Source organism: Colius striatus, chromosome 8 (assembly GCF_028858725.1).
Source record: "Colius striatus isolate bColStr4 chromosome 8, bColStr4.1.hap1, whole genome shotgun sequence".
Lineage (NCBI taxonomy): Eukaryota > Metazoa > Chordata > Aves > Coliiformes > Coliidae > Colius > Colius striatus.
In genome coordinates this window covers 35,664,933-35,953,290 of record NC_084766.1, presented here as the reverse complement: position 1 = coordinate 35,953,290, position 288,358 = coordinate 35,664,933, and the positions used below count along the sequence as shown (strand labels likewise).

Here is a 288,358-nt window from a genome sequence, read left to right as displayed (position 1 = left end):
TGCCTTGATGGACCAGAGCATGGCCCTGTTTATTCCAGTATCCAGCCTCTGGCAATGGCCAGCAAAGGGAAAATGCAAGAAATATCAACACAGCCAGTTACTGGAGAAGCCAGAACAACTCGGAACACTTCTTCCCAGTACTCATAAATTGTTAGTTAAATTAAGCCCCATAACAGATATTTTAAAACCTCAGAAAAAATCTCAAACCTGACATTTATTTTCAGGTAACAAAACAGTGATCTCTTGTGGAGTTTTCCACACTTCCCCTTAGCTCCTTCCTTGTTTTCCATTTTAATATGGTAAGGAGCCGATCTAGCCCTGATGTTGCACAACTTAAGCGGTGAGCAAATTTCCCAATCAAATTACTTGAGCATCTGTATGACTGGATTTAGGAAGAGAGCACTCAGTTGTCAAATTTTGATATGAAAGAATTTTGCAGAAAGCCTCTGGTAAGCTTAAAAGTTTTATCCCACTAGCATTTCAGTTTCTGTAATGCTTAAGAGATGAAGTACAGGACAGTTCCTGCTATTGTATAAATATCATCTGTGAAAATCACTTCATGTGATGAGAGTGTTTGTGACCAAGAAGGAGTTGCACTGTGCATTGCCATGGTCAGCTTCATCCTCCTTTGTGCCATCCATCTGAATCCCATTCCCAGTCTGCCTTCAGGCATGTTACATACAATTAATAAAGCATCCTTAGCAACTCTGCTTTTTTTCTGTATATGTAATTTTGGCTGGATTATGTTCAAAAAGGGAGGCAGTACTGTTGTACTAACTGAAAATATTTTTGTATTATGCTTGATATACAAAGCTTGCATTTCTAATCTCTCCTTTATTTAGTAGCATATGTCATGCCACTCGTAAAAGCTGTAATCCTAATAAATCTGTACCCAGTAGAGAATCATGTCAGGGTCTAGCAAAGCAGTTATAGTTCAAGTAAGAAATACATTTGAGGTGACACTGGACAATTCAGGAGCAAGAGAAATGAGTGAAATGTATTGACAACTTGTTTTTGTGAACTTTTCACCCAGCTCCTATTTGCACCCCTGAGCACAAAACTTGCCCTCCTGGCTCTTGAGAACGTTCTTTCCCAGCAAAGATTTCCTGGCTTTCTCCCACCACTGCCCTCAGACTGCAGCCCAACAGCCTTGCTAAAATATCTGCTCCCTTTTTCTCCCATTTTAACAATTAGACCTAACAATTTTAACAGTTAGACCTCATCAGAGAAGGACCAGACTAGAAGCTGGTGAAGTGCCTGTGCTCCGAGGCCATCAGCAATGCTGAGGATGTTGCTTCTCTTTGGGAACATGATGAGGTTGTGGGTGGCAGGGGAACAGCCCAAGAGCTCTGCCACAGCTCAGTTGAGGACAATCTCCAGCATGGGCAGCTTGAAGGTGGTGTCACCTCATACATCTCTTTCAGTTGACCTTCTCTGGTCTATTAGCTTATACAAAAGTCAGGTGGAAATGGTGGATCAATGTCACACAGCTTCCTCTCATTGCAAGCCAAGGCTTTCCCTTGGCCCACCCTTGAGTTTGTGAAGAAGATAGCAGTTTGCTGGACCTCAGCTAGTGAACATATGCCAAAGCTGGACGTTTCCCTTTAGGAGCATCAGCACTATTGTCAACCAGAAAGTGATGAAGTGGCATTATTTGATGCGTAGCACTTCTCGATTTAGTCCTTAAATGCTAGGAAATACACCAGTATTTTTATACATACCAGCTAGAGTTCAGGCTTTTTCTAAAAGGATGAAGCTGCAGTAGTAACTTGGAAAAATTTATACCTTAACAAATCAGGGGACCCTGTTTGCTGACTCTATTTTATTTGCTTATTCCTAAATAAGCAAATACATTTTCCTGAAATGATGTAACCCAGAGGGAGGCATTTAAATGTACTGGCCTCAGAGGAGATGACCCCTACTCTTCTGACTTGTAATTAAAGTCCTCTCATTGAAATTGCCAGGAGTGTCTGTTCATTCTGTCTGTCACTTGTTTTGACTCCAGCTGGCTAACAAGAGAAAAGCAGGTTTCTCACAGGTTTTTATCTGGAAAAAAATCACAGCAACCTGTTGTGACAGGTATAGATCTATGAGAGAAACTATAGCAATGTTTTTATACATAGCACTAGTGGTAATAGTTCTGTCACAGACACTCAGTGCTGAAGGCAGGGATAGCTTCACCAGGAGAGGAATTAGATAATCAGCAATAAATAAATAAATTTGATCTGGGTTGTAAATTGCTTCGGCATTCTTCATAGAGCTTTGTCTTCCTTGCTGGCCTTCAAAGGTTTAGTGTCTTTCCTGTACTTGACAAGTGTTTATGTTGTTTTCCTAACGAACAATTTGTGCAGGGCAGAGATGGGAAGATTTTTGTATTTGCTTCCCATAAATCTACCAAAAGTTTTGGAGGTTACTTCATAAGTAGTAAGGCTGAAGGTTGTAGGGGAAGCAGAGAGTGATTCAATGGAAAGCTTTCTGAAAGGTTGGAATGTTGATTTTATTTCAATAAAACAAAGTGTAAACTTCTGAAAATACCACACATAGAATTGGGGTTTTTTTTGCTTTCAGCAGACTTGCTGCTTACAAAAGTCTGCTGCTGTCACTACTCCTGTATTGAGTGTGTGTGACTCACCACTTGTCTACAAGATTTGAAACCAAGTACCACCTTTCTTACCACTTCTTTGTAACAGAAGAGACCCTTCTGATACAGAGAATAACAGTTCACCACATTTTATATTGCCTCTTTTTCTCTTGGATCCAAGAAATTGTGCTTGGTACAGGGTGATGTTTCTGAAGAAGAGCTTTGTCGATTTGTACCACCCAACAGATCATGAGCCAGAGGTAAACGAGGCAGGACAAGAAGCACAGCTAAAGGAGTGTGGCTCAAGCAATGCTGTGTGGGGTGAAGCTGCCTCGGTCTGTGTGCAGACATGGCAGGAACGCTATCTGCCCTCTCTAATCATGTGCTGCAGGCGAGTGGGGAGGCTTCCCCTGAGCTGCCCCTCCTTACTTGAAGTCAGAATTGTCAGTGTGAGATGGAAGCCAAGCAACCCACCTTTCCTGGCCAGTTTCCTCCGTGCCCGATGCCCTCCTATGGTGAGGGAGGACAGGCAGAGCCTGCGCCTGCTTCCCAGGACACCCATGGCTCCAGCCAGGCTTCCTTCCCTTCCCTTGCTTTTTGCTGCTTCTTAGATAAGTTTTATACTTCACAGTTGGCTAAACCTCCCCTGGATACGAGCATGTCGCTGTAGGTTTTCAAACTCCTCATGTGGCATGCCTTGCAGTTAGCTCATTCTTTCTGCTGGATAGAACCTCAATACATTAAAAAAAGGATTAGTATGTGCAAGCACAAAAAAAATCAGAATACTGTAGAGCACTTAATTGGCCAACTGCCGTCAACCATTTCGGCACTTGCATCTTCCTAGCTACTTGTACCGTATTGTTAGAGGAGAATAAATCATTTGACACAACTAGGGTTTAGAAAAATATGTGAAAACCATTCAGGCAAAAAATCAGTTGAAATGTATGAAATTTTCCATCTGAGTGCTCTCTGCTAAGAGAAAATATTTCAGTGAGGTGCAATATTTAATCTTGTTTTAAAATAAATAGTTTACTATATAAAATCACTCAGGGTGTGATTTATAAAATGCAATGTAATTTTATTTTAGTTTTAAGGTTTGTACTGAGAGATGCTGGGACATGACCAATAAGGGCTCGGCAAACTTGTGTGTTAGAAATAATCCTGCAGCACTTGGGTTCTGTGCAGGGGTTTAAATCTATGAAACACTTAAATATGGCTTTTATACCGAGCATGGCTTGCTACCTCTGAAATATATAACCTGGGTGAGATGTTTTTCCTTATTTATACTGTTGGGAATGGTAGATTTGCAGTAGCTAAGAGGGGAAAGCAGAGCAAAGAACTGATGGAGTGGAGGTCTGTGCCCTGGGGGCTGTTGCCACATTGTGCCAAGGCACGGCACAGTGCACACCAATGTGTGGGGCCCCTGGCCTGCGGTCGCTCCCGTCCTTAGGGCATGTCATAAAAACACAGAGTTTGTGCCATATCTACAAAGGTTTTATTACAGACTCAGCATTTTGAACAGAGATTTAAATATAGAAAACAGTGTGTCATACCTGAAATAATGCATTGAAAATGTCCATTATAAAACACTTTGCTAATTAGGTTTTAAAAGCAATAGGGATTTCACAACACATGCTTGCGTGTACCATTAGAGTCCAAATCTTAAAAGCTGCTGAGAACAGTAGACGTTTCTCTGAACTGTGCAATCTTTTTCTCTGAAGTTTTATGATCTACAGGAAAACAGTACTGTATCCAACATCGATACATGACCAATGCAATCAAACAGTAAGTGGCTCCGCATGCATTCTCTTAATTGTTAGCTGTCTTATTGAGATTAAATTGGGCATTAAATTAAAGAGAGATTAAATTGTGACCTGAGGTGTAGTAAAGGCATATAAGCACTTAAATATAAAAGTCGTTGTTTATTGGGAATAAAAGAAGTGACGTTGCTTTGTTTGTAGAATTCAGTTTCTTCTTCTTAGTACAGATTAAGAAAATGTACAAATAGCTTCTGAGTGTGTATGGTCTGTGTTTATTCTCTCAAAGGCAGAGCAAAAATAAAAACTTTATAGAGTCCAGAAAGCTTTACCATGACCCTCCATCTGCTTCTGCAACTGTCCCCAGGTAGTGATCAGAGAACCTCTTTAAAAAGCTCTCTATGCACAGCTGAGTGTCTTGGAGTTGAATCTGACTCATTCTTTCTGAATGTTTGGGGAAATGTTTCTTTATGTTGATGTCAAGGTCGGAGCTTTTTTCTTGGTTTGTTTTTTGATCATTGCTTTGGTGACTTAAACATCAAACATGGGGTTTGGTCCTTTAACAGAAGGGTTAGTGATGCAGCTGCTTAGCAGGGCAGATTGGTGGGGGATAAGTGGTGGGCAGCAGGTCCACATAGGATGGGGTTTGGCAGCTGCAGCGTTCAAGGAAGGCTGCAGATCACAGCCTCCATTTCCTCCTGAATTTGAGACTGAAGTGGGACCAGCAGCCCTTGTCTCCCATGACAGCAAGGCATTGCCAAGCAGCTAATTGTCAGCATCTTGTTTCTTTGAGAGAGTCTATCTTCTGACTCCCACCAAACACTTGCCAATGCACTTAACCTCTAATTGAGAGAAGAGAGATGCAGTCTGGCATAGTGCTCCTAAAAGCTTACTGATCTTTACATTAATGACCTAATCTTTGGGTTTATTTTGTTCTTGCCTGTGCTACCATGTTCTCAGTTCTGCTTGTTATGTTCCTCCTCTCTGTATTTTGTTGTTTCAACATTGTTCATAGAATATATCAGTCACGGTCCATCTGGGACACTGTCACCACCCTGAGGAGTGCCTGGGAAAGTGGTAGTGTTCATTCAAAACACTTAGGCCTTTTTGGGAATCATTTTTGGGAATCTGTGAGTGAGCTTTAGTGCAGCATATAAACCTGCCATAATTTAGCTCTAAACCCAGCACATTATTGCTCTGCATGCACCTTGGATGAGGCAGGTCTTTTGTCCCTGAGGATTGGCTTTCCTTAGTTAATATACAAACAGGATGGTCCCAGATGTAGGAAGAGAAGGACTGAGTAAAGCATAGGCTGAACCAGGGTGAAAGTGGCAGCTGAAGGTCCACCTCAATATATTTTCTGTTCTTTGGAGACTGAAAATAGTGTTGGTGTGAAAAGTAGTATGAAGATAAATGCAAAACAAATAGCAATTTTTTGTCTTTTAAGTGTTGTCAGGCATAGAACTGGACAACTTTGGATGAGCTTGTGAGCTTGCTTTAGACAGCATGCTGAAAACAGTGTCTAATTGGGAATAGACCTTGAAGGTTTCTGGGTCCCTTTTGTTGCTGTTGCCCATAAATTAAGTCATGTAAGTCTGTGATATACTTTCCATTTTAGCAAATATTATGAAATGAACTCTATTAAAAAAATCCAAAGAGCAAATTCAGACATGTTCTAGACACTGAATAGTCAACCTTTCTGATGAAATGGAATTGTATTCATAGAAAAATAAGTGATGAAACTAGATAATTAAAAACCATCCTCAAACTGGGCCATTGCATAAGAGCTCATATGTAAGAGCTCCATGAGATCAGTTCTCAAATTGTAGACCTACAGAGAGGTTGATACAATGCCTCTCACAGCAAAATTCTCCCACAAATGGGCATGAGCTATAGGCATGAATTACTGTAATTACAAATGATTTAGGAAAATTAGGCTTCACATTACTCATGGATTTGAAAGTGGTATGGGCGTTTGAAGAGAAAATGTGATGATCCCCATGGTCAGGAGATGGTAGAAGGTTCTTGCAGTTGGGCAGTGGCATTCCCAGGATGGCTTCTGGCCATCATGCATGACACAGGGCTCTAACATGAGAACCTGGCTTTAGTGGCCAGGAGATTATTCAAGATTTAGATAATTTATGTCAGTTAGTGAGCCAGATCCTGGGCTAATCTGTACTTTGTGCAAATTTGTGAGCTTGCAGTGTTGGAAATCAGAGAAAAATTGGATCAACTTATGCAGAATTAACATGGTAGTGAGTGAGGCATACTTGCTCCCTTTGCTTCTGTTGATCATGTTTTCATTGGATTGGAATTTGCCTGCTCCATTCTCCACTTAATTGTGATTATGCACTAAGTATATTGTCTTGCTCTCAGTTGGTTTCTAGAGACTTTGCTAAAGGCAGTTTTTTCATTCCACCTGAAGACTGAATTGCACACTGTTTTCATAGAGGTTTTGAGGTTAAATGCTCTGATATTTCTCCTGCTATTTCTGGGCTTGTAGTAAAGTTTTTCTCTGCTATTTCCTCGCTGGCCTTTTTAAACATTGAAATTACTTTGGGCTCCCTATTATGTTTACAAAAGGCCTCTGCGTTTCACCCCACTGTAGTGGCATATTATAAATATTTCCTTTGATGTGCGCCTTTACTCTGTTCCCTCCAGCCTCTCCTTTTCCAGAATGGAGTACTGTTCCCTTTCTTTTTCTTCCACACCACAGCTGGGCTGCTTATCAGCAGCCCAAAGTGAGGAGGTGGTTCCTTTTAGCATGTAAATAAAGCAAGACTTTTTCCAGTAAGTAGCCCAGGCTGGCATTATATGCCAGAAACTCTCATCCACACAAAGATGAGTTCAAGTTCTGCATTGTGTGAAGGGTTTTTTCTTTCACAGTAGGAAAGGTGATCAGTCTGCAATTAGTCAGTCTTCTTCCCTCTCCTTCGTCAGCCTTTTGTCATTCCATTTTAGTAGGTTCTCATCTCCCAGGACCAAAGCCGAAGGTAACTTTTTGGAATGTATTTAATGTGACAGTCCTCCCATCTTCCAGCTCTGCATAAAATTAGCCCATCCTCCAGCTGACAATAAATGATGTGGCATTAGAGCAATATTTGGAAAGATGTGCCTAGAGTTCACTATTCTGGTCAGATGAGCGAGGAACATGCTTTTGCATTTTAATTTGAAATTCAGTGAATATTTTGAATGCCACAGCATGTCTATAACATTATTTAAAAGATCCTGTGCACTCAGGCATGTAATGATTGACATTGGCTGTAACTTGATGCAATGTTGCACTGTTTTAATTCTTTTTGGGGCAGTGTTATCTTTGATCACTTCGTATTCACTGGAAAAATCCCACAATTGCAATCCCACATTATGTTTCAGTGAGGATGCCAAGTTCTCTATGGTACATAGCTATTCAAGGCACTTTGTCCACCCTCAGGCTGCTCATTAAAGTGATGGCAGTTTCTATTTTAATGAATAAGGTAGAGTGCAAATTCCCAACTTCATTCATGGACCTTGAATGGTAAAAAGGAGCGGGTTCTTTTTTCTGTTCCCAACTTCTTTGTTTTCTTGGAAATTGTGTAAATGTGTTCATAGCCATGGCCACAACTCCATGTGCATGCAAAAAACATCCAAATTAGAATTTTTTAACCTGTGTCCAAGGTTCATATTATTAAAACTTCACTCTGTGACCAACATCCTCCGTCCCAGATTTCATTTCTAGACGCAGTTACGTGTCTGTATTGTGAGAGGTAAGAGTAAGAAGTTGTCTGACGAGATACTTAGTTCCTTCTTTTCTTTCTCTGTTATTCCCTCACTAGTCATCAGTACCGTGCCAGAAAGCCTTTCCAGACAAAAATAACTCTCCTCGCTTGCAGTGCCTGCCATTTGAAAGACTGCACTTGCCCACAGTTACACAGCAGGAGCATGAAGGCTCCCGCATGTTTCCTCTATGGTTAAAATATGGCACTTTAAGGTAAAGCATGAACTAAGTGAAGTGCTGAAGTGCTGCACAAGTGTGATCAGTTGGTGTCAGGGAAGGAGGCAGAGTTCATTGCTCCCGCTCCTGCCTATTATCCACGTGCCATTCAAAGCTAACGGCCTGGCCGCCTTCTTTTGACCACTGTTACTCCTCAATTTGCTGGGAGAAACTCTTGTTTTGTGCCTGTTACCCAGAGTTTGGGAGTAGCTGTGGCTGCCAAATGGAGGTTTTTGAAGGCAGTGCTGAGCTGCTCCTTGAAACTGGGTTAAAGAGCATGTGTATTTTTTGCTCTGCCCCTTCAAGCCAGAGGGAAAGGCATTTTGGGGTGCTCATAGCTGCCCTGGCTGATAACAACAGGTAGCTGTGGGGATGCATTGCCAGAGCAGCAGGCTCACCCCTTGGGGGTTTTTTAAAAAGCAGCTCTTGGAATTTATTTGTTAATTTATTTGTTAATATTGTGGATTTTACATGCTAGACGATCTTTGTGGTACATGCAGACATGATTCAGAAGGGAAAAGTCCTACCTCTTTGCAGCTACACTAAAACTTCTCTCCTTAAAAGCCTTCACCTTCTCTATCTGTGGGGCTTGGGGCTCCTTGGATGAGGAGTTGGTCTTGACATCAGGAAATTCCCACCCCATCATTGTGTTTTGGTAGAAACCATGTTTGGTAGAAACTTCAAGTAGACCCATACAATCCAGAGTCAGAAATGTTAAGTAGCTACCAAAAGTTACACATTTCTTTTTCTGGAGTGGTCTTTGTTCATGCAGTTACTTTATGTTGGCATGTGGTACCAAACACCATTGCATCTGTTTCATGTACACATCCACAGAGCATCTTCCACACAGATTTCCCTTTCCACTCATGATTTTCACCATTTGACAGGTTACTGCATAAAATGATCTTTCCTTCAGGCATAGCTTCAGCCATCTCTTTTATACTTTATACTTTGGGATGATTAGTGGTTGCTGTGAACTCAGATGTGCAGTACCACTATAATGTCATTTGCAGAGTTACATTTTTTTCATGGAGTCAAAAAGTGCTAGTTTCTAGTATTCTTTAGCCTGGATTAGCAGAATTTGTTATTCTTGGGCCGTGCAAAGCTGACACCTCCAGAGAGCGTGGAGAGTGGTCTCCCTGGACTCCTCTGTTGGGCAAGTCAGTCCCAGTAGGAAGGGTCAAATAAAGGAGTCCCTTCCCATTACCCATCTGCTGAGGCTGGGGTTTCCCTCCCAAGGACCCCAGCTGTACTGAAGAGATTGTTTTACTAAAACTTGCTGTTTGGGTGGCTGTTCCCAGGAAGGCAGGAATATTACCACCGAGCAGTGGCTGGGCAGTGGTGCAGCCTGCCTGCCAGAAGATGTGTCCCAGGTGAGCCAAGCTCACTGCAGAGCCTGCCCAGAGAGTTTTGGGTCTCCTCAGAGAGATTCCCTGGGATGAATTGTGATGATTGCCTCTGCTTCAAACCTGCTGAAATGAAAAATGACATTAAAATTTGGTTTGGTTTGGGTTTTTTTCCCCCTTAACTGGTAACTCTGTGAATTCATCAGAGAAAGCCATTTGGTGGCCTTTTTGCCTTGAGCATTCTCATCACAAAGATTTAGTCTTTGGAATTTTAAATTATGTTTCAATAGTTTTACACGTGCCAAATAAGTATTGCTCACTCTCCTAGGGCTGCACAAGCTGCACCAAAAAAACAACCCAGAGAAAAGGCAATAGAGCTCAACAAACAAACAACACCTCAGTGGACAGTGCTTGAGCTTCTCCAGGACAAAAAATGTAATCACAAGGACCGTGGTCGTTGTGGTGTGTGACCCCTAACACGCCAAAGAAGTACCTCATTGAATTAAAAAAGAGCCATTTTCCACAGTGTAATTACACCTTAAGGGCAAATAAATACCTTCTTGCTGCTTAGGTTGGTAGCATTCCTTTCCATAACTGAAGCATCAGGAATAATTATGCTAAAAGACACTTAAGCTACTAGAGAAAACACATATTGCATTTTATGATGCTCTTGCTGGGTTTCTTGTGTAACGTGAGAGAAATTACATTAACATTGGTGCTACGTCGGTGCAGAATTACACCCCCGTGTTGGGCTGAACTGCATTGTGCAGCTTTCCTCACTTTTTATAGCTCTATTAATGGTTTTCAAAAATTGTGGGCTAAAGGAGCATTAAAATGTCTTGGCAATGTACTGTTGCTCAATCTTTTTACTGGAGGATTACATATACCTTGTTTCTATTTGATTTTGATTGCTTGCTTGGCCTAGATTCTCTGCAAGCATTTGGTATGACTGAATAATTTTTAGTTGTACTTTCTTGCCATGCTTTATGCTAATGTGCTGATGTTTCGCAGCTACAGCACTGCCAGCCAACGCTGCAGTCTACAGTCTTTATCCTTTACTGGATTTTTAAAAGGGTATTTTATTGCCTGTCATTACCATTCATTGTGGCTTTATGGACTGTGCTCGCCGCTCGCCCACCGCTGCGGCTGCCGCTCGCTCCCCGCCGCATGGCCTTTGTTCTGCCGTGGGCACCGGCCCCTCCAGCACAAGTTTTATACCGACCCTTCTGCTTCCCTCCCTTCTGGAGTGCCTCAGATATCCCCTTTTACAGGGGCTGCTGGAGCTCACAGATGAGAGAGTGTAATTTCAGCTCCTGAATGTCCTCACGATTCAAACAGAATGGGGTTTTTTTCCCAGATATCTCTGTCTTTTCCACAGGGTAAATGTTAAGTATGAAGTTCCCGGCAAAACCACATCATGTGTCGGGAATTTTGATACCTCTCAAGCATTTTTTTTGTCTTGTGCTGAGGCATACCTGAAGGAAATTGCAGTGCTTCATTCACATGACACAATGAAATTAATAATTGTTTCCTGGGAACATATTCCATTTCTCATACCCTGCTTACGGATATTTCTCAGCTTTATTTAATAACATATGGCTATGGGTCACAATCAAACCCGAATCCTCATTTCCTCAGAGCTTTGGTGACTTGTATAAAGCAGAACTCAATTCTAAATAAAATTACTATGACCTTCAGGAGATTTTTACACTCACCTTTTGCTCACCTTCTTTCATCTTCTTGGATAGGTACATGGTTTTGGATACTTTCTTTTAGTTACAGATGCTTTTGGGACAGTTAAGTCATTAGGAACACACTGAAGCTGTTTCAAAACAGGGGTTTGTCAGTTTAACAAATGTAACAAACCAAACCAACTTTTTAATGCAGATAAGACTTAATCTCATACTCCCAGCCCAAAGAACCATGAATCCATGGACCCATGGACAAGCATTGCCTGTGAGCCTATCAATACTGCCTCTGGTCAAAGGAAAAAGGGAAGTGACAGCTGAGGCTGGCAGGCAGAAAACAGTCTGATGTTGCCTCTGGTGCATGACTTTTTCAGTGTTGTCTTCTACCTGGGAAGATCTGAGAAAGGAGGAAAGGCCAGAGATTTACTGATTTGGAGTTAGACTTGAACAGAGCTATTTATATATTAATACGAACATGCATAAATCTTTGCCTGGCTACTCAGCAAAAGGAAAATGGATAGTTTCCTATAGCAACACTTAAATATTTTTATTGGTGTTTTTAAAGTAAATAAATGACTCACTCTGCACTTTTACAGGAAGTGATGTATGTTTTTTTAAATGTGATGCTCTTTTGCAGCAAGTAATTGTGTTAGATGGGGAGAGCAGGAGCAGTGCTGTGAAAGCTCTTCTTCTCAGGCCTGATTATCTGCAGTGGCTGTTAACCAACAAGTTAGCTCCCCTGTGCTACAGAGACATACATTTTAAAAAGCCAAGCTTGAATGCTGACTTCAGTGGGAGCTGAGTGCTCAACACCTCCCAGGATTGGACCTCAAATACTTATCTGTATGAGCTTTCCATTATTCATTCTACAAATGAAACTGGTTGTAATGTAAATTATAGAATGAATCTTTCTATGGCTTAAGATCCTGTAACTTAAACCTCCTAGGCTGCTTATCTGCCTTCTGCCACCTACCTACAGTTTATCCAGTGCACTTGGCATTCTTGATTGTTCCTTGCATATAAATTTCAATCATACCCACAGGGTACCTCTATTCTATAATAGCTTGCATTGTGAGCAATTTAGCAAGAGAACCGTTCTGCCCAAACAGTGAGTGAGACATTTGCTATTGGGAAAAGCAAAACCCTTGGGAAGCACCATCCATATTCCTCACATAACACTGTAATAAGGCAATTGTATTGAAATTAAAATAGAGATTGAGAGATTTATCTCCCCTTTCAGTCACACGGTATCACGGAGCTGTCCGGGAGCCTCTAAGCAAAGCAATCCCACATATGCAAAATCAGCCGGCTCGGAAACACAGCCTGATTGGCTAACGATGGCTTGATACCTTCTACAAAAGTCATTAAAATTCTTCCTTATCTCAACAAAATAACTTTGCACTGTAATAATCTTATTACACCCCCGTTGTTCTATTCCTCTGCCAGCCAGGTTATGCACAATGCCTGCCTCTGTGATTCTGTGCCTGCCTTTCATCCTGCTCGGTGTACAGCCCCAAGCCAGCCCTTTGCACGAGTTTCTCTGAAACACCAGAGATGCTGCTGCAGAAACTCTTCTGCAATGTTAAGAAGTGAAAAAAGGTCTCTGGCTGTCCCTGCACATACACCAGCATGAAAAGCGCAAAGGAGGTCTTTGTGGTAGTAGTGCTTTCCAAGAGAGGCAGCGATGAACTCTGTCTTCTACCTGCACTCACTTTCTGTCCTTGGCATAAGAGAATAAGAGGGAACATGGGGATGACCATGATGTGTTAGGAAAACGAGGTCTATGTGAGGAGAGTAAAAGCAGAATGAGTCTTGAAAGCCTGATAGTGTCTGAGAAAGTATGAGATGGAACAGGTGCCATTTCCATGATATCAGCCACTGGGATTTGGAGCAGTTCTTAAAAGTTTCCCAGACATACATGGCCTTTTTTAGTGAATCCTGAGAAGCTTTAACATTTTTTATTGCATTTGGATCTGTGTAGGTTTTCATTTTAAACCCCCACTTGTAAATGATCAAACAATTGCAAGTTATCATCTCATTGTACCTGATAGCAGCAGAGTCAAAAATGGAGCAGTCTGTTTGGAGACACCATGGAGGGAACTCACAGCAGAAGCTGTTTCAGGACATTGTAGGTGAAGGAAGTCTCATGAAAGTCTTCTCAGGAACCTAAAAGATGTATTCAGAGGTTCCTATCAGTATTAGAAAACAGCAAAAAGGATTATGCTTAAAATCTATTGCAAGTGATTTCCTTTAATAAAGTTAAGGAGATTTCTCTCTCTAATACTCATCATGTTCCTCCTGAAGTTCATTCAATTATCATCCTCACTAGCATTTCCGTGAAGCCTTCCTAATATTTATGAGATAAGAGAGTTTTGACCTCAGATATAGATGAGAATATTTTAGGGAGCAAAGACTGTTTGTCTGGGGAGGCTTTTGTGGGGTTGGTGTAGCCTGCTGTCAGGACCACATGAGAAGAGTGTGTAAAATGTGTTTGCCAGTTCAGCAAACGAGCAAAAATGCAGTTAACTTCTTTTAATAATCCTTTCCGATCTGAACTGAAAATGTTTTTGCTCTGGAATGAAAAACAACGCAAAATCTGAAATACTTTTTCAGGGCAAAACTGGAAGTAGTTCACTATTCAATAAATGTCTGATGTGGGGCAACTTCCAAAACCAAAGAGAGATTTCAAGGAACAGCAGTACTGGGTTCCTCTTTCCCAGCAGTCTTTGATGTGAAGTTCCCCCATGGCAGGAATTGTATCATCTGAAGGCCTCCAAGCTAGGACTCTCTCTTAAGAAATCAAAGATACCAGCTCAAGCAGCATGGTTAATGGAATTTGAACCAACCATTCTTAGGTCGGTGAGAGTTTTGGAGCATTTCTGTGCTGGACAGTCTGTATGTGGGGTTTCAAGTTGTAGAAAATGCATGGAGAAAGTGTGGGTGTCTTTGTGGCATGATAGTACCATGTTTGCCCAGGAGAAATCTGAAGACCTGTCTCCATCCAAATACATAAAGATTAATTAAATGTTAATAGAGGTTGAGAAGATGTCTCAGAAAATCTGTGATGTGCTCTATGCTCATCCCGTCTATCATCAGCTTTTCTGAATCTTGTTTTTTCTACAGTTACTGCATTACATTCCTAGGATGTATTAAACACTGTCCTTAGGGTAGTGTGCTTGAGCTCACCTAGAAGAATTTGAATCTGCAGGATCAGAGAGACTTTTTGTTTTATTACTGTGGCCTTCAATTTATGAACTTTATGAAACCTCACCTTTGGCTTCACTTCACCTTCTGTAGAAAAGTAGGGAGCTACACTTTATCCTAATCTATCCATTTAGACACAGGGGATTTTTGCATGTTTTTAAGAGGAGCTGTTTAAATCAAACTTTAAGGGAAGATCACTTTGTACTTTTTATCTGTCATTAACAATAGTCCATAGGCACACCAAAAAGTCTTGGTGTGAGAAATCATGCAATCAAGCAGTATCTGATAGCCCTTGTCTGAAGAAGTAAATGAAAACAATTTTTTTAAAAGCTGTATATTCCACATGTTCCCACGTGGGAATTCAGACCCACGTCAAGTGACTGATCCTGGGTAGCTCCTCTCTGATAATCTCTAAAGCCATTACTTCAAGCTCCAGTTCACATTTATTTCCCCCTTTCACCACAGAGGGACTTGCAGTGCTCCACATTTGCTCATTTCTTTCTCTAACAGGTAGAATAATTGTTTTTTCTCTAATGCTGCCTTTAGCCATCTCTAACCTGCTTCTGTGGAAGTCATTGGCAGAACTCCTGACTTTATGTGAGGCACTAGCACAACCAACATCTACTGTAAACACAAGGTGGTCCTAATTACATCTGCACAATGTCTGTGTAGAACTTTCCTCTGTCTTTGTCCCAAGAGCTACAATATGTCTTAAAATCAATAAAATCAATACCTTTAAAAAAGATTTGTTGACCTTTGGACTGCACATAAAATTAGATCCTCTGATTAATACTCTGCCAATGTGGCAGCATCTTTACATTACAGTGTGAAGCCCTTCCTCATTCACCCATTTACAAAGAACTGTATCTTGTAATAATAAAGACTAAAAATTTCAGCTAGAAGAATAGTTATTGACTTCCAGAAATAAACTACAGACTACTTCCATTGTGCTCCCTTTCCATATGCATTGTATTATCATTTATTCACGTCCTTCCTCACCCTGGCTGTCAGAGCACTTAACAAAGCAGCAAACAATGTCATCGCACATTGGGGTTTATGCGGCGACTGCTCTGCTGTAAATAACAGCCCTTCACAGCCAGCCCCTTGGTTTAGCAGCTCTTCAGTAGAATGGAGCTGGAGGCACTTGAGAGTGAGTCACCATCTCCGCCTCTGGGCTGGTGGCTGCCAGAGTTGTCTCTGCGAGCTCCAAAAGTTTTGCTCTCTGCTTATAAAGATCGCACTGGAAGACTTGGTTGTCTTTTGCAAGATTAATCTAAAAAGGGGGATTATTTCCCAATGTTTGCCAGCTTCAGTTTGTTCCCCAGACTTTCTAGATTATCTTCTCAGATGTCTTCATTTCAGCTCCTGGTTCAAGGAAGAGCTTGTCTGAGATCTAAATCTTGCAGGCATGAAGGTAATGTACTGTCATCTTGACTGATAAGCTTACATCCTTGTAAAAGAGAGTGTGAATGAGGACGTGCATTAGGAACACAGTTCAGATGCCTGACCTTGCTGCTGCCACTGTGTCCTCTGAATGTAGCTTAGAGGTGCAGAGTAATTTTGGAAAATAGGTGTATGGGAACTTCTGAGTCTGCACACAGCTCAAAAAGCCAGTGGCCAAACTCCCTGCCCACCGATATTCACTTTACACACTGATTCCTTCAGAGAAGTTGTCTCTGCCTTATATTAACATCGGAAACAAATTCCGCACCATCTCCCTTCTCCAGAAGTGCCACAACACCTGAGGAGTTTCTTCTCTGGCACTCCTGGGCTCTGGGAGTGTTTCTAGGACTGAGGAACTAGCAAATGGGAATGCTTTGCATTCAAATTGAGTTGTCTCTACTCCTTGGGTTAATTAAATTTATGTCTCATCCTATAAAGTTTTGTAACATCTTATTGCACTTCCATAGATTCACCCCTCAGTAGATTGGTTTTAATTGCAGTGCAGTGTGTCTGAGTTTATTTATTAGCAAATATTCTTCTCCGTATTTTCATTTTAGTTACAAACTTGTAGCTCCTATAAATTCAATGATATTTTCTTCCTGGAATAGCTTGTGTTTCTCTTGCATCTGTGTAGTAAGAGACTTCACTCTATTTCTTTTGAAAATGATTATTTCCACCCCCTGACTTTTCAATCTTAAGTAACCATGTCAAGGTATATTATTTTTTAAAGCCTTGATAAGAAGCTACTTTATTATTCTTCAGATGAGTAATCAAAGTCATCTGAGACTGCTAGGTGAAACAGAATGAAGTAACATGCTGAAACAGAGCCTTTTTTTGAGAGAACAAAGCAGCTGGTAATTGACTGCATTATCCAAATTTGCCTGTTTGGTAAGAGGAGCTGTCAGGCACAGGGATGCTCGGGGAGGTATGTGCTACCTGGTGGTATTGGTGTAAACTGGAATAGGGACAATCTGGTTCATGGTGTGTTTGGTCAGAAACCAGGAAAAGGGAGGAAGGGGAAGAGGATTTGAAAGAGTTTGGAAATTTCGGAAACAAGGAGGGAAGCTCCAGTTCAGGGCTGTGTTCAAGACTTTCTGGGGAGTAGCAGGAACAGCTCACTGCATTGTTATCTAGAAGATAAATGGGCACAGGAGGATGTGGCTCTGCTTGTGAGGACTGACTTTGAGTGCGAGAGTGCAGCCATGCCTGGTGGCATGGCCACATGTCAGAGGGAATGACGGTAAAGGCAGAAAGCTGGAAAGTTCTTGAGAGGACAGTTTTCGTAAGGATGGGATGAAAAAAGGGTTACAGGTGGGTACTGGGTAATGTTATAATTGAGCAGAGAAAGAATGAAAAATTCTCTGTAGTGAGGCTCAAATTGACCCATGTATGGCTGTGCCCCTGGTGTTCAGTCAGCTGGGGCTCATTGTACTTAGAAATAGATATATTTGAAGTAAAATTCTTGCTGTTGTTCATGAATGGAAGATGACTGTTAGAGGACCGTTCACTCATTTAATTGCCCTACATGTGTGTCAGTGAGGGTGGGAATACTTAGAGTATTTAACAAAACTCAGAGACAGTAGGTATTTTTGTCTTGCTAAACACTTACTCCCTCCTTCCTCCCTGTGAACAGCACAGGAGGACTTGCAGTTCAATATTCTTATGGTTCATATGACAATTGAATCCCTCCTCTTGTTCCATCCAGACTTAATTAACATTTTGTGTGCATTTAGTTGTTCTTGCTGAAAAGCCTGAGATGACAGTGAAGATGTTCAGGTAATTATGAAATACCCACCTCTTTCTTTAGCTGCTCCAGGGAAATTTGCCAACTGTGCTGCACCTGGCTGTGTTGTCCCCTGCATTGCTCCCTGCCCATGAGCTGTGGTCAGGCTGTGGGGTCAGTGCTAGGTGGTGTGGCTTTGAGAGTCATCACCAACATACATGTTTCTGAGAAGCACTCTGATGTTGCAGATACCATGTCATCATGAAATGCTATGGGCTCTTGCTGAGGGCTGTGCCCAGTTGAAATAGCAGATAAAGCCAAGATTCAAAGCCCAGGCTGGTTCTCAGCATGAGGAGGTTGTCGAGGTGTGGGAGTGTTCTACTGTTGCTTGCCCAGCTTGGAACGTGGCCGTGGCCATTGGGAGCTCAGCCACTGCATTTAACAGGAGGAGAGGCAGCCCCTGCACAGTGCTGGAGCAGTGCTGGGGAACAGCCTTTGTGCAGATTGATCCAATGCTCGTCAGGGCAGTTCCCACTTTGACACCTTGGGGTGATGTTGCCCATGGATGAGAGGAGCAGCAGGAGTGGTTGTTGTAGGACCGGGCAGCTTGGATTTTGCTGCCCTTCCCCTGTGACTGACAGCCTGCATACCTCTGTGGCACTTTTCATACCTCACTACAAACACCAAAATTATAGGCCTTAGCTGAAAGACAGCCAAAACATCTGAAAGGCTCATTGTTTCCCAAGTAATATTTTCAATACAAATTGAGCTGAATGCTTCTTGAGAACAATTGTATATTAAACTCCAGCAAATATACGTGCTGTTCAGGCCCACACAGGCTAATATAAACGCCAGCACGACTTGATAAAAGCACAATGAAAGGTTCTATTTTTGTTAGTGCCGGTGACCTTGCGTGGCTGTTTGAGGACTGTTCAATCTCCTGTTCAGGATGTATAAAATTAATATACCTAAGGGGGAGGATGTTATTAGGAGCTAGCTCGGAAATGCTACAGGAAATGCTGCAGATAGATGGCTGAAATTACCCTGTAGACATTGTTCAAACAGATCTGTGTTTAAAATTAAACTTACAAGAAAATCCTTTTGCTAGTTAGTCACCAACAGAATAAGTATCTATTGATTGCATCTCCATTTGTTACATCTTAATAAAAGAAAGAGTTTTAAAACTACATAAAAGAACCAGGGGGAAAGAGTGTTAGAAGTGTTATTAACATATTAAAAGATAACCACAATGGATATAATAAAATACATTATTCACGAGGCATGATAGCAAAACTCAGTGAGAGTGTCTTTGCCCCTGCAAGTTCTTAACATCACTGAAAAGAATTATCTCTCTTCATCTATTTTCTGCTGCATGGCTTTACCTCAAAAGCCATACATTATTCCCTCAATCTATTTCGTTGAGCAAGATAATTATCTATGCATGGATGCTTTAGCATGAAAGGCATCTCCCAGGAAGTACAACTTTCCTATTTATTTTTATTTTTTTAACAAAAGGGCTGAAAGCAAGGTGTGTGGGAGAAGGAAATCAGGATCAGTGTTTAAAACATAGCTAATGACATGCTAATGTGCACAAATGAATATTGAAAGAACTCAAACATTGCTTTGAAATTAATTATACCACTCCCTTTGTCCTGTAGAAATGGGAGATTAAAACCTGTACAGCAATGTTTACTATGTTTAATTTTCAATTGTTTCTTTGATGTAGCAGATAGAAAGGTTTGCACCTGCAAAGTAAAAAGCCTCTGAACAGATTGCAAACATTCTGCAAACACTTCATCAAGAATTTTAGTTGTCAGGCTCCCCAAGCACAAGGGAGCCTTGATGATATCTTTGTGTGCCTTTGACTCCTTTTGATTAATAAATGCAAACAAATTTCGCTCAGTAACCTCTGGTTACAATCTATGCATGACAATTAGGGACAACCTCTGGTGAAGGGATGCACTGAAGCCTGTTCTCCCTTCCTCTCCTACACAATAAATAGTTGATGTTTAATGCTTTTTGACAATTAGAGAATGAAATCTTTTGTAGTTGGGCAATCCTGGCTACTCTTCATTATTCTGTTCTCAGCAGTGAAAGATTGGTGTTTGTTATAGTACTGCAGTGCTTTGGGTGGATGGGCTAATGGGTTTTTTTTCCCTTCTTAATGCTGCTTCATCCCATTATTGAAATTTGGAGTGCAAATACTGCTTTTTTTTTTTTACTCACCAGCGTGAGTTTCATCAATACGATGGATTTCAGCAAGAACTGTGAGGAACTCACATAGATCCCAAGTAAAATATCACTTGACTTTGTGTGTCCACCCAAAATGTAGAACTACAACTGTCTTTAAATAATAGGAAAAGTACCAAATACCCCGAGCAAACAGCAGAACCTGTATGTATTTACTCCTGTGCTGGGACTTACTCCTGTTGAGGTCCATGATGGTAAGCAGGGAGGCCAACTCAACTCACCTTGTACTCACATGTGACAGGAGGTTCTCAAATGAGGCAGATGCTCTCAGAAGCACACTGAGTTGCATTATAGATGGGAACACAGACAGAGGATGTGTAACTTGTTTGTACAAACCACTGTGTGCTAAAGATGTGGTTAGGAGCTTGAAGGAATACAGGAAATGTAAGGATAAAGTAATCTGACATCACCTCAGCCAGAATAGGCTTTATAAGGAAAAGTAAAAGAGATATTGAGGCTTTAGGGGTAAGAAGACAGAACAAGCAACGAAGACTGCACAGAGGGGAGTGGTAGAAATAATCAAAGTATGACCCCAAAAATCAGTGTGTCTGTGTCTGTTTTCAAGAAAGGTGATAGTATGTGACAGAGGCTGAATGGCTATGGGAATCAAGCTGTAAGAATTTACCTGGTCTCAAGTAGAAGCAATATTCAAGTTGTTCAGTGTGCTTAGATTGGGAAGGGTTAATACATTTGTTTAACTGGAGACAGTGCTGGATGTTTGGAGAGTAGCACTCACAGTACCTGTGGTCGAGAATGTGGGGCACGAGGGGTCTCAACAGCGGTCTCAACAGCCAAAGCCTGATCTCGACAGTGTGGAACACTTCAGGTGCTATTTGGAGGAAAACCATAATTAAAAGCTTTAATTAAACTAATGAAATAGTTTGCAAAAGAGGATATAAATGGGAAATAGAATAACATGCAATTCTTTTGTCCAATGGTATCACGTACCATGCTCACCCGATAGCTTTCTCTGATAGGGTAACTGATTTTCTTGACCAAAAAAAATGCAGTAGGTCTCATTTTTATGGACTTCAGTGAAGCATTTGATATAGCACCACATGGGAAATTATCAGTTAAAATGGAGGCGGTGGAGATTAGTAGAAAACCTGAAAGGTTGATAAGAAGTGGGCAACAAGTGGAAATGAAACCAGATTGCATTAACAGGCAAGCCATCACGTTAGAAGGAGGTCACCCGTAGCATTCCCCAAAGACTGGTCTTGACACTATCTTGTGTGGTATTTCCAGGAGAGGCCTCGGGGAGGAAGAGCATGCTAACTGAGTTTGCAGATAGCACAAAATTAAAAATGTCATCAGTGCAAGAGCATGCTCTCCTGTATAGAAGGAATCTTGGAGCTATAGAAAAAGACAAGATTGAATATATGCCCTTAGGGGCAAACAGTGATGATTTCTGTGATAAGCTGAGCTTAGCAGGTTAGGGACACGGAGATGGAAGAGCAGCTTGGACATACTTGGCAAGCCTAGCGGATTTTGAGCCATGATGTAATGCCATGAAGGTATTTTGAGTAGTACTAGTGAGGTATTCCTGTCTGTGGGCATCCTTCTCCTCCTACTGAGCTGCGGGTTGTGACTCTGATCCTGCTCAAAATCAGCAGCTGGCCCTGGCTCTGGGAGATGACATTTTGGGAGCCTGAATCATTTAGACCAGCAAAATCAATGCTACATAGAATATGATTTTTCACTGATAAATGCCATGGGAACAAACACGAGTGAGGGAGAAAGAGCTAATGGACAATATTAACACAGAAATAAATGGATATAAAGTGACCATTAATAAATTTGCTGATGACAATTGCATCCCCAGCCTTTAGAGACCCGATGTGCCTTTCAGCAGGAGAAACAGAAGGGAGAGTTAAAAGCATTTATAAGACAGAGCTTCATCAGATTAGAATCATAGAATCATAGAATAGTAGGGGTTGGAAGGGACCTTTAGAGATCATCCAGTCCAACCCCCCTGCAGAAGCAGGGTCACCTAGATCAGGTTGCATAGGAACGTGTCCAGGCAGGTCTTGAAGACCTCCAAGGAAGGAGCCTCCACAACGCCTCTGGGCAGCCTGTTCCACACTTATTTGGTGTTAAGATGAGACTTAACATCCTCATCCCATTCCAGTATCCCTTTTACTCTTTATGTGGAGGATTTTGACCTCTTCCCATCATGGGAAAGCCCATCACTTGGCGGCAGCACTGTGGGAGTGTGTACGGAAAGAGTGGGAGCTTTCCCCAGGGTCTCTAGGACATCTGTCTGAGGTGACTATCAAAAAGTGACTGATTACAGGACAGGCTATTCCATCCTAAAAGCATAAACGAGACAGCAAGACTAATTATCTCAGGGTGAGATGTCGAATATACACCATCCAGTGCTTTTCCTCAACCCCAAAAACATACCTCCTGCATCCAGACCATTCCCAGGGCTGCCATGCTGGAGGTGTAGCAGTTCCTGCAGCATCCCGAGGCAGGGCCAGTCTGGGGTCCTGCACTTACACAGCATGCAGTCTGCCCTCAGAACCTCTCAGGTTTCTTTTTTTGTTTCCTTCTTTCTTTTTTTTTTAATGAAAGCATAATTTCCAAGGAGTGGTGCCTGTAACATTTGCCAGACGTCACATGGAAGCGGTAACACATGCTGAAAGCCTTGTATATCTCACAGATGTTTAAAGTAATTCCACCTCTAATAACTCAAAATGCTTCCCTACCTTCCAGGTGAAAATAGCTCTATTCGCTAGATCTCAGTAGGGATTGGGGGCTTCAATGAGACTGACATTTTACATCAAGCAAATGTTAATTTATGAATGGGCCCAAAAAAAGAGTAAAAGTATTTCCTAAAGGTGAAGCATCATCATTTTTCCCAAGTTACACAAGTCTGTAATGATGAGTCACTGGAAGTTCAAGCATATAAAAGGAGTTGTTTGCTAGGCAGAACTGAAAATTTAGCTGGGAAAGGTTTTCCAGGGTATTAGAAGTGATGAGGTGGGTGACTGGTCCTACATTAAGAATAGTTTCTCAGTGTCGGTCTTGCAGGAACAGATCCTGAGTCCTTCAGGCACTCTTCACCTCTCTGTCACCTCGAAGCAATGCCAGTATTTCAGGGTACTTTTTCCTCTTTTCTTCTGCCAAATCCTGAGGTGACAAATCAGAACATCTACAACAAGTGTGAAATGTTTATGTAATTAGTGAGAAAGATTTAAAAAATAATTACATTTCAAATTTCCTTTGTATTTGCTCAGTTGCCCCTCTAGTAGTATGTGCTCAGTCTCCATCTCTAGCCTGTGTTACAACATTTCCCAGGGCTCTGCTTCACAACAGCCTGTGCAGGAGATGCAGGTGCCTATGTACCCATAGTTATTGAGGAGAGACTTGGAGATGGTGCCCGGGAATGTTCCTAGAGGCTGTGTGCACAGGATGGGGTTTGTTTTCATGCAGTTCTTGTGCATAGTCCTTTACATCCAATCCTTAACGATGCCCAGTTTAGTAGTGTTGGGGCAGATATATTTATCCTCTGTGTTATTTAATACCCAGATAACTACCACTGGGGCATTTAATGACTTCTTTAAAAAAGAAAATCCACAGTGAGCCACACGTCTCACATACCTCCAGACTTATTTCATGCGCTTAATGGACTCCAGCCTATGCTCTGGTAGTTAAAAATCTTCCATTACTATCACTCCAACATTTTTACTGCTTTTTTTTTATTTGCTCAATCATTTCACAGTCCAGTTGTTCAGTTTTGGTCAGGTGGGCTATAAAATACTCCTGTAACAAGTTCAATCTCTGCAACATCTCTGGCCTCCATCTGTAATGACTTTGCGCTGTTGCTAGTTTCTCCCAAATCACCTCTTTCAAGAACTAACAAATCTTATTTGCAGACAAACACACATCCCAAACACATACACCTCTTTCCCAGCAGCTTCCCAACAGCAACAGTGTTTAGTATGCTTGGTTATTTTGTCCCCATTGGAAAGATTTCATTTAAATTCATCTGAGTTTCAATAGATTAAAACTTGCAGTGGTTGAGCGTCAGTTTAGCCTGCCACCTACCCATCCTTCTGGGTTCCTCTCGGGGCTGTTGTAACCACATTTTCCTAGGCTTTGGGGTTTTTTGTGTGTGTGCAGTTTTGCCCTTCAGTTTGTTTTGTGGAAGATTTGCCCAAGCAAGAGCTGGAAAAGCCTGGCTGAAGACACATGAAGGGTCTCTTTGACTGGACCAAACGCCTGCGTGATGGCTGCAAGGCCCAGGCCATGCCAGGGGACCACCAGCAGCTGAAGGGCTGTGTTGTTTTGTCTGCCAGCTGCAAACAAAAGGCTGCATTGTGTCCTGACCCATGTGTGCAGGGAGGTAGGGCTGTAATGAGGTTTCCCTCTCTCACACACATCTATCGTGATTTTGGTCGCTGTTGGTGGGGCAGGAAGGCAACGCTGCTGCTCTCAGACTCCAACTGCATTTGTGAGTCAAGGCTGTTGAGTTTGGTACCAAATTCAGGCACTTTCTGGAGGTCCTTGTTTGATCTGTGGTCTCTAAGCTTTTTAAAGGACACAGATTCCCATATATTCACATGTGAAATAAGACATAGATTTGATAAATGACATGTTAGGGATTTATGGTGGAGTTGTGGCTCTGGTTTACTCTCCTGAAGCCTGTGAAGGGAGGAGGGAGGTTCAGCATCCACGGAGGCTGGTGTGTGGCTCATGATGTAGCACAGCACTTGCTCCTGCCCTGTGGCACCATTTGCATGCTCGCAAGAAGGAAGATTTCATCACCTTCCTCAAACGTGCTGCAGTTCTGCTCTTGGTGAGGAGAGGCAATAGAGAGATATAATCTAACAGGACACAGACATTGTAAGGAAGTTTACCTTGTTCTGTGTCTTGCATTTAAACAGTGCTGTGTTCCCATGAGCCACCCCTGCATGGCCAGCCTGCCGAGCTGGCAGCTCCTCCTTGGTTTACTCGGCATTGTAACTTGATGGAGTGGTTGCAATGTTGGTGAGGTTTACACTGTGCTCATCCTCTGCCTGACTCACCTGGCTGACTCCAACTATCTCCATCCTTGTCTATCGTGCCACTCAAAATCCCTTTCCAGTTCTTTCCCACAGGTAAACATCATCTCCAGCCCGTGATGCATTTTGTATCTCTCCAGAAAGTAATACCTATAGAAGTCAGCACTTTAGTGATTTATGTAATTAAAATATGATGGATCAAGTCATTAAAATTCACTAGCACTGCTAAACATGGTCACAAGTACACAACTTGTCTCCAACTATGCCTGTCCCATCATCCCACGATGACCTTGTTTTATTACTTAAGCTTTTACACCGTATCAGAAAATTATGAATAGCAGAATAAACCGTAGAGTGGAATTAAAACCAAGAGTGCCTGGTATATTTTTCTGCTTGTATTTACTTTGTCATTTCAAAATGACAGCCTTGAAATTCCTGCATGATCTTCAGCATGTTCTTAAAATGACAGCTACTATAATTCAAATTTACTGCTGTATTTTTTTTACTAGTAATGAAGTTGTAAATGCAGCATTTCTTTCATTACCTATTCATTAAAGATATGACATGAAAACAGAGTTACCATGGAAATGGCTCTGTGAATTCTGAGTACATAATAAGAATTTCATTGTTTACACTACAGCATGGATAACTGATGGGTGGTGTTGTTGCTGGTAAAGTCTTATTTAGCCTCAGGAATGCTTGTAAGGGGAAAAAGGTTATGCAATTGGTCTTCCGCTAAGTGCCTGTATACAAGCAAAGCTCCGTAAAATCATCAGTGCAAAAGAGTTTTATGATGAAAAGGACTGAATGTGTTTTGAGCTTTAAATCTTTGAGCATCATTTGGAGTTGAATATTTAAACATTCAAAACAGAGATAGCCTAGTTGGTGTGTTACTAATAGTCTCGTTGCAGATCTGATGCGTACACATCTCACATAAATAAATTAGCATACAGAAAAATTAGGACGTTTTAGACTTAAACTGAAAACAATAGGGTTTAGTGGTGTGAAAGCATCAGGTTTAATAAATACCACTGTCAACAGCTTTGCGAAAACACAAAGGTGCTAGAAGCCTTGTTTTTGCACCAGGGCTTTCAGTTTCTAATGTAATAATGAAAAGCAGGAGCAATGTCCTCCAACTGCGTAACAAGGACTTCACTTCTGTGCTGCACCGCCCCGCTGAAAAGGGACTGGCTTTATACAGAATGGGACTGGGAATACTCTTAAACACCCAAATGCCACCGTCACCCTTCGGCAGCTAAAGTCAGAGTCAGCAGCACTTTTTCTAGTAAAAAAGGTTTTAATCCAATTCTGCCCAGCCCTACAAAACCCACAGAAAACACTTGAGCCCTGCTAAGAAGAAATAAGTCAAGATTGTCGCCACAAACCCCTGAATGCCTGTTTCTCATTTGAAAACCAGTTCATTCTAGGGAATGAGCCATAAAGAGAAGCATTATAGATACTGTGTTATAAAACAGAGTGATAATGAGATCTCCTTTGTACCTTAAATAAGCATTTAACTGCTCTTAGTTTTAAATAATATGTACATCTGCACAATATGAGGAGTCTGAATGTGACTGACATGTCCCCAGTTCTTTGATGTCTGTGACAAGATCCTTCTTGATAATAAAGGTGCTGAACTGGGGTGTTAGATTTACATCAGTACTCTCCTGTTCCAGAACCCTTTGCACGAGGCAGCACTAATTACTTCTAATTGCAATTGATTGGCAGAACAACATCAACAATGCAGCCTGTGTGTTCTTCTTCATGGGTGTTTTGCCGGAGCACTGATTCCTCCCAAATCTTCCAAGTGGTGAAACAACGAGTTGAGGGCAGGCACCGGCCCAGTGACATGTGTGGCAGTGAGAGATACAGCCCTAGAAACCAGGCCTTCCCATTCCCAGCCGTGTGCCAGGCACTCATGCTGTCTCTCATTTTAGTAGAATTTGGTAAGATTGGGGGAAAATCAGACATGGCAGCCATCAGACATAATAGCTTAAAAGAGTAAGACTGTAAAGAGCATCAGATGGGTCACCTATATGCAAATAGCAGCTAGTACTTTCTCCCATGAGCCAGTCTGCCTTAGTACAATCAGAACCATATTAAATTCTTGCTTATGAATAATTTGCTACTTCCAGCATTGAGGGACAGCCACGAACTGCAGCTGCAACTGTAGTATGAATAGTAATTTTGTAGGAAAGGATTAAAATCCTATTCCTCAACATATCTGAAGCTACTTTAGGAGAAGAGATTTAGGCAAGGCAGGAACTAGACGCTACTGCCACACATGCACCGGTAACTTGCAGCTTGCTCTGGAGGTTACGTTTCACTACGTTGAGTGGGAAAAGATGATTAAAATGCTAGATTCTCTCCTGCTCCTGTAAAAAATGAGCTTCCACCTTCAGCTATTAGAAGGGATACTGCTGTCCACACACTCATCTTGGTGCATATCATGCATGTCCCTTGCGTGTGTTCAGCTGGCGTGTAGGGATGCGCTTTGGCTTTGGCTCAGCTTGGTCAAGTCACACACCAGCTGATAGGCAGCCAACAGCATGTGGCATGAGAGGGAGAACAGTTTTCACATCTTGCTGTTGATTACCAAATGAAATGTAACTCAGATTACTGGAGCTGCTCAGATTAATGATCTTGATAGTATTTTCACTTTGCAGAGCATCTGCACCATATGTGATCCCACCAGTGTTTTGTTGGTTGAATCACTGCTGTGACAGAGCAAAGAAGAAGTGTTTAAATCATGTCTTCTGTTGGAAGCAGTAGGCAATGTTTTGGTTTTGGTAAAATTTCATCAGATACAAAGAGAGAAGTTAAAGGCAAAAAGAAAGTTATTTGAGCAATGAGCACACTGACCATCACATTAAATACAAAGACTTACAAAATAGGTTACATTTTGGACCTAATGTTTGAATCTGATTTGGTTTTTAGGTTTTTTTTTCTTTTGCAGTGTTGCAAACTACTTTTACTGATTTTCTACATAGGGTCAAATTTTTCTGATTAGACAGAAGATGAAAATGTTCTTCAGCTAACTCCTAATTAGACCAAAGTGCCATAAATCAAAAACTATAGGAGCTGTGTCTTGGTCTGAAAGGTTTACCTGGCACTTTGAGTGGAATTTTCCTCTGTGTGGTACTGCTGACAGGGAACAAACAGGAATTTCAGCCCTCCCTAAAACCTCTTTGAGAGTTTGGTGGTCCCAGGTGCTGCTGGTGTTCCATTGCTGAAACGTGCAGAGGCTTTTGTGCTACGTCCAGCATCAGCTCAGCCCAACCCATGCCAAACTTTTGCCTGGGATCCACAGTAGTCTATGGGGCCCCTATGCCCTCCTTGTCACAGAAAACTTACTGCAAGGTGTGTAGATGAGACTGGGGGTATATAAATAACAGAGGTATTTCACATTTTACTGTATTTAGCAGTTTTGGTTCTCTGGGCTTATTTTCTACACAGCAGGGACAATTTGCACATAATATCTTTGCTGCTGGACTGTGAACATTTATGCTACATGAAGTTAAGCAGCTGGTATAAAGCCCTCAGAAACAGAGTTTTGTAAAAGAAGTGCTGACACACTTTTAATTGGAGTGCTGGGTGCCACAGGAGAACTGTGTCATAAGCCTAGGTAGTTAGTGTATCTTATTTTCAGCTTGCAATGGCCAGGCTATAGGGCATGACTGGTTTTATTTTGAATGCAAATTATAGCTTATTTCCAACTGTTGAATTGCAGGTACTGGGAGCCTTGCTTGCTCTTAAAACTGTTACTAGTAATTCGAAGAAATTGATTATCTGAAGAGCGGGCAGATCCTTGCAGGCAGGGGATAAACACAATTGTTTGCTGTCAGGGTGGTTTGCTGTTTAAAAACATTTATTAAACCAGTTAGCAACCATGCTGGCTAAAAGTGTAGTTTGCAATTTTCTGAGTGCTTTGTATCTTTCTCAGAAAAAAAAAAATTCATTACAATAACAGAGTAACCGGGCTGACTCTATTTGTGTAAACCAACAGACTCTCCGGAGATACTAGAGGGGTAACAAAACAAATGTACAATGTCCTGACAGAAATAAAAGTATTGATCTGATGAATATTGCAGCCTAAAGACTACATGTTATTTGGGTGTAATGAAATCTCGTTGGTTTGGCTTCAGAGCTATAGCACTGCTGCTGATCACCACAACACTGAATTATTCAGAATCACATCTTTGACAATACACAGGCGTTTTAGAAGATGCCATCAGCCTCTTCTTTCTTTTTATTCTTCTCTCCCATCCAAATGGGGGTTTCATGTCTCTAAATATTCCACAGATGCTTGAAATAAAGCTTTTCCCTTCTGCTTTTGCCCTGTTTGACAGAAGCTGAGGTTGTGGTTCATCAATACGGTAAATCTGGCACTAAGACACTTGGCATTGGATCCAAAATGCCACAGGCAAGCGATGCGAAGTGCTGATTCAATACAAACTGACTCTCACAGTTCAAATTTATCTGAAAATTTTCTGATAGATTATAGCATAAGGTTTTCTGCTGAATCAGGTATTGTCTGTACTCCCACTGCTGCAATAAAGTTGGCATAAAACCAGCATGAACTTCCTCTCATCTTCTTTGGCTCCTTAAACAGAAATACCATCAAATGCCCACTCCTCTCACAGATCAGACACGTGCTGCGCCTGTGCTACCGGCAGCACAGCCTCTGCCTCAAACGAAAGCTCATCAGTCACAGAGAAAAAAGGAGTGAGGGAATTTGAGGGGCCATATGCAATGTCAGAGACAACTTATTCATGGAGCAGCCATTCTTGCACCCTCCTGGGAGTGCAGACGGTATCGAGTATGTTAAACTATTTTGGTAATCGACCCATCTCACTGACTAATCTTTCCTTAGTAATTTCTGTGGTCTGCAACTGATTGCTCAGTGGATTTGTTACTGGACCTGTGCTCACACTGCTCCTCAGTACCCTGATTCAGTGCAGTGATCTGAAGCTGTTGCCTCTACAGAGTGGCGTATGTAGCAGCCAGTGCTCCAGCCCTTTTCCCTCAGCATTGCTGCAGTGAAGTCGCTGGTCCCAGAGAGCACTTCCCAGCTCCGTGGTCACTCTGGTATTCAAAGTAGCACCATCTCCACTGGCTTCCCTCCCCTGCTCCTAGTCATGAAGTTGGGTTTATATATAGCTCTATCCATAGCTGTGCCCAATGTCATCTTTTGGACATAGATGAAAGACCGCCTGAAAGTTTCAGAGGGAAACAGGCCATCCTTTGCTGTACGTGATGTCTTCCTATCTTTCCAGCCTTGCTTTATTAGCATAAGTGTCCTTCACTGCTATATCACTTGAAATCAATCTCTCCAGCACTGATTGGTATGTCAGATTCCCTCTGTAGGCAAGCTTGCTGAACACTTTCATTGTACTGCCTGCAGGCAAAGTGGTCCCACAAAGAGCCCTCTAGATTGAGCTCAAGGTCATGGGTCCTAACAGCTTCCTGAGGATGGCTGCACACTCTGCCACAAATTCACTTTGAACCTGGTCTTGCTGTGGAATTAAATCCCATTCACCTGGGACTCAGGCATCTATCTCAGTCTTCTAAAAACAAACACACAAATTCAATGGTTAAGTGCTAGCAATTTAACATATAAATAAACATTTCTTCTACCAAGTCATCTGTTTGATCCCTCATACCACTGAGGCAGTGATTAATCCTTTGCACTTCACTTTGTTGCTTTACTACAGTTGATCTCAGTTCAGCTGGAAGTAGGTAATCTTCATTGCTAATGATATCATTACTTGTGGGCTTCATTTAGGAATGATACACAAGCTGGTGTTCCTGTGCCATCAGCAGTGGTGTGGAGGAGAGGCTCACCCTGTACCAGAAGCCAGCAGCCGGTGCACAGAGGATGAGCACATCACTGTTGGGTCACTGAGAGGATTTGGAGCATTTTTGGGCTGAACTGAGCCTTTGCAGTGAAAGATAGAAATTGAAACTTCATGCAAAAATTATGCTTTGACACATCAGGATGGCATTTGTGTCCCTAAGACAGTGATTTGTCCCTCTGTCCACCTAAGATGTAGGTACTAATACAGCCTTTGGGCCCTGGCTCTTCCCAAGACTATGTTAGAGTTAGTGATCCTGCAGATAGGCAGCCTGGCTCCCCTCCTCCGTCCCAGGCCCACCTGAATTGATGCATGTGGCTCTGTGTACACACCTTGCAAGGCAGTCATTATATGATTGTAAATTAATGTTGCACTCCTTTGTTCATCGCATTTGAATGTCTGTGGATCAATTAATCCACTTCAAGAGAATCTTATCTTTATTTGGAGAAACGTGTAGAGTTTTAAAAATAGGAAGCCTTTAAACCTCTTATACATGCTGGAGTGGATTAAAAGATCAAGGCCTGGTGCAGGTTTGTCAATGAACTACATAAGAATGGAGTGCTGAAGTGTAACTTTTAATGTGGTTCCTTACAGTACCCCGTGTAACATCATAGGCAGCAGGTCAGCTCAGGGGACCTCACACATGGAGCAAACGAGTTCTGGGCAGCTGCATTTGGTACTCACACATCAATGGCAATTTGGGATATTCCCCTATTATGACCCTTTCCCCCTCTGCCTCTCCTCTGATTTGGTGTAACTTGTTTCTTTGTCTTGGATGCCTACGTTAAATCCCAAGAGTGATTATCTCTCAATACACATAACAACAGGATGTCAATCTGTTTTATCACACATAGAATCATAGTGTCATAGAATGGTTTGTGTCACTGTCAGATAAAGGAAAATAGCAAACATTTATCTCTGGAGGCCTTTAAGGTATTATTATTGTTTTATTATACATATAGCATTATCTTCTTGTTTAGGGTCATTTTAAGATACAATGCACTTCACCTTTATGTTCTGCACATTACATGCTTTTGTGTGTGACCTTTCAACAGTAATAAAGAGAGGGGTTTCAAGAACACATCCACTTCTACTGTATATCGTTCACCTTGAGCCATGCTCTTCTCGTTCATGACATGATAATTTTCATAGCAACCACTTTTCACACAGCATAATGCAAATGACTGTGGTACTGCATCATCCCCACACCACTCTGGCAAAGTTAAGTAGTTGCTATAATGGAAATGTTGCAATAAGAAGATGTGAGGTAGAGACAATAGAAAAGGAGAGGCTGACAGGATTTGATAGGTGAGAGGTATTGTATGTTGAGGTAGAAGAATGACTGATGTAGGATGGCAACATGCTAAACAAATGGTGAACAGAGCCTTTGAATATTGGGTTTTTCTGGCTTGGTGACCAAGGTACAGGAAGCACTGTATTAGTTTAAGCAATTACAGAATAATTTAGTATTAGATTTTTGTCAAAATGAGAACAAACAGAAACAAATAGTTCAGATTAGCTAAAAGGTTTAGTCAAGATAGGAGGAGGAGGTTTCATGTTTTCCAAACTTTGTGCAAATGCAGGTTTGAGTCCTGTGGCACTGTGCCAGGCAGGCTGCCGTTCCTTTTTTTTTAAAAAAAAGAAGATATGAACTCACTGAGGCCAAGGAAGGGGGATTAAAATATTGAATATACAGTGTAGATTGATATAGTAATAGACATTTCCTTCCAGACAGGATTGCTACGATGGGTGCTTATAGACACAAAAGCCCGTTTACTTTCCATTACCTTTTGATCTAACTCTCAGAGAATTGCTACAGGATATTAATACCTATGGTAAGAATTCTTACACAACACATAGGAGCTACAAGTCCTGAAGCAAACCACATCAGACACTGAACAGATGTTAGACCACGTGTAAAGCATCTATGTTAAAGGAAGGACATATTGGCAAGATGTGAGACAGATAGCATCGGACCTGCAGGTATCGTATGGTCCCTTTGTCCATGTGGAATATGATGATGTCTGCAGTTACATGCTCACTGCTCCTTTCTCCCAAGAACTCATCCACTTAACAGAACCCATAGGAATAATTGCAAGAGCATATTCCATCTTACTTTTCATTTGCTTGGTAACTTTTCTGCTTTACTTTGTGTCCACTATCCAGACTTCACTCACAACGTGAGTGATCTACTCACTGATCTACTGTAGTCTTGATGGTAGTATCTGAGTGCTTCAGATGCACCAGTGAACTCATCTTCACAACAGCACACTGACACCTTTGTCCATTTTCCTTGTCACAGCTGGTTGAGTTTGCAAGAAAACAAAAGTGTTTTTCCCAAATCAAGCACCAGCATCTTTGCTTTGTCTTTCTGCAGCTCTGGTGTCAGTATTCCTGTCATTCCATTTGTGAGGTCTATGCCCTTAGAATGAGATGTGAGTTCACTTGTTGCAAAAGATAGCGAAGAGCAAAAAAGCCATTCAGACTTGTGTTATATGCCAGGTGAATACAGTCACTGACAGTGCAGCCATTCCCCATTTGCTTTGCAGTTATTGTTGCAGCTAGTTTATTTTTCAGTGGTAGATGTTTTATATACGAAGGAAAGATGCAAAATGCTTTCCAGGGCACTCTGTAATTTTGCTTTTCAACTTGGAAACTAATTTACTTTTTTAAAGCATAGATGTTGAAAAATGGCATTGCTTGAAAAATTTAGCTTTTCATATTTCCTCTAAATTAGGAGAAAGGACTAATTGCCATATTTTTTATAACACAGTGGAATACTCTTAATATTTCTTCTGGAGTTGCCTAGATTAGGAAATCTCTGGAGGCTCCAATCTTTCTCCATCAAAGACAGAGAGAACCTGCGGTCATGTAAGCTCCTTAGCTAAGGTACCTCAATAAAGTACCTGCAGTCTGTAGTCCACAGCCTGAGGATGGCTCAGAAAAACAGAAAAGTGACTTCCTTAGCACATAAGTGCACATCAGCTAGCCTGGGGTAACCATCTATGTAGGCACTCTCAATCTATATCCTTTGCAAGGCAAGATGTTGCCATAGGTTAGTGTAAAATCAGAGAGGGGTAAGTTAACTCAAATGACACTGTGTTTTCTGTGCACTCAGAGCGTGCATACAGACCAGCTGATGTATGGTAACTTACCTGATGTAATTTGTGTTTTATGTGCTGTAGCCCTTGTAGTCTACAGTAATGAGGTTTATAAAAGACAGATGCTTCCTCAGCTCCAAGGTCTCCTGGAAATGTGTATTTCTGATGTCTCTTTTCACAGCAGAGACAACATTTCCCAACAAGTTATTATCACTGCTTGCTGGGGCTCAGACACACTTGATGATGTCTGTCCTGTGTATAGCAGTCACCCTTTTATTTATGAATGACTTCTCTGATATATTTGGGGTGAGAAATCCATTTCTTAGGAATCTGAGCATTATAACGATTCTATATATGCTGGAGCTTGCATGTTTAGTTGACACACAGAGTGTCAAGAGGCAGATAGCTATTGGTTGTCCTCACAGCATGATAGGTCTGAGCACGTTGTCATCTGTGGTTTGTTCTCTGCACCATTGTGACACCAGCCATCAGCCTTGTGTTTGCATATTGCATGCACCTCTCAATAATCTGCAAATTCTCCACCTCAGGGTTTAGAAAATGCACATCCTTCAGGTCTGAGTTGGAACCACTTCAGCTTCCCTCTTCCCTGAAGGAGCCAGTGCAATTCCATGTAGATATACAAGAGATTCCTCGCTCTTCATCAATGAAGATGATGGCCTAACTCTACAGGACTTTGTAACTCTAATAGAGAGAATGGGTCTTTGCAGATGTCTCCTAAGCAGCTGAGCTCAAGAGGCCTGGGGCAGGGAGGGTCTGCATTTCATACGGCTCTTTCCCATGCACTTCAAGAAATGCAAAGCAGATTGCTTTTGTCCCAGCTATTCTACAGTGGGCTGGGCTTACCACTGCTGCCACCACTTCTTGGGAGCAATCACACCCTCTAGATCTGTGGAGCTGTACCTGGGGTCAGAGACACAGACAGACTTTTTGAGGAGGATGGAGACATCCAAATACCTCATCTTCATCGTTCTCTCAAAGCACATGAAGTTCAAGAGGAATCAAAGTTGTCTTAAACAGTCTTCCTTCAGTATGCACGTGACTGAAAGGCTGGCATAGCCAACGCAGTGTATTCAGAAGCAGTTTATAATGCTCAAATATGTAGTTACAATGTCTGATCTTCCATGGTTTGTTTAGTAGTGTTTAGTTTTTCCCTCTTGCTTCAGCAGTACAAAGGAAGAGTCAAACTGACTACTTAACTGCCTGAATGCATCACTTGGGGTATTTCATTCTAAAAACCTGGGTGGGTTTTTTTTCAAATTATTTACACTTCAGAGTGGAAAAATAGCAATATTACTGTAGCATTAGATTAAATTTCCCCAGGTTAATGGGCTCAGTGTCAGGAGTGAATAATCACAAACGCCTTGCCAATGGAGAGACCATAAAGGCACGTTCCTTTCACAATATATTCTACTCCATGAATATATTACAATTTTTTCCCAGTATAAAAAGAACAGAAATAACCTTTTGTTTTCGTCTTTTCATAGCAAATGCTCCTGTCATTTGCAGCACAATAAATTCCCTGAATCTGTACCAGGCAGTTTTTATCCTTCCTTCAAGCCCCAGAGGCCACAGGAAAAATCTTTCACATCGCTAAACTTTGCAAAATATATTTAGCCAGTAAATTATTTGTCTTTGGAACTAGAAGAACCAATACTCATTTCTGTTCTAAAAATGGTTTGTTTTACTTACTTTATGAGTTTGGTCTGTAATAGTAGCAAAGCCAAAGGACATTTAATTAAGTTATATTTGCTTTTTCATGATCTTTTAGCTTTAGATTATAAATCACTTATCAATGAGTACTTAATTTCCTCATATAGCATTAAAAATAATTGCTTCATAAATTCATTTTAGTAATCCAAATATTTGCACAGAGTGCAGCACAAAGTAGTTGTTTCATTGATGAGAGTTCTCGCTTCCCTTTCCCCTTTTGGAAGAAAATGGGTTTGTTCGTTTTGGGTCCAGTCCTTCACGGCACTGAATACTGGTGGCGACATTGCCATTAAATATTGACGTTGATGTACATTTTTTTGTTCGTTGATTTCCTTGGCACTTGAATTACAGTGAACTTCTCTCTAAACTCTGGTCTGGCAAGCAAAACTATGTGAGTAGGTCCAGGATCTTGTGCAGAGCCATTGACAGCCATCAACTACAGATATTTCTACTTTCTCTCCAAAATCCCAGCCCAGATGTGGAGACATGTGTAGATCCTTGTGTATTAGATACTACATTCTTGGACTCGATTTTCTGTTTAGCAATGTGGAGCACAGGACTCCTTCCAGCATCTCTCACCACAGCAATGTACCATCTGTATAAAGAACCATCTGCTTGAGACGCTACAGCCTTCCAAACATACTTACACAAGTAGAGATCATGCAATGCATGTACGTTTTGGGTCTCACACAATTCTAATGAGTTGTTATCAGGCATTGTTGGTTTTGCCCACTGGAGGATTATTGTACTGAGTTGTAGATGGTGTTCAGAAGATCAGTGTCTTTTAAAAAACCTAAATGTCACAGGACTGCAATAATGGTCCAAAGTGATACAGCTCTGTGAGAGCACCTTTTCCAATTAGAGGCTTCATTTGGGTTGGAAAGCTTCTGATGAATTGTTTTTTGATGGAAAGAAGAGGAAAAACTTGCCAGCAGCTGCTGTATGTAAAAGGGTCAGCTTTTCCAAGTTCCTAAAAGACTTGGCCAATGCCTGGTGCCCTATCTTGATTGCCTCTCAAGTGAGTTTTGATGAGCTTTGCGTTGCTTCTTAGCCACAAAGATGGAAGATAGTGAACTGATACTGTGCAGATCCATTCAGGAATAGAGCTTGTGAAAAGCAGCTGAACTCCAGCATCATCTGCTTTGAGGTGCTTCTAGGCACAAAAGGAGGAAGGGCATCCAAAAAGCAGCTGGAGAGCATGAAGCACACCTGAGGTCTGACTGGTAGGATCCAAAGCCCATGCCCTGAGTGGAGCTGATGCAGCCTTTCCTTTAGACTTCATGCAACCCCAGTCTGTGATTTTACATGGGATTTGCCCAACATAGGGAGTTTCCTCTAGCTGAACTTTGAGAGTATTTGCAGGTGTCCTTGGGCAACCATAAGGGAGGCAAAATCTCCAGGGGAGTGGACAGCAATCTGGGCAAAGGAAAGGGGATGGGAGGAGGAGGAGGTAAAGGAGGAGCTGCCATAGCCATAATTCCCTCATGTCTGAAAAAGGATTTGAGAAGGAAGTGTTTTATTTCTTTAATGGAGATGTGGGTGGCAGGGAGAGGTCAGAAAAAGAGGCCTGGGGTTAGAAAGAACTGTTAGATTGGAAGAAGATCTCCAGTGGAGTGCAATGGAATAATCAAGATTTATTTATAAAATATTGCTATTAAATAAACATTACAGAAACTTTGGAATATCAAGCTTATTTATAGCTTTAGGCGTGAAAACCCACATTAGTATGTTGAATTATATGAGTTCACTGCTGCCTGCTAGCTGACAGCACGTCAAATTATTTGCAAATATTTTCTGGAACAGTAACCTTGAAGGATGCCAGCACCATTCAGTGTAACCTTATCACGAGACAGGAACCAAGTGATGAGATGAGGACTGAGGATACAGAGTTTTTAGCAGCAAGCGACCTTTGACTCGCTGCCTAAAAACAGAGTTCACGTGGTGCCTCCCTCAGCAGAGAGATGCCTTTTTGTCTCTGACATTTGCACTGATTCTGTGCAGGGGTTTTGGAAGATGGTGTGAGTGATGTCTAGATGAGAAACTGCTCCGGGCAGGAATTTGAGAGTACATTGGTCACATTTAAGTGGGTTTATCTCCTTCAGCCTGCAATACCAAGCTTCTGTGGAAATTATGTAATCATTTTAACAAAGTGTTCTGTAATTGACATGAAAAAGGCAAAGTAAAATAGAAACGAATTTCTCTGTAAGCAGGAAGGTTCATTCATTTTAACTGCAATCTGCAAGAGGGAAAAGGGAAAAAAAATCCCAAATGCAGGCTTTTTATGGAAATTGTGGCCTCGTTGAAATTATAAGCTTTCTGCTATTTAAATGAATAATGTTCCCTAACACAGACTATTTTCTCATTTAAAAGTCTGTTGGGGTATAATTTCATCCTTTTACTGTCTGCTGTGTTTTAACTTACAGCAGTCTGACTAAATATTGTATTTTCTATCCATCAAAAATTGTCGGTATAGTTTGTTCAACAAGCATTCGTTGCTCAATTGCAAGGCTCTGACTTTGAAAGGTAACGCTCTCCATCGAGGTCTGTCCGGCCCTTGTCACATGTAAAGCAGGTGGCATTAAAATGCCAATTTTGTTCCCTGGTGATGATGGCCAACGGCAATGATGCCTGCTTGGGCACACAAGGAGCAAGAGGGCTTAGGAGTCCAAGTCAATGCACATTACCTCTGGGCCAGATGCAGAGAGGCAGGCCAAGTACCAGAATGACTGTCCTTCCCCTTGAGGAAGGGACAGAGGGGACAGGCTGGACGAGTGACTGGCTCTAACCCACATCGAGCAGAGGAGCTCATCCAAGTGGGTTTTTATGGCTTTGACACCCTGGACATGTTGGAGGGCTCCCTTGGGTGCAAAGTGCTTCAGCAAATTCAGCCCAGCACGGGAGCCAAGCATCTTATATCCAAAAAACAGTGATTTCCATGTCCCACATGCTCCCAATCCTTAAGTCACAGCTCCCAAACCTGGTCTAAAAAGAATGAGATGTGAGTAAATACATGCAATTGTGTTTCCTCGCCTTCTGCTTTTCAAGCCATTTAGTATGCACCCGGGTCACATCTTCATGGTTTTATCCACAACTATGATGACTAGTCACTTTATCGTTGTTGTTAAAACAAATACTGAGGTTCTCACATACTCACTTGGCTGGGACTTGGGGCTTTTAAAGAGCACATCATAGGGTTTGCAGTAAAATGATGAGAGCAAGCAACTCAGAGTAAATTACCTTCAATCTTTTGAGGGCATCTTCGTTAAGCAGAAGGACACAGCTGTGAAAGATATTTAATGACAACAAAAAAAGTCTTGCCTCAAAGATGCAGTTAACCTTGACAAGTGTGAATCCTCTAAGGAGCAATAAAAGTGCTCACCTATTTTATATCTGTTGGTCTGTCGTTTGGATACTGGAGCTGGTGCATGCTCTATCAATTCTTAGAATATTTCCAGTGGCGAGGCCAAGTGGTTTATAAAGTTTTACATGCTACCTCTGTGCTGATAGAATTACAGCCATGGCACCTCTCACTCTCAGCAGAAGAGAACTTCCCAATGGCTGCTGGTGAAGAGCAGCTTGTGCAAGGCAGGTAAAGCAACCTGCACTGAAAGCAGGCTGTCCCGGGTAGGCATTGCCAAAAATCAGCAGCAGGAGCCACACGAGAGCCCACAGCAGGAGTGGCATTGCTCCAAAACCAGATTTAGTGGCTGCTTCCAAGAGCTTCACTGATGGAGAACACTCTCTGGATACCTACCCACTGTTTAATGCTGCTGAACTCTATCCTACTCACAGAGACAACTGCAACTGAAAACAGCAGCCCTTCCAGGCACAGTGATAGAAATTAGCACCCTTGGAACGCTGCTGTCCATGAGGCTAATACTCCTTACCATGTTAATTCAGGGGTTAACTCCGAAAGTTCCTCTCTGCTCTCACTCTCCTGTGGTGGGGAATATCTCTGACTCCATGGTCCTACCGTTGCCCAAGTTGCTCTGTGATTTGTCTCAGCCAGTGGAGAGGCACTGGAGGAGAGCAATCAGGGACCACCAGCACTTAAATGATGGTCTCACAGTACAGATGGTCCCTGGCCTATGGACTCTGATGATTCAGACACCTGCTCTTGAAAAAAGAATGAAACATGGGACGAGTATTTTGGGACTATCACGAAGGCTATGTTCTCTGAAGAGCAAATTGTGAAAGGAACTTGTTACATTTTCTTTTTACTCCTTCTGTCCTTCTTCCCCCCACACAAAGTCCTTACTAGATCTCATTTCATTTAGAAATATGGAAAACACTCAGTTGTAAATGTCCATGGTGGAGATGGCACTGCTTTGAGAGGGCTCCCAATGCTGCTTCACAAAATAGGCCGCAATGTCACACGTGGTCTCTTGCAGGCTAGGGGCAAAAATCTAGCCAAGAGCATGGTGGATGGGACTTCAAGCAACATGGGCTAGTGGAAGGTGTCCCTGTCCATGGCAGGGGGCTGGAACTGGATGATCTTTAAGGCTTCTTCTAATCCAAACCATTCTGTGATTCTATGATGTGCTAAGAAATTTGAAATCTTTGCTGTGTGCTTGGACTAACACACCCCATGTAAGTGGCACTGGGAATGAGAAATGTAAGCTGCAGTAACAGATTACATGAGAGACAGGGCTGGAGGCAAGTAGGGTACAAGAAAAGCCCAAGAGAAGAGTTGTGGCATGGAACACTGCCGTTCACCAGCATGCAGGGGGTGGCCTGGCTGCACCATTTTCCTGCTGTCTCAGCTGTTTCCAAGGTCTAGTGAGCCTGCAGGTTTGCTTCCTGACGCCCTTTGCACTTACAAAAGAAGTGTAGCTCAACCCATGCTAAAACCTATTGGCCAAATCAGCCTGGAACTGGACAGTCCCCTTGGCTACTAGTCTCCTGAAGGAGGCAGCCAGCAGCACCAGTGTGCCCCTTCAAGCAGTGACTGAACTTGCCAAAGCCAAAGCTGAAATCCGCAGTCCCAGGACTATGGAGCAACGGAATATTTTGTCTCATGGCAGGTTTATTGAAGCCCATTATTATTATTGTCTCCTCCATTATTAGGAGACACTTCAGACTTACTGACGTGCCCAGCTTTGTACTGCAGCTAGCAGGTAGCCAAGCTGGTTAACATGTTAATTCTTCCAGAGTTGAACAAACCCTTCTTGCACCTCAGGTCCTCTCACTCTTGGAGGATTGTACTGAATGGACACAGTGGGTGACTTAAATTGTTAGCTTAGTTTTTGTCTAATTGTTTACATTTTGGCTTGGCACAATAGTCCTAATGCTTCTATGGCCTCACATCCATCTTGCTAATGCCCTTTCTGTGGCTGATCAAGCCCTGTGCAGCTCCTGAGATGTGGCAGGAGGTGGGAAGCCACTTGCCTTTGGATTGCCACAACACCCCTCTTAATGGTATTTACTTAGTTTGCTTGAAATCTTATTCTTCTCTCTCTTATTGTCATTATTCCCAGCAGTTTGTTTCACCTCTTATCTTGCTAACATGAAGTTTGAATACAGCCTCTTAAGAAGCAGCCCAAGTGTGTGATAAATAGCAGCTGTAGGAGGCCACAGCCAAGTGCTTTCAATTCTTGCCTTTTCTGTTTTCTATTGTTTGTACTTAAGGATACATTGTAGACTTCACGGGACAAATTCGTCCTATTCAAATGAAGTTACCTCAGAGACACACTTGGCTCTGTTGCTTTAAAAAATAGATAATCCCAAACAGCAGGATAATTTGATGACCACTAATTACATTTGTTGCTATGCAAGCTAAGATAATGATAAGAGTAATCGTATCTCATGCTTCGGGGCATACGCTCATCACCTGTGGACGTCAGGAAGGAATTTTTCTCCCCATGTACAGAACTGTTCAATTAACTAGATATATTGTGGTGGGTTTGTTTTCTTTCTGTTTTCTTCCTCTGAAGCATCATCCATCAGCTGCAGCCGGAATAGGTGCACCAAATTAGATTAACCAGCAGTCTGACCCAATATGGGTGTTCCTAAAGCCCCATAATGGGAAGTAAAATCAGCTGAGGAAAACAAATATGTAAACTTTTGCAATATGGAAACGTTGTTCTTGAAAAGCCTGATTATCCCACCAGTCACCAAAGCTGAGAATGCAGCAACGCCAAGCTTTCAGCTACTGCGTCGAATAAAACCTGGCGCTGTCAATGTCCCTGTTTGAGGAAACTTGGAGCATTGCACTTCTCTTTTGACTCTGTGAGTAGCATCTGCATTCGAGCACCACTGGGTCCTACGGATTATGTTTGTGGCTACCCGTCACGTTGCATTAGAATAGCCAGCCTCAGCCAGAAAAGCAATTGAAAGGCATTGGAAATCTGCCTCACTGCCCACATCCAGGGAATAAGCTCTCTGATAATCCTAATAGAGAAGATCAAGTTTGCCAAGAAAATAGAAGAGGTTGTTTGTATTTTACTTCATTCTCCTCAACTATCTTTCTGCTCCTCACAAGACTTAATCAACAGTTAATAAACCTCAGCTTCTCGGTGCACAACAGAGTATTGTCTCTCCAGTACTCGTGTTGGGACTGGGATTTATCTGTTATTGACTTCATCCCTCCCATATCCTTCTCTTTTGTTTGGTCCCCATTTCCCTTTTCTCACTAGTGCTTGCTTTATTTTTATCTCTAGTAAAGCAGGTCTGCCATTTAATTAGCAGATTGGCCTCTACCTGAAGCCAAATGAAATGTAATCTCCCGTCGTCCTGCATGAAAGGTAGAAATTCCACGTCTGAAAGATTTCAACATTTGTCTTTGCTCATTTCTGGACAAAAACGTAAAACTTCCAGGTTTATTTGTGGGAGAAAATTCTGAAAGCAATGGGTTTGTCAGACCTTGTCAGGCCTTTGTTTTATGTTAATAAGCCAGTTAAAAGAAAGCCATCTCACAGCAAAACAGTAGTGACTCTGCATTAAATCCACTGGCTTGAGGTGGTGAAGACCTTATCACTACCATATTCAGATGCAGCTTTTGATGGTAGATGAGAAGATGAAGTCCTCAAAAATTAAACCAGATCTGCCCTTTGCTCTTAGGCTAGTGGGCTGTGCAAAAACCCTGTGGAGCTGAGGAGCTGGGGGAAGCAGGGCAATGCCACAGTTGCTTGGGAGCACTCCCCTTCCCAGCCCTGGCAGCAATCAGAGTGAATTGTGAGATATAACTATTCTTAATGTCTACATACACCTGTGTTATTAACTACTCATAAAACTATACAGCCCTTTTAAAACATCCAGCTACAGTTACTTAACTCTCTTGACTTATTGTACAATAAAAACAAGTTGGGAGAGAACGTCAAACACTTCCACAGGAGCCAGCCCCACAGAAGCTTGCAGGGCACCTGAGCTCCTGTGCTCAGCATCGCTGAGAGTTGCACCAACATCACCCACCTAAGCCCTCTTGATTCATTTTAAGAAGAAAGGCATCACATCATAATCAAATAGCAGAGGTCAGTGCAAGCAGGAACAGCTTATTTTCACTGCTGAGCCTGCACTGCACAAACATCTATCTGTCAGCATTCAACTGGTTTGGTTCCAGGCAAAATGACTTGCTTGCTATCCAATCTGGCGTGCTGGCAGTGCAGGAATGCAAACAGCCAGCCCTTTGTGTTCACCTGCAGCTTTATTCACTTCATCAATAATTGCTAAAAAGACAAGTGAAAATTTTCATGCATTGGTTCTATAATTATATCACAGTGGTGGTTTTGTTTGATCAAAATTGCTAAATGTTTTCTGTAACTTGGAGCAGCACAAAAATGACAGTCTGGAAAACTGCACATACGCCTCATCCTAACTTGAGGAATTCCAAAAGCTACTTGTGACACAAGTATTCCTTACAAGTGGTCCCAAGCCCAACCTATTCTGATTCCATGAAAAGGAATGGCCAAATTCTCAGTGCAGATGGGAACATACCACCGCAATGTAAAAGCCTCCTTCAGCAGAGACTTCCAGATCTAAACACTGACACAAAGTGAAGAGACCATTCAAATGCATCAACATAAAGGAGTATGGACCTGTCAATTTTAGCCATGCACATTTAGATCCACAGTATCATAAATCCTGCTGTTCAAGCGGCTTTGGCACAGGAAGATGCCATCAGTCCTACCTCTAACAGGAGCATTCTAAAGCTGAGGGTAGTTGGGACTGATGGAGAGCAAACAGCATTTTGTAGGTTGGCTCCAAGGGATAAGCTGCCTGTTTCCTTGGAATTGTCTCAAAGTTGAAAACCACAGAAGCTCCACACAGTTCCCTTTATCCTTTTCAATAATTCACATCCAAAACTTTGTATCTGGCCCAGCTCTGTTTTTTAAGACAACATTGCAAGTAGAGAGTGAGGAGTTGTGGCAAATAGAGAAAGAAAAATGATTAGGAGGACAATTAGGAAAGAAGAGTAAATACACAGCTGGAAGAGAGATGACATAAAAATAGTTGTCTCTGCAATAAATCAGGAAGAACTTCAAGGAAGTGGAAGTTCACACAGAGTAACAGGAGAAGTCAACAGCAGCAGAATTTAAGCAAGATTTCAGAAGAGGGATGGATGGAAAGTAAAGAGGAGAAAGATAGTTCATGAGGTTTGGTTTCAAAAGGTGAAGGAAAATGATGGATTTAACAGTAGAAAGAGGAAAAACAATAGCCAAGTGGTAGGGCCTAAGGGCAGGGGGAGCACTTATAGAAGAATCAAGACTAAGGCAACACCAAACAAAGTTCAGTAAAGTTAATAGGTCTGACAAAGAAAGTTTTAAGAGGGAGGAAAACAGCTTTGTTCCAGAGAAAGCAAATCTAAGGTAACAGCAAGACATTTAGGAGCAAAAGAGCTGGGGGCGAGAGCTGGAGAGGGCAGAGGAAAGAAGGAATAAATTGGGCAACAAAGCAAGAGGCCTTGTGCTCGTTAGCATTAAAACCCAGACTTCCTGGGAGTGTTCACACTGAAGTAGTGGCTGCATCCTTCTGTTTTGTTTTGCTGGGTGAACAAGAGCAAAGATAGAAAGAGAGATAAGGCTTGCAACTAAAAGGAAAGGTGTCTGGCTCATCAGGTTTCCTTCTCAGACACCCAGAAGCCAGCAGAAAGCCATACCACCGCTGGGGTGTGAAGAGAGGTGGCTCAAGCAAAAGAAAAAATAATCTCTTTACACGTGGCAACAGGCAGATATCTTAACAGCAGCCAGGAACATCCATTCCCTTCTTCCACACGGGAAGTGGCAGTGCCCAGCCTGCAGAGGCTGACATGCTGAACAGCAATTGTTCAGTGCTGGGCTCCTGCACACACCCACGTATATTGCACTCTGATGTTTAATGTTCACAAACCATTAGATACATGTATATTTATGGTTTGATAATCAGCTGTCATTAACAGATGAGTAAACAACATAATGTTCATATTTAGGAGGAATATGCAAACTGAAGAGAAACTGCCAACTCCTAAGAACATTTATTTTCTTTACACTTAATGGGGGGAAAGGAGGAGGAAATATTCTGTCTGTAAATTAATTATGGGATATTGGCAATGCCTCCACTACTGTACAACTGTAATTATCTCATCTCAGTGCGTGGGACTGTAGTCATGCACCCCCAGCTATTCACATCCATGGGAGTTAAGAATATACCATCAGTGCATGTTTCCATAGTTAAATCAGTTTCACTGCCTCTTTGAACTCAGAAGTGCAGAGAAGCCATGATCATTTCAGCTGCTATTGTGCCAAGATGGTGAGGCCTTCTGCCCTTCTTGCAAATAAAACATGTTTCAAGCTTCAGGATGGGGTGGAAATTCTCCCCGTGAGAAATGCCAGTTTAAGTACAGCTCCCTGAATGGGGTTTTCATGCAGTTTTGCAGACTTCCTCTATTTCCTCACAGGTTTCCTGTTATCCATCAAGTACAAGCAGAGAAGACCCTGAAAACACATTCTCAGCCCCTCCATAAATGTCCCCAAGAGGAATAAATTCCAATGTAGTTGTCACTCCCTGGTAAAGTCTTTAACAGTCCCTGATAGTGCTTTGCATCCAAAGACACTTTATGAAAGGTATCATTATCCCTTTTTTTATGGGTGAGGGCAACTGAAGCACAAAACGGGATGGGATTTGCCCAGGAATGAGTCAAAGGAAGCCGAGACTTATAAGGAAAAGTCAGATCTGGAAAGAAAGATTCTGCAATGATGAGAAGCCATAGCTGAGAGACCTGGAAGAAATAAAAAGGCATCCAGCTAGGGATGAGGTTGGGAACAGAGGCCAGTCTCCTGAAGGTCCCCCCCCCACTCTCCTATCCGTTAGGCCGTGTGCTTGCAAAACCGTACGTGATTTATAACGCACGTGGATATTTGACAAATATCAGATTAACGTTAACAGTAGTTTCCTGGACAATGTAACCAACTTTCCCCTTAGCTGATTCTTTCCTCTGCCTTATAAAATTAGAACGTTTTGCAATCCATTTTGTAGATGAAACCAGATGCAACGATCTGGCATGTTATCACACCGACATTTTCAGCGTGGGTTAGCAGAGCCTCTCCAGCTGCTAAGTATCAGTCCCTTCAGCAGAACCAAATTCACTAATCTGGTGCTTCTTCCTGCCCACAGCCAGGCTTATTGGGGAGGATTATCTCGTTGTCCAGGGGTAATTTTCTCAAATAAATGGGTCAAAGCCTGTGCTGGCTTCCCTCCTGCAGCCCTGCTGAGTTCAATGGCTTTGCTCAGCACACAGACTGGTTCCTCATTTCCATCTAGATCCTTGGGCTGTGGCTGAATAACTAGAAGTGGCAGGTGAAGCTGAAGGTTTTGGCTTTGTTTTTTGTAACGAAGAGATGAGTGCAGCAGAACAACATATGGTACACTGCTTGGCTAAAAATGATTTAGTGGGAAACTATTGTTTCATTTCTGTCTCTCTGCAGCCAGACCCACTAATGTAGTGGTGTAACTATTAATCTAATAAACTGCTAATATTTATTATTAATTGAACCATTTAATATAACAGTGGATTAGGGGAAGGCAAATGTAGAACTTAATGACTCTGCTGATTGGTATAAATTTTAACAGTGAGCACAGGCTGTATAATATAAATTGTGTTCCTGATGCTGATAAATACCTTTCAACTGCAAGAAACTGTTCAAGCAAAACTTACACTGGCTGTTAAGAGGTATTTTTTCCTTGTTGTTTTAGTGAACACTCTAGGACTGAACTACAAAATATGAGGTTCTTGTTTATCATACTAATGGCAAAGAAAGTGGTTATTAGTAATGTTTGCTTAACATTAGAGGTCATCTTGTATCCAAAATAGACCCCTGAATAGATGGTACAATGCTGCTGTGGTAAACTGAAGTGTAGTGTGAGAAACCTCAATCCTCTTGTGCTTCCAACAAAATCCTCCGTGTTGTCTGCAAATCCTTCCTTGCCAGGGCTATCTCTAGCCCACCTACTGTTCTGAGCAGCTCCAAATTCCTCATCTTCTATAACTAGAAGCAAGCACTCACCCACACCTTATGGTAGACAAGTATCTACTCAGTGCTAACTCGTGTTTCCCAGGCACTGATGCATGGGAGTCTAGGGATATTTCAGTTTGGACTGGAGAGATGCTTCAGCTCTGTTGCCTTTCAAGCCTTTGTAGTCAGAAGCAATGTCTGTATCCCGTGGGGAAATTAATGGAAAAGCCCAAACTTCCTAATGGGACATATCTTGCTCTAAGCTCTTGGAGGACCTGAGATCTTAGACTTTATCATTGTGACATTATGGGCTTTAGACAAGCTATTTTTAGAGATTTCTTTAAAATTTGATTAGTTATAATTTTCCCTTTATGGTTATCATTTTCCCTTTTGTACGAGCTCTATAGCTAGTAGAATAACTCTTGGAAACATGGCAGCACCCTTTCTAAATGGGGGGTATGAAAAATAATCCTAATGAAGAATATTCTTTCAAACATTTTCAAATCCTTTTTGCATACTTTTTTTGGTTCTGCAGAGGACATATGGTTATGTTTTGAGTCTCGTAGGCATTTGATCTCACACAAGTTGTTGCAGCATTTCCACATTTCATGCTGAGAAAATGCTGATGCCACCTTCTAGGTCTGATGAAAATCAAGAGCGTGTTGTTATTCTTGGCTATCCTACCTTAGGCCTCCATCAGGTTTGATCTCAGCAGAAAGAGTCTGGTTTAGTCTACACCTTCTAGCACCAGCAGAGACCAAAACATGAAGCTCATCTTCTACTTTGTGTGTTACCTCCCCTAATTTGCTCTCAGTTTTCTACAGCTAAAGAAAATATTCCCTGTGCTTCTGTTCTGAAAGCAAGGATGCACTAAAGAAACTAGAAACCTGTCTTCTCCTATTTGGTAAATCTTTTCTTCCATCTGCTTCTGGTAAGTGAGCTGGTAGAAGAGCTGGTTCTTACCCTCATGACCTCTGGAGGTCAAGGTAAGAGAGAAATGTAAGAAACAAAAGGCTGAGGGGTAAATGAGAAGAACGAATTGGTGGAAAGATTAAAGCAGGGTGGAAAGAATGGAGGAGAACCTCTCCCTGGAAGAGAAGACCTGATGGTTTGCTTACCTGTTTGAGATAGAAACGTGCTAGGAATTTTGGCAGAGGTCTCTCTAGAAGCTTGCCTTGGTTAGGGGCTTTCTTGATCTCATTGAATTATGGGCACACCACCCTACTGACACAGCTACATTGCCTCACATTTCCCCTAGTTATCCCACACCTCCTGCCCTTCACACTCCCAAATCAGCTGAATTTGGGAGAAAATGCAGCAAAGAGTCCAAGACAGTGGAAAAAGTGAAAGGAAAAGAGTTCAGTTGAAGGATAGACACACCAGAATGATGATGCAGAGCGAGTACTAAAGCAGAGGAAACCTTGATACATATCTTTAAAAAAAATCATTATTTGAATGCAGCAAATTGAAAAAGGAAGGATTCAGCAAAGTGGCCTCAGCTCCGAGTAGCGGCTGTCACGTTGTGTTTTCCGAGTGATCTTCAGAAAAACAAAAGGGGGTGCAAGGTGTTAGTGAAAGTGGCGGCGATCAGGCGGCACACACCTGCAAGCTGAGGTGGCTGCTGCTTGGACACAGAGCCCAGGCCCCTCTGCTCATCTGCATCAGACCTCTGGAAGTTAATACCAAGTGTGACTCAATGCTGGCCAAAGGCAGCACACAGGACTCATCCAGTCAGGGCTCGAGTCCTGCCTTGCCAACCACTTCTCTGATGCAGAAGGAAGTAGCTCTGAGGGTGAAGTCTCTCCCTTGGGAAAGTCCGAACTACAAACCAGTTTTAGGAACTGGTGGTGAGGGCAATCACAGTTCCTGCTGGGCCGGACACAATAAAGCAGCTCAGCACTTGTTGCTAGTGATTTTGCTAAGTGCAGAAGTCAGTTTTCAGGCACAATGGTCAGAGCCTGCACCTCCTTCACCTATGGAAATTGCAAAATCTCCTGACCTCCATGGAAACCTGCTGGTTTACACAATGGCTCCCTCTCAAACACTTTTCCTTTTCCTTCTCTTAATGCTGGTTGGTATTTTACAGGTGTTTTCTTGCTCCTGATGCTTGTTTAGGTTGTCAGGTTGTTTCAGCTTTCAGTTATCCTCCTGCCCAGCAACAGAATGGGGCTGCAAAAAATCTTCTGGCTTGTTTACATTGACTCAGCAATTTTGTAAAGAAGGAAAGTGGGGAAAAAACGTAAGCAAAGAATCAATGCTTGCATTTAATAGTTAAGCATAAAAGTCACTCTTTAATAATATTTTTATTTCACTTTTAATGAGAGACCAGAAACACCACTGCTGGGTTTTGAAGGCCCGTAAGGTGTTAGTACTCTTGTTATCTCTGATGTTCATGGTCTCTTGCACACCATTTATGCTGGACATTATTTTTGACAATGCAGTATGGCAAATGCCTGGTCTGGGATTCCTTGGAATGAATAAAAGATTTATAGTGGAAATTCTACAAGTAATATCTTGTTATAATACATTTTTGTGCTAACTGCAAGTGACAAGTGATTGCTCAAACTTGTTCCTGCAGCTACCAGGTTTTCCTCTTTAATCCTATATTAGTTCTACAGAAAAAAAGTGTGAAATACAAGGAGAGCTGTCATTTCATTTATTTTATCTTGCCCCTATAGGAATATTTTCATGGTAAATTCAATATACTTTGTCCGAAATGTAAATGGAATGTTCAATATATTTTTAACTCAAACACTGTTTAAACATCAGAATCCTCTTTTGCAAATGCCATTGTGATAGAGGTTCAAGACTTTGCAGGAGCTTAATAACTTAGTGAGAGGGAAAAAGGCCAGTTTGGTAGTTCAGATTTGGTTTTAGAGGCTCTGCTGCAGTTTTCCCACAGGACTGGAGCCGAGTTGCCAATTTCTGTGCACATCGTTTCCCTGTCCATGAACTGGACACTGTGTGCAGTGGGTGCTCTGCAGTCCACGGGGCAGGGAAACAAAGGGAAACATTAAAAAAGACTAGACACAGTTCAGAGAGCTGCAGATGGGCATTGATGCAAATCATAGAGGGTATGGTGCCATCATAAAAACATTAGAAATCTTTTTTGTTTGTGATGCAACAACCATGTTTTGGGGTCATGAGCGTAAAGCTTGGGAGTGTTTGTGTATTTTAGCTTTGCTATTGTCTACATGAAAGTTTGAGGCAGCATTAGGGCTGTGGATTTAAAAAGTCTTGAAAGAGGAAAACCACAGTGAAGTTTGAGACCAGGGACATGTCACTGCAGATTGTGGTTGTGGTACACAAACAATGCACACACACTACCACAGCATACCAAAGTGCAATAACTCACTTTGAATAGAGGTTGCTACCAAATGTTTCCAAGGAATATACAAGAACCTCTTCAAGTGTCAATGAACAGCAAACTCTCTCCAAACTAAATCTTCGTTCCAAGGCTGTTTTGGCAGTTTATTTCCCGGAGGTTCAATATGCATGCCCTCCATCCCTTTTTCCACCCTCATCTAAACACAGGATGTTATCTTTATTACATCTTTACAAAACTTGCACAGGATTCTTTTTAGCTGCTGAATGAGAAGAAAACAAGAGGAAGAGAGAAACTGGCTCAGGTTTTGGAGGAGTAAAAGCAAACTGGAGGAGCGCTTCAGGAAAAGATGTAGAATGGTCTAAGGTGATGTAGCTGCAGGGAATGGTGAGCAGTAGCTGAGTAATACCTGGCTCCATGCTCTGTTGACTTCAGCAAGCCTCTCTGTTCTGGGCTGGAAAAACACTTTCCAATTCAATATCCAGCCAGTGTTGAGGTTCTTTGCAGAGATTGCCAAAGGTGCCCATTTGGATATCAGTGATGGTCTGTGTATGGATGGCTGCTTACCAAAAATTGCATTGATAACACCTGCTGTGTCTGTCAGCTTTTGTTTCTACCAGATGTAGTTGGATTTAAGTGGCGACACAGGAGTATGAGACAATCTGCCTCTTAAAATGTGATCTTCTGGACACAATAAAAACTTCTGAACCTTGATCCATCCCTTCGTTAATCATCCTGCCGGTTTCAAGATTCACATCCTTCTTTGGGATCGCTCACTCCGGTTTATTCCCACCCACGTCTGTTTTGCAGAGCAAACACCAGGACAGCTCACGTCTCCATTTGCTTGCATTTTCTCTCCTTTTGCATTTTTCTTGCCATAGTTGGAACCAAAATGTTCTTCAAGCAAAAATATTTCAGGAGCCATTAGCTTTTCCTCACTAGCCTGAGCGCTGCAGGACTGGATTGTATTGTAATTGTGTCTCGTTTGTCACAACTGAAAGCTGGGCTCATTGGTTGCACGAATGTATTGGTTTGTAGCCAGAATCAATCTGTGCATATGTTTATCATGCTGTGACACAGTTACTGTTTTTTAAAGCAGTAGTTTCTCTGACAACTTGGCTCCATGTCCTCTGGATAATATCAATTTGCTATAGGTGGACCTTCCTCCTTGAGAGGCGCTAAGGGCTGAGCCTGCTCACTGTCGGTGGGGCTGAGTCTGCAGCACACTCCTACTCTCACATCTCTTCTCAGAGCACAATCTGCAGTTCAGACACAGATCTAGTGGCTCCCATTTCCCAATCCCCACATTGTTTCTGTTCTCTCATTTGCATCTTCCCAGTCTGTCTTTGTGGAGAACAGAAAAGAGCAGGAGGAGTGATGGATCAGTGAGGATCCCCTTGCTCATCAAGGAGGCTGCACAGGAGCAGGTTTTCTACAGCGGCAAATGCCGTTGCACTATCCTTGATCTTGATTTCATCCCTTTTGCAAATCCATGGTTTTGTCAATATTGTACATTAGGAAAACCATCATGTCTTCACTTTACTTCCAGACAAGTGCTGGTGAATGTAATGAGAGCTACAATCAGGCTTGTCTGCAGAGAAGCCACTGCCAAGGAGCTATCTCCACACGCAGTAGCTGAAAGACCTGTAGGTCTTAGCCCTGTTGTAGCTTCTCAGAGACGTTCAATTGGATTATCAGCCTCTTTCTTCAGGCAGGTGATTCTGAATATATCACTGTAACCTTGTGGCGAATATTTCTCTATTTGTTCAGATTCAGAGCGAGGCTGAGAGCACTGCTGGAAATACACTTTAGCCAAAGATGGTTTAGGTCAATTGTTCCTTCTGGTATTAAAGTTATGAATCATCTTGGCATCAAGGTGTGACCTTTCCTCTTTACACTATTATGTCACCAAAAAGAAGGCAGAAATGGAAATGGGAATATGATTGCAATAAATTTCTCACCACTGATATAATGTCTTGTGTGTACTAGGAGTGTCGTACTCATAAACCTCATCTTCCTTGGCACAGATCCATGCTAAACTTTGTTTCTGCTAACAAAATCCTTCACTTGTTTCCTAAGATAGCTTTCGCAGTATCATCAACCACCTGATGGAATGACTTCTCTGAAGTGGCAGTGCAGAGATTTCCATCCAAAACCGATACAGGCAGCCTGAAAAGCTGCACTCCCGTAGTGCAGAGTCCCCACAGGAATGATCCTTCCAAACGTAATATTTTGATGTTACTTGTTCAGAGGGCAGAGTGAATAAAAACATTGGAGAAGTCTAAAGTGTAGGTAATGGTAGGGGAATAAATGTCAATTCTTGATCTGTATCTGCCTTGGAAACAGTTACATTTGCAGAGCAGGAGCTCAGTGCTGGTTATTTACTACAATTCTAATCTCCCACTAAAGAAAAGATTTTCCCCTACAATAAAAACTCTTGAAATTAAATTTGACACATTGGAGTCTGAAATAAACTCTATTTCAAATAAAATTGTATCTTTGGAACAATATACATCAAAATACAGAGGAAAATTGCAGGGAGATTATGATAGGATTAAGCTATTTCCTGCACAGAGCGATAGCGCTGCAGCCCTGTCAGGAGCTCTTCTCCAGGATAATGCAGTCGTTCACCATGAAGCAAGGCTCCTGGAGGATGCTATTCCCTCTCTAACCTTGCCAACCAGAGGGGTGTTAAAAAAATGTTGGTACTAGGAGTTTGGCATCTCTTACTTCAGCTTATTTTCATTTCAGTGAATTCAGGTGGATGGTGTGATGCTGGGCCAGGTGCTACAGCTGTAGAGCAGCCCCCAGGGACACAGCAGTGGGGTTTTGGACACTCATCGAGCTTTTGGGAAAGATACTTTAGCTGACTCTGCAGTAACACTGTGCTTAACCTGAAGAAAAAGGAGAGTGGGAAGGGAGGGTAGCAGATGTGGGGCCTGAGAAAGGGCTACCCAGTGCTCTGGCAGAGGATCTGGAGGCAGGCGATTGACCCCAGAGCTACCCTATGTTTCATCAGCTTTGTCCTGTCTGTTCAGAAGAGGATGGAGAGCGCCCTGTCATCTTCCTCCTGTACTTCTCCTCAGACCTCCTTCCTATAGAATTGGTTCATTTAGTGCACTGCAAAAAGCTCCATCTCACAAACCAGTTCTCCCAGTAACGTGGAAGATTTTAGGGCCTCACACTCAGAGTGTCGGTCCCTCATCAAACCATACATGGAAAATGATAATGGATGATTTGGTTTTAAAAGAAACTGGTGTTTTTCCTCTGGCTGTTCTAAAACCTCTTAGGAATGTAGAAAACAACCAGTTTTATCTAATAAGCAATCCTCTTTCTGGTCAGTGTTCCCAGACCTCAGCATTAGAATAAGAGGAAATGGCCTCAAGTTGCACCAGGGGAGGTTCAGGCTGGATGTGAGGAGGAATTTCTTTGCTGCAAGGGCTGTCAGGCATTGAAACAGCTGCCCAGGGAGGTGCTTCACCGTCCCTGGAGGAGTTTCAGAGACGAGTGGATGTTGCACTGAAGGAAACGGTCTAGTGGTTGATAGGGCTGGGACAAAGGCTGCACTCCATGAGCTTAAAGGTCTCTTCCAGCTGAAACCATTCTATGATTCTATTATCTCCCACTAAACCCTTTAAAGAAAGACAAGTCATATAATTTCTTGTCTGTGAGCAGGATGTGTCTGCACTTTGGGACTGTGAAGAGGTGCCATCCCTGAGCAATGCAGCAGTGCCAATCAATGCCTCAGGTCTGGCGATATGCAGGAGGTGGCCTCGCTGTGACGGGGCAGGAGGAAGCTCCCTGGCGCAGCTGCCTCGGCACACAGCGTGCTCTGCTACCAGGAGCATTCCGAGGCAAGCCTGCCTCTCAATTATTAATGACAACTGGGCTTTCTTCTTAAAAGTGAAGAATGTGATTCATGTTGAAATTCCTCTTCCATCTTTGCTCCCAAAATGTCAATATTTTGTGATGTTTTGTTTTTGGGTAGCATTGTACATATGGCTCACCATTCCTCTGTGAGAAAACTCTGAGGAGTATATCATTTTTCTGAGAAAAGAAAAAGAACCAAAGCATGCTTACTGTAATTTCTATTTAACTGCTAGTAGGGGGCTAATTACTGTGAACTTTTGTATCATGATTTCATGTAACTTGTTTAAAAAAAACCATCTATTTATAATCCGACTCCTGTATTTTGACTAATCAAATAATTTGCAGTAATTAGTTTTCAGTATTAATAAAAGTAAAAGGAAGAAACCATGGGAGGCTAGCTCCATATTTTAAGCATGCACAAGGAGTTACTGTCATTTACATTTAACTTTATATTCAGTTTGCAACTGTTCCTGGGATAAAATTAACACATAGCAATATTATTAATACCTTAAATTTACAGAGCACTTTGGATATACCCAAATCCTCCACAGATCTTTCCTGCCTCAATAGAACTGGGGTTCTGCCCTGCTGTCATGGGAGAGTTTCACCCTGTAAACCACCAAAATTTCACCTATCTGGACCTCATGAGTGGGACCACTGAGCTACAGCTCAATTCCCAAACCTCTCTTTTAACACTTTCAGGATTTATTTCCACAAGGGCTGATCCAGCATGTGACCTGAGCAGGCAAGTGGTTCTGTTGAAATGAGCTGGTATGGTAGAAGTTAGGCTCTGGTTTATGTTCTCATAATCACGTTTCTGGATGGTGGCCCTGACAGGGGAGGGAGTGGCAGTTTTGTGATATATAATCTCCATCCTGTGAATAAGGAAGGGTCAGCATCCTTAGCAAGTCAGGACTGGTTCACCCAGAGAAGTTGTTCTGTGGACTCAGAGATTATGGACAAACAGTGCAGCCAGGAGGTTTCATTTCCATGTGGTGGGTACTGTCAGCTGTGACTGTCTCTTGGTTTCAATGTATGCCCTTAGAGCCTGATTTGTACCCACCGTGCTGTCCACCAACCATCTCTTTGACACGTGAATGCACCTTTGCATGCTACTGCAGCACAAATAATAGGAAGAAGAGGCACGCTGTGGCTAAGGAAAAATCAGCCTTTTGCTCAGGGTGTGTGCCAGAGGCCACCCAACCAGCCACATGTAAACAGGCACCTGATTGCTCTGCCTGGGGAATCAGAAACATTTGACAGCAAAGTGTGGGCTTATTGCTCCCATATTGGCAAAGGCAGCTGCTGTGCACACACCACGCTGAGCCCTTCTAAAAGGCCATATTTATACAGAACCTAGCACAGCAAGATGGGTGAATAATAAAAACAGGGACCTTGGAGCACTATAAGCCCTTCCACTCTTTTTTAAACATTGTTTTATAGCAATAAAAGTTGAATCTTAGTTATATTTACTGGTACATTCCCAGTACGTGTTTGGGTCAGATTGTCAGGTGAAAAGGAAGTGCTGAATTCGATCAGTGTTCGATAACTGACAGTCTAGATCCCTGTTTGCTGTTGATGTAGTCAATACACTCTGTGTTATACCTAATACATAGATAATATCTATCCCTGCCCCATGGAATTTACTGTCTAAGCAACGGTTGCTAGTGGATTCAATATTTGTTGAGTTAATTAAAACCCATTTTAGATTTGATCCAATAATCCTCCAGTTACAGTAGATCTATAGTGAAAACAATTTATGGTTCTTTAGAATCCAACTCCAACCTTGTGCCTCATTCACCTCAAGCAGCTGTTGTGGTAGAGGCCTTCAGCCAAAGCTTTCAACGAGGATGTCCAAGACATACCTTTCATGTAGCCCAGGTTGTTATTGCAGCCATCAGAAGGTCGCAGGTTGTTGTCCTAGAGTGACAATTGTTTTGTGGGGAAATGTAGTAAACCTTCTAAAGTAAGATCATCTCATTCCACTTCAATGTCTGAACCACTACAAATATCTATAAATTGAGTAGAGCTGGGTGAAGGAATGTCTAAATGCTTGAAATAAAGGAGCAGGAGTGGTCAGCCCTGATCACAAGGAGAGTTTCACCCTTTTAAGTGCTTTCACCTGGTACACTGAAAATACTTCTTGCAGACACGGAAGCCTTCCTGAAAATTCCACCAGCTGTCATTTGTACGTTGTCTCTGTGTTTGTCAGTGGGCATTTGCACTACCAGGCCACTGCTCATTCTACTTCCAACATGCAGGTTTCCCATTATACCATGGAAGATGTAACACATGTTATGTCACTTCAGAACAAAGATTCAAGTAGCTCAATATTTTCTCTGTAACAGTAGCCAGCAGAGGATGTTTAGTGGCAAGGAATCAACAGGATAAGAGCAAGCACAGTGTCATCATTCTACTGGAATATACTCTCAGCTTCTAGGGAGCTTTGGGGAGTGCCACAGTCCTACCATTAGAAATTACAGTACTAAATCAATTTTTTTCATGTCCAAAAAAAATCATCTGTTGTCCATGATGACGTTTCACTAAAAGAGAGCAGAGCAACTGAATACCAGTGTCTTGCAGATAGAAGGTGCTATTGAACTGCAATGGTTCTGGTGTATGTTGCAGCTGCAACTTTGCTCTTAAGCATTGAAAATCATAGCCTTTGCAGGGGAGCAAATGTTTATTGACTCTGTTTTCACAAAGAGGCGTAGGATAGCCATCAGCATTTGCCCCAAGCCCTCCTTCCACTTGTAAGGCTGTGCCATTTCTCATACCAGTCACATCAGTGTGTGTTGGTGTACTTCAGAGTAGTGTATTGAAAGATGACTAACATCTTTCAGATGCTTTCTTCCTCCTGACCTCCCTTGTGTAAGCAGTGCAGTGTTTTCTTTGGAAAGGTTTTGTTTCTGCTTCTAATGTACATGCTGCTGAGCCTTTATGGCTGAGAAGGCAAGTTCAGGAGTACATCTTGTACTTTCAGTGGAAGGTGTTCAGGTTTGTGATTGCTGTTATTTCCTGTGGGAGCTGGCTGTCAGAATTATCTGCCACAGAATTATGTAGTGACTTGCAAAGATATTATACCTGGGACTGTGGATGCTATAAACCCTGCTGGAACCTTAGAACTTTCAGCAGTAATAGTTGGGGAAAAGATCATGTCTAAGTACCAGAGTGCAAATCAGAGCCAGCCTCTTATCTGCTTCCATACAAATCACTTCTGATTAATTAGGTATAACTTCCCATCTGTTAAGCTTCACAAATTCCAGGAACAGGTTAGGAATTAGTATCCCAGATTTACGTGTGGAAATCCAAAGCCATGGAGAATCCATTTTCCAACACCGTATGGGAAATAAAGTACAGATTTCCCGACATCCATGAACGACACAGCCCAAGGTTACATCAGCATTTACTGGAGGCCATGACAGAAGAGGACAGACAGCAATGTTCCCAGTCCACACAGGAGAATCACATAATACACAAAGGGGTACCGAGCTCCTCATGGCCCAGAGATGCCAAGAGATTGCACACAGTAATAATCAATGATCAGGAGCCTTAGGGATGGACATTTATCTCAATAGTTGTTAATTGATTAATTCAAGCTATCAGGTATGTTCCCACTGCACTGATTTGTATGGATTCACACTTGCAATGGGTACACAAGGCATGAGAACATCTTGCCCTCATCTGCAGCGGAAAAAGGGAACAGTTCTCAGCCTCTATGGGGTGACATAGCCAGGAGAAGAGGGGAAGAGTTTTTAACAGCAAAAAGTGAGATATCTGGGATTTTTTTTTTTTAAATCCCAACTGAAACATCTAGAATGATCCTCTGTTCATTTAACAGGCCCAGCAGTTTGGTGAAAGTGAGACAAACCAGGACAGTGATGATAAACACTGGCCTTGATAAGGAAATACAAGATGCTCAAAGCGAGCTACGTGCTTGCTTCTACTCTGCTGCACAGCCTGCCCTGTGACAGGAGCAGCAGAGCAGGAGAGGGAGAGAGCAATCACCTGAAGGAGCAGAGATGATGAGAAGTGTAGCTCCCTTGTCACACATGCTGATATTGTTAACACATTTCCTTAAAGCCCACGTGCGCTGACTCAAGCCTGGAAGGCTACTCACTGAAATTGCAGTGTGCCTCTTGAAACAGAGCCAGTTTGTTAATAGAGTGATCTATAAATGCTGGCAGCCTTCCTCCATTTTCCAGTGGATTGACACGTCCTAAAATCCATGGATGGCACCGAGCTGGACAAGGAGACAGGTTTTGGAGCTGGTGTGCAGGCAATGCTCCCATCCCAGCCCTCAACTGGCTGCCGTCAGCGCTGGAGTCGCTGCGACAGGGCAGTGAGAGGAAGCATTTATCCTACTGAATAATTACCTGTGTGTAACAACAGGCTGTGGTCTCCAGAGCTATCAATCTGCAGTCTTCTAGCAGCATTAAATTAACTGGGGAGGAATCTGGGAGTGTGTCTGGAGTATATACAGGAGAAGTTCAAAAGTTTAGTGTGCTGTCGAGGCTGCGCGCTTGGCCCGTGTATTGAGGACAACAGCTTCTTGAGAAACAAGGCTTTCCTGAGACACCTGTCGCAAAGATTAAAAAGAAAAGGAAGCAAAATCAGGGTGCTGTTTCTGAAGGCAACTCTTGGTTTTGGATCCAACTACTTAATGGGACTGTGGAATACAGGCACTATTGCAACAGTTAACTGATTTCTACTTCTTATCATCAATGTCCAACATATTATAAAGGGAAAATACTGCAGCTCAGAGTTTTTAATAGTTATTAATGCTGAAAGGAATGAAGGATTTCAAACAGAACCCTTGTTCTCAATGTGGTGTGTCAGGGCAGATCACTACACTGGCTAAGTGTCCATTTTTCATTTATCTTTCTTTTTAACAAGGAATGAATTCCTTCCTTTATGGGAGATCAAGTGATTGGATTTTTCCAAAGCTTCTGCAAGTTTGTGTGAAAAATCACATGAAATATATATTGGACTCTGAATGCTGACAATTGATGTAACAGCAGCACCTGGAGCCCAATAATCCCACAGGATTTATGCAAACCTCCAATGGAAATAGGTCCTTAAAATTAGTTTGGTAAACTCAACTTCACAGCAATTTCCTTATCTAGAAAATGATTTCGTTTTGATTAAAGATGATGTGGGTGTACCCTCTAAACATACAGATAGTATGTATCATTATTAGTAACAGGACAAGGGGTGATGGGATGAAGCTGGAGCACAAAAAGTTCCACTTAAACATAAGAAAAAACTCTTTCACTGTTGAGGTGAGGGAGCCCTGGCACAGGCTGCCCAGAGGTGTTGTGGAGGCTCCTTCCTTGGAGGGCTTCAGGACCCACCTGGACATGTTCCTATGCGGCCTGATCTAGGTGACCCTGGTTCTGCAGGGGGGTTGGACTGGATGATCTCTAAAGGTCCCTTCCAACCCCTACCATTCTATGATTCTATGATTTTGTAGACATTCACCATTACCTTGAAAGCTTCATTCTGCTTTGTCATGCTGTGGATATCCATACTGGACATCAGAGTACAGTAGTCAGAGGACTGAAAATTCACACTAACTATTTCGACAAGCCTAACGATGCCTTGCAGATTCTGTAGTCTAGACAACTACTTGAAGAGGACATCAAACCCATTTAGGATGAAGAGATTTTGCTGTGGTAAGGCAGTGGATTTGTGGCTGAGCTAGGAACAGATAGAAGCTCCTGCCTTCCCACTGGTGATAATTATCACTGCATGTGATGGGACAGAGAGGTTTCTTTTGACTTTTTAATTTGTACCTTAGCTCTTTGAGAAGCAACTACTGTCAAGAGATGGGCTTTTGCAATAGCAGGAAAAGCCAAAGAACTCTTCTTTCATTTTCACATCACTGTTGATAAATGTATTCTGATGGACTACTTGGTTTCTCATTCATGGAGATATTTAGTACATTCCTTTAATGGTTGGTGATGCACAAATCGGTTTTAATATCAATAATGAACAATTTGGATGGCATTCAGATTCAGGATCTGCCAAAAAAAATTGCTACATGTCAGGATTTATTGAGTTCAATACAATGAAGTTGCCAAAGAGGCTGGAGTTCCTTCAGCAGAAAAGTAAACAGATGGTCCCAGGAAAGTGAGCACATTCTTAAACACTGAATTGCATTTGGACAGAATGGAGTCACATCTGCCAAAGCTTGCTGGCCAGAAGTATGGCGGAAGGGAGCCATCAGAAACTAATGTGACATTCTTCAAGCTCTTTCACTTAATATTGATATTAGTAATCTAATAGGAATGTTCCAGAATTGCCAGGTGTCCTTTTGGTTGGCCAGTTTTGGGGAAGGACACATGATTAACAGTAACTGGATACACATATGCACTGTGGTCTGAGTGTTCATTGCTAAATATATCCTTTTAGGTCATCCACATCCACCTGGCCTGGAGCTAAAATGATAGACGCTCCTCATTTCAGATAATCTGTTTCTGATTTCTGCTACCAGAAGCCAAAAGATAATCTTGCAAATGTGCATGTCCCTCTGAAAGACTGGCTTTGAGAGAAAACACCAGATCTAGGAGTGCATAGCACAATTACTCTAGAGATGTGTTCAGACTTAGCATGGTCAGGGGTTCAGCATCAGGGTTCAAGAGATAGAAGGAGTAGGACATGTTAGGAAATATACAGGTTTTATGATTGCTAATGGTCGTGCAATACTTTCTAAATATAAACTGCAGTGTAAGGGAAAAGGCTGACTTGTTCTTCAGCTGCATTTGAACAGCAAAGTGGAAAATCATCCAAGGTGGTACTCTATGTGAGGAAGACACGTCCTCTGGTTCAAGCAAAGTCTTCAGAGATGCAAGAGAAGGCTCTAGCTCTCGGTCTAGCTTTGCAAAGAATAAAAAAGTCACTAAGTCTGCTCCATGACTCAATTTCCCATCATAATATGGGAATCACGATACTTCTTTCACAGAACTTCATTCATCAATAAATATGAAATGTGAGCTCCTTGTATGGAGTGGTCAAGGTGAGACACCCAACACAGTGAATTATACAAACAGTAAAATGTTAAAGAAATGCCAGGGTTTGGTTTGAGATTGGCACCTATGAAGCTGTGCAGAGGTAGCCTACCTGTAAAGCAGTTAACAGAAATTCCTCCTTCTTGCATACAACAAACAAGTGAATATCATCTTTTTATCTCCCACCCAAAGAGCTGGCAGGTGTGGCAGTTGTGCAGTGAATCTCACACAGCCTTGAGTGTCACAGCCACAGCACTCATGGTTAATCACTTCTCAGATGATGCAAGGAAAAGTGGGAGTCTCGAGCTTCATCTTAACCCTCTTCTCTGCACCTCCCATCAATGAGTCAGGGTACACTTTTGGGTAAATTAAAACTGATAGTGCACATTTCCTAGGTACTAGGAGATGGAGAGAGGGTTGGTGTCTGTGCTAGGTGTGAGGTTTCTCCCTGGGAAGAAGTTGCTCTGAACAGTACCTGTCCTGGAGATCTTTGTGGCATGGCTGTTCTGCACACTCTGCCTCTTGTGTAGTGTTGAGATAGTGATGTCTTAGGTAATACACACTCTTGCTTTGACTACTAAATATGGGATGGAGGCAAACCACTGCCAGGTCCCTTTTATGCCTTTTCACAAAACAGTCCTTCCTGCCTAGAATGGTGAATTCATCCTCCACATCTGCCCAGCATGAATCTCAGTATGTCACACCTCAGCCTATGTTAACCTCAAGCCTCTCTGTACAGAGACTCAGCATGCTTGTGTTACAGGCAAAACCTCTCAGTGAAAGCTCTCTCAATCTGGGAGCAACGAGCCCTTTCACCTCCTACCTTCAGCCCCTACAATGAGTGCAGCACAAACAGACCCAGCATCTTCCCATCGTGGTACCAAAGCAACTCCCCTGCCACCACCTTTCAGTCCATCATCTGTGTGCGTAACGGGGCAATGGGTCCAGTGTCCTCGTCTGTGTCCCTGCTGGAAGTCAGGTGGCTGATACCATCACAGGGGTCCCTTCTGGCTGCAAAATCCATGAATATCCCTCTGTGCTCACTGGTGTGTTTCGTGTCCATGCCGTGAGCCTATTTCATCTCTGGTTTAACTCTGCCGACATTAGTGAGTTACACCAAGGATAAATTTGGCCTTGTCACTGTGTTTTCTACTGTAATTCAGTTCCTCCTCCTGTGTTTAATACTTTTGGCAGCTTAATATATTATAAGTGCTGCGTAGGTATAAAATGCATTTCTTTGAGCGCAGAAAAATATGCTAATACGCATATTCCTACTTTGTCTCTTTCTTGTTACCAGTTAATCAATCACACAGAATGTTTGTGACACTTATTAAAGGGAATGAGTAGATAAAAGCACATGACTTTCATTTATGAGACCCTGATAAGTTGGAAATACAAAGGATCTTACCAAAGGGAGTCAGTGTATACTAATGGGTAGAACAAAGAGGCGAGAATGAAAAAGACGTTTAATGTGGATCCTGGTTCTATTAACTTCCTTTGTGATCTTGAGCAACTAAGCTATTCCCTGCACTTTATACATGTGACCAGCTCCAATCTGGCATCTGTGCTTCAGTTGAATATCATTAGGCCAATCATTCTTTTAAATAAAATACTTCTGTGCTGTCAGCTTTTAATTGTTATCAGCCAGAAATCCAGATTAAAATCCCACAGCCTGGATCTGGGAAGATTATGTTTTTAGTCCGTGTTCAGATGCAGCTTCAAAGAAAAGCAAATCCCAAATGCTGAGAATGTTACTTATCTTTTTTTCCCCCTTCCCTTCATTTCCTTGTGTATTGGGATTGAGTGGCAAATCTGCAAATCTTTATTCCACCTGGCTGCATGGTACAAACCGAGCAACCTGCTCTTCAGTTGAAAGCTCTGAGACTCTAGATAAATAAACCCCTGGACATACCAAGTTGAGGAGGAGAATGGATATTGATCCTACATGCAGTGTTTCTCAGAATACATCACTATCTTTCTCTGAGGAGAGTGGGTTTTTCCAAGGGCTGGAGTGCTGTGCCAGTGGAAGGTGCTCCAGCACAGACAATAGCTTCAGGGTGAGGGGTGCACGCTGCCTTTGCAAGGCTGAGAGATGAACTACTGATCCAGCCCAGTTGCCATGGGGTTGGCCAGGTGTTTCAGCACAAGTGACACCAGGAACCTTCATAGACTGACATTTTATGCGCACATCTCCTTACACATCCCAACTCCAATGTCCTCATCCTGGGGTGGGAAGAGAGACGGCAGCCACTGAAGTGTCTCTAGCAATAGTGTGTAAGTGGAGAGGGTAGATCTTGCCATAGGCCTGGCTTTGAGGTACAGTCCTGTTCCTGGGGACATGTAAGTTCAGCGCCACAGGACAGCAGTGCTCCTCCACTGCAGCCAGGCAGGAAATGTCAGTGCCGGGGCTGCCCTCAGTGCCTCTCAGACCGAGGAGCAGGGTCACACAACTGAAGAAAATAAACATTTCATGAGCTTGTTCTTGTGTTGCCTTTTCCTGACGTTATTTCCTATAGGCTGCTATATAGCTTTTCACTAGCTTTTGAAAAGCAAATGTTAAAAATGGCCTCTGAGAAAAACAGTACTTGCCTCTGCAAGTTAATTTAATGGTTGAGTGTATGAGATGGTGACAAGTGCCAACGCACACGTAACTGTATAGCAAATCCTCCTCTGAAAGCTGGCCCTCCAGTAACTGTGGAGGCTGGATGCCTCCTCGCTAGGGAGCTTGGCTCCATCAGAAGGAATTTTGAGAATGTGGCTAGGCAGGTTAACTCTCAGCAAAATTAATCAACCACTCGGCCTTGTGCTTCTCAGAGGAACCTCCAGCGCAGGGAGTGATGCCCTCCTGTGTATGTTGCTTCTCCCCAGGCAGGGCATGGAAGAGGAAAAGTACAGGTCCTGAGGGGAAGAAGGGATTATTGGGGGTGTGCATAAACAGCTGGGTTTGGCACTGCTCAGAAGCAAGGGCTGAGGTCTGTCCTTTCTTGGCCCGTGCAGCCAGATTGAGCCCAGTCCGGGCAGGGGCAGAAGCGGCCAATGGACAGAGTGTGATCAGCCGTGAAGGAGAGCTGACCTCTGGTCCTGGCTTTGATGCTGCTCTGCTGTCACTAGGCAAGTAATTTTCTCTCCCTCATTTCCCCATCTGCAAAGCTGGAATGATGATGCTACCCCATTTCACAGTGTTCTTGGAGATTAGCAAGTGAAAAGGAACATTATACTTACTATTAATGAATCTGTAAATGTATTAACTCACTACTGTGGCAACGTAATAACACACAGTGCCTTACACATGGTTCTTAGGTGGCTGTATGAAGCATATGCTGTTGTTATTTTGACTTCTTTAAATATTTTCTAAATTTGTCCCTTTTGGTAAGAACAATTCTGCTGTAAAGTTTGGCAATTAGAGAGACACGTGCACTGTAAATGCTCAGGAATGACTAATTTTGAGACTTTTTTACAACAAAGAAGTTCAAAACGCAGTTAAAGACCTGACTCTTAATGAATGAAAAGTAATTTGGATACTACCAGCAGTGCAGGAGGTACTTTTATTAGGTAAAGCAATGCAAAAGTTTGGCATAGGTTCAGTAATAATAAAAGAGCAACTATAAAGAGTTAATTATCTCTGATCCCTAAAGGAAGTGTATCTTTCCTATCATCATGGAGGCTCTTTGTAGTGCAGTGTTGGGAAAAACACAACATTTTGGCTGAGAGCCCAACACCTGGCCTGGGAATCAGATTTTACAGTGGCCAAAGATCCTCAGCTTCTGCTAGATAGAGTGCTAATAACGTGAAATTGGTACTGAAGTTACCTCATTAGTAACACCACAAGTAAACTCCGTTACATTCTTTCTTGGAAACAAAAAAAAGAGAGAAGGGGCTTGGAGTCATGGTGTTTGCCTTGCTTTGATCTTTAAATGCAAGTGTTAGTGTAGTTTCCTAAATGAAAAAAGAAGGTATGGCTGTTGTTGGCCTAACTCTTCCTTGTCAAGTGCCCCCTAAAAGCACACAGACCGTCATCTGTGTTAAAAAGGGGGAAATTAAGAAGGAAAAAAAACCTCAAACAATTGTTTGGAAAATGCTCTCTCTGTTTGGAAAACTCTCCCTCTTCTACCATTCCCTCCAGCTGAACATTTCTGTTTATTTTTTTTACCATAAACCCAGATGTTGGTGAAACATCTGCATTCCCATGTAGCCTGTCCCAGTCGTGACTCCACACCCGTGGGCAGCCTCAGTGCTGGCAGCCTGGTGCTGCATAAAGCAACAGAGCTTAAAGACAGCAAATTGTACAAAACAAACCCAAAACTATTCCCCCAACAACCCTAGAGCAGGCACACACATGCAGAATCTGTAACAGGGTTAAGCATTACTACCAATATACATCTGTGGACACTTTTTGCATGTCACAAGAAGTTGTTATGGGTTGGGGATTGCACGGGCTTTCCCCAGGCTGGCGGGAATGGAGCATCTTGGCTGAGAACAAAAAGGGACATATCAAAGAAAGCTGCAAGGTCCTTTGCAAAGAAATAGCCATATTTTTCTTTCTTCCATTCTTTTTTTCTGGCTGAATAGTCTCATCTTGCTCATTTTACCTGGACAGCAATTAACCTGTGGTCTTCTCTGGAACCTCCCTCACGTTACGCCAGCGCTGCGTGGCCCTGAGAGGGCAGAATGGCCAAGCAAGGTTTTAGCAAAGTTGATGGTCTTAGCGAGGTTCATGCCTTTCTGGTGGGGAGTGAACCTGCTGAGGAGTGGGACTGGAGCTGCTCCCCAAACCTGGTCCTGCCCAAGTGCAGGGATGAGGAGCTACAGCAGCTCCATGGGGTTTGTTACCAGAAATGAAGTTCACCGTCTGCTGCAGGTCCTGGGAGGGGAAGAAGGGAAGCCCCTGGCAGCAAATCCAGACTGATGTTTAGGACTGTTTGGTCCTGAACCAGAACTCAATCAGCTTGATGGGGGAAAAAATAAAAGCCAAAAAGCAGGCTGCATCTTTAAAAGAAAGTGACAAATGTGGAAAACTATTTTTGTAGTCATTTGCTTTGCTAGAAAATAAATCCTTCTTTAAAAGCAAATGAATAAAGCAAACAATTTAAATTGCAAACAATTTACAGACCTAGAACAAATCCTGCCCAAACCAGTCTGAAATCTTCCTGATCTGTAAGCATTTTGCTTCATCTGCCCCTGTGCAGAAATGCAAGTTGGAAAGCAGGGCCACTCTTTATTATGTATGCCAGCCAACAAGTCCCTTCCATCCTTTAATAACTGTGTCACAACACCTTTTTCAGATGCTTGATGGTATAACGCAGAGGTTAATTGGTTATGGAAATGGCTGCTAATGTTAGAAGTATGAGGGTAATTTGTTCCCCCGAGCAGGAGGAAGATGCGGCGGCGGCACGTGAGCTGTTGCAGCCCCCACAAAGGCAGGCTCCCTGCTGTCCCTACCACCGTCCCTCCTGGCATGTGCTGCTGACCTTCCACTCCAGGCTCCACAGCCCTCAACCCAGTGCTGTGTTCGCTGTCATGCTGGAAGGAGAGCTCACATCTGTGCTGCTTGGTACCTTCCAAATCTCCCAGGAGGAGCAAGTGAGCCAGCCTTACATGAGCCTCCATCCCTGAGGAAATCAGGTGTCTTTGTCACTCCAGCCCAAAGTCGGTCAAATGCCTGTGCTCTGGGGATAATGGTGTTGCTTGCATTGCATCTGCCACGGACATGAGTTTAAAGTCTGGTCTGGAGTGCTTCCAAAGCCAACTTTCCCATAGGAAAAGTTCTCTTAATGGGCATGAACAGCAGCCAGGTGCAAGCTTTTAGGCCATGGGAGGGTTTGGATGCATTTCTGCTTCTCTGATATTTGTGTTTCCTAAGGAATGTCCTCCCTGTGCTGGTATTTTCAGCTCTGCAGTGACACTGTGCCCTGTTTTGGTGAGATTTGGTGCTGCTGAAAGTCAAACCTTGGTTTGGCTTGTTGGCCCTGGCCTGGAGGCCTGGGGGAAGCAAACCCTGGTTTCCTATAAGGGAGGAGGCTTGGTTCCTGGTCCAGGCACAGCCTCTCTGTCCTGGCTGTGGAGGCTGACTGGCCATGGATGGCAAGCATGGCATGATATGTGATGTGTGGGGCAGCAGAAGAGCTCAGAGGGGCTGGGGTGCTCTGGATGCATCCTGGCAGGCACTGACACCTACTCCACGGTGCTGCTGCTCCCTGGGATTCACTAGAGCTGCTCTTTGGGTTAACATCATGCTGTAACAGCAACATCTTAGGGAAGGAGCATATATATTACCAAGTCCTCTCCCCTGGATTCACCCATGGTTTAAATTAGCCTCCAAACTGCAGCAGGAACCAAAATACTGACATCACTATACTTCATTTTGCAAGTTTCTCTTGCTCAGTGAAAACAGACATTACTTTGGCAAGGGAAGAGTTAACAGTCCCCACAGACATACTTATGTTTACACCATACTCATCAAAAGCTTTTAACCCAGAGTAACATTTACATGAAGGCTGGAGAGCTCCATCATGCTGCTAATGCTTACACGATTTCCCTAAATACTCTTCGGCAGCTTTTCTTAAGGGGAGAGCCCAGAGAGAATACGAGCGCTGGAGCTGGCAGTCCCAGAGACAACCTCACCCCTCCAGCCTTGTTGGATCCACTCACCTGCAGCCCTCGTTGGGGTAGGGAGCCAGGGGAGACCCATACTCCTGTGTGGGCAGATCCAGGGAGGCTGGAGACATAGTGGTGGCTGTGGTGCAACCAGGATGTTTCAAGAGGACAGTGACAGATCCAGTCACCAGACAGATGCTTGGGGCTTCACCACCAAGACTAAGAGCTCAGGCAAGTGCCACCCTTCCAGCGAGGAAGGACAGGACTTGCCATGCCCAGCTGTATCCATTTGGCTTTGCTTTACATCTCCAGTGCAAATATTCAAGGCTTATGCCATTTCATTCATCCTTTTCAAAATAAGTGATTAAGGCTCCTCTTTCCTTTGGCTTCCTTATTCCCCAGCCCTGTAAATAATGTGCCACTTAAATGGCTGCATTTCCCTTGATGACAGCGTATTGCAACAGAAGCCCTGTTAATTTGGCTGCATGACTTCCAGGTGGGGCTGTGCTGGAGCAGCATGTGTGCCAAAAGCCCTCACTCCCCAGCCTCACGGGGCTGAACTGGCACCCAGCAAGGCACCACAGCCTTCTGGAGGGGAGGCATCCAGCTGAAAGTCTCAGCTACTGAGAGTGGGTTTCTGAATTTCAAACCTCCTTGTGCTTTAAAGTATTCTAGACATTCAATTGTGAGGCTGGATCACTGAATCCCAAATGCAGCGAGTGCAAATTGCTGTAGTAAAGCTGATGGAGCCAACAGGATTTACAGGAACTGAGGATCAGGCCCCCAGCGTCTACTCCGTACCGTGGTAAATTCTCACCTGGAGGCACCAGCATATTTAGTCCTGGCATCATGGGAACATTACCTACCTGTAGTGGCTTAATTTACATACTCCCCGACACCTTTAAGATGCTTTATAACCTTGAAAATCCCCTGACAACAAATATTCTGTGCAGCATATGCCAGGAAGGAAGCAGTGCAGTATAGCCATACCAATTAAGACTGAACATTTCATGCGTCCCTGCTATTTTTTATTGAGGTACTGTCTATCTTTTTAACTAGGTTTGTTTTTATTGAAGCAAAAACCTGCCCTTTCAGATGAGCAGGCTAGTCTATCAGAGCTGACATTTAGTGGAAAACAAAGTGCAGGCATGAGAAGGTTACGAGAGCTGGCACATGCTTTAGCCCAGATTAGCCCATAACAGAACTGGACTCATCTAGTTTTACTTTCAAAAAAATCCTCTGTCAGTAAATTTTGTCCTTCTTGTGAGCAGAGCAGGAGGCCAAAGCAGCACCAGCACTAGACAGCTGCAGAAAGTAAGAGTTTGGGATTCATTCCGTCATATCCACTCCAGAGTTGATAAAACAGGTCGAGGCTGGCCACAGTCGTAAGTTCAGTGGCTAAATCTATGGTGGCTTTCTGTTTTTGCACCAAGGGGGAAGATGTTTGGTGTGCAGCCTAGGCAAGGAGCCAGGCATGCTCCCCTCTCCAGGCCAGAGCGTGCTGCCCGGTGCCATCCCCACTGCCCTCTTGCTGTCATCCTGCGTCCGAGCTGCTCTGTGGCCGCATCTCCCCGTGTTCCCTCCCAAGGACTGCGGCTCCCAGCGGGACCTGGGCTGGGGGAGCTGAGCCCCCCCTGCCTGTCCATTAGGTCTGGCAGGATGTGATGCTGCCGGGTGCTAATTACAGCAAATTTGGCCGTGAAACCACCATCCTCTCCTCACTCTCTCTGTGCAGCTGCCATTGGGATTGGCAGGAACTTTAAGCTTTCTTAGCTGTGGGTTTCTAATGGCCTTTTTGGACCATTGTAGGTAAGCAGGTTTTATTATCCATGTCCAAATAATGCCAAATTAATTATGCAACCTAAACTTGTGCAGTAGATATCCAGTTGGAATCATGACATTTACTAACCACCGGGGAAGACTTTTCCTGGCGTGTCTTATTTGCATCGTACAGCCAGATATTGGCCCCCAGCTGAAGGGCAAGATGTTTTCTGTTCAGCATTGCCCAGAGCCAAAGAGACTATCCCAGCCCCAGGAAGGCTGCAGTGTAGCTTTGTGTGCAGATAAAGCAGGCAGGAGACAAACTGAATTGGTGGCAGGAACGTGGGTATTGAAGCCACAGAGTAGGGGAGCTTTGCCGGGGTGAGGCTGGGGAGGAACTGGAAGAGAGGTGTTTTCTTCCCAGGGATCAGTAGGAAGTTTGTCTGCAAGTGAAGGAGTTAAGTCTCGAGGTTTTGGAGCTATCCTCACTAAGTTTGAAAGGGTTTGAAAGTGGTACTCAGTGACCTCAATCCCGTGCACAACGAGCTATTGCAGGTTTTTAGCATTCATGCCTTCCTGTCAATGAAACAGAAAGGCCCAGTCGCTGCTGATGTGAATCTGCTTTCAGGTTTGCACCCGAGGAACCCAGTCTGCAGGCAGGGAGCACTGGAACTAAGCAAACCCACAGAGGGAAGATTTTTAGGAAAATATTTGCTTCTCTTAAACTTTAAGTCTGAGTGTATTTGCTTTTCATACAATTGTCATTATTTGCCAGTAAATATTAATAGAGGAGATATTTAAGCTAAATGTTTGGAAGAAAAGCTTTCCCTCTGCAATTCAGGCCCTTTATCTCCCTATTCATAGACCCAGCTCAAAATTCTTTACTCTTAACATCATCATCTGTTGTCATAGAAACTATTGCAATACAGAAGTACTCTAAATGACTGCAACTTCGTTGAATGGCAAGGGATCAAGATGGACTGTGATGGGGGAACACTTTAAACAGGTAGATCTATTGACAGCAATTGATGGTGAGAAAAAGTATTCAGACTCTCAACAAAGCAACGTGTACAACATTAATTTTTCTGCCAACAAAATCACAGAACCTGTTATTTATATTTTGTGTGTTCTGTCCTAGGAGGCATATAAACCACGGGGCTCTTTGTTTTCTTGAAACAAATCTGTGTTAGTCCAGTTCTGAACTAATTTTACTGGCATTTCTCGTTGAAATCTCCTACAGAGAGTTGGGTTTTACATTCCTTATTTCTTCAGTTTATGTTTATATGTACATGGCTAACAAAGAAATAGTACGTTTGCTTGGTTTGAGAAAACTAGCACTGAGCTTTGCCCCTTAGGCATCTGCACATCCATATTCTCTTCAAATGACTAGCGAAAATACACTCACCAAAACCAGTTAGGTTTTAATTCGACAGCAACTTGCACACCTTCAGTAAGTGTGCAGCCTTTTAAGTCCCATACATCAATCTGAAGCTTGTACTCTTCCAAGAAGCAGAACAGAAGGTCAGTTACAAGTTATCGGGTTTTTTTTCCCCTTGCTATAGCTGCAAAATGCCAGAAGAGCTTCAACTTGAAGCCTGAAGAAACTGTTATTCCTGCATCATCTCAGTGGAATGCAAAGCTCAGACAGGTCCTTAGGATGTGTAAATGTCACAGAGACTCAGTTTTGCAGAGAAGTCATTGACACTCCAGTGACAGCACAGCAGTATTTTGCTCCTGGATCAGTACAAATTACAGACAACTTGACATTAGAGACCTTCAAATGCAGAAGCAGGCTGAAATCCTACATGATCAACTGACTTTCCCTATTTACAAAAACACAGCTTTCATTTCCATGTCAATTTGGGGACAAATTGATGGAATGGAACTGGAATGGAGAGAAAAGCCAAGGAAGTTCCTGGTCTGTATGGTACAGTGTGCTTCATGCTCTGAAGGGAGCTTTCAGAGAGCTGTGACCCTCCCTCACAAGATACTACGTGTAAATGTTATTGGCACATCCTCAGAGCTCTAATGTTGAGCCTCTCTCTGGTCCCTCCCTGCACAGAGCACAGCCTAACCCTTTTAAGTAAGGAAAGACCTTTGCAGCACTTCCAGCCTTGCTCGTATTGTTTATTTCAGATGATTGCCTGTGTCCACATATGTTGTCTGGTGGCTTTCCAATTATCCTCTTGTCTTTGTTTTTACACGTAATAACAGCACTGTGCCCATTCTGTTCAGGTGGTTGAATGCAGCTTGGTCCTGCACTTTAAAAAAGTCATTTGCTGAAAATCAGACAAGAGAGATCACAGCTCAGCTAGGAACTATCACAGGCCGTGGGTCAGCATAGTGCTTTGGGCTCTACAGACAAATTAAAGCCCAAATGCAGAGTGATGAGAGCAGGGAGGAGGGAGGGGCAAAATACTGGGTGAACAGGAGAAGGACTGGAGCAACAGCTTTAACTGCCTGTGACAGGAAGATACCATGGCATTCTCCCAGGTGAATCTCGTGGACATCAGGAGACCATACAAACATTTAAACAGCACATGAGAAAAAGGGCTGACAAGAAAAATGTTGTGCCAGAATAACTGAAGCGTGCTCTTGTCCCAAAGAGTGGCTCTGTGACCCCAATTCCTACTGGCAAATGAAGACCAAATTGAAAATGCAGGAACTGTTTTCATGGTTACACTGCCCATTCTTTTATTTCCTACAGGTCAGGTGGTTGTTCTTTTAACCTGCTCCCAGCAGTGGCTGTGGGCTGCCTATAAAAGCAGTCATACTCTACCTTCATCAGAATAAAAGTGAGTGGTTCCCTGTGAGCCCAGGCTGCACCTACCAGGGATGTGGGGGCAGGAGAGACCTTCTCACTCCCTACAACTGCCTGGCAGGAGGTTGTGGCGAGATGAGGGTTGGTCTCTTCTCCCAAGTTACAGGCAATGGGACAAGAGGAAACAGCCTCAAGTTGCACCAGGAGAGGTTTAGTTTAGAGATTAGGAACAATTTCATGCCCAAAAGGGTTGTCCAGCCCTGGCACAGGCTGCTCAGGGCAGTGGTGGAGTCCTCATCCCTGGGGGGATTCCAAAGCTGTGGGGCTGAGGGACATGGGTCAGGGGTGGCTATGGCAATGCTGGGGAAATGATTGGACTCAACGAGCTTAAAGGTGTTTTCCAACCTAAATCATCCTGTGATTCTAAGAAGAGACTTTGTGAGCCCCTCTTTGCCATTAGAGAGGGCAAAGCTCCTTCTCTGCATGTCCCTATTCCTGAGCAAGGCCATTTCAGCCACAGGAGGACTTCTGCATTTCAACTCCCATGCTAGTGTGCCTGTCTGACTGTCTGACAGATGACACCAAACTCACATCCACCGATGCCGCTGAGTGAAGAAAAGTCCTTGCAACTCACGGCGCCAGCCTAGCAAAGCTTGGGCCAATGGGAAGACAGGGATTATATTGCCTAATTAATTCAACTGTCATGAAATGAAACTATCGTGTACTTTGATATCTGTCTGTTTTCTCAGGTGCAGATATATTTGAAGAGACCCCACGCCTGTTTAGCTGTGATCCCTTTTGGAAATAATTGGCGCGGGTTTGATTGATAATGTGTATTCCTCTTTAAAAGAAAACACACTATTTTTCATAATCAGAGGCTGAATGCATAATGAGTGCTCTGGTGCTGCCTTTAGCATCAGGTCTGTCAAACTGCACAGTTATTTCCATATTGATGCAAACTAAGATATTACACTCCCTCATTACATTGACATGGCACATCTTTCAACAGTCAGCTTCCAATCATACGTTCCTTGCAAACAAAATTACCTTCATTTTCTCTTTTGCTACAGAAGGAACTAGCAGTGGAAATGTGCCCTAACAAGCTAATCAACTAATTTTTAGAATATGTTTGAACCATTTAATATTCTAAAAGAAAACAAGAAAAAGTTGCTAATGGGTATGCTGGCATAAACAGAAATAAATAGACAACTGGTTGACTGAACATTAGCATACTTAAGTTTTATCGAAGTCACAGTGGAATTCGTTTTGCAAGTCAAAAAACCAAGATCTATTTGTATCCATAAGCCAAGCAACCTCATTTACTCTGTACATTCTTGAGCAGATAACCTTGGTTATGAAGGTAAAAGAGAAAAAAGGAAACTCTGCTTTTATGAGCCAAATACTTCAGGCGATAAATTGATTTTAGTGGGTCCAGTGTGTAGGGCTACTGATAATAGTTTGTGTGATGCTAATGGCCCTGCTGCTAGGAGAGAGGAGTCGGACTCTTGGTTATGGGCTGCCATTCAATGGATTGGCAGAGAGAGAGAGTGTTTCCAAAGCAACATCCAGGGCTGGGAAGAAGGGAGAAGCAGCTTTGCATCGCTAAATCCAAACTCCCGTCCCAAACAGGCAACTGTCAGCAGGGAGAGATGAGTCGGTGTTTTAAATGACCTGGTTCAGTGAAAGGGAAAGGGTTGTGGTAAGCAGACTGAAATGGGCCACAAGTGGGGAATATTGACCAGAGAAAGCATTGCTAAGGCAGCGTGCAGGGAAGTTAGTCAGTGGCAGGCTGAGGCCATGAGATGCCTCACCAGCCCTTGGCCAGGTCCCCAGCCACCCCCTGGCAGCTCTGCAAGGACCCTCTGATCATTTCAAGAAACATCTCCCTTGTTTGTCTGCAGAAAGATTACAAACTCTGTAGGCAGATCATCATTCTGCCTCATGTGGTACAGTTTGTTTTCAAAAAAGAGCTTGGTTTCATTTCCTATCAAGATATAGCTCTGCATTTGTTGCATTTGTTAAGTTGATTTGGAAAATTCATGGAAAAGCAAGTTATTGTGCTGGTAGGACAAACCTTCAATGTCTGCTCCGGGCCTGAATGGGGAACAAGTGACGGTCCTTCCCCATGCCAGTGAAAGCCCTGACGTGATAAGGGCCATAGTGGTCACTGAGGCTGGGCATGCCTGAGGACAGCCCTGGGCAGCACCTTCTCCTGAGGCAAGGCGAGGAAAGGTTGAGCCAGCCTCACATGAAGCAGAGACCTGGCTGGTGCAGCTGCGTGTCCCATGTGTGCGTAACAGCTTCAGACAGAGAGCCGAGACGCCCGTCCGACAGCTTGCCTCTTCTGATAACTACACGCTGCACAGGACGTGAAGAGCGTGACTTTGAGCCCAGTCTGGCCCAGGAATTTCTTTCTTCGCTGTTGATTATTCCCAGATTTCATTATGGTCATGTGGACTTTGAAGCTTGGGAGCTGATTCCCAGTACTTCAGTGTCCAAATCATAGTCGTTGCACACACAGGTCGGCATAAGGAATATATGTGACCATTCCACATCTGAAAGCACAGTCTGGTAGGAGAGCCCAGTCTTTCCACCTCTGTGTCTAAAATTTGGGCACGATATTTTGCATTCCTTTTCCTGTATGACATTTGAGAATCTGACCCTGTGGGATATTTGGTTGGGATTGCTGTAAAACCTGATATTATTATCAGCTGCATCTCCTTACACATCCAGGGCAAAAATACCCTCCAAAGTTGACAGTTGCATGGGAATGCACCAGACTGTTCCCTGATGTGGGATTAAACAACGTACTGTGTAGCAAGAGGAACATCTGTTTGTTCTTTAGCTGAGCAGCGACTGTCTCGGATGAGGGTCCGGAAGAGGAGAAGGACGGCTCAAGATGAAAGCTTTCACTTCAGCTCTTGGGGGAAGGAATACATCCATGCTCCTGTCCAAGATTTCCACTCGCTCGTAAAAAGCAAGGCGGTGGCTATTCCAGCAAATGCCCCAGCACCACTGCAGCATGACAGCCAGCAAATGAAACTGGAAACACTTCCATCGTAAAATCATATCCTCCTAGTTGAAAAGACGAGCTAGAGAACAGATGTCCCAGGATCTGTGAGTGTATCGTATACAAGATGGATGTCTTTTAGTCTAGAAAACAAAACGGGGTTTCTGGTCATGAAAGTGGCTGTTGGGAAAAGGAGGGCGGAAGAAGCTCTGCGCCATTGCTGCGACTCTGGCAGCCTGATTCCCACCAAATGGCACATGCAGATGGGGAAGGGAATGGCATCTAAATGGCATCAGAGGTTGTGGACAGCCAGCTGAGGAAGGGGACTCAGTGCATAACACGGTACCATGGTTTACAAGCATCAGGGAGAGGCAGCATTCCTCCTGTGTGTCTCTCTTAAGAGGTTTTGAACACGCTCTTCAGTTTGCAGATTTAGATACAAATTTGTATAAAGAAGTGTGATAACTCTCCCTGAAACCTGATTTGATTTTCTCCGTTCGCTATCTTATCTGGCATGGAGGAGATTTAAGTCATACCAGATTACGACGTGTTATCCTCTCTACTCAGCCAGAATATCTCCTGACAGTCAGGCTGCCAGAGCTGAGCTTCAGGTTGCCTCTGACTGCAAGTTTAAATTTGGAAGGTACTTTTTACCTGATCACCAACTCAAAAGATGAAAACATAGAGTCCTATGCCTGGTAATTTCTTTACATAAATAACAATTCTGCAAAAGATCCATTTAATGACATCAATTATATGTAACTAAGTGCACTTTGAAAACTGATTTCTTTTTTTAGGAGGTTGTTTTAAAGCGTCTTTGAATTCATTAAGAGTAATTTTCCCTTTCTAAACTAAAGAGCGAATTTCCCATAGAAGCTCACCCCCTGACAGGTACATTGTTCCACTTTCAGATCTAGTTATTTACTTGCCAAATGCATCAGATACAGAGCCTGAGAACAGCTGCACAGATATAAAACCCCACGACTTAACCTTCCCTTTTTTCCCAGCCAGTGCTTTTGCATGGGCTGTGCCACCGTGGGTAGTAGATGGAAAAGGGGCCGTGCCATGGGGGACACGCTGGGGGCTGCCTTCCCTTCCCTGGGGGCTCCCTGGATGCTGCAGGTTATGTTTAGCCCAAGCTGCCTACACAATGAAAGAAAAAAGTGGGTTGAAATCACATCATTTCAAGTTTAAATTAAGAAGGATGTGAAGGTTAAAAGTTTTGTGTTTGCCATCTGAGAGGAGCCATACTCATTCACTGATCGGGCTCTGAAACCAGATGCTCTAGCAGCAGGCTCTGATGCCTTTGTAGGCATAGGCATCAGTACCTCCTTCCGTCCAGGTCACGTTCCAAAGAGCATCAATGCCATCTGAGAATGCAGCAAGTCAAGTTTGAACTCGCCATAGTTTTCCACAGTGTGCTTGCAAACCTGCTGGAACTGTGGCCAGAGCCACAAGACTTCTTCCTTCCTTCCCGCCTCTGCTGACAGCAATAGGAGGTCCTGTGCAGACAAAGGGCTTTTTTCCCTTGGCTGGGTGAAGGGAACCTTTCTCTTGAATTAGGTATGCAAAGCTTCATTCTTGGCCAAAGATCTAAACCTCGACTGTTTGTGCTACATTGTGAGAGGTTGTTTTGTATTGTCCCCATTCACAGCCCCTTTGTGCAGGGAAGGGGGACGGTCATCTGTGCCAACTCACACAGCCATTGCAGGAGTAACCGCATTAAAGACATGAGGCACTCGGAGCTTAGGGACATATGGATATCTGCAGCAGAAAGAGAAGACCCATATCATATCGTTCTCCCTGCCATGTGAGCTACTGTTTCTACTTAAAATTTCACTGACAATATAGGAAAATGCCATTCAGGCAGAGCAATGTGGCTGTGCAGAGTGGGTTGCTGGAGAGTGTAAAGCAACAGCCAGCCAGCAGCTGATAATCTGCTTGTAAACTCCTGTTTGAAAATAAAGACAATCCCATTTTACAGTAACCAGATGTTTAAACAGAATATTAGTATTTACAAGTGCCTTGGGCTATTGTTTTATAGAGGGCTTACAAAAGTGTAAAACCCCAAGCAAGTATGTGGTTCAAAGGCTTCTCGAAGCTGTGAAATTTTGTGTAACATGGGGCAGACAGCCTTTTGTTTGTGCCTGTGTGTCGGTGGGATTGATTGCCTAGTGTTCCTCCATAACTTACCTCACCAAGTTCCTCTGCTTGGATATTTCCCCGCTCTTTATTATCCATAATTGGATAACTTCTCTCCAATTTTCTCCTTGGAACACTGAAGATAAGGTTTCTGTTTAATCATCCCACTTTAAGTACTTGCAATCAGACAGGATATTGCTGCTTTTAAAATAAGACAATGACATTTAATGACTTTCATTTCTTCCTGTACAAAAGATTAATTTATATGGCAGAGTCATCTTTTTCATCAGAACATTCTCTCCACTCTTTTCCAAATGATTCAACCTGATTAACAACTTAATTCTCCTTTTATATTTCTGATTGCATAGCTTTCACTGTAAGCATTTGCTTGTCATCTTTCTACCAAGTCTAATTTGGCTTTTGTTTCTGAATTAGTCTGAAGTTTGGAAGCCAGGCAAGTTGTAAAGGTGTGTGAGGGCAGACGTGCTCCTACTGCCAGTATGCAACTTTAGAGAGGAGGTGGGAAGGATGGCTCTGTGCAGTGCTGATGGAGCAGCACATAGCATCACCGGGCTCGGAGGCTGTAGCTGTAACTCAGAGCTGTACCAAAGCAGTGGGATCCCCTTTAACAGTCCTTAGAGGCTCTAAGAAATGCAGGTGATGGACTGTGGGTCTGCCTGTGTCCCTGGGAAAACACAGGGCAGAAGCAGTTCTGGGGAAGCAGAAAACATATCACTGATGTTTTCCAGGCGAGCAGCAAAAGCCTCAGTGTTGGGAGGAGAAGAGTGAATGTGCCAAGAGCTGCAAGGGTCTGTATTAAAATGCAGAAATGCAGATTTTTGAACCCACTGGTTATAAATTGCCTACTTGTGGTGCTTAATATTCTTCTGGAGTGCTGTCGGAAAGAAAAGTTTCATCAAGGCACTGTCTTACGAACACATCACCTGGCCGTTTCTCTCAGTACAGACGTGCCATGTCTACTCAAAGCTTTGTACTTTCTGCATCATTACTGATGATTCACAGATAATAGCATGAATTGAAATGTTGTGCTTACCTTCAAACAGGTGAATGTTTGCCCTTAGCAAGGTAAATACCATTGTTAGGAATGTATTTTGATTTACTATGCTTCAAAAGTGTTGTAATTTTCTTTACTCTGCTGGCCGTCATTTTGGTTTTGTGCCTCTTCTCTTTGCGTAGCTCCTCACTTTTACTTTGCTTTACTTCGCCTCTATAACTTTCTGATTTATATTTCCATGGTGTTTATACGTGTTCTCTTAGCTTCAGAAAAGGCTTCATGTTTTCTTTCAAATCAAGCTGTTCCTGTTTGTTTAAACCAGCAAGGCCCCTCCTGCAGTTGTGGCATTAGGGGTTTTCAGCATATAGGAAAAGGAACTCGAGCAATTCCCTTTAGAAGTTATTTCTTTTCTGACAAACCTACTGTGCCCAACAGATGTAACCCATAATTGTTTTCTGGACTATGAAACCAGTCTTTCTAACCCATAAGTATGATGTTGAGGTGTGTTAGCATAAGCCACTTCGCCGTGTGAGAACCTTTCAAAAGCTCTAATGGCTTTTTCTGTATGTTTCTGTCTTTGTGTTAGACAAATGGGTGAGCCCAGATGCTTTTGTTTTTCCCAGATAGTCTCTGTATCTGTCTGTGTTGCCTTTTTCCTATGTGTAAAACAAATGCAATGAGGTTTGCATGGAATTTGAGCTGTAACTCTCCATTTCCACCCTCTCTTTACTGCCACACTCCATTTTTCTTTGTGTTGAGATATTACTCCCTGTCGCTGCCGTTGCAGCTGGGCAGCACTTTGTTTTCAGTTAAGTGGCATCTTAGTTTTTGAAGGTGGCTCTTTGGTTGCAGTTCACATGTCATAAATAAATTCTTCAGGTGCCTCCTGATGCACACAGCCCCAGGGCAGCAGGAATGTCATCTTTGCTGCTCCTGCCCTGGCTCAAATGTGATCCCAGGTAGTGTTGGGTGTAGAGCCTTGCTGGAGCTGGCCCAGGACAGTCCTATGTATAGTGTGCAGCCTGCAGCTGGCCCAGCTCTCCCATGCATGGGAAGTCCTCCAGCCCAGCCCTGAGAGCTAGGGAAAGGTGGACATGCATGTGCAGAGTGCCATTCAGGGCTGTTAAGCAGATGCTAATGATACTTCCTATCTGAGGACTGTAAAGTATTGTAATGATGCTTTAACACAGCTCAGCAATCAAGCACTAGAGTGTAATGAAAGCAGGAATACATGTTTACCAGAGTATAGAAGCATACAGAGAACAGAATGAAAATGATTCTTCACTTAAGGGCACACACATGTAAATACACGTCCGTGTCACTTGACTAATCCGTGACACTGAAACCCAAACACAAACCCTGTTGCTGGGGCACAGCAGCCATGGATGGAAGCAATACAGCAGGCTAGATTGGATCCACTTTCCAGATTAAGATCCTAATCTTGCAAATAAGTCCAGGCTGCTGAAGTCCTCCAGCCACGTGATCCCGTCCTCACAGTGCCTCCCACATCCCCGGGGATCCGCTCTCCCTGCTCCCTGTCCTGTTTCCCCCGGGATGGCAGTGGCCGTGCAGCGGCTCACCGGCACCGCTGCGGTGCCAGGCGGGGCCCGAGCCAAATGCGTAAGGCACTGAAGATGACAGAGATCAACAACCTAAGTAGACTGGGTGAAAACAAAAAGCCTGGCTCGGGACATTTAACCCAGAGCACTGCCTCTGCTGTTGAGTTGGCGTTGCTGGCTGGAGAGGCGGCTCTGACGCTGCGAGTACTCCGAGCGTAGTTTTGGCATGGTAATTTCCTTGAAGAAAAAACTGCCGTGAAGTGAATGAGAGTTGACGTGACAGATTGTATCTGCTGTGCCTCTTGGCCCCAAAGGCAGGCAGTTGCATTTTAAAATTCAGTCATTATGTGTGTACACAAATGTTTCTAATGGGCCCCAAACAGTCGGCAACACGGGCCGCTGTCCCCAGGCACGGCGGAACGACGCAGGAAAGGCTACAGTGACAGAGACAGGTGAGGAATGCCAGGTCCACCTGGGTGGAGAGAAACCTCCAGAAGAGAAACTTCAAAACTGGGAAGAGCCACAGGTTCCTTTGTCATGAGGAAGGTCACTTGGAGAAGCCTGGCCATGGTGAAAGAATAAAACCCAGCAGGAGCTTCGCAAGGCTGGTAACCTCTGCCAGAGGGAAGCCCGTGTCCTCCTCTGAATGGTGCTGCCTGTGCAGGCAGAAACAGGCATGCAAATGGGGCTGCCCCATCCCTGGAAGTGTCCAAAGGCAGGCTGGATGGGGCTTGGAGCAACCTGGACTAGCAGAATGTGTCCCTGCTCATGGCAGGGAGGTTGGAACTAGATGATCTCTAAGATCTGTTTCAACCCAGACCATTCTAGGATTCTATGATTCCACAAAATGCACACCATTTGTCTGACTTAATCTGAATCTTGCCTGTGCCTGAGAGTGGGCTGGCTGTAGTAGGGATTTTTATTTCTTTCTTTTGAGCAGCTGATTCCTCTCTTAAAATCCAGCAGAGACCCTTGACCGGGCAGGACAGGCTGTTGGGGCAGTGCCTGGTTAATGAACCACCACAGCACCTTTGTTTCTCTGGCTGCCTGGTGCCCTGTTCTCACTTGTACAATTATTAGAAAAACCAGACAGACTGTTGCCTTGAGATATTATTTTCATAGAGGGATAGATTTTATTATAGCAGCCGTACAATACCCACCATTATCATTTTGATTATATGCTCCTCTCATTTGCACTATTGGAACATTATCTGTGGTACATTCATTATTACTTTATAAGAAACTGAAACTACATCCTGAAGATGAATTGTAAGGGAGGATTTCTATTTGCTCAGATAGATCCTTTGGCTGAGAACATTAAGTGGCAAATGGTATTTGTAAAAGTTTATTTTATTTTATTTACGTAAACTCTAAAAGGAAGAAATCACACAGATATTTCTAACAGACAGAAGAGCCTGAGGCTAGCTGCAACAAATGACTGCAATTTAGAATTCATGTACTATTAAGAAGTTCTGATTAAATTGTAAGTTCCTTCGGAGGAAGGAAGTTGAATAAGTGAAAGTCTGGCGTTGGCCCAGTGGGCTTCGATGGGCTCACAGGGGCCGAGGGTTCAGCAGCAGCTCTCGGGTTCCCTCTGCCCCTCTGACCCAAGGTCTCCAAAGATCAGATTCGTCACAAACCTGACAGGAGAGGGCAGAAGGTCAGGAAGATATTTGTGCTTAATAGCCCAATTGGGTTTAAAACAATGGGTTTTAAGAAACTGTGGATCACCTGCGTGGCTGGTGAGTATCCCTCACTGCAGCACGGCACGTGCCGGTGGGTGAAACCACCTCGCACTGCAAGTCCACAGAGTCGGCCTTTGCCCTGAGGAGTTTGCTCCCCACCTTTTCTCCGTGTTGTCTTTACCATGTACCTCCTGTACACATAGGAAGGGAAAACCTCTGCCCATAGAGACCTTACCCATCTCAGTGCATCCCTGCTTCCAAACCAGACTGCTCCGCTTGTGCCCAAGGTACCTGGGCATAAATCCTGGCCTTAATCATGGCAGTTTAAAAAAGATACTTAGTGACTTCACTGGAAGAAATCACACTTTGCTGTGTAGCTAAGGGAACATTTTCAGGTTGATTACAAATCATAAATATTTGATGTACTGTAATTACAGGTTCTTAAGTACCATTTTCTAAATTATTATTATTTCTATTAAATGCACTGAGTCTCGGGATGGAAGAGTGAGTTAATGCAGTAGCACTTCATCACTGAAGATCTGCATTTGTGGAAGGTCACAAGTGAACTTGTCTTTTATTTCTTCCCACTTACCTGTCTCACAGACTACTGCAAAAAGTGGAATCAGTGCTCAGGTGATCCCAGACTTAGCAGGACAGAAGTCATGGGCTATGTGACACAATTTAGCCAGTTTCTGCCTGCATGATGCCCAGCTCTGGCTGATATTTCCAGTCTCCAGAGAATCAAACTCATCTAGGCACAAACAGCTTTTAGAAATACCATTAGTCATCAGCTACTAGAAGCTAAAAACAACAGTAATGTGAGGCCATGATAATAAGTCCTGCTATGATTTTACACCCCACTTTACTCCTCCCAGCCATGTTGTCATCATGTCTTTGGGCAAGTTATTTAATCTATCCTTCCACAGAGCCGTCGGTTAAATGGATGCAATGATTCCTCTGTGATAAGGTTTAGCACACTGAGATCTCTGATAGAAGGCATGCTATGAAGTGTTGTTGAATCCATCTTCAGGTTGTTGAAAAGTGCAGGATGTGGGCAGCCCAGCAGGACAGGGACAGAGGTCTTGTCAGTGGGGGCTGACCCACCTGGGAGTCTCAAGTTCTAGCCCTCCCCTGCTCCAGCAGATCTCCCACCTTGACTCTCTGGGAGACTGCTTCTAGGCAGATCTCCAAATCCAAGTTATTTCTCCCAGGTAGCCCTTTCATCCCACACCAAAAGTTGCCACTTGGCAATATCGGACTTGAGCTGCTGGAGCTGAGCCATGGGCTGCAGCTGCCGCAGCCCAGGTGGAGATTTCTCCTTCCAAGGCATTCAACGGCATCCTACAGCCACCACTCCAAGGCTGGGCATGGCCCTGGCCGAGGTGGCAGAGGTGGGTGGCCACGATTCCTTCTCTGGCCAGTGGTTTCTAGCCCAGCTCTGGCCTCCCGGCGTTTGGTTGGTTTCTGCCTGACCCCTAGTGCTACCCGAGTGCACCGATTCCACGGCTCAATTATTACTTACAAGTTGGTAAACAGAAAGAAAATATTCAAACTAATCTGGAATAAGTCAGATATACTTTTTTTCACCTCTGGGGAGATTTTCAACTATAACAATGTAGCTTTGAGCTTCTGACAGATGCTAATGAATTGTTGTTTACATGTTTGATTTACTGCCTAAACAAAGATAAGACATGCTCTTGAAAACACATTGAATGCACAATCCAAACACATCCATTAAATCTGTCACAATAAACATGACAGCTTTCTTCTAACCTAACAACTGGCATGCCTCATTTACATATTAATGAGAAAACTGGGATCAGTCTGCACAAATTGCTTCTATCTTGCGAAGGGGAAGCACTGACTGACAGTGCAACTCTCCGTGGTGTAAATACAACAAGTAAATACCTCTGCCATCTTAATGGATTTTATTTTGATTTGCCTATTTGGTTGCACAGTTATTGATTAGCTGTCTCTCGTGAACTGCGGTGACAGGCGTTACAACTACAGGGACAGACATTAAAAGAGTTCCTACAGCTTCTCAGGTGCCTGAGGTGTCTGCTGGGCTTTGGGATTGGCAGTTCCCAAAGGGCTTGGCTAAAAGCTGGATCTACCTCGAAGACCTCTGTGGTTTCCATCGCCAAGGGTACATGTCCCACTGCTGCCGAGCGCCCCGTTGCCCTTAAAACGTGCTCTACTGTCCTTAATCCTCTGGAGGATGAGCCATCCTGCAGGCAGAAAATGAAGGCACACAGGGAGAACTATTAAAACATTTGACCCTGTGCCATTTGAATTGTGACTTGGCAGCTTAATTCTTGGAGTTACTTGGATTCCTAGTTCTGCAAAGGTTGTACCAGGGAACGCTTACCCCCATGCTGCTGCCTTAACAGTGGCGTGTAAACATCATGGCAATCTGAGTTTTGGGCATAGCGGTGACCTAGAAAAGAGTTTGTGCTTGGAGCCTGAAAACTCTGAAGTCACATCAGCAGGGAGTTACTCACCATCTGACGTAGGGTTTCTTTTAGGATCTGCACCCTACACTACATTTTAGAATACTAAACCCCTATTTTATGCATCTCTGATTATCTAAACATCAGATATCTGCTCTTAGCTGGATGCCTAGGCGCTCTGTGTGCCCGAAGGGAAAGCTCAACACCTGCCCAGGGTGCTCCCACCTGCAACTGTCCGCAGGGTCAGGACCACTGCTCTCTGTGCCCATGGAGGAATCCTAGGAAGCCTTGTCCAACTTGTGGACAGCTACAGGGGATAAGATGAATTGCACCTTCAGTGTCACTGACTTGCAATCAGGTTTACAGCCTTCAGTGCTTAAATTACCTTCCAGAGTGGCACTTAGTTTTCTAAATCACCTTAGCTACTTCTGGAAAATTGACTTTGAGCCTGTATTGACACTGTGTTACATGGCTGCAGCACCCAAAGCCTTGTGCTGTGCAGATGTTCCTTAGAAAAGATCCATCCTCAGGTTCAGCTGGGGATTCTCAGGATCCCAAAGTATCCCATGGACCCTAGAGACAGTATCATTATATATTACCATATCAAAGGATCTGTACACTGCAGTGAACTTGAATTGTCTGCAGAGCCAGAGGCTGTTGCAGCACAGGGACAGGGCAAGCTGCACGCTTCAGGTCTGAGGCAGCAGGAAGATGAAACACTGAAATCCAGCCCAAACCTGACTAGATCAGTGAGAATGATGTAGATTTGGAATCTATATTTTCAATAGAAGAAGTTTTCAGGCCTTCAAGCACAGTTATTTCTGACCATCATGTGTCTGTCTGAAGGCACTGGAGAACTACTAGCAAAATTTTGATCTGCCTCTAGTTGTACACTTAAGACACGGCTCAGGCTTTGGATTTAGGGAAGTTTCCTATGGTGATAGGTTGCTCTAAAAGGCTGGATAAATAACACTAGAATGATCCAAACAGTTCCAAAGGACTCCAGGGAAATTAATGCACTCCTATGCTTTTGGTTTTGAAGTTGGGGGGGGGAGATTGTCTCACTGAGCCTACAAAATTTCTTGCCTTCAAAACTGTGCACACTGCTTTATTCTGCTGAGGCCCACAGAACCAAACATTTCAGAAAGTTAATTCATCTCCTGAAATGTATCTCCTGTTTCTAGATTAAAAGGGATGTGTTCAGTTACTCTTGGATGTAGATTTCTCCTCCTCCTCTCCAAGGCTCTGTTGTCTGAGTCACGTCTCCAGACATTAGTGGTTTGCCCCTGAAGTAGTCTTTCATCTGTTTACGGCTGAGCAGTTTGTGTGCCACTGGGGCATGGCATAATAACTGAATTTGTATTAAATAATTAACATCAAATGAAACAGATTTTGCTGTAAATGTTATCCCAATCCAGCACCATGGAACTACCTCCAAGTGACTGAACACAGCCACAGAAACCCAGACAACCTCCCCCCAAACGGAACAAAACCCCATTCCCCTAACTTTCTCTAACGACAAAGATCTTCATTCAAATGCAGAGACAGATCCCCCAGCCTTATTCAGGATGAGCCCTCCCTCACAGTGAGAGGCTCTGAGGAAGTCCATAGGGTGTCTAGTAGAATAAGCTATTGCTCAACCATGCTGAGCAGAATTAGTCGCATGCAACATACAAGCAATGAACTGATTTAATTTCACTGTCAATCAAGGAGGAAAAAGGGCCAGCATGATGCAGATAGTCGCTTCTCTTCAATCTGAGCAGAGCTTTGGGGGAAATATTGTGAATGTCATAATACAATATGTTAAATATAGTAGTTAAAATACTGTTCTGTAGCCAAATTCTCTTCTTAGATGCATACACAACTCCCACTGTCAGGAACAGGAGTTGTGTGGGGTAGCCCTAAAGGAGGAAAATCTTCCCTGGGGAGGGAAGGAGGCTGGTCAGCGTGGGTGTGCCCTCCCAGCTCAGCACCAACAGGGACCTGTGGATATGAAAATATTCAGGAGGAATATTATTGAAGGCTAATGAGGAGTAATTTTGGAAGAGACTTTTAATCTCATGCTCCGGGACGTTGGACTAAATCCTAGGTGAAAGCCCGCATTTGTGTTCCTCTGTACACTGAACCACTGACTAAGTAAGTGCAGGAGTGAAGCCAAGGAGACCCCAGCCCTAATCCTGATTTTAACACTCCCTGTTTGTGGTTGCATGCAGATGACTTAAAGCTGCTTATCCTACACTGTGCAAAATCTTAAACATAATTGTACTGATAAGGGCAGCAGCTGTGGAGAGGCTGAACACAAGGACTGTGCTTCCCACATCCCACGGTCGCTTCTTCTTGGCTAAAATTCCAGCAGCTGCCCAGGCAGAGATTGGCTTTAACCAGTGCTGCTGCTCCCCAGCGAGCAGCACATGGCCAGACCCCCGTCCCCAGCACTGCCAGCCACCCAAGAGGCAGGGCCCAACACATGAGTGAGACTGACAAATGGGGCAAAGCTTTGCTGTGGGCATCGTTCATAAATACAAACAGATAAATGTTGTTTTCCTGGTAGTGATGGCGCCAGCTGGTAGCTTAGTCTTTGCCACCATGGGAAAAAGAAGGGTTTGTGAGGAAGACAAAGCCAGTGAGGAAGCATACTTCTGATAGCTCTGTGACACCAGGGTCACCTGGGCGGAGAAACTGATTTAAATAAAACACAAAGGTGGTAGCATCTATAATTGCTATACTTGCATGCATGGGGCATGCTAAGGCCATAAGGTCATATATCTAAAGGTCCCTTCCAGCCCTGCCATTCTATGGCTCTATATTCTCTATATTTGATCATATTCTTCAAGTGACCAACAGGAAGCTACATAACATAGAAGCTGTACAGAGATTAAAGAGCACAGAGTAACCAGCATGTGTGGACACTGAAGGAGGTGTGAGAATACTGAAGGAGGTACAAATTATTACAGCTCAGTGCAGGGTCACTAGAGGAAGAAAGAGGTGCAATCCAGCCTATGTAAGTTTGTTTAATCCCTTTCAAATCCATTCCTTTTGTTTTTTACTGGTGATGCACCAAGACAAACGAGTTCCACAGTTTAAGCAGACCTGATGTGAAAACAGGGGTTCCTGGTATTTCTTTTACCTACTGCTCAAAAGTTTCATCTGGCACTCGCTTATTCTTAAATTGAGTAATGCACAATCACCTCCCTTACACCTCCTGCCTGCCACTCGGGCTGTTACAGACCTTTATCACATTCCCCTTCAATCATCTCTTCTTCTAAGCTGAGGGAGAACTGCACACAATATCCAGGAGGTGAGCACACATGAATTTATATAGAGGCATAATGATGTTGTCTGGTTTAGTGGTGTTTTGCTGCAGTTGTGATGGTCTAAGGATCCAGATGGAACAGGGTTCCCAGACAAATGTAACACCTTTTTTTTCACACCATGTTATATCGCTGGAAAAATTAAATGAGCTTTCAGGCACACATGCCTATAATATTCCAGTTACCTTTCTGGCTGCCTACGAGCTTTGACTGATGTTTCTTCAAACTATCAGCAGTGGCCCTTAGATCTCTTTCCTGAGTGGTAATAGCTGAAGGAGAGCTCATCAGTGAGTATACAGAGCAGAGGCTGGGGTTTTTTCCCTTTGAGCTTATCAGAATTGAATTTGATCTGCTCTTTTGCTACAGAGTCACTTGGCACTGTGAGTCCCTCCACAGCTCTCAGACGGCTTTGCCTTTGACTTTTGCATCACCGTTTAATATCACCATTTCATTATTCATCTGTGTTCTGGAGGAAATTCCTAAAGGAAGGTGAATAAAACAGATCAAATTAGTATATGCATTTCTTCTGCACTAAGGCACAGGTATTGATGGGCTCAATTCAGAGTGAACAATCACTCTAACACAAGAGTTTGCATTGAGGCATCAGCAGCTCTTTAAAATCACAGCTCATGTGTACTTTCTTCACGCTGAGTCCCGATCATTACAGTTTCCAGCTGAGCAGCTGTCAGTTCGGGCTTACCTCGCTTCCAGGACCCCAGTTGGGAAAGCCTTGTTAAACTCTCAGATTGCAAAGCAATCAAACATGTTTGTTTGTTTGTTTGTCTGTGATGATTTATGCTTTGATTAGGCATTTGATACTACGCTGGTTGGGGTAAGGTGCAAGCAACCTCTTGAAACGGTGCCAGCACTAAGTCAATATTTCATTAAGACTCATTTATGAGACAACAGACCAAGCGCTGGAGTGAGGCCTCTCCACGTTTCATATGCATCTATTTGGGTAAGGCAGGTGATCTTTTGGAATACAGTTAGATTTTTATAGTTCTAGCTGGTACCATTTCTAATGTAGGAACAATCACAGTAGTAAAAAGTGTCTTTTATGGACAAAATCTAATCTGCTTCTCTTAAAAGAAAATGGTTATAAATATGTGAGTGCAAAGATGATACTGCCACACCTGCAAGGATGTATAGACCAAGCTGTGCAGAAAAGTGGGAAAGTTTGAAAGAAGGGCCTGGGCAGTGTCGAGAGCAGGCTGTGCTGCTTGTGGCAGGATTTATTTCTAGCATTTTTGGCAAGGGCACGTGGCTCCTCCCTGTCTTTTCCCGGATGCTCAGTCTCTCTGCTCTCCAGATCGCACGCAGTTAATCCACACCGTGTGACCCACACTTGCAAAGCAACAACAGCTTTTAAGACAATGCCAGTTGCCAAAATGTGGATGCGAAAGCAGACGCGGCGCCAGCTGAGGGATATAAAGGCAGGAGAACAGGCCCGGCGCGTTGCAAGAGCTCTCCTCAGCAGGCAGTGACTGTTTACGCTGACGGGTGCACACTTCTGGAGACTCAAAGGAGAAAAAGTGGTTTGCTTATTTGAGAGTCCAGAGACACCTTTTTCCCCCCAAAGAGGATGTTGTTTTAGATTCAGTAGCACTATGATACACAATATGAGAGGTGCGCGCAAGCAAGTTGTTGGCCAGATGAGGATATATCCACAAGATGGGTTCTCAGACGGCCCCTGCTGCCAAGTAAAGCTTTAGCACTGCAGAAAGTCCCGTGTCAAGTGAATGAATGAAGTGAAATGTAACACCAGCCCTGACAAACGGTCAGCACTGGTGCTGCTGGGGAAGATTAATGCCTCCCTTCTCCTTACCTGCGCCGACATGATGTTTTCTGACACTCAGATCTAATTGTAGGAGCTGAGGTGTAGGAAATGTCACCCTCACTTAAAATGTTATCACGTAATCGGTCTGTGATGATGTGGAGACAAACAGGAGGTGAACAGCCCAGCCTGTATCTCCTGCATGCAGAGGAAGGTCTGCGTGTCTGCTGCAACGATAGCGATCGCTGTGGTGTGCGCCTTCCTGGGCTGGGAGGGAAAGTGGAAAGTGAGGTCAACACACTCGGTGAGATGCTGCCAAAATATGTATTTCCTTTCTACAAACCTTTTTTGAAGAAAAATCTCATGCTCGAGACTGTAATTAATAAAGGAAATATTTATACAGTGTCACAAAATTTACCAGTCACTTTATAAACATAGATGATCCATGTTCCCTGTCCCAAAGCACTTACAGCCTAAAAAAGGCAAGAGACGGAGAGCGGTTTAGATGAGGGAGAGAACGGGGATAATTAATGGTGAGAAGAAAGAGGATGGGTTGCAGGGAAGGCTTCGTGAGAAGGGAAAGCTTCATTGTGGAAATCGAGGTGGTTTTAAGGTGAGGATGGCAAAGTTGAAGATTAAGGCAAAAGTGTTTTGAAGGAGCGGGTACAGATACAGGCAAAGCTGTGGAAAGTCTCTGGAGGTGTGGAAGGAAAGGAAGATGTTGTGGAGCAAAAGAGCTTCAGGAGATGAGCTGTCATCGAGCAGTGGGGAATGTGTGGAGGGCTGGAGAGCCCTGCAAGCTGGGAAAGGCACTGGGCCAAGGGGAGCTAAGGGGAATGTGCAGAGCCAGCAGTGAAGGGAAGGAAAAACGAAGAGTCATTGCAGAAAATGCTGAATGAATGCACAGTGGAGAGAGGAGAAGTAGGAACACAAAGCTGCAGAGAGAGAGGAAGCCAGATAAAGGAAAGGAAGTTCAGGCAGCAAGAGTTAAGAACTTCGCCATTGATTTTGGAGACAAAGGAGGAATATAAATAAGAATGATAGAGAAGTGAGTGGGATTAGGGGAAGTGGTTGAAGATAAGCGAGGCAAGAAGGTAGAAAGCAAAAAACAAAAGCAGGCAGGCAGCATGGGTGGGAAGAATTAGTCAGGGGAGTGGTGGGGATGGCGAAGCAACCCACAAGCCTGTTCCACTCCTGACATTGCAATTTGTCTCCTCTGGTGGAAAAAAAAAGAAATTAAGATTATTTTCAAATGGCTGGGCCCTGAAACTACCCCCACCCCATCACCCCTGGGCTCAGCCCCACTTGTGCATTGGCTGTGGCAGGACGGGGGTGGGCTGCAGTAAATACCATCCGAGACAACGCTGCAGCACCGTGTCGCTTGGTGACAGTGGTCCTCATCCGAAAACTGCAGAGTTCATGCAGCTCAAACACACAGGACTTTCCAATATTCCCTCAGAAAGATCAACTCGATGGATGTCTGAGTTTTGAAGTAGTAAAATGCCACAGTATTTTTAGCCTTTGTTTGATCAAAGCAGAATGAACCAGATAGACAAGTAAAAAATTACCCAGGAGCTGAAGTCACCGGTGATGTCTTTTATTGCACCATCATACAAATAGGAAGGATGTTCTTTTCATCTGACATAATGAAAAATGTATACCCTTTTCAAACTCACTGGTATTAATTCTGAAGCTAGCCCCAAAAAAAAACCCAGACATTACCTAGAACTTGGCGACTTCTGATTAATTTAATAGGAAAAATCTCTTGATATCAAATACCAGCTACTGTTCAGGGGAAGGTGAAGAGAATATGAATTTTATTTTAAACCCATCTGTTATGTATAGGTAATGGGAAAGAGCAACCTTCAGACTTTTCTCATACTAATATTTGTTGTCCATACTAGATTACTGAGGATGAAGTGTCCTCATAAGAGGTGGGCACAGTTCACTCCTGGGGAGGTGCAGCTCAGAGAACTATCCAATCAAGTAGGCAAAACAACATTTTTATCCCATCTGAAAAAAAGCTTTCTACTCTGAAATACCGGTGCCTTTGCAGCACGGAGCTGTCAGCTGTCTGTGCAAAGCGTGGAGAGCACTCTCAGCTAGACATCTTCTGCACTCCCTTGCTAGAAGTCCAGCTGGAGACCAGAAGTGGTGGTGGTGTGTGGCCAGAGACAGGCACCCATATGCAGTGTCTTTCCCAAGGTCTCACAGGGCATCCCTGGCAGAAATAAAACCTGAAATCAGATCTCCTGGGTCCCGTCCAGTCCCTCCAGCAGAAAACGCTCTGGCCACATCCTGCGCAGGGAAAGTCTACGCACATGTAGCAGCCCATGCGAAGCTGTCCCTGAGCTATGGCGAAAGCGGGCTCTTGGATCTCCTTTGAGGTCTTCCTCTGCACTTTTTAAAGCTGATGGCAAAAGCTGTGCTTAATTCAATGGCCAACAGTCAAGCCCTGAGGTGCTTTCATGCTAATAATGTCTTTGATTTCATTTTCCATGAAGTCAGTGAAAATGCATCCCTAGCAAACAGTCCTTCATGGCTTTGAACCCAGAGACAGCCTTACCTGGCCCATGTTCACAGCCTTCCCTTTGTATCTTACTAGTGTGCTTTTACACTTTAGCAAGGAGAGGCATATGCTTCCCAGGCAGGTTTTTATGGCAGTTCATAAAGGTTTCTTTTGAGTTACCATTTATTAAAAAACACAGTAGAAGTTAGATACATTTTGAGCTGAATTTGGAGGGAAAGGAAGATCCCTCCCAAAATACAGCTTAGGGATATATTACTGCATCCACAAAGCATTCCCAAATAACTAGGAAATACAGTTCCTGGCTGTGCCACTGGGTGGTATGTGATTGAGGTGCTGCCAGAGACATCCTGGGGAAACTCTTCTGACTCCCCATGCAGGTACAGGGGAGAAGTTTGCATTCACTGCATTGCAGCCACAACTCCTTGAGCTAATGCACTAACGGTGTAGATTTGGTAATTAGTTTGGTGGTAGACCTCCTATTCTTCCTTTTGAGTGTGGTCACCATCCATCAGAGATACACAGTGCAGCAGCTGAATGCTTGAGCCACAGTGTGTGGATCATTCCATGCACGATTTTACCTTCAGGGAAATGATGGGGTGAAAAAAACCCACCACCAGACATGGCCTTGGCTCTCATGATAGAGACACATGGGAAAGGAGGAAAGATGACAGAAGGCCTTGCTTTTGTCTTAAATTTGCATCAGAAAGCACAATTTTATCAGAGGGAGCTTTGGAAATCTTAATATGACTGCTCCCAAGGTTTAAAAGATGTCAGTGTGAGCAAGTGATTGTAAGCAAGTGGCACTGAGTGTGGAGTCCGACACATTTGAATGCTGGAGCAACAAGCACTTGCAAAAGGGTCTGAGCATGCTGAAAGCATTAATAGGGTTTTTAAGTCTAAATTAAGAAAAGAGCATGAAATAGTAATATACCATGAATAGTGAGAAGAAAGGCTTTGGAAAATCGTTAGCATCCTGTGTGATACTCTGTACAGAGAAGGCTTTTGCTTACATGCAGTGTGGAAATGCTCAGCTGATTGTGCCTTTCGAGCATCATCAGACCCTGGCTCAGGAAAGACAACTTCCACGCTCACATCCTAAAGGGCTTTCCTGAGGAGCGACACTTTCCTGGACTGGGGCCATAAGCTTTGCCTTTCATTTGAATTTATAGCTCAAAATGGGTTGAATTGGTTCCTTTTAACCTTTTTTGGCCTGTCTGACCTTGACCCACCACCCTGAGCCAGTAGCTTATTCCAGAGGCACATGCTGCATAGAAAGGCTGGAAACCAGAGTCCAGATGGATGTGTAGGGATGAAATTGTCTCCTGATACCAGTTTGGGTGTGTTTCTTTTTAGTCACAAGCCAAAGTGGGCTTTGTCCTGGAAACTGCACTGCTCACAGAGGGACAGGGATTCGTACATCATAGCCCAGGATGCTCTAGATGAAAGGGCACGTTCTCTTTCCTGCAAAAGGGCCTTGCAAGCAAATCAGGTGTTTGTTGTTTCATGCACTTTCATGGCAGGAATCCTGTCTCTAGGTTAGGAACATGAAGCAAATTATGTTCTCGTGTTTGCATTTGATTTGTCAGCTGGGATGTTTAAAATCTTTTTCTTCTGTGTTCTCAGCATTGCTTAGAGGCAGAAAGGAGAATGTGTGGAAGCAGCTATGAGATACTGCTGTACAGAGTCTGGGTGTACAGGTTTGCAAAGTTTCTTGCCGAGCCTGTGAAGCACTAGCCATGCTTTCTATGAACACATGATGTTTGCACTCTTTTTTGCATAAGAATAAGACAAAGATCTCCTTGGTGACCATCCCTCCTTTATTAACCTTCCCAGTGTGGTTACTTTTCCAACTCAGAGCAGTTCCCTATCCCGACTCTCTACACTCTCTCCACATCACTTCCAGGGGAAGAGCTGCCTCCAGGCAAGTGCAGGAGCTGCAGCAGCCTCATCCCACTATCTCCCCACAGATTTGGTGATGCCAGAGATGGGTCAAGGCTCCTCTGCAGAAAAATGCCATTTTCCCATCCCAGGGACGATGGGCTGAACTCAGACCTCCCTTGCCATGTGAAGGGACAAAGCTGAGAGCTCTGGATATCCAAACTTCTTCCCTCTTCTGACATTAGCTTTTATTAGGGTCACCTGTATGTTTTGTTTTACTGGAGTAGCACTGGCTGTGTAGCTTTCTGGCTGTGTGGACCGTGGTGTTTCTGTTTCAGCGAGGGTACTGCTGGGTATGAGCTGTGAATGTGCTCAGCACTGGGTACCTGTGCAGTGGAGGGACCACCCAGGTCCCCAGCCAGGCCCCACACTTTGCTCTGGAGCTAGTGACACTACCTGGTTTTCTCCATCAGCACAGATATTGACATGTCTCTTTCTCTCTTTCAGTCCATTTCAGTCCATTCAATGCTCTGCCTGCATTTTCATTACATAAAGGTAGAGGTCTGGTCCCACATGTTCCAGGTCAGCACGGCATTATAAAGACTCTCACTCTGGGCAATGAGGGAGGCTGTTTGCTGGGGAGGGAGGGAGACATGTCTTGTCCTGTACAGACTTAAAGGTCTTTTTTTGAATCAGAAGAATCCTTTTCTATGTTTTCCCCTTCTTTATCTCCATCAGTACGGAGCAAACAAGGAAGGAGACAGCTTTCTAGGAATTAGGCCACATGAACCTTTGCTACCCACAGTCCATTTTACCACAGAGCCTTATCCAAACCTCTGGGCTGGAGGTTTCCTGCAGGTGGAGGCAGAAATCACAGTATTTGCTTATTTCAAAGACTAGGAATGTTTATATCCTAACAATTTTCTTGCATGATAATAATCCCCACCACTTTGCAGGATCCTTGTCATAAAGGACTTCTGGGATGGATTAAACTCCTTGGCACCTCCTCAGCGATTAATCAGTCTCAATAGGCGTTTATTGCTTTGTTCACTACAGCGCAGGAGAGATTATCCCTTAAATATACTTGACTCTTTTGGTACCATTCAATTACACCAAAAAGAGCCCCAACACATATACAATTATTTTGAACTACTTCTCCAACAAGGAGCAATTGATCTTTGAGAGTCTCTTCCTCTTCTTGTTATGCTGATTAATAGCCTTGAGAGGAAAACATTTCCAAAAATAGATGACAGTTTCCATCTTCGTATTCTAATCCCTTGAGGGCCCTTTAGCTCCTCAAGGAAGCCTGGAGGAATTTTCCCATTTCTCCCCATCTTTTTGAACCTGGCCACCTCCACGAGGGAGCCACCCAGCTCCCTGCACAGTGGAATGAAACAGGACTCATCGGCACCTCCTTGCTGCCTTCCTCCTGGGTCACACAGAGACAACAGAATTGTACAGTCGCAGAATGGTGGGGGTTGGAAGGGACCTTTAGAGATCACCCAGTCCAGCCCCGCTGCCAAAGGAGGGCCACCTAGAGTAGGTCACACAGGAACTTGTCCAGGTGGGTTTGGAATGTCTCCAGAGAAGGAGACTCTACAGCCCATCCGGGCAGCCGCTTCTAGTGCTTCCTCATCCTCACACTGAAGAAATTCCTCCTTATGTTTCTTTGGAACCTCTTATATTCCAGCTTGTACCTGTTGCCCCTTGTCCTATCACTGGACATCATTGAGAACAGCCTGGCTCCATCCTCAGAACTGGAACATGCTCCTTTCTGAACCGTGTGCTTCCAGGGCATTAGTGCCTCACAGCAACCAGCCCTGCTCAGACATTTGAGCTCTCAGGCTTTACCTCCTTTATCGCAGAGAATGACAGGCAGATCTGCATCCCCACAGCAAAGCACAGGGCCCTGCATCAATGTAGCTCCAGCATCCTCCCTGCACTATCCCTGAGAGCAGGAAACTACCTGACCAGCCCATGTTACCACCACAGCAAGTGGCGTGGGGCCAACAGCTCCCTGTGCTGTGTGGGGTGTGGGATGAGGGCAGCACAGGCCAGGCTGCGGGGAGGACAGGGATAGGGGGAGGACAGGGGCTGCATTGCCATGGAGGTACTGAGGTATTGCACCTCTGTTCCTGCTTGGGGAACACTTGGCTCCTCCCAGGAGGGGAGCTGGGCTCTTTGCTTTCCACGCCTCAGCCCCGGCTGTGCGAGTGCCGCCGCTGCACATGTTTTCCCTTTAAAGGAATAACATGGTGTCAGTTTGCAAACAAAATAATGCTCTTTTGTTACTTTTCAGGAAATGATTTTTAATATACTTTATTGAAGCGAGGGAAAAACAATTTAATTGTGAGAGCTGCTATGAACCATATTTAACCTCCCAAGTACTAAAAGGCGCGTTTTCAGATAAGTTATGGTTTTTAATCTAAGTTTAAACCATTATGTACATAAGCACTCGTGGTTCTGCTATTCTAAAAACTGCCAGCTTGGACTTACCAATTCTTTTTTTATCATCTTTTTTGTCTCCCAAGACAGACTGCTCCATTGGAACTTGAAGCAGTATTTTACATTTTATTCGTGCTCGCTCCTTTTCCCCAACACGCAGCACAGCGCTGTATCCTTCACCCCGAGCATCACTTCCCTCAGCATAGCTGGAATTCGATGGCTTTCCTAGGAGTTTGGAGATGTCTGGATAAAATCCTTGCTTTCGAGAAGCACATGCAAGTGGTTGCATTTCATCGGTCCTGGATGGCATCCAGTGGTCTGTCCTTCCTTCAGCGCTGATTAATATTTTACATATACTTTGCTAGCACTTGAAATGAAGTTTCTTCCCTGCAAAGATTAATTACTGAGTGAACAGTATTGAAAGTGTATTATTCTCATAATTCATTTGGGGAGATAATCTTGGTAAAACATGAATTTAATTACGTGACAGCAATGGAGAGGGTTAAAGATTTACACCCATTTCCTTGCCCTTTGAATAACTGCCCTTAGGTTGCAACAAAACACTTTCCAATAACAGTTTCATGTGTGAGAGGCAAAAAAGAACATTTATGGAAAGAAGAATTGACTTTTTAACTTATCTGTACATAGTCATCATATCATTGCAACTCCTTCCCAGCAATTCATATATCCGTTTGCACTCATGCAAAGACCCAGAAAGGCTTTACAACCATTAATTAATCAAAGCTTCTCAACAGCCCTGTCTGTAGGGCAGGTCTGAGCGCCCTGGCTGCAGCAGAGGCGGGTCAGGCACAAACAGGTTAAGATGGGGAGGGAAAGGACAGAGTTGAGATGAGAGCCTCAGCGATCTGTGCTGCTTCACCCTGGGCACGACTCGCAGTCAGGTCACCCTTGCAAGAAGTATCTTAATAACTTGTTTATTCCCACATCCAGCAATCTTTGCTGTTAACAGATACATCAGAATCCCATACTCTGTTCCCAGCAAACAGTAACCCAGAGGCTGTCATTTGAACAAAAGGATTTTTTCCACCTTTCCAGAGAAAGGAACATTTCTTCTCCCACTAACCACTTCTCTAAACCCTTTCCAAGTGCACTCCAGGGATGACTGTGGTACCTAGTTGCCATCCCACAGCAGCACCAGCAGCTACTGGCATTGCCCAAGAAATGACACAAAGCCATGGGCATGGGTTTGGCACTGCAGGGTTCAGGGATGCCAATGGAGTTGCTATTTCTCAACTTTTATTCTCAGACATATCATTTACCTGTCTTCAAGCAATGTTGAGTCAACAATACGAAGCTTAAAGTTATCCTCCACCTTACAGACCAGGAGATAAACAGCTAATGTGAGCAAACACCTTGCTGAAAGGGCAGCAGCCGTGCAACATGGTTCTTTCCTGGCTCTGTGTTCCCCTGCTCAGGCTGCATGAGGCTGGCAAGGGAGGCTCACATATCTCATGGTTTTGTCACTTACATGCCCTTCCCCTGGAGGTATGACACTTAGCTAGCATGACTTCCAAGCCCTCCTCTCTCTGCAGGATGGTGACCAACTTCACTCCCCAAGATCCCACCCCTCTGTGCAGTTCTTTCTTATCAATAGTAGGAAGACAACAGTTTTTCCTCAGCATCATTTCTTATAGCATTTTCAGCTGTATCAGCTCTCTCCCAAACACATATTATCAGTCTCTAAAAGATCTCAGATTTATTGGAGTCTGGGCCTTTCAGTGTCCTTCAAGAATATAATCACTCATTTTGCTATGCTGAAGTCAGATGTTTCCAGCTCTGTTACAGAAGCCTGCACATGCCAGTGGTGATTTCCTCCAGAGCTTCTGGATGAAGAGCTGCTCTCCCAGAACCGTCTGCTCTGAGCTGAAAGGCTCTTTTCAGCATGGGAGGTGCCTCCTAAAAAATAGTGCCCCCTAAATATTGTTCCTGACCAGGAGTTTATCTCTGGGACATGATCAGTAAACTATGATGAAACAAATACTCTCTTCAGGACTAAAACCTTCAGCTTCTAAACTCCTCAGGAGGCTGTAGCACAGGGACACAATGTAAGGGAAGCAAGATCTGTGCTGCAATCACATTTCTATTTTGTAAGTCAAACAGGCATTGTCTTAACAGCCCTTCTGCAGTGCAAGTCAGCTTATGACAACGGTTTCTACCAACACCAGCCATGTGCTGGCAGACTCCCTGTCTCTTGCTTGAAGATAAAGATTACAATAGCATCTGGGTGGAGGCCTGGGCGAGGAAACGCTTCCCACAGCATCTCTTGGGATGATGTCTGGGGCCCAGGCAGGCATGCCTGTGCTGCCCAGGGGCTGCCACTCCTGTTGGGATTTGCAGTGCCTGACCAGCAGCAACCAGTGGCCTGTACCAGGGCCTGGTCTCATGGCTCGTGAAAGAGAAGAGCTGGTCTGGTGGGAGGTGGGTAACTCCACTCATGTTGGCTGCAGGGCTCTGCCACTGCACCAGCTGGCACTGGGACACAGAGAGAAGCAGCTCTTACTGCTTCCACTTGTAGCTGGAAAACAAGAGATGCTGACAGGCTTTGCAAGGTCGTGCCCAACAATACAGGACTTGGTCCTGCTTCATGCTGAGCACTCCTTTTTCCAAATCAGCCAAGTCCTTAAGCTTGTGAGTAGCCCTAATGAAATCAGTAGGATTGCTCCTGTGCTTAGAGTTAAATGCATACATAAGTGCTTTGCTGGACCAGAGCCAGGCAACTTGGCATCTCACAGGACTCGGGGAGAAAACGCTGTGCCACCAGCCAGCATCCTGAGGGGCTGCTCCCATCTTCAGCCCCAGAGGTGGCCCTGGCTCTGCCAGCAGATCTGTCTCTATCACTGGCTGCACCCACAGCAGTGCCTCGCATGAGCATGGCCTTGTGAGTGCCTTGCAAAAGTTTGGGAGCTCCCTGGTTGGAGGAGCTGTGGGACCCCATGACCTCTGCACACATAAGTCCTTCTGGTGCCTCTCCCTAAAACGAGTTAGAGAGTTGAGGGCAGCCAGTGGCGTGCCTGCCCTGGCTGCTGTGAGCTCGGTCCCACAGTCACCAAAGCACACTCTTCCTGTACTGCTGTCAGTCCTGCTGTCTGATACACTCACACTGCAGTGTATTCACATTTTTCCCTCCCTGACCCTCAACATCTCAATTTTCTGTCTGCCTTTGAAATCTTGGCTAATTAGGAGGCTACATGTTCCCTGTGAGACTGGCCTTTTGTGCAGAGTTTGTAATTAGAGTGACTGTGCAGTGCTCTATTAATTGCAAGAATTGTGATTTTTAGATTAATGAGTTAATTGCTAATATCTGCATACGACATTCCCTCAAGATGTATTACATTACAGTAAATAAACCTTGTGTCTGGAATGGCAGACATTAAAGGAAACTGCCATGATTAGTTTGAATACTTTAGATAGCTAAAATAATATTTACTCAAAACACAATGTGTGTAAAACTGGATTTTAAAGCCTTTTCTTTCCCCTAGCCCCCCCTCACTAGATAACATTTGTATTTGATAGCTGGCAGACAGGAGCTGCCAGGATGTTGCTCTTCCCACAGACACCCTCCACCGCTTCCCTCAGCCTGTCCCTACCCTGTCAAACCCTCCCCAGCTTCCACTGTGGGCCCTCCATCAAGCCCTCCAACTCCAATTCAACTTTGTGTCTCCTTTAGACTTTATCCCAACTCTGCATTTTGTCTTTGTTTCCTCTGGAAGGGATGCTCCAGCAGCCTGCAGCAGTTGCTGCCATCCCTAGACGAGTCCCCAGCCCACAGCAGCAGCACGCAGAAGCCAGGGAAGAGCTGAAGCCGCACAAGTTGCAACAGGAGGGAGGGAATTATCCATATTTAAACTCCCAGGCCACTCCTGCTTGACTGTTGTGGAAAAATCCCATTGGAAATGTAGCAGGCAGAGCTAGCCAAGACCTTGGTAACAGCTGAGTGATTTTCATCAGACAAGTAGCTGTTTGCTGAAAAGTGTAATTTTGGGACAGCTGAAACTATTTGCAAATTCATCAAGATCACAGGGAATAGTCTCCTGTAGAAGAAAAGCCCCAAATGAAAAAGTTTCACAGTTTTCCACTTCGATATTTTCTCGATTAAGTGACTCTTTTTGTTTTGCAAATGAAATTTGATTTAGATATTTATCTAAATGAAACAAAAACCTGCAGAGAACGAACACAAACGCCGGTTCCCCGGCACAAGCCCTCCTGGGTTGGCTCACCGGAGTTCTTTCCTCTTTGTACTTTCTGTTTGTTTGTTTAAACAAAACCCAGGCTCTACCCGAAACAATTTCCCAGGATTTTAGTTTAGTCTGCAGGCTGAGCTATTCCCATGAGTTCTTCTCTTCCTTGAAAATGCACAGGAATAAAGGGAGGATGAGTTAATTCCAGTGACCAGCAACTTACTTTCAGCTTGGCTCAATATCCAATATACTTCTCCAAGGCACAGGGGAAAGTTTCTAGGGGAACATGTCATTGCATTTGTGAATGCAGCTGAGAGCCAAAACAGATCAAGTGCTGAGGACTGTCCCTGCACACCTTCCTCCCTGTGAACTGTTACCTATCAGTTTTTTGTGTTTAGTGTCTCTAAACACAAAAGGCAGCTATGACACTCATATACACACCTTCTTAAATGGAAAAGTTCCATTTTGTGCTGCTGGAGCATAAGACTGATGTGGTAGAGATTAATTAGCATGACAAATACCATCATGTCGGGATGCTTTGGAGGGAATCTCTCCTGCCAGGCTGATATGGCATGCAGTTTGGGCACTGCCCTTGGGCCTCATGTGCAAGCACTGCTGGGAGTTGTTCTCACCTCTGTACAGAAGCCATCAGGCTTCAGCCAGCCCTGGTAGCCACCCTACAAGCTCCGGTGACCTCAAGGTGGGATGTGTGCGGGAGAGGCAGCTGCCAGCTGCTGTCTGTGCTGGGCACCAGCCACCCTCCAAGGGCAGTGTGAAAGGGCACAGCTGTCTTTTCGTTCTGCAAAGCACCACATATGGCTGGGCTGCTTCACTGGGCTGCTTTACGGCTCCTCTAGCAACTGCCATCCTGTCTTATCTGCTTTCTGTTTGCGTTGCTGTGAAATGTCAGGACTGCATGGACGAGGAGGGCTGGATGTGGGGTGCTGGGGCCAAAATCTGTAGTGTTAGTTTCTGGGGAACACTTGGTGTCTGGGCCATTGGTGAGGCAATTGATAGCACTGATGCTCACTGGCTTCCTCGACAAGGAAATCTCTATACCTTTAGGTACCCCATTTTTCACATGTCTAAGTATTTTATGTATTATCATGTTGAGCCTGTTTAGTCAAAGCTGCAGACTGCTCTCTCCAGAAGAGCAGCTGTCCATTTGTGCGTATGGTCATGTCAAGACACAAGCTTTAGAGAGAGGGCTGCTTGGTTTCTGGGCATTGTTTTGGTGTGGGGGATCTGTCTGTGCCTCAGATATCCATGTAAGTACTGCTGTACCTCCCAGGGCTCTTCATTGTGGGGAGATACTGTGGATGCACTTACTAAAACCTGTGAGATACAGGGGTATTAGCAGCAGAGGCCATGCAAGTATGCAAGATGAAAAGAAGGATGTGTCCCAGGCAGGGAAGAGTCTCTAACCAGACTAGCAGTCTATAGACACTTTTGATATCTCTGACACATTATCTCAGTGCCATTAACTAGGAAAGCCATTGTGGAGTGTTCTGAGTCTCAGCAAGTTCTTTGTATCAAACAGAAGCTGGACTCCAGGCACTTCAGCCTCATTCCTGCATTGCTGATGTGTCAGAGGACATGTAGGCCAGCAAGGTGATCAAAACATCTGGAATCAATTCTTAGTACAATGAACCCATCGTTATCCAAGAAGAGTGGAGCAGGTAGAGGGAGAATGGTAGAGGAGTATCTGACCAGTGACACCTTTCCCACAGCTGTGCCAGCCCCTCCGCTCTACTTCTTGCCTCCCCCCTACAAGTGGCAAAGATTTACATCACATGCCTTTGCTGGGTCTGGTTTTGCTCATTGGGATGAGGCACCAGACACAAGCTGGGGAAGAAACTTGCTCCTTTTCTTCTAACAACACGTGTTCACTGAAATTTAGAAGTCAACCATGCTAATGCCCTGGGTATCCTTGATAACCTTTTACAGACACACACCTAGGGAAACAGCACCACTTGAAAGCTGGCTCCATTTGCCCATCACCTCTGAATACACAGTGCTTGTCAAAACATGACACAGAAAAGGATCTAAAACATCTCTGACTTCAACCTCCCAAAAACCATGGCAGAAGAGTGTACACAAAAACGCAGGTCCCGGCAGAACAGCTGGTTGTATCATCTGCCTCTGCAAAGATGCTGGAACAAACAGGAGTCTCTGGCTTCTGGGGGACTTTTTCCTGACCACAGATCCTGGGCACTGGGATTTCCTGGGGATTTAACAGCAAAGGCTGAAGGCATTTCTCTGACTGCCCTTTTCTGAAGTCTAAGTGGGAAACAGGAACATCAAGAGACGGAATTTTCTGTGCCTTTTCTCACTGGGTTCCTATGGCTTATTTATTGCCAACAAAAGAAGTTAAAATGCTTACTCAGAAACTAAGGACCAGTCTTCAGTGCAAAGGTCTGCTGCTTTAATACCATTTCTGTTACAGTAGCAAAAATCTTTGTGGGGACACAATTCAATTGCTAGAAGAAACACAGACAGCAGTGCAGCTTGTTCTAACTCAGAAAGTAAAATAAGCAAGATGGCACGGGGCATGTTTACACCGGTATAATCACATCACAGTAGGACTTCCAGTGTGCAACTGCTTCAGTTTAAAACAAAACAAAATAGAAAGGAAAATCCTGTCTCTAGCTGTCAGTGCTCCAGCAGTAGGGCTGTTCTTGGGAGGACTGTCCTTTGCTTCAACACACACAACCCGGCAATGAGCAGCTTTTGGAAGGATTGGTTGATATTTGGCTACAGTGCTTTGTTTTCCCATAAGCAATCATTCCTTCAAAATGAAGAAGAGGAGGGTGAGTGCAGGTAGCTTTGCTGTTCGTACAGAGGTGGAATCAGGCGCAATTGAGGTCCGAGATGATGTCCCTTCTTTCAGTCCCCAGTTACAGATGGTGGCGGTCACAGCCATGGCTGTGGCAGGAGCCTGGGCTCATTTGCTCTGGGTTGTTCATGTTACAGCAGCAGGTACAAGGCTGACACTGCTCAGGCCCCTTTGTACTGTACCAGCACCACATGAAGGTCTGGCAATCCACAGGCACTGTCTTATCTGCATTTACCTCGCTCAGTCCCGAGCTGACACCACACTTGCTACATCTCTGGTGACCAGTGAGATTTAAGACACAATTATACTATCAATGAAATGCAACTTTTGCCTTCCAGGCACTTAAATCCTTGGAGGCCTTCATCCAGGGCTGCACTGCTTCAGTTTTACGCCAGTAACTTCCTAATTAGCATAAAAACTAAAGACTGGTTCTCTGGTGAATAGGATCCCAACTGGGGACTGCTGAAACCCAGCTTCTCCCTGACCTGCCCGGGGATTTGTGTGAGTCTCTTCATCTCTATTCTGCCGGTATTTCCTTTGACTGTCTAGCCTGCAGGTGCTTTGGGGCTGAGACGATCTTCCCAAGGACAGTCAGTGTAGGAAGGACAAGGTCAGCGCTGCTGTCCAGGCCAGCTCTGCTCTGTCTCACCCCATCTCTTGTCTCTAAGGAGGTTGCAATGGATGCTTCAGGGCAAACTCTGAGAAACAGCAAACATCCCTTGCAGCCTCCAACAACCAGCGGTGTGAGGATTCCTTGAACCCAGTGTCTGGATGGACATGAGCAGTAATCACTGATGGACCTGTAGCCCATGAGTTTATTTCAGCCCCACTGAACCCACGACACAATTTGTCTCCACAGCATTTTGGAGGCAGGATGTTGCACAGTTTCATCTTCTACTACGAGAACAGATTCTTTCTTTTAACCCCCATACTCACTGTGATTTGATAACATTCCTCTGTGACAAGAATTAGGGAATACGAGTTCCCTACTCCCTTTGCCATACCCCTCAGGGTTTTAGAGACATCTGTCATGCCCCCTTTGGCCAGCTCTTTTCCAGCCAGATCTCAGCTGACGCCCGAGGCACGACTGTAATTTAAACAGGGAGTGACAGCTAGAACAAGGCGGCCGTGAGTCAGGCCCAGCCTGCCTTCAGCACAGCCAGGCCACGTTCCCCTCCAGCTGCCAGCGATGGCCGCACAGGGCACCTCACCTGCACGGCCCGCTTCACCCTTTCTGTGTGCTACCACACTCTTCTCTAGTGAGGTGATAATGTTCCAACCCCCACTAACTGGCTTACAAAACAATAACAGATGCAGAACTAGAGACTGGGTGCTGTAGTGTTCCCCATAAAGATATTAAGGGATGTGGAAAGTGCAGGCAATTGGAGCAACCCGGCGTTTATGGAAGGGGAACATTGAGGAAGCAGATAAGGGGGAGGGAGTGTCTTTATCTAATAACTATTTGTTTAGAAACATCTAGCACATACACTGAATTAGTGCATCCAAATGCCCTTCAAACTTTAAACCAGACAAATTGATTTGAGAACCTTTCATTAAACTTTCCTGGAAAGATTAAACATCAGCCATGTGTTCTGTCAGCAGAACAATTCTGCTCACGTGGCCATGATGTTAAGATGTCTTAAAGAAGGGGTACATGAGCTTGGATGCACTCTGTGAGGCTTTCCCCCAGATTTTTAATTCCCAACAAAACCCTACAAATACCCCAACAGTTCTGCACAATGATCTCACACACGTGCAGGGCTGGGGGGGGAACCCCATAGGATTATCAAAAGAGAAATTTCTCCTGTGTTTGCATCCTTTTGCTCATGTTTGCAAAGGGAAATGGATTGGAGAATTCCCCACCGATGCTGAATTCAGTGTCTGTAGTAGGGCAGAAGTAATATCCATTGCCTCTTTCTAATCATCGATTCAATTCAAGGGGTCTCAGCATGCAATTCCTTTTCCTTCCCAACGGGAGTAAATTTGCAGAGAAGGGCTAACACCAACATATGAAAAATATCAGCTGGCCCCTACATTTGTGCAACTTTGTGAAAATCAGTCAAAAGCCATACCTAATGTGAAGAAAGTACGATACTGAGACCGTAGTTACAGCACAAAGCTACTCTTACTATTACAATCAATGTGCTATTGAATGAAATTGTTTCATACACTATATTAGAGTACCCCACACATTTTGCTGCTCTCATGACACACTTGTTGCTGCTGCCAGTGCCAGTGGAGGATTAAAGTATCATGATACCGTGTGTGGGTATCCTGTTCCCTGCAGCAGCCCCTCTGCCATCCCACGCTTCTCTCCTCCACACAACCAAGTCCCTCTGTTTAAATGAGGAATACTGGACACCACTGGAGTCTTTTCTCCCACAGATCCTGCAATATGCAGCATCATGGGCTGTTTAGCCTAGAAAAGAGAAGACTGAGGCAGCACATCTTCAACACTTACTAGTATTGAAAGAGTAGATGTCAGGAGGATGGAGAGACACTTTTGTCTGTGGTGGCCAGTGACAGGACAGGGGGTAACGGGCACAAGCTGGAACACAAACAGTTTCACTTAAACACAAGGAGAAACTTGTTTAGTGTTTCAGTGAGGGAGCCCTGGCCCAGGCTGCCCAGGGAGGGTGTGGAGGCTCCTTCTTGAGAGGTTTCCAAACCCACCTGGACACGTTCCTGTGCCCCCTGATGGAGGGGAACCTGCTTTAGCAGGGGGCTGGGCTGGATGAGCTCTGCAGGGCCCTTCCAACCCCCACTATGCTGGGATTCTGTGATTCTATGAGTGAGAATCTAACACTGTAACCTCTGCTGCAGAGTGCACCCAAACAGTAATATATTAACATGAGGTCATAGCCTGACAAATGCTTTTAAGACAGCCTAAGCCAGAGCTGCCATAAACCCAACCCTGCGCTCCCTGACTCCGCTGCTCCTTCCCACCCTGCGAGCCTCTCCCCGCGTGAGCACGGCCCGTGTGGCTGAAGGCACAACCAGGGTGGGGAATGGATCCAGATGAAAATAAGCTTTTGCTTTTTTGGGTTTTTTTCTTTTCCTCAGGATTAGCGTTCAGCTGGATCTGTTCCCTGATCCACTTCACCTTGCAGCTGCACAAATGCTGCTGCTGGCAGCAGGAGGAGGCAGCGTGGGCTGGGAGCGCGGGACTGAGGCCCAGAGGAGCCAACTGCTTCTTGAGGCACTTGCAGCAGCAGCTGAGCCCAAGGCTGCAGAGTGGCTATTTTTTAATAGGCTTGGTTTTCTGTCCAAATTAGAAACAACTGAGAGAGCTGCTGCAGAGACTGTGAATAACCTGCACCTTCCCAACTAGGAGCTCAAAGTACACCCTGACCCTGCGGCAGGATGTCACCTGGGATGCACAAGTCCTCTGCCAGGCAGAGGGCAGGCAGGGCAGGATGGAGGAAGATGGGGTCTCAGAGCAACCACAGAGCACACACAACCACCCATGTCAGTTTGAGATCACAGGATCAGAGCCTGGGGGACCCGGCACCTCAAATACCAAGGCAGCATCAGTATAAAATAACAAATGAAGGCTGTCTCCAGTAGGAAACACACTTGAAATGCTCCCATGGAAGTGGGGAAGCAAAAATACTGAGAAGTATTATTCCTGGCAACCTCCAAACTGAAAGCTGCCTTGATGGCTTCTGTGTTTGCAATGACAAACAAGATTCCCTATGCTTTAAAACAGGCAAAAAAAGACAAATCCCTTCACCCTCCTTTCTGTGGGTTCCCACAGACAACGTGTGGCAAAAATGAGTCCTTTTCATTTACATGAAGTAAAATGCTGTTACAGCATGAAACTCCATGTCTGCAGTGTAAACCTTTTAAATAATGGTAATTAAATACTAAAAGCTAATCCTCAAAGAGGGGGTGGGGAGGAGAGTTGCTGCCCTAATAAAGAGCATATGCTGCCTTTAGAAGCAATATTCTTTCTGCTGGTGCAATCCTTCACACTGGAAGACATCCTTACAGTAAATGATACAAAAAGGGATCTGAACCACCTTCCTAATGAACTTACTTTTACAGGATTGACACCAAATGGATGTTTTACTTCGCACTACAAGTAATTGTGCTTACTGGTGCTTGTATACCCGTGTCAGTCTAGTGTGAGAGCAAACCTGTAAGACAAACAACCCATCTTGCCAATGCTTAGTTACAGCACAGGTTACCAAATATGTTTTGGAACAAATTCATCCCTGGTCTGCACCAGTGGCAGCAGTGAAATGAAGGATGTGTTTCTCTTAATGCATTTGAAAGTTCGACTAGAGTACAAATATTAGAGTGGAGTACACAGTGAAATAAACCATTTCTCCAGGCTCCAAATTCACCCTCACAAAGATCTTTCAAGTCAAACTCCTTGATCTATTCATATCCCTGCTTATTGTATCTGTACTCTAGACAGTTAAACCAAACTCTGGGCTCAAGTTTCTAGATCAACGGAACCAACAGAAAACAATTGTTTGCCGACAATGATTTGTAAGAAAACACGATCACCTTGTGAAACAGAGATGGTTATTTTACTGAATATCCATTACCTACCTGTTCAAAGCCAGCTGCACTTTAAAAACTTGTAAAACAATCTTGGGATGTTGACATGGGTGATGTGTACGTGGCATCACTCAACACACACGTTTCCTTTCTAATGATCAAACCTGGTCTGTGGCTGAGAAGGCTGCAGGCAGGATCTGTGTCTGCCTGTTCCCACGTAGCACCCAGTAACTAAGTTGCACAAACACTTGGAGCAGTAAAAGAACTGGTCTATTCTAGTCAACAGACACTCGCTCTAAATCTGCAGCGAGAGGTGCAGGCGCTTAAATTTATGCACTGAGAGTCATCCAGCTGAAGTCACTCTGAGTCCTCACGCTACATAAGAGCTGGGCAGGAGCATCGTCTCGGCGGGATCAAGGCCCCTCCTTTGCATCTGCAAATCAACCTCTTTATGAGAAGCGGCTGTTATCTTTATTTTTACGTCTTTAGCTTCTTGCAAGGTCTTGAGGCACAGCAGCGTGGCAGGAGGTGCTGCACTCGGGCTGACGTGTCGGTGAAGTGTGGAGGGAAAGTGTGATTGTGCGGTGGGTTGACGGAGCGCCTCGTGTGACGCGCCTTCGGCTGCCTGGAAGGCAGCATGTGGGTCAGGGAACAATATCTGAACGTCACCGTGTGCCCGAATCCACTCCTAAGAGAAACCAAAGGATTCACAGGAGAAGCATGTAATCCCTTGCTAAAAATAAGTACAAATGCATCAGATAGACACAGGGGCTACAGATGATCTGTTGAGTTTGAGTCGGCAGCGAAGCTGCAGAGCACACAGTGAGCACTGAAGTTAATTAGCAGGAGCAGGGAGGAGTGTTATTTCGGCAACCCCAGCTGCCAGGGAGAACCCCTGCACCCAAACACCCAGGCTGGAAGGGCTCATAGCAGGTGCAGCTTTTCTAAAGTTCATTTGATTTCACAACAGAAATGATGCTGGGAGGGCCTGCTTCCTAAACAGAGCCAGGAACTCCTCGGTGCAGCTACTCAGAGGTTAAACAGAAAGGAGGGAGAGGAACAGCTTGGTTTTGCTTGGCTTTGCAAGCATCCTTCATAAAGTAAGTTCTCGGGATTATTCTTAGGGATTATCAGCACAACTACCTCGACTGTTCCCTAAGGATGGATGACTTTTAAAACACAGTTAAGGAGGAGCTCTGGAGAACCTGCCTTTTAGGTAACAGCCTGAAACGTGTGTGCAGAAAGCGAATAAAATCCAGAAATAAAGCAGAGGAAGGAGGCCAGGAGAGAGGTCTGCGTCACACCTGCCCAGGCAGCAGGGCAATGCTCCTCCTTCAGCTCTCATGCCTCTCCCTTGCCTCAAAACTGCTGTGCCCAAGCTCTGCGAAGCCGAAACACCTCACTCAGGGTACGTGCTGCATTTTGCACAAACAAGCGTGATACTGGGGGAGCTGCAGCTCCTTCAAGATTGGGCAGCAGCTGAATGGAAGCTTTAAAAGCTGCAATTTGAAGTAAAAAACCCATCTCTTCAGCCCTCATACCCCCTCTTGCTGAATCTACTCTGTGTCTTCTTTCCCAGCAGCTAATTACAAAGGCTATTTCACACTTGATGAATGTTCGATCCCAATCCAAAACAGTTTGAAGAAAAACCCACGTGCCTGCAGATTGCCCCCCCCGCTAAACTTGAAGAGGTTTGCTCCAGAGCTTTCTCCTTTACAGCCTCTAATCTAATCGCTCCAGTAGTGAAATAATTATTTGTGTCTTTGGCCTCGTCGTATGTCACTTACTTTGTTTAGAACACGAACTCCACGTTATTTATTAGAAGCAATTACTGTTTTCCTGCCCCGCGCCCCCATCCATCGCATGGGGAACGTTTCACAGAGCAAGCGGGATGAAGCGAAAAGCGATGGTGCTTGTGCTTTACAAATATCACCTCGGTGCCACGGGCAAGTCCTCGGGGGATGCAAATCGCCGGCATTCCCTGTGGCCCAAGTTCCACGTGCTGAGGAGCTGCCCCTAAAATTTTGACAGCTAGCTAATGAAGGGAGCCCAAGAAATCCCAGGGAGACTGTGATTTTCATGGTGCGGTTTCCTGCAGGCAAGCAGGGTTTTCTCTTCAGGGGGGCTCTTGCCAAACGAAGAGTGCAGAACTAGCCGCGTCTTCCAGCTGAAAGCAGCTAAATTTTGCTAAAATCTAGCTTGGAAGTGCCTGACTGCAGCCCGTGTGGTGCAGAGCCTGCTGCTGTGGGGAAATCCCGGGGAGCCGAGCCCACACCAGCCTTCAGCCGGTGGGACAGAGGCAGCGGCTGGCGGCAGCAGGTGCTCAGAGCACAGGCAATGGCCGTGGTGTACATCCAACAAGGACAGAGAACGTGCTTGTGAGGATCAAGATCTTTAGGCTCTGCACAGTGTAACTTCACCCACAAAACCTGAGGCTCATTTATTAATTTTGATGGACAATTGTTCTGGTTCAAGTGTTTCATTCGAGCAGAAAAGGCACGTGCTTTTCCACAGGCTGATTGAGCAGCACGGGATAAACAGATATATATAAAATGCAGAAGACTCGATGATTATACAACAAAAAGATGGGATCACCACCTGCCCACGGTCTTGTGATAAGCAGACGAAGAACGTCTGTCAAAACATTAATTCCCAAATCTAGGGGGGTAAGGAGGAATACAAGTACAAATAAAGGCACGCCGGAGCGTTGTGGTTATCTCGCGTTCGGCCGAACGCCCCGGCGTGATTCCACGACAGGCACATCGCACCGGCCGCTCGCCTGACGATGGCAACGGCGCGGGCTGAGCACGCCCGGCGGCCTCCCGACGTCCGTGCCAGCCCGAGGAGCGGCCGCAGCCCATCCCCGCAGCCTCCGGCGGGCGGAGGCGCCCGGGGATGCCGGCGGTACAAAGGGCCGGACTTCGCCGCCGGAGCCCGCGGGGCCGCACCGGGAGCCGCCTCCCGCCGCGGGTAGCGAGGTCCCCGGGCCGGGTGCCGGCGGGTCCGCGCAGGGCCCGGAGCATGGGCGCGGAAGCCCCGCGGGCGCCCTGAGCGCGGGTGGCCGAACAAAGGCGGCGGCCGGCGGCCCTGCCCGGCTGTCCCCCTCTTCCCGGGCCGCCACCGAGCGCAACAGGCGCCGCGCCCCGCCGAGCCCCTTCCCCGCGGGTGCGCCCGGTCCCGCGTCCCGTCCTTCCCCCCACGCCCCCTCCGCGGCTCCTCCCGCCGCCCCCCCGCCCCTTCCTCGCTGCGTCTGTTTGTACTTTAGCTGATCCACTAATCCCCCGAGAGAGCCTATTTGTAGTGAAGAGTATCTATAGGGGGCGAGGCTGGTCCATGTGGGTTTGTGTCATTGGTTTGCAGGGAGAGACCCCGCCTCTTGCCAAAAAAAAAAAAAAGAAAGAAAAAAAAAAGAAAAAAAAAAAAGAATTAGAAAAAAAAATAAAAAAAGGCAGTGAGAGCCTGCACCTCTCCCTCCGCTCACTCAGCGCGGCCAGGGCAGCGTCCGCTCCGCCCAGCACGCCCGGGCACTTTCCCCATTTTCTGACTTAAAGAAAAAAGAGGAGGGGGGAGAAAAAATAAAAAGGAAAAAAAAATCGAGTGAGAGAGAAAAGGAAAGGGAGAAAAAAAAAAAGGGATTTTTGTTTTTTTTTTTAAAGAGGGGAGAGGGGAAAAAAAAATAAGGCAGCGACCCTCCCCCCCAAGTTGCAATTAGCATCCTCCCCGCTGCCCCCGTCCGCTCCCGGCGCGGCGGCGGGCGGAGCAGGCGGGCGGCGGGGAGCGGGGCGGGGGGGAGAAGGATTAAGTTGTTGGGTTATTTTTTGTTTTGGGTTTTGGTTGTTTGGTTTTTTTTCCCTGTGCGGTGTGCGAGCGGGTGGCGTTTTTAAGGTGGATCTCCGGCAGGGCAGAGCCCGGCGCTGGATGCGGGAAGGGATGCGGTGCTGAAGAGCCCGGGCCGCGGCGGCCGGGAGCAGGTAAGGGGGTGGCGGCGTCCGGCTGCACGGCGAGAAGGACAAGGGAAGGCGAGGACATCTTTGCTTGCTTAGCCCCGGGCGAGCCCGCAGATGGGGATGGAGGAAGAAAAAAAGCTTGGGAGTGGGGGGGGGGTGTGGTGGTGGTAGTAGCGTGTATGGGGGGGGTGGGGGTGTTGTGATGGTGCGCGGGTGGGCGCGGAGCGGCGGGGTGAAGTGGGAAATCTTTTGTTGTGTCGAGCCCCGCATTGTTTACTTAGTGCCGAGCGCCGGCCGACAACATCTGCCGGTGGATTAACGGGGCGGCGGCAGGAAAGTTTGGGCAAGGGGGAAGCCCCGCTGCGCGGTCGCAGCCCCGCGTACCCCGGACTCCGTGGCCGCAGCGTCCGGGAGACGCGGAGCTGGCGACCGCGGCTGGGGCTTTCATTTGGCGGGGGGGGGGAAGGTATGTGTGTGTTTAGTTGTTTATATCCCGTGGGTTTTATTTTTAAAAATAAATCGTAGCATTTAATATTTTTTGGCTATTTTGCACCTCCATTTCCTCCCCTTTAAAATGTTAATTCACATTTTCGTCTCCGTTTCGGGCTTACGTTTTATGTTCAAACTGTAATTTACGTTTTCATTTTGAATTACCCTTTTATTTTATTTAATCGTTATTATTTCGCTACCTTCGCCGCCGTCGCCCCTCAGGCACTGCGCGAGTCTCCGGCTGTAAGGCGCGGAGGTTGCGCGGGGCCGGTGGCCGCAGGGCAGGCCCTGGCTCCTTCCTGCCCGCGGGGCTCTAACTACTAAATTTCCTCCGTATTTATTTATTCTTTTAATCCCTCCGCCCCCCCACGTCCCCCGGCTCGGATATTCAGAACCCTCGGGCGGTATCGCTGGCAAGGAGAACCCGAGGGGTGTGCGCGGATTTACGCCTGCTTGCTCCGAGGTGGGGTGGGTTTTTTCACCCCCCAAAATCCCCATCTTCCTCCCCTAAGTTGCTGAGGGGAAAGAATGGCCTTTTGTCCTGCCGAGGGAGGTGGCCCAAGGTGGCTGGAGCCCGGCTGGGGCTGAGCGGCTGCCCGGCCCTGCTGGGGAGGAGGGATGTGGGAGATGGAGATCTCAAAGTAGTACAAGTAATTTCTTCTTTCAGCTACACTTCTCCGCTTGCTTTTGAATCGCCTGCGATGAATGTACGTAGCTCTGATTGAAGTACTTTAATCATTCACACTTGATTAAGTACACCGTGACGGGAGGAGAGGAATACCCACGGCTCCCGGAACGGGAGGGGATGCCGTGACATTTTAATCCTGTGTTTTTAGAACCAGTGCTGAAGCAGGAAAACCCATCGCCGGGGCCGGTTAGCTGTAACGGACCGTTGTTTCCCTACAGATGGTGGCTTACCAACAGCAATGAAATTGCAGTGACTGCAGATATTTTGTGGGGAGGGAGGTGAGAGGAGAGAAAGAAAACCCCAAAAAGGCACGTACTTTTCAGTTTGTTTAAGCGGAGCGAAGAAAATAATGATGGGCGAGATGCCTGGTGACAAAATGCTTTTGTTCCTGTTTCCATCAGTGCATAAGGGCGCCGACCTGCTTTAGCATTCTTTAAAGGTCTCTTTGCCAAGGAAAATTGAAGACGGTCTCATTATAGGAGAGTGTGTTCGGAATACGATGAGGTGTTTATGAATTCCAAGGTGATTGTTGCACCGCAGACGTTTCAATTACGCGTCCTGGAGTAAAAAAAATAGAGAAAAATAATTTGTGGCGATGTGTTCTGTAATCTGCTGTTACCATAAAGCTGATTTGTGCTCCAGCTCCAGAGCTGGCCGAGGGAACAGCTTCGGCCACGGGGCTCAAATCTTCAACAAAGATTTGGAGTCTTTGCCTCGCAAAACTTTGTGCAGTAGGGGCAGCCTGAAGTTGCTCTGAAAGTGCTTGTTTGGGAGACATGAGTATTTTTCTGGGAGCTCTGCTGTTGCAAACACGGGGCAGAGTTTTTAGGAAGGAGAGTTTTCGGGTGGATTTGGGAAACCCACCTGTTAGTCATTAAAGGGGAGTGGGCACAGAGGTTGGCTGCCATCATTAGCAAGCATGGGTACAGCTGGGGGCAGTTACTCACTGGGTCTGAGCTCTGCCAGTCATGGACCATTTAAAGAGACAGACTCCTCAGATTCATAGCCAAGTATTTCAGCAACTGAACAGAAAATAAGATCGTTTGAGCAGTGAAACTCCTGTGTTCCTGTCCCTGAAATGCGCATCGCGGGAGCCTTGGACTTTTTCCCCTAAAATTTCAGACCGAGATGCTTCCTCAGTCCAGAGTGTTATTGTCAGGTTTATAGCCTACAAATTATAGGTGACATTTGCTTGTGGCCAGCTTCCCCTGGTTTTAAGGTAGTTTCTGTTCCTCCCAGTTGCCCCTGCAGCTCTCTGACCCCACCTGCTTTTTGCAGGCAAAGCCGTGCCCTCTTCCACGCTGGCTTTTCTTACATGGAAAACATTGCAAGGAATCTCCCCTTAGCAAAACCTGTAGCACAGCCTCTCATCTTCAGTGCTGCTGTTTCAGTGCAGGATTGGTGACTGAGCTCCAGTGATAATATTCCTCATATCAGGAAAAAGCTCAGCCTCAAAGTATGAGATCCTGGGCGCGGGTTGGAAGTTGCGTACTGAGACCTTTGTCCAGGAAAGTTGATTTATCCATCAGGCTGCCTGTAGTTCAAATAACACTTCTTCAGTTGAGCTGACTGGTGAGACTATGTACTTTAATGAACCCCCCCCTCCCAAAAACCTTTGGGTTTGCCCAACCTTTGGGAAAAGGTCGGTTAATTTCACTGTGGTTTGGGTGCTTTTTGCTGGTTGTGGGAATTGAAAGTGGCTTCATGTTGTAGCGGAAGAAGTGGAAAAGCGCTGGCAATTTGCAAGTGTTTTGATAAAATCTGGTGGATGATGCTGTCTCATCAAATCTGATAGGTGTCACATTTACTCCTTGCATCAGATCTAGCAAGTATTCCTGTCTTTGCTTCGTGTTCCAGTTGTAGTGAGTTGAAGAGGTGGAGAGGGGAGCTGCTGGCGAGGAGCTCTTCAAACTGATTACACCTGCCTTAGAAATTAGGGATTTTTCAGAGTACAGAGACCCCTTCCCCCCAGCAGTTTCCCTCCTCCCCAGACTCCCCTCCCCTCCCAATAAAATCCCACCTTTTTGTATGGTTGATTATTCCACAGAGCTCAAGAACAGCACCCTGAGCCGGGCTCCGTGCTCTTGGATTTGAATACAACAGGAGTAAGGAAATGTGATATGGATCTTGGTAGTTTTTATACTCGTGCTCCAGCTCCAGTAGTTTGGGATGATTTTATTTGTTCTTTCTCCTTTGACAGAGGAAATAAAGATAAGTTTTAGGTGAAAGGATGAAAAATGCTGTGACTGTCCTTTGCCTTGGCAGCGAGGGCATGGAAACCAAACCTTGTTAGAAGAGCTGCAGGTCTCCTTCTGCTCAGACCGGTCATGGTGGGCAGACTGGGATCTTGGGCGTGTTACTGAGTACCAGGAAGGCACCAGATCACATTTTCTGTGAAGTCAGTGGGGGTTTTGGGCAGCAGAGCAGAGAAGAATCGGTTGTTATTTAGTCCCACAAGGACCAGCGATGCTTTATGAAAGTGCTCTCCCCTTCCCTGCACCCTGGGCCCTGGTGATTTCTTAAGAACCAGGAATTGTTTTCACAGGAGTAAACATCTGGAGTTTTGTAATTACTTTCTGTTTCTCTGAAACCAGGACGCTGGGGGAGGACAGCTCCCGGGATGCCGGCGCCTCTGGGGGCCCTGCTGCTCCTCAGCTGACAGGAGCTGGGTGCTCTTGCATTGCGTGGTTAGTTTGGGTCATTCAGCCTTGTTTTTCAAATATGTAGCCTTCTGGGTCACTCAAGGTAGGCATTTGATAGGCATTCATAAAGTCCCATCTGTTCTGAGACTTTACTGTGAAATGCAAATAAACCCCAAGTTACACAAATACATCAGTAGTAGATTTTAATTATTAATGACTTGCTGCTCCAAGCTTATCTGGCAGGAATTTCATGTATCCTTCAAGCCAATGGAGACCAGTGGTCCTGCTGGAAGTAACTGCCCCGCTTCCTCCTGGGCTTCTGCCCATCCCTCCCACCACAAGCAGGTTTTATATGGTTAAAGCGACCTGCTTAGTTGTTGAATTTCGGGCTCTGCTTCGCCCAGGTCCTCTCCCTAATCTCCACCAGCAGTCTGAGCAGTGTGAGGTTAGGCGGGACCTTTGCCACCAAATCACATCCTCCTTCAGACCTGGCTTTGGAAAGCAGAGAGTACCTCAGCTGTGGGGGTATTTTGTGGAGATGCAGGTAGGAACCTCGCTGAATTGCTTTTTCACACGAGGACCGCCGCAGTTGCTCCCGTGTACATTAACTTGTGTAGTGTTGTCAAACACTCAGCCACTATTCCTTTGCAACAACGCATACCAATTATTACTTAAATAGACCCCTGAAGCACAGTGTGGAGGGAGAATGTCTGGATTAGAGACACAATATTTACAAGGAGCCAAGTCTTTAATGAGACCAGGAAAAATGCAGATGGATTCTCTGCTGCTAAATATAACAGATATGTAATGGATGCTGCCTATCACGTTTTTAGCAGCCCGTTCACTTTGGAGAAAGAGTAGCTTCTGTGCTGAGGAGGTTGGCACAACATCGGAGGGAATTCCAAAATTAGCCTGGCTTTTGGTTAGTATTGTGATAACCGTAACGTACGGCTCTGCAAGGCACAGGTGACCCTGGCTGGAAGCGTGGTTGAGCCCCTTTGAGATGCTGCTGGGCTTTGGGAAGAGCCACGTGTGCACAAGGAGTGCAGGATCAGCCTTGAAAGAGGCAGAGGGAGGAGATAGAAATCTTACAGAGTTTCTGATAGCAGCGTTATTAGGGCAGAAAGTAAACAAAACTGACACATCCAGCTCCTGGGTGCCGTGCTGTGGAGTGCAGCGAGCTCTCTAGACCCTCAGCCTGCCTTTATGGATATTTGGGTTTCTATTTGGGGGAAGCAATGGGAACAGGATCCCGTCTCAGTAGGCAACTCCCTCGTGGCGTGTGGGTGCCCGCCGGTGTGACGCGGCAGCAGCGCTGCCCTCGAGGGGCTCTCCTGGCTTTCCTGCAGCTTCACTCTTCGAGCATCCCGAGCCTGTACGCGGCCGAGGCTTCCCCAAGGTGTGAGGTGTCTGTGGCCGCCTGATTCCTCTACAGGGCTGTGCTGGGAATGCTCTGGGCCTGAGGAGCTCCTAGTTGATGTTCCAGATAAAGCTTTTAATTAAAACCTGGCCTTCTGCAGGCCCCTTTGAATAACTGCGTCTCTGCTTTCCTCATCAACTCTGCTTGTGGCTTTCATCAGCATAGCCTTTAGTTTTACAACACTGTGTGTGTGTGAAGGGGAAATGTCCTGTTTTTCTGTTAGCTGGAGGAAAAACCCTGTAAATCCCCCTTTAAAGATGTGCTAGGCCAAATCCAAGAGATGGTAGTGGTACCTGTGGAGCTGTCATTAAGTGTTGACTTTTTTGTTACTGTTAGGCTGAAAACCAGGCTCTGCATGAGAAGGATGTTGGAAGAAATCAGTGATTTTAGCAAAGCAATTAGGCCAAATACTAGATGGTACACTTAAAAGCAGAGAGACTTGAGCTTTGCTGTGATTAGTTGTGGATGAAATTAATTTCATTCAATGTATGGAAAAAAACCCCTGCTTTTCATCAGCTGTCATGATCTTGCAATTAGCTGAAGTTTCACGATCCCACAGCATAGAGGGTGTGTGGGTTTTATATTTGCCACTTCTCTGAGATAGCAGCTCTTTTCATTTGAAAAGAAAAGGCACAGTACAACATTGGAGCCTAGAGTTTGGGCATTCAGAAGTGTAGCACTGGAAAACTTATTGCTAACTTCAGCTTTTGCCCTTGGCTGATAACAGCTTTTCTCATGAAACACCTACTTTACCTATTTTCTATTCCTAGAAGGAAACAGGACTTTTTTAATGTGCTGTAATGTTATTCCTAGGTGAAGCACCAAGTTGATATATTTTTCCCATCCCCAGTGTTTCGAGAGCAGAAAGCATATGTCTGTATCTCTGTCTGCATGCTGAGGTGGGGTGCACAGCCCTCCTGATGCGGTCATTGCACATCCAAGTGCCTGAGAGGAATCGGTGGCAGAGGGCAGAAATTGGAGCTTGAGGAAAGAAGCGAAGGGGTGTGGAGAGCAGCTGTGGCTGGTAGTGCTGAACAACCAACAACTGTAAAATATTAGAAATAAAACTGGGTTACTAGGTGAAGTTAATAGAAAAGGCAGGAATATTACACCAGAGGGAGGAAGTAATGGTATCTTTAGACCCTGTTATGATTGTGGTACAAGTGAATGTTAAACAGCAACTGCTTTAGTCAGACCTTTGTACATCAGCCACAGTGTGGAGAGATTTACATGAGTAAACTGAGACAGTCATGTGTGTGTGTTTTACCACGTCTTGCAGTACTGGAGGATTCTCTGTGAACTGCAGCACTGCTGGTGTTGGTGTAGAAACGCAGTGAATGGAGCAGGCAGAGTGATACAGACCTGCCAGCTTAACGAGAGCCCTGGGCACAGGGTTGGAGTCTTTAGTAGGGGACTTGTTCAATGTGGGAGGGAAGGATGGAGATGCACACAGTCTCTATCAGTATGAGTTCAGAAGCAGCACATCATCTGCAACTACTTTTTCTCATTTCAAGAGCTCGTTGATGTGATTGATAAAAGGTAACTGCAGGGATTGTTATTCAAGTTCAGCAAGAAATGCAGCGTGGCACAGCACTGCTGTTTTGGCTGGGGATATGCAAAAAAGCGACTGGCTCAGACCCAGCAAAGTGTCAGCTCTTAAAATACAGTTGTAAAATCAGAACTAATTTCCAAACATCTATTGGTAGCAGCCTCTCTGAGCGCTCGTTATTGTCCCGACGCTGCCTGGCGTGTTTGTGAGCCACACGTGATGAGGCAGAGTCAGCGTAGCTAAGGCTTGAAATGTCACCAAGATTGGGAGAGTGGTAAATAATGAAAAGGAGTGACTGCTGGTAAAAGCAATTTGTATTGCTTGGATACAAGCAGGTAATATTTCTCAGATGGCCAGCTGTAAATTTCTGTATCTAAGAGCAAACAGCGCAGGCCGTACCTCCAGGATGCCGGCTGGAGAAATCATGTCTTTATAGGGGAGTGAGGAGTCGGGAGCGAGCGCCGCTGATCTGATAGTGTGGCCAAAGGTCCTGTGTGCTCCTCACCCGTGCTGCCAGCTGGCTGCCAGGCTGGAGAGGGACGTGCCTGGGGAAGGAGGTGGGAAGGGGTGCAGGGGAAGCGTCTGGGATCTCCGGCTGCTTGACTTTTCCTTCCAACACCCTCCTGGAAACTTGAGTTAGACTAGGTGATCTCTAAAGGTCCCTTCCAACCCCTACCATTCTAGGATTAAGGCAATTAGTGTTGTCATGGGGAAAATAAATTGAGTAATGAAAACCTCTTGGGTCTTACAAGCTGAGTTTTAGCATGGCCCGATAGCTGGAAGGTGAAGGCAGGGAAAGGTTAGAGCTGAGGTCCGCTTAGTATCTCAGTGCCGTTGATGGTGGAAGAGGCTGCTGAAGGTGCTGTCAGTTTCTCCACCTTTGTAAATGCCAGATTCAGGCATGTTTGTTTGTTGGAGTGAAGGATGCTTGAGTAGGGATTAATTTAGCATGCAGTGTGTCGGGCTGGAAACCACAGTGGTCTCTCCTGACCTCAAAATCCATGAAAGCCCATCGTTTAAATGAGAGCAGACAGATGTTTGCAGATCCCAGGCACCAGCATGGCAGGTTTCCTCCAAGAAGATGACTTGCAGAGAGGAGACCTGCAGGTGGAGATTGCAGGGTGTGACCTTTAATGCTCAGGAAAGGTTGTAGGTTCTTCTCCCTAAAAAATTCCTTATGTCTGTTGCAGAGTCAACACCAGGCACTTAGCAGTGGGTAAGATGTTAGCAGGGGCCACATTAGCCATACTATGGCTGATGCTTGGGTGAGCTGTGAATTAATGTAGATGCAGGAAGGAAATGAGGGAGGATTGGATTTTTTTGATAGTAGCGTGCTTTATCTGACTGTGCAGAATTTATTCAAACTCTGAGTCAGCTCTTGGTGGCCACATAACTTCAGAAATAACTCCAGTCCTGATGGGAAACTTCTGAGCAGAAAAATGTAGCCATGAGTGCAAACTGAGCAAAACAGGCCAAACCAAGACTGGAGGATACATTGCTTGTGTCGTGGCTGGAACAAAACCAGAGAGTCTGTGTGCAAGTTCATTTCTCTTTTGAAGCAAGAACATCTGAGTGGATGTTTGCAGATTTACTCTGCTTTGAGGTGAGTCTGCAGGTTGGTCTGTGCAGCTTATCCATCATTCGTGGGTGAGGTTTGTGGGACTGCCAAGCTCCGATCTGTGTTATGCTTGAGTATGCAGGAGTTGTCCTGGCAGGAATGGTGTTTCAGATCCCCTGTGTGTGTGTTTGTGTACATACATAGTTATAAACACACACAGAGGTATGTTCTGCTGGGTTTACACTGGTTTTAGGTCTAGAAGTTGAATATGGTAAAAGCTTAGCTGCAAAGGGAACACATGTGAACATTAGGCAGCACGTGGCCACGTTTAACGGTGTGTTTGGCCACTTGAGGCCTCTGTGTGCTGGCCAACCTCTGGGAGCAAAACTGGAGCAAACCAGGAGCCTGTTGGTGCGATGCAACGCTGGCCAGAGCGTGCATGGAGCACAGCTTGGGCTAGTGCTGTGAGCTAAGGACATTTAGATGTTTGGCTTTGTGTGATTTAGCTTAAACTAACAAACATGGCATTAATCTCATTACTCAAGCAAATGAAATAAACCTTTAAGGCACTTAAAACATGCTGATATTTGTTAGCTGTCAGACTAACGAGACCCGTTTCCAGAAGCCACAGCTACTCCTGCGTGTTACACACACGTTCATGCTCTTGGAATGGGGAGGTACTCTGGGGCTCGAGGTGGGGCTGGCATGGCTGGAGGCAAATTTGGTGGGAATTGCATTGGCCTGGCTGGGGAGAGCTGGGACACAAAGGGCAAGAGGATTTTTGCTGCTGAGTACTGGGCACTGTTCACTGCTCACTGTTCGCTGCGTTGGCATCAGGCATCCACATCTCTGCATCGCTTCTTCATCCTTCCACTGAGAAAAAACTGCAAAGGTCCTTGTGGGGAATGTAGCAAAACCCTCTGAAGTTGTCACTAAAAACGACGTACTCCTCTGTACCATGGCCTTACATCGCTCTGGTAGTGTAATGTACGTGACAAACCTAAGCCTGGAGAGGTTGGTGATCTTTTTAGTGTCTTGAGCGCTGCACTTTCTTCAGAGGAAAACAAGGGTTTTATTAACTCCAACAGTGTTAGGCTGGCCCTGGAATTATCTGTTGTCTTTCAGTTGTGTTTGTTGGGGCTTTGGTTGGGCAGATAAATGACTGAATGACATGCCATGTTTATAAAATCAAGAGTACCTAGCTATTTTCATACAGATCTCTTAACAGAGATTAAACACAAAACGGAGCAGAATGCATCGACAGCGATATTCCCATAAGCAATATTGTAACTTGTATGCAGTGTAATTATATTTTGTACACTTGCCAATTAAGCAGTTATGCTTTAGAGAAAAATTACTTTCATGAGATGGAAGAAAAGTATTGCAGCAAATCAAAGAAAATATACGTGTGTTAGAGGGTTTTGTGTGTGCAGCTGAAATGTTAAAACGCCCTGCTGCATGCGGGTTGCAGCACACGTAACGATGCTCTGTGTCCTCTAGCTTTTATAGGGACTGGAGAATAGCAGACAGGAGGTAAAAAAAGGCCTAAGAAAAATGTAGCTTCCTGGGATAGCTGTGAACCATGTGAAGCTGAGATGCTCAGGCAGTCCTGCTCTCCTTCCTCACGCTTGCTGAGCTCCGTGCCCACACACAGCCCTGCGGCAGGACCCAGCCAGGCAGGCACCCCCAGCTCGGGTCCCTGCACCCCCAGAGCCCTGGGCAGCTGGCCCACAGCTCACAGCCACGGCAGCAGTCACCCTGCTTCCCTGGCGTGTCTTGTCTTGCCCTGTTGGCTGGTGTGTTGGACAAGGGCACTTGGAAACACACGTGTGGGGCTGGGGCTGGTTTTACTCGCTTTTCAGACAGTTTTGCTCTTGCTGTTCTGGGGGCAGTTGTCCCTCCCCACCCGCTGTGGTAGTCACCACATGATGGCACATGACTGTGCTGAGCCTTCTTTGTGATTAAAAACTCTCAAACTAGCTCATTTCCAGCAACTCACACCTTTCTTTTCTTCACCTCACTTGACGGTCACCTCAGCCGCAGTGTGGGGAGTATGAAACAGACACGTTTCATAACAAATTGATGTTTGCCTGTGATTTCAGTGACCATCCTTTGGTATCCTGGGTACTGTCAGAGCTGCTGTGAGGAGCTGTGCAGAGCACTCACTGAAGTGGCTGTTCCCTGGTACCTAAGGGAAAGCAGCCTTTGTTGCCTCTCCCTGTAGGTGCTTGTCCCGGCAGTGGTGGGATGGGCACCCGATACCTGCCCTTGTGTCGGGTGAGTGAGGCTGTGTTCATGTGCTGCAAGCCAAGACCTGAGTGCTTGCAGTAACTTACGTGGAAGTGTACCCAGAGATGCCCCCTTTGCAGCCCACGCCAGGCTGTGCTTCCTGGCAGTCTCCATGAACTCCATAAAGCCATAAGGAGATCACCAAATTACTGCTCTTTGCTGAACAGGCAGGCTGTCAGTTCCATATTTGGGTAGTTCCCTTTCCTAACATAGACTCAGTGCAAGGTGAGTGTTACAGGGTTTAAGTTGCTGCTAGAAGCTGATGGGAGACTTTCTTATTATACTATGAGGTCTTTATTTGGGGATTTTAATACATTTTGTGGAGCTGGCCAAGAGCATGCTGTGTGCCTGAAAGGGGGAGAGGGGAGCCCCACGGCTCTTGCTCCCCAGCAGCTCTGAGAGCCTTTGCTCATTCAAGATCACTTCTGGCTTTTTGTCCTCTAGGTCACTAAATGGATGTTTTCATCAGTAGTTCTCAGCACTACTTTAAAAACCACATTCTATCATGCAGAATTAGTAATACCTTCATTCAAATGCGTCAAACAAATACACTGAAGTAAAAAACCCATCTCTCAGAAAACTCCAGATGAGGTGTGCTGGGAGGGAAGTGCTGCAGGAGCCTTTCCTCCCCGCTGTGCTGTGGCCAGGGGCCTGGCAGCTCTCCCTGTCCCGTTGTGAGCCGAGGTGTGTGTCTGTGCCAGGGCTGGTTGCTGTGCTGAGCTGGCCTGGGCTTGGGAAACAGCCTTCCCTCGAGTCACAGCGTGTATGTGTGTGGTGCAGGGGAGACGTTTCTTAGCCATTTAATGAATTAATGGTGGTCCTTGAAGGATCCATCAGCGTTTTCAGTGTAATCCCCTTTTATTTTAAGGGTTTAACCCAGAATGGTGTCTCCTGTGATATGCATCTTTCCCCAAATTAGCTAATTATGTTTTTTTAAGTAGCTTTCAGATAGTTCTGCCATCCTTTGTTGAACTCTCTAGTGTAAAAACAGTCCCATAAATCAGATTAAGAAGGAATCCCAGCTAACCAGGTGTTTGCTTTTGAGGTGTGGCTGCGTTAGTGAGGCACAGGGCTGGGAGCCCTGTGAGCAGGGGCTCCGATCCACACAGTGAGCTTATGCACAGGCAGGCCTAGAAACAAAACCTTTGCCATCTAAGCTGCCAACGTTTCCAGTGTTAACGCCTCAGTGTGCCTGGCGTGGCGGCTTGTCTCAGGGTTACAAGTCTGCGTGCTTTCAAAGACTTACAGGAGATGTTTGCAAGTAAAAGCATGGGATGAGAGTTTAGTTTGAAGATGACGAAACAAGCCAGTAAAGTAACAAAATAAGTGTGGTGTAGAGCAGAGTTACCAGCTGCCTTCAGTCTCCCTTCCCCGGGCTGCAGCATCGCCTTCCCACGTGGGCTTTGCCGGCTTCTGCCGTCCCCAGCAGTGCTCTGGGGAGGATGAGGATGCTCTTGGGTCGATACCACTTGCCCACTGTGCTTCCACGCGTGGTGTGTGCTGCCACAGGCACCTTTTTGCCTCTGACACCATCCCTTTGCTGTGCTGCGCAGCACAAAGTGCCAGATGCAAGTTGATGACCGCAGGGTTGGGTTTTTCCCCTCAAGTCCCGTGCATTTGGTTCCTCAGGAGGCTGGCAGCCCTGGCAAGGTTATTTCTGTCAGTTTATTTTTAGGCTGATGCTTCTGGCCCTGCTGCTGATGCTGGCCACCCCTTTGCCATCCGGTGTGACACAACAGGTCCGTGTCTTGGGGGTTCATTTCCACGGGGCATTCACCTGTATGAGCAGTGAGCTCCCTCCGTGTGCACAGCGAGCGTGATGAGGACTAATTATGGGAGGCTGAAAGAAATGTTCACCTCGTGTCCTGTGTGAGGGCATTATGTAAAGTGGGGGTTTTGCCTTTTTTACTGGCTTTGTCATGGATTAACTCCTGGCTTTATTTGTAGCTGCATTGCTTCCAGCAAGTCCTGGTATTAGAATGATCTTTTTTGAGATCATGCACTTCATTCCCTTAAAAACTGTACCATGAATCATACTAATAACAAAGTGAGTCCAAATTGGACTTGGCACCACTAGCCTGCCTTTCGCTCAGGATGCAGGACTTTGGTTGAGTTGAACAGTTCCACTGTCACACCTTGGCTTTCCCCACAGCTCAAAACCTTTCCTCCTCCCCCTCCCGCCGGCCCCGGCCTCACTGCTAATTTTAATTTGAGAACAAATAAGCCAAGGTATGCTCTGAGTACAAGGAGATGATTATCACAATGGAATAATTACATCTTGGTACTTGATTTGATTTGTTAGCTGGAAGATTAGTCTGAGAGCAGAGAAGAAAATGAATGCATTGTTGACTGCAGGAAGTTATTTATGAGTTTTTACTTATGTTTAAAGGAATTCCCCCTGTGACTTAAGTAGCAGTGCGATTTATGGCCTTTCACATTGGCTAGCTGGATAAATAAATAGAAAAGAGACAGGAAGAATAAAAAGAAACGGTACCAGGTTTTGTGGCTGTAAAGTTTCTGTTGTGGAATGCAGGAAGCGATGGCTTTCAAAATCCCAACCAGACGGATCAACAAAAATAACGCCCGCCTTGCGCTGGAAGAACACGCTCCCAGTGTGCTTTGCATTAATTCTGTTGTGGCAGGGGAAGTGCTTTAAGTACTCACAAGCTCTGTGTGGAGTTTGTGTTGCATTCCTGTCATTTTCCCATAACTGTCTTCATGGACAATTCCATCCGTGGCTGCTTCTCCTATTCCTGCTTCCACAAATCGAATGGCATCGTATGGGAGGGGGAGACAGTGTCTCTGCTGGACATCTAATGTTGGGAGCTGCTGGTGCCATTCAGTGTGGTGGCACGGTGGCAGGCAGAGGAGATGAAGAGGACATGAGGCTGCTGGACATGGGTTAGGAAGCACTCAAGAAGTGAAAGGGCTACTTGGAGGTTGGGACGGGTTTGGACTGGATTGAGTCCTGCGGAGGGAACCTGGCAGCCGTCATTGGAAAGCTCATGTGTGGAAACTTAACTGAGAAGCCAGTCTGAGTGGAGTTAGCATGTCTTCTGCTGCTGTCCTAGAGGACATGAGATTGGCATGGTGCTCCTGCAGGCCAGCCTCCTGAAGTGTATCTGCGTGCCTGGGTTGCTCACGTGGCAGAGCTGAGTCACTAAATACCTGTCGTACAGAAGCAGGCTCTTGGCACCAGATACACATCATCATCACTTGACTGTTGAATCTTGTCACCCCGTACTCAGCATTTCCATGTTGTGTCCTGGGTCAGCAGGATGCAGTAAAGTGGAAGTAAAGGGAAGGCTCCTGCTCCTGCTCTGGCTCTGGCAAACGTCGGTGCCGAGTGCGCTGATTCTGTCAGAGGGAATCAGGGGCGCTGCTGCGCCTCGGAGCGGTGACGGGGGCCAGGCTCCGTGCTCTGCCGCGCTGCTGTGCTGATGCTGATTTACACCAGCTGCTGACGTGCTCCAAAATTGTACTTCAGGGTAGCTCACAGGTAGATCAGACTCCTTGTGCTTTTGGGAAGCCTGTCAGGCAGGTTCCCTACCTTCTCCAGGTGGCAAGTCCTAGTGTTTTCAGTGGCTAGGAAAAACCCCCCAGCAGAAAGCAGCCCGCTGCCATCTCCCAGGGCTTCGTCTCGAGAGAGGACTCTCCGGGTTTGAAGGTATTCTCCTGAGGGGATTGACCTGCTTGCAGGTACTGCATATAGCATGTTAAGTGGTTGGTTCTTTCACTCTCTGGAAAGGCAGAAGGGAAAAGAGTCCCGTCTGAAGTCCAGACCACTAGTTTCTGTGGATAAAACCTCTAAGAAGGCCTTACAGAGGCTTGCAAAGTAGCATGGACTGACTGAAGTTAAGAAAGTTTAACTCTTGTGCTCTCCAGCACTGCAGAGGGTAGGGATTGGTGGGACCAGACCCCACAGATTAGTGGGAATGGAAACAGCTGGAGCTGAGATGGTCCCGTTTACATCTCAGGTCTTTGGTTGCTCCTTCATCTGTGTACTACCACGTGTAAAAGCAGCTAGGAGAAGCTGAGTGGAGAAGCAGAGGCAAAACATAAATTCCTTGCTGTCCCCACACTGCAGAAGAGTCTTGGTCAAGGAGCACTTTGCAGGAGCAAGGAATGGGAATAATGCTGTCCCCTTTGTGGGAGCTGGAGAAAAGATTTGGACGGGGTAGAGAAGATGCTGTGCTGTCAGGTGCCAGGTGACTTCACCTTGGAAGGTGAAGTGTTGTTCAAGAAGCTGTATGAAGAAATAAGCTTCTACATGAGGTGTTGAGTTTGTCCAGGTGTGGTGGATGTCAGGCAGGATCTTCTCCAATGACCCAGCTCTCATGTATTGCACAGAAGACATGATTTGAGGGAGTGATGGGAGGAGCTCAGAGGGGTGGCACAGTGACTGATTTTGAGTAGTTGAGAAACCTGTCAAAAGTGATGGGTTTGACTGCGGTGTTGAACTTTCTCTGCCTTTATTTAAACAACGTTTATGACGCTCGTCATCAGTGTTGTACCAACAGAAGCTGTTGGATCCATGAACAGGAGGGCAGCACTTCGCAGAGGGATTGTGTATCGATTTTTATCCTTCCAAAGGGGTCTTTGGGACCTCCCAGAAATCATGGATGCCTTTTATGATGGATGGTAGAAGGGAGAGTAGGAGACCGAGGGCGGTCACTTATTACTGAACCCACCAGCCTGTGTTGTCTGTGATGGATGGTGGGTGCTAGATGGAGGGGCACCTTGGGCAGAGATTGTCATGGGCAGGGTGGGAGGTTGGCTGTTGGAGCTCAGTGCAAAGTTCCTCCCTTGTCCTTAACTACATTAGATTCATTTAGGGTGTGGTGATGATGAATGTGATGCATGAACCCTCCAGGAAAATGCTGATGGTGGTCCTGGCTGTTGCTTTGGAGGCTGGCTGCGGTGTGCTCAGCACGGCATGCTGCCAGCAGGCTGCCTCGTGTGCCCTTGTGGCACGAGCACGCTGCCGCACTGCTAACACTCCCCTTAGTAATTCCTGAACCTTAAATACTGAGTGTAAGCTTTAAGTAAGCCAGAGTTTGGTGATGATCATGATTTATGTTACATTGGCCGTGCTGTAATTTGCCGTGTTATGCACCAGAAAGTTGCGAGCATTAGGATAAAGTCTTTCAATAACGCACAACAAATTCTCATCATCAAGGAGTAACTGTTGTCTACGTTGTGTTGAGTAATTATAGAGTACAAGGAAGATTTGCTACAGGAATTGTGGCTTAATCTCCTGCACTTCATTACATTTTCCCTGTGGTGTTAGCGAGAAATGGGAGGTATATTTTATTTTCCAATTTGAGTGTGCTTGCTCAGGATGGCCTTGCTCTTAATGTTGCTTCACAGGGGAGAATTTACAGTGGGGATTTCCATTAATGCTAATGAGTTATGCCCATGCACTTCACTGACCCGGTGACAGGGCAGGAGAAATAGTAATTAAATTCTTTGTCTTCTAAGAAAAAAAATGAAGTGACCGTAAAACGTGTGGGATGTCGGTGGGAAGGGAGAGCAGGAGCTGCCATCCTTGCTGCTCCTGGCACATCGGTGGGAGCTGAGAGGGTTTTCTTCTGTCTCTCTGTTCCTTAGAAGGAAAGAGGGGGGGAAAAAAATCCAGAAATGCATTCTAATTGGGGAGAATGATGAATAATCTAAAGACAGATATTGTGATTATAAACCAAAACATGCAGGTTGCTAACGTAAAGTTGTCCACAATGAGTTGCAGTAGTTTTTCTTTATGCTTATGATTAATGCACTCCTCCATTTAAAGCCATTAGGTATAGTGCTGCACTTGATTTAAAGTAAGTGCAGTTCATGTTTTTGGTTATAAATTTCAGGCCTGCTGGTAAGAAATCATCAAAAAGTACAACTCTTGCTGTAAAGCAACCGCAGAATCATGTTAGTACCCGCAGAAAGCAAGAGGCAGGTTCCTCTCCTGCAGCTGGATCGGGCTGGTTGCGTGCTGGGGAATTACAGCGAGCGCGGTGTTAATAGGAGCTGTTGTGACACATCCTTTGTAGGGGAGTCTATGGAGAGGGAGTGAGGAAAGGGCTGTACTTAATCAGTATAAATGTCAGTGGCATATTTTAATAAATTCCTGATTTTGCTTGGACTGTTTGCAGTTGCATATTTAAAAGGAATCTGCCATCCCCCTTTGAAGGTATGTGACATTTAAAAGATCTGTAAAGAAGATTGGTTTGACAGCTTCAAATTACGTTTGAAAGAGTTTTTTCCTTTCAAAACAGAAAATGAATACTTCCTATTCTAAATGTCACTGCAAAGGCATAAACATGTTTAATCAAATTATATATTTAATTTATGTAAAATGCAATTTTTTATTCATGCAACAGACTCACTTGTTACATTTTCACCGGCTCCGAAGCTTCGCAAAGTTGTTGAACTGCCGAATCTCTTGAATAAATCACTGCTCAACAATTCTTCAGATTCTTCCAGAATAGCCATTGGCTTATTGTTGGATCTCCCCACCTACAGGCATTTGTGTTTTGCCTGGGGCTGCCGTGCTGCTTTTGTTAGCAGGGCCAGGGAGTTGGCAGAGTCTTGCTGGAGTGAAGGATGCAGCTCCCGCCAGGGTGGTTGGTTTGGAAGTGGAGGACTTCTGGGGATGCCCTGGGCTCACGGAGCTACAGCTGTGCACCAAGGTGGTCACTTGTCCTCTGCGGCATCACAGAGAGCAAGGGCTGTTGTGTTCAGTTCTGGGCTCCCCAGAGTGATAGAGAACTGCTGGAGAGAGGCCAGCACAGGGCTACTGAGATGCTGAGGGGACTGGAACATCTCTTTGAGGAGGAAAAGCTATGGGGTCTGGGGCTGTTCAGCCTGGAGAAGAGGAGACTGAGCACAGACCTTATCAGTGCTGGTCAATACCTAAAGGGCAGGTGTTCAGGGCCAGTCTTTTTTTCTGTGGTGGCCAGTGACGGGACAAGGGGTAACAGGCACAGCCTGGGACACAAAAAGTTCCAATGGAACATGGGGGAGAAACTTGTTTGGTGCTGAGGGGAGGGAGCCCTGGCCCAGGCTGCCCAGGGAGGGTGTGGAGGCTCCTTCTCAGGAGGTTCCCAAACCCACCTGGACACGTTCCTGTGCCCCCTGATGGAGGGGAACCTCCGTTAGCAGGGGGTTGGGCTGGATGAGCTCTGCAGGACCCTTCCAACCCCCACCATGCTGGGAATCTCTGATCAGTTTATATCCTTTTGGATGATCACGTCATGATGAACCACTGTGATGAAGCTGCTGGGCCAAAACTGTGAAACCTCTCCTAGGGGAGAGGAAAAGCTGTTGGATTTGGTTCTTTCCAGCTTTCATGGCATACACATCGAGGGCAGATGTCTGACACAGCCCAGCAAGTCCCCAGAAGATAAGGAGCTTTGGCCCCTGGCAAGGCTGTCAGTGCTGCAGTGCTCAGGCTTGCTGGAGCAGCTACTGCTGGTATCTGCCTCGGCCAGCACAGCCTCATAGGCTGGAGCAGCAGCCTGGCCAGCACAGGCTGCCTTCAAGGGCAGGCAGCTTGTCAGGAACGAAGATGGAACAGTAATGCTGGGCAAGCCCCGAGAGCAAAACGTGTGTCATCAGGTGGTGTCACCGGGCTTGAGATAGATGGGTGTCTGGGGGCTTGGACCTCTCTGCTGACAGAGGAGGCAGTGGAAGGGGAATCAATGTCACAAAAGTAAAACCAGGGAATTAAGATATTTTGCTGTGTTTCTGTTTTGCTGTCTGCAAACTTCATGTATTTGCACAGCAAATACAGATGCTGAACTCATGTCTGTCACAGAAGAGGTCAGAACTGTTAGGTCATGCTAGCCCGGGGGTGCATATAGTAGGACTTATCAGGGCAAATCTTTAAGCATGCCCTGTTGCCTTGCATCCATATTTCAGGAGGACCAGGCAGTCTGTGGTTGACTGAAGAATGTTGTGCAGGTTTTAAAAGCTAAGAAGCAGCAAAGAGCATAGCCATGTTGCTGGAAGCCTCCTCTGAAGGAGGGAAGAGCAGGACCTGCAGGCACCTCTGCTGAGTCCTGGGCTGACAAGTGGAGCCTCTTGCTCAGGTGTTGGCCTTGGAGAGATATCTTGGCTTTGAAAACTCTAACAATACCTTCCTGATTTGTTTTTTACTCTCATCAATAGTTGCAATTACTAATTGTGGTTTAAATGCTGACTGATCAGAGAAAAGTTGTGGCACTGTGAGTTTGTTGCAATTAACTACCACTGGCAGGCAGATCCTGGTTGAGGGCAGACCCAAACTACTGGGAATGCAAAGGAATGGGATTTATGAGAAGTCCTATTTTATCCATCTGTTTGGCAGACACAGGTACCCCTCAGTCTTTCAGAGAAGAAAAGTGTGTGTGACAATGACAGAGCAAGCATGAATGCTGGAGAGCAAAACTCAAAAACCTGATGGTCCTCAGGTAAATCCATGCCCTAGCAAGAAAAAGCATCAAAAGTCTTTCATCTAGGTCATGCTCTCACGATTCTGTAAAACTTGTCTGGCCTCCTCATGTTCCCAGTGAGTACAGTTGTGTATATTCATGTAGGAGATGGCCAAGCCACTGCGACTGAAACAAGGACCTTGCATGCAAAGACTCCCATCCTGGAGCAGTCCTGGAGTCTGCTCTGTGGAGATGTGGTGACTGTGCCAGCTCTGGCCATCAGGCTTCCCTTGAAGAGGAAGACTTTCCCGGGTAAACTGAAGGATCTGGAAGAGTTTGGGTCTTTCAGCTTTTTTTAGCTAACAGCAAAGAGGTGTTGAGTGAATGAAGTAATATTGACAAAGCTATAATCTAGGTAATTAGCCAGCTGTCATGTGTATTGAAAAGGACAGGGAATATTTCATCCCTGGTTGCAGCTTCCTTAGAAGGGAAAATGTATGTGACTGAAGAGACTTGGAGGCTCGTGGTTCACAGGTAGCTAAAAACATTGCGTTTGGCAGATGGAGACCTCAGAGGGACCTCCTGTTTTCTGAGCCTTCTTCCCTCAGTGTACCTCCAGTGCTGGCCTGGTACTGACACAGCCCAGGAGGTAACAGAGGGGTTTTGGATTAGACCTGTTAATGTAAAGTTTCCTGATGCTTGTCTGCGATTTGGAAGTGGCTTCTTCAGGCTGAGGGACACCGAGTTCCCACGCAGTGGGGTTACAGTGTGGTCAGAAGGGTTTGTCCTCCGTCTCCATCCTTACGACAGGCTGAGCCTGGAACTCAGACTGGGCTCAACATTCTGGATTCAGGCTATATTTTATGTCATATTTCTTAAAAAACCCGTAAGGTAGAACCTTGGAAACCTAGAAAAACCTTCCCAGCAACATTTACAGTTGAAGCACAGCAGGTTGGTGTGGAGATTTGGGAGGACAGAGAGTAGTAAAGAGTAGAGATTTTTCAGTGTGTTCCTCCTTTATGTTTTAGGGGAAATGCACAGTCTATAGTTTTTTTATTACCCATTTCAGTGTGAAATATGTTGCAACATTAAGTTGTATATTTCCATTGAAATATATGGCAGGAATAAAATTCCAGATAAAAGGTAACTATTTGACATTCTCTATAGTTGTTGTCATGCTGTTAAAATAACACATTGACTACTAACTTGATATGAGACAAAGATGAAGAGGAAGCTGTGTCAGCAGGATTTGCTGAGGAACCCTGTAACACCAGCATGCAGGCAGCTGCCTTTGCTGGCCTTACCCTTCCCTCTGAAGTGCAGAAGCAGAGGTTGCCCTCAAGTATTAACATCCTGAGAACTTCGTTTTCTAACCAAAATAATCCTCCCTGCCTCTTCCAAAAGAAAATATACTTGCAGTACATTTCAGCAAAGCGTAATGTTTAGAATTTTTCACTCTGCATGTGCTCTGCTGTGGACAGTTTAAATCTGAAATTAGAAGGAAGTGGAGGCAAAGTGCAGTTGCTTAGCTGAGCTAACGGGATGTTGGGAGGCTGCAGCTCCACACTGCACACTGGCCAAAGCCTTAATGTTGTTGGGTTTAGAATCACCTCAACTGAGTCAGCCAAAATGATTTGGAGAGTTGCGTTATATATTTTAACCATTGGGTTCTAAGTGCTGTCTTTTAAGCTCTCGCTGACTCGCTGCCTTCGACCAGTGCTCTTTGTCCCCTGTCAGGAGTACATCCTACAGTTGCTACACTCCATTCAAAACAACTAAGTATGTGCAGAACTAAATACCAATTTTGCTAATGTGGAATATTTTACATATCTGGCTACCTACTTTAACAACAGAGCTGAAGTCTTGATACAAACAGTAAGTCCCAGCTACTACCTTGGCAGGCAACCTGTAAAGGGTCAAAGAGCTGAAGGCAAAGACGCCTGAAAACAGAGCAAAGTCAGTGCAGGTTTTATCAGCAGTGCTCAATGGGTCCTCCAGGATCAGCACTTAAACTGCCCCATACATCTCCCAACAAGAGGTGGAGGTTGTTCCTCAGAGACACGGCTCTAGATTGCAGGCACCTTCCTGTGCAAACTGCACGAAGCTCATGGAGACACAGTGATGAGCTACAGACATCTGGAGCCAGCAGACCAGGAGGTGTGGTTGGATATAGGTTGCTTACAGTAATGCCAGACAGCAATGGAAATGCACAGCAGAGTCATGCAGGATGAAGGAGTGGACTTGATGACCTAATGCATCCCTCTTTCCTCACCTTTTTCCCCAGCCAGGCTTATTTTATCTCATTGTCTGGACTATAAAGGCTTGTGATATGCGGGAAAGAGGGAGATCTCCATTTCCAGGGTTGTTTTTGTGCTTGAAATGCAACACTGGCTGAAGCAGTGCACGTGGTTTCTCTAGTTGGTACATGTGCACATCTCAGGGCTCTAAGGATGCTGTATAAATCCTGAGCTTTTTGTTGCAGATGATGGTCTTGTCTGGGCTGTGCTGTTGCAGTTGCAGATGTTCCTGCTTAGCTGGAGGTCACAGCTGACACATGGAGTTTGTTTAACATATTCCTCACCCACCCCAGTGCTAAGTTTGCTGTTGAAGGTGCAATGAGGATGGTACCAGGCCTGTGTGACCTTGCAACGAGACAGGTCAGGAAGCACCCACCAAACTCTTGCTGCCAGCTCTGCTGCAGGAGCAGTGAGTTTCTAGATGGCCATCATTGTTTCCAAGTTGTTTGTATATTTAAAATGTTATTTAAGAACTTTCTGATACCTCAGACTTTCATTTCTGGTGGTGGCAGGACGTGACCCTTAGCTGCACCAGCATCATTCTTTTGGAAGCTTTGAGTTCTGTTTCCTTTGGTCTGTAGGGTAAAGCATCCCACTGTGTGTTTGCTCACTTGTGCATGTCCTCTGGGTGATATCTGCTCTTACCATTCATTTTTGCTGACATTAGGAGATGGTGGGTCAAGTCCAGCATTGTGATACTCCTGCCCAGGCTCTCCTGGAAACAGCCTGTGCTGTTGGAGTGGAAGTTCAGCCTGTAATGACTGTGGCAGAAAAGCAAACTGAGCCTGGGCAGCAAAACACTGCACAGCTGTGTTCTGGCAGCTGAGTCTCACTGGTTTTTAAGTGCTGTGAAGTTCTTGGGTTATATTTGAATTCCTGCTTTTGTATCAAGGTGCTGTCCCAAAAAGGTGAGCAGTGACCCAACTCTGCTCCTGGGGAAGTCATCGGGAGGCCAAACCCACCCTGCTCAAAAACAGTCCTGCATGGAGAGCTTTACCAAGGGCTGTAAATATGAGCTGCTAGTAAAAGATTCTGGAGATAACAGCTGTAGCAATCTCACAGCAAAATGGAATAGCTGGACGGTAAATCAGATTTTTAGTCAAACAGGAAAAAAGAAGTCCATTTTTCCACTGTCACTGACAAACTTGTGTTCTTGCACAATGCATCATTTCTTCACTTTTCATACGTGCATTTTCCTTGCTATTTATAGCTCTGTGTGTGTGCAACTTGAAACCAGCCAGTTTGAAATGTCCTAATCTCAGATTTTCCATAAACATTGCTGCCTGTACCAAGACCCCTGTGCACCAAGTTTATGAAACCAGTCCCCTCTAGGCAAAGATTTTTCTAATTCCCTGAAAATAAGGGGAGAAGCTTACAATGAAGTGTTGATAGGACCTTCAGTGTGATGTTCTGAGTGTGGCTGTCTACAAACCTGGCAAGAATCAGTTCTCAAGCCTTTTGCTACGTTTCCCATTCATGTTATTGTTTCCATAGCTTATGTCCATGCAAAACATGCTTTCAAGTATGTAAATAGTTCTGCTGTGACAACATATACTTTCCAATTTCAAAGTACCTCTTTCGATATGAAGAATTGCTGCAAAATAATTGATTCTGCTCAAATGTCTCCTCTTAAGTGGGTGTAATGTTTGATATAAGAGGCCTTGTGGAGTGTTATTTCAGATGCACACACAATAATATTAAGCTAATAGGCATTTCCCCCATATGTTAATACTTTCAGGCTAGCCTGACAGACATTGGCGTTATTAAAAGGCTTTGTGGAGGAGATCATTGCATTGTTGCTGGGTGCTGCTGTAATTACTTCACTGGTGGGATGTGCAGGTTGTGACCACCAGCAGCTTTGTGCCCTTGCAGCAATATGGGGGGTGTGCTGGTGGGGGCTCCTGCTGCTCCTTTGCAGGGATGAGGAGGTTTAGAGGGTGTGAGCTGGAGCTGGAAGTGCCTTGGCTGGGGTGGGTGCAGGCACCCTTGGTTGCCCGGTGTGGTCCATGACAGAATCCCAGAGCGATAGGGGTTGGCAGTGAGTGTTCATCTCCTCCACAGTGATGCTGCCTCCTCAGTTTCCTTCTCCAGCATCCCCGATAGCTGCCAGGTTTGAGGTGCAGCCCAAGACCTGCTGTTTGGATGCAAAAACCTTGCATCAGGTGTTGGAAGTATCTGTGGAAAAGGAGCCCCTGGAAGGAAAGGTTTGCAGCAGGAACTGGGTGAGATCTGTAGTGATGGCGTTGCAGTAGTGCACTGCTGTGATGTCATGTGAAGTACTGTACCCTCACATTATGTTTTGGGAGAAAAAAGCATTGTAGCAAAGTGACACTTTCCCCTTGGTGTTTGGTCCCTTCTGGACACGCTGGACTGTGTCTAGTGCTGCAAAGGAAAGCAGGGTAGGAAAATCATCATCACAACAGTGGAAATTACAGCTTGGGAGAAAAGTGGTGTGGAGTTCAGGGGAAGAGGAGTAGTTGGTAAGGTTACACCAGACCCATCTGTCAGATGAAGACCCCTTGGGCTCATCTGCGGTGCCCAGCTAGAGCGGGCCAGAGCTCTCGGGGTGCACAGCCCGGCCCAGAGTGCTGCTCCTGTCCCTGCCCAGGTGGGCTTTCCAGCCCAGCTCAGCTCGCAGGGGATCTCCACCTCACACAGTTTCAGGAGGGCTGCAGAGAGGATGGAGGTGAATGTGCTGCCATGCCAGACAGGAATGCCACCGTGCTTCGGCTCCCCACGCTGCACCCTCCTAATGTCCGTGAGCACGGCCAAATGCATCACCTCGTTTCTTACTGCGATGCAGAGAAAGTGCAATTTTATTGAGCATTAGGATTGAATTCTTAACTGACTAATCAATTTTAGTAGTAAGTTAAAATGCCTAGTATTAATGGACAACTGCAACCATTAATCAGGGTTACAGTAGATTAACAGTTGTCAGCATTTATGCTAATAGTACTTACATACCGTGCGTGGCGCTCACCACCTCCGTGGTTTTTCTAAACACTGTAGCTCCCTGGCCCTGCACCTATTGATCACTTCTCATGGAAACACAAGCCTGACCGATGTCAGTATACAGCTTTCTGCATCACCTTCAGATTCATGTCAGAAGAGATGGAAAAGGTTGGTTTATTCAACTGTTTGACTGTTTAATTTGATCTGGTGATTGCGACTAAACCAAGACAAATAGAGGGATTTTAACAGCACTGTTTGTAGGCACAAATGTGGCTTGGACCAGCCAGCTTGAATAAAGATGGTAAGGACAAGTTAACGCAGCTGGCAGGCTACTGCCAATTATCAGAAACAGGTGCTGTGAGTTAATCAATTGGGCCCTGGGTGATCACATGGGTGGAGGCAGCATATAAGGAGGTAGCTGGCAAAGGCAGGGTGGCTTGGAGTCAACTCTGTTGGTTGTACTGTTGCCCATGTACATCTCTGCACGTGCATTACCTCGATTCTCTACATCTTTGAATGAATATTGCTTGCACCACTACAACAGCTACTGAAGAGGCTCTGGCAGCTCCAGAAATGGTAAGAACATTAGAAAAATACAGTTCAGAGAGTTGGGGTGGATGGAAATAAGAAACATGCTTTGAGGTTCCTTTACCAACTTCATTTTACTTTCAGTACTTTATCACTGGAAGTGGGTTTTTTTTAAGGCAGTGAAGCAAAATTTTGGTTCAAAACCAACCAAAATAGAAACTATCCTTAAACCTTGGTGGGTTTGGTGAAGGTTTTTCCTTCCCTCCTTTTCTTCAATTTGAAGCTGGGATTGCCTAAAATCTCTTTAGTCTGCAGTCTTCAATTAGCTGATTGCTATAGATTATAGGCATACTCTGGATACCTCATCAAGCTGTCTAATAGCTGGATCATATTGATTGTCCTTCAATTAATCATGTCCCCTATTTTCATTTATCAAAACCAAAATACATGTAATTAACTCTGAAGTGATATAGCTCACCGTAAAGTGATTTTGCTACTGCTATAGAGATAAGTCAGTAGATTATACTAATAGGAAATGCAAGTTGAAATTAAATTAATGGTATCATGTCCATCACAGAAGAGTAATTAAAAACCTAAAAGTGAACCAGCATAGCGAGGGATCCTTTCCAACAGCAGATACAGATGTTTGTGTCTTATTTGCATCTTGGGGACTTGCTGTCCCCGAGCTTTTGAATGATTGCCATCAAGAGGAGGTGCAAGAAACACCCCATATTTCTCACCAGCTGGGGAGAGGAGACCAAGAAAGTGCAGGGCAGGTAATTGCAGGTCATGTTTTTTTCCATCAGTGGGCCAGTTTATCCAAAAGCTACCAGATGACATGATGTTGCTTTAAAAGCAACTTTATTACTTCGAGTGTAATCTCTGCTTCCCTCCATGCTCCTACTGAAATTGGCTCAGTGTGCTTAATTCCACGACAGGCTGAATTCTAATAAGTAGTATCCAATATCCCCAAACCCAGCTTGCTTCAGTCGGCGTGGTATTTATGAACAGCGAGTTTCCAAGTTGCTCATCATGGTGATGTCTTTAAGCTGCAGTTCTATTCATAAACACAGCTGTGCATAAACTGAGGGCGAGTGGAGTATGTGTGTGTGCCATCATTAATGCTTCCAAATGACATGGATGTGCTTGGTAAGTGGCGCCTTGGTGCTAATTCTTGAGAAACTCATGTTATTTCAGAGTTACTTTGGGTTTTTCCCCCTTAAACCTTATGGATAGGAATAAATTTATTTGTGGAGCAGTTACCCAGGTTGTCTTAGGACTTGTCACTGATCCTTTGATATCCCTCAGGACCTTGCACAGAAAAGTGCTTGAATTATCTCAGAGGAGTTTTTTTTTGATGGCCAGAATAAAGAGAAATAGATTTTTTTGAAGTGTTGCCTAAACCTTCCAAAATGCTTCATTCAAATAATGTTTGTGATCGTGATACAAATTAAAAACTATTGTTTTCTTTGAGCTGGTTTGGTTAATCCTTGGGGAACAGGAGTTAGAGCTTTGTCAGTTGTGCTGTTCCACCAGCACTTCAGCTTTCCTGCCTTAGGCACTGTGTTATCAGACATTAATATCTGCAACAGCAACCAATTATCTTGTAATTTTAACAAAGGCATCAGAAAAGAGAAAGCTCTTGTTGGTTCCATGGTCGTAAATACATAGATCACAAGCAAAGAGCCTTTACTTTTATTATGCAAAGTAATGACTATGTAGCTGCTAATGGAATTTACTTTATACTACCACAATTTATACTTCTGCATGTCTGTGGAAGAGCTTTCCTACCAGGCTGTTTTGACAGCTCTCTGTAATAATACAGGAGAGTGATGTGTCTAACGAAGTCTCCGAGAAAAATATCTGGTTTGTATTTCAGAACTTGTCATTCAATGTGTTTTGCAGTAGGAGAGAGCATGGGGAAGAGGCCTTCCATCTGGGAAGCCATCGCTTCCGAGAGAAGGGTGAAGGGTCCTGCGCTGGTCCCAGAGAGAAGGATCTCCCCATTCTGGAAAGCTTTGGGTGTTTCTCTGGGGCTGTGCACAGTGCTGTCTTGTTGGTCCAGGACCACCATGTATATCCAACTGCATGGTGGTGATGCTTTGCCTTTTTGGTAAACTCTTCTTGCCAGCCTGCCCGTCTCAGATGCTGTCTGCGAGCTCGGTGCTAACCCCATGGATGATGGGGATTTTAAGTTGTGCTTTCTTTGACCAGAAGGGTAAGACCTGCAGCACCTTTTAACCAACTGTGCATGGAAAAGGGCTGGGGATGGAATGTGCTCCTGTACAATAAGTGTTCCAGACATGTACAAAATGATGGCTGCTGGAGAGATTTGTGAATGATGTCCATGTATCAAAACAATGTGTCGGTACAGGAAACAAACTGTAGTGGGCTGGGGTTCCTGATCTGGTGCAAGTGGGAGCAGTCAGAGGAGCAGTGCGTTGGTACTAGTGAGAGGTTGCTATGGCTGGTGATTATCTGCTGCCTTTGCAGAGAGGCAGAGATCTGATCTCTTGAAATCGGGGAGCAGATGGAGAGTGATTCCCACCCAGCCCTCCCACATTACCGTTACAGGGGGTTGCAGCAAGCCCTGATCCTCCCTCCATCCCAGTGAGGTGGTCACAGCCAGCTGCAGCACCCGAGGAACGGTCCTCCCTGGGGCTGTTGTGCCCAGCGTGGAGGTGCACAGAGACCTTGTGGGGAGGTAGGGGGGCATGTGCAGCCCCCAGTGCAGATCACCTCAGGGCTTCTCTCAGCCTCTGGCTGTGAGAGGTTTTCAGGGTGTGCAGGCACTTGGTTGTGCACTAATTAGTTTCATTAACTCCCCTTCGTGTTTGCAGAGGCTTGTTTACTGGGAGAGGAGGCGTTTCCAGCAGCGCTGGGATCTCCTGCCGGCTCTTCCCACCCCCAGACCGCAGTGGACTGGGTCAGCGAGGGAGCTGCATTTGGCCAGGGATGGTGGCCAGGCTGAAGTGTGAAGTTAGGCTTTGTTGTTGTTTGTCTCCTCCTTTTCTCAGCAAGCTTTGCTTCTCTGCTAATCCTCAGAAGCAGCCCAAGAAATGACATTTATGCATATTTCATAATGTGATTTCTGTAGGCATACGGAGCAAACAAATCAATTTCTCAGCAGCACGCTGTTTAAAAGAAACAGCAACAACCTGTGGGATAAGTTGCAGAAGCTGTTAAAATTAATTATAAATGGCAGAAGATATAACATTTGGGGGGAAAAGTGCTAATGTGTGAAGAATAATAAACATTCAGGAGATGAAAAGGAGCTCTCTGTCATTGGATTATTTAAACTTCATATATTTATAAATATCATAACACGTTAAAACAATGTACCGCTCGCTACCAACAGCACATTACCATTTTACTCTGGAATTGCAACAGCCTCATCTGCTATCTCAAATAATAGCTTTCACCTTTCAAGGCTGGGAGTTTTACTGCGGATTCCTGTCTGCGTGACTATAAATGTACTAGAGTGTTTTTCCAGCAAACCCGGGACTCTGTCAGAGGAGAATGTTGACAGGGCTTTGCTGCTCTACAGGCTTCAGCCGCTTGCTCAGGGGATGATTTTTTGTTAGGCACAGTCTTGGGGACTACAGGACTGACTTGCATTTGGGGCTTAGACTGTGGCTGCCGTTGATGGTGGATGTTTTACTGGTGTCTGCTGAAGGATCAAGAAAATCATAGAATCACAGAATGGTAGGGGTTGGAAGGGACCTTTAGAGATTATCCAGTCCACTCCCCCTGCAGAAGCAGGGTCACCTAGATCAGGTGGCATAGGAACATGTCCAGGTGGGTCTTGAAAACCTCCAAGGAAGGAGCCTCCACAACCCCTCTGGGCAGCCTGTGCCACTGCTCTGTCAAGGAAGAGGATGTCTGTTTGAAGTGAGAATCACACGGAGTAAGCCAAATCTCTAGATACTGATGGGGATATGGAAGTGTTCCCAGGGTGCTGTTAAGATCCTTTCAGCTTTATTCAGTAACAGGAGCTCCCCAGGAGATACAGTGATGCTGGAATGTCATATTTTTATTGGGAAGCTAGTGTAAACTTAGCCAAGCACAGTGGTTCTTTCAATGCTACAGGCTTTAGTGAGAGTAGGGTAGGGCTTGCCAATGTATCTGTAGTCTGTTCAAGGTGCCTCTGGACCACACTGCTGTCATTTCTGTGCAGTTAGCACTTGAGTTCCAGCACTAGTATCAGCACTATCGGCACTAGTGTGACCAGCAGGACCAGGCAAGTGATTGTCTCTGTACTGGTGAGTTTACTAGAAGAGAGACACTGAGGGTCTGATGGAGCACTGGAAGGGGCTGCCCAGATGGGCTGTGGAGTCGCCTTCTCTGGAGGCATTCAAACACACCTGGACGAGTTCCTGTGTGACCTACTCTAAGTGGTGCTGCTCTGGGTGGGGGGTTGGATGGGATGAGCTTTTGAGGTCCCTTCCAGCCCTTAAGATTCTGTGTGATTCTATGGAGCGTGTCCAGAGCTAGACACTGGAGCTGGGGAAGGGAATGGAGCACAAGTCTGATGAGGAGCAGATGAGGGACCTGGAGGTGTTCAGCCTGGACAAGAGGAGGCTGAGGGGAGACAGGATCACTCTCTGCAGCTCCCTGACAGGAGCTTGTAGCGAGCTGGGAGTTGGTCTGTTCTCTAAAGCCGTGAATGATAAGAGAAGAGGAAATAGCCTGAGGTTGCACCAGGGTAGGTTTAAGTTGGACCTGAGGCAGAACTTTTTCCCTGAGAGGGTTGTCAACCCTTGTCCCAGGCTGCCCAGGGAGATGGGAGAGTCACCATCCCTAGAGAAGTTTAGAAGCTGCATAGCTAAGGTGCTGAGGGCCATGGGTTAGTGGTGGGCTTGGCAGTGTGAGGGGAGGGCTTGGGCTCAGTCATCTTAAAGGTCTTTTCCAACAAAAACAGTTCTGTGCTGCTGAATTTCTGTGCAGTGACTACGCTTTGTACAGCAATAAGCATGGACATTATGGTATCAACTTTTCTCAGATTGTCTGTAGAGTGAAGAAATTAGATCACCAGTTAGCAAAATATGCTCTAATTAGAGCTAAATTCTCATTTTCATCCTGCTTTTACAGAATAGAAAATACACTGAAGAGAGTGTACTTCTGCTTGGGACATCTTATGGTCCTGGGCCTGGGAGTGTTTAGGTTGGAGCAGCAGGGCTATGCAGGCAACTAAGATTAAAGAGCATCTCTCAACCACGAATGGGGCTCAGGGCAGTGGGCAGGATCCAAAAACCTGCAGCAGTGACACACTGAGCATCGTTAAGCCAGAAGGCTTTGCTAAATTATGGCTGGATTTTGCCCCCAACGAGTTTGGCAGGGTTTTGCTGTTGGCTTCGTCAACCCAAGGTTGGGTCTCCACCATGCCCACGAACCTCCTCATGCTTTCAACAGCCTCCCACTGCAGTTATTTCTCAACCCACAATCTGAAAAGAATTCTTTCTTTCCCTTGTCCCTGAAGGTGCTGACCTGAAAACACAGCGTCAGAACCGCTCTGTCCCCAGCCCCCCGCGGCCTGTCCGATGCGATGTGACACTTCTTCCCTTACATATGTCACTACCCCGTTCCCGCTCCTCAGCTGCTCGCAGGAGACCTTGCTGTGCAGGGAGCCGCTTCCAGAGCCCCGCTCCCACCTCAGGACCATCCTGCGCCCCGGGATACCCCCTCCCCAGCACGGGGACGCCACACCGGGAGCTCGGCGGGGAGGGTTCGCCGAGGCCCTTGGCGGCCGTGACCTGGTTGGTGGCAGCGCGGCTTTGTCCTGGCGCAGGGAGGGAGCCGAGGTTGGGGAGCGAGGCCGTTTCGGCTGAAAGGCTGTTAGATTCAGGTCACTGAGTTTGGGCTGCTGTGTTTTCTGACAAAGTCTAAAAAAATGCAGATTTGTAGCAGCCCTATGTTAATGAATTCAGACTGCTTGAATTTCGCACTGAATAATGGCCGGAATCACCAGAGATAGTGACTTATGAGATGTGATTGAATATCATCCTTTTCTCGAGATTAAATTGATACAATGATGTAATATCACATTGTTTTTATTAGCGAGCTTTGATACGGAAATCTCCGCGGAGCTGAAGGTTTCGTTACAATAAAACAAAGGTATCAGACTGACAAAAACATTCAATAAATTTTGAAGCCATAGCGTCCCATTTTAAATGCAGTTTTGTGCATAGGGTGAGTGAATGCAATGCCTCTTCACCCTCAGGCCGCCCACTTTCATACATTAAAAATATTCTATTTAAATGCAGATTTTGATTTGCTGCCTGGCATGGCATTCAAGGAGAAGAGACAGAGAAAAGGAAGAAGAATGTAGGCATCCCTTAATTAAATTACGTGTTCCTTTTGACATGCAAAGGTACAAGTCGTTGTTAGGTGTGAGGGCATGCACGTACAGAAAATAAGTGCAAGGTCAGTCTTCAGTTATCTGCAAAAGAAAGGTAATCTTATCCTCAAAAGAGAAGTCCAGTGGGATCTTATGGATGGAAACGTGTATATGTTTACACATGTTCATCACCACAGCCTCCCGTGCTCCTCACGTCGGACGACTGGCTCCCAGTGCTGTGACAATGTCAGCACAGCCCTGATGAAATTCAGATCTCAGTTGAAAATTACAACCTGCTGAACCAGAAAGAGTATTTTTAGCCAAGATCAGTGCAATAATCTGGTTCCTGGTATGGATCCATCTGGCGTGGCAGTGGGGTGCAGGTTGAGGGGCTCTCCTGTGCCTGGGCAGTGTCGGGGCGAGTGTCCCTTGTTCCATTTGCTTGGTGTCATGTGGATGAGTGTGTGTTCCTGGAATGAAAACCAAAATGTTGTGGTTTTTTATATATATCACTACCACAGATTGACTGCAAGGGTCAGAAGTCATAGTAGCAAAATGCTTTGAACACCATGAAGTGATTTTGCCGTTTGATTGTGTAAACGGCAGGGAGGTTACGTTTGGCGTCGGTGCTCTTTGTCTTCGTTTGTATGTCATACAAGTGAAAGCCTATTTTCAGAACTCAAGAATATTTGAATTTCAGTGCCCTGGAGCAAATAGGTTGAGTGGTATCAGAGATTATCAGATTTAATTCATTTATTTTAAATGTAAATTGATTTGAAGCCACTGGGAGCAGTTTAAGTGTGCAGTCGTTGGCCTCCACATTTGCTATGTATTATTTCTCCTGCCATTCACGTCTGTCCATCCTTTCTCCCAGTCTTTTAGCAGACTGGTTTGTTCCTCCCATCTCAAAGAGACCTGAGTTTCAGGCATGTGCCTCTCAGCATCATGTAAGTTGTGATCCTCTTCACCTGATAAGTGCTTGAGTGTGGCACACTGCATTACCATGTCCCAGACCGTAATGTCCAGGAGCCTGAGTTTCTCTGCGTCCACCCGTGTTTCTCTCCCTTGTTTGTAACACAGAGATCATGTGGGTGTTTAATGATGGGGTGAGGGGATGTTTTAATTGGGGTAGGTAATGATGATTATTCCTGGGTGCTGGGCTGCAGCAGGACTGAGTTCACAAACTGCTGGGTTCCCGATGGGGCTCTCCTCTCTGGGCTGTGCCAGCTCCCCAGACACAGCTTCTCCACTCTTCTGAGTTCAGTGCAAAACATGTGTTTTCATCGCTAGCAGATTATAGTTTCCTGTAAATATACATTCAAGGCTGTACCAAATAACACCAAATGCGTATTTTTAAGTTTATGTGTAAAGTTACTTGATCCCTGAGAGCATCACATTTGCCAATTTTTCTCTCGGGCATATAGATATTAAAATCATATTATGCACAATATGCGGTCGTAAAATTGAAGTCACAGTGGAAAGCAATATTACCAGTTTTTCCTTTAATTCTAGTCCCAAAGAATATGTCCTTCTGAAGAAAAGGTTATTTATCTAATATGCTGGAGTACAGTTTGCAAAATTAGATAAGAGTTATCCCCATAAAATGAGCTGCACAGAGAAGGCAAGCCACGAGAACACTTGGGACTCTAACCCCGTCTCGGTTTCACAGCACAAATGCAGACTCTGAATTTGTGAGTCATGGTGAGCAGCGGGTGGGATGGCTGAGAGGGCTCTGGGGCATGCGTGGGCAGGGCAGGGGAGCTCAGACCTGCACATCCACTCCTCAAACCAACGGGCTGGCATCGAGAGATGCCTCAAATACGCCTTTCCTTTTGAGGAGAAGTAAATCCCAACAGCTCCCCCTCATTCTTTGCAGTCCAAAATAAAAGCATTTCAAAATGCTTTCTTGGTGAGCAATAATGAGCTGACTGTAAACACATGAGGAAGTGCTGGTGGTACTACCTGTCTCATGAGCGCCTAACTCAGGACTCCTCAATTTCAGACTGATAAGTCTTGCTGGTTTGGGGGGTGGTTTTTTAATTCCAAATGTGGTGGGAGGAGGAAGGAGATGAGTGGAATTGGTTTACATATTGCCTTAACTGCTCTCACAATAGTGAAAAGCTCTCATCAAGTATGTATCAGATTATTTTATTATGCCAACATTAATATTGGAAGCACACACGTAATCTGGAGTCAGCAGGTTCATACGCTACTATCTCATTAAATTTTCAGGCAAAAGCTGCAAAAATTAATTGGAGGCATGTAATAGTTTAGAATGTGAGCTGGCTTATGGTAATATAAATTACATGAGGAGAAGACAGTTTTATATACTGAGAGAGGGAAAACTGGTTTACTTTAATGAGAAGAGATAGAAATGTGGAGCTATTTTTTCATTACAGATGCACTCTAAACTGTTTGGACTTACTTGATGAATAGAGTTAATTCTCTGCTACAGTTCCAATAATTCATGTTGCACAGTTTAATGACTTCTAGATAAAAACAGGATTGAAATGTTAATTTCTATGAAGAAATTGGAGCACTCTCATACATCAAGCTTTTTTTTTCTATTAAACTACTAGTTAATTTCTCTAACCAAGTCTCTTGGAGATATTTCATGCTACATAGACTTTTGTATTTCTCACCTGCTTTATTTTATTCTGTGAGCCATGAGCTTTGGCGACTGCTGAGTGCCACTGAGATGCAGGAAAAACCTTCATTTATTAATTTCTTAGATTACTTAACCTGCCATGATCATAATTAATTTGGGATTTTTTTCTGCAACACACATGGTGGTGTTTAGGCATTTTAACATTCTGCCCTCTACTTCCAAGTTGCCACTTCACCCAGTGAAGGTTTTAGGTTCAGCTCAACTTCTTACATTGGCTTCAGTGTAAATCTGTTCGGCTGCTCTTTCTTCACGGTTGGTGGATGTTGAAGAACTTTTTCCTTAGGTCAGTAAAACAAGGGTGAGGGAGGTACCAGGAATGTCAAGGAGTGCTGAGCTGCACTGGGCTTGTTGCTTCAGGTGCTGTAGCGGCACACATGTGTGTGCATTATACATCGTTTTGGTGTTTCATCTCAGATTTTCTGTGCTAAATTGTCACCCCTGGCTTCATGGGGTCCTGTAGAAGGACTGACGCCCTTGGAGGGGACCTGAGCTAAGTGTGGCTGCTTTCAGGGGCCCTGCAGGGCTGAGAGGGTCATTGCCACTGATGGCCCTGTCCCTATGTCCCCAGCTCCATGGTTGCCCTTCTTCCATAGCTCTGTAAGAGTGCAGAGAGATGAAGAGCTGGCATTGGTGACAGAGGAGCTCCAGCTCCCACACCGTGACCACAGCAGGGAGGGAGAGATGAAGACTGCCCAGCACAGGTGACATTCCTTTTCATTGTTAACACTTGCTTCTTGAGAACAGGTTTCAACCTTTTATATTCAAATAAAGCTGTTTGCTGTTCACACAAGAGAAGCTTTTGACCTTGCACTCAAGAAATACAATTTGATGAGATTTTACGTGTGTGGAGGTTAAGAACACGTCATGTAGGTGCAGGCTTTTGCAAAGAGGTAAATTACTTGGCTGGGATCAGCAATAGTGTGGCAGCAGGAGCAGGGCAGAGATTGTCCCCATTGCTGGGCCCGGGGGAGGCTGCAGCTCAAGGGCTGTGTTCAGTGTTGGGCCCCTCACTCACTGCCAGAGCAACACTGAGGGGCTGCAGTGTGGCCAGAGCTGGGGAAGGGGCTGGAGCACAAGTCTGATGAGGAGCAGTTGAGAGACTAAGGGATGTTCATCCTGGAGAAGAGGAGGCTGAGGAGAGGCATGAGCACTCTCTGCAACTCCCTGACAGGAGGCTGCAGTGAGGTGGAGGTTGGTCTCTTCCCTCCAATAATGAATGATAAGAGGAAATGGCCTCAAGTTGCACCAGGGGAGGTTTAGATTGGAGATGAAGAAGAACTGTTTCCCTGAGAGGGGTGTCAACCCCTCTGCCAGGCTGCCCAGGGAGATGGGGGAGTCCCCATCCCTGGATGGATCCCAAAGCCATGGAGCTGAGGTGCTGAGGCCAGGGGTTAGTGGTGGGCTGGGCAGGGTGAGATGAGGGGTTGGACTCAATCATCTTAAAGGTCCTTTCCAACCAAAACAATTCTCTGATTCTGTGATACCAAGATGATGTTGAGCTATGGGGACACTACAGTGGGGCTGCAGATGAGCTCTCCTTTGGTCCCAACTCTTCTTTCCCACACCCTCGGGAGCCATCTCCAAACCCAAGTGGGAAGTGCCTCGTGCCAGTTTTTTTCCCAAAGAAGAAGGAATTTTGGGGCCTGGTGACATCAGCCAAGTGTCCATCCAGGTCAGAAACCGAGAGCCTAGCCAGTGGTGGGAAGGAACTGTGCTCCTGCTCCGTGTCCCCCATACCATGCCTTGGGCTGCTTGTTCTGGAAAGTGCTTTTCTACAGGGACTTTGCACTGTATTGTGCGGCCCCGGTGTCCGACACCAGATTAACAGGAGTGTGGCGCGTGCGAGGTGTACCCTGCCATTATTTTAACCCATTTTGCTTCCTAGTGTGGAAAATCTGCTTGAAATAGGACTTGCTAAAGTCATTGTACCATATACAAAGGGGTTATTAAAATGCACTCTCAAAATAGAAAATAGGATTAGAAGAGACACTTTGGCTTTGGGGCCTTCTCCAGCCGAAAGAAGGCCTCATGGCCAAAATGTCTCCTTTAATCTCATTTTCTGATTTCGGGTAGGAATTTTATTAAGTCTCCTTTTCCCCCTCCTAGCCCTCCCCCATCTTTCTCAGTCCACATGCTGCTGTGGCACCATTTGGCTTTCTTGCCACAACTGGAGGCTTGTAAGACAAAAGGGTATTTTTCTGTTATCGTAGTGGCACGACCTTTTTATTTTACTTTAAAATTCCCCCCTCAAAGCGCAGGACCCATTCTGTAACTGGCTTTTGGTTGTTTGTAATATGGCTCACACCTATTGGGGTTCCTGGCTCTTGAGTCGTGGCAAAGGCTTACTGTGCTTCTGTTTCCTTGGCACAAAACCACCTGGAAATCCTAATTATTCAATGTGAGATGAGGCATTTTCTGTCTCTGAAGGTAATTCAAAGTGGATATGGGTGATGTGGATATCTGTATACCTACACATGTCTGTCTGCTATTTGGAAATGCAAAAACTGCACAATGTGCCAACAGCTTAGTGGTTTAAACATGTCCTGTAGTTTAAATGTAACCCTACCTGGATAATATTGAATTGATATCTAGTTGCCGGACAGCTTTTAATATTTTGGTTCCTAAATAGAGCTTTTACTTTAACATGTGAAAATTTATGACCCAGATTAGGGAAAGAAAAAAAACCCAAATCTTGATGTAACTCTTAATTACAGTTAATTACAGTATTTCTTAATTAGAGTCTTAATTTCCAACTATTGAACTTCAGTGGAACAAACTGAAAAGAAGCAGTCCACAGAGGACCCATCTAAAAGAAGCAGTCCTACTGTTTTCATATTTTTCTATCTTGAGGGAATCCTGAACTCATTGAATTTGATCTGTAACCAGGGAGGGCAGCGGGCTTTGACCATAATTGCAGCAGGAAAATTCTGGGGGGAAAAAATACTCCATTTGAAAGGATTTGCATCCAGTTTGGAGGCTGGGGAAGAGGAGAGAGGCGCTCAGAACCAAAACAAGGGTGAATCTGTGGCTTCTGCAGTAGGCTCATCACTGACTGGGGTAACTTGCTGGTGACCAGATTCAGAAATGTGAAAACCTTTTGGGTGTTGGCAGTTGGAGCCTCAAAATCCTCCTCAGCTGGCAACATGGCTGTGTGCCCGGTGGAGTGCTCATGTGAAGGTCCAGCTGTGTGGCATTTGGGTTTCCTCTGAAGCTGCCTGCTCTGGAAATGTCACTTGCCCAGCCTCACCAAGTCACAGCACTCCTGCTCCCCTGAGTGCCCTCACTCTATAAAGATTACTTCTTTCTTTTTTTCCCCTTCTTAAAAGTAAGCATTCAAATTAAAAAAACCCCAACAAAAGGCCCAGGATGTTTGCTCGAAATGCGATAGCAGACGTGAGCGCGTTTCTGCCTGGGAGAGGCCGGTTCTCACTCAGGGAAGGATACAAATGGTCAGCTTTAAACCTTATAACAAAAGGTTAATTTTTCTTCCTTGACGTCTTGCTGACTAAGTCAAACCCCGAACATGAGGTCGTTGGCTGTTTCATACGTTTCCAGAGACAGCTTTATACACCCGTGATACCAGTTTTGTGTCTCTTGGCAACAGATTGGTTCTGGCACCCCGAGGATGGGGCGCCTTGGCGTTCTTCAACTGGCAGGAGACACAAAGCAGATACTGGGGGGATTTGGTGCCTTGCCGAAAATACACGAAAATGCGGTTTGTGCGATGGCAATAATGTGTTTTGGAAAAATGAGGGGCCCTTTGTTTTTTCCTGAGCCCGTCCTCCCCCTTCCCCATTCATCAGCATGTTTTTAATGCCTTTGTGGATGGCTGCGTCTGTGCAGAGCCCTCACCCAGGGGTGATGCCTCTGACACAGAGCTGTTTGCTTTCTCTCTCTGTACAGAAGGACACAACTACAAGAACCACAGGATAAAAACGTGTTTTTCTTCAGGGAAACTGTCCCACTTTAGAAAGAGTTGGTAGTCCGGCATTTTGTTGAGGTGTTTTTCTCAAAAGGAAAACATGTCTAAAACAAGGTAATGCTTTCTGTTACAGGGCTGTATGGTGTGTCTAGTAGATGATCTTGGCAGAGTCTCACATGCCTTATGTGCATAACCAGGCCAAGTGCTGAAACCACACAGAATAACTTATAATGCACAGGGCAGCCAAAACTCTCGTGTCATTCAATCAGTGAATTAAATCAGTGTCATCATAAGCTTAGAAATGACCATGTTTCCTTACCACAAACCACGTGTGCAGCGGGGAGGAACGCTGCAGCTGGGGAGGTCTGCTTGGGATGAAGATGTACCTGGGCAGTTCTGCAGTTTCTCTTGCCCAATAGCAGTGGCCAAGCAGATGCAGGCAAAGGATGACTGGGGGGCAGGTTCCCATTGTGCTGCTGGCTTCGGCAGAACCAGGCTCAGGGTTTGTGTGAGGGCAAGGGGTAGAAAACAGAACTCTGGAGGTGTGGACACAGGAAAGAGGAGCTGGAGGGAAAGAACACAGCGTGAAATGTTGAGGTTTCGAAGGCAGTGTGGATGTCCTTGAGGAAACTGAGGGGGAAGAGCCAGGCAGTGAGGCAGAGGCTTTGGGTGGTTTGCATGTGTGTGGCTCTGCTTGGAGGGGCTTGGGCTTGTGCAGTCGTGGCCACTTGCCTCTGCCTCAGCCAGTGCAGAGTTGTTTCGAGCACCTCTGATTATCACTTGAGAGCTGCAAAAACACCTCTCCATTTTATTCCCAAAGGTAGATTCTCATTTTCTCAGTGCTTGTGCTGCTGAAGACCTCTTACCTGTCGTTGAGGAGGTGCTCGTCAGGGTGTGCAAATACCAGTGAGATGTGTCTGAGAAGTTCTGTGCTGGTCTTTGGCTAAATCCTGATGTCTTACAGACTCGGAACAAATGATCTCCTTTGCCTTGTTTCACGTTAAATTACACCATCCTCTTTTTGTTACATTCACAAACCTCTAGACGTGAGTGCTGCCTTCGTGTTTTAAATAGAGCACGTGGGCAGATCTGAACAGGCGGCACGCTCACTCCACATCTAGTGGGGACTTGATACACTTGCCAGCACGTACTCTTGCATTCATTCCTCTCCATTAAATGACACGCTGGAGACCGGTTTGAAATGTGTACGTAGCCAATGTTAATTTCAAGGAGCCAGATTTTTAAAAATACATATACTTAAATGGTGATGGAACCCATAAAAAAATCTATTTAAAATCAATTGTGTGCGAGAAGAAGTCAACAAACAAAAGGGCAGAGACAAGCATATCAGCTTTAATTTAGTACTGGATTCCCTTTGACAGGAGCCATTTAGATAGAGGGCAAAAAATTATCTCCCTGAAAAAGGCAGTGATTGATCACATGTTGGTAAGTGAATCAAGCCTGCAAAAAACAGAGGCGATTAAGGGACAAAGAGGAATTATCATATTACAATGTTGCTGCCTGTCAAACCTCCGTTGTGTTGTGCATTCATGTGTCACGTTGTGACATTCGATCAGTGCTTAACTCCCTGGGACAAAGGGATGGTCGTTAAAAATCTTTAAATGCTGCTAGGAATTGTGCTGGGAGCGTAAATCTGTGTTTTGACTGCTGACAGAGATCTTTATGCCCACAAGAATAGATACGAGGGACCTGGCTGACAACTTATTAAGTAGATCTTAACGCCAGGATGTTTCCAGCTCTTTCTCCACTCGGTTGTTGTTTTGCTGGCCAAAATGGGATGGAGTGGGAGGTGGTGGGGAGAGCAGGCTTGTGCTGCTCCCAGGGGAGGCAAAAGGAGATGAAAATTGGTTAAAGCAAGCAGGTTAGTCTCCAGAAAAGGGAAGATTACCTGGGTGAAGCCAGGGTGAAACCTGCTACGAAAGTTGTGGGGCTGAGGAGGAGATGGAAGAGGGTGTGTAGCAAGATGTGGGAGAAGAAAATCTGCGAGTGACAGAGCTGTGGGGAGAGGCCATTGCCTTGAGTGGGCTTCTGGGGGTTAACTGCAGCCCTTGATGAGACTGGAGACAGAGAAGACGCGCAGTTCTGCATCAGCATTTTCCACGAGCTAGAGCCGGTTACTATCTAGAGCAGATCAACTCCTCTCAGATGGCGATGCAGGAGGTGAGGGATGTGGGTGGTGGGGAGCAGTGCGGGCTCAGGGGAGCAGCAGGTGGTGGGGCTGCAGTGGGCAGCCACAGCCTGCAGCTCCTGTCCCCGTGGCTCTGTGCCTCCGGCTTTGGTGGCAGCTCTCATGGCTCAGCGTGTCCTGTGCCGAGACGCTGGTGTCCCGCTCCTGGGGACAAAAGTTTGGTGGAGACTCTGGTGTGTTCATGAACCTTCTCTAGAGACCTGAACAAAACTGTGCTGCATCATTACAATAATGTACCACAGTTAAAATAGAAACAGTCTTCAGGTTCTGTCTTTTGTGGCAGTGGGAGGTGCTCTTAGGGTTCTGCTGGTGTGGCTCTGGCCTTCCTCACACACGGGATCCCTCCTTTGGACATGGAACTTGGATGTCTCAAGTTGCCTGTGCAAGAGCTCAGTCAGAGAAACCTCCTTGCTCTGCTGCTTTTCAGGATGGTGCTCACAGCTCCTTTTCTTGTTTCGTCTGTCTCCCAATACACAGAGCTAACCTGTGTCATGCCTGCCTGGGGCTGCACAATGTGTGTGGTTTCACATGGTTTACCTGCTTGGGGTTTTTATGGCAAAAGGGAGGGGAAGACACTTGTGTCCCTCATCTGAGTACCAGCTCTTCCAAAAAGCCACAGTTAAAGATATCTCCATGACAAGGATGTGGCAAGAGAAAAACAAAAACCACCAATCTGTGGGGTTTTCAATAGTGCATCAGCAAAGTAGTAGATCTGAGAAGCAGCCTGTGATTTTCAGAGAGCTTCTGTTTAAGCAAGTATTGCAGGGTGAAAAAGCTTGCTCTGGGTTACAGTGGAAATAAGTAAAGCATCAGATCATTTTCATGATCTAAGCTCTAAGCATCTGCATCGTGACTGCGTGTCTGAATATTCTCATGAGTAACCCGAAGAATCGAGGCAGGCAGTGCGCTGGTGGTGGGGGGCAGCGGGACACAGCACGGTGTCAGCCCTGGGAGTCAGCCCCTGGAGAAGGTATCGGAGCTGAAGTTTTCAGAGGAGGACCACAGGGGCAGATGAAAGTCAGCAGTGCCAAACCCAAGGTTGGGCAGCCTGGGAGGAGCAGCCCGAGCTCCTCCCGCACGCCGCTGCACTTTAAATGAACTGTAACCGCTGGGGAACAAGAGGCGAGGGTCGCGGCGGACAGCTCGATGAAGACATCTGCTCAGTGTGCTGCCGAGTCACAGAGGATCAAACAAGGCGTTAGGCAGGAGGAAGAGCGGGTGAGAAAACGTGGCAAACACGATCATGCTGTTAGGGGGATGCCCGTAGTGCCCTGTGCCGCTGTGGTGGGGGGGTCAGCCCTCACCTCTGTGCCACGGCAACCCCCGGCTTCGGCCCGGCGCCAGCTCCGGCGCTCAAAGCTGGCGGTGTCACTCCGGCATAGCTGGGAAGATTGGGGCTGTTTAGAAGCATCATGTGAGTAAGAGGATTCGTTGGAGAGGTTTTATAAACGGATGCTTGACATATTTCACCTTCCTCAAAACGCGAGAGCAAAGGAAAATCCCGTGAAACCAGAGGCGCTGGTTGGGTGCTCGGCGAGGCACCAATCCTGCCCCTGTGCTCAGCGCGACACCGGGGCCCTTGGGCAGCCCCCACGCTGCTCTGGCTGCGGCCATGGCCGACCTGCTCCCTCCTGCCACCCCCTGCGTTATCTGCTTATCTAGTGGGGAGCATATTTTAGCCCGTTGGACATTTTTCGTCAGCGTGCTCTGCAGCCGCTTTTGGTAGCGCGTCAGAAATAGGGCCCCTCGCAGCGAGGTTGCCTCTGCTACCCAGTCCTTGCTGAGACACTGCAGTATTTTGAAGTCACAATCAATTAATGTGACTACTTCTGGAGCACAGGGCTTTGCTCAACAGTGTTCTCCCCAGCTTCACGGTTCCCCTTGCTCTTGAAGTGCTTCTTACGGTCCAGTCTTGATGCAAGCAATAGGGAAGCCTCATAGAGCCGGTGGGAGAGGGCCAGTTGAGGTTGATGGGGTGCGTGGTAGGGCTGTGAGGGATGGTTTAGGCTGCAGATTTTGGAAGGAGAGTATGTTGCACACAACATTCCTCTTCCTCACACTTTCTTCTTTGAACTCGAAAAGCCTTCTTGAACTGGGAGGGATGATTAATGCCCAGAGACTGAAAAGCGTAGTCGGCTCTATAAAATGTTAGTTACTTGGAAATATGGGCTGGCTGCCATGGAAGAGGGTGCTGTAGGAGTTCATCTGAATACAAAATGCTGGGAAGTCCAATTTCGCAATCATTTAATTTGTCCAGTGTTTTCAAATACAGATACTAAATGGATGTATTTAAAACAGCGTTACCTCGGGGAAAATATTTATTTGACAGGGCTGCTGTGAGTTCACTGGTACTGAAACAGCACAATATTGTTTCAAGTGAAGATGGGGAGAGAAATGCCTGCTCAGTTTTAAGCCCTGGTGAAGGGAATGCTGCCCCAAAAGTGAGGAACAGGGTAGTGACAGGCAGCAGTGCCCGGTGCCTGCCGGCCGCGCTCCATCGGAGATGGCTCTCTGCAGAGACAGCCTCGGTAGCTGTGTTTCCTGTGTGCGTGTGAGACATTTGTCTGCTTTTTATTTCTTTCAGTAGATGGAAGGATTTAAGGAGGAGTGTAGCAGCGTGCCCCTGTCACCGAGCAGCTGGGGCTTGTTTTCTGGCATCACCCCAGTCCATCAGTGGTGTGAGTGGGAGATGTGATCCGTGAGTCGTCGAAAAGAGGGGAGATGTTGATATACTGACTAATTGCATCTGAGCCTTAATCAGTAAAAGATTAATCAAAGTCATCTGATCTGTATAAAGCCCAGAGAAGCAAAGCTCTCTGACAGCCTAGAGGGCTTTGTTAGGGGCACTGGTGATGGAGCAAGGGTGAGGGTTGTATCGCAGGTAGGTCAGACCCCACGGCCCAGGTGCGTGTGTCACCCTGCACTGCAATCTGCTCTAGTGAGTGCACACCTGGCCAGACACACAAAGAAGGGTCCCCATCCCCTTGGGTGCTAATGATGTATTAGACAGCCACCACCACGAAGCTTTGTGCGTGGTGGGTGAGGTGGTTGGAGGGCTCTTGGGGGCCGAGGGCTGCTGGCCGTTACCAAGGACAGCACAAGGATTCAGAAATGTTTAAAACCCTCTACTTCTGCAAAGAGTCAGAAGCTGCTCCAGCCAAGCCAGCCTGGTGCCAGGAAACAGCTCGGCTGGTGGAGTCTCCTGCCGGCATCGCCGCTCTGCCAACAGCTAATCCCCTGCAAGAGCCCGGGAACAAAACTGTGCGCGGTTCCTCCTCGAGCACAGCCTAATGAATACAAAACCCATCTCATACGAAGCGCACGCCGTATTTTGCCCAGCTCCGGCGCTGAGCACACGGCTCTGCCACGGCTCAGACACCAGAACACGGCCTACGGAGCTTGGCCCGTGCCGCCGCGTTCGCTCGGAGGTAAACAAAGCCCTGGCACCTCTGCAGACGACAGGCTGCTTTGTTTTGTGCTTCTTCAGCAATGCTGGTTGTCCCTGGGAGCGGGCTGGCGGGCCCCACGCGCAGCTCACGGGCCGAGCGTGGAGCCAGCCCCAGCACCCCAGCCCCAGTTTTGGCGGCAGGCCCCACTGCTTTTGTGCCCAGGAGCTGGACGTGCTGCTCGCTCAGGAGAGCGGGTTAATGCCTCGCTGGGCTCCCCACATGCCAACAGCTCGGTCGGTTCAAAACAAACACGATTCCAGTTTGGACTGAGCTGGCCCCAAATGAAATGCCTGGGTTTGTTTTTCCTCCTGGAGCTTTTGGGCACATTTTCCCCACGTGAAGTTTTAGGGTTGGCCGGTGCTGCGTGTCGGTGAGTGCTCCAGAGGAACAGTGGATAAACATTTTGATGTCAAGGTGTCCGGTGAGGGAAAGTTTACTTTGAGGCCGCCTTCAAATTAGGGGGTTTGGTGGATGCTTCATCTCTGTCCAGCATTTTTTCCCTTTTCCATCTTGTAATGTGTTAACCAATAGAGACAGGCTTAGAGGAGCTTTTGGAAAGGAGTCCGTTCCAGAAAGGAACGTCAGAGGGCAGCTGAAGGCAGGGCTCTGCTGCCTCAGGCAAGGAATTTGGCTCACGATTCCAACGTTGAAGCTCCCTCAGTTCTCTAAGGAAGGATTAGAAAAGGGGGAGAAAAGACAACAGAGGAATTGCTGCAGGTGATTGAGTAGGGGCTGCTGCTGGTCCATCACTTCTGGTGCTCCCCATCCTCACCCATGGGCACAGCTCTGCCATTTGTTCTTCTCATCACCAGTAAAGATGCTACAGCGTATTTTCCTAGGAGCAGGAAGGCACAAAGCCTGTGCTGTCTGTAGCTGCATTTTGAGTCCTCAGAGGTCCCTGTTTCCCAGGGAGTGGGGAAGTGTTATGTATGCATTTGTGGGGTCCTTTAGGATGAAAATGCGGTGTCTGTGTGTTCCTCTTGCTGTAGCTCTTTAAAAGATGCTCTTTAGGTATCACAGCAGATGTTGAAATGATGGCTATGGGAATTTGAAACGATGACCAGAGAAATTTATCCAATGCCTTCTTCCTTCACAACTGGTGGAGCCATTTTGAGCAAACCTAAGGGGAGGGTGTTGGGGTTGGTGATCTTTGAAAATAATGTCAGAAACATTGGCACTGTAGAACCTACAACATGAGGCATCCAGTGAGCAAAAGTGACTTTAAAAGGTCTCAGTTCTGGGCAAGCTTTTGGTCAGCATTTGTTTGGTCCAGAAGACACGTGAGAAACCAGGTTTCCTGAGCTCTTGTGCTTATCAAAGTGATTGGTGTCGATCATGGCTCCTGCTGTTCATCTGTTGGTGTTCCTTGGATACCTGTTGCTGGGGTGGGTGTTGCTCTTAGGTGATGGGTAGATGGACAGCCTGCTGCTGGGAGCAGCTGATGTGCATGAAGCTTGTGCAGACCCCGCAGCCTGTTTGCTTCTCTGCATTCCTGACCACAGTGACAGAATTCCCACGAGCATTGTTCTGTCAGATGCTTTTTATTGAAGTTCTAAGTTTTCTAGCCACTTTGGCCCTTTGTTTTCAAGTCACTAGCTTTCATTATGAAAGCCCTGGTGTATTGATAACTATTGGGGAAATTCCCTGAGGCTGCTGAGCAGGAATCTGCCTTGATGACAGAGATGCTTCCAATTTTTAAGCAAAACAGCCTGTAAATTGTGCCATCAACTAACAAGTACGGGATCCCTGCTGTGTAATGTGTGGGATCCTGGAGTATTTTTATTTCCAGGATGATACCCTCATGGTAGCATGTGGAGTTACAGCTGGGCCGCCAAGGAGCATCCTGCTTTGGGAAGATGAACGGAGAATATGTTCCTCAGGATTGCCATGCCTAATTAGCCTCAAGTTCTGGTATTAGGAGATGTTAATGAGCTGGAGCATATAAACTAACCGCAGGGAAAAGAAAAACCACCCTGTTAATGGCTACAGCAGCAGCAGGAAAAGTAGTGCTGCTGGGGAGGGGGGGACTGACCCACAGCTCGAGACCAGGAGCATGGGGCAGGAGGTCACGGTGTCCAGCTTGGCCACAGGGACCTTGTGGCACACGTGGGCACAGCCTGTCTTGTCTCAGGGCTACATCGGGGGCGAGTCTCTGTAAGCATGATGATGGTGCGGCCATTCTCTGTATAACAGTCACATTAGCACAACGAAAGTCTCTTTTTGGGATTTTTATCTTGGGCTTGCAGCACGGGTGGTGACCAGTATGCCCAGTATTGCAAACTAACAGTGTGTGGCTTCGGTTACACACTGCCTGCTCACATGTGGTGTTGGACTCCATTTATCTTTGGGTTTCCTCCCTTTCTTCCATAGTGAAGTGTGAAAACAGAGGTAGGAGGTTTTAATTCTATTATCAAAACTTAGAGAGATGAGAGAAGTTCATCCTTTCTGCTTCATTCTGACTCATTTGGCATCTTTCTTTAGAGGCAGGTTAGGAAGTCGCACTTCCACGCTCTCTCCTTTCCATGCACCTCTGCCATGCACTGTTTTACTCTGCCAGTTACGGTGTTCACAGTTAGAAAGAAATGCCCTGTTTATGGGCAAGCTAAGCTGCTGCAATGGGACGTTATTGTTCTTCATGTTGGGGGAAAAAAAGCTCTTTCCCCCCCCTTGCTTTGAAACTGTGTAAGGCAGCCATGGGGGGAAAAAATAAACCAGCTTGCCAGGCTTTTAAGTGAATTAAAGACATTGAAGAGAGGAGTTGGAGAGAAGCCAGCACAGAACACCTGATCAGGTGCTGAGGGAAGGTATAACACAGCCACCATGAGGGTGTGAGGCTGGAGAAAAGCTCTGAGAGGAAGAAATAGTTGAGGTGGGGATGCAAATGAGAAAGGTTTGCTTAAAGGCTATCAGTTAGCTACCAGCCTGGGGCAAGTCACACAACAGAGATGCAGGGAGTGGGCAGAGAAGGGTGTTGGGAATGCCCTGCCGAGAGCACTGGGAGACCCTGCCAGGGATGGTGTCTGTGCTGCTGGCCACCCCATCTATCACTTAGGGCTGAATTTAAAAGAAGGCTTATGTTCAACTGAGGAGGGAAGTCTCTCAGACTTGATGACCCAAAGGAGTTGGTCGGTGAAGTCTCTTCCAGCCACAGAGCCCTGGGTTCCTGTCAGGTGTTTGCCGTGTGTAATATTTTAGCCATAAATCCGGTGTCCTTATGCTGGAGCTCTGGGTTATCTGGTTGGACTTGGTGGATGGAGCCCATGTGTATGTTCTGCAGCAGCTTGCCTGCAGCCATGCAGCAAGGAGCCAGGGATAAACTGCCCACGTCATCGTCTGCCAGTGAGGGTGGCAGCTCCTGACGGTCAGATGCGTCAGCACATGCCACTCCAGACAGGCTTTAGATCAAAGTTCTTGCCAAAGCCTGTGAGATGCAGCCTTTTTCCAGTATGGAGGACAAGCATTTGGGTACTCAGTTCTAGCAGCAGCAGAACTGCAGCAGGAGTGCTCTCCATGGCTCTTGTAAAGGCAGAAATTGTGACGCTGTAAAGGCAATGCGACGAGGCTGTTGTCAGAAGATGCTTCCCAGGCCTGGCTTCCCACTGCGGTGGAGGATGGCATGGAGGAGGTCATGTGCAAATGGTATCCTGATAGAAATGCCTCTTCTGGAGACTGAGGTGGTGGTGGGACTCACCACAGCTGCCCATAGGAGAGGCCAGTGGTGGGACCTGTGGGACACTTACCCTCCCACTGCACTTTTTGCAGCAGCTACCGTTTGAAGGAACAACTCCCAGAGCTGGCAGCTAACGTGGAAGAAAGCAAAGAAAGGAAAGTCATTCCCATTTCACGTTGTAGTGTTTTGATTTAGTTAAAGTATTTATGTAAGAAATCGAATGTGGAAATGTAAAAATGGCACTTTGTGAATGTTCCACAGAATAGGAAGAAAAGGCAAAAGGCCAGGCAGAAAATACCACAGTGTTTTCATTCCTTTAATGATATCAGGTGAGGGTTTTTTGAGTACTTCAGGATGAAGGACCAAGTGTATTGGTCTGATTACAGAGTACTGACAGAGCCCCAGTGTACCCGTTACAGGCAGTGCTCATTTTCTGACATCCCATGTTCTTGAGCTCTGGAAGTGTAACACCAGCTATTGCCCATCCTATTTATTGCGTCCAGCTTTGTAAGCAGTAGGCCAAATAATGATTGCAGATAACCAACATTTCTGTTAATGATTTAGAGCTCTCTTTGCAAAATAATTAATTCTGCAGAGCTCCGTGGTACAAGAGGAATACTCTCCTGACTTGTTATAGCCACAAGTTAATTGGAACTGCAGAGCCCTGAGGGTGTGAGCCAGCCAGGAGTGAGCCCGGCAGCCTCAGCCCCACCATCGTTGTAGCCTGGTGGGTGTGAAATGATTTTGAGTGTCAACTGTGGACCCTCACTGCAGCACACACAGATGTACTCACCTGGTTCCTGATGCAGCCTGAGTCGTGGCTGCTGCCTGTTCAAGTGGAGCTGTGCCCTTCCATCACATTCCTGGCAGTTTTCTATAGATTCTTCCCAGCTTTTCAGTAGGTTGACAGAAGACCTATTCCATGGACCCACGCTGGATAATGGAGCTCCTGGGGATGCACAGGGAAAGCACGCTGGTCTCCTACAGCAGCAAAGGCAGAGGTAGTGCCTGACAAAGCCAAACACCTGACCCATCCTTACTGAGAGGCAGATGCATCCTGAGAACTTTTAAAATACACTTGAAGTAATCAACTCTTGCTAGAAAAAAAAAACAGATGTGCTCTGTGTCTTCCCCAGATGACCAGGACAGTGGCTGGATGCAAACTGGATGGGTTTTGTTGCTGCCACATCTCCTGGGCACTCCAGGCAGGACTGAGGAGGTTCCTCACTCTGTTTGCCTTTTTGACTGTTTGGATTTTCAGCTCTTGAGTAGAAAGGTCTGGATTCACACTTGGCACACCACGGCTCTGCTCTCAGTGGCAGATGCCAGATGCTGCCAGAATACAAAGAAATAATGAAAGTAACTCAAAATGTGTGAGTCAGCAGTAGGTGTGATGGGGGTGCCTCCTCTGCTTTGTCTGTCTTTGGCTTTTCTTACTTCATCCACTCCTCCTTCAGCTTTAGTCTCAGCTTCTCATTTCTCCTCCCGTTTTCTTCCTCTGGCTTCATAACCTTTTGTCTTTCTGTTCTGCCTTTTGCCATCTCCTCGCTGCCCACTCGTGTGATGTGACCGTGTAGCGGGGGAGTGATGCTCCCCACAGCACTTAGGAGAACTTGACTCTCTTGGTAACTAGTGTTCTGTTTCCATTCCCCTTCATTTGCCTGGCACCCCAGTACCACCAGTGCCATCTCGGCAGCGGACGTTTCATTCAGAGTGTTTCCTCCCTCCTCCTCTAAACACAGCACTGTGTGCTGGTGCCGTTGCAGAAGTGCGAACTACAGGCAGTACCTCTTTGAAAAATGCTGAATTGCTCAAGTTCTTCGCTGTGAATTGCTAATTTTATTTCCTCCTAACACTGCATATGGTTCCTACAGTTCTGGAGGTCATTGGAGCTTTGTAAGTGCAGCCAAAAGTGTTTTAAATCGTCATTGTGCAGCATAGTGATGCCATCAGTCTCCCGTGCCATTACAGGATCTCCAAAGTTGGATTTGATACCCATTTTCATATTTAAAGCAAAATTACTGGCAAGCTGCCATATCCTGGTAGGCACAGAGAGTGGGAACTTGTTCATAAAGGTTTATATGAGTGTAATGGCATTACCTATTGGTTTGGGGTATTTCTCAACAAATCAAGAGCTGTTGGTGGCCAAATGGTTTCAGGAGAGGGTCTTTTCTCCTTCACTGCTCCTGCTTCATTCCTTCATTTCCAAGCTTGTCTGTAGCCTTATTCTAATAACAATTAGATCTTTTAAAGTGGAGTCTTGTAAGCTTCAATTACTAGCTGGCCCAGAAATACTTTACTTTTTGGCGCATATATATATATATATGGGGTTTAAATTTTAAAAAAGGGGAGCAAACACCCAGAAAATAAGTGGAATGTAAGTCTGTGGCATATTGAATTAATTTCCTGTTCCACTTCTGCATCGGCTAAGCAGACAAATAACCAATTTGTTAAGGACTCTGCCACTTCCTTCAGCCACTTGCTCACAATGCACTTTTTACATTCTGTTTCCTGGTTTTTCCATTTCAGCTCCTTCCATCCCCTGCAGGTCTCTGTTTCGGTGCCAACAGCAACATATACCCACAGAGGGAGGGCAGAGTGGGACCCTCCACTGCCCGGCAGTCCCGGCCACTCTTTGCTCCATGGGTTTACTGCAAGCTCCCTGACTCAAAGGACAGGTTGCTCTTTGGGGATCACCCCTTTGCACCCCCCTTGCTGGTTTGCAGGGACCCCAAGTGAGGGTTGCTCTTTGGGGATCACCCCTTTGCAGGGACCCTAAGCGAGGATCCCAGGTTGTTGCTTGGCTTTGCCGTGTGGGAGGCAGCAGGAGTTACAGCCGTTTCACACAGGTTCCTGGTGTTGCTGACAGCACTGAAATGGGAATGTCAACCACAGCAGAGGAGAGGAGGGTGCCAATAGTTGTACTGGGCAATGGGATTAAACTTTCATCACAAACAGGGCTTTTATGAGTTTCCTCTCCTGCTGCATTCTCTGGGAGACTGGTGAGTAACTAAGTGCGATGTGGCTTTTTGCTCCGTTTGGTGTATTTTGTGGGTTTATCTTTGTACTTAGGAAATTGATTCTGGACACTCTGCCAGGGTTGACTTTCCAGAGAAACTGAGGCAGCAGGGAGGAAAAAACACCACTCTGTGTTTCAGGGTAAACTGCCTTGACTGCTAAAGGGGTTCTTTGTGGACATACAACCCTGTAGGAAAATTGGTAAGAAAAATAAAGATGTGTAATCTGAGACTTCTTGAGTAGAAGTTAAAGAGGGCTTTCAGTGTACTCTGATGGAAAGCAGAGGAAGTACATCAATTCACTTGCAGTATTGTGTAGAGCTTAGTAAATATTTTATTACCAGACTGTCATTTAGTTACTAAACAGCACGGGGCAGACTCTGCTCTGGGATAGTGACCGCGCATTCCCAACTCCGTGACTAGCACACGAGTCCGCTTCTGCGGTCAAGGATGTTATTTGGGTCAGATACTGCAAAGCCTGTGCATAAAATATTCAAGACCCACACACAAAAACTCCTCAGGCTGGCACCGTAGCCGTGCGTGGTAGGGCAGCGGTTGTTAGGAATCTAACGGTATCTCTGCTTGGACCGTAAAATACTTTGGCCTAAGGCTGGAGGTTGATAAATAAGATGAATGAGACTATTTCCATGCTGATGTTACAGGATTGTATGTGTTTTGAAATATGGGGCAGCCTTGGCTATCCAAATGAGGAGTGATGGTGGGTGCTGTTGTGTAGAGTGAGCTGAATCTCCGGTCTTTTACGAGAGTCTTCAAGATGGTAATAGGTGTTTCCAGCTCTGGGGAGTTTCTGAGGGTGTTTGCTACAACATGCAGGCGTTTCTGTTGGAATCTGAACTCAAGCAGGTTCTGCACAGAAGCTCGGTGAGGATGACTGGTCTGGAACCAGCACCGGTGTGGCATTGGGCTGAGGCTGTTTCATAGCACATTTAACAAAATAATCTGGGCAACTTTTTACTCCTTGAGGGGGTTTTTTGTTGCATTGATTGTGATGTGAGGAAGCCAGAAAGCTGGTGGGAAACTGGGGAGGAAAGGTGCATGAAAACCAGCAGCAGACGCTCATCATTTCCTGGTGATGGTTTGTGAGCTGTCTGAGCAGCGAGCACAGTAACCTTCGCTTTCTGGTTTTCCTGCTCCCGTACAGTAGCAGCTTTAAATTTGTCACGCTGGAGGGAGACGCCAATATCAAACTGAGAATGAAGTAAAGGGTTTTGATTGGAATTGAAAGCAAAGTGTTCCCTGCTTTAAGCTAAATTTTAATGTAATCTCATTAGACAATAACGTAATCGGTGTTCAGCTAATCCCGATAGGTGAAAAATCAGAGGCATGTCCTCACCCAAGCTCGTGGTAAGTGCTTTGTGGTTTGGCAAGGAGATGTGAAATTCCTGGCTTTGCAGGTTTATGTTTGAGTGACTCTTCGTGTCCCTTCATGTGCTTTTCCCTCTGGGACTTTTTCAGAGCTGTGTTTAATACAGAACCACCAGGACACCCGTGAGTTATGGGATAATAATCCCATGTCAGATACTGCGAGAGTGAGGCTTATTTTACAAGAATTCCCTTTGATGGAAGTAAGGCCCCTAATTCAAACTTGAGTGCGTTTTAAGAGACATATACATGCACACAATAAAACCCAGGGAGAACAACTTGCATGGAAAAGGCAGGAAACAGCTGGGCTTACAGACAGCTGAGATTTTAGGTGTTGTTTTCTGGGGGAACAGGGCTAGAGTCAAGCAAAAGAATTTAAAATCCAGGCTGCTTTTGAGAATTTTGCTTGATACTGTGTATGTTGGAGTGATTTTTAAAAACACAGCTGTGTGGTGACTCCTGAGACCAGGTAATTTTACCTCACGTTAGTACTGAGGTGGTTGTTCTTTGTTATTATCAGCTCACAGTAATGGTAAGAGATGCTTACTTGCCTGGGTCAGACATGGATGTATTTGCTCTTACTTTAAATTCTTTCCCATAGATACAGTTCAACACAATCAATGCCAACAAAATTATTTTGAAAGCAGATTAGATTAAAAATCTCATCCCTTACTGAGCTTCCCATTGGCATGTGAGATGATCCTTAGAGAATTAAGATTTGTGTCCGTGGCAGAAATGCTTGCATGAGACTGCTCAGCCTTTTGCTGGACGTTTTTTCTTTACATATTTGACTGAAGTGCCTGGCCAGGCTAAATTCAGTCCATGCAGTGGACTTCTGGAGGCTGATGACTGACACCAGAGCAGGGACAAAATATCTGAGATGCATTTTTCTGTACAAGCATGGTCATGTTTTTATTCTCGATCGTGTTGCTGGTGACTGAGGGCTTTCCTGGAAGGAGATCAGGGCTGTTTGTGTTGGGAGGGCGGATCTGAGCGTGGGCTGAATCGTTTCCAAACCCCAGCTGGCTGGGGTCTGCGATGGGAGTATCTGGGCTTTGGTTTTATGGGGTTTATGCAGATGTGTGGTACCACTGGGTGATAATTCAAGCCAAGCCTTGCCCTCAGGGAGCTAGAGGATGCTTTCCAGTAATGTGGCTTGAGTTGGAGGATAAGAGAACGGTGCAGACAGCCCCTGATCAGCGTGATGGGACTTATGCCCTGTGCCACCCTTCAAAACCAGGGTGCAGTGGACAGAGTGGCAGAACAGCAGGGGTTGGTTCACCCCCTCTTCCTTCCCCCATCCCCTGTGCGCCTTGAAACACTCACCCATCACTGAGAGACTTGCCTTTGGCTGGATGTACACACACACATATGCATGGTGATGAAGCTCTAATAAAACTCACGAGTTTGGCTCATGGCATCTGTAAATGATTCCTCGCTTCCCTGGACTTTGGTTGAACTGGCTGGAGCAGGTGCCTGCACAAGGCAAGATCCTTCCTTGATCTTTTCCATGTTGCGTGAAAGCAGGTCGGTGCAGATTTGTGACTAATAAATGTAAAGCCTCAGCCTCCCCCTGCTCTGCCTGTGACCAATCCATTTTTTTATAGTCAGGGGTAAGTCCCAAGGCTGGAAACCCGTTTGGCTGCCAGAACACTGTGGTGCCAGATGGTTTGGGATGATAATTTTGTAAAGGTATATTAGGGTCATTTGGTATCCTTGCCACTTCATGTGTCTGTTGCAGGAAATCATTTCATGGGAAACAAGTGAGGCTGTGACTTTGGAAATAAAGTTTAGGAGCCTCTCATTGTTACTGCTTTCATTGGTTTTATTTAAAACAGGAGTTACTCTTTTTATAGATTTATTGCCTCAGCCTCGCTTAAAAGGGAAGGGGGACAGGACAATCAGCAGTGATTTATCTCTTTAATGCATTTTAAATAAGTAGACCCCCAAGAACGAAGCAATGGAGCATAATTACATTACACTGGTCACAAAACTTGGGCTGTCCCTGCTGCAGGCTGCTTATTTAACACCTGCTGAGCATAACTGGATGCACCACGAGGGCCAGGAGCTGTGACTTTGGATTTTACAAAATCTCTTCTCTAGGAGCAGCTTCTCTCCAAGTTCCTGAAGCCTAGCAAATGTTTTTTGCCATGTCTGGGGAAGCAGATCATCATAACTTCCAGTTAAGGTGCTGTGCAGAGAGGTTTTGAGTGTTGTATGAAGGCTGGCTCCTGTTGTCCTGCCTTGCTCTCCCAGCATGAGCGCGGGGAGCAGGAGGCTGAGGGAGGAGGAGGGACCAAAGGGTTCACGTGGCTCATCTTGCCAGGAAAAAGGTGCTGGGGTTCAGAGACCTTTCCTCCATCACTCACAGCCTGTTTGGTTTGTAGGGTATCAGGCCAGGACCTCTTCACCAGGGCTTCCTATAGCTCTGCTTCCACATCCACACGCTGCCTCTCCTCTCTCCTTGTCCTCTCTCTCCTCTGTTCCTCCTTCTCCTGTGTGGAGAGGCATGCAGCTCCTGTCCAGATTGCAATCTCCTCAATTAAAGCAAGTGAAATCGATTTGAATATTACATTTGCCTACAAGGACCTCCTGCTAATTCCTGTGTTTTTTACAATTGCTTTTTCCTGTTTTTGTTTAGTTTTTTTCATCTTTATCACTTCCCTGCTGCTGACTAAAGGAGATACACAACAGGGGAAAGTGTGACTAACTCGCTGCCTGCACAGGGGAAAGAGTGAGACTGCTTCTACACATGCTGGTGATAAATGCACAGAGAAAACAGAATGGAAAAGTGGAGAAAAACAGCTTTTTTCCCCTACAATCTCTTTTTTTTATAGCAATGTTAGTCATTTCTTCCAGCACATATGGGTTAAAACAACTTCCATCATAAGATTTTTCTCAGATGAAGCAGCATCAGCTTAAAATTTGTACTTCCTTCTGATATTGTTTCTAACATCTCTTCTTGTAAGTTACAAGAAAGACCAAAAAATGGTTGTGCTCCTGTTTTTCAGTGTCTCCTTTCATCTGACAGCAAGTCATGTAGATGCAGTTTTTCTCTCTCTGCCATGTGTTTGGGTCCTGTGTCAACTCAGCAGGCATTTCCCTGGGAGGGAAAGCATTTAATCCATGGGAGAAGGGCAGGGGGATTCACTCAGGCATAGACCCCAAAACTGGTTTTAGCTTTGGTTGGAATGGAGTAGATTGCAGATGAGAGCATCCCTTTAATGAAGCAATACAGTGCTAATGATTTAAAGCCTGCTGAAATCGATTGAAGGATGCCACGGACTGCCAAGGGCTCTGGATGGAGCAGGTCTGGTCTCCTTACGCAGTGTAGAAATGATGCTTCAACCATTTTAAGAGCATGGGGAGCACAACAAGTGACCTGCTCACATGTTGGGTCAGTGGCAGGGAGGACATAGAGTTTTGAGCTCAGCCCCAGCTGCCTTGGGTGCTAATGAACAGCCGCCTTGTCCCTTCATGAAGTGTTATGGCAGAGCAGCTTTCGTATTTTCCCTCCCCTTATCCCAGCGTGGCTTTGGAGAGGAAAAGGAAATCCATTCTGTGTGTGAGCACAGCGTTGCAGTGTTTGCCCAGTGTCTTTGTTTATGTTGAAAGTTGGTGCCGTACTAATGAATTTATAAAACCTACATTATCCATAAAACTGTCACTGGTGCAAAAGTTAGCAATAACTCAGGTAGTGTATTTAAACCACCAGTGAGTTTGCTCTATCCTTGAGCTGATAAATTGTATGGCTTCATTTGGTAGGAATCAGCAATTTTATGTGGCAATTAATTTTAACAGCAATAGGGAGCCAAAGGACTGGGTTTTTACCCTTGGTTTTCTGCACACGGATGGGAACATCCTGATGTTTACCATTCAGGTGGCAGCCCTGGGAAGCAGTGTGTGTGCACCAAGGGAACGCCATTTCACAGGCACTGTGGCCCTGCTTTCCTCAACTCACAGGCCAGCCCAGCTTTCGAAGGTTTCTCAGCTTTTAAAATGCATGTCAGAACAATGGCTGATGGCAAAAGATGTCTGTCCTCAGGATCTGCCTTTCTTTACCCCTTGTCCTGCGTGAACTTGCCCGTTGCCTTTTTCCTTGTGTAAGTCACCACCATCAGGGATGCTGCCAAAATCATGAGCTTGGAGCCAGAGACGAGGAAGTGGATCTCTGATTTAATTTCTTTGCTGAAATGTGTTTCAGGAGTGATTCTGAAACGATTCTGGATGTTTGTTTTCCCTTTTCTTGTCTTCGATACCCGGCCTAGAAAGGTCCCATTTGTACGGTTGACTGCAAGGCTGTAGTTGTGTAGGATCCAATCTGGGAACCAAAAGTGCCTTAATACTAATCTTAGCTGCTGTTACCAGATTTACATAGTGGTAGCAGGTCATTTTACGTGATCATTTCTGTGTGTAGCACTCACTGCATCCTCAGGAGCGCACAGAAAGCAGCGTAGTTCCCCTAAAGCTGAAATTTGTCTCGTGGCGATAAAAAATAACGAGGGAGGTAATCTGAAGGGGATTTATTGATGGTGCTGTTAAGCAACATCCACATTTTGGTTTTTCCTGTTTGTGAAACTGTCTGAAGAGAACTGGGCTGCAGAGAGGGTTTGGCCATTGCCAGGCAGAACCCCGCGGACATCGCTGAACCTGTGGGGTAAAGGAGGGGTTTGTCTGAGGGATCCTCCTTGCCATTGCTGCAGCAGCACAGTAAGGTAAGCCCAGGGCCACGAAGGATGGGTGAAGATGGGTCCTGATAGCTCCCGAGCCTTGTATTTCAGATGCTGCTCTCCCATCTGTGACCTTGGAGCCATTGGCGCCTCCGTGAGCACCGCTGGCTCCTGTCTGTTTTCAACATCATTTGTGTTACGACCGTGTCAGTTACCAGAGTGAGGTGATGGCCCCAAAATGAGGCTCGGGGAAATTACGAAGGAGGTTGTGGGCCTAAGAGAATTTTCATTTTGTCCAATATTTATTCTGCTGTTTGGGGTTACACGGAGTTACCAGTGTGTAAAATGAGGTCACAGCCAGGAAAGAAAGTTTGGGAGCTACTGCTTTAGAGCTTGAGTTGAAATTAATTATTTGTATACCTTGGAGGCTTGCATTGGTTTTTAAACAAGACAGCTGGGCTAGAAAAACAGTGGGAATTCATTGTGAAACATGCTGTATGATGGCCAGCCTTCAGACCTTGCACTCCCTTGGTGTGCTACCAACCAGAAATACCAAACTGGCTGCTGAAAAGTGGCCACAGAGTCACCTGGATATTTCATCCTGTTGTTTCCAAAATCCCAGTAGCTCCAGATGCTCCAGGGCTGTGGAGCCAGTTGGAAAAGTTGCTCTGGTGTAGCTTGCATTAATACACACAGACATTTAGGCAGCAGAAGTGTGGATGTGGAAAGGAAGGCTGGCCTGGCTAAAACCAGCTTTAGAGGCAAAAGCCCAGCCAACGTAGATGTGGAAAATGCAGTATCAAGGGTGTCAGCTTTGTGGCTTCAAAGGAAAATAATCTCTTATTTATTCTAAGATTAAAACACCTATAAAATAACACCCTTTAAAAAGCAGAGTACTCCTCTAGCACCGGTTCAAAGTGCCAACAGTCCTTGATTTGTCAAAAGAAGAACCCAGAGCAGAATCACTGTGCTTTTGTGGACAGAGCCTGCCTGGAAAACAGAAACCTGATCAAACAGCAGAGCCAGGTGCTTGTGTGTGCTTTTTCATGGGGAATTTCTCTGTAGGGCCTCCTTTCCTGAGAGCTCCCTCACCACCCCTTGCCTCTCCTTTCTACCAGTAACCTCTCTGATCTCCCTACAATCCTCCTCTGATTTGGTATTGCACGGAAGATTATGTTTGAGGTGAATGTTTATACACAGGCCATGTTCATAAGGCTGAGTCATTCCTGTATTCTTTTGAGTCATGAAGTGCTGACTCTAGGTGTTTACTTGTTTTTCTACTTGTTGCTTCCTTCTGAAAAAGTCCCTAACAAATATTTAAAGGTGTTCTGCTCGGGCTTGAGTTGCTAATTCATTTCCTAATTGCTGTGCTTTGGGGATGTTTGACTGGAGGAGCCAGCGCAGCTTTCCCTCTGTCCGTGCCCAAGGGATGCTGTGTGGGCAGCTGCCAGTTGCTGCTCCTCCTCCAGTTGCAAGCTCAGCTCTTGGTGGAGAAATTTCTCTTTGCCTCATTATTATGGTTTGACTTGTGACTTTATTATGGCGTGTGCTGAGTTCCAAGGAAAGGGGAGAAAAAGCAGGAAAGTGGGGCTTCAGTATGCTTCCTGCATCCTGGGGAGTTGTGCCCTCTGTTAACTGCTGATAAGGAGGTCTCCAAACCAACAGGTTTTTAAACCCAACTCATGGTTAAGCACCAGGGAAAACAGATGCATTTTCTGTCTCTAAAGCAGCCATTAGCTGGCAAAATCTCTGCTGTTTTGGAGTAGTCCATGCCAATACTTTCCTGCTCTAGGGAAGAAATATCCCCGAGCTCGGGGCTGACATGGGTATTCAAAACAGCTCCTGGACCACCAGGCTCCTGCCCCTGGCAGAAGAGAGGCCTCAGAAGCAGCAGGAGCTGCTCTCCAGCACAGCTGCTGGCTTCCCTGTTCTGCAGCCATTGCTGCAGCGAGCCGAGCAGGGCAGGACTGTGCTGTGCTGATTGATACGTGTTAGGTGGCTGAAATGAAACACAGGCTGCATCAGAAACTGGAGTGGGCTCCTTCAGCTTTCTCCATTCACCTTGCTGGGAATGGTGGACTGATGCAAGTTGTTTTTCATCCTGTTAGATGTAGTTGGAGGTGTGGATTCCCAGAGATGTCCCAGGCAGCTGCAGAGGTACTGATTTACTTGTCCTCCCAGGCTGTATATCTCTGTGTGCATATGCAATGCTGCCAGATAAACTTTGATTAAAACCACTTCATCCCTCACTCTCTTCAGTCTTCAAAGCTTGTCTTGATTAGAAAAGACTTATGACTGTCCAGTGCTCTGTTAGATGCACCATCCTGGTCCCCAGGAAGGAATGTGTCCAGGTCTCGGTCCCCACTCAGGGAATGAGCTGTGGGTTTATCTGATGCTACATGCAGGTGGATGCTGGCAGGTACAAGGCGCTCCTGCAGCCCTGTGATATGACCTTGCAGAGGCAAACCCCAGCAGCAGCCACCATAGCCGGCTCTGATGGTGATGACTACCTGCTCCAGAGATGGCTCATCCCATCCCAGGCTCCATCCAGCCTGCAAGTTCTCTGTACTTGGTTGAGTCTCTGTGTCTGGAAACGCTGAAGCTTCCCTATTGCTCCCTCCTCCTCTCCCTCTCTCTCCCCATTTCGTTCCCCAGTTTCACAGCCTACTCATACGAGCTGTGCATATGAGCGGTTCCCTAAAAGGGAGCAGAAGAAATCGTCTGTCTCCCAGGTTCCTTGGGTGGCACCGTGAGAAGACCGTGGGTGCAGGTGTTTCTGTTCAGAAGGCACAGAGCTCCTGCATGCTTGCAGTAGGTCCACATTCACGAGGATGATTTACAAACCCCAGCCTGGGAGACCATGCTTCCCTGCTAGCACTTAAGATGGTGTCTACGAGTGTTGGCAGACACGGCACGGACTCTGCTGCAGGCTGCCCCAAAGCGATGATTGTATTTGCCTGCTTCCTAGCAACTTTGTGTGCTGGTTCAATTACAAAGGACTTAGGAAAACGCACTCCATCTGGTTTTCCAACCCCAGATGCGACCACCCCAAAGAGTGATCTAATTCTTCTGTATTTAGACTTGAAAACTTCTCACCAGTTGGTGGTGTGGGAAATCAAATAAGAGTCCTTAGGAGCAATAAGATCCACATGCTGCCCTAATTGCACATGGAGCTAGACTGCTGCTCCCACTCCAGTGTATTTCCAACGTCTCTGTCAAAGGCGTATTGTTAGGTTAGGGGAAAACCCACAAATCTTAATTCAAGTAATAATTTAATGTGGTCCAATAATTAGCTATTCATGATAGGGACCCCTTTGTGCCTGGTGTGGTGTGAGGAGAAGGCAGGCAGGCAGGACTCGTGGTCTGTAGACAAAGGTTTGTGGAAAGGGATAGTATCTTGACCTGCCTTTCAGTAGCCATTGCAGTCTACATCAGAACACCTGAGAGTGTTTTAATGGTGGGGTTATTTTAAATTAAGACAGACACAGGTTATTGCTTCCCACCTTTGCAGACTGAACAGAGAGGGCAGGGTGCACCGTGGGGAAGGAGGGCCAGAGCTCAAACTGAGGAGGTACTGAACAGGAGGAAAACGTCATGCAATCTCGATGGAAAGCTGGACAATAACATTTCCATCCTCCTCTGCTCTGCAGAAGGGGCTGTCCTGTGATCTCTTGGTTGTGAACTTTTTGCTCGCAGAATCAGAGCTGTATCATTTTAAACTTGTCTTTGGCACCCATGGCTCCTCCTGCCTGGCCAAGGTCGTGCTTTCCTGTGCTTAAAGAGCGAGCCAGGGATCCAGTGAGGGAAACTGTGAAACCGGTTTCCTACACACTTAAAACTTGAGACTGAGTTTTAATGAGGGAACTTAAATATTCCCTCCATTTCTTTGAGGAAGCCCCGATTCACAGTGGTGGCTGTTTTCTGTCAGGGTTTCCTGTGGGAGCCCCGCGCCGCTGACAGGAAGCGCGGCCGAGCCCGCCGCCATCCACCTCTCGGCCCGGAGGAGCCGCAGCCGGGCCGGAGGGCAGCCAGGGAGCCAGCCTGCCTCTCCGCCGAAAAACCCACACCGGTACAACGAGGCATGACCCCTCGGGACCCACGTTCTGTCAACAGACGGAGCAGGCGCTATTTTAAGCTGCTCTGTACCTAACGCTTCCTGTTTTTCAGAAGAAACTTCTTGTTTTTTTCGCTTTCATGTTGACGGATTTATTCTAACGGCTTGTTCCTGAGGCGGCACAAAGCATTTTTGCCTCCTCCTCCGATCCCCATCCCCACCCCTGAAGCGTGCCAGGTGGCGGCCTGTGAGGAGGGTGGGAGAGACGCGGTGGGGGGCTGCCTGTGGTGGCCCTGTGAGGGGAAGGCCACCCTCAGCCATCTGCCGAGGATCGCTTGGGAGTTCCTGGGTGCACCGAGGGGCCTTGAAGGTGGGCAGGGCCGCCGCAGGGCTTTCCTTGTTCCCTGAGTGCTGCTAAGTTAAGCCATGTGTGGTTCTCTTTCGAGGAGCGGTGGCCGAACCAATAAGGACAAAGTAAATAGCGTTCATTTCCTGCTGACCTTTTAACACAAACAGATGTTTTCTCTTACAAGTACCATAGGCCACTTCAGTCCCTGACCTCATCAAGTGGGTTGCTGCCGTTTTCATACTCAGCAGTCTATAAAACGGCTTTTTTTACCCTGTTTTACTGAGACTCGTCTGCAGAAATAGATCTTCTGCCTTGGTCAGGACCTGTGTGCCTGTAATGTTTCTGACTTTCTCTGCATGGACCAACCACTTCCTCCTCATTTTTGTCCTCAGTGAAGGATGGCAGATGTTTCCTCTGATGGGCCCTATCAGGCAGCCTGAGGGAAATGAGTTTCCCTTTATAATATTTTCCCTATCGGGCCTCACACAGGTTGGACTCACAACCCCACTGCTAGAGCAGTAAGTCTGTCGCCCTTATCCCTATTAGTGATGGTTGAGCAGAATAAAAGGGGTCTTGGAGTCACCTCCAAGCTCAAAAGGTAAAAGGTTGGCAGTGCTGGAGCTGAGGCTTTAGTGTGGTTTTCTTCAGCCCTTGCTGCGCCCAGGCACTTCCTGGGGCTTCCTCCTCTACTGCCCTGTGGGTTTTGGCCCTGCCCAAGGGAGTCAAAGTGATCTCAGCTCTGACCCAGGCTACTCTGCTTGGAGATCACCTGTGTGCTGGTTTCTTGCCGCACGGTCTTCCCTAATGCATCTCTATCTCTGCTGCGGCAGCTGGTGCTGCATGGGAATCTCTGCAGGAATTGAGGCAGTTTTGGAAGCAAAGGTAAAGTAAAGCTTCCTCATTCCTGACACCTTTCAATTTGCTTTGAGTCAAGGGACATGCAAGTCTGAGCATGACTTGTGTGTCCAAGAATATCAGAGATGCCTGGTTCATCCAGGAGATAGCTAAAGGAAGTTTCTCTGCTGATTCTTCTGGCCAGAGCCTGCTTTCTTCCACCAGTCTTGCATGGAGACCATGGGAACAGGCTCTGCGGTGAGGTAATGGAGGAGAAAAACATGGAGCACGGCTTGTTCCTGGGTTAGTGACATTCAGTTTGGAGAGCAAAGCCTTTGGTCATCTCTTGGTTTCAAGTGGGGGACATTGGTGGTGTGAATAAATGCCAGTAGGATTTTTAGTTGTTGAGTTATGCCATCTGCAAAGGGTGTGTGTTTATGTAAAGTTCATGGAATTACCTTTATAGACTCTATTTTTTTAACACCATGCTGAACATAGGCTGATAGAGATTCCCAGGTTGTCACTTGTTGTCAGTTATTGGCCTTTCCCTAAAGAAATGTTTTGGTTTCCATTTGTTCTTCTAGTACTTTTCTGTGTGCATTCAGTGGAGGACGTTCAGAAGTTTTACTCTATGAGTAAAACAGTGATTTCTGTCCAAGAGCAGTGGGTCTGTGTAGGACTAATAAGGGAAAAAAGGCTCTTTCTGTGGGTCAGGTTACCCTCTTTTTCCTGTTCAGTTAAAGTATGCAAAACCTTTAAAATTCCTGAGTATTACCCAAACATTACCATTTTTATAGTTTCAAGTTTAGAGAAAATGAGTCACAGGCATTTTTAATAAAGGATTGCTCAAAATAGAGTGTGATTCACGTTAACAAATCGAGACACAAGAGAGGCAACAAAGAAGCCCTTAACCTGATATTCGCTCTTCCCCATGAGTGTATCGCAAAGCGGACGGCTGAGATTTCCCCTCTGCCCACCTGGCAGCGTGGGAAGGAGCAGTGATGGATGTTGCTGAGCAGTCCCACCTCTGCTTCTGGGGAGCAGTGCATGGTGCAGCATCCTCCCTCAGCCCCTCTCCGCTCTGTCCCTCAAGTTACCTGCTACCCTCTTCCACGGCAGGTTGGTGAAACAAAGCGACTGCATCCCAAACATCCTGCCCATCTTGTATATTCTTTTTCTGTTTCTCAGTGTAATTAGGCAATGCCTAATTGTAGGCAGTGATAGAAAACGAAGTGGGAGAAAGCCTGCTCTCCCTGCAGTCAGGCACCTTTGGCAAACACGCTTGCTCACTGGCACTCAGACCCGAGCCTGTGTCCAGCACCGCACTGGGCTATTCTGGATTTAAAGGTCAACACGGGAAGAGAGATGTCACATCTACGGGAGTGTGCTGCTTGTAGGGACTTGGAGAGAGGAGCCAGCTTCTTTGGCTCTACCTGAAAGCAGGGAGTGTTCACAAAGCACGCTTGTAACACAATCCTTGTGAGAAGAATTGTTTAACAAATAGCCAGATAATCTAGTTTGCCTTTTCCGCGCTGTTTTGCTTTGCCCTGCGCTGGCAGTTGGCCTTTCCCAGGTTTAACCTTGCACAGAAGATTTTATCTTGCGACTCTGCAGAGACGGCTGCTCGTTGTGGAAAACATCACTGACTTACCAAGTGGATTACTGGGCAAAATCAATTTTACTTGGTACATTCATATGCTGAAAAGCAATATAATAGTGTCTGCTTTGCTTCCACACCAGCGAGGGGTAAGTGCCCCAACATGTGTTGGAGACCTTACCCGAGTCTGAGAGGCGGCTGAGTGGTTTGGACCATATTCATCACCACTGTGACTCTGATGGCATCGTTTTGGCTGACTGAACAGGACCTTCAGAAATGCCTTAGGTATTTGTGCTGATGTGTGTTTTGTGGCTGTCTTTGCTTAAGTGTTCGACACTCCCTGGGAGCAGTGAGAGCAGAGACCTTCCCCATGCTCCTCGAGGCTTCTTCGGTTGATATATGGTGTTTTCCCTCCTTTTTGTCAAAGTGTCCTCTGTTCCAGAGATAATGCAATTGCTATGCAGTGCCGTGCAAATACTCTTCTGTATTTGTATCTCTTTTCTATTTAATTATACTGTATAAATGTCTTCAGTAAATTTGATAAGTTGGGTGAAGGGTATTGATTTTTGAGTCTCTCTTGTGCAGGGCTCCTTGTTGTAGCGGGAACCAGGCCTATCTCCCGAGGAGGTTTTAAAGGTTCAGCATTTAAGTAGCTACAGGATAACAAAGGAATTTCTTTCTGTATGCTCCCGATTGAGCTGCTGATTGCAGGGTTTAAGGCCATAGAGAAAACATTAGTGTTGGGTCCTTTTTTGTTATTTAAGCCTTAGATTCCTGTCATCTGCAAAAGAAGTGGGAAGGGAAATGGAGGTACAGAATAGACCCATTGCCTTCATTCCTGCTCATAAAGCCTGCTATGGCTTTGGGAAGAAAGGAGAAGAGGGGTGCTGCCAGGGTTGAGTGGCAGGGGTGTAGGGGGGAGCCTGGGCTTGGAGCTGGGCAACCCCCAACCTCACCCCTCCATCCCTCCACAGCTGAGCGCGGGGCAGAGAGACCAGTGGGCGTGCGGCGGGGCGGAAAGGAGGAGAGGGAATCAGCAGGGTTAAAACGAGAGGACCAACAGCCTATTTTTAACTGCAGTTTTGAATGTGAAGTGTCACCAATGTTAAAAAAAGCTCCTGGTAAATGGTGGGGAAGAGGCACGCGATAGTGGAAACCCAGCTGCAGCTTTTTGAACTGTTCGCTGGTGTTTGTGAGGGCTGCGAACACTTGCTTAGTGTTAATGTTTTAATTTTCCTTTCCTCAGCCTGGGGTCTCTCTACACGAGGGACTTTCTTTAAACCACGCTTAGCTCTCAGCCCCTTAGGATTATTTTTGTTCTTCAAGAGGAAAGCAAGGGAGAAATGCAGATATTTGTGTGCTTTCCCGTTGCACTTGCTTCCTTCGCGTTCTCTTGGAACATAAAATGTTTCCCTTCCCTTATTTTTTTATGCTGAAAATGGGATGCTGATTTTTTCTGGCTAATTTCCATGTGTTTCTCATACAGGATTTTAGCCTTGATCTATAATGCAGGCCTGTGGCTGTTCTCACTAAAAGTTTGGTCCCGCCGGGGCTTTCATTATAAATCCTTATTTTCAGTAGCAAATTGCTTTCTGCAGATGTCACCTCTCGGAGCTGGCCTGTTTGGGTAGGGGAGCAGCATCCCCCCTCACCCAGCCCTGCACCCCTCGGCTGCCCACCCGCAGCTCCCCGGGACTGGGGTGCGTTTGCCTGCGTGCCGGAGGCTGGAGCCGTGGCAGTCTGTCGTGTCAGTGATCCGTGGGATAATGCATCCCCAAGTAGTGGCCGTTTCTGTCTATTGTGTCACCAATCTGTGCATTAAAGGGACCCCGAGTAGGTGTTGCTACAATAAACCCTAACAGCTCTATAGGAGCCGTCACAGTTCATTGCATCAATAATCTGTGTATGAAGGCGTCCGGAGCAGGCCTCGGCACACAATGGACCGTTACGGCTCCAGATGAGCCTGTATAAATTTAGGTCAATAACCTGAGTGTTGTTAAATCCCAAAATAGCCTTGCTACAGCGAGCTGGCAAGGCTGAGAAGGAAGATGTGTAGATTATGCAAACCTGTGGTGGTTGCAGAGGATGCTCAGATTTACCACTGTAGGTTAGTGGCGTGAGAATTATTTCATCTTATTTATTACTGTTATCTAAACCTCTCTCTGCTTACTTGGCTCCCTCCTTCCCTCTCCTTTCACTCTGGAAATTAAACTGTGTGAGCGATGCTGCAGGAGCAGCAAAGGTGAGGTACAGAGGGAGAGATGAGGACAGAGGGGCAGGAGGAGCAGGCAGCGTTTCGCAGTCAAACCGTCCCGGGGCTGCCCCGCATCCTGATGAGCTCTTTCCCACGGGATTGCATGGAAACACTCTCACGTTTCCACCCTGACTGCACTTGTCTGACCCCCATGGGGCTCAGTATTGTCTGGAGCATGGGTTTTGCCTGAGGGGAGCCCAAAGGGGAAGGGGATCCTCTGGGGTTCCTCAGACCCTCGCTTACTCCAAAAGCCACCCTCCATCCTCATCCCTGACCCATTTATTGATCCAAGCCTTCCTTGGTCCTCAATGCCCCAGCACCTGGCTGGGCTCTTCTCTGCTCCGCTGTTCTTAGCATCCTGCTCCCGCCTTCATTTCTCATTTCCCTCAGACAAGGCTCTTTTGTAGGTAGCTGGTGGGGAGAGGAATGCCTTCAGCACAGGACAGAGAGACCGGTTTGCATTGTGGCTCTACGTCTGAATAGAGAAGAAGCCTTGAACTTTTGAACTTTTCTTTTCTTTGCTTTTTTTTGTGAAGCTGCTGTGTGCTGAAAACAAACAGGACTCACTCCGATGGAAAGAGATTGTGTAGTGGGAACGGATCTCGCGCCACGAGAAACGGGGCTTTCCACGTTTCCATTCTAAGACTTTCCATTTGAGATTTTGCCAGCAGTCGGGCAGCAAAAGATGAATTAGCTGAGCTGTTAAAGGTATTACTTGTGTTTCCCCCTTTAGAGACTTGTTAGAACATATTTTCTTCAGTGATAGTAGTAAGTGTTACAAACAAAACACAGTTTTCCCCTTTGAATGTTCCTTTACACAGAGCATCATCTACATTAAAAACAAACCCAGTACGTTAAGCAACATGAATAGCTTCAGGCTATTTTATTTCATGTTGATAAATAAATCAATGCAGATTAGGATGTTTTATGTAAGAGTGGCTTGTAAATATAAGCACTAAGATAAGGGCAAATTGTAACTCCAAAGATTTCCTGGAGATGGAAGAGTGTCACTGCTCCTTTCACTATTCCCGATCCAAGCAGAGCTACCAGGACAAGCTCTAGGAGATTCGTTAGAAAGAAAGCTTGAGGTTGTGTGCTCTAGGGAGAAACCCAGAGAGTCTGTTTTGTACAGAGAAGTTCAGTGTGCTAGTGCAGGGCTGAGTCTCCTGGTCTGCTGGACCATGGTGCAGCTGGGGCACAGAGAGCTTCACCTCCACTCTTCGGGTGGCCTAGGTGCATCCTGCATGAACAGTGGAGCCTCCTGCTGGGCACTGCTTACAGCTCCTCCTCTGGCCCTCAGCTGGGACAGGAAGCTATGGGCTGGTGTGCACCATTGTGATCTTTCTTGGGATATGGGCATGTGTCCCCTAAGGAACTGAGCTGAGGCCACCAATGTACCTTCCATGATGCGCAGCCATGAGGTCACCCTGTGTTGCTGCTCGTTGCTGGAGCCACCTGGGGCTTCTCGTGAGATTTAATTGTCTGATTATGGAAGAATTAAGAAATTGGTGAGGGGTCTTATTCCAGATTTGGAAACACTCCAGTTGTACATCTTGTCAGTGTGTAGGTGGGCTGTGCTGTAGGTGAGATGTGGGTGCCATCATGTTCTTGTCTCAGATCAACCCGCTGATGGAGCAGCACCTGGTGCTAACTCAGGGCAGGAGGTGGGTGCTGCTGCAGGAATGACTTGCCAGGTGAAGATGGCACAGAGGAAGGAAGCACTGTTCTTCCTGGAGTATCCCATGGGTGTGCTTGTAAGGATGCACTCATTCAGTGGCATCTTACTTCTTTTATTTAGGAGTGATACAGAGCCAAGGACTTGCAAGGGTCATAGAGACAAGTGGTCTTGGTTTCAGTGTGAGTCCTGTAGCTTGGGCACCTGAAGAAAAGCTCTGGTAACCGGGGTCTTTTTGGTAGTCTTTGTATTGCTGTGCTTGCTGCATTGAACGTTCAGTTAAGGAGGAATTCAGCAGTAACTTGTGAGTATTGTGGGAGTATATACTCCGTCTAGATTTGTAATCAAATCCTGCAAGTGCTGGGTTCTGCTGTAGTCGCCACAAAGCACAGCCACTGCCTCTGCCAGCCCTGTGCTTTCGGGCAGAGACCAACCTGGGCAGTGTGCTGGGAGGATCTGCAGCACAGAGCTGTTTGGGGGACGGGAGAAGCACGAGGTTCTGCCGGGGTGTGTGGCAGAAGCAGGGTACAAAGGTTGGGAGGATGTGGCTCTTGGCCACATGAAGATTTTGGTATGCAGCTCGTACTCAGGAAGTTTGGCCACCCTGATTACAAACATACGTATATTTGGAGATGTATAGCAAGATATCTGTCTCTTTCCTAATTTGATTTGTATTTAGATGGAGAGAGGAAAACCACCGAAGCAGGGAAGTGGGTGGCTTTATGTGGTTTCCTCGCCAGCAGAAGCTGAAAACGGTTTAAAGTTCACATTTAGCAGTCTAGGAGTAACTAGAAGGAGACGACTGAAGGTAAGTGGCCATGTCCTACCTCTTGGCAGTGAGGAAGCTGGATTTGCCTCTGTTCAGCTCGGGAGAAGGATGAGCGCTCTCCTCTAGCTCCAGAGACGCGTAGTGGTGCTGTGGCACAATTTACGCATTTTCTTAACTTACGTCATAAACTGCTGGTTTAGTCAGAGTGAGAAGGATGAAGTTTGCTGCGCTGGAGCTAGGGAGGGGGAAGAAAGGGAACAAGACCAATCCTTGGAAGCAACAATAGCTGTGTGCCAAAGTGTTTCTTTTAACCAGGGAATTTTTCATAGCTATTTCATCTTCTTTTCCTCTTGTCCTTGCTCTTGCTTGCTCATCTATACACAGCATATGGAAAGGTTGAAAAGTGACAATTACTAAATGAGAGTAGACAGAAGCTGTTCTCCAGCAGCCTCAGATGAGGGTTAGTGGTGCTCTTCACAAGCTGCATGCGGATGCTTCACTCCGCAGTATAAAATGCCCTCTAATGGCCAAGCAGCTGCATAGCTCATCCCACAAACCAGCAAAGAGTCCTTTTTCTCTCGGGATTTCTAATTTGGCTGTGCTCGTTTTGGTACAGGAGTAAATAATGGTTGGAGTTAGAGGAGAGCTTTTGGTTACCCAGATGTGTGGACAGCAAAGGTTTGCCTTGCTCCAGCAATTAGCTCTTGGCAATTAGTGAGAATAAGTATCAAGTGATTTAAAAGAACTCTGGTAAAATGCAGAAAGAGTTTTTATTGTTCAGTATGTTTCAGGGACCTTTGGATGCTGTAAGATTATTTATTTATCGTTTCCTCTTGTTTTACTTGAAAAGCGAAGGATAAGTTCCCAGCTGTATGTGCTGTAGCAGTATCACTGGGCGCATTATCAGTGTCAGATACTTAGAAAAACAAGATAAGAGAGGCTGAAGGAGGCCCATGATTAATTAGCTGATGGATTAGGCGCTCTGGAAGCTAAGTGGATAATTTGAGTTCAGCTCCTGGTTATTGTTTTGCCCACCACCAGGCTCCTGAAGGCTGTCGGTGCAGGGTGAGCAGAGGATTGACCTGCTCCGCCTCTGATGCCAGAGAGAGAGATGACAGTTATTGTCTTTAAAGCAATTTTCTTGGTGTCTGCTTGTTTGTATTTTAGATTTAGGAATGAAAGGACTGCCAGTTCTGGTATTTCCTAGTTTTACTTGAAACCTCACAGAGGTTCTGTGGAGGGCTGTTACTACCTGACAAGGAGGGATGCCTGGATCTTCTTTTCTGAAACAACCAATGCTGGAAAATAAAATGGGAACAAAACCCCAGGTATCTCACTCCCCACTCTTTTGCAACGTAGCTGTTGAGGCAATGTGAACATTGTCATTTTGAGTGGTCTTCATGACATCTTTGTGATGACCAAGAAGCCAATCTGGATCACAGTTTGTAACCTGAAATGCAATTCTTAAACTTCAAAAAATCCAGATCCAAGCAAAAACGACTCTCACGCTTGATGTATTGTTAAGATGGAGAGGAAGGAAAATGCTACAAACCCATATGCCGTTCTTTCTTTTGAAGGGCATAGATATATATAATCGTCAATTCTTCTTTTGCTGAGTCAACGAGTAGCTTTGATGGAGGGGAATTGATGAGGGATACTTTGCTGTGACTTCTAAGAGCTGAAAGGAATGCAGGATCAGGCCCTCCGTGTTATCTTTGAAGCCTTATTACTTTAGCTCAGTCTGTATCTTACTGCATAATGTTTTAAGATGTGGTCTACATCATTATGTGGCGTGTTTAATTTAGCAGCAGATGTGCAGGCTCATATGCCGTTATGGTACATTTTGTTCACTCATATAATAGCAAGTTCCTCAAAATTGTTACCAGTTCTTCAGCACAAGACTCCTACAGCATGTTTTCCTCCTGTTCGGAGCGGTGAAGAGCAGAAGAGCTCTTTCTTTGCCATCAGCAGGTGCTAATGTGGGAGTGCCGTCTCTGCGGAGCGCCTTCAACCTCCCGCGTCGCAGCTTTCCCTGCAGGCTGCGGTACCCAGAGAGCACGCTGTGCCCAGCAGCTTTTGGGCAGGTGGGCAGTGGAGGGGCAGGATCTGTGTCATTGGGTTTCTGGACAGAAAAGAAGCGGGTTACCTAGATAAATAACTCTTATTGCCGCCCACGGTGTCATCCAGCCATTCCCATGGAGAGGCCGTAACGCAAAGCATCGCTGAACGCTCTGCAGCAGCGGAGTCATGCTAATAACTAGGGAAAGCATTACAGCTAATTAACAATGGGTTTGTAGCAAGAGTCCTGCCCTCACCGTTTGGAAGGGGCTGAGGGAGCGTGGGGGGGATGCAAGCTGCTGGGAGACTTTGCACCGAGGTGTGATTTACAGCCAAGGTTGTTCTTACAGAAACTGGGGAAAAGCCTTGGGGTGTTTTTTTCCCCTAGCATCCAGTTTCTCATGCATGAGAGGGTCTAATGGAGCAGGAGACGTGTACCCTGGCCACACAGAAACACTGTGATTCCTCTTCCCAGGTGTGGAGCTTTACATCCCTCAGGCACTGAGGAAAAAACCCCACAAACCAACCCCCCTCCTATTTTTTATCTTGGCTAATGAAAATCTATGTTAGTTCTCACCGCCTGTATGAATGTTTAATCCGTTTTTGGTTCCTGCTGGGCTATCGGGTTTAATGTTGCCTCGACACTGTGATTTCCCCATCTTGTTTTATTGTGCAGAGAAGGATCTCAAGAAGGATCGTGTTGTGTGTCCCTTCCCTTCCACGTGCTTCCCTCCTCCCCTGCAGTCACGCCAGGGCTTTGGAGGGAGGGGAAAGGGATGGGGGCTGAGCAGGGGCATCACATTTAAGGTCACGTAGGGAGGAAAGATGACACGGTGTTCACAAAGTGTTCCTCTTGCATTGTACCATCTCCTTTGTCCGCTTCCCTCCCCTGTCATTATCTCTGTGTGTCTCCTCCTTTCTATTCTCCCTGCTGCCTTTCTTGTGCCGAACTCTGCTCCTCAGCCCCTCCTGCCCTCCCCTCGGCAGCTCCAACGTCTGAAAGGCTGAGCCGTGGAAATGGCCAGTTAGTTCAGCGTGGTTAACACCCGGTGATGCTAACACAGGGCGTCGAGAGTTCACGGCTGGGAGGACTGTTGTTGCGGTGAAGCGTAGTCAAGTGCGATGGAGCTTTGGGAAACTGGTCCTTAAGGCAAAGGGGGCGGGAGGGAGAGCTGCCCTCGGCATCGGCTGACCCCGACTTTGTGATTATGGACCATCCTGGTCTGCTGCCAGCTGAGAGGGCTGGTTCCTGCAACGATCACGAGGGCTAAACCTTCTCCAGGAATCTCTCCCAGGAGCCTGGGAAATGTCTGACGGTACAATCAAAACATTTGGACTGGATTTTCCCTTGTTTAAGTAAGGAGTTGTACATGTGGAAACACGGTTGAACTGTGAGGAAGGACGGGAATTTTCCTTTGCCGCTTGGAAATGGGAGCTTGGCAGTTTGTGGAGTCAGGAGCTTGCTGGAGTAGGGAATCTCCATCTTTTTGGTGCCATATTTCACAGAGGGTAAAAAACGTAGTTGGAAATTGTGAGCAACAAGTTTCTGACTCCATTAAAGGTCTGGGAGTGTGTTCATGCTGCCTTTGCTTGTTTAGTAAGGTGCTTGTGTTTGAAGTTAAGGAGGAGTCCCACTTAACCTCTGACCCTGTATTCACTGGCAGAGGTGGTGCATCTGCACCACTCCTTCATTCACACCTCAGAGGGCGGCAGCTGCAGTTCGATTGCACCCGATGCACTGCACTTTGGACAGGCCTCACAGATGGGGGTTCACCATGCTCCCCAAAGTCCATGCTGCTGCAGTGGGGCTGCAGCGGCCATCAGCTGCAGCCTGGCACAGAATGGGGTGCAGGGAACACGGCTGCACCATCCTGGGGCTGTGTGCGGGGAGGGCGGGTATGAGAAGCAGCTCTGTGTGGAGCTGGGACGGAGGGCTCTGCATCACCAGCTTTGGTTCCATGTCCTTGCCCATCGTGGATCTAAACATCTCAATTAGATGTTGCCCAAGCTGGTGTTACCTTGGTGCTACCTGCATGTGCCGCGAAGAGATGATACAGCAGTGTTAGTAGAGTTTAGGAGACGCCACGTTCTTTGTGAAGTCGCCTTTCCCTTAGTTTTGTCTGGCAGAGTGTTTTATTTTGGAAAATCACCTTTCTCTTCCTTTCCCACTGCAAGCAGGGAAAATAAGCTCCAATGCAGCTTCCTCTGCTCTCATTTTCTGGCTCATGGATTGTGATATTTAACGGGCAGTATTAGGAAGCTTTTTAAATGCGTTACGTCAAGCTTGGTTTTTTCCTTAAAACATCACATTTAACTATGGCACTTCTTTAAATAAATATAACTGTTGGCCTCTCATCCTGTCCGAGGGCTTGCAAGAAAATTTACATTTGGAAGACACTGTTGGAGGCTCACAGGGCCATGCAATTACTGTATGTAAATCACTTCACTTGTTTCCTAGTCTTGCTGAAAATGAAGTACAATTTTTTGTGTGTGCCTCTCTCTCTCAAATTCCCCTGCACAATGAGGTTTTCTAGTATTTTAATTGCTGACCATGCCTGATTGTATTTATTGTGGGGGACATTTAGCCTGGTGATTGTTTTGAGATTGGGTTGGATGGAGAAAATCATTGAAGATAGATTGAAGTTGGGTGCGCAACTAATTGCGTCCTCCACCCCACAAATGGAAGAGCTGCTTTCTTAATTACAGCTTCCTACGAAAGCTGAGGGAATATCTGCTGGTTTCTGTGCATCACACATCTGCTTTTCTCCATTTTATCCATCCCTGCCAAATTCTGCTCGGCAGCCCCTGCCACATATTTAACGATTCCGAGCTGGGCTCATGCTGCTGGTTGATATCATCATGGACACCTGTCAGACGAAGACGAAACAGTTAACGTCGTTAGGAAGGAGTTGGTTCGTGGGCACGGCACTAAGCTGTGTGGGATTCTGATAGTGCAAGCAGTAATTTCTCTGATTGTTATTAGTTTCTTTTGTAGAAAGTTTCCCTCTGGGGAGTAATGCAGGGAATTGAGATGGTGGGAGAAAGGAACTGTAATGGAAGCGTTTGTCCGTCAGGAAATGCTCTCTGACAAAACTGAATACGCTCTATGTTGGGGAAAAAAATGGGGAAAAGAGTCGCAGCCCCAACGTGACAAACCACTGGAGCATTTTCAGAGCAAAATGCCAACTTCTCCTCTGACGTGGCTTTTTTATAACCTGCTGTTTTCCCCCGAAAGCGGGGTGGGATGTAAAAATCCATGTGTATGCTTTCAGACACCGATGATGGAAATGCTGTTGGCTGCTCCAGCTTTAGCTCCACTAATTTTTGTTGTAAGAACTATTTTGTCTGTAGCAAGCTCCTGCCTCTGGACTGGAAGTTTTCTGCTTCTTTTAGAATGTTGCATTAATTATTAATGTGAGTGGGAATTGTGCTCTTTAGCATCCCTATGTTTAAAAAAAATCAATTAATTATTGCTATAAATCTCGGAGATTATGCTGCAGTTGTGCTGCTGGGAAATTGGCCATTAACTACCAGGAAATCACCTATCTTCCCTTAGTCAGAATTCACTTGTACCAACACAACCCTTTTGCTTTTATAAATTAACTATCAATGTGATGCATAATTGATAACCACTTGTAATAATAACAATAATCTCCATGAAATGGTCATCTATCTACGCAGAGGCTTTGTTAGAGCCTTTACCCCTCAGCCTACTGCATTTGTTAACTGCATTTTCCGGGAAGTTACTGCTTCACTGGTGTGGTTTTAGGAGAGATGTGCATGTTGCAGGGAATGAAAATGTGTGGTAGGAACCCCTGACCGGACTCTGTCAACATAAAGAACCTGAAGTGTTTCGAGAGGATCCTTAAGTGTTGCTATTGCTGCTCTGCAGAACGGGAAGCAGAAGCTGAGGTCACAGACATTGCTCCATTCAGCTTTTGGACATCAGCCTGGATTTTCTGGGTCCGTGGTGTCTTCTTCTCGTTCATCCTCTGCTACATGAACCTGGAGGTTTTTCAGTTGGTTGTGGAAATTTTGTTTGCAAATAATGCAGGGTGAGAATTCCCCTGCCCCAGAGGAGCTGTTTGGGGCTCAGTTTGAAGGAGTGGTACCAAGTTTGTGGTTATCACTGGCTTTTCATAATTCATTTCTGGTTTTAACCCTTTCCAGTACTTTGTAGGCAAAGTGCTTGAGACTTTGCAACGTGACACAGGCAGCCACTCAGGAGAGGAGTTCTTGCTGCGTTTGTGCTTGTACCCTTTTCCCTTCTCTCCTTGCAGGGCCTCTGCACACATGATACTGTTTTGATTCATTTCTAGAAATCACAGCTTTTCACTAATTCTGACCTTGTGGTGCCTTTAATGGGCTTAAAAGGGCAGCGGATGGCTGGTGGGAGGCAGGAGCCTCTTGACCAGGATCCATCCCTGGAAGGTTTGTAGCTCTTCCCAGGGCCATCTGTATTCACTTTACAGTATAAAAGAGAATATCAAATCCCTGGTAGTAGAGTATAACTCGGTAAAATACAGTGCATGGAGTGCTGAATTGTTTGAATTCTGTTGTCAGCGTGAGGTCTGCTCTTGTATGTCTCGGTTCACGAGTACTGTTGTGGAACTCGCTTTGAAAAACTCCCACCTGGATTTTACAACAAAGCAGTTGGGTAAAAGCACCGCAATGGCACGTTCAGAGTCTGCAGCCTGAGCTCAGGTCAGCCATTCGGGGATTAAACAAACCTTTGGTTCTCTGGAGGACCAAAAGCATCAGACCTGAGAGGATCCATTTAAGGTCTTCCTCCGTGTCACCAAAACACAGAAAACCCTGCAGCACTTGTCTCTCCGTAGAGCGTTTCTTACAAATGAGCCACACGTGCTGTGTGATGGATTGCTTTATCTCATCGGCATTTAAAAGTGTGTATGCTGGAAATGGCACCTCTGGTACCCAAATTTAATGTTAGCCCTTCAGGTATGAAGGTAAAGACAGGCTGTGGTGACAGCTGGAATATGCATTGAGGTCGAGGTGCAAATTGAAGGTCCATTTATGACTTTACAGGGCCAGGCTTAAAAAAAAGACATGAAAGTGGTTTGTGTGTGTATGTGAAAGTACTGGCAGAGCAAAAGCTACCTTCCCCTCTTTTATATACTCTCTAATAATCTTGCAGCGTCTGTGAGCCTACAAAATAGCTTAATGGATTTTATCTGCTAGGAATAGATTTTTAAGACAGAAATAAAACGGGGAAGGCCGCACAGCACTGTGGCAGTTCTCATGTACTGAGCTGCTTTTCTTCCTCAGCACTGGGAACTTAATGGGGCTATAAGTTTGATTTGCAGTGTAAGGTGTGCGGCCGGGGGGACGCTGGGGTTGGAAGCAGCTGTCCTTCCCCAAACCCGCTGTGCTCTTGGGGCCGGGCAGGTCTCGCCTGGTGCGCTGGAAATGCCACTGAATGCCTCCATCTCTCTGCAGGGTTGACGCTGGCGGTATGCACGCCGATTCCTGGGGGTTCTCCTGACTTCCCGGGGCACTGCTTTGCTTTTTGAATCAGAGAGTTGCAAAAATAACCCTCAAGGATGGCACTTGTGGATAAACACAAAGTCAAGCGGCAGCGACTGGACAGAATTTGTGAAGGTAAGAGGACGCTCAAGTTTTTCTGTAACAGCTCGCACGTGGGTTTAAGGTAGAATGTCTCCTTTTCCCTTGATTTTCACAGCACTTAGACACAAAGAGATCCAGATCCAGGCCTGTCCTCTGTGTTGGCTCAAAGTACAGTCATATTGATGTTGACCCAGTGGGAGGGGATGTGCAGGTTACTCGTTTGGAAGTCATGTGTAGTCCTGTGAATGGGATTTTTGTTTAATTATCCTTTTATCCTAATTCCTGCTGAAATGATCTAGTCAGTCACAGTTTGGAGCATAGCTGAAGTTTATGCTGCCTTGGGAAAAGGGTTGTGCTCCATCCAGTGTGCTGCCTTCTGGAGATCTCCTTGGCACGAGGACACAGAAGCTGATGCTGCAACTCTTCCCTCCCTTCCTGCTCTGAGCAGTGCCACTTCCAGTGTCCAAGACTTTGGACTTGAGCCCCTGCCACTGCTCCCCTGGGCTGGCTACAGGGCTAGGGGAGTACTTTTGGGTAAAAGTTAGCATCCTTCACTTTCATGCAGCTCTCCCATCCTTCCCCAGATCAGGCTTTGGCCTGCTTCTCAGGGAACGACAGAGATTTGGCTGTTTCAGAGTTGCTTCTTCACTCAGAGGATGTGAAAGTAGACACTCTCCAATAATATTGACTGTCATGCTGTGGAAGTTGTTGGAGTATTTCTTGTGGCTTTGGGAGAATGCTTAGAACAGCTTGTCTTTCCTTGCTGCGTGGCAATAAGGCAGATGGGCTGAAAATCATCCTTTATTAAGAGTATGTTTCAGTGTTGCAGCAGAGGTGACTTTTTTCCCCAAGAGAAGAATTCTGTAGGTAGTGTTTTCTGTTGCAGCTCAGTGTAAGTTGCTTATGACAGGGGTTGAGTGATGGCAACCAACCTCACCCTTTCTTTCTGACTCCAGTAATTCTTTTATGCAAACTGACACTCGTGAATGTTCCACCATCACCAGCAAGGGCAGAACAGAGTGGTGTTTTAGGAAGGATGGTATCTCTTAAAGAGTGCCCATGTTCATCTGCTCTTAAGGAGGTGACTAGTGGCCTGCAGGGTATCAATTTGCAGTGTTACTTGAACACCAACGAGGTGAAGCAGGTTTTGCTTGTGGATGAAAGCACAAAGCTCACATGGGAGATGTGCTGCGTCTTTTGCAGCAAAGACTATGGGGCTTCGTGGAGTTTCTAGGGAATATAAAATGCTGGTCATTTTACAGGACAGGATGGGGTTTGCCTTGATTACATATTGAGCACATCAAAGTAAAACTCCCTTTGCTGTTGCTTGAAGCTTCACACGAGTTAATCTGCTCTAATAAATTTGCTCAGATAATTTTGGAGGGGGGAGGCAGAGCAGAGAAGGGTGAGAGTGAGGAGTATCCAGCCTACACTGCAGTGTGGACCTGCATATTTCTCCTCTTGAATGTCATAAACACTCAGGTATAGTATGCTATCTCATCTTCAAAATTTACTTTGAACTTGACTTAAAAGACTTGTATCAGCTGAGCCTGGATTTTCAAAAGCTGCCTTCTTGGTTTGATGTTTACTATCAGATCTAGTTGCTGAGTGTACAAGAAATTCAAAAGGATCATACGACAAACCTGCTAACGGAGCTTTAGGTGTGATTGAAGTTTAGATTGTTTTCCTCTGATATATGAGCTTTTTTCTTGGTCAAAAGAGATTATTTTCTAATCTGTAAATGTGCAGAAGACATAACTTTTTTAAGTATACTTTGTCATCTGCAACTGGTTTTGTGATGTGATTGAAATGGTGGGATTCACCGTTGTAGGACACTGTTGTGTTGTATTTGTAAGCAACAGATTACCACTGAGTGTAAGAAACATTGTAAAAATGACTTGGAAAAATGCAAAATGCTTGGGATTTGCTAAAACACTGGGCATGTAGGACAGCTGGATGCTATACTGGCACCTCTGATGGCTGGTTTTTATTATAGGCTCCTAATCTTGGATATAGCATTGAAGAGGGGCTGTTTGAACTGCTGTGAAAACACACTGTGAAAGAAAAATGAGCATTTATCTTGGGTTTGGTATACAGAATAATCAGTGAAAGATGGTGAGAAATTAGGCAACTACTTTAGCAGACTGAGGGGAGGAGTCTTCGCTAACAGAATGGTGTTCAGTGAGAAGCATCTCCATCAAGCTGAGTGCAACGTGGTCTGAAGAAGCTGCTTTGATTGAGTTCCTGATCTGTGGAAGCGCTTATGCAGCTTTTCTCTATAAACAGAGCTCTATTTTCCTGATGAAAACCTGAATGGTTTGGAGTACAGAGGTAGATTCCTGTGCTTTTGATGAAGTTGCATATACCAAACCATCCCTTTTACTATTCACAACACAAACCCATGGAGGCTCTGCTAGGTGGCAGGACTGGAGGTGAAGTATCCTCAGGCTAGACGTTCTAAGCACTGTCCCCACTGCCAAATGGTAATACCTAACACTTCAGGTCTTCATTGTGCTCTACCAAACTGCCACTGAAGAATTCTTTGTCTGGAGTTTACTGAAAACATAACTATTCACATGTTGAGGGGAAATAGCTTACAAACTGCCCTGGTATTAAAAGAGTATATTAAGAAACTGCAGCATTTGAATGACTCTGTTAAATGTGCATCTGGCTTGGAAAAGTGATCCAAGCCATACAAGGGGGTGGTGTCTTTGAAAATGCCAGTTCGTAGCCTTTATAGGCAAGTTTATGAGTCTTCCAGGAAAAGAAGCAGCTCAGTCTCATGGCATTACTCAGCTTGAGCAGTTCCTGTGTTGCTTCTCAATGTACAGTTACGACATCCTTGTATGACGGTGTTCCTTTTTGCTCTAAGCAGGCTTTTTGCACTGGGTAGCAGATTCTGCTCTCTAGAAACATATAGGTGGGATAAAGGTACAGACTTGAGGAGGTTAAGAGATTTTAGGGCAAGAGGCTGCAGTGAAGACACTTAGATCATCATGTTGGGAGTGAAGCAGGTTTGTGTTGCCTGTCTGAATGAAGTCAGAGTGAGCTCGCAGTGGTCTTGGCTTATACGTTTCTCTCTTTTCGGCTTGTCCCAGAGAGTTTGGGTGCCTGTTCTGCAGTTGGATCCATGTGAGTGGAAAGATGCACCCAGTGAATGACTGGGGATTTTGAAAACAGTATATGCAAAGTGATTGACGTGATTCCTGTTTGTGGAATTGTGTCCAATTATGTAGCGGGTCCAAATTCAGTTTAGAGGTGGAGCTGCTGGTGCTGCAGGGTTTAGCTAGACTTGCCCAGCACCCCTCAGTTCAGATCCTGTTCCCCTTAGCTTGTTGTTTTGCCACGTTTTAAATTTGTTTAATCTGAAATTTTCCATTCCATGATGAGTTTTTACCTCAGGGTAAATTACAGAGGAATAAAAGGAAAAGCTCCAGCAGAACTTGTGGAGGCGTGTGTGAGCTGGAGATGGAGAGGGATGTTGGATGTGCTGTGTGTGAAGCAGAGCAGAGCCACAGGCATGCAGCCCAGCAGCCGCTGTACCCCCTGCTCTGTTCCAGATAATGAGAGTCTAACTTTGCAGTGTAGTTGCTGTGGTGTCAGGATCGTGCCTGTTACTGTTCCCACATCTGAGGCAGTTTCAAATATTTAAAGAGCAGGTGTCAGGAGGATGGAGCCAGACTGTTCTCAATGTTGTCCAATGATAAGGCAATAGCTATAAGCTGCAATAAAAGAGGTTCCAAAGGAATACAAGGGAGAATTTCTTCCCTGTTGAGGTGAGGGAGCTCTGGAAGGGACTGCCTAGATGGGCTATGAAGTCTCCTCTGGAGACACTCCAAACCCACCTGGACAAGTTCCTGTGTGACCCACTCTAGGTGGTCCTGCTGTGGCAGGGGATTTAGATGGGATGAGCTTTCGAGGTCCCTTCCAGCCCTTGAGATTCTGTGATGCTGTGAGAGCAGTTGCTGCAGTTGCTGCAGCTGCAGGTTGTGTGGTGTGCTCTGTGACCCTGCCCTGGGCACAGGGGTGGTGGATGCACGGTGGGGAGCAGCAGAGCTGGGTGAAGATGGGCACAGAGTAAATTGGACAGAGCCCACCTGAGGAAGGTGTGAGCAGGAGCTCAGACAACTGGCTCTCAGGTGATATGAGAAATAAAAGGGTAACCTTCATGACCACCTTGATTTTAATTTGCTACGACGGTCTCCAATTCCACCATCCTACAGGTGTTATTTCCTACAAGTGTGTTATTTCTCCTTGTCTTGTAAGCCTGGTGGTTTCCTCTTGCTCTTCCTCAATGCTCCCAGCCTCCGCTGCCTCCCTCCATGCACCATGGAGTGAGTGAAACTCCAGGTTGAGGAGAAACCATGGCAGGCCCAACTAAGATAACAGAATGTAGCAGTAACAGGCACAAGCTGGAGCTCAAATATTGCACTGGAACATGAGGAGAAACGCCTTTGGTGTTGAGGCAAGGGAGCCCTGGCCCAGGCTGCCCAGGGAGGGTGTGGAGGCTCCTTCTCTGGAGGTTCCCAAACCCACCTGGACACGTTCCTGTGCCCCCTGAGTGAGGGAAACCTGCTTTAGCAGAAGGCTGGGCTGGATGAGCTCTGCAGGGCCCTTCCCAGCCCACTGTCCTGGGATTCTGTGGAGATGTGCAGTGTTGCTGACAGGCTGTTTTGCTGAGGGGAGGTGCAGGGGCAGGCTCGGCTGCAGCCGCAGCCGCTGTGTCTCTGCCCACGCAGTGCCCTGCTCATGGGGGCTTGTTGCACTCTGCGACTCTCACAGCAGCAGTAACCCTCAGGGCAAAAGCTCACCTGCCTTTCATTTAGGGAACAACAGGGAGAGATTAGCTATGTTTTTTTCTGTGCTATCTGTGGCAGAACAAGGTGTGCAGCGTTGCCTCCAAGAAAGCCCGAGTTCAGAAGGCGCTGGTGCTCCACAGCTCCCATGGGGCTCCGGTGCTTGCATAAGGAAATAATTTGAAGCATCACTTCTGCCCAGCCTGCTGCTTGCTCAGCTGTTCTTTATCCTGTGCTTCTGTGAATATGGTTAAAAAATATCAAATAATACCAGGAGCTGGACAGGGAGTGAGGAGCAGCTCTCTGCAGCTGCTGGCAGTGCCTTTGGGAACAGTCTGGCTGGGAAGCCAGGAGAAGGTGCCGTGGCAGCACATGCTGTCATTTCCTCGTGCAATTTAACAGGGACAAGGCAGTAAAAATGGTGGCACATCCAGGATCCAGGATGGCAGTGTCTTGTCTGTATATAAGAACAAGTTTCCCAACAGCAGGGAATTCCTCTCTGATGATCCCAAGTGCTCAGTACCATTGCAACTGTGCTGACCTGCTGCCTTCAACACCAGCACCGTGAAATATTAATGCCTGGCTTTATCAGTTAAAGTTTGCCCTGACATTCCTAAGTCAGTTGAGCTTTCAAGACAGACCCCAAAAGTGGCAGCCCTGAGATGAACAAGAAGCAAAGATAAAAAATCATTTCAAGGCCAAGCCATTTTCTGATAGAGATTTGCTTCAGGGTTTGTCATTATCCAGTGGGAAATAACGTCCCACACGTCAGTTTGGGCCACCAGAGCTGCCTATACTTTCCAGAGCAGCACAAGCATTTGCAGTGCCAAACAAGCCATTCATGTCCTTTGTTTTCTTTCAGGTCCTTTGGTAGGTCCAGTGGCAGATCAATACCTGCACTGTCACATAATACTTTTTAGTGATTATTGTAGGAGTCTCTTGAGTTTTGACTCACTGACTTAACATTCTGCTTGGCACCCTAGTGTCCTCTTTGGCTTCTCTGGTGCTACCCATACTTCATATTTTCTGTAGGAGTTCCTCAAGTATTTACCTTCCAGTCACTGGAGTGTCTATGTGTTGCCTTCACTCTGCACATACTCCCATTTATCAGTGGGAATGGGACACCATCGTGGCTACTGAAGGCTCTTGGGTACAGCTGAGTCCTTAGATGCAATAATTCATCTTAAAAACCTCAAATAAGCACCTTCCTGTTACACACTGGCCAGATGGGATAGTGTTTTTCTCTACGTTCTCATGTTTCCCCATTGATTTTGTGGCTGCTCAAAGGGGAAGGAGCAGGAGCACTTCAGTGACATACATGCATCTTTCAGGCTGAAGCAGGAAACTCAAGATGGACTAGGAAACGCCTTTGTTCCTGCAGCAGCCAGTTTGGTTGCCTGTGCATTATTTGCTTGCAGTGGTGTCTGCTGTTTGCTGGATTTTGACCATTCCCTCACTAAGGAAAGTGTCTGCTCTCAAGAGTTCACCTCATGGTTAATACAAAGAACATATGATCTGAAAAGGAGGGAATTTGCAGAAGGAAAAGGTGGTTTCACCATCAACAAAGTTACCTCAGCTGCAACTGCATGAGGCTGGTTAAATCATTTCCAGGGGGGCAGAAAGTCTGTATTTTGCATTTCCACCTATGATGGAAGCCAATGCAAACCATAGCCAGTCATATTAAAATAAATACACTCTCTGATGCTAGGTGTTCTGATAAATACAAACCTGATGCTTCTTACCTGCTGCTTATTTCAGCTTCTCATCCATAAAAGTAGCTTTAATATTCACCCTGTCAATTATTGCTTGTGATGCACTTTCTTATTGTTAAAAAAAAAGCCAAGTCTCCATAAAAGTGCCCCAGGAGAATTGTAATGGTTCTGGCTTTTCAGCAGTCTTTGAACACTGTGTCCTTGAGGTCTGGGCTCACACACCACTAACAGCAGAATACAGAACAGGTTCTCATTCAACAACTGCAGTTCCGCAGAGGAACCTTGCTCATGGAGGCAGATGGGAAACACTACAAGGCAATCAAAATGAACAACCTAAATTCTGGTGTCCTCTCGTTTTCCAGGCCTTAGTGTTTTGTTAACATGGCATTTTATAGGAAATAATCAGTTGTAAGACATGGCAGTATGTGTAACGCCAGGAAATTGTTTCCATGCTCAGCATCTCTCTCTCAGGCTATTGTATGTCTGAGGGTCTCAGGAGTGGCTGGGCAACTCTGGAGAGTGGCTGCCCCCAATCCTTGCTCCTTTGTGTAATGTAAAAGTGGGCAAAATGAGGATGTTGGATGTTTGGGTGGAGGAATTTTCCTCCTCTTGCAAATTTAAATGCCAAGTAGCATCTGATAATGCTTATTTTTACTGCTTAGAAATAGAATCTTCTTATCTCAGGAAATTCTTATCACCACTAGTCATTTGATGAGAAACAATGAGTTAAAGATGATATCAAGTGTGGAAGAAACTGCTTGTCCTCAGTAAAAGTGACTTATTTAGAATAAATATAGACCTTTTTTTTCCTAATGGATTTGAGTTTCTTTGTTCCATGAGTATAAAATGCACTACAAGGATTTTGCCCCCACAATAGAGCTTTTTATACTTTATAAGTTTCCATCTCAAAGCACATAAACTATCAGGCTTTCAAGGAAGGGTTGCTTACCACATTTTGCCTAGAGAAAAGGCAGAGGTAGCTTGTCAGATCCTGTGGCATCTCACTCTGTGCTGATTTATGCTAACTGAAGATCTGTCTGGATGCTCCTGGTATTTTCCCCTTCTGAGAGTCCAGATGAAGTTCTTTGGCCTTTATGGAGGTTGTTAAAAAAGCAGTTAAAATTCATCTGAAAGCTGGGCTGCACCTCATTTTGCCAGTGTGGGCAATGAGAAGGAGGCCCCTTAGGGGCAGTGTTCTTTACTGGCTGTTTGCTGACAGAGGCATGGCAGGTTTGGGAATTGTTTGTCATTCATAGGTTTTGTTACAATTTTAAGGTGTTTTAAAAAAAACTGGACAGAATGCTATGAATGAGGGAAGTTCAAGCAGCCTCAGTGGCTTCACACACGTTATTCAAGCTTATTGACCAGATTCCACGATTTTGAGCCCTGTAGCCATGCTGAATCAAGAACTCCCTCCATTTGCAAGGGGCTGTTTCTGCTTTGTGATGAGGTGTGATGTTGTCCTTACAGCGTGGAGGCATAGGCTGCTCAAATAATCTTCCAGTTCTGGGTTGATCTTTTTTTTTCCCTATCCAGTCACTCCTGTCTCCTGTGACGTGCCATAGGGGGAGAGGCATGACAAGATGTAGGACTTGTGCCAGATATGAAGCCGGCCTGACAGAATCCCCCAGGCACCCGGGAAAGAGTAAGACACATTTAGATAAGGTTACAGACAAAAATGTCATTAATTTGATATGCAGCTCAAGCTATTGCAAGAAGGAGAGCTGCCTTTTCCCTGAGACTCCAGTGCTATGTGTGCAGAAACAGGGAAAAACGCTCACGTCCTTGTGTTTAAGTGCACATTTATGGCAGTGCAATACATGTCTAACTCTTAATTCTGCCTTGTATTTTTCCATTTTCCCCACCCTTAAGACAGAGTTGCATGGAACAAGCTTTACAACTTCATGTCCTTAATTAAGAAACAATTACAGCTGAGGACTTCAATGCCACCAACTTCATTTCCATCCTTACCCCATTTCCCATTTAAATGGACTGGTTTAGGGATTAACATGTTGTCATCATATCTGGGGGTTTTTTTTCTCCTTACTCTAAATCCTCCCCCGTGTTTAAAGATTACTCAAAAAAATGATGATATGCTCAGAATATGCACCGAGGAGCCAGGGGAAGAAGTTGTTGGTTGGAGTGGTGGCCCCGGGGCAGCCTTCTCGCCTGTTCCCAAGCTCCAGAGTTTGGAAGCGCTGCAGAAGCTGCCTCCAGCACCCAGGGGGTGGAAGTTGGCTGCTTTACCTCTTCCAGATCTATGATGGGAAATGATCAGTCCTTGGGGACAGATGAGAACAGGATGGATTTTCCTTCAAAATACGAGAAAAAAACCCTCATCTCTAACTCCTGAGTTAGAGTCTCTCAAAGACTGATGCTGTTTAGATCTGGGCCAGACTTTTAGGTTCGATTCTGATTCTCCTGGATGTTTACTAGTAAATATTTTGACAAGAATAAGACATCTGGCTATGCTAAAATAAAGCTGCAGGGAAACACATTACACAACTTTTCTATTTTTTGGTATCCACAAGCAGATGTAACTGATCCAAGTGCCAAAACAGTGAAGGTTTTCATTATGTCTTTTATATCATAGAGCTTTCTTCAAAAAGCAAGTTTTCTAGAGTGGGTTGTGCACTTTTGTTGCCTTGAAGTTAAACAGCATTGATCATTTCTTACTGACACTTTTATGCAGCCCATTAGCTTAACACTATTAATTTGTTTTGTCTTTTGTTTTAAGATTGTCTTTTTAGTTTGTGTAAGAAAAAAACCCCACTCTCTGCTGCCATCTAGCTCCTCAAAACTTACTAAGAAACAGCTTCAGTTCACAAAAGGGTCTGTAGCTATAGACTGACATCCATTTTTGAGAGAAAACAGTGTTGCTGAACGTGGATAATAAGAGGTATTTGATTGAATCAACAAAGGAAGCTTAGCAAGGGGCACAGGGCTGGAAGCTTCAGCTTCGGGGTCATCCCCACCGGGGAGCAGCCGTCCCCGTGGGTAGTGAGGGACCACAGTAAGACACACCTGCAGATGTGCTCCCTCCACATTTGAGACTTTGATTGTTGCAGTATGATAATACAGAATGACAACCTTTCAAAAAAGCAACACGTGTTTTTTAGCTAAGCATTACTTCCTCTCTGGTTTGGGGTTTCGGGTTTGTCTGCATTGGGTCTGCAAAGGATGTCCATGTTTAAAGCTCTTGGCATCACCCAGGGAAACCAGACAGAGACACCCTGAACACCCAGCCTGTTTATCTCCTCGGGACCATGTTACAACCTAGTACTAAATTATTTTTAATGCAAAGCCCAGACATAGATGTCAGGGTTCAGAACTGCAGTGTATGTTCATGTAACGGTGGATTTCTCTGCTGCTTTCTGGGACAGACGTCTCTCCCGTGCTTTTCATTACATGTGATATTTAAATCTTGATCCTGAATTCTTATTAAAATGATGAGGTTTGACCTCAAAGACTAATACCCAGTTTTGGAGACAAGGTGCTTGATGTGATTTCTAGAGGATTATTTCTAAGAGCATTCATAGATTAGATCTTTGCGAATAGTCAGGGGATGTGCCCAGGGAACCCTTCCTGCTGGTGTTCAGACTGACGCTCAGCATCCGGAATGATTTATGTTTTGTGGCCCTTGAGATGGTGCAGTTTTGTGCTGTAGGGATCCATCTGATGTTTTTATTATCCCTTTGTTGATGCAGGAATGTAACAGTGCTGTTTCTGCTAACTTTTATTGGAGTCTCCCCACACTTGAAGGCAAAATTGTTTCTGATTGAAGGTGCAAGAGCTGAGCTGCTTGTTTGCCACTGTGAGGATGTTTTCGGTGATTGCAAGCTTCCTGCATTTGTTACCTGCAATTCCATATTCATCCTAGACAGCAAATCACCAGGCCTTTGCCAGGGGGCAGGAAAACCTGAGGTGACAAGTCACCATGTGGTTCTGTACACAGCCCTACACTGTGATAAACACAAGGTAATTAAAGGTGGGATACCCTTGAGTGAAAGACAGGTGAGATGCCTCCAGCCAGAGAGTTGTTGGGATGTGGCAGTGCTTTGAGGCACAGCGCTGGCTGTCCAGGGAGGGTGAGAAGGAGCCATCCTCCTGCACCAAACTGCTTCTGAGCAGCGATGGGCACAGAAAAGCAGGAGAGGAGAGAAGCGAGTGCTCAGGGATGCAGTGATGGAGTAAAATGTCGCTGTGGTTTCATTATGTGAAACCCCATGTACCTTCTCAGCACAGTGCCAGCTGGTGTAAGTGGAAGAGGCGTCACATCCCCTCTCGTCACATTGACTGTGGGATTTGAGGGGATCCTTGGGGAATTACTCAGAATGGCACTGCAGTACTGGCTCATCAGTTCTGAGAGGAAGTGCCTGCTTTATTTGGCATGGGAGGTAAGCTGCTTTGCTGTGCCTCCACAGTTACTGAGGTACAACATTGACCTTTGCTTGTCCATGTGCATTTGTATGCCCATTTGTACGTTCCCAGTGGGAAAGGGAGTGGAACCCAGTTACATCTTCCAGTTTGTGTGTAACGTTTAGGAGACACGTGTGCTCATGCATCCCTGTAATTTGTCATGCACGTGGGCCAACAGTTAGAGCATACTTCTGTCCTAGGTTTGGGGGGGGAGTTACAAATGCACACAAGCTTTCTGTTTTGGCTTTAAAGTCATCAAAATGCAGAGTTACGTGAAGCAATGAGTGTTGAGAAATCGGCTGGTCTTAAGAGCGTTTTGTTGTCACACACCAAGTTGGTATTTGAGAGTGTTTTGTTGAAGTTACAAAGCATCCATGCTTTTGGTTTGGAAATTGGTAAAAGCATGTGGCATGGCTTCAAGCGCTGAGTGCTTTCAGATGCTGTTCTGTTCCTTTGATTATTGAAAATGATTCCAGCACAATCCTGCTAATTTTCTCTTTGTACTCCTCTAATTTCAGGAGACTGTTAGAAAGTCCATCTAGGCAGAGTGCTTATTGCCACTGTGAGAGAGATTTGCAGAGCCAAATTCTAGCAAATGCTGTAATTTCCAAGGATTTGGAACATATTCTTCCTGCTTTTCGTCTCCCAGTGTTTTTTCTTTCATTTCTGTGGGTGCATGTGTGCGTTATTCACGCTGCATAGTCTTCCTTTTCCCCTCCATACCATCCATGTGTACCACAGTGTCGTTCAACACCAGCTTATTTCTGCTCCCCCGGCATCCTGCCAGCTGAACGTGGGAGGGATGACGTTCACAAAAGGCTTCCTGAGCTTGGGGGTCATTAGGCACGGTCACAAGCAGTCCATGAAAGCCCAGGCAGTGAGGGCAGAAGCATTTATCCTACCAGTAGCGTTGTACCTTGTCACCTGAAAGCGTATGACAAACACTGATTAATCCTAGCACCATCTGAATGTGATGGGTGTACATTATGATATCCCTCCTGATGGAAGGGGAGCCTGTGAGTAAGAAATGAAGCAATTGCCTTGCTGACAGCAGCAGAGCGGGGGATAGAGGCTGGGTGTCTTCATACCTGCTCTCTCCTGTAACACGAGGTGTATTTGGTCTCTAGAGGACTTTTCATTATCCAGGGGTAGGATTCCTTTGCCTTTAAAAGAGAAGTAGCCTTTCCAGTAGTGATGCATCGTCAGGGTTTTTGCCAGAAGTTGCATTTGGCCTCTTCAGTGCCTCCCAGAAGGAAACAATTTGGGAGAAAACATCAACACTTTGCTACGTTAAAGATCGTTTTTTTTCCAATTAAAACAAGATTTAAACTTGTAATTGAAAAGTATTTTAAACTAATCAAAAGCAAAACTAAACCCAGTCTGCACTGTTTTCTTACACAGATTAATTCTTCCAACAACTCGCTTTCAACATTTGCAACAAAATGGTTTAAATCAATGTGAATGAAATTTCACGTCCAACCTCTCCTGAGTCAGCGCTACACACACACCAAAAAACGTTGTTTACACAGTTGTGTTGCAGATTCAGTGTCCTGGTTTCTTACCGTGGGTTTTATGTGTGAAACAGACGCCCCTCATGGGAACAAAACGTCACTTTCTAGCACAGTTACTTGTTTCGTATCCACTATGAGTTCTTTCCAGAAGCAGATTTCATGCCATCCATTTCTGAAAGTGGTGTTCAGACCAAGGCCCACCTTTCTTCTGCTCTGTCGCTGATTTTCTTTCAGAGCAGACTTCCCCTGTCCTCATTGCATCATGGCCAAACTGTCCATGTATCAGATGAATACTCAACTGAAACTCAGGGGATTAAGTCAAAACTGTGCATCTTTCACGTGACCTGCAGTACCAGAGCATTTAATCTCTGCATCAGTTTGTTGGGGTTTTTTCTTTTGTGTGGGGATTTTCCCCACAAAATACCTCTAGAATTAAAAGATAGAGGATGAATTTTCCACGGGTCCCACGGTCCTTCGCCTCCCACCCTCATGTGGGTGCCGGTGCCTCCTCCATTGCTGAGAAGGGCAGATGAGGTTGGCGTTGTTGGGTTGTGCCTCCATATCCTCTCACGGCCATTGCTGCCTGTGTCTGGATTCAGAAATAGCTCCAGAGATACAGGAATTTGCATGGACACTGCTTTTAACAGTGCCAAAAAAAGAAAAGACCCTTACTGCCCATGCATAAATATTTCATTCTGATCATTTCTTATTCATTTCTTGATTCACTGGGGGTGTAACATTTCCTTTGCTGCCGCGGTGGCACGGGAGGCTGCTGGCTCCATGGCTCCTGGGCACATCTTCACCAGCTGCAGGGCAGCCGCCGGCTCTCGGTCTGTGAGCAGGGAGGCCGGCAGAGCCTTGCAAAGAGGCTGCAGGGAGGTGGACAAGCCCTACCGCCCCTGGCCGTGCAAGTGTTTGCTTAGCTTGAGGCACAGCAATAGTTAATTTGTTCCATTGAGGTCACTTGGGATGGGATAAGCCATCCATATGCATGAGCCTTCCCAGCCACAGGGCTGAAGGTAAAGTTTCCTGCCCTCTGCAAAGAGCTTGTGAGAAGAGCCCATGCTCCTGCCACAGGTTGTGCCCATGCCAGGGCGGGCTGGCACGATGGCACATGGGTGGGTTTGGGAGCCCAAGCGTGCCACTGCTCCCACGTTTGGGCTGAGGGGAGCGTGGAGGTGGGTCCTCTGGTCCTGCCATCACCCATGTGTGCGCCGGAGCCGGGCAGGGCATGGCCATTGAGTGCACGTCTGTTGGGTTGGGAGAGACCTCTTCTGTGTGTCCGAAATGCTTATGACCCAAGGGCTTATTAAAGCTTTTGGGTTTTCTCAGAGGTAGTAAATGCTCAAAGCTCCCTTCTGATTTCCCTTGCAGTCGTTCAAGATCGGCATTGTTGACATTCAGTTTTTCTATTGCACGGCTTTTTCCATTGTCAACCAGGGCTTAAAGTGGTGGCTGTGCTCATTAGTGATCTCTCTGAGGACAGTGGTGGAAGATGCCCTTGATCTATAGACCAGGATTTTATTCTTTTGCCATATACATTTTTGGTAGCTTTCTTCTTCTGCTTCAGGACAAACGAAATGGCGCAGATCTCACTGTACCCAGTTGGGAATACGTTTCATTCTTTAGCAAAATGTTGTTGTAATAAAATGGTTTTGTTTGTTAAAATGCTCTCTGCTTTATTTATAAGCCACAAATGTGTCTTCCCGTTTTGACTCTCACAAAAGAAGATATTTTCCAATGTGCCTTAAGTTAATTCAATATGATGCCAATCAGATAGTCTCTGAGAATTGCATAAATAATCTTCTGGGGCCCATGGTTTGCATGTCTGTGTAATATCCAACATAATTTTAAAGACTGTGGTTCTTGAGGAGGGAGTCGGAGGAGAGAATGTTTAAAGAGGATTTATAATATTTACTGCAATAAAGAAATTTAGGGATTACTCAAAGATCCTGTCAGTATTTGGGTCAGAAATATAGCCCAGAGGTATTAGGATGATAGGCAAGTATAAGCATTAGACTGAATTAGTGATTTAGCTATCATAATAGCACAATAGTCTATCATGTGATGGCTAGTGCACTAAACATTTGCTGTGGATTAGTCAGGACAAACGCTCACGCTGCCTTGCAAACGGAACAGGGAAGGTGACTGTTAACTCCTTGTGCAGGGTCTGTCCTGGAAGGGGCGTGTTGGAGATGAGGAAACTTGTGATCGTAGCTAAGAAAGCCCAAATCATTTCCATCAGATGTTTCTGAATTAGAAAAGGAAGATGTTGCTGCACTGGCAGCGGTCAGTAAAATAGGTAACGGCTGAGCTTCTTTATTTGGGCATGAGCGATGTGTGATAACTTAGATACGTGTTTTGGGGAGCCATTTTAATATCTCCTCTGAAAACAGCGGCTGTAGGTGGAAATTGTTACATTCCCAAATAACCATTTTCTGTGGTGTGATTCCATCTAAATCCTTTTGCCTACTCTAAGTGTAAAAATAGCTTAATCCGGATGAATATTGAAACACTGAGTTTTGTCTGATTTTCCTGAGCGTTTTCCCATCTCATAAACGTGTAGTTATTTCCAAAGGAAGCCTTGGATAACAGGCAAAAGTCTACTCTTCCTTTTTGCTTTGTAAGACCAGACTTTAGATCCTTTGATCCTCCCCTCCTTTGCCGTGACCTCTGCTAGGGTCTTAAAATTATACATTCCAGATTACACCTCCACAATTTTGTGTCCCGGGCTGATGAAAGGATTTGAGTATTATGATAATAATGTCAAGAATCCTTTAGGAGCCTCGTTAGTGCAGCTAATTTGAAACTGCAACAAAAAAAAAAGTGATTTCCAAAGCAAATCACAATATTCATAAAGTCTTAGACAGATACCTAACTAATTTCTAAGCGCTCTTGTGTTCATGAGCATCTTGCATCGGTCTTTTCTGAGGCTTGCCTGCTTGCTCCCGTTTAATTTGTCCTTAGCTGTGCGCAGTGGATTAGCATTTCATCAGGGTGGATTAAGATTGAGCTGACACCGAAGCTTGCTTTTTTATTTTCACATGCGCGTGCGTGGGGCCGAGCGGATGCAGGAGCGTGTCGTTATCTCCCTGACGGGTGCTGGTGGGTGCTGCTGCGGACGGGGGCCCTGAGCTGGCCAGGAAAGGAGACAACTGAAACGGATGAAATGCATGTGAAACAAAAAATAAAGCCATTCCCCGAGGAGAAATTGCATTGAGGTTGCTGGCTGGGTCGGTGCGGGAGATTTCATCGGGCTAAAATGATGTCACATGGAGCGAGGGCTTTAGCGGTTTTATTTAGCTCCTAATCCCCACACACTACTCGGCCAGTTGTCCATGTGCGCGCCGTCCCCAGCGGCAGAGGATAAAGCATCAGGGCTGAGCGCGGCTGCCCTCCTCCTCCGCGGCTGCACGGCCCACGAAGGGTCTCTCCCCCTGCCGACCCAGAGCGAGAGCAGCTGCTGCATGCTTTGCCTACTAAGGTTTCAAAGAATTAATAATTCAGGCAACACTTTGAAAGGCAAAACCGCCGGCCGGTGGTTTCTGAAGTCCCGGGAGGGCTCAGGCGGAGCGCGGTCTGGTTTTGATGCGCGCCGGAGAAGCGCTGGGAAGGAAGGCACCTCCTCTTCTCCGTTTCGGCGGGAGCAAGCAGCCTCGTGGCGATGCCCATCCCCAGCAAACACCCCAACATCGGCCGCTCGCAGAGCTGGGACGCTGCCGGATGGTACGAAGGGAACTGGGAGAGCGAGAACGCCTTCGAGTACCAAAGGCCGCCGGGCCGCAGGAGCTCCCTGACCTATGGCGGTGAGGGCGGCTGGTATGAGCCTCTGCGAGTGAACGATATCATCTTGCAGGGCGGCGCGGAGCTGAAGCAAGAGGCGTACCCGTACCAGGATGCCGCCTTCGCCCCGGGGCCCCTCAGGAAGGGCTCCGTCCCTGACTTCACCTACTGTGACCGGCAGGCTGTCATGGCGGGCCGCGGCTCCCTGCCGCCTCAGGATTACTACAGCGACCCGTCGCTGGCAGCAAGATCGCCCAAGGACCCTCGCTACTACCGCGACCACGCCATGAGCAGGCCATTGGTGAACTATGGGGCGCCTGGCAGCCGGCTGTCCTGGGACCAGGCTCCGGGGCGCCCGCCTGCCCCGCCAGATGCCACTCGCCTCTACAGGGACCCCAAGCTGGCCCTGGACGGGCAGCGGCTGCGTGGCAGAGATGTCTCCCCCGCACGGTATGGCACGGAGCCCCCTGGCCCACGGTACGCAGCGGAGCCCCCTGCCTTCCCCAGCAGGCAGGCCTACGGCGACGGGGCGGAGCGGCCCCCCGAGCCCGCGGGGACCAGGCAGGCAGCCCCCACCTGCCTCGTGGTCGACCCCACCGGCAGCAGCGGCAGCAGCTACGGGCCAGGCCGGGAGAGCGCTGGTGCTAAGGGCCCCTACGACGGCTACGAGGCGGCCGTGGTAAGCTCTTCCCACCCGCCAGTGCCCCCCACCTTCCCAGGGCCGGAGGGGAAGAGGAGCTTTGACCCCGAATTCGTGGCGCTGCTGCGCGCGGAAGGCGTCTCGGAGAGCACCTTCGCCGCCCTGCTGCAGCAGGGCTTCGACTCCCCAAACCTGCTGGCCATGATGGAGGAGAACGACATCAAGTCCGTGGCTCCAAACCTGGGGCAGGCCCGCGTGCTGTCCCGCATCGCCCACAACTACAAGGCAGAAATGCAGCTGCAGAGGCAGGAGCGCAGGAGCGGGGCGCTGCGCCCCAGGACCCGCTCCAACAGCTTCAGCCACCGCAGCGAGCTTCCAGGTGACTACGGGGTACCCCTGGGCGCGGGGCCCACCGCAGACGGCCTTCCCGCCCCACAACCCCCGCCTCCGCTGCAGCCCGTCTCCCCCAGAGCCGGAGAGATGCACCGCCGGCCGTCCAGCGCCCCGACCCAGCACCTGCTGGAGACCACCGCCTACCCTGCCTCGGCGGGGGCTCCTCCGGGGCCGCACTTCCTCCCCGGCTCTGGATACAACACCCCCCTGCCTTGCAACACGCATCCGCGCCCAGCCTCCGCCTACTCTGCTCCCGCCGGCATGCCCGTGACCGCGGCCAACCCGCACGCCAGCCCCAAAACGGCCTACCCCACCACCTACACTGTCCCCATGGAGCTGATGAAGAGGGAGCGGACGGCGGCAGCGTCGCCGGCTCCCAGCCCGCATGGCAGCCCGCAGCTCCTGCGCCGGCCGGCAGCGCCGGGGGACGGCAGCCTGGCACCCACCGGATCCACGTTCCCCGCGCAGCTCTCCCCGTACCCGAAGCTCAGCAGGCGCACAGGGCCCCCCGTCATCGTCTCCACCATGGCATCACCTGAACCAAGTAATTTCTGGCAGCTCTTAGCTCATAGTGTAGTTTAGAACTGACTTGTTGCTGCTTACTGTACCCTCTCTCCTCAAAAAAACACCCTTGTCAAATATTTTGCTTAAATATTAGATACTTTCTTATGTAGAAAAGGAGGGGAATGGGATCTCTTTGCAGGACAGTGCTGGCTACACGAAGCTAAAGATGCTGCTCCTCGCTCTGCGGTTAGCTTCCAAATATTTTATTTGTTTAGCCAACTGGAGTTAAAAGTGAGCAGTACCTGAGATAATGCGTGCAGGGTTAAGCTTGCTGTTCCTGGCGGAGAACAGGAGATTAGATACCGTAGTGGCTGAGCAATTAGGACTACAGGGTTTGCTGCAGATTGACTTTTTACCACCCGTTATCAGGCGCAAATGTGTTCCTCTGAGGAAATGGTTAGCATTGTTTTGACTAAATTCATCAGATAGCTAATGGTGTTATTCAAGAATCGACTTACCTTTGGCCATTACCTAAGTCTTTTCTTCTTATTATTAATTTGCTGTTTTATCAGGCATACAAAATAAACCCCTTGATTTCCTTCTAGAGATGCCTGTAAGTGAAGTGATATAGCTGTTAAAGTAATAGGTCTGTGCTTAAAACTAAAAGCCTGTCATTAAGCACTGGAACAATAAAAATGAATGGTGGCTCCTCTTCCTCCCTTCCCCTTCCAGAAGCGCCCAGGCCCTTGGCTGCTCAGATGTAAAGCTGCGTAAGCTCTGCAGGCTCCGCTCCTCCACTTTGCTGGTGCATTGATGAGAACGCTCAGAGCCTGACAGAAACTAACCCCCAAAACCAGACTGCTAAGCATGAGGAAATTTGTCCAATCCATTCATTTGTGGCTCGATTTGTTTGGAAAATGTGGAAAGAAATCCCCTGAAATGCTTTTCTTGGTAGTGACCCCGTGAGCAGGGAATTTTCCCCCCCGTGCAGTTCAGCTGAACTCCCATGCAAACAAGTCCCAAACAATGTGCCGTACCAGCGGACGCGCACAAAGCCTTAATAAAAGGATACCATTTATAGGCATAGAGATGGTGCCAAACTGGTGATGCCATTCCACAGGAATCTAAATAAAGAACGGTTTTGGGAGTGGAAATGATAAAGTTGTCAAAATGCAGACGCTTGGCTCACCCCTCTCCCTGGCTTCCCATAATTACACAGCTAGGAAGTAGACGCCGTTTCTTTTCGCGCTCGTGCGTCCTTGCTTTAGCCGCTGTGATTCCTGTACTGATTGCTAAAAAAGCACTTCAGCATTAGGCAACACGTTCTGTGTTGACAGGGATCAGACGTGAAAGCAGGGACATCTAGGCAGTATTTTTTTTAACTAAACGATTTCCCAGAGCCTGAAAAGACGAAGTGGCATCATGTGGGGAACACAGAGATGTTAATTTCTTTGCGGTCGGTACCGGTGCAGCGAGGGACCGCCGGAGCACACGCAGTGTGAGTAGGCTCCTCTGCCACAGAAACAGACCCCTCTCTCCCTAGGTCTGGGATATAAACTGCAAACCCCACGCTCTTTAGAGACCTAGCCATTATCCCTTCCCTTTAAAAGAATTGTGGATGCTCAACCAGGAGCAGCCAGCAGCGTTTCTGTGCTGCTGAGCTCTTTTCTAGCCACTCAACCCCCTTCTATTTTTTTTCCCCTCGACCAACTGATTTGCATGAGGATGACATTTGTTGCTCCAGTAATTTCATCTGATAATGGCCAGCTTGCAAAGCGGATCTGAAAACATATTCCTTAATTATGTGTTGCTAAGCAACGGGAGGGTTTGGCCATAATCACAGAAAGATTATCTTCTCATTGAAGTCCCCGAAAGGTTTAGCTGAAGTAAGACCTGTAAAATTGTCTTCGTGTTTATTTATTTCCCCTTTTTATTTTCCAAGTAGCCTGAGGGTGTTTTTTTCCTTCCTGTTAATCTAGATTTTAAAAGTAGAAGCCAAGGTAAGACACACACGGCAAATGGAAAGGTGCAGATGGAAACTGGAAGGCGTGGCGGGCTGTGGGTTGTTGAGCTGTGTTGAGGAATGACTCTGTAAGGAACACCATTGCTGAGGAGTGTTCACACCTACAGGCGAGGCGATAAACGAATGCTACAAATACGTTAAGCTGTTTTTAAAACACTGAGAGGGTGGCAGAAACTTGACTAAATCCAGGGAAATCGTTCTGTGCCAGCAGGAAGAGACCGGGTGTGTTTTTCAGAGCAATGAGCCATCTCCTGGCTTTAGCTTTGGCTGTGGATACTTCAGTCACAAGGTGAAAGCAAGTTCAGTGTTCAACTCTGTCTCTAAATGGCTGCAGATATTTCCTGTCAAGGGAGGTTAATGTCTTCTCAGTCGGCAGAGGGTTATAAATGTACGTTATAGTCCAGTGGTGTTTTGAAGCTTGTTTTATGGATAGGGGTTTAAAATAAATCGGTTTGGTTATTTGTGCAGCCTTGTTGGACCGTGGATTGTAGTTTGTCGACAGTGAGTGGTTTCTAGATACCCGGTTTGTGACTTTCTGCTGAGCTTTGACGCTCTGTGTGGGTTCTGCCCAGCTACTGTTTACTGGAGTTTGAGCAGAGGGCTGGCAGAAGGAAGGTGTCTCTGCTGCCCGGTGTTTCCGATGGTAGAGGCAGCAGCCTGGGCAGGAGTATGGGCATGCGCCACATGCTCGTGGGCCCCGTTCGTTAGATAAGGGAAAATCAGCACAGAGATTCACTGCTGCAACTTCCTTGTATTTCATACAGTAATTATCAGGAGGAGGTTAAATAAATTGCCCTTCCTGGGAGCTGGGGTGTGGTATGAAAAGAAGGTGGTGAATGAGCATCCTAAACCGGCTGCTGTGGCGGCACAGCAAGCGGGGCGTGGGAGCCGAGAGCCAAGCCAACTTCACCTCCCAGGAACTCCCCAACCACGGCTCTGGCAAAGCTGCTGCTCTCTGCATCATTGAGACCTTGTGCATGAAGCTGTCAGGGGTGGCTTCCCCGGGGAGAAACATCCTCGGAGCTGGCTGCTCCTGCAGCCTGGCCATCCGGAACGCCACAGGTGGCAAACGCACCAAGTCATCTCAGTGGCAGGCAGGAAAAAGAGACCCTGTGATGTCTGAGTGACAAAACCGTGTTGGCTGGCGCTCTGCTGCCGGAGCAGGCTTGTGGCCAGCCTCCTGCTCAAGTGGGTGCTGATGCAGGGAGAGTGTAGGGTAGTAAAGCTGGTGTGGGCAAAACCACATCTAACGGGCACTGAGCAGATTACTGGAGCTCCACCCACAAAATGCTGCATCTTCAGATTATTCTGTTGGCTGACATTTTTATTAGATTACTTGATTTATATTTCTTTATCCTATGTTTCAATCTTTAAGCAGTTGTTTGATAAGAAGTGGTGTTTTTGTAGCTAGCCTTGGCTTTTCCCAAATGAGTGGTGGGTCCAGATTTCTGTTTCTGATGGTGGCCCTGGGGAGCTATAACAAGGAGTGGTAACTCATTGCAAAAACATGTCTTGGAAGGTTCTTAACACTCCAGTTTACATATGAAGGTGTGGAAGCAAATGATCACAGAGGGGAAGATGCTTCCCACAGGGTTGAAGAGCAGGGCAGCCCCATGCAAGGCAGGTAGGTGTCATAAGGAAGGAGGAGCAAAATGACGTGGCTGTTAAGATTTGGCTAAAAGCCTGACCTTTTCCTGAGCTGGGCAAACCAGGCTGAAGTTAGTAGTTCTCTCCAGTGTGAAGGAGACTCATCTTCCCTTTCATCAGCTTAAAGCCCAGTTAGAAATGCCTTTCACTGTGAGTAGCTCAGCTCTGCTTAGAGTGTTTTAAAGCTTAACTGTGGTTCTTTTTATTGGTATTCTCCACCCTGTGACAGAGGAAAATTGTGTTAACTGCAGGCTGAGGCTCTTCATGTGGTCAGCCTCCGAAGAGGAGAGGGCACAACCAGGAGAAAAAGCCTTCATGGTTCTTCAAGGATGGTTAAAAGATTGACATTTGCCCATCCTTTTAAGCATAGCACAGTGAAATCGTCACAGCCTTCTGTTGGGTGGTGATATCTCATACACTAGATACATTCCACAGGCATTATTAATGTTGGTTTATTCTTTGCCCAATGTACCATACAGCAGACAGTTCGGCAATCAACTTCAGGTTTTCTTCACTATGTTTTCTGGACAGACTGTAGCATGTAAATCCCAATGTACACATGTAAGGCAGCTCAATTAACAGTCCCGACTGAAACCGCACCAAAGGAGGCTCCATGTGCTGCATAAATCTGACTTAATCTGCACATTGACCTGACAGACCATAGCGAGTCCTTGGAGCCATTCCCAGCTAGTGTGTTACTCCAGGTGAAGTCATTCTGCACTGCTTTCACTGGCAAAACCATGGGCTAAGGAACTTAACTTGGGTTGTAACTTCCAGACGGAAGTTCCTCATTGAAATAAGCAGTCTTGCCTAGTGTCTGCTGTCCTGATAGCAACAGCATTGTTTGCAAGGGATTTAATATGCACAGTGATGAGCTTACTAGCTGGAAGTACTCACAGTGAGCCTGGGAAAGCCTTTGAAAGGCACACGAGGACTCTCAGCAACCTCAGTTGTGCGGCTGTGTACCACGTGTAGATCGTCACGCTGGAGGCATCAGGAGCGCTGGCGTTGCTCAGGTGAATGGCTGAAGGACAGAGCGTGTGAGAGAGGTGCTGAAAACTGCTTTGGTAAAGTACCGACTGTCTTGGCCACCATGTGCACAGGAGTCACTGATTGCAGAGAATAGGCTTTTCAAGTACTTTTTTAAAGGTTGCAATACGCTTTTTTACAATGGTTTGATCAAAAGCAATATAAAGTGTCAGACTCATTCCAGTTGCAATTCATTTACTCCAGTCCCACAGCAATAAAAATGAATTTGGCCTGTTGGAATAGAACATGCTGTCAGATGCACAAGTGTTGTCATCTTCAATTTACACTTCCCTTTTACCCTGTGTCTGTAGTTCTCTATCATTGTTAGGACTTTCATATATCCAGATCATTCTCTGACTATATTTGCTGACATTTTTTCTTAGGTTTCTCATAAGTAGTTTCCATAGCTACAAACTTGGCGTTCACAGAAGGGAAACAAATGTAAAGGTTTCTGATCTTTGTTGTATTAAACATTTTTCTTCTCCTTGTCTTTCTCATAGCGTTACACTACAGACCAGTCTAATGAAACTGCTGCACAGCTGAGTTGTCTGTTGTCTTTAAAAGCAAAGTAGGTGCTGAGCTGAATCCTTAAAGAGTAGAAGACCGGCATCATTAAGCCACCGATGCCGAATAAACGTTGCAGATGTAGCACATATATTAGTAAGGTTTATATATAGCAACTGGCAGAGGAGCTTTTGACTTCTGCACCTAAACAAAACCTAACGTTAACAGCATTCCACTGGCTTTCGGTAAAGAAAGCTCAGTTTTAATCTCTTTGCTGTTTCTAGTGTCTTGTTAAAGAGGAAACGTTACTTCTGAGGACGGGATTCGGGTGTGTTGTTTTTCCTGTATTTAGTTCCACCTCTCCAGACAAGAGGTGCTGGGCAGCCTGGCTGCAATCAGGTGCATCCTTAGGGAGGGTTTGGGCAGAGGTGTGTTTGGCAGCCTGGTGGGACCGTTGCCCTCAGCATTTGGAGCAGTTTTGTTGAGTGACACGGGAGGTTTGGGAGCGCCTGTGCTGGCCGGTGTGACCGCCAGCACTGTGTCTGGGGACTTTGCCTTCTGCATTTGCAATCCAATTAGCTGCTCGGAGCAGATGGAGCAGATTAGTGCCTGGCTTTCCTTCCTCCGCCCTCTCCCCCAGCGCAGAGGGTGTCAAGGCCAGCAATCGGCTTAAACATGGGTCCCATGGCACGCCGTGACACGGCCCTGGCCCTGCCTGTGTGGGGCCACCCTGTTCCCCTGTCCAGGTGGAAGGCTTTTCAGCTGCCAGGCTGCTGCACTTCACATCCCCAGTGGGATGACTCCGGGTCTCAGGGACTTTGGAAGACCTTGACCTCACCCCATTTGCCAGGCATAAAGTTAATTTTTGATTGCAAGATGCATGAGCAGTGTATTTGGTGTTTGAGCAGCCAGTGCCGTCAGTGGTGGAGGCTTGTGGTCCCCTCCTGCCCACAGCATTCCCTCCTGGGACACCCCCCCAGGCCCTGGGGGTGCATCTCAGCACGAAGTATAAGGTGGCCAAGGGAAATGGCCTCTTGGCTCATCTTACAGATGGGAGCAGAGGCAGCCAAGGAGGGGCTGGAGCAGAGAGAGAGTGCAATACTCTTCCTGCAGCTCCCAAAAGCATTCTGGTCCCTAGGAGAAGGGTGGCTTAGGCTCTCTAATGTGAGAGTTAAGCAGGTTGTCACTGTAAGAAGGAAACAGTTGGAGCCAGTGGAGATCCTTGGTCAGCTCTGATGTGAACAGCCAAGATGGCATTCTCATGTTTTATTTATATATGCAGATACACAGGAAAATGGGGAGAAAAGCTCTCAAGAATATAATCAGTGTATCAGTCATTATCCATTTGAATCAGTACTTTTGCAGTCTTCATTGTTTGCCAGAAGTGACTTGTTTTGGTTATCAAGCAGTTTATTATTTCCTAGGTTGTCAGACCAGGCAGGTAAATAAACAGATGGGACTTTGCTTAGGCAGTAAACATGACAATAAGGAACAATTTAGGATGTATATTCAACAACAAGAAGAAGACAGAAAAGGAGGATCGAAGCTGAGGTCCCACTGAAACATTTGTGTGAAGGTGATACCTGCAGGTGGGTCCCCTCCATGCCAAGGAGCCGTGTCAGGAGTCAGGGTGGTGGGTGCAAGAACCCAGCGGTGCCTCCTTGGCTGCCTTGCTGGTCTGCTTAACCCTAACACGTTTCCGAACACTTGCTCCACCACTGCAAATCCCTGAGCAGTTTTGAGCTGCCTCCTACACACTCCTGTACTGACCCTGTAGATTATAACCCCTTCCTTACAATAGTCCTTTCTCTATTGCAGTCTTTCACTGTTACCCACAGAGTGAAAACCCCAGGAGTGGAAATGTCACACACAGTCCTTCGGTGTGTCCTCTGCCTTCCTCCGACTGCTGTGCTGTAAAGTTTTAAATCAGTGTTAAAAAACTACAGTAGTTCATGCAAGTGTAAACATTCTGCTTTGTTGGTGAAAGAAATCTTGGTTGTTATGTATTATGAAAGAGAAAAGAGTGTGGACAGCAGAGCACTCGTCAGGATCTGGGCTGTCCTGATGGGACACTGAAGTCGTGCAGAAAGCCGACGTGTAGCTTTAGTTATGCCACCTGGCCAGCAGCTGCAAATCTGATTGATCTCAAGCTTTCCTTGTCTTCAAATTCTTGCTCATGTTGAATGGACCTGCGTAAGAATGGAAGTTGTTACCTTAGCAGCTGAGACGTTTGGCTTAAGAAGCTTGAAATTCCATTTCATCCTTGTTTGCACTGGTTGTGGTTCTGTTTCATCCTCGGTCAGGGCTAAAAGGTCCAGATACCAGAATGACTGTAATAACACAGATGATTGCACTGTTATGCAGTGCTGAGCAACCTGTCATGTTCTGCACTGAAAGCTTTCCCCTTGTGATTCATAGTTACTCAGCAGGGGAAGGTGCTGTCTGTACTCACCATTCATGCTCAAAGCACGTGTTCCAGCGTGGCATCTCCCGTGCCCTGCTCTGGCCAGAGGCACAGCCCGTGCCTCATCTGGCTGGCTTGTGATGAGCACCATACAGAGATCTCTCTCGTGGGCTGGCAGCCCCACACTCTGGCTCATCAGCTCTTTTTAACTCCAGTCTTCTGTTTCTCAAGCTTGCACAAGAAAGGCAAAACCAATCAATATTCCTAAGTTTTGGAGGAGTTCTTTCTGGAGAAGCAGCTTCCAAAGTAGGGCGGTGAGTGAAGTTGTGTTTCTGCCTTAAAAATGGCAGTTTTGCTATTGATTTCAGGAGCTGAACTAATCCCCCTTCTCCTGCAAAAGCCACCAGCTCCACATAACTTACTTTGACTGCATTCCTTAAAATTGGATCTAGAAAAACCAATGGTTCCTTTACGCAAGAGAAGCTGTAAATTTCACACACTGAAAGCCCCGTGCATGATTAAAAATAATAGGTTCGATTTGTCAGGCGCATAATGAGTCGGTTTCCTTCTCTCTTTTCCAGTATTTTAATGAGTCCAGGAAATGTTTGCTATTTGTTGGCTTTCAGGTTGTACCGAGGAGCTCTGGAGATAATTGTCAAATTTGCCAGCGTGTATCAATATTTCATGAAGTGCTGTTTTTCCTCTGAACACTCACCAGTTGGGTCATTAGCACGGGGACTCTTATTAACGGCCTGAAGCGAGTCATCAAAAGGAATTCCACCCAACGCTTGCGAGTTGGCAATCGAAAAGTTCCCAAAGCAAATCCTAACAGAGGGCTTAACGGGGGCAATAAATAGCAGTGATGTGGCTGAGTTTCAAACGTTACATGTTCATTCTGTTACAGGCTCTGTCCCTATCTCAGTGTCTCTGAGCTTCCCTGTGTGTCTTGGTGTGTTTGGCCCCGCGCCTGGCGCTTGCTCCGAATTGGGGTGTACCTTACAGAGATAGGATATCCATCCACATCATGCTTTGAGGGGGGGGAATGCACCTTTCTTACTGCCAGCAAATTAAATTGTGTTGGATTCTGAAAGCTCAAAGTGCTTTGAGATACAGTTCTGCTCGGCACCCGTGTTGCCTCTGGAGTTTTCAGTTGGTTTTGTGCGGTCAGCCCGACTGTGAGGTGCAGCACTGGCAGCGTCTTAACAACTATTGTTCTGCTTTGGACATTTGCCATTTCCAAGTGGTTTAATTGTGCATATGGTTGGATGTTTCTGTTTTATTCATTTCTGATGCTTCAGCTTTACGTGGAATCGTACTATTCCTGTTCTCATTCTGATGAGGCAACGTGGTGCGTTTTTTGTTTACTCAGCCTAAAAGAGCTGTGTGTCAGGCTGACCTCTCTCCTGTGAATGAGCTCGTCCAACTGGCTCACTGGGACGCTCTCAAGGAAAAAGAGAACTCAGAAAATGAAAACTGTTCATAGATATGGACTCTCTGTGCTCTGCTACAGAGAGGCTGCTGTACAAAAACAATTGATAGGCTATTGTGGCTTTTTGGCCCTGATAAATGACTGAGTCTGTTGCTGTGCAAAGAGCAAAAGCCGAGACTCTTGAACTTGGTCAAACTGTGTGAAGTCTGGGCATTAATGTGGAAATCTGAAAGTGTGCAGAGAGGTTGCTGGAAAGAGAGTCCAGGTCTGCTGAAACAGAAAAAGTGCTGCAGAGTTGATGGTAGCAGAAAGGAAAAACGACTTGAGGCTTTTGAGTCTCAGAGTGAAGCAGGAGACGATTTGTAGCTGGAAGCAGGTGGGAAGTCCCTGGCTGCGCTGGAGAGGAGAACCCCAGGCTAGAGGATGGGACATGCTGCAGCAGCAGGACTTGTGTTGGCAGTGGAGTGGAGCTGGATATGCAAGGCTTGCAGAGCAGGAGGCACAGGAGGAGCTTACTTGACTAGTGCACTGCAAAAGCGGGAATAATGGGCAGGGACCAGTGGCTGTTCCCAGGAAGAGAAGGGATGGGGTCTCACAGGAAGGGCAGAGCTGTCAGTTTAACAGAGGGGTTTAAAGAGGATCCTCAGAAGTGGCAGAAGACATCAGAACTGTCTAGCTGTACTTAGATGTTTTAACATTAGTGACAGGACAGGCTACAGTAAACCAAAACAGAACACTTGTGAGAGCTGATAGAAACGAGAGTCAAGGTAACAGGTGAGGAGGAGCAAGAGGAATGGCAGCTGTGCAATATTGACACGTCAGGAGTGTGTGGAGATTATAGATTTGATTGCAGCTCAGTGTTATAAAGTTTCAGACTACAAGCAGATATTTGTCAGAGAGAAGGTAGAGCTTGGGATGAAAAACAGATGCTTTGCTAAGTAAAAATCACCTTGTAATGGATTTGCAGCAGTGAGTGATGTGTAAGAGAAATCCAGAGCGGATCCATTTGACTGTCTTGTTCTTCTGAGGTGGCACATGGAAAAGATGGAGCTTGGGAAGTTGTCAGTAAATATGACATTTGTAACTTGTGCTCAGATCTGAAATGGAACTTTTCTCCCTTGTAGCTGTTTTGTGGTAGCAGATGAGCTTTGTCCTGGGAAACGCAAAGGCAAGTCCCATCCTACTGTGGTTCTGTTCCTGATACAGCCATGAGGCTGCCCGAGCAGAGGCTGCAGACAGTGTATAGGCACAGTGTTACGTCCTTCGCAGTGGTGGCATTGGAAAGGAGAGTGGTGCTGAGCAAAGTGACCCTGACCATGTGGTACTCATGCAGGTGCCCTGGTGTGCAGCAGGGAGAGGGCAGGACCAGCAGAGAGGGACACTGCTGGGCCTCGGCAGTCGTGAGGAAGGCGAGCACATCGGCAGGGACATATGGAAGGCAGATCTCACAGAAGGACTGGGAGGAACAACGTTGGCTCCTATAAGGCTCTGTGCTCAAGAGATTTTGCACAGTGCACGTTTGTGTTATGCAACTGGTTTACGGTTCAGGAAGTTACAAAGCACTTAGTGAGAGCCAAAGGAGATGCTCCACTGTTCTCCCAGGGGGACAGCGAGCTGCTTTTGCTGCGGGAAGGAAGCCAGTAAGGAAGAGAGCTGCTTTAACTCCTTCAGAAAAGCCTCACACACTCCTCCCAGAGCCCTCAGGCTCCAGAGCAGTGGCTGGGCTCAAGAAGATGAGCAGTTTGCAATGCAATTCCTGTTTTGCTTTTGGTGGTTCTGTGGTTCAGCCATGGATTGGCTGTACCCGGTGCCAAGAGCTCATGGTTCCTCTCCACAATGTCCCCTGGAATGGGGAGAGTTTGGCCATACTCTGCATACCGGGACAGTTTCCTGGGGAATCTCCAATTTCCTCTACTCCCACTCTGGGAAGTTACTAGGCACGCTGAGTTAATATGCCACTTACCTATTTGTTTATTTAATCCCTTCAGAAGGCACATAGCCAAAGCACTGCAGTACTCAATGAGGAGTAGGTGGTAAGAAATGCCAGGCAGCCCAGGCGGCAGCCAGGCTGCAGGCACTGCCCGGTGTGGGCACGGCTGGAAACTGCCCACCGAGGCAACAGGAACAGCTCTGCTTCACTGCAAACACAGATGGAGAGGTGGGAGAGGAAAGGAGAAGGTAGGAGAGCAGAAGAAAGGGGGAAATACCAAACTCAGCGACTGTAAGCCAAGCAAAATACAGCAGCAGGACAGCTGATGCCCTAAAGTTAGCCACTTTTTAGGAGAGTGTTCCATGGTGGGAACAACCCTGTCGGTGACATTTGCAGAATGTTTGTGTTTCGGGTTGTCTGTACACTCCTTTGCTCTGGCTGCTGTAGTTACATGCTTTGTTTGCCTCCAGCCTCTGCCTTTGCTGGTGTGGGAAGTACTCCGACTCAGGTCCATCCAAATACAGCAGTGCCATGCTGGGTGAGCAGCCGTGAGCCCGTGGGGTCTGAGCAATGGCTTTCAGTCAGGATTTGGCAAAATAGCAAGGTTAAAGTCGTTTTGGTTTGGTTTTTAATGTATTCATAGATCCAAGATTTCACTCCATGTTGTTCAAGGTTCATTTTCCTGTGAACAGAATGTGCAACCTGGGCTTTGCTGCTTTGTGTCAAGCCACACGGAGCTGCTGGGGGTCAGCTGTAGGGCAGTTTTTCAGGTCTCCTGGGGTGACGGTCATACTCCTGCTGCAGAGGCAGAGAGCTTGCACCTCTCCCTGTCCAGCTTGGGATGATTCTTTTTCATCTCTTGCATGCAAAAGGATCACAAGAGTGTCCTCTGAGATTTTCTTCTTGGAGCCACGTTCTGAAAACTCAACCTTCCTGCTGCCATCGCTCTGCAGTCACCTGTCTGCAGACCACAGCCATGCTCCTTGGCCTCCCTCATGTCAGACACCCGCACTTCATCCCATTCTGGCAGTGGGATTGAAGCAGGAAAGCACAAACACCCTGTGCTCAGTGCCACAGGGTGGGAGGAGCGTGCGCAGCCCTGGGAGGCCACAGCTTCATGTTCAATTACAGTAAGAGCATCTCAAGTGCACCCTTGGAAATGATCCATGACCCATGTTTCTCCTTGGCCAGAGTCTTGTGCTTAGGAGAGGCATCAGTATGTTGGGCTTCTGCTGCAGCCAAGAAGTGCTCTCTCATTTGCCTTCCCAGATAGCCAGCACAGCTGCCTGTTCCTCGGGGGTGCAGCTTTGGCCCCGTCCGTCGCAGTTGGTGTGATCCTCTCAGCGTGGCGGGTGTCTCTGCTCCCAGGTGGCAGGTGCTGCTTGCACTGACAGACCAGCACAGGGAAACGCTGCAGTTCCTCTGCCTATAGGTTTCTTCACTGTACTTACCCACCTCTCCTGTCGGGATGTGCCCTGTGCTGGCTTACGAGGTGTGTGGGTGCCTGAGGCTCCTCTGCCAGTTGGAAGCCCTGGCTGCCTCTCTGCTGACCCATTGCACCAGCACAGAGCAGAGGGCTGGGAGGACCACCCCTGTCACTGAGCCAGCATGGCTTCTCGGGTGCCATGGGTTGACTGATGCTCTGAGAAGGTGCCTGTAGCCTCCTGGACCATGTTGTGTGGTTGCAGCCCATGATGTGAAATGCTTAGCTGCAGTAGGGATGTCAGGGGGATAGAGTGACAGCTTGTCCAAACTAGACAGCAGTCCTGTATTTGACATGTTGAGGTCAAAACCTGTCAGTTCCTTGATTTTTTACAGTGTCTTAAATCGCCTGGGGAGTGTTTTGAGCCTTGTCAAAATGAATTAATTAAGGCCAAGTCATATTCACAAGCTTGTACTGCTCTGATTCAGCAGCAGGACCACACTTGATTTTCAGCCTAATAATTACAAATGGGTTTGGAGGATCTGAGAGGCTAATAGAGCTGGTTTCTGTTTTCTTCCAGAGCTGCATGTGCTACAGTTTTGACTTGCTCTTTGCCTTGGCTGTCTGTAGCATTGTTTTCCTCCTCCTTACGAGTGCAGCCAACTTTCTAATTAAGGAAACCACTCTGCAGCCGGTGTTGCTGTTCATTTGAGCTCTTTCTTCATAGCAAAGTTTCCAGCTCCCCAAAAGATTTTAAGTCATTCCTTACTACAGCTGAAGGAAGGTAGAAGCTTTGGCTTAGGGCAGGCTTTTCCTTGAGCTCAGTTAAGAAGCAGGCGTGCTGCACCAAGCACCTCTGTGTGCAGCATCACTTCATAAGAGCCTCAAATCCACCTCTGGCTATGGCAAATACTGATGAGGTTATTTTTCTGTTGGATTCTTATATGAAAAGAAAATAGATGTGAGAAGTAAATATCACTTTGTACTGGGCTTTACTGCTTACTGGGCTTTGAGCCTGAAAGGATTTAAAAGTCATCGTGCTCTAAGGGAAAGTGGTAGCAAGAGAGAGGAGGTGGAGATTTGCTCTGGCCAGCTGTTGAGATGTGAGGAAAGGCTCGTCCTGACCGATGGAAAGGAGACCAGAGTGAGATGGAGAGGCAGCCACTGCTGGTACAGCTATGTCCAGGGAGATCAGACCCAATTAGAAGCTCAGCTTGCAGGAGTTTATCATTTCCTTCATACTGCCACATTAATAAATGCAAATTGGTTTTTATCTTAGTTGTTATCCTCTACTGAATCTCCTGTGAAGAGATTTGCCCTCACTTTATGCTGCACTGGTAGCTGTATTAGGAGAATGGAGACATACTCAACACGTGTTACTGTGCGGTGCAGAAGCACCTGGGTGTGTGAGGAGATAATGTGGGCACTTGCTGTCTGTGTGTCACCTCCTCTTGTCAGCCTTGGGTTGGGTGAGAGTCCTGGAGACAATGCCATGTTAATGCATCACAGTTCAGTGCTTTTGATATTTCCCCATGAAGCACACTAACTTTTTTCTCCTTTCCTTTCCGAAGTACACAAAATTCAGAACATATGCACTGCATCAGGACTAATTGCTCTTGCCAGTCAACCCAGAGCAAACCTTCACATCAGAGAGAACTCTTCGTGTCTGCTCCTCTGCCTTTGCAGCAACAGCACCCTCTGCTTTTCAGATCTGTTGGAAATAAGCCCCAGAGACAGAGCCACTCGCACCTGGTCACTGGGGTGTGGTTTTCAGCTCTTTGAGAAAAGCAGCATTTGTTGGGACAGGATGGAATGTCCTGGTGCTGTCCCACGGGCCGGGAGTGGGTGACCCAGCTCCCCCTTTGCCCAGGGCTCCTGCAGGACTTGGCTTCGCTGCCAGAGCCAGCTAAAGCGTGTAGTCTGTTCAGGCAGAAAGAGATGCAATTTGGGGTAGAGGATGCAAAATACATTTGCAAGGCATCTGAGCCTGATGCTCAGGCGTTCTTTCTTTCAACATTGTTGTTGCCAATAGCTTCTCTTATGCTCAGACCAAAACTATTTTGGGTGGAACATTTGCTCCCTACTTTCTAGCAAGCCTGGTCGCAGGAATGAAGAATGGATTCTTTTCACTGGCCGCAGCTGGTTTGAATGATCCCCACACTGAACCCATTGACTCCACTGAATTGTGGGGAAGCAGCAACTGATTTTTTTCTTTATGTGCCTGACAGGGGCAGAAACAGTGAAACAGTCTCAAGTTAGCTGAGTGCTTGAATCCAGGCAAGTGCCAGACAGGATCCCGATGCGCTCTCTGTACCTAGTGCTGGCAGCAAGCATGGTTCACCAGCTCAGGACGAGGAAGAGGAGGATGAGATGTGTTTCTGTCGTGGTTGTCTGTGAAACACTCTCTCCAACACTTCCTGCAGGGCCCCTGGTGAGCACAGCAGCATGGCTGTGCTTGGTACAGAAGATCCATCGTGTTCATTCGATGTGGGCTTGAAGAGGAATCCTTCAGGAATTGTGACCCTTGCATTACACACAGAGCAATGAAAATGTCTTGAAACCCATCAATATCCATTGGCTAGAGCCTGAACCATGCATGGAGAGGGATATGCTTCAATGCACCTCTGTCAAGGTCTGCTTCTTCCGAGGAACAACAAAATAGCTTGTTGTAGAAAACTCAGGAAATCGTTTCCAGACCCTGTGACTGAGATCTGCGACTCTCCTTGGAGGTGAGCTCTCTGCTGAGAGCAACTGCCAACAAGTGTCTGCACAAGAGTCACCTTCCTTTCTCCTTTTCTCGTCCAGGGAAAGAAACGGGCACAGAATTTGGCACCTGAACAACAGGTCAAGGAAAGTGACCCATTTGTTGGGCTGAGGACCAGGGAGAGATTTGGGGAAACTCTTGCTGAAGGTGATGCCACTAAATGGAACAGGGGTCAGGGGTGATTAGTGAGCTACCTCTGTGTTCTTAGGTATTTCTGAGAAAGTCAGCTGGCCTCGTGTTAGAGAGTTTGCTCAGAATATTGGGTTTTTCTTCGTGCTGTCAGAGATATTAATTAGAGAACTAGATTACACTGAGTACTGTACAGTTTACCTCTTGGGTATTAGAGGAATGAATCATGAAAACAGAGACATATTTGTGTGTGAAACTGTAAAATGCTCATTTAGCTGAGCTTCTTGATGAATGCCATGTCTCACTGCACCTCTTTGCCACGTAGGCTGCACCTCTTGATTACAGCCAGCAGGGTGGTTTCACGTCAGCGCTGGTTGACGTGTGAGGGGCTTTGGGATCCCCTGGGGCACAGGAACTAGGCAAGATCATCATTCTGCAGGAGCTTTCTTTTTCCAAATCCCAGGGGGTTTTCTCAGCCCACTGGGTTTGTTTGATGTGCTTTGTGGTGTGTATGATGTAATCAAGGGTAGGAATTTGCAGACTTTGTCAACTTCTTGAAATCAGTGCAGGTCTCTCCCATCCCAACCCACCCTCCCCTACCAGCTGCCCAAGGAGGAGGTGAAGTCTGGTTAGTTCCTTTTGCCCCACATACCTCTCTTCTGGTGGGTTTGTGGCACATCTCTAACATGGAAAACAATCAATTAATTGAGAATAACCGTGGGGTGCATAACTACAGCTTTTAGGTTGCTGGGTGATGGGTTTTATTGAACTGATAAGGGACAGAAAACGGTTGGAGGGAAGCGACACACTGCAGTGGTGTCCTTCAGTGTGATGTACAGCTTTGTAACTGTAGGCAATTTGAAATACTTTCCACTATCTTCAGTGTGCTTTGTTAGATAAACCCATAGCCAGTGCTTACCTCACATCAGCATTGACTTTCTTCTCTGTGATAGTGCAGAGACATAAAAATGAAGGTGTTTTCAGCCCACTGCAGTTTAACGTGGCTTCAGGAGCTGTCAGTTTCTCTACAGCTTTGGATTTTGTTTGTCCCTCGCTGTGCTGAGGATGTGTGCAGGAGCTGCCTCCCAGCAGCTGCAGCAGTTGAGGCGTAGCTGTCCTTTGCATGCACAAGAAAATAAGACACTTGAAAAATGAAGGTTGTTGGCCAAAGTATCAGCTGATGAAAAACAGAGAAAATACAGACCCTTGCAGGAGTGCTTTGCTCCAGCATCCCCATCTCCCTCCTTTAGCTCTTGTTGCGTTGCTGAGGTTGCCCCTATGAGAAGAGCTGTGTGTCAGAGTGGGGGAAGGCAAGGGCAGGGCTGCCCCCAAGCTTCAGTAATGTCCTTCCTGCTGGGGCCAGATGAGCGTGGTGAGCTTCAGGGGCTGTTGGGACACAGCCTGGGGCCAGGACAAGCCGGCGCTGAAACGCCACAGCCTCCTCCCAAGGCTGTGGGAGGCTGGGAAGGAGGTACCCACAGAGTGCCAGGGTGGTCACAGCGTCCTGTGGGGCCCCACATGGTCAGGGGAGAGGTGGGTGTTGAGCTGCTGCAGCACAGAAACAGCTCATCATTCTTGGAATCAAGGAATAAGACTCTGCCAGTTCGTTATCTAGATTAATGAAGATGAAATGTGCTGTATAAATACATCAGAAGCGTGATGGTGCCGTTATCCCTTGGGCTACTCTGGCTCACAAGGAGAAAAGGTTGATTTGTGTTTGTAGATGGTTTTGCTTGCTCTGCCAATGTTCATTTTTGTTTTATTACGAAACCCAGGGAGTGTATATTCCTCTTGCTCGGAGATGTGGCAGATTAGCAAAGCTTTCTCTAGATTGTCGTATCGTAAATAGCTCTGCTTTAAGATAAGTTTTTCATCTCTCATTACTTGTGAGGGTTAGTGATACTATTTTAAACACTGATGATGAATTAGGGAGGCTCTAAACCCCATTATTCAAGGAACTGTGCAATATTTGGACATAGAGCATGGTTTCCATAAACCAGAAGGCACTTGCGTGCAGCTGATGGGGCTGAGTGCTCTTTGTCTGCTGTGAGAGAGGTGGAGATGAAGCAGCTACAAGGGAAGGATTTGCCAAACAGTGAGAGTTCAACCAAGCCTCGACTCAAGGCCACCCTGGGAGAAGCCCAGGCAGGAGCCCTGGCCGGGGTGACGGTCACTCCTGCTGATGAACGTGGTGTCTCGGGGTGAAGAGGTGCTCGTGGGATCCAAGGTGGTGCTGATGAGCAGGGATTGCGTGGCCCACTGTCTTCATTGAAGATGTGAAATGTGTGGCTGTGGATTGTCAGAGGAGAATGTTTTTAGGGTCAGGGATTAGAAAAAATGTTAGATATGTTCTCACCCATTCCTGGTGTGTGTTGCTTGTCCAGGGCCCAAGAACAGCCTGGCAGGAAACCTCTGGAGGGGCTTGTTTCAGCCTCCAAGGGAGCTGGGGTGGCCAGAGGCACTGCAGCTTCTTGCTCTAGTCCTCACTCCGAGCTTCTTTCTGCTGGAGCAAAAGAAATCACATCTCCAACGTTACTTGGAGTCTTTTTGGGAGAGTTTTGGGTTGTTCTGGCCATGTTGCGATGCAGAGGCTGCCCAGGGGGTGATGGATCAGGAAGAGGTGTGTGAGGCTGGACCTGCAGCCCATGTTAGCAGCAGGGCAGGAATGCTGGCGGCCAGGAGGAGCCTGATACAGGGGGAAAACAGAGAAGGTGGAAGTTAATCATTAAACTTTTCCTGTTATCTTTATTCAGCCAGGAAAACTGAAGCTAGGCAAGGTTTGCAGGGAGAGGTAATATCTTCTATCAGACCAACTTACCTAGTTACAAAAACACCTGTGCTTTTGGGGCCAGATGCTTCTCTTCTCCACAATTGCACATCACATTCAAAATAAAACTCAATTGTCAGAAGGTTTAAAAGGTCTTTGAAAGACCCCAATTTAAAAGCATCTTACCAAAAAAATGAGATCTCAGTTTAATTCGATTTGGACACCTGAAGAAAGATTTAATGCCTGTGAATTACAAAAGACTAGGTTGTGTTTTTTTCTGGCTTGAAGTTTCCCAGTAGAAACCTGGCACCTGTGTACACGGAGTCAACATTTCTAGGTGCAGTCTCCCAAGCGTGTTCTTTTGTGTGCCTGAGGACTCTTCATAAGCACACAGACACTCTCCTCTCTCTGAAATACCTACAATGCCCTTCTGCAACTTCAGGCTGCTCTCAGCACGCAGTAGTTGTTAGTGAGGGGCTGGCAAGGCTCTGCAAGGATGCAAAGTCAGAGGGTTTAAAAAGGGCGAGTTTAAAATACAGAGTTCTGTGCCCTGACCACCACTTCTTCCCTCAGGCTGGATAAAGAAGTGATTAAATGATCATATTGTAAGACTTAGGAGTCTGCTAGTAATCAGTGCATTGTTATTAATCAGTGTACTTTCTGTGTTGCAGGAGATAAGATGCTATTATTAATAACATTTCCAGGGAGAGATTTTGTACGTTCACCCTGACCTCATGAAATCTTCAGCTCACAATCCAGCTCCGTGTTGAGTGTTTTCTTTTTTCTCTTTGGAGTGCTTTTCTTTTTGCTGTTTTTTTTTTCATAGCCTTCTGCATCATCCAATGCACCCATTTCAGATTGCCTCCATCCAGCTTGTATTAGTGCATGGCTGCAGGGCACAAAGAGCTAAAAAGGGCTGCATTGTGTGGCATCTCTAAAATCCTTTCTCAGAGGAGCTGGGTAAAGAGATGGAGGTTTCTTGGCAGGGGGGTTATGGGCTGGGGTTTTTTTTTCCCAGATGAGTGAGCAGCTTTGCAGGTGACTCAGAAAGATGTCAGGGCAGGAGATGCTGCTGGGCCCCACGTCACCCCGTTCCCCTTGGTCTCTCCAGCAGGGCATGCTCCTCTGGGAAAGTGGCTGCCAGCACAGTGTGGGACCTTGCTTCATTTTCCTGATGCATCTGGGGAGGCAGCTTTTTATTATGAAAAATGATAAAACACATTAGTTAAGGAACATGAGTTGAAGAAGGAAAGAGTTCCTTTTCAATACTTTTCCGAGGATGTCACATACAGAGCCCTGGCTTCCTAATGCAGGCATGACCGGTAAATCCTGCCTGGATTAGAACCAGTCTCTTCCAATATGCAGTTAAAAGCAAAACAAAATGAAGTTCTGTAAGATTTAGAAAGTACAACCCAAAGGGAAAGCTGGTTGTTCCCCAGTGCTGCTGGTCTGGAGTGTCACAGGGACAAGGCCAGGAGCTGGGGAGCTCGGGGCTGGGCTCCTGCCTCCAGCTGGGGCCACGCTCAGGGCTGCAGGAGCCCTGGAGTGCTCATTTTGTACTCTAACCCCAAGAACACAGGTGGGTTCTGGTGGTCACTGCCGAGCCCCAGGTTTTGTTTGCTGTGTTTTTATGGTTCTGGGCTGCGTGAAATGTCAACAGGAATTCAGTGTGTGCCCTCTTGTTTTTTCAGTGCAGCCGTGATAAAATCCCACAATGTACTTGCAAAGCAATAGCTGTAAAAGTAAACCAATGGGGCAGGGAAGGTGTTTATCTCGGGGAAATGAGGGGGATTTGCAGACATTCTGCACCTCCCAGGACCTGCACTCACAGATTTCCATTTTGCCATCCTTTCTTCACTGAGCAGGACCGTTCTCAGTTTTCTCAGAGCAAGGGAAGAACGTCAGGGGCTTTGGGTACAGACTGGGGTGGAGAAAGAGATGGAAACATGTGAGGCAAAGCACTAGGATGACAAAGACAGAAGCCTTGTGCGGGCTGTGAACGTGCTGCAGAAAAGCTTGGAAGTGTGGTGGTGGTTGGGCTTCCTCTCCCCACCGAGGTTTCCTTCAGTTGAGCTTTGCTGTGGAAGAGGGTTGGGGATCTGAGAGCCAGGATGTGGCTGGGAGCGGCGAGAGGAAGGGAGAAAGTTATCAAAGGTCCATCACCCTCGGCAGAAACATTTCACATTGATAGGCTGAGCAGTGGCTGTTTCAGTCTCCAGAAGGAGTGACCTTGCAACAGGGTCACTGAGCAGACGGTTCCAGATGGGCTTGTGTGCCTGGCAAGCACCCAGGAGCTATTTTAATGGGTCTTAGAAGGGACGAAGCCTTGGCAAGACCTATGGGTTTTGGCGTGAGCTCACCATATATTTTCCTTTAGTAGCTTGCAAGCATCACTCAGGCTGTGGAGGAGCCCCCGGCAGCACACGTGGTGTGTGTCAGAGGGCTCAGGGTCCACCCACGTGCTTCTCTTTCCACTGGTGCTCATCACAGCAAACGGCAGCATTCGCTGCCTGTGGCTTGAGGGTTTTGCACCTTTCATCACTCAGGAGGAAGATGCTGGAGATGTCTAGGTGGGTTTACCCCTGGGCCAGGGCTGAGGGTGCTTCCACAGCTCCCACCACAGACCATCTGCAGCAGGAACCAACCCCTTGCTTTGGGGGTTGGCTCTCAAAGTCAAGCTGGGCCCTCACTGAAGGCTCCCACCATGCTCTCATAGAAAGAGCATTGGGTAAAGCCTGGGATGGATCCTTGGTGGCTTGTTCTCCCTTTTTGCTATAAACAAAATCATTGAGATGCCAACAGTCACAGGTGGGTGTGGAGATGGGGACTGATCTTCCAAAAGCTATCTTGTCTCAGCTGTGTGGAGGGAGCATCACCACACAGGAAAGACTGTAACCCAGCAGTGAATGGCAGCCCTCCTCAGCATGAACCCTCCAGCGCTGTCTCGACACTCCTCCGGGATCTGCAGAAAACAGCAGAGCAGCCTCATGGATATCTTGCTTGAAAGACTGATAGCCCTTTCTGTCCAGTGTAGTAGGAAGGGCTGATGGTGGTGGTAAACACCAGCATACTTTTAATTCCTACAAGTACGTCTCGGTGTGGTGTTTGCTTTGGTTTCTGCTCGGAATCACTCGTTTCCAGTGTGCAAACGCAAGTTTAAAGGGGGCCCGTGGCACGCAGGCAGCAGGTGTGCTTGAACCCCTCTTGCTTCCCAAGTCCTTGCTTTGATGGATTACTTTCTTTTTTAGCATCTGAGGGGAATTTCCAGTCTAAACCATCGGGCTGCTGCCAGTTGTCTGTGGGATAAAGCCAAGTCTGCACCCCACGAGGCTGGTACATGGTGGCAGCCTCACTGCTGACTCGTGGTGGGCTCAGGCAGCAGCCTTTCAGGCTCTCCCCACAGCAGGGTCATCTTTAGCCTTCACTTCTACATCTCATCCTCCAAAATGCCTTTACAGCCTCTGAATCCCTCAGGGTGATTTGAAGTCCAGGCAGCCTCCTGCGCAGATGGCTGCTGTCAGCAGCTCTCCCCTGCGCCCTGGTGTAGAGCATCACCATCACTCTCCTTGGGTTTATTTATTTTATCTTTTTGTAAAACAAAAACAGTGAATGCTGCCCATTTCCTGGAACAGCTCTTTGTTTTAACTGCTCTAGTTTGTTTCCATTTGTATAGAAGGGAAAGAGGATAGGGAGGGACCTGAGGGAGAGCTGGCGGGGGCTGTGGTCGCTGCTGCGTGGTGCCATGTGGCTGGAGTGTGTGGCTCTGAGGTGAACAGCACGTGTGTGGTACGTGAAGAATATGTACTGCAGCTGAAGTGGCAGCACTGGACAAGAAGGATTTCCTCAGGTCGCTGGATAGTATCACCACCATGCACTGTGAATGTGATCCATTTTCATCACTGGGCTTTGGTAACGGAGCACATTCAAGGAGAAATTACTGGGTTTTTTGCTGCCTTCTGCATGTTGTTGTTAGTAGGAGCTGCAGAGCCTCAGCCCTGGGGCTATGGGTTGCTTTGAGAGTCCCTGTGGTGTCTGAATCATAACCACAGCACAAACCTTAACTGGTTTGACCAAACACCAGCCATTTGCTATGGCAGGTATGCAGCACAGGCTACCGTCCTCTGGCCTTTCTATCCTGTTACACCAGTTCATATACTCGCAGCTCTATCTAGAGTGCTCCTGGCTGAGACTCGTGTCAGGCCAGAGGTGATTTCCTAGCAGACTGCTCCAGACTTCTGCAAAGCTTGTGCTTGGTTTCCTGCCCCAGCTGCATCCCCACACCATTGGCAGTGGGTTACGTGGTGCTTGAACAGGGGTACACAAAAAAGCTGTATCTGTTTCTAGTGTCAGTCTACAGGAATTGAGATCAGAGTAAGAAAGTCCCATGTGTATGTACTGCCTGTACTTCTACAGAGCATTTCCTTGTGGTTGCTGTCGAGTTCTGTGGTTCATCTGGAGGCTGTAATCTCGGGGTTGGTGGCAGCTAATAAGGATGTCGTTTTAGAGGGGCATTTCCTATGAATTTTTAAAAATATATTTTTAAAGGAAGCCCTGAAAAGTTATCTGAAAAGGGAACTGGCAAAAAGCCAGCTCTTAGGTGCTGACAGGAGGAAATGTTCTGGAGAGGTCAGGAGTTTGCACAGGCTCTTCCCCACAGCAGGTACGCGCGTTCTTTCCGGCAGAGACCCTGCACCTCGCAGGGGAGGATAGGCTTTGCTGCCTCTTGGACCATCTTTCTGGAGCTCAGGAGTTTCTCTGCAGCATGACTTCCCTCAGTGGAGAGGACTGCCATGGGCCTGTGGCTTTTTCCAGCAGGCTGGAAGCAGCCTCTGCTTTGCCATCATCCCCTTTTCCCCACGCAGCGCTGACTGCCAGCGTGGAGCCCATCAGCTCCAGCTGCGTTACAGACCTTGGCTGAGACACTCAGGTCTCCTCCAAACCAGAAGGTTTCACAGTCTCTCTGGTGGCATCCTGGCAGTCTCAAAGATACTGTGCTTGCATGCCAGGGTTATTGATAACACAGCAATTTGATGTCACTTTCTGAACTGCCTGTGTATTGTGTGGCTTCTGTCTGCACAGTACCAAGCGCCTCCAGAGTATTCACTATGAGAAATTACAGTAAATACCTGAGTTTGGGGTTTTTTTTTCCCCTGACAGTGAGGTAAGACTCTGCCTTAGTTCATTTTTGCATATGCATTTATTATGAGAAGCAATTATTAACAGGAAAAGTCAAGTGAAAGAAGGAGCATCACTTGTGAGTACTCTGAGGTAGAAGAGAGTGGTCCTCTTGGTCCCACAGCATCTGCAGTGCTTCCCAGAAGCATCCCTGTCCTCACACAAACCTTCCTGGCAGTTGTTTGATGACATTTTTGCAACTCACACCTTTCTGCTTGCAAGGGACTGTGCTCAAGTTTGGAACCACAAGCCCACGTACTGTCTGTGACTCATAAAAGTGGCTTCCCAGAGGTTTCCCCTCCATGCAGTCCCAAAGCAGGATGGGTGCTGCTCTACAGCCCATGGAGGATGGGGGGACCCCTCAGCCACCTCAGAAAGGCACTGTGGGACCATGACTTTCTGGCTTGGGGCGCATGGAGAGGGGATGGCTGGGACAGTAAGCCTCTGGAAGACCTGGAGCAGTCGAGCAGTGGCAATGCAAGTTGAGGAGAGAGAGGTGCCCAAATCCCCTTGAGCTCAGAGACTGAAGTTTAGGGAGACTGATGGGTCTTTTGATGTTTATGTTACAAGTCAGTACCAGCTTTGGGAAATAAACCTTTGTTCTCCTTATTCCTGATCCTCTGATTCCAGGACTCTCCTGGTTACCCAGAAGTATTTGATGGATCAGAAGGACTTTGTAGTAGTTTTGGCTTCCATGGCTGAAACCAGTGTGAGAGATCCAAGGTAGCTTGCACAAAGGCCACCCAGATCCCTCTGTTAACTAACCTGCACCATGCTCTGGCCAGGGAATGACAAATAATACAATGCAGCACTAACGGCATTAATCGGGATTAAACGGGAGCGAGATGCAGGTTTTTTTCTCGGATGAGGATTGTCTGTAGCTGTTGCTGCCACCAGCAATGATGATGGTGACTGGGAAGAGAGAAAAATGACTGCTCTGAGGTTCCAAAGCAACACAAGGCAAAACTACTTCAGGGTGAGAGAGCACTGGAAGGGGCTGTCCAGATGGGCTGTGGAGTCTCCTCCGGAGACATTCAAATGCAGCTGGATGAGTTCCTGTGTGCCCTACTCTAGGTGGTGCTGCTCTGGCAGAGGGGTTGCACTGGATGAGCTTTGGAGGTCTCTTCCAGCCCCTGAGATTCTGTGATTCTATGTGATCTGCTGCATGCTCTAGGGAGGAGGCATTGCACGGGTATGACCTGCTCTCCCCCACTGTGCCCCACAGCGGTGCTTCCCTGTGCTCTGCAGGACTGTGGCCTTGGGATGGTCCAGGACCGGGCTGCTTTTACCTCTTTGGGACAAACTGGGCAGGACCAAGAGAACATGTGAATCCTGCCAGCAAGCCAGTGTCATTCCTAATGCCGAGAACCAGTTGATTTACACATGAAGAAGGAATTTGGCCCTTCTTCGCAGGCTGCTAGGTGAGATGAGCACAGCCTTGCTTTGCCCTCAGTGCTTTGTGTTTGCCGTGTGGTGCTGCCGCGGCTGCTAAAGGCTATCAGCGTGTTTCTGGAGCCTCCTCCAACAGACTCCACATGGAAAGACATGTTTCATTTTTAAATTTAAAACAAAAAAAAAGGCAAAAAAAAAAAACCCCAACCACACACACACAAAAAAACCCAAACAAACATAAAACACAGCGTGACACAGATTAAATCCATTTGAGAGGACTCGGAAAAAACCCGCCGTATGTGCAAGTCAATGGGAGGAGGGGAGTGGAGGGGGGGAAAAGCGACTGTGACATATACAAACCCTTTAGTGTGCATAGCATAAGATTTTTTGGCTGGCACTCACATGATTTTATTCAAGGGCTGGGAAAGAACTACGATTAGTTAAAAGCTTCGGCAAAGTCTGGAGGGAGTGCTCTGAAGAGTTGGGAGCCGCGCAGAGGTGACTGTAACTCCTCTCGCAATTTCAGGCTGTTCTTCCGTGGCTCAGGACAAAAGCCTTTTCTTTTCCCTCCGTGTTCAAAGAGACATTTGTCTTGAGATGTTGCAGCTGTGGGCCGCGGGATTGCTTGTTTGAAGATACCCCCTCGTAGACGAAAGGAGAGGCAACGCACTGAAAAGTGGTAGTATTTTCTCGTGTGTGGGTTCCCCCCCCTTCTCCTCCCTCCCTCCTCCTCCACTGCCATGTGTGGTTTTTAATAAGAAGAAGAATGTGGAGGCAACATTTTCCAGGCAAGGGGAAATTTCCTGTTTCTTTTCTGTTTGTTTAATAAAGTGTGTAGTTGACTGTGAAGCTGTAGCTGCTTTGCTGTGGACGGGTGATGCAGGCGAGTGTCAGGGTTGCTTCTCGATGCACTTTTGTATACTGCAAGTGGACATGTTTAAAGCCTTTTCTCTGTGTTCTTTTTTTCCTAAGCTGCATGGCACTGAGATTAATAAGAATTAGGCAAATGGCTCCTGCTTTTGTTTCTGCGAGATAGTACCAGCCGTCTTGCGGTCACACAAAGGCTGCCATTTAGCAGGGAGCACTCCCTAATTCTCTTGGCTGGGGTGCCATTGGGATCGGATACAAGTGGGTGGCAAAGGGGAGGAGCGGCAGGAGAGGACAAGCAGGCTTTGTGTATTAAAAATGAAACAAAAGCACTTTATACAGCGGGCTGCGTGCAACAAGCGCCGCTGCCTGTGAGCCGCTGCCTGTGAGCCGGGGTGGAGTTGGGAGTTCTCCGTCTGACTGAAAAACCTTGTCCTTTTTTTTCCTGTGGGGTTTTTTTCCTGTCCATTAAACCTTTCCTCCCCCTTCCTCAGCAAGCTCTGCCCGCCACGCCGGGCGCCTGAGAACGCCTAAAGCCTGGCGCACCGAGCAATACTTGTCCCAACTTCGCGAGAGCGGCCGCGGGTCCGTGGGCGCAACGGGCTGGAGGTGACGGGGGGAGGCCGTGGGGAGGGAGAGCTGCTGCCACGGCCTCCCCAGAGAGCTGGCACGCTGCCTCCTGCCCACGGCACGCCGGCTCGCTGCCGGGGCCCAGGGTTCCGCAGCCAGCCCCGGGCCTGGCGCTGCCCGGCAGAGCAAAGGGTTAACACTGCCGTGGGTTGTCAGGATTTAGCGGGGGAGTCTCTGGCTGTTTAATTACTTTCTGATCCGGGCATACCTCACGGTTAATGGAGCGGTGGCACGCAGAGCAACGTGCTGCGGGAGCCGGGCTAAGAGGAGAAGCAGGCTGAGCGCAGCTCGGTTTTGTCAGCCCGGCCGGTTCGGTTTGGATGTGTTTCTGCAGGAGCCGGCGTGGTGAGGGATAGACACAGGGCAGTGCAGAGGCAAAGGAGAGGGGCAGCAGAGCGAAGTGCACGCGGCTGGAGTTCAGAGCTGCCAATGGCTTGTATTAAGACGTGGTTTCCATACGTTGTGCCCTTCATCTCGTATTGATTTGCTGCAAAACTTTCCTTGTCAAGCTGAAGTAAATCCTCTTGTCGAGGCAGGAGAAGTGAGAGGCATTCCTCTGGCTACCTCGCCAGCGCTCACCCTCGGCAACTGCACTGGTGTGCGCGGGTGAGGTGCCTGAGAAGCCTGTGTCATCATGCACAGTCACATCCCTAATCCCAACCAAAGACACAGATGCTGCTTCCAAAACAATCCAAAAAAAGCTGTGTTTCCTTTGCTTTTTAAAGAAGCTTATGTAAGGGCAGCAGAATAAACCCCTTATTTTGGGGCTCAGATTAAATGTCCAAGTTTCAGATGCACCGTGGTTTCATCTGCCACGTGCCACGCTCACAGGGAGCCACGGCCAGCCTCTGTGTGCCTGCTGCTCTGCCTGAGGATGCTCCTGCTCCCCAGCAAGCACCAAGCTCAGCTTGCCCAGGCAGGGCCTCCATCCAGCTGCACGGCGTGGGCACAGGGATGGCGGCTGCTGCATCACTTCCCTTTTATTGACAGCTGGGGTGTGAGGCTGGTAGGTGATGCTCTGAGCCTGGGATATCATACATGGCAGGAAGTGTTTAAGTCAGTGTTATAATTCACCCCCTTGTTAACCCGAGCAAACAGCTTGGCTCTGGGGCAGTGCTGCACAGAGGGATCGTGGAAGCGCTCGCAGATTTGTGTGGTTTTATTCTCCCTTATCTGCTTATGGCAAGCTTCTTTCTGTTATCCACATCGTCTCGGCACTCTCCCCTGCACACTGACACAGTTGCACTTCCATCTGGATGAAATCCATAGAAACATAATGTATTACTTCCAGTCCATGCTAATGGAGAGCTCAGCAGGCAGAACAGAGAGAAGGAATCTACTCCACAGACGTTCATGTGTAACGCTGAAAGTGCTCAGCCAGCTCTGATGGGTTGGTTGGCTCTTAGAGCAGATTGAGTAGAACAGGAACAGAGAGCCGCTAAACTCTGTTAGACCTGCCTGTTTCCATGGGGTTGTTTTTTCCCATGTAAAATCAGTGTAACTATGTGCAGTGCCACCTTTGCTGAACAGCAGGGTCGATCCCTGCTCCTGGGGCTGGCATGTACACATCAGCTGCTGGAGATCTTGCTAATACTGTAGCCAACAGCACACAAAAAGTTCCACTTAAGCACACAGAGAAACTTGTTTGGTGCTGAGGTGAGGGAGCCCTGGCCCAGGCTGCCCAGGGCGGGTGTGGAGGCTCCTTCTCGGGAGGTTTCCAAACCCAACTGGGCACGTTCCTGTGCCCCCTGAGCGAGGGGAACCTGCTTTAGCAGGGGCTGGGCTGGATGAGCTCTGCAGGACTCTTCCCACCCCCAGCATTCTGTTGTTCTGTCATTCTTTCCCTCATTGTCATTTTTCTGGCATGTGGGGCTGCAGGAATGTGGTTCCTGGTGCTGTGCAAGGGCAAATAAAGGAGCCTCCTGCCCTCGGTCTGACTTAGTGCCAGAGACAATAGCATTTGTTCTGTAATGCTCCATGGGAGATGCATCACCCCCCAACATACCCCAAACCGACTGCACAGAGTTCCCTTAGCCAAGCCCAGCTTGTCCAGCTCACCAGCATCAGCGGTTTCACTGCAAGTGAGTAGTGATGTCTCTTGGGAGTTTTCTTTCTGAGGTGGTCAAAATGGTAAAGTCATTCTGTAAAAAGCAGACCAGGCACCAGTGTAGGTCTGTGCAATGAAATACCCGCCTTCCTGCGGCCAGGGGAAAGAATTACCCCTGGCTTCTAAGATACTGAATACTGAAAGGGTGGAAGTGGCTGGCAGCCCTGGGCCTGTGTTGTATTGGCATAGCAGAGACACTTCCCATAAAGTCCCAGGTGGATGAAACGGGGTTGTCCAGCCCTGTCTGAGGAGTGACCCGTGCTGAGTTTCCTCTCCAGCCAGGGCCAAACCGCAGCTGTACTCCCAGGGACAAAACTGGACCTTGTGCTAAGCTGTAAAACCTTGTGCTAAGCTGCAAAACTGTGCTAAGCTGTAACCCCCTGTGTAAGCTGCAGCCCCTCTTTCTGCAGGTATCCGGCCGCAGATCATGAACGGCCCCATGCACCCCCGGCCCCTGGTGGCACTGCTGGACGGCAGGGACTGCACCGTGGAGATGCCCATCCTCAAGGACCTGGCCACGGTCGCCTTCTGTGATGCACAATCAACTCAGGAGATTCACGAGAAGGTGAGGAGCGTGGGGCATCCCTTCACATCCCTTCTGTTACCTCAGTACTATGAAGCCCTCTGCCCCCCGGCAGCTCTGCAGCGGTGAGTGGGTGAGGTTTGGGCAGCACACAGACAGCTGCTTGCAGTGGGGATGGGTGTCTGTGCTTGGAAGCTCAGCTGCTTGTAGATACTCCCTTTTCAATTACTCTTCCTGCACATTTGGGTAACACAAATGAGGTTTGAAGCGATGAGGAATCAATTCCAGCATCTGGGAAAGAGAACTACAGGCAGCATCAGTGCTGATCTTACACTTGTGTACTAAATGCAGGGAAAGGAGAGTGGAGTTTTCTGTGAGACATTGATAGATGAGCCGGTCTTGGAGTATGTGGATGTGTCTTGGGTTCCCAGAGCTTATGGTGAGCATGAATGAAGGGTTGAATCTTCACTGAAGGGAAGGAAGTACAGCCTGATGTGACTGCACGGCCTCACACACATCTTTGGAGATGCTCTTGAAGGCATCCAGAAAAGGTTAATATGAACAGTGCCACAGGTACCTGAACTTCCAACACGCAGAAAGGAGGCCGAGGAGTCAGGAGTGACAGCCAGCCACGTTCAGAAACAAGAGCTGCTGCTGACAAACCTCATTCCTGTTAAAAGCAGAGGTACTGCCAGCTGGAAGCAGAGGGATTAGCAGATAACCACTGGAAAGGGGGCCACGTGAGCCACAGGCCATCTCCAGACACAGTATCATCATTTTCAGACATCCATCCAGCCCATTCCCTCGGGGCACGGCCTCGGGGTCCGGTTGTGGTGACGGCTGGAGGCGCCGTGCGGTCACAGCACCCCGTGTGCCGCTGCTGAGTGGGGAGCTGCGGGTGTCCCGCGGCCGTGCCGCTGCCTCCTGACGCCGGTGTCGTGCTGCAGGTGCTGAACGAGGCGGTGGGGGCCATGATGTACCACACCATCACGCTGACACGGGAGGACCTGGAGAAGTTCAAGGCCTTGCGGGTCATTGTTCGAATAGGCAGCGGCTACGACAACATCGACATCAAAGCTGCGGGGGAGCTCGGTAGGTCTCAGCCCCAAACCCTCATCCCTCCCAGCTCCTTCCCAGCCCTGCACATCAGCACAGGGACCTGCTGCTTCCCACGGGAGCTGCAGGCAGGGGCTGACCCAGCCCCTAAACCTTACAGGTGTGGTTCACATGTGTTTGCATGTAGGGGATACTGTGACAGGCCAACTTGCCCGTGAAGGACATACGGTTAGTGCTGCTTTAGGCAGCCTTTAGGCTCGTACTGTGGTCACACTGCCCCACCTGGAGTCCCTTGTTGCTACACTCTCCCCAGTTCCAGGTGTCCCCTTGTACCAACGGGTGTTTGTGTGACTGCTCTGTGTCTGGCACAGGAGAGCTGATGTAGCTCGAGACAGATTGGAGGAAGGGTGTTTTGTTGTGTTTTGTCCAGCCAGATGAGTCTCGTGACCTGACGTGGTTCCTGGAGCCGTGCCCACGGCACTGGGAAGGTGGCATGTTGGTCAGGGGGGTGGGAATCACCCGTTGGGTTCTTGCTGCCTCCTTTCCCATCCCATCCAAGGTGCCTCAGGAGCTTGTAAAGACCTTTCCTGTGGGTCCATGGTACATTACAGAGGGTCACGCTGCCAGAAAGCAGCCCCCCAGCCTGGGACGGTGACAGGGCCCATTGGCTGCACATCCCCCCCCGTGAGAGCTTGTGCCCCTGATTTTAGCAGCTGAGCCGCAGCCGGTTTGGCTCCGGCCGTGCCGAGGCTTGGTGTGTCAGGCAGCCCTGCAGTGCTGGTGTTTGGGATATCGTGTATGAAAGGTTATCTGTGGGGAAGTGAAGAATAACAGCCATTACACAGGAGCCATTTTACAGAGATAATTGCGATAAGAGAGTTTCAAATAGTCATTCCTAAAAAAAGCAATTCTCAACACACTGAATTATTCCTTTGATTCTTTTTTTTTCTCTCAAGAGGAGAACAGTGTCTTCTCGGTGTAATGGCTCCTTCATGTTTTTAACTCTCATTGTTATTATCCATTATAACAATGTGCCGAGGCTTCGAGCGTCGAGGAAGGGAAAATGCAACGGATAAAGTAATGGGATACTGCAGCATAATCCTTCTTTTTGTACTTGGCAAATTGGGTGGCCAAATGGTGTGGTTTCGAGTAGAAAATGTAATGACTGCCCACAAATGTAGCGTAAAATATAATTGGTATTGCTTTCCATAAGGTATTTTTTAAACTGTGCAGTCAATAAATGGCCAGTGAACACAGGGTCTGGCCACGGGCCAGCAGCCTCCTGCGGGCCGGGCTGGGGGGCACGGCTGGCACCCCCTGGCACACACTCTCACAACAACATTGCCCACCAGCCGTCTTGTCTCTCCCCTTCCCCCCCTCCATGGAAGAGATGGGGAATGTACAATGAGACAGTGTCGGCTTGAGGAGCTTGTGGGGACAGAGCAGAGGGAGAGGAGGTGGAGAAGAGGTGGGCAGTGTTGCCAGGGGGTGGGGGTCACCCTGCAGGGTCAGATTTGCTCCCAGTTTCTGTAGGTCTTCTAGAGTTTTAAAATCGGAAGGGCAGCTCCTGGGAGCAGGGAGCTTGGCAGGGGGGTGGGAAACAGGGTTTCAATTTCCCCTCACAGTGGAAGGGGATTTTCTGTAATGCTTTATCTCCTACTTTGTGGTTTCTACTCAAAGACCCTAGTCCAGTAAAGCCCCTAAGTACACATCCATCTTTAACTGTCTGTTTAAATCACAGTCTGGTGACCAGCCACGAAGTTAAGCACACCCTTAAACACACCACTGAGCCAGTACCTGACGGGGCAGTGACCAGGGAGGCCTTTTCCATGACCTTCATCATCCTCACAGCCCTGAGCAGAGACACAGTGCTGTAAAACAAACCTTTTATGGCAAAGGAAGCAAAGGTGTGGGATGAGGACCTGCTGTGTGGTGGTGCTGGGCTGGGAGAGCTGCTCTGACATGGCTGTCACCCCATCCTTCTCCAGTTTTGGGCAAGCCTGCAAGTGTTGTGGCAGGAGCGATGGGTTCCTCTGTGGGACTGGGGGTGAGGCTGTGCTGATGGGGTGTGCTGTGGTGGTACTACCACGCCGAGCCTTCCCGTGGGGTGGGCTGTTGTCTGGTTTGGCGCTTGGTGGTGGAAGGGGAAGTTGGCCCTGCCCCACTGACCTGGGTCACCGTCCCGCTCCACTGCACCAAGTTACTGGCCCCTCCACAATTTAAGGGTTGAACAGCCTTCCTGTGGGTAAGGTGTGAGTTCTGCGTGACTGAAGGCACTCTGAAGGCAGATTAAACTAAACAAGAGTAAGACTTTGTACTGCAGCACAATCCTTTGCTGCTGGCGTTACTCCCGTGCAGCCGTCGCACCTGGGATCTGCTTTTGTCCTTACTCCAGAGACAGCCCGGGGCACGGGGCACCCTGAGCAGATCTCAGGCTGCCGCACCTCATCCTTGGCAAACGCGACCCCAGGTGCTCAGAGACGCGTGGGGCTGGCCGGGTGATGCGAGGGGCAGCGCCGTGAGCCCCTGTGCCTGCGGCCTGCCCCGAGCCGAGCCGTGCCTGTGGCGTTGCCTCCGCAGGGATCGCCGTCTGCAACATCCCGTCGGCCGCCGTGGAGGAGACGGCCGACTCCACCGTCTGCCACGTGCTCAACCTGTACCGCCGCAACACGTGGCTGTACCAGGCGCTGCGGGAGGGCACGAGGGTGCAGAGCGTGGAGCAGATCCGGGAGGTGGCCTCGGGGGCCGCCCGCATCCGCGGCGAGACGCTCGGCCTCATCGGCTTCGGTACGTGGGGACGGGGGGCAGCCCGGAGGCCCCACACCACGGGATGGGCCTGAAAGGAGCGAGTTCAAAAGCAGAACCAGCACAGAGGTCGCTGGGGAACACGGAGAGCATCTCATGCTGAGTCAGGCAGCGGAGCTGGGGAAGGGGCTGGAGCACAGGGGTGCTCGGGGGGGGCTGAGGGAATGGGGGTGTTGAGCCTGGAGGAGCCTGAAGGGAGACAGGAGCACTCTCTGCAGCTCCCTGATAGGAGGCTGCAGTGAGCTGGAGGCTGGTCTCTTCTCTCAGGTAATAATAGGACAAGAAGAAATGGGCTCAAGTTGCCCCAGGGCAGGTTGAGATTGGAGATGAGGCAGAGCTGTTTCCCTGAGAGGGGTGTGAGCCCCTGTGCCAGGCTGCCCAGGGAGCTGGGGGAGTGCCCAGCCCTGGAGGGATCCCAAAGCCGTGGAGCTGAGGTGCTGAGGGCCGTGGGTTAGTGGTGGGCTGGGCAGGGTGAGGGGAGGGATTGGACTCCATCTTAAAGGTCTTTTCCAACCAAAATGTTCCTATGGTTGTATGGTTTTTGGGAGAGAGAGCTGTATTTCATGAGCCTAGGCTGAGGCCTTGGAGGAGCAGTGGTGAAACCCAGCGCTGCCCCAGGAGATGCTGCCGTGCTCTCCTAGGCCAGGCAGTGAGGGGCTGTCTGGGGAGCTCAGGGGACCCCCATGGCAGTCCCAGGGCCAGGTGTGGGTCAGGCCATGGGGCAGCTGAGCCGGGGAGGTGAGACTGGGTTAACCTGCCCACTCCTCCCTTTGCACACAGGTCGCACTGCGCAGGCGGTCGCCGTCCGAGCCAAGGCCTTCGGCTTCAACGTCATATTCTATGACCCGTACCTACAGGATGGGATCGAGAGGTCGCTGGGGGTGCAGCGGGTCTACACGCTGCAGGACCTGCTCTACCAGAGCGACTGTGTCTCGTTGCACTGTAACCTGAATGAACACAACCACCACCTCATCAACGACTTCACGATCAAGCAGGTGACTCCAGGCGCGCGGGCAGGGAGCAGGCTCAGCTCCTCCAGGGGCACAGCTCGGCTGTCTGTCAGCCCAGGGGCTCTCTATGGGCACAGCCACAGCGAGCCAGGGCCCTGTGGGCTGTCTCCAAACAGCTGCCTGCACCCCTCTGGCCTCCCGACAGGGCTGGTGTGCCAGCAGCTGAGCAAGCCCCCTGCTCCTGGCGTGCTGCAGCGGCTTTTGCTTGGCAGCAGCGCCCAGAGCTGGGCCTGCCACAGAAGCCCAGCGGGATGGGGATCGTTCTGGGGTGGGCAGCGAGCGCCGGGTCACGGCCCCAGCCCACCCAGCTCAGCCGCTGTGTCTCTCCCCGCCGGCGCAGATGAGGCAGGGAGCGTTCCTGGTGAACACGGCGCGCGGGGGGCTGGTGGACGAGAAGGCCTTAACTCAAGCCCTGAAGGAGGGACGGATACGAGGGGCCGCGCTCGACGTGCACGAGTCGGAACCGTTCAGGTAACGCTCGTGCTTTGCCGTGGGGACACAACCCCCCGGGCACTCATGGGGCTGAGCAACACCCTGAGCTGCACCCAGCACAGGCCAGGCAGGGCCATCAGCATGTGCTTAAAAGCAAAACCCAAACCAAAGTACTCACGAGCGCCCAAGAGCAACTTTGCTCTGTGAGTGAGGGGTGCTTTTGCCCACAGGCTGCTGCTGGCTGGGAAGGGCCAGTGAGGAGGGAGGGCGCAGCTCCTCTCGTGCCAGGCTGGGGGTGGGGGGTAGCACCAGGACTTGTGTTTTCAGAAGCATTTGTTTTTCATAAAGAAGGTGTGCTGCTGCAGAGAGGGAAGCTCCATACCCAGCCCCTCACCCCTGGGCTGGCTGACCTGGGGCCTCTCCCCACGTGCCCACACTGCTGCAGACACCTCCAAGCATGTATTCCCGTGGGAGCATTAAGACCAAGGCCCCAGCAGGTTGGGATTTCAGCCCCATTGGCTCCGTTTTGGAGCACTTGAAGAGTTGTGCCCTGCACAGGAGCTGTGCTTCCTCCCCAGCACCGCTGTGGCAGTTTGGGCTGGCAGGACGCTCCTGTCAGGCAGCCTCCAGCCCAGGTGCCGTGAAGGAGGGTGGTGTAGGGCAGAAGGCAGGCCACAAGCCTCCTGTGCCACTCATAACATGCTTTATTCTCTTTTTAAACATTAATTAATCTTTCTTTCCCCCCCTCCCTGCTCCCAGCTTTGCTCAAGGCCCGTTGAAAGATGCTCCCAATTTAATCTGTACCCCGCACACAGCCTGGTACAGCGAGCAGGCGTCGCTGGAGATGAGGGAAGCCGCTGCCACCGAGATCCGGCGTGCCATCACAGGTACGGGCCCCTCACAGGGACAGACGCTCCCCCTGGGGCCAGGGAAAGGCCTCTCACCCCAGCAAAAGAGCTGAGAAACCAAACTTGAGTTTGCTGTTGCAGCGTTGGGGTTTGGGGTATTTAACTCAATGGGGCCCTGGTGCAGCCTGCCACAGGGACTGTGACAGGGACAAAGAGCGCAGTGACAGTAACTGCTGCCCCTTTTAATGGTGCTTCCCCAAACCATGGTGCAGAACAACCCACCCAGCCCAAACCCACCCCCAAAGCAGCGAGGGCACCTGCGTCCCAATCCTCCCGGCGCGGAGGCTGCTGCGGGCGGCTGCCCCCGGTACTCTCCCGGCCCAGAAACCTGCCCTGCTTGTTGGCTTCATGCCTGGCCAGCCCCTGCTCTGACAGCAGGGAACAGCCTTCCCGAGACACAGCTGGGAGCTGGTCTGCAGCCCTGCACCTCGCTGCAGCCAAAATGCCCTCCCAAAACAGGGCAAAGGGAGGGGTTTATCCCCATCCTTCACGCTAACAAACGCAGCAGAATGAAAACAGAAGTGAACCAGGTTCAGCCCTGCCTGACACGTCCTTACCTTGACCCCCAACTCCAGGCCGCATCCCAGAGAGCCTCCGGAACTGCGTCAATAAGGAATTCTTTGTCACGACGGCCCCGTGGTCAGTAATAGATCAGCAGGCGATTCATCCGGAGCTCAATGGTGCCACGTACAGGTAAAGCGGGAGAAGAGGAGCCCGGCCGCGGCTCCCGCGGGGGTGAGCCCGGGGATGCTGCTGCCAGGGCAGCCCCAAAGCCAAGCCTCCTCCTCGGGCATCCCCTCCGCTGCCCCGGGGCCGCTGGTGCTGCTGGAGCTGAGGGGTTTCTCAGGCCCTCGGTGTGCTCCCTGGGGTGAAAATCCCTGTACAGCTCTGCCCCTGCCCCAGCCTGGCCCCGGCTCAGACTCTCCAGCTCGAGGTCTTCATTTCCACCCCAGTCCCCGGGCTCAGGATCACTCACTGCTGCACGGGGCAGGTGACAGGGGGCACAAGGACTCAGCTGGAGCACAGGCAGCCTTCAGCATGTCAGCGCTTGCCAAAAATACTCTGAGGTACAAAAAAAGCCCCCGTGCGGCACAGCAGGTCATGGGCAGAGGCAGACAGGAGTGCCCTGCTGACGGCAGCCTGCAGCCCTGGGCAGCGAGTGGCAGCGCAGGCACAGCCCTGGTGAGAGCAGGCCCCTGGCCCTGAGGACAAGCCTTGGATCATGGCTTAACCCCTGCAGGGTGCTTCAGCCTTGCTGAGCCCCTGGGGAGCCGCTGCCTCTGTACACTGGGCTCAGCTCACACCTCTCAGGCAGGGGAAACCTCCCTTCTCTCTCCTCGGGGCAGCAGTGGGGAGGTGCAGAGGGTTGAAGCAGGCTCTGCCTGCTCCACAGTCCTCCAGAGCGTTGTGGCCTCATCTGCCCCACAGCCAGCTCAGGACCTTCTCATTTCTCTTTTCTGCACTGTGGTGTCAGTTCTTGGCACCTGTGGCCCTGCTCAGAAAGGCAGAGGGACAGGATCCAGCCCCCTGTTCCAGCTGTGCCCAGGCTCCCCTGGGGCGGCTCATCTTCCCTGGAAGGCAGGGTGGGGGCATAGAGAGGCACACAGGGGGCTGGCTGTGGTGGTGTGGCAGTGTGGGGCCTGTTAGAGCATCCACAGCCATTCCTTACCCCCTTCTCCAGAAAAGCTTCCTGATGGTTGAGCAACGTGTTAGAAGGTGCAGAGCAAAGCGCAGCCCGGGTAGCACAGTGGAGGACGCTTCCCCCCATCACCCCAGCAGCTGCCCTCCTGTTTAACAGCCAGCTAGCCCTTCTAATTTAAGAGCAAAAGCAGCACCAAACCTGGCTCCAGCAGCAGTGGAATCCCCTTGCCCCCTTTGCTGCTGGTTTCCTGCAGAGTCTCTGCCGCAGCCGTGGGGGGGAACCGGCCCCGGGCTGAGCTCTGCTGTGCCCAACCTGCCTCTCCCTGTCCCCTGGCCCAGGTACCCCCCTGGGATGGTGAGTGTGGCCCCAGGGGGCATTCCAGCAGCGATGGAGGGCATCCTGCCTGGAGGCATCCCCGTCACTCACACCCTCCCCACCGTGGCACACCCGTCCCAGGCGCCGTCTCCCAACCAGCCCACCAAACACGGCGACAACAGGGAACACCCCAACGAGCAATAGCAGAGAATCTCAACCCCCTTCTATACACTTGGGACCAAGAGACATTGGAAAAGAAGTTATACATGAACTGAAAAAGGATTGAAAAAAGCAAGGCAAGCAGCATTTGTAGGAGATTCGTACGGTTGGACTTGGACAGACGCATCATTGGTGTTCCAGTGTCATCCCACGGCCAAGGCCGCCCAGGCTGCGGAGAAGCGCTGAAGGAGGCAGCTGCTTACTGAAAACGAGGATGTGACGAGACATTCATGAGCAACTTCTGGTAGTGTGTGTTAAGTTTCCTTCATCTGTGCATCAAATCACCCCAGTCAAGATGTTGTTTCCCCTCGGTTCCTGGGGAAGGACGGGGCTGCTGCACCTGTGGGCGAAGCGCTGCCTCCCGCCCTGCTGACAGAGTGAACCTGGGACCGCACCAGCAGCCCACGGGGTGGCTGCAGCCCTTTCCTGACCCTGGGTCTGGGTCTCTTCTGATGGGAGGCACCAGTTCTGGCTTAGAAGAAGATAACACCAACGCTCCTCGTTGCAGTCTCCCAGGGCCAGTGACGTGTGAACACAAGCTCTGCTGCCGGGGTTAAGCTGTAGCCAGCCATCCCAGCCGGGATCCGGGGGCTGGGGAGGGCACAAAGGGCCCGGCTCCTCCCTGCCCCAGTACACTGAATAAAGTAGCTGTGCATTCACCTCCACCCTGCAATGATGCAAGAGAGAAAAAGACCAAAAAAAGTTTAAAAAAGGTAAAAAAGAAGGAAAAAGAAGAAGTATGAAGTTTCACACACTATTTGTACTCAAATATATTTTCTCAGTTTTAAATCTGCAGCTATTTTATCAAGCAGGAAAGAGAGAAGTCTTGAGCTGGAAAGGGTTCAAGAATAATGTTGCATTTCCTTATGTCTCAGGAAACACTTTTTATGGTAAACTTGTCAGACTGTCTATGAACAAACCCCACTTTTTTTAGCCGTTGATAAAAGAAAAAAGAAGTCTCCTTTTCTTCACGTGCTATTTTATACAAGAACACTTCAGAAACGTGTTATTAGCTGTGACTGATTTTAACAGATCCTGTTAGATTTGTATCAACTAGTTACATGTTATATTCATAGTCTTTTGTGAATCATCATGAGCCTTTTTTGTTTGGGGAGAGAGGGCCTGTTTGGAGCCTTTGTATGGGTACCTTCCTGTTTCTGTGACAAACAAACACAAGAGAGAAAAAGCTGTCCCAACCAGACAAAACAAAAAGCAACCACCCCACGGCTATCAGCAGTATGTTTTGTTTTAGTGTGTTACCGTTCCTGTATTTGTTTATGTAAAGGTGGACATTTAGAGTTCAGTGCGGTTTTCAATAAAAAGTGATACAGTTTCTGTAACTTCTGGAAGGTCAGAGCTGTGGCTGCAGCCTGGCGCCTCGGGAAGCCCCCGAGAAGTGCCCTGTGCCCTCCTGCCAGACAGGGGGCCACTTCTCCTCAGGTGCTACCATGGGCTGTGAGGAGGGCAGCAGCTGGCAGCTTTGAAAGGGGTTAAACCGGTCCTGAACTTGGTCTCCTCTGTAGAGCTGGAGGTGAAAGTACCCATAAGCTGTCAACTTACCCTTTGTGCACGCTGGAAATGACATAGGGCCAAGGTGGAGAAGGTTTCCATGATGCCACAGAGCAGCTACACTCCCAACAAGGTTTTGTCCATACCCAATGCTGAAGCAGTGACAAACTGTGAAGGAAGCTGAAGCCAGGCCCAGAGGGGCCAGCAGCTGCCAGCCGTGTGCCAGGAGCCCCTTCCTCTCACTTCCACCAGAGCTCAGGGACTAGAAAAGCTGAAACCGAAGTGCCCAGGCTACATCACTCTCTAGTTTGTTTGCACTGAATTAAACTGAAAACTAGTTCCCAGCTTCAAACAGGTTAAAACCAAGATGAGCCTTCCCAGAGGAGTGACCACCCTTTGCCAGCGGCTGCCCACGAGCACCAGGAGCCAGCAGCAGCATGGAGGGGAGTTACAGAGCAGGTACGTGGGAAACAGCAGCCTGGCAGTAAAAACCAAGAGGAAAACAGTCAGTTGAGGTTGTTTTAAAACAAAAAACTTCTCTCTCTCTCTGGTGCTTGAATTTGGTTTGAAATCAGCAGTTGCAGCCCCATGGGCCTCAGTCCCTCCCCAGGCTGGTGCTACCTCAGGACAGCCCAAGGCTCAGTTGAGACCCCCAGGAAGAACAGCCACAGCCAACCTCCCCCTTGGGGGATGCAGATTGGCATCAGGCTCACCACAGAGCCTGAGGGACCGGGGGCACAGCATGGGGACGGGCTGCAGAGGCAGAAGTTCCCCTGCAAGGCGGGTTTGGCAGCAAAATGCTCCGAGGAGCCCCTGGGAAGGGAAGAGCACGGGCACAGCTCAGCTCGACAGTGCCCCCTCAGCTCAGGGCAGAGAAAGGGCTGCTGCGGGAGGTGGGCACTGGCACTCCCCCAGACAAGCAGCCTGAGGGTGACAGGCACTAAATAAACCCTAAAAACACAGGTTAAGGGAAGCTCCTGAAGAACCCAGGAGGAAAGTGGCAGCGGCAGGAGGGGCTGCAGCTGTACACAAACCCCCTTTGTTAGTGGAGCACGCACACCCAGGAACACTCACCACAGGCCATGCAGCAGGACTTGGGAAGAATCCAGAACTGCTAATTTTTAATATATTAAAACCAAAAAGAAATACAGGGATGTCCACTGAGGAGCTCATGAACAAACCCAGGAGAGGCGCCGGGGGGAAGGAGGTAGCACTGGAGAGTCAGGGGCTGCAGGACAGCGGGAGGGAAACGCCACTGAGAAACCCCTTCCAGACACAGCCACTGGGCCCCAGGAGCAGAAGCTGCTGCCAGCCTCAGGGCAGCACTTCCCAATCCATCCCAGCATGTGCAGCCTCCCAGGATGCCACTCCTGGAGCTTCCCCACCAGCACACACCGCATGTGGTGCCAGCACAAACGGGGGTGCAGCTCTTCAGCCTACCAGTGCAGCAGCTTGGGATCATGCTGGTTCTGAGAAAGAGCCTCCCCTGGGGCCAAAACGCCCAGTGAAGGGCACAAACCTGAACAGAGCATGGTAAGCACAGCAGAAGGGCAAAGCCAAGAGCTCTGAAGCGTTGGGAACATCCTCCTGTCCCTCCTGGAGAGCACAGGACACACAGGCCCGACTGCAGGTGCAGTGGTGGGGCCGGGGAGCACTGGGCCCCAAGGGCCACAGGAGCTGGGCTCAGGGCAGCCTTGCACTGCGGGTGTTCTCCCTGTTAGGGGGCAGCTTCACTTCCCTCAGCACAACCCTACTGCAGAAACAAAGGGAGGATGTTAATTCTGCACAGCCCTTGGAGGAGCCCAGGGAGGAGCCAGCTTACCCTGCTGTCCTGTCCCTGCAGATGGTGCTCAGCACAGGGAGCTGATGTAGAAGGATCCTGACACTCTCAGTCCCAGGCAAGAAGCCCCCTAGAAGGTGTCTGGGTCAAACCCCAGCCGTGAGCAGTGCCACAGCCCAGCCTGGGGCATGGGAGCCCCCAGTCTGGCCAACTCCACAGGCAGGTCCTAGACAGAAAAGCTTCCTGCCTTCAGCTAGACACAGCATGAAAGGATTTCACTGCCAGGGAAGAAAAAGGACTCCCATAAAATCCCCAAACTAAAACCTCCAAACCAATTTAGGAAGCAAACAGGACCACATGCTCATGAAGTACCTCTGCAGTCGCTGCAGCGGCCTGTTGGGGTGAGGGCAGGCTGCAGACAACATGCACCTGGAGCTCTGCACATGCACCAGTCCCAGGAGAGCCAGTGGCCAGGGAAAGGTGACGCTGTTTTGTAATAAACCTCAGGGGCACCTGTGCTGGCAGAACTGCAAAGTCCATACAGTGCTCCATCATTTCTAGACTTGTGATGTCATCACCAAGTTTGGGTCGGGGTTGTGTGCGTTCCAACAGCATCTAAGCAGCCTTTGGAAGGAAAAGGCAGCAGCTTCCTCAGGGTTGCCACAGCTCTCAACTACATGAAAACATGTGCTCTGGGGCTTCTCTCCAAACTCTCACTGAACCAGTTCCACCTCCTGCAGAGTTCCTCACTCAGCCCCCACACCATGGAAAGTGCTTTTCAAGACCACTCAAACTGCACCACTATCTGTTAGAACTGGCACGAACCTCGAGTGCTGCCAGGAGGGTTTGGGTCAATATCATCCATTCCGGGTTACATGGCTGGAGTTACCAGAATGAAACTTCTACTGGAGGGTGTACTCTGAACCCACAGCCTTAGGAACTTAGAGAAGTTTAAAGTATGGCCGCATCAATCAACATGCAGGAAACTCCCAGGTTTACATACTGAGAAACACATAACACAATGCTTTTAAAGACAACTTCAGCATCGGTTCTTCCTTCCAGTTGGAACTGCCAAGGCCGTTGTCGCCCCGTTTCCTGACCCAGAAGGTGGTTTGGTTTCTTTTTCCATCTGCAGCAACGTTTAAGTGGATGAAAGAAGAAATGATACATAGTTTGTACCGCAGCAGGGCCGAGCTCTGACACGGTGGAACTGGCGGTCGCGTCCAAGTTGTCAAACTTGACGCTGTTTGGTTGAGCCAGCGCTCACTGGAGTAAAATCCCTCTACCTTAGGGCACTTCTCTGAATAAATATTATGTATACTGAAAGAAACCTGGTAACTGTTAGACCAAACAAAACAAGAACCCAAACACACCCCCCACTGTTTCAGGAAACCCAGCATTTCGCTCAATGACAGACTTCGCTTCTCCTCCAGTTTGTTCCGTAGAGTTTAGATTTTATTACATGGGCACAGCAGTAACTAAAGTATTAGTAAAATAATGAATGTTTTCTCGCTCATGACTTGCTGTGGATATTTTGTGCAAACAAAAAGAAACCAAACACAACCAAAAACCAAGCCTCACAATCTGACCTGGGCACTAGTGAGATCTCACACACAAGGGCCTGTCGGGGAAGCGTGTCCAAGTTACCTGGAGGTGATGCAGGATACCGAGTTGTACAGTAAAAGACGGTGGGAGGGAGGAGATTTCCATCCGGCGTGTGCTTTCCTAAGTGCCCTTGTTTGGAAAGAAAATGTCTCTGCAATAATTAGATGCTGGTATAACTTTTCCTATTACACGACCTCTTACACAACCACATGCGGTACGTTTATAGACACATTTACAGTCGGAGAGAAAAAGGGGCAGGTGGGGGAGGAGGGTTTTTTCCCATCTTGATAATAAAATTAGGTGTTCTTTGTTTCTATACAAACGGTAGTCCGGCCCATTTCGCTCTCCTCGGGCAGCAGAGGAGCCCCCAGACTCTCTCCACGCTGGTTTGAGAAGTCCCTAACAGCATCTTTCCCTGGGAGTCGGGTCGTCACGCGCCCAAGGGCTGGAGCCCGACGCCGACCCCGGGGCCACACGCTCCGCGCCGCTCCTTTTGCTTTGCGAGCTCTTCCCCTTCACTCATCATCGTCATCCTCGTCCTCCTCCCCGTCGGACAGGGAGGTGCAGGGCCGGATCTGGCGGTAGCGGTCGAGCCACTTCTCCACCATCTGCGTGACGAGCGGGTGGTTGCGGCGGCGGGAGCTCTTCTGCATGGCCACCAGCACGCCGCCCTCCGTCACGCAGCACTCCAGCCACTCCCGCAGCAGCTTCTCCTGCTGCTCCTCGTTGCCTATCTTTGGGGGAGACGGAACACGTGGAGAATCAGCCTTCGAACGCCACCCGGCAACCTGAAGCGAGTCACCTGCAGTATCCTGGAACCCTCCCCCAGCACTTCCGTGTCCTGGAACCACCCCCCAGGCTTGGGAGCCTCTGAGAGCCAAACCCATGTCACAGCTTGAAAGCCCTGGAGGGATTCTCCAGCTCTTCTTTGTTCAGCTGGGCATTTCCCATATAGCCTTCCTATAGCCCAGTGGCCTGTGAGCAACTAACCCTTTATGGCAGGCACCATATGTAAGGGGAGTAAGTCCCTAAAGGGCCTTCTGGCTTTCTAAAGCAGTTTTTAGGAGTTTAGCAGTTCTTGACATGAAACATTTCCTCTTGTCAGACAACAAATGTTGTGGCTTGCTGGAAAAAACCCTCCCTCTCTCCACTTAAAGCTTGTTCTCTGCCTACAGGGTGCCCACTTTTTGCAGTCACTTTTCCATTCCTCCCTTACCCCATGCACACACTCTACTGAAGTGGTTCCCTGTCTTGGTCAGTTACCGAGGACGTGAGTTGAGTGTGACTTGCTGAAGAGATAGAGCATGTTGTAACTACTGGTCAGTATTTATGTTGCATCCTTAAAGGGCGTATTTCAGTCCCAGCCTAGTGTCAGAATCCTTCTGGGTCCTTCCCCAGGTGCACTTGTGTTACATTCACTTCAGAGAGCTTTAAATAAGCACCAAATCTGTGGGGAAGTATCTTCCAGAAGCACCTCAAAGGATGGGGAAGGGAGTTCCAGTTAAAGCACGGCTCTCTACACTGCAAACCCCCGTGGAGACACCCAGAGTGCTGAAGGGGCAGCTGTGACAAGGCCACCTCTTACCTCTTGAGCAGAAAGGAAGTGGATGTGCAGTAATTTCCTCTCGCTGTCCACCAAGGGCAGGAAAGTAACGGTAACGTCATCGTCAGTGTTCAAGTTAGCACCAGCCCCTCGGTTGCCATAACCATCGTTCTCCATGGCAACGAGGGCAGAGAAATGGCCCCTCGTGTAGCCCAGAGCAATAGGACTCTTCCAACAAAAACTCTGTTCCCATAACAAAGGCAAATACACACCTATGGCAAAGGAAAGCACAAGGTAAGGCTCCTTTGCATGGGAACAACACTTTTGGCCAAGCACAGCGACAGCAGCAGACTGTGCAGCACTTCAGACACCCTCGGTCTGGTCTGCACTGCCACAGGCCACACTGCCCAGCACAGCACATTGTTACTAAGCTGAATGAGAGATCAGCCAGGTACCTGCCACTGGACAACTTCAGACAGAAAAGCCACTACAGTTACAAGCAACATTGTACATCTCCCTCCCCCTAAAGGCCTCCGGCCTGTGGTAGGGTGAACACACCACGAGGGTAGAAAAGCACTCTGGGATGGTTGATAACTCTTAAAGTTATAAGGGAACAAATAATCAGCTTGTGCATCAGAGAAAGAAAAGCTCCAGTCAGGTATCTGCCTGTACCAGAGCAAAAATCCCACCTCTGCCTACAGAACTTACCAGTAAAAAGAACTTGCTGCACTAAATGTTATTGAGCACCCAATTGTGCAGCCCATCCCAGACACTGTGGGACTTGTCACAAACACTGTGTTAACACATTAAATGGAGACACAGCAATTGGCAGATCTAGTCTCAATAAAAAAGGAGAGAACCTCTACCAAAGAGCTGACACTACACTGCTCAGATACAAATAACTCCCCAGCATCTTTAGCAAGAGTCATTCACTTGAGGTGCATGAAGTAACAAAGCAAGAGCTCCTTTCTTCTAGGACAGAAACAATTCTTGGTGTGTACTGCTGCAAGACAACTTCAGCAGAAGCTTGCCTTCCCTGGGGAAAGCCAGCCTTCCTACCAGAGCTGCTGCCAGACAAGGCACTGCCTTCCCCCCTCTGCCCGTGGGGATGGGAGGGCCGACACCAACATGGACATCTGGGGCAGGGGCTGGCTGGGGAGGTTGCACTTGAGAACTCATCTTGCTTTGCTGAAACAAACATTGGTGGGGTCTAGTGGGAAACAGTTTCCCCTTTTTCAACCCCCACTCTTGAGTTAGCAAATGAAGAAGTGCTTGAAAGTCTTTCTGGTTCTTTTAGATTAAGAGGGGAATCCCAGGCATTGCCTCTGATGCTCTCAAGAGCTACAGAAGTCAGGTTGATGGAGGAATTGAGAAAGCAGTGTGACAGCACTGATGATGACATGCACACAGGCCACAAAGTAAAGAGCATGGACTCACACACCTGTCCTGGAAGCCATCCACAGAGGATGGTTTCTCCAGCTTGATGGAGAACTTCAGTCACCCACCTTTTTCCCTGCTTAATTTAACACGCACAGCCAGAGCAGGAGCAGATTTAAGGCTGAGTCAATGGATCTGCCACTGTCAAAACCTTAGCATTTAAAGGAACATTGTCAGCTGCAACCCAGAAAACACAGAGCCTGTCAGTTATGAGGCTCACAACAGCTAAAGCGAGGATAAAGGTGGAAAGAGGAATCCCTGGACGAAAACAAACGTCATCAGGGAGAAGATTTCAGGGGCAGAAAGGGGGTTTGCAGTACTGTCCAAGGTGCTATGAACCGAACCAGATGATAGGGAAGCTTTAAGACAATGCAGTTCTCCATCTCTGGTACAGCCCACAGACTTTCTATCCTCTTTCTTCTTTGGGGAATGTCATCCCAAACATGGGCAGGGAAGGCTGAGCACTCCTCCCAGCCTGCTGAAGGGCTGGCTCTAAGCAAAGCTCACCCACAAGCCCAGAACAGCAACTCCTGAACCATTTACATATTAACCACAGAAATGTGGTTGGACAGGGCTGGAAGTAACTCCAGGTAGTTTGACAGAGGAGCCCCAAGTTCACCTGCTCCCAGTGCTGTGTGTTTCTGCAGGTGGATGGACATGGCTTGTGGCAAGCAAATCACAAGTCACAGGCAGCTGTCTGACTAAATCCCTGGAACGTGTGTCAAGCAGAGGTTGTCCAGACAACCCTTTACCCTCTGGCTCACAGAGCAAGGAAACAATTGCAGCATATTTAGGCCAAGTAACACCTGGAGATGAGGAAGAACCTTTATCCTGAGAGGGCTGTCAGCTCCTGTGCCAGGCTGCCCAGGGCAGTGGTGGAGTCCCCATCCCTGGAGAGATCCCAGAGCCGTGGAGCTGAGGTGCTGAGGGCCGTGGGTTAGTGGTGGCTGTGGCAGTGCTGGAGGGGATTCGATGAGCTTACAGGGCTTTTCCAGTCTGTGACTTACAGCCATTAGTGCCATAAGCAAAGAGAATTTCAAATTCCATTTATTAAACCTCTTGTGTCTTCCAGCAGTACAAACCACACAACTTTTGGTAAGTTTTCACAACCAGCAATATCTTCTACAAGTTAGAGACCAAAGCCATGCTGAGTAGAAGAGTCCAACCAGATTGTCACTGGCTCCAGGCTGGAGGGGATTGCTTTGTTCTTTGTAACAGCTAATGAAAACTCTACCTACAACATCATTCTATGCTCTTTCTGACTAGTAGCTTAACATCACTCTCCTTTCAACCTCCTTTCTCATTCTGTTTCTAAGGCCTGTGTGAGAAGCAGGGGTGAAGAACGCCAGGCTTACCTTGGAAGCGGGTATATCCTAATGTTTCTCCTCGGAAACTCTTATAATATTTTACTCCATAAACTATAATTGGTCTTCTAAGAATATGTGCAAGTACAAAAATGTGTGTCTGCTCCAAACTCGCTCCAGGCTGAACCAAACACAAAAAGCAAGACATCACTTGAAACAGAACTTACCATCCTCTGCTTTGAAACATGAAAAAACAGTCTCCAAATTGAGGCAGAAAATGCTTTTAAGGCTCATTTTTTTTTCCTCTGACAGGAAAAACGAAAAGACTGGGAGATAATTACATTTCAGCTTGCACAAGAACTTAAGCTGTCAGTAATAATTCTCTGTCCTACTGCCCAGATGCAATCTACAATATTTCACTCGCCAATTAGAAACAAAACTTTACATAATGTTTAGTCTAAAAATACTTCACTCATCCAGGACAAGTTAAGGATAGGAAAAGAGCATATCCAAAACAAATCACCAGAAGAGAGCACCAAAATGATGGTTATACTTCAAAAGAGGAGCCAAAAGTATTCCTATGGTTGGAAGCATATAGGCACGTCAATCTCTTTTTGGAGGGGAGTTATAGCAGCTTGCTGGAGTTTAAGTAGCACAAGCTTGAGATTCGGAGGGGTGTTCTAGGAGGGAAGCGCTGCAGGAGGTAGGGGGCAGGACATTAGACAGGTCTGTATTGCAGCCTTCCCCCTGACACCAGGGGAGCCACACCCTTCTGTACCTTGTCAGTTTTAAATGAGCCTTCCTGTCTTGGCAGAAGAGGCTACCCAGTAACACTGTGAGGCTGTTGGCTTCAGGGGAATTTATCCTTCATACATGAAAGTTCTTATTGCTAAAGAACACTGGGTTCTTGACATTTCTTTTCAGAAGTTAAAATACTCTAAGAGACTTGAGGAAGTTTTCTTACCTGGCTTGCAAGAGAGAGTATGAATGCCCAATCCTCCTGCCACTGTTCCTCTCGCAATGAGAAATGTAAACCAAAGCTCTGGGAATACCACGATTCCCACTCTTTCCAGCGTGTGTAGAACCTGAAACGTTAGTGGGAAAGCCAGAGAGAGAAAGGAGAGAGTGGTAAGGACAAAGACTTTTACTCAACCACCAAAAACCCTGAGAGCAGTATTCACCCCTTGCAATCCTTTATCCCAAGTCTGGAAACAAGGGGGAAGAAAGAGTCAAAAAAAATGGATTTGGTTTTGATCTTCAGGAGGCTCCACTGGGTAATGCTCATGTAAGAAAGCACTTGGGACCACAGTGCCCACAGCAAACATGCTCTAAGAGATTCAAGTTCCTAACAGGCTCCTGGTTAGTTTGGTACCTCTTGTAACAGGTGTTTTGAAGCCTTGCTCAAGATCAAGCATCTCACGTTCCCGGTTTCACATCAGGAGTTGCTCATTCTTCTCAAATAAATGAAGGTATTTTCCATCACTGACCATATCATAAGCCAATTAACTCCCAAATTCCCGTGTATCAACTTCAAGTAGAAGGTTGAGAGACGGAATCTGTGCTACCAGGTTTTGGGGCAAAGAGCATGGTACCTCCCATTGTATGGGACAGTCACAAAGCAGTGGGAGAAGAACCCAAGAGAGGGAGGGAATTGATCCCTGTTGTGCTGCAAGTTCTAAAGGCACAAGACTGCTGGTTTTCTCTTTCCATTTAAATGAGCATTTCTGTACATCAGTTTAGTCCCAATGTTTGATCTTTCTTCCTCAATTACAAAGAAAATTGACCTACAAGTTAAAAAGCAGATGCTGGGGGGTCTTCCAGGTTTTGAAGTGTGTGCACTCAGTGCCCATGGAAAGGGCACAGCAGCCTCCCAGCAGGGCCACAGCCCTGTCAGCAGCACTAAGTCAGCTTGGAAACAATGGCCCTTACTGGGAACACAAAGGAACCATTCTGAAGTCCAGCTGATTTAAAAAGTCGCTGCAATGAACTCATTTAATTAAAGTCTGAAAATTAACAATGTGTGGGGATGGAAGAAACCTTCCCTGTGCTTTCAGGAAAGTTGGTATCATTATGCACCAGGACCTGCTGGAGAGCAGCTCTGGGAGAGGGACCTGAGAGTGCTGGGGGCAGCAACTAAACATGAGCAGCACTGTGCCCTCGTGGGCAAGAAGCCAATGGCATCCTCGGGGCCATGAAGAAGAGTGTGGGCAGCAGATGGAGGGAGGTTCTGCTCCCTCTCTGCTCTGCCCTGGTGAGGCCTCATCTGGAGTTCTCTGCCCACTTCTGGGCTCCCCAGCTCCAGAGAGATGGGGAACTGCTGGAGAGAGGCCAGTGCAGGGCCACCAAGATGATCAGGGGACTGAAGCATCTTCCTTATGAGGAAAGGCTGCGGGACCTGGGGCTGTTCAGTCTGGAGAAGAGGAGACTGAGGGGAAACCTTACTGATGCTGATCAATAACTGAAGGTGGGTATCAAAAGGATAGGGCCAGTCTTTTTTTCTGTGGTGGGCAATGCCAGCACAAGAGGTAACAGGCACAAACTGGAACACAAGAAGTTCCACTGGTACACGAGGAGAATCTCCTTTGGTGCTGAGGTGAGGGAGCCCTGGCCCAGGCTGCCCAGGGAGGGTGTGGAGGCTCCTTCTCAGGAGGTTTCCAAACCCACCTGGACATGTTCCTGTGCCCCCTGAGCGAGGTGAACCTGCTTTAGCAGGGGGTTGGGCTGGATGAGGGCCCTTCCAACCCCCACCATGCTGGGATGCAAAATCTTGGTGTATCCAACAGCCATCACCAGCCAGGCTGGCTTTCCCAAATACAGCCAATGCCTCTGCATGGCTTACAAGACCCATTAGTAACACACTTCAGTATTCCCAGCTATCACAGTAATCACTCACAGTAAGACAGCTACAGGGAACCTGCTGGATCTATCTACGTTGCAGTTTCTATCCATATAGATCGACTGCTCCTCTCTTTGCAGCTGATATTGTCACTGTTTCTCCCCAGAAATCTCTAACCAAATATCTTTTCCTAAATGGATCAGTTGCCAGGTTTACTGGAAGTTTAATCAGATTCTGTAAAAACAACCAAAAGACACAAAACTCACACAAAAAGGGCCTCCACCCTCCAAGAAACCCTCCTGGGAAACAGTTTTCCTAAAGAAGTTTCTTCCTTGAGTTAGCCACAGTAACCTACAGATGTTCACAGGAGGTAGCCTTGCAGACAGAAGTCAAGGCTCGAGATTTTCATCTCATTTAAAACAAAAACTTCAGTTTAACACAGGAGAAGTGAATGAGTCCATTAAAGACATATCTGGAAGCCACTTGGTGCATATGCCTGTTCTCCACCAAAAGCCAATGGTGAGATAAATGAGGACACACTATTGAGTAACCTAAGGAAGTGTAGTCATTTAAAAGGTGAGAGGAAGAGACTCCACAGTCTAGAGCCTCTGGGAACTTCATTATTGAGCTTTTACTGAGTACCAGACACTGAGTACCAAAGACTGTCTCCAGTAAATAGATTCTTCTTTGTTCAGGATCTAAACAAACAAAAAACGAGGCCAAACGAGTTACATGAATGTTCCGTGTCTGACTAAAAATACCCGTTTTAAAGTGTCTTTGTGAAGGCTCTGAAGAACAACTCCACTAGATAAAAGCTTAAACATACTATTTGCTGAGACTGGTGATTGCATTTAAGAGCCCATTTCTTCAGCAACCATCATTAAAGCCAGTGACTTAAAGCCACCTTTTATCTGCTACACATCTTGGCCCCGAAAATGAAAAGCAAATGTATCCTCCCACACAGAATCTACACAGCAAGTATAGCATGTGCAGGATGATCCATTTACAACACAGCTAAAAGACTTCTCACACCCTCAATCAGGAATCCTTGAGAGGAATTATGACTCCAGTCTGACCCAGTACCATCAGTAACACAGCAGTTGATTCTTCAAGAGTTCCCACTGCTACCAGCCAGACCAGTTCCTGTCAGGGATGTAGCTCTGCAGTGGTTTGTACTAGACTTGTACTGATTTTTCCACTGACAAGCTGGTAAATAAGATTCTCCAGACTGCAGGTAGGCAACTGAATTCAGACAGCTATAAAGGAGCATAGGAATCAAAAACAAAGCCCCATATGCTTTCAATAAGGACAACGTAACTTCAGTGCAAATTCTCTCTGGAACGTGAACTGAAAAGCTTAACCAGGTTTAACACACTCTAAACAGTGTTCCATGAGACATGACAGTCACTCAACAACAGTTAACACTCATGTTTTAAAGACTGGTTTAAACCTCAATAGTTTGCAGCATGTTTTTGGATGCAGCTTGTTCTATAAAGAACAAAACCTGATCTATTGCACACTTCTGGCCTTGGAGAAGCAGCCTGTGATGCCAGGGACATTCCTGCATGGTGGAGATGCACACTCCACTACGAACAGTTCTGAAGTACTGACAGATCTAGTTGGAGACAGGTTCTCAGAACTGAAACATCACTTTTGTGAATTGAGCTCTGGGTGCTAGTTTGCTAAGTTTTCTCCAGCCAGCAGGCAGCTGGGGATGGTGATCACAGCAGCTACACAGAGGTACCCCTGAAACAAACCTTTGTTGTCTGCTGCCTGTACAGCACAGACCAAGGGAGGAGGAGGCTCCTTGTCCAGTACTTCTCACAGGGTCTCTTGCCCTTGACTACAGGGATCCTAATTCCCTCTGCCTTACACTATTAGGCTTTATCCATCTCTCCTCTCAGTCCCATTACACACGTGGGAGCTGCTGGACACTGCTGGGGGTCCAATCGTTAAAGACTTTTTCCTCTGGCAGAGGGAAGCCACAGTATCAGACTGAAGAAGGTTGTCAGTGTAAAACAACAAAAGTTGTCTTACAGAATGATTTTCCTTTACTGTGGCCAGAAGACAGCACTAGTTCTATGTCAGCACTGTTCTCCTGCCATAACTTTAGCAGCCAGAACAGGAACAAAAAGAGCAATATCGAATAAAGCTGTATCTAAGCAGATGGAATGAAAGTACTGCAAAGTTTATACAGGAATAAAAGGCTATCTTCTGTTAGCAATCTTCTGCAAAGCTTCCAGCAAGCAGCAAGGCATGGCATCTGCATGAGTTACACTGCAAGCATACAGAAATTCCAGCCCTAATAACTGTGGTTAATGTGTTCCTGACGAGCACACAGCACTAAATATTTCACCGTGAGTCAACATCTCTGAGACAGAGTCACCATGAGTTGGGTGGGGGTGGTGGTTGTGTTTTTCATACTACACTCCATGGAAAGCTATCAGTGAAGCTGACTTACCAATGTGAGCAGTCGTGTAAACTGTCGTGAAGAGCTTTCCGCAGCACTGAATCCTTGTCGTAAATGCCCCACGTGGCCTGTAGTACTGAGTCAAGCAGGCAGTCCCCTGCAGTCCGGTTCCAAAGTGCATACAGCCTGCTGTCCAGGCGTGTACCCAGTTCCAGGGACCAGTTAATGATGGGAGATTCCTCTTCTAGCTCTGCAATGTGACAATTGACCTCTGAAAACCTGCAGTCATTTGAAGGCTCAGAGAATCCAGAGCAGCGGCGCAATGGCAGAATCTCAACATTTCACCCACTTACAGGACTAAAACTGAAGTTTTCCTTCATACTACAAAAATAAGTGTACTACAATGGCTAAAGGCATTCCTTGGGTGAAATACTAGCAAGAAAAGAAGGCAACAAACCCCAAACTATCACTTGAAAGTACACTACCGTTTGTCTGCTTAAGTGGAAAGATTTGCTCAGTTTCCTTTAGAGATTGTGGCTCACAACTATAAGCTTTAAAACTCTTTAAAATTCAAAGATACATTACAGACATGATCTCTACAGACTCCATTCTCTCTCTGCCTTATAAATAGACTGTGAATGTTAAAATTAAAGTCATTCCAGGGTGAAGATTAACTTGAAAGCATCGAATCTGTACTTAAATTCAGGCGACAAAGCCACATCTATTCACACACGTTCTTTCCACTCTCTCACATACACACACACACACTTCTTTTTAATGACAGAAATATTCTCCAATGAAAACTGAGAAGATATTCTAGCCATTCTCAGAGCATTTACCTTTCTGAACATCTCTATCGAGCACTTCATCAAACAACTTCTCTTGGACGGTGGGTGGTAAGTCTTCAATATCTGGAAAAGCAGCACAAAACCCACAAAAAAGAAATCACTCAGTGTTACTGCAAGAGAGACACATTATCAGCTGATGTTCACACCAGCTTTTGCCCTGGCATCGCTAATGTCCCCCCTGAAAAGCTGCCACGGTTTCCAGGTCTGTCGTGTGTGACCAAAGGCTTCCCAGCTCAGGCTGAAGTAGACGTGTAGCTCAGACTGGCTGCCAGAGCGTTTGTGCAGAAAGGATGGTCACTGCACACGTAGGGTAAGAATGGACTTCTCTGAAGGAGAAAGTGGAGAGCCACTTTGGGGTGGGGGAAAAAGAAAAGAGGAGTATTTTCAACCCTACCTATGTTTAGGACAGCTTCAATCCTAAGCAATAGTTTATCACCCAGCTGAGTGAGTGATTTCCCCTCCCTGGTGTCCCCATTTTGCCAAGAGACTTGTGTACAGTTGGCCAAGAGGCTTGTACAGAGCACCCACTTCCTCAGGCATTTCATGCCAACTTCAAGGAAACAGTTCAGAGAACCCCAGTGGTTTGCAGACCACAGTTTGCAGGTTAGAAAACAGAAATGGGTAACTGAGCATGGGAAATGCCACCACTGGCAACTGTTCCCAGAGCTTTACAGACAGAACCTGTGGATCTAAAGGTAAGAAATGGTACAATGAGGAAAACTCCTTGGTGACTCCTGTTACGGTGTAGAACACACACCACTATTCACACATCCAAATCCATCAAAGTTAAGGAAATAAAGCAATTCTCAACTAGGTGACAGAAACACCCCCATCTCCCATCAGGAAGAAGAATACCTGCAGGTAACGTAAAGGTTACGAGGTCAGTCAGAAAGTAGCAAGCGAAGTCTCCCTTCCGCTGATGAAGAGATGCAGCAATCTCACGGCGAATTTGTTCGGTGACCTCCGGGCACACCATGGCAGGAATGCACTTGGCTGCGTGCTGGGATACCTGCAACACACCACAGTCACTGCCCTCAGCCCTACTCCCAGGTAAATACAAAGACTGAGGAGCTGTAACACCACTGACACACAGGATTTTGTTAGCAAGTAATACAACTGAGTATAAACACTGGTATCCTGAAACATTACATCTTTAGTGACTCAATGAATATTTTGTTGTTATGTAGCTGGTAACATACAGTTGGGGAAAAAAACTCTCTTTTAATCAAAAGTGATCACTTCCAGCAGGAAAAACAAACAAAAACAGGTGAGGAGGAGACAGCAGTAGGGAAAATAACTCTTCTGCATGAGCAGAGTCTAAATTTAACAAAGAACATCAATACCACAGCACAAGAATCTTCCCCCAACCTTTATGCTAAGATACTTAATTCCTCCAGACTGTGACCACCACTGACAGTAGGAACCCATTCAATGCCACAGGGATGACACTGGATACAATTAAAAAAGCCTTTAAGACACACATTCTCACTATATCTTCACACTTATTTCCACTATATGTTAGTATCACCACTGCTCAAACACTACTAAGAACCCTCACAGATGGTGTATCAAAGAAGTCTTTCTAGCAACTGAGACAAAACCAAGCAGAAAATCTTGTAGACAGTATTTCAGCTCATTAACTTGGTTTTAAATGCACAGTTCCACTCACCCTGAGAGCAATGTCAGCAGCACAAAACTACTGATTTTAGCCATATGTAAATATCTGCTCCTCAAGGCTTTAGCTATGTTTGTCTTGCTTCATCTACTCTTTTCAATGACTCAAGCCTAAACATTCCAGCATCCTTATGCACTTCTTAGGCGTGCTGCTTTTAGAGCACACACCTCCAGAGTTCCATTAAGCATCAAGAACAGGGAAGGAGGTAGAATAACAATTTGGCTCTGGTCAGGTAAGGAACCAGAAGCCTGAGATGAAGGAAACAGAGAAAAGATAAGAGAATGACTTCCAGGCTGCAAAGGAGGGGAAACATCACCGGAGGTGAGGTGGATTGTACAAAACTATGAGGAGATGGAACATGCAAGAGCAAGGAGACCACAGAGAGGAACCAACAGGTCTGTAAAATGGGCCAAGAGTGGGGAAAATATAGCAATTTTGTGAAGTAAGACATTTGCCTTTCTCTGGAGAGAGTTCTCAAGAAAGCCAGGGAAGACAGCCCAGGTATTCATGAAACAAACCTACGCTGTCATTGATCTCAATGTTTTGCTTTCGGGGCACTTCCTCTCCCCCACCCACAGCACAGGAAGCCTCACAATAGCTCACTTCCAGCATCAGTAAGGTCAGAACCTCATTAATGAGAAAACTCAACAGCCTCAAGACCACTCCATACACACAGCCTTAAAGTAAAGTCGCTTCTTCAGAAGAAGTATCACCCAAGGCACAGAGCCGCAGTATTAGCCTCTCTCTTCTGGTAAATCAAGTTACACATCACTGCCTGCAAACAATGGCACAGTTACAGGAGGTTCCTCTCCAATCCAGGCACAAGACAAAGCAACTCACCTCTGTAAGCAGAATGGCCAGCATGTCCTGTCTCTGGAAGCGGATGGCCAGGTGCACGAGCGTGTACCCCACGTCGAACGCGGACGGGCGGTTTAGCAGGCGGACCTCATCTGCAGTAAGCTGGCGGGCAATGTCTCCTCCTGATGACTTGTAAGCTTCAACAGCAGCTAAATCACCTTCTACCACTCCTGAAGGGAGGGAGGGAAAAAACCCAACAATTCATTTTGGCTAGTGACTGAGCCTTCTGCATCAAGCTACCTTATTTAACAGTTTACCTCCATCTATTCTGCCAGACCTAACACACATCAACTGCATTCCAAGGAGCTCACCAAGTTTTGTTTCTTTGTTTAAACACAAGACTGAAAAATATTTACACTTACCTTCTAGATCATTTCCACTATACAAACTGATTAGAAGATCTGACAGATCAAAGCCAGCTCTGAAGTGGTGCTGAGGACCTTCAATGAAACACCTAGCACAACATACTCACTAACACTTCATCTGATCAGCAGTACTGAGGGAGAGCCACTCACTCATAGCAGAGATTAGTTTGATGATTGTATCTTCCCTTTTATCTTAAAAACAAACTACTAGATCTAAGGGATAGATCAATTAAAAGCTTTCTGGAATAAAAGCCTTTTTTTCCCAGTACAGTTTGAAGTAGTGTTGGAAGAAGGTACAGGTTTCTCTGCAGCTCACCATCTCGCTACCAACTGAACTTAATAAACTGAGTTGAAGTTACACTCACAGACTGCGTACCTTGCAAGATGTGAGGGGGAACACCACCCTTAAGTCTTCTAGAGTCCCTGGGAATCTCTAACTCCTGTCCCATGCTCCATATCAAGGCCACTCAAGCAGAATGACATTATCAGAACACAACGAGAAGTGGTGCTGTTCACAGTGGCAGTGCCCAGGTAAGACTCCTGATATTCAGAAGTTCCTTGAAATATCAAGCTCCTACTTTAGATATATGCTTTACAAGAGAACAGTGTAATGCTGAGCTGAGGAACCACAAAAGTCATCTCAAAGCCATCTTTAGTAGTAAACAGAATACTTCTAATTCCCTAACGAGAAGCAGACCTATTTGCAGCAGCTCAAGTGCAGAAGAGTGAGGGCGCAGATCACAGAAATGAGAAAAGCCTCTCCCCTGTTTTCTGTAGGCAAACCTCCCCCTGGCAACTCCTAGAAGTCAGCAGTTAACTGGAAATTGAGGCTTGAGTCTATTCTTCACCCAGTCTGCTTACAGAGACTAAAAAACTGACCAGAAGGGGAAGAAGCGGGTGCCTGTCAGGCCACTCACTCATAATCAGGACTAGGATTCAAACAACAGACACCACCACCCCCTCCCCATCAAAAACCACAACCCAAACCAAAAAGCCCAATGCAACAAATTGAGCTGCCTGCTCCCAGAGAAGCACAGTAACCACTGGGTTGCTGGTTAATCCAGGATTTAGGAAAGCATTCTCAGCTCAGCCAGAAAGTCTGTCACTCTCAATACTGAGATTACGGGGCTTTCAGAAGAAACGCAGGGAGGGAAAACGGATTATCAGTGCAAGACATTTCTCTACAGAGTTATCAGCTCTGCTTAGTAAGCCTCTGCAGATAAAAGTTAGATTATTCATTTCAACAGTAGTCTAAAGCAGAGAAACTCCAGACTCAACTGCACATTTCAGTCATACAATATCTACCCATTCAGCAAGGACTCCAAAGTCCTAACAGGCCAGAGCACAATAAAAACAACACAGGACAGTGATTTCTTAGTTTTCTGATGCACATTTGTGGTCTGCATGTCCAGGAAGACACTCCCATTGAACTCCACCATTATGTCCTGTTCTGCTTAAGTGTACTCACCCCAGAGGAGTTAAAGAAATAGTTAGACAAGAGTTCTGTTTGTCCAATTTTGGTTCTTGTTCCATAAGAGTCAGAACTTTGCTGATGAAAAAAATACATTTTAAAGAAGGGAGTAGCTACTGATGGAGAAAAGCAACTTCAGTGAAGGGAACACTGAAAACTCATTAGTTTTCAAAATCTTCTCCAAAACCAAGCATCAAAGGAATGCAACACAGGATGCAACCACCATAGCTGCACTGCTACCACAGCAATTCCCCTTCTGGGCAGAACCAAAACAGACTGAAGCAAAAGGCAGGGCTTGTCACTGTGTGCTGGATCCACAACAAGAACACCAAGTGTAGCATTTTATTTGCATTTATGCTGCTGATGAGGCAGTATCAAAGACTGCTTGAAATACATCAGTCCAACCACATGCAGCAAGCTGTTGGGGTTTTGTCATGGTTTTGCCCAGCCAGCAATGAAGCACCACAACAGCCTCTTCAGTGCTCCCCGTGTCTCTCCCTCAACGGCTCAGGGGGGTAGGGAATGAGGGATGTGGTCAGTCTCTCACAGATGGTCTCTGCTGCTTCTCTCTTCTCAGAGGAGGACAACTCCTCTCAATGTTCCCCTGTTCCAACACAGGGTCCCTCCCCTGGGACACAGTCCTTAATGAACTTCTTTGGTGTGGGTTCTTCCCAGCAGCTGCGGCTTCTGCCGATATGGGATCCCTCCCTCGGGACACGGCCTCCCCTGGGCATAGTCACTGTCCCTGGCATGGGGTCTTTCACAAACTGCAAACAAATCTCTGCTTCACCAGTCCTCTCCGCAGGATGCAGGGGAGTCTCTGCTCCAGCACAGCTCCTCCTCTCTTCCCTCACTGACCTTGGAGTCTGCACGGTCGCTTCTCTTGCTTTTCCAACTCCTTGCACCATCACCGGCCAGAGAAGAAGGAAGGAAAAGGAAGAACCCTCCTCTTCTGGCTGCTTCTTCTTAAAACATGATTGTGGAGGTGCTCAATTGGTTCAGCCCCAGAAGTGGGTCTGACTCAGAGCTGGGGAGAGTTGCTTGAAACTTCTTACAGGAGCCATGTTTACAGCCCCTTCCCCCTTACCAGAAAGGGCTCCACACAAATCCATGACAGGTTTTTGTGTAGATACACACATTTACATAGATATCAAAGTCAGTTTCTCATGACTTGCCTTAAAACAAGCTATACTACAGCTTTGGCACAAGACCACCTGCTAGGAAACCCAAGAATCCACGGGGAAAGAAGGATCTTGGCAGAAGAGCAGATTCTCCACTATCCTATGACACTTAATTTTTTATTATTGTAATAATTTAGGAAAGAAATTTTGCTAAAGAGCCACTTCGTACCCTTTAATGCATTTTAACCACTTCTACTGACACAGAAAATATTCTTGTTACTACATCTGCACCTTCCATCACACCACTCAATGACAAACATAGCCCAGACCACCCAAGGCAGGTAGGTAGCCACTCTGACAATCTAAATACCTCAAATTCATTCCAAAACTCAGACAAGCAAGCTTCCCCAAAATGACCTTTGGATGACATATGATCAGACCCAGATCACCCAAACAATTCCGCTGGGTCAGCCTGTCAACTACACACTGCACAGCAGCACATGCTGCTGCAGCTTTAAGCCAGTGCCTGTCCAACTCGTAATTATTCTTTTAGTCCTCCACCCTCAGCTGCTAAGGCACGTTATTACCATCCCACTCTTAATCAAACCTCAGCAGCAACTGAGGTCTAAGACTGATGCTGAGAGGCAGTCATGTGAGGTTTGGCAGTGCCTTCAAGCTCTAACTACTACAAGCTGCAATAAGGATCCAAATCAGTGACATGTGCTGTACTCAGCACTGCCAGTTCTCGCAGTTTATTCCCACGTCTTCCAATACTTGACATTCCTAAAAGCCCCATGTCCTAGAATTAATTACTAAAATTCTTATATAAGCTGTCATTTTACAAGTACATTTCTAAACTTCACTGATGATGTTTAAGCTAAAGAGACATACATCAAAAACAGTATCCTTTCTGGGCCTTATTTAAAACTAGAGATTGTGGTTTAGGTGTAGGGTTAGCCATACTTTATCCAGAAGTGAAGAACAGAGAGGGTGTGCTAAATGACACCAAACTAACCCAGTTACAGCTCACAGAGGGATGGTGATGCAACTGCATCACTCCTGCAGGGATGATATTCTCTCCTGATTAAACCTCTTCGGCCTCTTTTAGCCACAGCAAGAAAAGCCCAGATTTCTCTTTACCTCTTCTGTCAAATATCTATCCCGTTTTAGCCACTTCCTAAAGGACAGGGAGAATTCCCAACAGCTCTTCAGGTACCAGCCCAATTATGGTGCTTCTCAGTACAACCCAAGGCTGCAGGGAACACTAAGCAGAAATGTAACTAACAGGCAGATTGCCAGAAATTTGAACCAGAAAACACCAATCTTGCCCTAAAACAGTGAGGTTCACTTACCTACATACAACATTCCTAAGAACTGTCTGCAGTTGCCAAACTCAGTATCTCCACTCCAGAAGGAGCTCACAATGTGCTTTTATTGACAACAGGAGGTACATTCCTATGGCTTTGATTTCTGTCAGATGAATGAGAGCCTCCAATTCATGAAGTCTATTTCAATAAAGCTGAACAAAGCACTATTTACAAGAAATATTACAGAAATATTTACTGTCATTATAATTCACCACATTTCATAACACACAAGTGCCTGATTACCGACACAAGCAGCTTCTGCATCGTGTTCTGATGCAGTGCTGAGCCAGTTGGATTATTCCCCACTGACACCCACCACATTCCTCAGATGTTAAAATGTCAACAGGAAGAGTGGCATGTGCCTTAAGACTATCCACACAGCGCCCATGAGTGCTCCAGCAGCTAGAGATCTTGTGAGGGCACAGCTCTGATTAGCTACAAGAGCTACACAAATGCAAACAGATCCGTATGACTCAACGTCTACTTGTGATCCGCAGCAAGAATAGCTTTGCTTTCAAGTGGACTCCAGAAATGTTAGGTTGGTGTTGCAACCAAAGACATCAGTCTGTGCGTGCCCCCCTGCTCCAAGTTCTGCTTTGCTGAATGCACAAACACCTGACTACGGCCTGACATCCTAGGTGACAGGTATGAATGCCCAGTGATACACTCAAGTCATGAGAAAATCCAAGTGTGAGTTAGCATTCTGCATTTACAGGCTCAACTGTGCTGCCATTTGCAATTTCCTCTTACTGGATTATTCTTTCACAGCACTGGGAACTGAGGTTTGTTCTTTTTCTAGTAAAGCCCAGACTTCTACAAATAGCACATAAGATAAATTATAGAGATTAAGGTTACTTTAAAATACATTTGAGAATAATCACCCAATAACAACTATTTGCACCATCCTCATCCTGCATTTTTCCTCCTACAACTATTACAACTATCGTCTTTATTAGACACTAATATTACCTTTGCTCATATTAAATAAGCCCATAATTAGCCTAGCTGCTAAAACCAAAGGTACTTCAGCAAACATGCTATTAAGTTTATTCTTCAGAACATGTGAATATATAGTGCAGTTCAGTAAACTTGGAAAACATGCAAAAGCTTAGAAGCATATCTAGAAAACTAAATCCTTTTTGCCTTAACTGCACAGCCCCAATGGCTTCAGCACAGCCAGACATAAAAGTTTCCAGAGAAAACGCTCTAGCAGCAGTCTTTATTTACTTCACCGTCTTTCTGACGGTTCTTGCCGGCACAACTTGCAAATGAAGTAGGTAATTCTTTCAAATAGACTGATGCAGCTCTGCCATTTATCTGTGGGGCAGCTGAGGAAAACAGAACTGACAGCATCACTGCCTCAGCAGGCAGGACAGGGGCCCTCCAGCTCCATACACAGTTCCCAGCAACAGCAAGGTTTAAATACACAGTGAGACAGGCTGAAAGAGCAGTGAGAGAGAACAGAGAATGGTAACCCTCACTTCAAACACATTTGCTGTCAATTTAGTTAAGGGTTCCTCAACAATACTTAAATTGAACTGCAGTGGACACAAATGAGCAATTGCAAAGCAGTGGGTCAGTCACACCGCAGTAGCTGATTCTGCAGCAGGTTCCTGACCCTCAAAAAATACAGGTCAGGCATTCCAAATCTTTGAAAAGGCTGAACAGGATTAAGCTTAAATGAAACCACCAAAAGCAAAGAGAATTCATTTCAATAACATACCTACTGAAATAAATGGTTTTTTGGTGGAATACAGAAACAGAGGCATCTTCACACCCTTTAAAATACCTACAGAACAACCCAGAGAGTTGAGATTTCTTTGATTCCAGGAGGTGGCAATGCCACAGCATACAACATGTTCTCACATTTGAGCAGACTACAAAAAGAAACACTCCACCTTAAGGAGGCCAGTGTGCCTCCTACGTGGGACAACTGTAATCACCTTCACTGTTCCTTGAAATGCTTGGTAATGGAAGGCAAAATTCTCAAACAGTCAGATTCCACATTTTTAAAGCTGGAAGTAGAGACAGACTCCTCTAACATGCACCAGCTCAGAACCACAGAGCCCCACGCTGCTTCTGTTCCACTACTGATACAACGGCAAGTGGTCTACAACATATATATGCACTCATGTGCTCATCTACAGACTGATGCAAAGACTGATGAAAGTGCCAAGGTGACCTTCCAGCAAGTGAGAGGCTGATCAGTTGACCCATTAATACTCAATTCTGACACTTGTTCAAAATCTCACTGCTCCTCTAACAGTGCCTGAGGTCTGACCACACCAGCTGTGGCATTCTCTGGGGCTCAGCCCTCACACCCTTCCAACTGTTCACCAGGGCCACGTCACTCGGCCACAAAGAAAGTTTTATCAGCTATAACTACTCCACCATTTCAGCATTTTGACCCCTGAGAACACTGTCTGGTAATTCCTCCTCTTAGAGATATCGTTAAATGGTTTGGGTTGGAAAGGACCTTAAAGATTACCTAGTTCCAGTCTCCTTGCCCATGGGCAGGGACACATTCTGCTAGCCCAGGTTGCTCCAAGCCCCATCCAGCCTGCCCCTGAACACTTTCAGGGATGGGGCAGCTACAGCCTCTCTGGGCAGCCTGTGGCAGGGCCTCACCACCCTCACAGGGAAGAGATTCTTCAAGAACTCCTTTACAAGCAAGTATGACATCAGTTAATATAAAAGAGAGGGATTGTCTGAAAACCCTTCATGAGGCTTTAACCACACCCTTCTCTTCATTCTCCTCTTTCATTTCCAGGACCTCCCTTGTTACTACTGGCAAACAATCAACAACAGACCTCTCTCTAGGTAATGACAGCTTGAGACAGAACCTTCTAGCACTAAATTCTTTACATTCTTCAAGCTCAGCAACTTGCATCAGCTAAAAAATAAGTAACTTCCAGGAAGACATACGCCTCAAACCTGAAGCCATCCAACACATCAGAGTACGACTATCACCTAGTCTTTTCCTCCATGCAAACAGCTCTTACCCCTACACACAGTCCATGTGGTTTGTCTCTAAGGGAGCATTATAAGACAAAGCAGGACACACGCAAGAACCACGTCCTTGTCCCCTCTCCTATCTGTCAGAGCTACCCATATCTCTTGTTGCACTAACAGCTGACCAGCTGCTTGCAGGGCTGCACCCTAAAGGGAGGCTGGGCATGAGGAAATCATTAAAACTGAACCATCACTGTTTCCAAGGCAAATTGAATGCCTATTTTTATCTTGGTCATTTATTTATTTCCTACTATAAAATACTACTGAGTGTTTAAAAAAAACCTACTCGAGAGGCCAAGATAAAAGTGTTTCAGGAGTTAAAGTTTCCTACCTTGGAGTAAGGCATGCAGTTTTAACTACTCTGAAAGATACACACCTGTTAAATATTTCTAACAGAATACATACATATATATATAACAAAAGACAATACAACCAAGATTTCTCATCCAGGTGAAAGCTGTAAGCTTACATCACCGTTACCAACACAGCAGGTGAGTGTGCCAAGTCATGCTTCTCAGCACCACAAAGGAACAGGAGCAGAAGCTCACAGCTCACACCAGGGACTACTGCCCTCCAGCCTGCTTGTCATATTTAGCCAAGGCCAGCATGGCAGGTCCCCACCTGTCAGTGACTAATTCATGCTGTACTTCCCCAAACAGCTCAAGTTAGCATAAGCTGACAGCAGCAAGGCCCAGTGCATGACTCTTCCCTGTCTTCAGCAGCTTGCTGCCACCCATACACTGCACTCCCTTATGGCAGACTAACAGCCCCACCAAGGTTCAGCTGCACAGTGGATGCGAGAAGGAAACCACACTGAGTTTACCAAAACAGTAAAAAAACAACATGCCAAACCAGCACCGTCCCCCCCACCCACCCCCCCGCAAAAAGTCTCCCATCAAGCTTCATTTTCAGCAGGATTAATTTCCAGATGCACTCTATTGCACACTGGCATGCAAACACACCGTGAGGACAGAAACAAGCAGTCAGGAGGATTGCTTTGGGCAGCAGTGCCAGCTGAAAGCACCGTGGTACATCAGTCCCTTCAGGCTGACTTTATTGTCAGTGAAGAGCCACATGCCCTGCAAGACAGAGCAGGAGGCAGCCTCCATCTCTCCTGTAGCTCCTGAGACACTGCCCAGCCAACCTCATACCCAAATCTGGACACAACAACTCTTTTTTCCCCACAGAGGTACTGAGTGCTTGGGTAATACATTTGGCACTGTTTCAGAAAAACAAAGGGAGAAAAGGACAAAGGCAGAAGGAAAAACTAAGCAGGCACATATGCAGGAATACCAGGAATGAACTAGCAGTCCTTTTAAGGATGTACTGCAAAACAACATTCGTTACAGACTGCTCTAAATATTTTGGATTTCAGAAACTCACTCTTAGTTTTCTTTCACACAGCTAAGAACACCTATCTACTTGCTTTCAGAGGCACCATCTGCAGCAGAAGCACAGCCCACAATGCCAGCAGCTACCTTACCGACTTGAACCAGAAGAGCACACTGTCTTGCAGCAGTCAATAAGCAGGAATAGAGGAGAAAGGAAAAGTGTGCTTTACCATGAATCTGTGGGCTACAGTTCAAGCTCAGGAGCTGAACACACAACCCAAGAATCACCAGCAGTGCCCTGCAGCAAACCCAGTCTGCCAGCACCACTGTAAAACCCAGCCCTCAAGTGTCAGGAGAGAGGAGGCTTCAGCAAGTACTGAAGTGTAAGCCCCATGGAAACTCCGAACACTAGAGAGGTTTTACAGTCATGACCATCTGTACTACTTAAATCCACAGCCAGCTGTGACCAGCACCACCAGGCCCCACAACAGTACATCAGATTCCCTAAGCTCCCCAAGCCACCAATCCTTTCTCTGGCCTAAGTACCATCAGTTACAGAAAAGACAACGGACCTTACTTCTGAACATATATTAAGCTTCCCTGCCCCCATCAAGAAGTGAGAGTCACCTTGGACTTCACATTAATCTCATACTAAGCCAGTACAGCAGAAAGCATTGGTGTCCTTGCAGAAGCCATTTGTAATTTCTCACTGTAATTCAAACTGGCATTTGTAGCAAGTCATGTCATTCAACAGCCATACTTATTACATGTACTGCTTTGACTTCAGTGATGTGAATCAGTTCTAAAATCTTATCCTTTTGAGAAAGAATCATTTGATGAATGCATTCACTGCTGCAACAACAAAGTCAGTGACAAAAATAACATTCAAGTACATTTACTTGCAAAGTTTTAAAGGGGGAATGCCACTAATCCTTCTGATTTGGAAAGAGTACCTTCCACCAAGGAAACTATTCCTGCTGAAATGCAGGAGTTGCACTCATCACATTTTGTACAGCCCAGAGCTGCAAAGGAACAGAAGCTTTGATGGTATGTTTATTTACTGAGGTAGGTAGAGCATTAACGGATTTGTATCTCCAACAAAAAAACAACACAAACACACACACAAAGGTACTTTTCTAAATCCACACACAATAAACATGTCTTCATATTTCCTCTGAAGTGAGAGATGTGAAAAAAACTGTAGCCTGATAAATGTTTTAATGAAACTTGACATTAAATTTAAAGTCTAGTAAAAAGAATTTTATACTAGAGTTGAGAGGGCAAGAGGGGAGTCCAACTAAACAGCTGTCCTCGAGTCTCAAACATTTGCCTTAGCACCTTCTGAAAGGCAGTATCTTCTAAGAGAAAAGAAAATAACCAAGCTGCCAAGAATTACTCCTACTCCTCTAATCTTTAACTTCAGAGAGAGTTACACTTTGTACATTCAAAAATCTTTAAATCAATACATTTCTCCCATGTAAGACAGACACAAAGCAAATGGATCCTCCACAACTGACTGAGTCTAAACTTGGAGGTGTGCAGGCTGAAGTTGCTGGATCCTAAGAAGGCACCACTTGTCAGCTGGACTACAATAAGGGACTGCACACCAACTCATACTCCATCAATTTTCACAAGCTTCCTTGACATTTGACACGAACTTGTCCTATTTTATAACTGTGCTTGGCTAAGGATTGACAAGTGTTCAACTCTGCTAACAGTTCCCAAGAGCTCCAGCTGGCTGGCAAACAGGAACTCAGTCAGTCACTCAGTGGATTTCAATGATAAGAACATAAGCTTCAGACAAAACTGTTCAATTGACAGTCACATTGCTTGAAGTATGTCACACTAAGACAACAAAGCAATCAGCACCAGTGTGGCTTATTGCTTTTAAAGGTACTGGTTAAACTGGTATACCCTTCCAAAATAGATAGGCTCTGAAAATGTCCAGAGACAACCACTAAAGAATATAGGAAGCTTTCACCAATCTTCCTGGGGTTATTCCTGCTATAATGAATATCTGGAAAAATATTACATCCATGATATGTGAAATGAAATCCTGAAATGAAGGATTGATAACTAACAGTTTTGCTGGGTTTTTTTGCCCTCAGTTAAAAAGCTGTAGTAAGCATTCAAGTTGCAGAAGTCTTTCAGCAGAACAGTTGTAAAAGTCAGCACACAACTCCATTTGCATTCTGGCTTTTTCATAGAGATCCCTTCAAACTACTTTCCCTTTAAAAGAACCAAATCATTATTGCCTTATAAAATTCCCATGAACGTTGTCCTGTGTTTCACATACAACTTCATGGTCACAAGCAGCATGAAATACTTGCAAACCCTCACATTCTTAAATATAAACACAACCACTACCACATGGATTAAATCTGAAAGCATGAAATACTTGAAATAACATTGGAATAATAACAAAACAGTTCTCAAAAAGCAGAGGGGAAAAAAACCCTAATATTTAATACAGCTGCCATCAGAATGCAAGATAAATGCTTGATAGATCTTGGATATTCAGTAACTTGTGAAGCACCACACAGAATTAATTGCTGGATTTCAGAAGGAATAGGCAGTGCACTGCTAGCATGTAAGGAGCTCAAGGTATCAGGAAATACTGAGGCATCTCAAAAGGAAAACTGCTTGTCCAACTACCCACACAACATGAAAGTGAACCGGTTTATTAGCTCAGAAAACCAAAGCCATCATACCCCTAAGAATGTTTACACTTGATCAAATACATTCAATAAAGCAGCTCCACAAATTGGTTTTTCAGTTCCAAGAACCATGAAGCGGCTTTGTGCAACGTTAAGGAACAGTACGAGACATACTAGTAGCACCAGAGCTTCCAACCAAGTGTTTTACTCTAAAAATAGTGGCACATTTCAAGCGTTTAAACCTGGTTGTGTGCTAGGGCACAAGATAGATCTGCTTCTGGGAAGCTACAGCACAAAAGTTAACTCACAAGGTCAGTAACTGAAGAAATCCCTGCTCTCACATGCCTGTTCTTTAACAGCATTGGGAGAATTATCCCAAATTTCCTTAGGAAAGCACTAAAATAAAACACAAAATCCAGACTTGAATTTTTTTGAAGCACTCGACGACGAAAATACTTTCAGAAAGCCTGTAAACATTTACACCACAGGATCTGTACTAATGCAACATTATTACTTTCAAGGTCAGTATTATACATGCAGTTTCTTGGAGCTACATATTTCAGTGTTATTTTTAACATCTGACAGAGCATCTTGTACTGTTGCAAGCCCTACAGTGTTTACAAATACTCCCAAGCTGCAGCTGCTGATTCCACTAGCATATCTTGCCATAGCAAAGAAGAGACATTTTATTATCCAGTAACAGCATTTTTTTTACAGTACTATATGTGTTATATCATAGACTGGTTTTGTAATCCCCCCCCTACCCCCTTGGACAACTCCACAGAACAACAGGATTTGGTTACAAGGGTATCCATTTCTACAAAAGGTCAATAAAGGGATGAGCTCTGCACCCTGGCCTGGCAGGTGCTATTTCAGGAACTTCTACGTGTGGTTCACATTTTAAAGTTTAAATGCAGACAATTTAAAAAAAAAGCTGTTTCTAATTCAAATGTCAAGTTATGTTTCAACTGTTCATTCTCTCAAATACCCACCACAGGCACAGCAGTATAAGGTAGCAGGAATCGACTTACCAACACAAGCATTTAGAAACAGCCAGTCAGTCTTTTTCATTCTATTTTTTATTTGCTTTAGTTTTTTGAAGTCAACTTCAAGTTCTTCCTTGCTGCCAACGGCTCCAGCCAATTCAATTCTTTGGAAGTCCATTTTCACATCAGATTCACGTTTGGTTGTGGGTGGAGATCTTCTTTGGCTATTACCACTACTACAGCTTCCTCTCCATCGAGCTCTGTCTTGCTCGTTGATGATGGAAGAAGCCTCTTCTGTGTCTGCCAGTTCTATTGCTTCTATGTTGTTAGGTCTGGGATGATCGCATACGACACATTTCCTGGCCTTCGCCCAGTTTTCGTAAGTACAAACAGAACAAGTCCAGTGCTGAGCCCTTGTGTTTAGTTTATTTCTGTCATTATATTCCTCACACGGATCAACAGAAAAAGGGACTGGTCTTGAACCCGAACCTGAAGACTGAGGAGACTCTGTGGGACTCCTGGTCCTCCGTTGAGACAAGCACTGAGTACATCTTATCGCTCTCGGCCAGTTCAAGTATGTGCACATGTGGCACGACCATTTATTTGCACTTTCCATACTGTAAGATGATTTAACCCTTGGTCTTGCACTAGAATCTGGACATATCAAAGGACTACTCCCTCCTTCAGTGCTCGTAGGATCCCAGTCTCTGCCAATATCACTCGAACCACTCTTAAATGGATCTTCGGTGATAATTGTTCCACTAGGCCTCTGAGCACGACACATGGTACATTTGATTGCAGATGGCCAGTTTTCGTATGTACAATACTCACAAGCCCATTTAATTCCACGCTCTGTCATCGTGCACTTCTTGCAATGAACTGCGTCGGGCAGAAAGCTAAGTGACCAGAATACAGCATTAGTACACAACAGGAGCACAGGAGCTCTGTCTCAACAAAAAAAGGTAAATGAGGTTTAACCCAGCGGATGGGTAAGGCATCAAATGTGAAAATCAGACTGGACAATTTGCTTGATGCTATCAGAACATTCAGGGTGACAAAAATCACTATGAACCGGATAAGAGTTGAGCTAACAGCATTTTTAAATGCAGGACTCGGGGATTCCTAGAGAACTCGGCCCTGAATTTCTGGAATGTCTTAGGTTTGCACAGAGGCTTCCAAAACAAATTCAGAAAACAGATACAAGTGAAGCACTGGGAAGACCAGAGAAGAGAGCAGGAGGGCTTCAGAAACAAATCATAAATACTAAATTATTAATTAAAACTCAATATGAATACAGCAGTACAAGAAAAAGAACACAAAGTGTAGCTCCTATTACAAGAGCTCACAGGATCTGGAAGGTGTGTAATTACGTGGGCAGTTATGACATCATGAGGAAGAAGTTCTTTTGGAAAAGTCAGGCGGAGGAGTTGAGACAAAACGCAGACACTTGGAAGTTTTATACAGGTGCTTAACCAAGACTAGGCCTTGACTGGACACCACTCAGCAGCAGTGCTACAAAGTTAAAACACCACTTGAAAGCAAGCACAGGCGGTGTGTGTTGACAAGCTAACATCGTATTTTCATTCTACAGATACAGATTTCAATCCCATTCCACTCACTTTTTCTCTAATGAAGAGGGGATTCTGTCTTCATGCTGGCTCAGACCTTCTCCTCAGACTGCCAAATATGAAGGATGAGACTAAGCAGATAACTATTCCTGTAAACAAAATGAAAACAGACTCATTAAAGGTTTCCTACTGGACCTGAGTAACCAGAAAGTTAATTATTAAATGCCACACCTATTCTGATCCCAATTTACTTGTTTAAACTCAGTCATGACCTGCTGAGACTAACACACAGACTGGTTAAAATAAACCAGTATTAATTAAGGAAGTCACCAGTCACCACAGAAGCGATCAATCTGTTCAAAGTATTAGATCCATGCAATGCCCAAATTCCCACCAAAACATCTGTAACACTTGTATTGTAATCTGAAACTTAGGATGGAGAAGGACAAAAAAAGCTTTGTGTTGAAGACATAACAGAGGGGAAAAAGTGAGGCAGGTAAAGGATAAATAGCCTGCTTCCTCCCTTCCCACAGAAAGGCTACCCAAGACTCAGTTATGAGCTATTTTTAAGCATGCATAACTTTAAAACACAAATTGGTCACACCAATTAGCAATCCTCATTTATCATATCGTAACTCTTGCACAACAAAAACATCCAGAACCTAATAAACAACAACTCAAAAGACAAGTTACACAACAGGATTAAATGTTAAACTAGACAGATTGAGCTAAAACTCAGTTTATACCTGTTCTCCGGTTGGGAAGTGTTTTACGAGTTAGCACATTCTTCACTGAAATACCCTCACACGCACCTTGCCCTACCGAGGCACTGCTAAACATCCACTTAAATTTGTCACCCTTACTCTTACTATCTCCCTTCTGAGAGCTGCAGCACACAACACAGGTTTTGTTGCCACTGCTCCAAGCTGATCTATTCACCGGATCAGGTGGCTGCATGAATGAAGGGCTATCGCATGGCCAGGGCAGAGGAGAGGGCAGGACTATCCTTTTCAGTAGCAATCCATATTTATGCTGCACAAAAGCAGATAAGCAATCAGCAATACATAAAGCTTACTCATAAAGCTGAGGTTCTAATGTTACTTGTTTGAACAGCCTGCAGAGCGCTTTGCTCCCACCTATAAGTTATAAAAGTGTGTCAGGCTAAGGAATGTGCTGAGAAGGCAATCAGGCTTCCTACTGCTTCCCCTCCACCATTCCTCACTAAGGGCTGTGCTCAGGCAGCATGGAAAAAAAAAGGAGCAAGATCATACCTGGGTGCCCATACCTGTAATAAGTGAAAAATACACACATATACATAAGACAAAGTTAACTTGACTTTACTGAAGGGGACTGCACAAAGGAAAAGCAGTTTCTCTAGTCCATAAACAAATTACAGCTTTGTCAGAACAACCCCTATACAAGTATGCTCGAGCTAGATTTATCTGTTCCACTTGGTCAAGGCTTTCCCCTCCCAGTTCCCAAAAGAAGTGTATTCATTACTTCAACATTTCTTAATAATCCTATTCTCCCTATAAACAGTGCAGCTGCCTGAGATGGTAATGTTTGCTAGTTAGGAATGTAAGGCAGTTGAAGACAGTTTTCAGAAAAGAGAAGGAAGGGGCACACCAACCCTGCACCGGCCGACTGCAACAGCAGTTTCACTTGTGCTACCACAGGCGTCCACAAATGGCTCTCCCAATACCTCAATACCCAACACTAGCTTGAGAAGTGTTTCTCCCTGTGCAGAAGCTGGCATGCTTTCAGTAGGTAATGCTTTCAATCAAAAGCCAGACCCGTATAGGATGTGTGATGAAGCCCAAGAAGGATGTGTAACTGCAAACGGTCTCTTCACCTGCCCTCGTTTGGAAAGCCTTAAACCTGGCAGCTCCCACTCCAAACAAATGCCAACCCACATTTGGGACGGGGCAGGAAAACAAACCATCACCTCTTACTGACATTTAGGGCTGGGAAGGGATATTGTTGCTCATGTTGAAAAGCAGGTGGTTGTAAAAACAATTTGAAAAAAATACTGGGGCTCCATTTATGAAACTAAATAGCAGAGTACATCGCATGTCACACAACGGCTTTCACGGGCCTCACGAGATTACAGCTTCAGCCACAATTACTCTCTGTGCCCCTTAAAAACCTAGATGCTTTCAGACATAATTCTTAGAGAGGCTGAGCATCTGTAGCTTCAAAAGCCTCCAAGATATGAGCTCACTACCTCCAAACACAAGGCCTCAGGTCATTATGAAGTAAAGAATAGAAAAAGGCTCAATGGAGCAGTGCAGTTTCTCCTAGGATAGCTCTGCCAGCACCCACCACAGCACACAGTGAGATGTGAACATTTAGCACTTGAACAGATTTTTTTTGGCTTGTTTTACTTTTAAGTCTCAGTCTGACCCCCAACTGCAGCCCACCCCAAGGACATTGGACCCATCTGATTTACTGGGTTTGCAGGACCATGACAAAAAGCACCACTGAGCAGTTTGAAGCTCATTACATTTTTTGAACATTACTTTGCCGCTTTGTCTTCTTAACTTGTTATTTTAGATTCTTCACAGAGGAGAAGCTGAATCATGTAGTACCTCCTCTCACGGAGAAATAGCACAGCAGTGACTGTGACGTGCAGGTGCATGCCTTAACGTCCAAAAATCATAAGCAGACAAGAAATTAAACCCACAAAACTCCAAACAAGTTCCAATTGATTAGTTTGTACAGTGCACTAAATCCCTTCTGGACAGACTAGGCGAATAACTCAGTCTATTAAAGAGGAGAATATATTCAATTCTGATAAATCAAGTAACAAAGAAAACTATTAAAACACTCTCAGAGTAAATAAACTCAGTTAGAAAAGGTCACCTAGAGCAGGCACACATTTTCCTTCTGCCTTCTTTCCACTTTGAAGAACAGTCTTCTCATTGGGTGCATGGGAAAAGACAAAATGTCACACAGATATTTGGAACAATGAAGTTCTCAAATAACATTTTCATGACAGGATATACGATACTCCTCTCAATTTAATTATTCACCATGCCCAGGAGTTATTCTTCCTTTGGCTCAAACAAGGAACAATATGGAGCTCCATTTCACTAAGGATCCAATCCCTCCCCATGGACAGCCCAGACACTGATTTACACCAGTCTACACTACAGGGTTTTTGCTGGGACGGTGCTGGCATCTGTGCTGGCAGAAACCTTATGTAGTTACACTGATCAAATCAGTGCTCCAACCTTTTGCTCATGTGTATGTATTTTTGAACTAACTGCTTCTGCATCTACAGATTAAAACGAGCTTAGGTTGTTTAAGCTGATGCCTTCTGCAAGACTTGCAAGGCAAGAGAGATGTGTCCTCCCTCCCCCTGATGCAGCCACCTCTTTCAGGCTACTCCAAAAAGAAAGGCAGGCCAGTTCAATATTTGAAAATGAAAATAAAGTAACTTTCCAGAGGAGCAAAATGAGTAGAAGCATCTTGTTCTGCAAGAGAGGTCCCTATAACCAAACACAGAATGTATTACCAGTTTATCAGTGTCAAATTGACACACTTCTCATATATAACCACAAAAATGAGAGGGGAGGAACAGGACTGAGTCAAAGCAAAAGATCAAACAGCAGCACTTTCACTGACTGTATAGTTATGCATTATGAAACCTGGTGTATTTAAATGCACATCTACCAACAAAGAGTCTTAATCTGACAGCTGTAAGTGCTCACTAACAGCTGGATGATGTTGCTGTGAAGTTTATATACACACATGATGGACAAACAGCTTTTTAACAAAAATTGCCTACTATTAACCCCACATAATTTGACACATTTTCAGAAGTATTCCCCCTTGCATGGCACTACAGGGAGAACTTGAATTCTCTTCCAATTACCCATAAAAAACACCAGCATACTCAGAAAACTGAAGTTCACTTGTACAGAAATAAGCTTCCTAATTAATGCTGTGGAGGGAAAACCTGTAAAAAAATCCCCCACATCTGGTTTATCACCTTAAATGGTGATGATAAGGTATGCAGTAATCTGAATTCAGACACTTGTAGCTGGCTTTGTTCTGTAAAACTGCAGAATGTTTTTAAAAGATGCATAAGATGAATCTGAGTCAAGTTCACAGTACGGAACAAAAGCAATGGTTGGATTTTAGTGTTTCCAAACAAACACGTTTATAAACACTGCCACTCTGTCACTGACTCTAGCCACAGGATCTTTTTATGGCTCACATAAGCTGTACAAGGGACTCAAACACAAGTTTTGGCAATTTTTAAATACAGCCAGTAGGAAGGTCGGGAAGATAACAGAGCCGTACACAAGAGCTTAAATCGAAAAGGCCAATTTGTTTCTTTCAAAGCTGGAAACTCTCTGAAAACCTCCTTGATGATTCCTCCAATGAAAGACACCATGATTTAACTGGCTCAAGCTCATCTTACCACCTAGGTCCCATAGTGCACACTTACATCTTTCAATAACCTCAATAACCTATCTGAAATTCTTTGCCAAATATTAAAAAAAAGAAAATCAATTTTCAGATGCAATCTGCCTAATTTTCTAAGGTGAAATTTTACTGGCACTTTCTGAAGTTACTAAAACTGATTTCCTCCACCTTCGAATCCTCGCTGCTCCTGCACGACTGCTTCTCAAGAATTTAGCATAAACCTCAAAAGATTGGGATATTAAAAGCAAAACACTTGAATCTAAGCTTCTAAAGCTTGAAGGAGCTAAGAGTAAGTTCCACTGTATTCTCTCTAAATTAGTTTAAAAAAAAACGAAGAGCATTGACCTGTCAATGGTACAACCAAATGAGATCAGCACAGCATCTGGAAGCTTTGCAGTAAGGGCAATAACTATGTATTATAATCAAGGAAAGATGACTGCAAAGTCACAAACACAGAATCCTTTTATGTATTAGCCTGAGTATACTGAAACAAGGAATTTAACAAGCAAGCCTAGTTTGCTTTGGTTGTTAGGACACTTCTTTAAAAATTAAAAGATACTGTCCCAAACAGAGCAACAAAAAGGAGAAAAGACTCATCTCAGGAAAAATAGTGTTGAAATAGTTTTCTGCAAGCTGCTAGGAGGGGGAGTTTTTTTGCTTACAAAATATTCATTTCTTTAAGGAACACTAGCTGCTGTTAGAGTAGGAATTGGTCTCAGACTGCAGCTATCGCTACAGAATGCAGAAATCCCTTTCTTACAAAGCACAGATACAAAGCAGCAACTATGCTGGAAGACAGAGGCTTTTGTCAAACTGCATTATCCTTTCCCATCCTCATCTCAGCCACAGCACTGCTGGAGACACGCAAGGATCACCTTTGCTCTTCCTTTGCTCCCAGGAACACTGATAACAGGAAGAATGCTGCAGTCTTAAGAGGCACCATCGATTAAAGATTGGCAAAAATGCCAGTTCTGATAAAGACTAAACCATTGCTACGTAAACCACACTGACAAACTATAATATTCATGGTGCACAAGAACATTTCAAACAATGTTTTAGTTATAACTCACTAAGGAGCTACAATCAAGCCTGTTAAATGCGTTTTAATGTTTTTCTTCAGTTTTGATAGTCTAGGCCGTAACAAAAACTCTGTACTGCAGCTTTTTAAGTATGACCTCCTTCCCTACATATAACTTTTCATTTACTCTTAGAGGTGGGCAACTAGAATCCAGAAGACTTACCTTTCACAAAGAAACCCACTGCAAGAAATGCAGTTCTCTCAAACACCAAGAGATCTGGGAAAGGGGATAGTAACTTCTGAAAACACTTAGAAGTCTGTTCACTGTGTGAAGTCTGACTGGTCTCATTTACATATAATTAATAAAACATTGTTTTCACTTTGATTTATGGATTCATATCTCAGAGCATCTTAAATGTACTTTATTAGGTACTTGCAGTATTCAGAGCAATTACACTGGTTTTGCTTCAGCTTTCTTTTCAATATTCTATTCACACTTCCAAACCAACTGCTATCATTTCAAATAAACCTTAAAACATGACTTTTTCCCCAAGCAAGAGAATTTATGTCTGGTTTTAATGCAAGAGGATGCCTAACTTTGCAAACGTTCTAGGCAGCAAAAAGTCAAAACGTTCAGGAAGTTACAGATCTCAGGTGACACATCAAATACACGAATTGAGAGGCAATTCCAGGTCAGGACGCAGATCTAATTAATAAACAGATCCTTCTGCACAAGCTGAAAACTCATCACAGCATTAACGGGTATCTGACAACACTAAATAGTCACTCTTTCTGCTGTCTATTTTTATTTTGATGTTTACCCCTTGAAGGATTTTTGTGCTCTTAGCCACTACAATCTGGCTGTATAACTTGCAAAGTACAAGCTTTTATTTTGTTACTCATCTCCAACGGTTCATACTATACTACAGCTCTACTAAATTTGGGGCTAAAGGCTAGGAAAACATTAACTGCTGAAAATAACCAATAAAATACACCAGTAGCAGCTTGCAGTTCAATCCTCTTACATCAGGAGAGAGTTAGATTTTTCTGGTTTTCCTTGGTGTTGTTCTAAACTCAATTAAAAGAGAGTAACTATTTAGATGAGATGCGACTACACATTAGGATGGACTAAATACGACTGCTTACTTAGAAAACCAATACCATTTGGGAAAATGGGAGTAAGCAGATCAACAGTTACATAATACACAGCATCTCCCACACAATACTAATCAAAAACCAAGCAAAATGACTCAAAATAATGAGCTATGATAGCATATTCATATAGCTACTGCCTGTGACATTTAATGAACCAGATCACCGTGGACAGTCAGCAACAGATGCACGCTGCCTCAAGGCTAGATGTACAACACAGTAAGGTCATACAACACACAACTTCATTTTTAAGATATTTGCACTGAACAAAGTACACAAGTTCAAGAAGAGGATTCTTCTAAAGTGAGGTCAAATACAGCAACAGTTTACATGTGTTTAGACTGTACGCCTAAACCGTGAGTCTCATTTTTGTTTAGATCTCAGCCATCCTCACACAAGATGAGGAAAACCAGATGTCACACTCGGACTAAAAACACACAGGGGAGTCAGACATCAAAACTTAAAAATACTCAGACCTGTCCAACAACATTATATTAAGACTTGTACGTTTGACATTCAGTTCTAGTAATTGTTCTCTGGACCTCCTAAATACCGGCTGACCATAAATTAGTTCATGGCTACACGCAGACAGAGTCACCATTTGGGGGAGAAAAACCACCTGCTTCCAAATGGAACAGGAAAACACACACACTCAACATCAACTGTTGTGCAGTTTCCTCCTCATTAATGGCAAGCCACTGCCAGATAGCATTAAGGACTCTTTGGCACACACTGTATTTAAGACTAGTTCTAGTTCAATTGAGCTATACAAGCTACATTTGTTTCATCCAGTTCTTAAGATAGCAAAGCATGAAAAAAGGGAAAGAAGAAAAGAAGCAAAACAAAACCCACTACTGTGTATGTTGCTGCTTAATACAGTGCATGGAGCTAATAAGGAGTATTACAACGAGAACAGATTCAAACTCCTAGAAAAAAGAGGGATATTGGTGCTTTTTTGTTCCTGTTGTTTACGTCACTTTTTTAACCTTATGGTCTGTATTTTGCTGTAATACAAACTCAACAACTCCAGTCATCACTGCAGGGTTCTCCAAGCTAAAAGAAAGTTTCAGAGGAACATCTCTAAAACTGTAAATCTACTTTTGCAGGGCTGGAGTAACTTTCTGCTACAGACAACACTGAATAACCCTCTTTAAATAAACTGTCATGAGGCAAAAATCAGTTTTAAACCTGGTAAACTAAACAGTAATGAGGAAGTCAAAAAAGAGTTAATAGTCCAGCAGACCATCCCAATCCTTCAGCAAGATAAAAAGTAACTTCTCAATAAGCACACAGTAAGGGGAAGCCTTGGGGTAGCCCAAACCTAAATCCACCAGCCCATCCAACAGAAGGCACAAGTGAGCAGTAGACACCAAGACACCTAGCACAAAGTATTCCTCACTTATCAGGGTAGTGTCAGCTAAAATAAAGAAGAGGCCTAGCATAAAGACAAGTCTATACTTTCCACTTTCCAGCCTGCAGAAGGCTCCAGGCTCAGACCCGTAGACTGAAGTTGTTTCAGGGGAGCAATAAGCAGCAATACGTACGCCAACTGTCTCTGTTCAATCGCTGCTCAGATAGTGGGAAGACAAATGGAGACAGATGAAATACTTTCAAGCCCATTAGCCTGAAAGAAGTACAAGTCAACACTTATCCAAAGCACTTACAGTCTTTACAACCACAAGAAACAGGATTCTCTCTCAAACAGACAATCATTTCCACAAAGCAAAGTTCCGGGTTTTTTTCAGCTAGAATGATCCCAATTCGAGACACTTATGACAGTTATTTTTTTCTTCCCAGCTAATCAACTGACTCTGCAGCAAGAGCTGCATGGTTCTCAAATGAATGAACCCACAAAAGTGCATGTAACTTCAAAGCCCCTAAAAGACTACTTGGTCAGCACAGTTCTCATTGACTGAAAATAAAACAAACCACTCAGTTTTAATTTCCTTTCCAGAGTCACATAAACCATGGTTCTGACAATTTTCTTTCCCTCAGGAAAGCTAACTCCTGAATATCTAGGAGAGAGCAGAACACTACCATAACTTACAGAAGTTCTTTACCGTCTGTAAACTCCCTGGTAACTCCAACTTCTTCCTTTTTCACTAAAAACAGCTACTCAAGACTAGATGCTAAATCAAATCAAAGTCAAAGGATATTTTTTTAAACCTTAATGTTTGTTTACAAATATAATGGCAAACTTAACCCAAATAAAGCATCACCATGTATTGGCTTCTGGAACAGTGGGGAGAAGGAGGGTAAAAAAGAAAGAAGAAAGACTGCAGCCTCCTTGCTCACAACTGACAGTTTCTGTAAGTCCTACTTACACTTACCAAAATAGACACAGGTCCATCCCTCCAGTCCCCCCCATCCCCATGGACAGCAAAGCTGCATTCCTGCTATTCACCTTATATCTAGTTCTCACTACTTGGAGTATTTTCAGCTCAATTCTGATCTCAACCTTAACAACAGATGTACATTCTGTGCCTTCTACAGCATCTGCCTTCAGAGTACTAACTGTTGTTAATTTAAAATGCACATGTGAACACCAGCAAAAATAGCAGCCATCCTCAGTAAAAAAAAAAAAATCTTACTAGAAATAGTAAAAAAAATGATGCAATAATATCCTTGTTTCAAGAACAAGCGAACAGATTACATCAGGGCAAATAACCCAAGGGAAAAACGCCAACTTTGTTATATCTGCTGTAGAGTAGATGCAGAAGGGCTGCAAGCTTGGTTGCTTTGGAGGTAAGATGCTCTGCACACACCAGCAACTCCCACTCTGCCCAGTGTACTCTCCCATGTTCCTCAAAAAAAACCAGACCCTACCATTCCTTGTGCTTTCCTGAACCACAGGATCCAGATCAGCCCTCTCCTGAAGACAGCCCCTTCTTAAACCATCACGGTGCTCATTTCCTCCTCCATCCCCTCTGCACCTCTCCTCTCTCTAGAGTCTTCACCAAAAGCAGTTTTTTGCATAAATGGGACAGCAGTACAGGCAAAGTTCAGAGAAATGTCAGGTGGATACAACTCCAGCTTCACTACAGAGCATCCAAAAATCTGCCCATGCCACAGAAGGAAACAGGCAATCATCCATATTATTACAGACTAACCTGTTGTCAGAACTGACACTGAAGTGCTGTAGTCGTTCTTTCAAACAAACCAGATAACAGTTCTATTATTAACCTTGTGTCTCAAGAAAGTTCTGAAAGCATCAGCTACATAAGGATGAGAAGATGTGCTGCGGCGACTGGTGATGCGAAAATGAACACAGACACAAAATCAATCCCATTCCATGTGAGTTAAAGCAACGCCAGCTACGCAAGAAGCGCTGTGAAAAAGAGTAAGTACCAGGAAAGTGTCTGAACTCCTAACGTCTCAGATCTTAAGTAGAAAGTTTCTTTTTAAGGTATAAGGAATTCCCTCCAGTTGACATTAAAAAGTTATCATTATCTGGTATTCAACTGATTTTACCAAGCGATGCCATTTGGCAAGTGAAGTGGTAAGCTCTGCATCAGTTGTGTGGAAAACAACTCTCTTTTCAACTTGGCCTTGTTTCCCTCTCCTATGTAGTACTACTTAAAAAAAAAAAACCCAAATTAAGAACTATGTTACAGCTAAGCCAGCCATTTTCAGCTGCCAAATTAAAAGTTCAGTTCCATTTTACTACCAGGAGACTGTAGATCGTAATTCATGCAGTTAAAGCCAGGATTATTTGTTGAGACATATATTTTGAATAGCTCAAAATAACCCAGCCTTCAAACTCTAGGGGGAGGAAGGGGCATGAGATTACCAACAGAACTGGCAGCAGCAGTTCAAATGCTTTGCTGCAATTAGTAGATGGTACATCACAATAAAGAATGCATTGATCTAGAAGTTCTGCACAGTCTCAACAGGGGGTAAAACTGACGTGGCAAAGAGAAGCTGGAAGGAGAAACGCTAAGACCCAAGTTAATACCACATGAAGGAGATGGTAAATCTCACATTAAAGAGTACACTTGATGATCTGATTGACTGTATTAAAAATACCCTCCTGTACAATCAGTTAAGTATTTTCTACTTACATTTCTGATTGATTTACAGATCCAACCTGCACAGAACACCAAAGATGGGTGGGATTTCCTGTCCCCAAGGTATTTACATACCAGGTGACATACAATTAGACTGGCCGGATACAGGAAGACTGAAAGCATCGCCTTGCCCAACTTTGCATTTGAACTAGTCTCCAATTCATGCCTCAGTGATGAATCCCATCGATGCCTTTATGCCACACAGCGTGCCAGTCAGACTAATACTTTTAATTGTACTTCTGAGACACTGCTAATGGATAAAACTCCACAGTAACAGATCAGAGTCATCCCCCTCTGCCCGTCCTTACTGAAGCGGCACAAGAAAAATAAAGGTAATAACTTCTTCTTTCAAGAGAATTACAGCGCGTAAGCAGAGTTTCACACATCCTACAAAATGCAACACGTCCAAAAAGTATTATTCTCCTTTAATGCTGTGACAAGCTTCAATCAGAAATGAGCTTTTACATATGACATGCTAGACTCCCCACGTTGAGACACCAATTCAACCTGGCCTTCAGAAAGGGGCAAATAAAAGAGTTCCTGTACACCTCCTGCTGCTTACCTGTTTCCCCTCTCTGAGTAACCACTGAAAAGGGGGTGGAGGGGGAAAAGTGGGCTTCACAATTCCATTCAGCAGTCACCAAAGCCAAAATGCAAGTTTTGTTCTTCGTTCTGCTCAGCTAAGTACAAGAAATCTCTCATGAACTACAACGCTCTGCCCACAGCAGAATGAGCTTTAACACGGTACAGTCTAGAGAAAGGAGGAAATTAAGGTATGACACAGAAGGCATCTCACCTTTCAATTTCTTCATCAACAAATGTATGCACGTGTTAAACTCACATGCCACTTATGACACTGCAGGTAGTGAGCAGAGACTGTTCAAGCACATCACAAAGCCTGACAAACAGCATTTGTTTGCTACACCAACTCCCAAGAATTCTAGAAAAAGCTGTCATTATTATCACTGAAAGCTACCCTAGAAGCAAAAAGTTCTCTGCAATCACGCTGTGTCTGCCATGCAGGGGGCCCAGATTCATTTTCTCCCATCATTTCTCCCACCCTCTGCTCTTCAGAGAGCGGTGACTACCGTGGGGTGGGAGTGCTCTGAGATCTGGGCTGAGGGATGGAAGGAATGCCTTTTGTCACTCCGAAGGCAGGAGTCCCAGACACAGCCCTGACCTCCGCAGAGAAGTTTACCTTATCCTGGCAGGCAGCTGCCGCAGTGTGTGACTGTGAAGGCAGAGTCGGAAAGGAGCCGCGAGTGTGAATGACCAAGGTTTGCCTCACTCGCTAATCAAACTTTTCTAATTCTCTCTTAAACTTAAGTTCACAAAAAAATAAAGATCGATTTTTCCATACTTCCCACATCACGTTTTCCTTCTGTTGAAGTACTGACAATGGGTGATATTGCCCTCCCGGCATCATCGTGGGAAGTTACGCTATCCCAAATTCACAGGCACAAGCTCCCATCACCTATTCTGCCACGGCACACAGAGCCAAACAGGCACATCCAAAAAGGAGGGGGCGAAGAAGTGGGAGGTAGCAGAGGCATGATCTCACCCCAGCATACTGCAGCCCGGCATTTGGAGCAGCAGCCACCACAGAAAAATCAGAGTTTCCTGCCTTTGTACCGAGGCTCTCGCCGCTGTAACACGGCTCCGTACGAGCGGCGTTACCCTGGGCGCTGCCGCCTCGGACGGACAAGCCCCGCATCCCGCTCACGGCCGGAGCGAACCCTCCCCCCGCCTCCAAGCGGGACGGTGACCCCGACGGGGCCCGAGCGCCGGTCACGGGGCCGCGGAGGAGCCGCGGAGGAGGCGACTACCCACCGAGCCCCTCGGCCGGCCCGGCCTGGCCCCGCTCCGCCGCCGGGCGACCCCCGGCGGGTCAGCGGCCGGGGAACCGCCGCGGGCTGGCTCGGCCGCGCCGCCGGGCCCCGCGGGGGGCAGCCTCCCGTTCCGCCAGGGCTGCCGGGGGGAGGGAGGGAAGGAAGGAGCTTTACCTCGCCGCCGCCGCCGCCGCCGCCGGGAGCCGTCCCTCAGCACACGCTCGGCGCTGGAAGCCGCCTGCGCCCCGCGCCGCCCCCCCCTCCCCCCCCGGCCCGCTGGCTGCGGCGTGCTCTCCCCGCTCAAGACATGGTCTTTCCCAGCGCGGCGGGCTGCCGCGGCTGCGGGCGCTCCCACTCGGTGCGGCGCGAGGGGGGAGCCTCTCGCCCCGCTCCCCGGGCTTCTCTAATGGCGGCGGCTGGATCGGCCCAAAGCAAAATAAACCCCCGTACGGCCAGCGGCCCGCACGTCACCGGGCCTGCCGCCCTGCCCGCCGCCCATTGGCGGAGCCCGCGCCTTCCCCTCCGCCAATGGCCGCGCGCCTCTTTGGGCAGAACGGGTGATGTCATCGCCTGCCGCTGGGGGGGGGGGCCGAGTCCCGCCCCCTCGCCTCGGGCCGGGAGCGCGCCTCAGGCCGGGAGCGCGCCTCAGGCCGGGAGCGCGCCTCAGGCCCCTCAGCGCCGGGACGCGGCCCCTCAGCCCGCCCCCAGCAGCCCCCTCCCCACCCGCAGCCCATCGCATCGGCCCCTCTCGTCCCCGCCCTGGCCCTCCCCGAGGCAAACCGGTGGGGAACGGGAGCCGCCCGGGTCAGCAGCGCCCGGGAGCAGTGCACAGGCTGCATGACAAGTGGGTGGCAGATCGCCTCCTTGGCTTGGCATCCAGGATCTTGGGTGGTGTGCCGACATTAAAGTTTCCTATGGAAATAATCCCTCATGGAACCCCCCTTGCGATGGCACGTGGCCAGGCAGCAGCCGTCGAAAATAGCGCTTGTGTGGCAACTGATCCTTCCAGTGTCCCGACAGTGTCCTGCACACGATAAACAGTGAAAATCACCGTGGAGGGGCTCGAGTGCAGCCCCCAGCCTTGGGAGTTTTTCAGTTCTTCCACAGCAAACAGCGTTCCTGAGCGCTGCTGAGAAAGAAACTGCCAAGGTTTCCTGCACGTGTGTGCTGCGGCCCTTCCTGCCTCAGCAGGGAGCTGGGGATGCTCAGCCTGGCCTGAAGGACTCCTCAGCCCAGTAGGGGTCACGCACTGCAAAGGCCGCTCCTGTTCTGGGAGGAAAAAGCCAGCAACAACTGCCCCGCCAGCCCTTGGGCTCAGCCCTTGGGCTCAGCCATCGTGCTGCCTATGCAGTACATCTTGGTTGTGCTTTCGAGTAAAATATTGCGAAGCTGCGTCTTCTTCAAGCTGCTCTTGTAGGTTCAGTGACAGAAAAAGCAGTGTTTGCCCACATCCTGGCGCCTCCCTCATGGGTTTCACATCATTTGATACCTGACTTTTGTTTCCACTGTAGTGCATACTTTTCATTTCAGGCTTTCTCAGGAGTTGGAGCACTTCTTACGGTTTCATTCCCTGTTCCTGGCTGAAGTGACAGAGAAGACTCTGCTAGCCAATGCCTTGGGCTGGGTGTTGCACTGGGAAACTCGTCCTCTTGACTAGCTGGATCCATCCCTTTTTGCTCTATCACTATAAAAGAAAAGCACCTGAGAGGTTCAAGCAGAGTAGTGATACCTTGTGCTAGAGAAAATCCCTTTGTCCAGCAGGCAAACTGGAACTAGACTCAGGACAAGTGAAATGTAATTACAGAGACTGGAATAGAAACTTGGCTCCATTTGCAATTAAATTAGTTCCCTATAAACATAAAAAACTACTGGGGGAGAAGGTAATGTGGTTTGTCTCTCTCAGACTAGTTATTTACTCAAGTCTCTTTGTGGCTCCACTGAATGAGTTGGGCCCCAGTCTGCATTTTGGGAAACATACCAACGATTATGTGTATCTAGCCACAGAAAAGATGGGAGACAACTGCATTTTCTTCCACACACCCACATATAAGATCCAGATGAACTTGGATAAGCCATGTAAAAGAAATATTCCCTGTCTTAAGGAATCGTGCCTTCTCTGTTCTTAGAAATCATTCAGAAGATGTATCCCTTGCTCTTGGCACCTACGCAAAATGATGGAAGAGCTGTTGCTTCAGTGAACAACAAGCAGTGAGGTAAATCCTGGATGCTGCCACAACTGAACAACAGTGGGAAACTTCTAGAAACAATTGTTAGCAA

At 46.4% G+C, this 288,358-nt stretch overlaps 2 protein-coding genes across 5 annotated transcripts; one reads left to right on the top strand and one right to left on the bottom strand.

The window, feature by feature from the left end:
* The first annotated feature begins 111,247 nt into the window (after positions 1-111,247).
* CTBP2 (C-terminal binding protein 2) lies at positions 111,248-243,238 on the top strand. 4 transcript variants are annotated; one of them, XM_062001882.1, is made up of 10 exons: positions 111,248-111,719; positions 186,882-187,043; positions 233,399-233,553; positions 234,459-234,603; positions 237,148-237,354; positions 238,153-238,367; positions 238,723-238,853; positions 239,574-239,701; positions 240,298-240,415; positions 241,703-243,238. In XM_062001882.1, exons 2-10 carry the CDS (start codon positions 186,986-186,988, stop codon positions 241,881-241,883), a joined length of 1,338 nt encoding a protein of 445 aa, XP_061857866.1. In that variant the 5' UTR covers positions 111,248-111,719; positions 186,882-186,985; the 3' UTR covers positions 241,884-243,238. The 4 variants fall into 4 exon arrangements, with proteins under 4 accessions (XP_061857866.1, XP_061857865.1, XP_061857867.1 ...); XM_062001881.1 differs by lacking the exons at positions 111,248-111,719; positions 186,882-187,043 and adding an exon at positions 203,113-204,808; XM_062001883.1 differs by lacking the exons at positions 111,248-111,719; positions 186,882-187,043 and adding an exon at positions 206,078-206,266.
* A 3,382-nt stretch (positions 243,239-246,620) lies between these two features.
* Positions 246,621-286,533, bottom strand: ZRANB1 (zinc finger RANBP2-type containing 1). Its single transcript, XM_062001885.1, has 11 exons — positions 286,256-286,533; positions 273,633-273,730; positions 272,059-272,909; positions 259,686-259,873; positions 258,026-258,179; positions 257,162-257,233; positions 256,374-256,572; positions 252,041-252,161; positions 251,128-251,257; positions 248,378-248,607; positions 246,621-247,526 (listed from the first exon to the last, which is right to left on the bottom strand). Exons 3-11 carry the CDS (start codon positions 272,870-272,872, stop codon positions 247,308-247,310), a joined length of 2,127 nt encoding a protein of 708 aa, XP_061857869.1. The 5' UTR covers positions 272,873-272,909; positions 273,633-273,730; positions 286,256-286,533; the 3' UTR covers positions 246,621-247,307.
* Between the last annotated feature and the right edge of the window lie 1,825 nt (positions 286,534-288,358).

What these genes read in the sequence shown, in the direction of transcription:
- CTBP2 (XM_062001881.1), top strand. Translation starts at nt 203,113, where the DNA reads ATGCCCATCCCCAGCAAACACCCCAACATCGGCCGCTCGCAGAGCTGG. An exon ending in GCTCGGCCTCATCGGCTTCG is followed by an intron (nt 237,355 to 238,152) that starts GTACGTGGGGAC and finishes CTTTGCACACAG; the next exon opens with GTCGCACTGCGCAGGCGGTC. An exon ending in ACGACTTCACGATCAAGCAG is followed by an intron (nt 238,368 to 238,722) that starts GTGACTCCAGGC and finishes CCGCCGGCGCAG; the next exon opens with ATGAGGCAGGGAGCGTTCCT.
- ZRANB1 (XM_062001885.1), bottom strand. Translation starts at nt 272,872, where the DNA reads ATGACAGAGCGTGGAATTAAATGGGCTTGTGAGTATTGTACATACGAA. An exon ending in GTTTCTAAATGCTTGTGTTG is followed by an intron (nt 259,874 to 272,058) that starts GTAAGTCGATTC and finishes CCCTCCCTTCAG; the next exon opens with GAGTGGTAGAAGGTGATTTA. An exon ending in AACCTTTACGTTACCTGCAG is followed by an intron (nt 257,234 to 258,025) that starts GTATTCTTCTTC and finishes CTGCTTTTCCAG; the next exon opens with ATATTGAAGACTTACCACCC.